We start from the raw sequence: 288,358 nt of genomic DNA, 5'->3' as shown, positions 1-288,358 counted from the left end.
AAATTTAAATATCAGGCCTGTCTCACAGTGGAAAAGCTGCTATCGGGAACCAATAATAGGGTTCACAACCACTTTTATAGAACATATGTCTATAGAGTATATTGACTTTTCTTCTCAAATACAGAGTGCTAGCAGTCTCCATTCCCATCACTTCATGGGTGCTTTCCTTGATTGGAGCTCTTCAGTAGACATCGTAGCTTGGAGTATGCTGCAATCAACAGGCCAGCAGTGATGAAGCAAAGAAAATCCAACTGGGAAGTGGATGTTCTTCCCCCCAACACACACACACACACACACACACACACATATCCTCATACTAGTACAAATAGGACAGGGTCCAAAAATACCATTACCCTAAAAACACTGTTAATGGGTTACTACAACAAGTTAGTAGAGTAGTTTTTTTTTTTTTAAATTTCCTCGTGCTTGGTTAGGTGCTTAGTAAAGAGGTGGGTTCAGTCTGTTTGTTTGAAGACTGCTGGTAACTCCTGAAGTATAGGATACTCTTCTTGTGCTGGGCAACTTTATTGTGACATTTCCCTGAAATGGATTTTTCTTTTATACAATTTTGAGGTGGTTACTTCTCTCCTTGACATTCCCTGGGGCCATAATTGGCAAAAACTTAATTGGCCCACCCAGTATACATGGTTACACATATTCTATCATATGCTTCTCATCTCTGAGTACTCAGAGTGTGTGGAGAGCTGTAGTAGGAATGAGGTCGAGTGGACAGAAGGTAATTAGAGCCTACAAAAGAACAATATAAGAGGGGATTAACATCAAGTTGTGATTTTCTCCACTCAGCTGCTCCTAATTCTCTCAGATTGCTACACAGAATGTCCAACAACCAAGAAGCAGGGTTAGAAGACTTCCTCGGTCTGGAAGAGCAAAGAAGGGCAATGGATGAAAAAAAAAGTGGAAAAAAGAAGAGGGGGCATTGAAGGATTGGAGACAAATCCAAATTAATGTCCATGGTTTTGGAATGTAATTTTCAACAAGCAGATTGGGGGATGATAATCAGCTGTCCACAGACTTTTGGCCATGTAGTGGATATGCATCTGATTCAAGTGGTAGTGAAGGTAGTGAAAGAAATCTGGGTGTGGTAGGATTGTTAGCATTGTGGAAGCTAGCACGTGAGTTAGATGCATGAGGACTTGTTGACAGGCAGAGCATGGAGGGCAAGAGTGTAAAACACAAGTAGTGATCTGAAAAGTGGAGCGGGGTTACACTGATGTCTAAATGTAAGGAAGATCAGCACAAGAACAGGTCCAGAATGTTTTATCCCTTGTGTGTTGGAGAGCAGTTCTTGAAGGTCAGGTCAAAAAAGCACAAGAGAGGGAGGAGGTAGGAGGAGTACAGCTCATCTAAAGGGCAGTTAAATTCTCCAAGGAAATGAGGTCCAGTCAGAAGGTATACAAGAAGATGTCAAGCTTCTCTGTGAAGTGTCCTGGGGAGCAGGTGGGTAGATAACAGTAATATGAAGATTAATGCAAGACATAACAGTTAAAGAGTGGAATTCAAATGAGGTGATGTTAAGATAGTGCAAGAGGTATGAAGCACAATTTCTGGGACAGTAGCAAATCTTTGCCACTCTTTCTGCCAGTGTAAGAGAAAGCATACAGTGGATATAAAAAGTCAACACACCCCTGCAAGGATAATTGCATTTAAGTAATGTGTATTAATCACTCTTATAGATTAATGAGGTATTAACATAATTATATATATACAGAAGAATAAGAATATGTATTCTTATTTAAAAAGAAGGTTTATATTCATTAAGTAATTACTTGGCACAACTGAGTAAAGGCTAATCAAGTTTAAGTAACCCTTTGTGAAGTGAATTCTGGTTATCTAATAATTAAAAACATTCTTAAGCAAAAATGTGTCACAAAAAATGCATAATAATAACAATTTGCAAATAAAGATCATTAACATGAGTAAATAACTAAGCAGTGCTTATTTCTTATCAGTCCAATTTTTTAGTCACAGTAACAAATATTTATATATTTAATTGATATGGAAACATTTATAATTACTATATTTATTAATGGTTAATCAACTCATTTGTAACTGTTAGTAATATTTAATACTGCATTAATGTTTACAATGTTTTATCCTTAATAATAAGGCAGGCATTTTATTATTACTGTCGTTAATTAATAGTAAAATGACATAACTGTCAGTAATGCTTATTACTGTTTTAAGTAACGCCTATCAATATACACATATTGTGAAGTGTTATATGTGAGTTTGGAGTTGCTTGGCCCATTTAGATGCCAGTCACGGCTGTGATTGGCTGGATAATCGACAGACAGAGAAACAGGCCATCCATCCCTTTCAGAGAGCAGAGCCAATTACACTTTCTCAGACTCCTGTCTACAAGTGCATTATTGGCAGTGTCAAGATTAAGACTTGCTGTCTCTGAGCAAAACCTTAAAAAGTTCATAATCCACCCGATAACTGAATCTGAGACACAATACACCAAAACCAAGCTTCTGAACCAGGCTTTTGAAAAAGTCACTTTAGATCTAATGTCAGGCAGTCACAAAAGCTGGGTGATATTTTTGTCAGGTTTATCAGATGTCGCTTTTCTTTTTCAAATGGATATATAATAGCTGTCCTACAGCTTTGATGGATAGCTTGTTCATATTGAACACTGGCAATGCCGGTGTGCAATTCTCAAAATTTTTGTCTCATCTGTCTGTATACGGTAGTTTCTACTCCAGACGCACGTCACATGAATACGAAAATATCTACCACAGAAAATGTACAAAATGAAAGGCCATTCCCAACTACTCAGAGCAGAATTCTACATTTTCAGTCAAGTTAATGGCTCTGACCTATAACGTTTCTAATGGAATTATAGCCTTAGCACAATATACAGTATGTAACATCGCATAGACCAGAGGATATATTTCTTTACCAATAATCTGCTCCCATGTAAACAGGTACTTATGAAGACACAATTTAAAGAAAAATTACATTCAGAAAAATGTCTATAAAAAGATTCAAGTCTGAGTCTTTGCTTACACACTATGTAGACACTACAGACTATGTGCAGGTAATACTGTACTGCCAAAATTAGTTAAATGTAAATATTATCAACATGGTATCTATTAGTTCATTCATTCATTTATTCATTCCTTTGGTCCTACAGGCAATTTAGCACAGACAATCCACCCACATGCATGTTGATGAATAAGAGGGAGGAAGCCAGAAAAGCCAGAGGAAATCCATGCAAAAACAGGGAAAACAAGCAAAACTACACACAGAGAGTAACCCTAGCTGTGAGTCACTAAGGCTACCTGCTGCACCACAGTGCCGCCTATGACATATCAGTGACATTTCAAATTCATTCCAGTCCACTCATGAACCACAGATACACTGCAGTTTCAGGTAACCTTAACTCAGATCCAAGTGAATATGTACACCTGTCCTTTAAGCTGTGGTACTGGCCCAATCTTACAGCACCTCATGTCATATTTGTTCTTACATTAAATATTGAAATTAACCGACCAGAACATATATTGCATATATATGATTGCAATAATAATGTAATGTTTTAGTCTATTTAATATCATCATCTAATTAATATTCTCTGCATTTTCATCATATCATTGTAGGCATGAATTATGTGTACACATGTACATAGTCCATTAAGTACCAAATCTACATACGCTATCAAACAGCAAGAGACGAAAATGATAATGGAATAGAGACATTATGCATAGTAAAACACACTTAGGATCTGACCCTTAAAATCTTCTGAGTGGGTAAATATTTGGCATGCTTGTGAAATATACATTTGCATAATGCCTTCTTTCCAGCAGCATATAGATCTTTTCACTTCTCAGTGGAACATGCACTCAAAAACAGCCCATGTCCAAGACTCAAATCACTGAAAAATTATGATTCACTGGAGAATAAATCCATCCCAGTGGGCACCCAAAAAATAACATATCTGTTCAATTAGAATTTTGAAGGACAAGCACTATTCAGTCATGAAACGGTTTTCACTGATCAGATGATTCACAGCAACCTGTTCATAAATAAACCTGTCCTTTCATTTTCATGTCCACAGTGAAAAGGTAATGCAGCTCGACATGAGGCAGTTTGCAAGGGGATGATGTCTCCTGGGTAAACAATGACAAATAAATCAGGCCATTTGACTACCAGTCATCTACAGTCTAGCTAAATACAGGCCCGGACTGGCCATGAAGAGATTTCTGAGAAATCCCAGTGGCCTGGCCTGTCTTAAGAATGACTTGCCTGCATTGCAGCCAAAAAAAAAATAAATAAACCTCCTGTTCCATATAATCATATGCGATTCATTAATAAATGATGAACCAGTTAGCCTTGCTGTGCTCTTGGTTGTCATTCACATCATCGTCAGCTGGCTTCTGCTAAAAACAACACCAAAAAAAAAAAACCAAGGTGAAACAGAATGCAGCATAGATGCACTGAAGAACTGGCAAGAAGCAGCCAGGTGGAGCAGGGAGGGAAAGGACACGAAAAATCAACACCCTCCAAGAAGATGCAGCAAAATAACAAAAACATTTTAAAGTAACTTCATCTGGAAACACATAACTAACACGATCTAATTAGGCTGCGTTAACCGCGGTGTCACTACAAGTAAAACCCCAAGTGGCTGTAAATTTGACATTACTAGGGTATACACCTGAACATGTTATATTTGTGTTATATTTCATTCTGAAAGTCAGTGGACACTTTTCAAGATTGTCTATAAGAAAGCTCACTACGAGAATCGCTTTTATAAGCAGTAAGCAATGTCATGTCCTCTTATATAACCTAGGGCTATCTATCTAGCAGTCACTGTATAATGTACAACTGCTATTAGAGAATAGATCTGATATTTGCCTGAATGGGCACATATACAGGGGTTCCTAATAAATTGGTTAGTGAGTGTACATTACAGTAGGTGGTCAGTGAGGTCAAAATGTGTTGTGGGTGTACGGGATGGACCGAGTGGGTGTGAGACTCCCGACCTGAATTTTTGTCCCAGTTTGGCCCTGGCTGTGAGATTTTACCTGGCAACCACAACAGAAACTCTTCTCATCAGTAATACAGTGTTTAACAAGGCAGCACAACAGTTTCAAGCTTTAAAACAAACATGTGTAGCTACAAAAATATCTGTGGAACTTCCTTACAAAGACAAAGAGCAGGTAGGAAAACCAGTGCTACTGTATACACTGAAAACGTAAATTTAAGTAAATTAAGAATTGAGCTATTACATTAGTTAGTTATCTAACTGATTTATATGGGTTTTACCTATAGACTACCATCCTGTAAACTGTAAACTGCCTTGTATTTTCTCTACTTGATTTTTTTCAGATCAACAGTCAATCTAATCAGATGAATGGCAAAATGCCAGGACATGATTGCCTGATTTCTGTGTTGATTAGATCAGGGTGTTCTGGGTGAATTGGCTGTTTTGTTTTGTTTTTAGGTGTGAATTGGCCACAGCAGCTGTCAGCATAAGGTACATACTGTACACAGTCATTGGAAAAAGAAAGTACACCCCGCTTCAGTTCTAGGTTTTTATTTATTGTGTGTATATATATATATACTGTATGTATGCTTGCTGTTTTAGATAGCTGTGTAATGAAATGAAAGGGAAACCGTATGCTGATTCTGACTGCCGAATTGCTGTCAGAGAGCAAAAGAGAGAGAAACACAGAAAGATGAGGAAAAGGGAGATTTGCAGAGGTCAAATGATAGACTCACTCAACTGGCTCAATTGTCAAACTCCAAAATCACTGGAGTTGACGAAATCAAAGTGACGGAAAGGAGAAAGAATGATCTCCAAAGATAGAAAAGATACAACCCTGGTGAAGAAGAGCACTGATCAATACTATGAGTAAAAAAATTTTAATACATTTGTGAGACACAAAAACAGGACTTTTATTTCAATTAAAAGTGAAGCTGACTTTTGACAACAATGAACATGAGTTTTGAAAGTTTCTGAGGCTGAGTGTTTCAGAATTATGGCTAAATGTAAATGTCATGTGCTCCCAGGTTTGCTCTCCTCTGCTGTTGGGTGATAAAATGTCAGAGTAACCAGGGTGTCTATCTTATGGCATTTATGTCTGATAATGAAATATGCTTCTAAAAGCATACATGTGCAATGTTTCCCCATGCTCAGGTAATGCTTGGCCTCCCTCCAGATAAATTGATGACCTCCAAAGTACATTTTGTGCTATAAAAAAAATCACATTTTATTTTTTAATCCATCCTGTGAAAATAACATGGTGACACGAATGAAGCTCTGGATCAGCAGGCATGGGGAGAAAGAGAGAGAGAGAGAGAGAGAGAGAGAGAGAGAGAGAGAGAGAGGAGGGGGAGAGCACTGCAGTGCTGCAAAAACTTGGAGGAAAGTGGCACACACAGCATGCCGCAATTAGTTATACTTTTCATTACACATTCATTTACATGCTTTCCTGGACTTGTATATTTGCATATAACATGCAAATATATGTACCGATCACTGGATTATTATAAACATGAGTTACCACTGTGTATGATCGCATAAAGCTCATGATCACTACTTTAACTCCTCTGGGATACGTAGAACTTTCACAGGGTTTGGAGCACCTGCTTTTGCAGCAAGACTACAGCTGCCCCATTACCCTACTTGGTAGAACAAACCACTATAATGTAGTCACACAGCACATCTTTATGTAGCGACTTTATGTACTCTTTTTCAGGAGCAAAACACACTAATGAGCTTGTAGTTTTGTTTCTATAAGTATTTTTATTTTTGCAAGAGTGCTGTGGTTTCTTATGGAAACATATGCTTATTTTTATTGAATGCAGGTTTAATGAATTTTAATAAAGCTCAAATACTGTGATTTAAACCATAAATTCATAAATAAAAATTTAATAAATTCAAGAACAAAAACTACATAAATATAAATTTGATGTGAAATTATAATTGCAGTCAACAATATGAGAAAATACAAGTAAACTTTTGTACTGCCAGTTCCAGGAGTCAGGGTGAAGCAGGGATAAGACATATAACATCAAATCTAGGCCTAGACTTTGTTATTCATAATATCTACTCAATATGTCTCATACTCAAAATATCTTTAAAAAAAAATATGTATGAAACTGACAACCCTTCCCACCATCCTCTAACCTCCATCAAAGTACACTGAAGTACATCTGTGGGAAACACTACTTTTATTTTGAATTTCCTCTAGGACCTGAGTGGGTGTTTTTCTAAAAATTTCACAGGAAAATCCCAGCTATACCATTCCGGCTAAACCCAAAATGCTAAAAGGTTGAAAGGCTATGACTCATTTCAGCAGCCAAGAATAGATTGATGTCTTGTTTGCTCCTGGTTGGCATTCAGAGTACATCTAAAGTCCTGGGAATACCAGATAATTCCCCATATTCTTTCTCCCTGCCATTTGGCCATAAAATTCTCTGTCTTATCTCTGACAGTGTGGGGCAGATGCCTCCTCTCCCCATCCTCTCCTCTCTAGCTATGACCTCCAGCCTCAACCCAGAGCAATAGAAAGGAAACATGCCCAAGCTGTCAGACACCAAAAATAACAGCTTCATCTTATGTCATTGTGCTTACCAGTGAAAGACAGATGATAGATAGAAAGACAGATATTTGTGAGGAAGAACTATTCTCATACAGAATTCATACAGAATTCTAGGTTTGTGAATGATTTCCATCTGATTTTTATTATACTGTATGTGATTGGATAATGGATGTGCTGCTAATAAGTGGCCTGGTACTGCACATGTATGGTTGTATCCAGTAAATTGTGGAGCTGGAAAAAAAAAATAGTAAATGTTAGAGCAAATGTTGCTTAATTAGACAGTTTAACAACGTCACAGTTGATATTATTACAAATACTATGCTTGGGATACATCATTTGTATAATTGTACACCTTATTCATCTTGATAGCTATACAATAACAGAGTGAGTGAATTTCTAGATCCTTTCTTTTACAATGAACCTGGAGGTTTATGTGGCCAAGTTTATGATGATATGTTCTCATATTGAAAAATAAATTTATAGAAAACTAAAGTCATGAATACACAGAGGAATGAGGAAGATTGAGATTTCTGGAAAATTCCAGCCATGGCTGTACCAACATGAGACTTTTTAATAGCTGACAATAGCTGTTCATTTGGATGGAGAAAAATGTCTTATTGCCTTGAACAAAAATTCAGAGAATGGTAACATGCCTCTAATCCTCTGTTCGCTGCCTTTACACATCAAAGCATCAGATGGATATCTGATTTACACAGGTATAGTGCAGGAGAGTACTTTTACTGTCATCCTGCGCACTGGAAAAAGAAGAGCCACATCTCTGTTGGTCATTCAATCTCTTGAAAACCCCCTAGGGTCTGGCATCCTGTGGCTGTCACAGCACAATCTTGTCATTTCATGGAAAAAGTTTCATAGAGATTTATAGAGATTTATAACTAATTTATTAGAATCTCAAGTTCAGACCATAGTTATATTAATCAAAGGCAGATTTTCTAAAGACCCTGATGAAAACGTAACTGCTATGGAAAGAGCAGGCATCTTGTTTAGCAAGGTGATCTGTCTATATGGTTCCTTGGAGGTTACTGTATCAGACAGGTTCAGACACATGAGCATTTCCTTAACAGACTGATATAAACTTCAGCCTTTCGTCTGGTTATCTTTCATCTTTCATACTACAACAGTTCCTGATAATTGGGTGTTTATTTAGCTCATATTGCAGTAACACAAAACAGTTAGTCCCTGTCCTGATCAGGTTACGCTCAGAATACTCTAATACACACATCCACAGCACTGAGACCCTTACAGTTTGTTTTATGTTATCCAGGCACATCCTAGGTGAGAACCTAGAAAGTGGCAGGAGTAGGTAATTGGATGTGCCAAAGCAAGCACACCTGGGAGTCAGTGCACATCCTTCTACAGAGGGCTATCCACAGATTGAAAGCACAGGTGGATAGTAGATAACATTCACAACTACGCCCAGCACAGATGGTCTGGCTATCCATAAGGGACCTCCGGCTCAGACTACATTAAAAAAAGTCCACATTTAATTGGTCTGTTTAATATCCTTAGGCAAATGAATCCTCTATTATACAGCTTACAATTACTTATAAAATCTCCTCTACTTTCCATGAGCAGCACAAGAATCAGGTCTGGGCAACAAACGTCCCTGTGTTGACTGAACAAGTAATTCAATCCAGTGTATTTACTATAGATGCTACAGGATTTCAAACATCAAGGCCAATGAATGTACTACCTCACTGACTGAGAAGGATATAATATTTGACTTTGGACTGTTCACAGATTAATTTTTAGAATATGCTTTTTTTCCTGTCTGCCTTTTACTTGATTTACATTTGGATTGTTTGATGCACTCTGCTTTTCGGACTGTATTTTGGCTAATGTTTGCTGGGGATTTTCTATTGTACACAATAAACTACTGAAAAAAGTCCATTAGTACCTGCTGAATCCTCATTGTTCCAGTTTTGAATATGCCATTTCTGTTTGAAAGCTATTAAATGAAAACAGAAAAAGTTTCTGCATTAGAGCTTGATTTACAGGCATTGAATTAGCTGGACCTATATTGGCATGTGAGGACAGACAGATTACTCACAGTATACTTAAAGGTGGTAGCTCACTTGAGGCCACAGAGTGGATTTTAAATGAAAGTGATGTGGAAGTGATGCATCAGTTGCAGCAGGACAGCAGAATTACCTTCATGGAATGAGAGTGTAACAGGATTACCTAGATTGGCTCTGTACTTAAAGAGAACACAATGTGAAAAACAGATCTAATATGGACCCAGCAGGAAGACACCTCTCACATCCATGTGCGTCATAGTCCCCGGGGTCCTCATGGCAAGAAAATGTTCTCTCCTTTGGTGTTAGTGTTTTACGAAAATTGAAAAGTGAAATTTGAAGGAATTGGGGACTTTCTAATGCTTCAAAAGGGATGCAGTAAACATATTTTGGGGAAATGGGAAATTTACAAGAGTCACAGAGAAAAAAAAAATATGAGCATGTCATAGTTGAGTAAATAAAAACTTGGAAAAGAACTTGTGCATGCCGTAACAAAAATACGAAGTGCATCAACCGTTTATAATCGCTCATGAAAAAGAACTGCCATGTCAGCCACTTGTGTGGACATTTAGTGTCTGACTATGAAAAGGAGATGAAAGTAACTATAATAACTATCCATCAGTTTAAAAAGTGGGCGGAATAACTTTCCATATTCAAAACAACATAGGCATATATGTCTGATGGCCTGGGGAAACCTTTCACATGGTCAAATTTCGACATTTTCTACTGTACCTAGTTCTGAAAACTACGGGCTTCCAGGACTGAAACTTGTTTCTGTGAAGTATGTATCTCCACCAAAAGTAAAGTTTTAGCATTCTAAAATCAATTACCCTCAAAAATGAAAAGGGAGAAAATTGCACATAAAGATTTCATTTCAATTCCACGCTATATTTTAACCTAATCTATGCACTTATGAAAAAAAAAAACCTACTGGCAAATTTTAATTACAGTGAGGAATGAGTTATCACTTTGGTTATCAGCATCATCCACATCCGTCTCTCGGTCTCATCACCTGAGGTAAAAAGTCACTCACGCCATTTCAACATGAGCTTGATTGTCATCTCTTCACTCTCTTCACTCAGTGATCAGTTCTGTTCTCCTGGCTATATTTTTGCTATTTCTGGTCTTTTTATTAGGTCGTTTAAATATTTAAACATGCTGCTGTCATCTGTATAGTTAGTAAGTGCTTTTCTCTGTTCCGTGCTTTTCTGTGATGATGTCATGGTACAGGAGTTTCGAAGACATTTTCACAGCTGATATGTGATCACGAACCGAATTGATTGGGCTTTTGTTCATTTCACATGTAACTATCCAAAAATTTGATCAAAGTGTGTGAAAAGCATACATAGCTAGCAAGGATTTAGATATATTTATGCAGACTGACTGCACTTACTATGTTAACTAAATAAAAACATTTCTCAGACCACCATACACAGTTTTATAGAAGCACTGAACAGTTTCTCGTTGTGTTTTAGTTATTTATCACCTATAGGCCAAGATTTCAGATCTTTTCTCTATATTTCCTAACTTCTAGGCAGTAGTATCATTACCAAAGCAAAGTAGACACGGTAAAAAAAAAAAAAAAAAAAGCAGAACTCCTACATAAGTGAGCATCCACAAGTAATAGATTTAGTTAAAAGCATTGATGAATCTCACAGAGCCTAGTCTCTGTGTGAAAGCTGTCAATTCTATAGCAAAGACATAGCAAGAACATTGCAATTGCAATTCAATGGAAGTCCAGGGAGCAAAATGTTCAGTGTAACGTAAGGAATAAATGTCCATAATACACAAGCTACAATAAGTTGTAAGCTAGGTAGGTATTTTAAATACCAGCCAAATAATGATATATTTCCACTAGTCATTGAGATTACTAAGATTTCTGTGATCTTATCTGTGTTTGTTGTTGATGTTGTTATTGTTAAATTGATGGGTAAGCTTTACTTTTTTGAACTTGTCTGCTTAAAGATGGAGAAGAACCAGTGAGAATGAAATGAGCCACCATTAGCGTCATACAACGTTTCTGTACATTGTTCTTATCAATAGGATTGGAGAGGACATGTTCTGATGAGCGCCATGATCAAAATACATACAGTGTTTAGCCGCAAACGTTTTCCAGGCTGTTGAGAATAGTGTGTGTGCGCTCTAATGAGCCTGACCAAATGTGGAGACATACTGCACCTTCTATTTGTGTATACAAGTGTTCTGTCATTGCCTTAAAGTTGGACTGAAAAATCAGAAGGCAGGAAATAAAACCTCAGTGTCAGCAACTCCAACTGAGCTATTAGCCTTTGCCTGATGAATAATAGATGTGCTGTAATGCTGCTGCTTTGCCACTGCTTCCTGCGTATGACAAGCAGTGAGATGGCGAATGCAAAATGAAAGGGTGGAACATACTCAGACACACACACACACACACACACACACACACACACATACTGCAGTATGGTGGTGTAATCGCCAAGATTCACCAGTTCGACAAAATGGAAGATTAATAATTACTGCTCTAGGTCGACACAATACATAGTCACGGTAATAAGAAGCAGTTGAAGCATTGTGATTGAGTGGTGTAATAATATATTGCTTCATTGCTTGTATGTGCTGCCTTTTGGACCTCAAGACATAAAAAAAAAAACTTGCTAATGCCATTATGGTACATTGGTGATGTGAGAAGAACAATTACATGTTGTGTGTTTTTTTTTCTTCCAGAAAGCCCATGCTTGACAGGGTGGAACACAGGGTGGCAATACAGAGGCGAAATTTGCTGTCTGCAAAATTAGTCATTGTTGGAGAGTAATAGCCTGGGGTAATTTCCAAAAGCAAACGTCCAACATACACACAGAGTGGAAAGTTCTACTGAGGAAAGACAAAATGAAATGCCATCATTAAACTTGAAAAACAAACAAACAAAAAAACAAACCCACACATATTTAATGAACGTTTATTGAAGAGGTCTTAAGGAGATTGGGATAATGAATTTTCAAGTCCATAACTATTTGGACATTGACAAACTTATTATTATAGCTTATAACAATGTATATGCGTACAGACCTTCAGTTTTAATTTAAGAGTATTTACATCCAAATTCAGTGAAAGGTTTTGCACTTTTGCTGTTTTTTTTGTCTTGGTGATGCTCTGCCAGGCGTCTGCTGGAGCTGTATTCAGTTCCTGCTTGTTCTTGGGGCATTTTGCCTTCAGTTCTGCCTTCAGCAAGTGAAAGCTCGTTTGGATTCAGGTCAGATGATTGACTTGCAGGCTAATGCAGAACATTCCACTTCTTTGCCTTAAAAGTCATGGGTTGCCTTCGATGTATGCTTCGGGTCATGGTCCATCTGCACTGTGAAGCATAGTCCAGTGGGTTTTGAAGCATTTGACTAAATATGTGCAGATAATATCGCCCTGTACACTTCATATTTCATCCTGCCACCTCTCTCAGCAGTCACATCATCAATAATACAAGGGAACCAGTTCCACTGGCAGCTATACGCCATAAGACGAGGTGGTATGCTTAGGATCATGAGCAGTTCCTTTCCTTCTCAATACTATTCTCTTCCATTCATTCTGGTACAAGTTGATGTTGGTTTCATTTGTCTATAGGAGGATGTTCCAGTTCCAAGTTTACAGTTTTTTTTAGATGTTTTTGGCAAACTCTAATCTGGTCTTCCTGTTTTCGAGGCTTACCAATGGTTTACCCAGTGTATTAACTCTGGAAGTCTCCTCTTGATTGTGGACTGACAGATATGACTGCCTCCTGTAGAGTGTTCTTGATCTGACCAACTGCTGTAATCTGGCTGACTCCAATATATTGTGGTAGACAGCTACAATAACAATAACTTTTTCAATGTCCAAATATTAAAGGACCTGACCTATAAAATGCCTAAAAGGAATAATTATATTACTACACTTAATAAACATCGAAATATATGTATATTTAAAGCGGTCTTAAACTATTATTTACATTTAATCTTCCTGGACAGAAGAAGGCTCTGAATACTAGGAATGATACGCAGTACAGAACTGCAGTATTCATCACTGAGCAACACATGATCGACTCCGTGGTGAGCCCAAGAGATGTTTTAGCATGGGTCTACCTGTTCAAGGCTCGACTTAATTTTACATGGCAGGTTTAACAACTATCTTTTAAACACATTTATCACCATGGTCTTAGCAATTTCCTAACCCAGTTCATAATTACAGATATGACAAGTGTAAGACAAGATCAGTGTACAAAATTACAGTTCCAGTAAAATAACAAATGCAGCATAATACATTAAATACTCAGGAACACTGCAGGCAAATTGAAAGCACCAGATATGAATTCTCATTCCATTTCCATTCCATTCTTGCCTGTAATCTCAACAATTACATTTTTTTCTGTCTTGCTCTGTGTTGCAACTCTGTTTTAATATTTAATCAGGCTATTTTTTTATACCGCGTCCCACTGAGAGCGAGGGATTTGCTTGATTTAGTGCAGCCATGGGTCTCTGAGGGGTATCAGTGTTGGAGTGTGATAAGGAGACAGGACTTGTTAAACATTGCATATATCTGAGTAGAAAGCACAGCCACAGACTGGAGTGGAAGCAGGCTAAAAAAGCTGGGGTAATGAAAGTCCATCCATAGCCGAGTCACGGATGCTGATTTACCCATGTCTGCACAGAACAGAGAGAGAGAATGTCTCTTTCCATTATACGCATTTTAAATGCTAATCACATAATTTTCCATCTGCATAAAAAAAAAACAATCCGTTGAAAATGAGACCGATAAACTTTGATGATTATATAGATAATGGTTGAAACTTTACTTGAATCTGAAATATGTGCACTCAGTGACACCGGACTATTAAAGAAAACCCTTTTAATTCCATAGAGCATGCAATCATGATGATACACATTAAACAAACTGTCTCACTTAGACTATTATTATAGCTGCAAGTTGTGTGTATTCACATACAGATATAGAAAGAGTGAATCATTTTGTTTCTGCTTTCATAAAGTAAATTTATTATCTTTGCTAACATTATATTTCTAACATATAGAGAACCATTGCCCTAGCAAAATTGTTTAACAATTTTTTTTTTAATTACACATACATTTACATTGCACTATGCTCTAGGCAATGAAGTAGAAATCTACCTTGGGCACAGAAGCTGCAAAGGAAATAACTTTTTGCACAAAGCTAAAACAAGCACAGCCCTTCCATTTATTAATCTAAAAAAAATCTGAGATTTCTGGTCTGATTCTGCCAACGTTACAAAAGACATTACCAAGACATCCTAGCAGGCTCAGTGCATCGCTTTGTGCTTATTGAGTCTACCATCATGGTGGTGGAAATTCTCTGTGGCTTTATTTTACTGCCAAAGTTGAGTGTTTAATCGGTGCAAAAGATTCCTTCTTCTCTAAATTCCTACTGCTCTTATACAAAATACACGTGCATACCACATCCCACTCAAATTAATGCTGCTTATTCACAGATATCCTGCGTTCATGCACAAAATTCAACCTGCTTGCTTGGGAACTTTTCATGTACCTTCTCAAATTTTCAGTTGGGTTGCCACCTCACAGCTCCAGGGTCCCAGGTTAGATCTCGAGCTTGGGTGACTGTCTGGGTGGAGTTTCTGTGCATGCTCTCCTCATGGCTTCTGGTTTCTCCAGTTTCCTCCCAAAAACATGCCAGTAGGTGGACTGGCTAAGATAAATCACCACTAGGTGAATGCTAATAGGAAATGTGTTTTACACAACCATCTCTCTTACACAATTCAAGTGAATAATTTATTCCTCTCAGTCAAGAATATAACTGAATATAAATGTTGAAATGGTTAGCTAGCTAACTGATAGATTTACCTACTTAGAGATTGCATGAGCAATCCGGGAGCACATTAGCTTTTTTAAGCATTTTTTTTTTTTAGCAATATTTCCCCAGATAAGGATAATCATCGTATTAAAAACACTCTGCCACTACAACTTAGGTTATATAAGCAGAAATCTCCAAATAAGATTTACTACTGTGATCAGCAAGCAAGCATGTTGTCAAGTGGCAGATATGGACACAAATACAGGAAAACAACAGCGTTATGTATAAAACTTGCAGACCGATCCAAAACGTGAGACAAAAACAAGGTCAGTGGTAGCCATGTTTGTAGGCCACGCTATGGGTGCTGTAGTTTGATGCTGATTCCGACATTGACAGGACACATGAGTACATTTAAGTACAACCAAAAAAAAAAAAAAAAAAACATTTTTTTACTTGTGTGACTTTAGGGAAACACATTAAGTAGTTTTCATATGCTGAGGTGCTGTATGTTGTTTGTTTCTTCCTTTTAGCCCTTGTTTAGCTACTCTATTGACTGCTACTGTATTGACTTCAGTTAAATTGGGTAGTTTTTTTTTATTTGTTGGTGCAGTAATTCTTCTGCCATCTTAAGTATGACGCTGCTCTTTAAAGTCAATTAATAAATGATCATTATGTAATGGTTTTGACTATTACTAGGATATCTGGGCTTGTATTTGTTTAGTTATGTTTGAATCAGCTGTTGCTTTATTAATTTAACATACATTCTGCCTGGTTGTGGAGTTCCACTTAAACAGCTCTCACAGGAATTACATCTGTGTGAAGTATATAACTTTATTAATGCTGTGGGATTAATAAAAGTATAGCTACTTCATGTAGGTGGGAAAGTTGCTACAGATGATTATTTCTTCTGCCTCCGGTTCTGCACCCCAGTCCAGACTTCCTGGTCAGATGTCAATAGCAGACTGTCTGAGATCCTTGGCTTTTCCAACCCACTATGTCCAGTCATCTCTTCTCAGAGACCTTTCCCTACTCCTAATGTACAAGTTAAAAGAGATTCAACCTTTTATCTTAATGGCATTAACCACCATCAAACACTAGACTTCTTAATTGGAAAGACAAAACTAAATGATGCATAACATACTGGTTTAACCTTCTAATGGAACACTATTTTCTATAGAAAAAAAACTTCTTTTTGGTAGAGCAGTGTTCTACTTAGCTTTTGTGATAAGGTTTTTGATTATTCTCCAGTAATTCACATGATGTACATTTGTACCCTTACAGTCTGTGATGAACTCCTGGTTAGTCCAAGCTCAGTGAAGGTTTCTTTAATAGAATGCAGCAAAACCACTGCTCTGGTATTTTATACGATCAAATAAGAAAATGCTTTATTGATCCCAGGTAAGAATCTGTAACCTTGATTGCTCTTGCCAGTCTACCTGGCCATCACACCCAGTTGTACAGGATGTTTTTGTATGCTGTAGCCTTACAATTTCCCTTCACTGGAACTAAGGGGCCCAAATGTGTTCCTAGGAGGGAGGACTTTGTAGACATGGTTTGCCAAAGTTGGTGTGGAGGAACTCGAGAGGCCTGCTCACTGACCTCAACACCACATTGTTGATGAGAGGGGTCAACCGAGAATGGCCAGACTGGTTGAGCTGACAGAAAGGCTACAGTAACTCATAACCACTCTGTAGAATTATGGTGAGCAGAAAAGCATCTCAGCTTGCACAAAACATTGAACTTTGAGGCGGATGGGCTACAACAGCAGAAGACCACATCAGGTTCCACTTCTATCAGCCAAGAACAGAAAGCTGAGGCTGCAGTGGGCACAGGCTCACCAAAACTGGACAGTTGAAGACTGGAAAAATGTAGCCTGGTCTGATGAATCTCGATTTCTCCTGAGGCACGAAGATGGTAGGGTAAAAATTTGGTACCAACAGAATGAATCCCTGGACCCAACCTGCCTTGTGTCAACATTCCAGGCTGGTGGAGGTGGTGTAATGGTGTGGGGAATGTTTTCTTGGCACATTGTGAGCTTGTTAATACCAATCAATCAAGTGGCTTGAATGCCACAGCCTATTTGAGTTTTGTTCCTGACCATGTGCAACCCTTCATGGCCACATCTACCATTTACCATCTTGAAATTGCTACTTCCAGCATGATAATGCACCATGTCAAAAAGCAAAAGTCAAAAGTCATCTCAAACTGGTTTCATGAACATGACCATGAGTTCAGTGTTCTTCAGTGGCTTTCCCAGTCACCTGATCTGAATCCAGTAGAAGACCTTTGGGATGTGGTACAGCAGGAGATTCACAGCACGAAAGTACACCTGAAAAAATCTGCAGGAATTACGTGATTCAGTCATGTCAACATGGACCAGAATCTCAAAGGAATGTTCCCAATATCTTGTGGAATCCATTCCACAAACAATTGAGGCTGTTTTGAGAGCAAAGAGAGGCCGTACCCAGTATTAGTGTTCCTAATAAAGTTCTCAGTGAGGGTACGTTTCTAAGAGAATGCAAAATCTATTGGGATTATTATGCCTTCTCATAATTTGTCAGGTATTTGAGTATATAAGCTTTTTCAGGAATTTTCACAGGAACAAAGACGCAAACTATGAAATTCTTTCTCAAATTTGAAGATGTGGTAATAATTTGATTATGAGAGAAAGTGTAGAATGTTGTTTTACGAAGGGAGACTTTTACAGTCGTACCATGTGTCGCAGATCAAGCATACTGGTTAATTTTCCGTGACTTGGCCTAAGAATAGCAAATGAGGGACAGGTGTGGTGATGAGGGCTGGATGTTGCTTCACTTTTTTTTTTTTTTTTACTGATTCTTCATAGTTTCCACCAAGATGATGACATAGTTGCTCCTACAGAGAGAGGGCTTTAAAATTAAATCGGAATGGATTGCCGGAGGGAGGGAGGAATAAATAACAAAATGAAATTAGGGAAATGAAAAGCTGACATCCATTGCCAACTTGCCTTGTGCCCCGACGGTCTCTGAGGACAGTCCAGTCACAGCTGCAGCTTCCTGATAAGCTCTAAACCAGAGAGAAAGACGGACAGACACTCAGAGAGACCGTGAGCCTAAGGGTGTATTGTGAGCCCAGTCTCTCACAGGTGGATAAAAAAAGAAGAAATAAAAGGATGTCTCTTTTCCATCTGTTTCAGTGTCTGATTTAGTAAAATGAATCATCATGTCCAGCACAATTTTCTGAAAATTAGGATAGTAGGAGTCATAATGAGGAAATCCAGTACATTTAAAACATTTTTTTATGTTTTAATGTCTGCAAAAACACAGTGAGAGGTCAGGTTATATATAGCCGTGAAGGTGAAATAAGTGAGTTCCAAATTGCAAATAAGTGAGAATTACATTTATTTTGGCACAAAATCTGTTGTATCAGCTGAACTTTTGGGAAGCAAGAGGCTTCAAAGCTACAGTATTTGAACAAGCAGAATCTTTTTTTTAATTATAGGTTGGCAATGACTTCTTTCAGTATTTACTAAAACAGCCTTCATTATTCTGATGTAGCTAATATTTGTTTATTTTTGGCAAGTTTTTGAATATTAGAAATTAATCCGAATTAGAATGAACAAGTTGGTTTAATTTCATTTAAAAAAATGTATGAATGCAAACCTTGCCCCTAACTTTAATATTTTATTTAATAATAATTATAATTAACTTATAATTACTTATTATGGTGTTTTTGAGTTTGCACTGTAGTCATAGATACTACATGCTTCCCACATTGTCTGCATTCATCCAAATGCTCCCTCCAGACCCTCTCTGCTCTCAAATGATCATTTAAAGTCACACATACAATGTTGCCTTTGTTTAGATAGATTTATTTTTGCCTGAGGGTAAATATATTGATAGAGAGGACAAACTAAGTCATTAGCTTGTAGCGTTTTGTAGATGAGGAACAAAATGTGTAGTGAGTCACAGTAAGTTCTTATTGACCTGTTTTCCTTACCTCAAGGTCAGGGTTGAACCGTGAAGTTAAGAACATAGTGATCTCTCTGTGCACAATTGGGTAGCCAGGCCGAATCAATAGGATTGTTACTGAGAATAATAAATCCCCTTCTATGGTCGAGCTTGGTTTTTAAAAAAGGTATTAGATAAGCACTGAATTATCTGAGTTGCTCAAATTTCCACAAGCAATGCCACATCAATACAGTCCCTACATTCAAGTCAGCCATAGATGGTCCTCATATTACTTTGGAGAATATGGTTCTGAAAGCAAATATTTCCTCTCAGATTGATGAAAAGAATTTTAGGTTTGATGCCAGAAATCTTAAAGCAGAGTATATACTACATGTTTTGAAATTTGCAATGATCTTGAAAGTGGGAATTATAAAAAATAATAATTTGAATTAATTATCTATGATACATTTTACCTTTTAAAGGGGAACAACACTGAAAATTTGCCTACCAGATGTTTCCACACCTGGGCTATATTTGTAACTGAGGCTACAAAAATAACTAAATTCTTCACGGATATGCATTGCAAACATTTCCTGATAAAGTCTTTTTTCCATACTGCTTATCAGACAAAAGCCCATTTCACACTAATGCTGATACTTTTTACTGGTCGATTTGATCAATCAGAGAGAGATTTTATAGGGATCAGACTACTCTGCAGGGGGACTGACTGGACTGAAGTCATTTGCTCCAAATTGTTATGCCATGTATTTCTAAAGAGTCTTTCCATGTAAAATCACTGGGGCTTGTTATCACTGACCCTGAAGGTACTGCATAAAAAAGTTACAAATGGATGTTACATGGGTTGATCAACCTTAGTTTATATATATAAAGTTGTATCCAAATCATAAAGTGCACCCATATCTAGCCCTGCAGTGGTAGTGCAGGGGCAGTAGGTAGAAACAGCTTAACTGTCACACTTGGAGATGTGGGTATAAAATAAGAAAATACTCCCTCTCACTCTCTCTGCTATTTGGTTTTGTGACATTCATACGCTACCAAATTCTCTGCCTTGTTCAACTGGTTATTTGTTCTGTTAGATATTGAGAGATATTTGCATCTGGTCTCAAACCAGGCCATAAAACTGGAGGCTTGTCTGGGATCTTCTCCGTCATTGTTCCTTTTTACCTCCTTAAAATCAGACTTGGAGAAAATGTGGGCGAGTTGTTTGAAATGATTTAAATCGTTCACCTTACGTGCACCAGGAGGGGACTTCCAGTTACTGTGAGTGTACCAAATTGGTTGTTTATGTATAGTGTTTGTATATTGAAAGGGAAGGCATGGAGGCATGCTTCTCTTATAATTAACCAAAGCTCTAAGAATGATGCTATTAAAACCCTGAGGACTACATTTAATGTTTTAGGGTGTTTTTACCTCTGTTAGTCCAGTTGCTGATTCTGAATTGATACTTAGGTTCTAACAATATATGCCTTTATCAGTCAGAGGTTATTAACATCAACATTGTAGAGGTATGTAAATTAGCAAAGGCAATGTTAGCATGATCTGGCCCCATCCCAGTGTGGTGTGTTGATGTAGCTTAGAGCAGGATATGGTTTCTGAACTGCTGTATGTTGATGTGGGTTTCATAGATTGGAGTATCTTTTAGGGCAAGATGGTATCCATCCCACTCTTGAAGGTACTGCCCTCATTTTTTTGTAGCTTAACTCATAGTCAGGACAGGCCTGGCTAATAAGTGACAATCCAGAGAGGTCTGTAAATAGTATTCACGGACCTCCAAAGCCATACTCTGAATTTCTACACGAATTTGAGATTTTCATCTAGAACCTGGTTGTTTCTGTAGACAAAGTAGTTGTTGGAGACTTCAATATCCATTTTGTAAAAGTTAAATTCAATTAAATTTTTATATAGCACTTTTAACAATGAACATTGTCACAAAACAGCTTTACAGAAATCCAGTTATAGATTTAATTTTTCCCTAATGAGAAAGCCAAAGGCAATGGTGGCCATGCTCTTGTGGGTGGCACTGCTATTGCAAATATGTGCAATTATGAATCATTGCTCATCCACAACCAGGCATTATAGAGTCACACAACGCTATGTGTGTTGAAAGGATCTTGAGTATGAACATCAGTCATTTTTATTAAAATTAAATCTCTAATGAAAGTCTATAGTATCAAGGTGAAGTTAATCATTGTTCAATTATTAGGACTTGAGCATCAATTGTTTTTAGATAATGCAGCCTTTAGGCTATCCAATAAGAACATCCACAGCTATCTTAGGGAATCAAGCAGCAGGAGCAACATGTAACAGAGAGAGCGTGAGCGAGAGAGAGAGAGAAAGAAAGAGAGACCGGTTACTTGGTATGCTCTTGCCTTGTAATGGTTTAAGTTGATGTACATTGTGTTCAGAGTGCAAGCAGGGACTCCGGCAAGACTAGCTATGACCGCATAATTAAAAGGGAGAGCCAGAAGGTAACACGGGTATGAGGGACATCAAGTGGCCAGCCACTCCAACTATTAACAAACCTAAGTGAAGGTGTGAGAGTGGGGGAGCAACAGCATCCAAACACTCCAGTTTACCTGAACACTATGCCCATAAACCCTCCAGATCTGCATCTTTACCCATGAGAAAAGCTATTAACAAAATGCTTGACTAAAAAAAAAAAAAGGTTTTCAGTCTAAAAAATTGAGACAGTGTGAGTCCTGAACATTAACTGGAAGGCTGTTTCATAACTGTGGGGCTTTGTATGAAAAAAGCTCAACCACCTGCTGTAGTGTTCATTATTGTAGGTACCAACAAAGCGCTTTCACTATTTGATTGAACCAGACATGGTGGAACATAAAAGACGAAAAGTTCAGGTACTGTGGTGCAAGACCATTCAGCTTTATATTTATATATACTTCATTAATAGTATTTTATAACCAATGTAATATTTTACCTGGGAGCCAGTGCAGTGTGGATAAGATAGGGGTGATGTGGTCAAATCTTCTGGTTCTAGTTAGGACTCTGGCTGTTGCATTGTAGAGTGCATTGTGGAGCTTGTTTACGCACCTACTGGACCATCCAGACAGCAAGGCATTGTAGTCCAACCTAACAGTAACAAAAGCATGAACTAGTTTTTCTGCATCATTTGATGACCTTTCATCTCAGAAATATTGATAAGATAGGAACTGTAATGTCATCTTAATAATATTTTCTACATGAGATTCAAATGAGAGATTGCAGTCAGTGATCACTTAGCACTTTCACACACACGCACACACAAAAAACCCTCCCCAACAGAGTTTTTGGACTGATGGTATTCCTAGCTTGTGACCTAGTGAGCCAATATCAGAATGTATTTTTGATAGACTTCAAAGCACTATTGTAAGTCGCTCTGGATAAGGGCGTCTGCCAAATGCCATAAATGTAAATGTAATGTAAATGATCATACCAAGGTCTTTTACTGCTGCAAATGTAACTGAAAGGACATTCAGAGTTACAGTGTAATCAGAAATCTTACTTCTAGCTGCCTGTGATCCTAGAAGTATTTCTGTCTTGTCAGAATTAAGTAGAAAGAAGTTACTTAGCATCTATTGTCTAATGTCTTTAACACATTCCTCAACTTTAGTAAACTCTTGTCTGTGGCTTTGCTGAAACATGTCTCTCATTGGCATAGCAGTGAAAGCTAATACCATGTTTACAAATAACTTTACTCAGAGGTAGCATATATAAGGAAACAAGAAGTGTGCCTAAAACAGAACCTTGTGGAACACAAACTCTGCTTTAGTATGCATAGAGAACTCACCATTTACATCTACAAAATGATAATGATCAGCCAAATACGACCTGAAGCAGGAAAGAGCCACACCATTAAACTCCAACATTTTCTAGTCTATCTAGAAGAATATTATAATCCATAGTATCAAAAACTGCACAGGTCAAGAAACACAAGTAAGGAGACAACCCTAGTTAGAGGCCAGTGTCATGTAATGGAGCTGAAGACGGATGCAGTTGCAGGTAAAACAATGCCTTTAATTAAACAGGCAAACAAATCCAAAACAAGAGGCAAGTTCAATGTCAATAAACAGGCAATGGTCAGGTAATTGGCAAACAGACAAATTCAGGCTAGGCAGAGACATGAATGAATAAAGTAGAGCAGAATCAAAAACAGATAACCAAACAGAATTTGGTCCTAGAATTTTGAAAGGACTAGTGTACCTGGGGCTGAGCTTTTCACAACTGCGTGGTTGTCTCAGGTCTCTGGTGGCGAGCTAGACCCGGTCTTCTGCCTGATATTGGGGATTCCCACTTCATCGTCAGTCAGCCCTTTGTAGACTCAGATGGCTTGTTCCAGTCACCGGTGTGTGCTCTCACAAACCTGCTCGCTACGTCGAAACCAGTTGTCCACTGCCGGCAAGTAGTTGGGATTAGCGTTCCAGGTGAACAATGGTTGCTGGTAGTCCAGCACGCACTAGGACAGAGCTAGTCTCATGGCTGAGTGTCAGAGAGAGTTTTGGGCGTACTCAGCTCATGGCAGGAACTGGGCCCAGTCCTTTGGGTTGGCAGCACAAAACATCAGGAGGAACCACCTGACCACCTGGTTCGCTCTTTCTATGTGGCCATTAGCTTGCGGATGATATCTGGAAGTTAGGTTCACGGTTACTTCCGGTTTCTCCATGAAACTAGCCCCCACACAAGATGTGAATTGGGGTACCCACTCACTCACTCTCTCCTCCGGGATCCCAAAGAATCCAAACACATGACAGAACAGGAGCTAAGTTGTAGTGAACGCAGACGGTATGTTGGGGAGTGGAATTAAGCATAGTGACTTAGAAAAGCAATCAGTTACCTCCAGGATGGCAGGGTTTCCCTGTGATTCTAGCAGGTCAGTGATGAAGTCGCTTGTTAGGTGGGACCAGGGCCACTGTGATGTGGGCAGAGGAAGGAGTTTTCCAGCTGGTGGGGTGCGGGTCACTTTCGCCTGAGCACATACAGAGCAGGAGGATGCCAGCCGGTGTACCTCAGCAAACATACACGGCCAGAAATACTTCTCTCGCAGGAGATGATAGGTGTGATGAGTGCCCGGGTGACAGGCTGCTAGGGGGGTGGAGTTCACAGTCTGCAGTGACCTGACAGAAGGTGAAGTATTCTGTCACATAATGAAGGTGAAGACAGATGCAGTTGCAGGTAAAATGGTGTCTTTAATGAAACGCTGGCAAACATATTCAAAATGAGGTGCAAGTTCAATATCAATAAATAGGCAATGGTCAGGCAATTGGCAAACAGACTAAATCAGGCCAGGCAGAGACATGAACAAATAAACTAGAGCAGAATCAAAACCAGATATGCAAACAGAAAAATAAGGCTTGGTGACATCAGGCACACAAAGACAACACTGAGCATATGCTGTGCATTCATGATGTGAATGAGAGTCTCTTTTAAAGAGTCAGTGAGTGTGTGTGTAGTTGATTGGACACAGGTGTGTTCAATCAGGAGCTTGGTGATTGCGAGCGAGGTAGTGAGTGTGTGTTCTGGGGAGTGTAGTCCGCAGTGGCCGTGTTTGTAGGCCGCGAATGTCGGCTGGGAGGTGGAGTTAGCACACTGCGATGATCTGACAGTCATTTGCCATTTTAACCAGTGCTGTCTCAGTACTGCGATGAGGCCTAAATCCTTAATGAAACACTTCATTAATGTTATTCCTGTGCAAGTATGTCACATGCATGTTAACCCCCAAAATAAGTAGAATCACAAAACTACTGCAACATAGACATGTGAAACATCTAAACACTTGGTTCCATGAAGAGAATATTCTAATGGTATTCTAATGACGTCACATCACATGCACTTGGTCCACTAAACATGGTTACCAATAGGGGTCTTATTAGTTATGCTTCAACAAACACTTACACACATGTAGCTCCCCCTACTGACTAGCATGTGCAGCTGCATGTCAGTGTCGAATTTTGCAGTGGGCAAGCACCACTCACATTTTCATTAGAAAATGTAAATTCTAGTTATTATTATTATTCTGACACCCAAAATTTCTAAATGCTACTCCTCCTAGAACTTTTAACACATGCACCAAACTCACCACAGACCTTCAGCCTGTTCTGACTTAGTGACTTTTCTAACTGATTGGAATTATGGTTTTCCAGAAGTTTTTTATGGAATTTCAAATTGGCCAAAATTCCCATTGATTTCTTTCTATCAATCTACCTGTATCATTCTCTCACTCCTTCTGTCTTTCTACTAATAATACTCTTTCTCCATCTATCTGTCTGTCACCCTTTCTTTCTTTCCATCTTTCAACTTCAAACTATCTTCAAACTTAAGAAACAGTTTCAAACTTGTCAAGCAAACATGAAAGTTTGTCATGATGAATGTTAACTATCTTTTTTGTCTAACTAGTTTTTGTTATCTTCTATTAAGATGGAGAAATATGCTGATTTAGCAGCAGTAAGAGCCTTTCTATAGCTAAGAAGGATGTTCTTCCATACAATTTGGAATAATACCAATTCAGTGTGATACCATTTATGTTCTAACTTTTGAGCAGTCTGATTCAAGGTGCATGTTATACGAGGGTACTAGTTTTATCTTTCTAATTATGGGGCTACATTATCTAGAGTGTATTGGAACGTTGACTCTAAGCATTCAGTCAATTGATCGAGTTCTGTGGGGTCAAACAGTGAACCAACGAAGGTCAACAACTCTTGAAGATTTTCAATAAAACCATGTACAATAGCTGAATGTGATTGGCTGATGTGGTAGCATTGCAAAGGGCATACACTGAATTATGACTAAGACACATTTTAAATAAAATGAGGTAGTGAGAGCTCCAGACTGGAGTAATGTGACTGTGTTAAGTATATTTTGTCCAAATGTCCGTATGAAATCAAGGATGTGTCAGGCATTATGTTCTGATTTATCCTACTGAGTCTAGAATGGACACAAACACTGCTCTCAGTTGGTTTTGCAGAATATCAAAATGAACATAAAAGTCTCCAACAATTACTGCTTTTTCTACAGAAACAAACAGATTTGAGAAATTGTCTGGTGGTCTGGAAATTCTAATTAGTGGAAATGACTGAGTAGAGTTATTTTTTGTGGCTATGGGTATTACATTAGTACAAATTATATTAGTATAAAGAATTTCAAATGATTATAAATAACTACAATACCTCCTCCTCTGCCCGTTAGACGAGGGTGATGTATATAGCTGTATCTGCGAGGGCTAGCTTCATTCCTTCATGAGGAGAGGCGCTCACATGTGCAAGCTTTACCATTGGCTTTGACTTTGTAACAATTTGGCAGTTATCATCCATTTGCCCGGCTGTGATGGCTCTAATGCACTCAGACTTTGTCCTACAGAAACTATGCTGCTTTGCTGTTGTTAGTTCTGTCTAGCATCAGGATGTGCACATCTAATGCTGCAATCTTCTTCATCAGAGTGCTAACTAGTCTACATTTTCACAAACAGAGCTATTACTAATTATGGAAGGAGAATGACTAAACATCCTGCACTTGACACCCTGAACAAACTCAATGTTTGGCATGAAAATTGGGACATTTGCCTACTATTATGTTAATCTACTAACTATACTACAGCTTATCCATTGAATTCCATAACCATGAATCCTATACTGAGAGCTTTATGTCTGCTTTTGGTATTCCCAAGGTTATAAAAGGTTATGTCTAGTTCTTCAAGGCTTTGCAGGAGCCTAATACTAAGCATAACTTTTTCATTTCATCCACATTGCCATGGTCCTGGAGAGCTTTCATAACTGATATTGGCCATTTGTGTAGTTGCTCGGGAGAGCACAGGTATTAGCCCTAATGTATTGGTGTTTGTAAGTGAAGTTCATGGACCAACTGCTGTTTTAGGGGATGAGTGGTCTACCATAGAGCCTGGAGAATGTGCTGTACTATGTGATTTAGATCGTATCAAGCTTGAGCTGCAGTGCAGAAGGGGCTGGAGATCTCTCAGTATAAGATGCAGTGTTTATTTAATTGTAAGGCAGTGTTTCAAATCTTTAAACCTGATGATCACATATAAGATGTATTGCCTGTTCTCAGTAGTCCTTTTCAGGCAAAAATATGTGGGACCATATACGATTACCAACTGAAACATATTAAGTGTCCTATATCACCTGAAGAAGATACAAGTTTATCATGTATTAAGACAATGTTTGCCATTGTCTTTGCCATTAAGATAGGGTTCTTAGGGGACCTTAGGTTTACTTGATGTATTACCACCTATAGTGAAGGGTGTAAGTGATACCAGTTTACTCTCAGGGGAATTTGGAGATGGTCTGAATTTGTCTTTTTGTGAGGTAATAGAAGGGCACCTTATAAACTCTGAGATGCATGCTAATTTGGCCCAGCGTCTTCCACACATCAGACAAGGAGAAAGCTGTCATTGTTGACACTGACATGAACTAGTTGAGCTATTTCTTCCCTCTTCTCTGATGTGCCCAGTCATAGTTCTAGGGTGGCTGCAGGTGTGCCCCATTAAGGTATAGGCCTATTAACCACTGGAAGCTGCATAGATTTCTTGGAATGGCTGGTTATTATGGAGTTTCGTGGTTTGAACTATGGTTTCACCACTGATGGGCTTTCTTAGCCAGAAGGTCCATTTCCAGTGGTTGGAAACTTGTCCAGAGACATTTGATATCGTCAAAGCCCTGCTTGTCAATTCACCTGGCCACAAGCTTTGAGAACCCTTTCAGCCTCAGTACTGGTGCTGTTCTCCTTCAGATTGTCCCATATGCAATTACCCATGCCATTTCATATAAATTAAATGTTCAACCTCATCAACAGATCTACTTTACTATTGAGAAAGTGGTGCTCGCCTTAATCCTGGCTGTCCAGCATTTCAGGTTCTCTTAGCCCCATTATGTTCTATACAGACCAAAATCCATTCGTTTTTACAGATGGAGGAATCAAAATCAGTGAATTATGAGATGGAGTTTAAGTTTACAACCCTTCCGTCTTGAGGTTAAACAAATAGGTCAAAGATAATGTTGCTGCTGCTGCTCTTTCTTGAGGATAATGGACTGTGCCTTATTTTGTGTGTGTGTGTGTGTGTGTCTTCTTCTTCTTCTTGTTTTTCTTCTGTTTTCCTAGAATCCTGAATGGAAAACAGAGGGATCAGATGAGACCGCAGGGTTTTTTTTTAGGACTCCATGAAGCAACTCTCTTGGGGAGGGAAGTTTTACAATTTGACTTCTTCCCTAGAGATTTTCATTGCAGCCAATTTTCAGTACATTTCCTGATACTATTTTCAGTAACTAGTCAGTATAAGTAACTCTGTGTGCCCACTTTTTATTTTTGCAGTCTTCAATGAACTGGCTGTTACATTATTCAGAAAATTATAGCATGTGATAGAACTGAGTCTTATATTTTGGATCTTTAATGTTCCTCTGCTAAACAGATAATGTAATCACATTTCCATAGGATGCCAGAGCTGATATTTAATCAGATATTATATATATTTTTAATTTGATATTATGCTAACCACATCTCAAAATATTCTGAAATATTTTGTAACAGAACACTTTCAAAAACTGTTAATACTGTGTATGGCATTTCACAGTAAGTGCACAGCCTGTGCACTCATGATTCCATAGACTATTTATTAATTAACCAGTAATTCAGTTCAGCTGTAGATAAGATCCATGAATTGCTATAGTTTACTACACGTTTAAACAGATCAGGCAATTCCTGAAAGCAAATCGTCTATTTTACTGTGTCCCTTCCTTTTCTACAAAGCATGCACTCTGAAATTTACAGCTAATATTTCAGAAGCTATGGCACGCTGTGTCATATAGTACTATTAGTATAACAGTACATTAAATAACCTGTTAAAACTGAATTTATTACTGATATCTGCATAAGCAGCAGGCTGTGGAAATTCTGCTCTGTAGCTCTTACAGCATGGAGAGGGTGGATGGTGTTCTTCCCTTAGCTTTTATATAAACATTATTATTTAGATCAAGCATCTAAAAAAACATGAAATAGCAGACTTTACATACATTGTGTGATACTCTTCACTCTCACTGATTGGCTGTGCTGTTAGGAACTAGGACATGGCATCTTAAAAATATATGAATGAAGCACGCAGGATGGGGGGGATAATATCAAGGCTATGCAAAGTGATTTTGCGCTCTTAGAAATAAAAAGAAATCAAGTGGCTATAAGATTCTGGCAGAATCTGCAGTTGAGACTGAGGTGCTAAAGATGAATACTGCTTTAATGATGTGCCCAACATTCTCTCAGTGACTCTCATTCCCATTCTCTTTCAGTGCAGACTAATTCATCAGTCAAATGTGAATGTGATGCAGCACTGCTGTCCTTAATTAGATTTAGGCTGTAAATTCCCACAGTTAATTGCACAGCATAACAGTTTATGGCTCTGAGGTATTACTAGAGTAATGTGATACTGACCGTGAAATGAAATCATCAAGGTAGATTAGACAAGAAATGTGTTGATAAAATCACCTAGGCTTAAAAGGTCTTGTTTTAATTTAAGAAATGACATAGAAGCATAGTATCCTTTTTATGGATAAATTTAGAACCATGGGTATGACTTCAAATAAGCGTTTATTAATATTTCTTTTAAGAGCAAGTCATAATATTTTAGCTTAAATCCTGAAACTGTAGCTTAAGTCCTGAAACTGAGTTAAATGTTTCATAAATTACTTATAAATGCATCTCAGGGAACATGTCATTTGGGCAGTGAAGCCTTTCTTGCTGATCCTCACCTCTTCTACACATGTCTAAATATGTCCTGCTTTTGTGGAGGAAAAGTGAAGAGCAGAAATCAGGAAGGATAGCTGTAAAGTCAGTCTAGGTAATATAATAAAGAAGAGTGCTAATGATCAACATGGGAATAAGAGGAAGAGACTGTTTAATGGAATATTCAAATCTCCCGAGGCTATAATAAAAGTAACTGCAGCAGGCTCTCTCATTTACAACAAGCAAGAAAAGACTAAAGACAGAACTGAAGAAAAATTTTAGTAAACCAAACACTAGAGTACATTAACAAACTAAGAAACGATGTGGATTTTATCTGTTTTCGCATTGTCTCTACCCTATCTTTATGTGATCAGACTACTTTATTAGCTTGTTGAAGCTACTACATCCTTCAGAAGAAAAGCAAGTTCTGCAGGGCCACAGTCTGTTCTCAGTGCTAGTGAATTTAAGTATGACTTGACCTTATATCTCTATCTGCTAGACAAATAAACATTTGCAATGGCACATGGATTGCTATCATACAGAGGCCCATTTTACCCTGCAGTATATTTGAGGATAACATTATCATTTATTGGGCTAATAATATTTGACTTAGGCTTTAAGAAATTATACTTGTTCCAATTGTATATGCACAAGTTTGCAAACATTTGAAGGCTTCACTGTTAAATCACACACACATAAGCATACTGTGTGTACCTGTGTCATGAAGTGGACAAACTTTGCAAAGTAACATTGTGATGAGGTTGTGGACTGAGGATCACTGGAGTTGTAATCTGCACCTAAAGACACATGCATGACAACATGAGTAAAAGATGTTGAAGCATCAATGATTCGTTGACCAAAAATGCTAATAGGCCACAATGAAAATAAAAACCATCAAATAAGTTAATGTGACTGCAGCAGTCAGTGTTGTGCTTGTTGTAAGCTTGTGCCCTGTTACTCACAATAATACTGTGTTCACACATACATTTATGTCACTTATATTTTGCCTCGTCACAGCTTCCATTGTTTAATCCCGAGCTTGTGTAACTCTCTGTGTACAGTTGTGCATGGTCTCCTCATGCTTGTGTGGGTTTGCTCCAGGTTCTCTAGATTCCTCTCACCTACCAAAAACATTTCAGTAGGTGGACTGGCTATGTGAAATTGCCCTTAGGTGTGAATGAATTCCAGGCGCAATGTTCCTGTCATAGGCTCCAAATCTACTGCGACAGTGACCAGGACATTGCTGTTACTAAAGATAAAGGAATGATTGAAAGTACATTACCTGCCTTATGAATGTACAGTTCAGAGATGGTCTTCAGTGGAATTGCTTGTAATGAGTCTAAAGTATCCATGTTCTTCCACAAAATAAAATGGTAGTGGTCCAAAGTGGGCAAAACCATCCTTATGCACAAAATTTTGTAAAGTACTTGAAGCACTTTCAGATGAAGTCACTGATAGAAAGAATAAATAGAGTTAGAATTCAACATGAGTGCTTGAAAGACTAAATTGCGGGAAAAGACATATAAAGTGTGAAGTGATGTTCTAAAAGGGTCTAAACTCAAATAGCTGAAACTGTCACCCACAGTTTCAAGTGCTGTCTTTGATGGCAGGAGAAGAATATGGATTTTACATAATTTCAGCCTATTTTATTTAATGGCCACATGTTTGAAGTGATTCCCTGCTCTGCATTATGTGGGGATGTATGAGTGGGTGAGTGTGAGAGTGAGACTTGTTTTGACATATGAATCACAGTCCAAGGTAATGTTTTCTATAGAATGTAACAACATTTATGCTAATTTCTAATTAACTTACTTTGGTACATGGAGAATTTATCTAATGAAGCTTTGGTAAGAAGAAAATAGACTGCTCTGCCTTTCAGGTCCTGCTTCTGGAAATTAAGTCAAATTCTGTGGTATACTTCAAGCATCATGTGGCTCCTGGGTCTAGAGGTTGTGTGTGTGTGTGTGTGTGTGAGAGAGAGAGAGAGAGAGAGAGAGAGAGATTTTTTTGGACTGTGATTCATATGTCAAAACAATATTATTATATGTTGTTATATATAGTATATCATATTGTTAATATTAAAACAATGTCTAAATACTTATGGTTATATACATATACATAAATATACACTATATGGCCAAAAGTTTATGGACACCTGACCATCACACACATATTTGTTTCTTGAACATCCCATTCCCATCCCCCTTTCTTCTGGAAAGGCTTACCACTAGAATTTGGAAAGTGGCTCTGGGGATCTGCGCAGGCCATTTGAAATCTTCCACACCAACCTTCCCAAGCCATATCTTTATGGACCTCGCTTTGTGCACAGGGACACTATCACGCTGGAACATGTTTGAGCCTCTTAGCTCCAGTGAAGGGAAACTGTAATGCTGCAGCACATGGGGCAACATTTTTGGCAACAGGTTAGGGAAATCCCTCATAAGGTGTGATGCTCAGGTGTCTATAAACTTTTGCCCATATAGTGTTAGCTTAATAGGGCAATACAATAAAAGAGCTATACAAATGTTAATGCTTTGTCCCGTAGAGAGTTAAATATTGAAATTCATAGGAAATGTTACAGAAGTTTTGAGAAAGTTAGAGGCCCAGAAATAGATGACGTGTGTGTGTGGGTGGGTGGGTCGGGGGTAAGAGATGGACAGTTATTTATTTATTTATTTACTCAGGTGTGTTTGTTGTGAATGATTGTGGATTGGAATGAGGAAGATACCGTAACACAGAGGGACATCTCAGTGACCATTTGCAGGAACAAGTAAGAGTGCACCACTGAATAGAGCTTGATTACCAAAGAGCGGGTGGATTTCTGATGAGCACTATTCTAATCCACAGAGTCAATAGACTGTGAGACTCAATCTTTGCAGCTCTCTGACTTGCACACTCATGCAACTTACATGAAGTAAGACAGTTTTGCTTCTGAGATACTGTTGGATTAGAATGTTGTTGGGTTTTTTTTTTCTGAATTTGGAAGGTACACGTATTTGTGTCATTGTAAAAACAGATAAAAGAGAAAAATTTGTGTCTTAAAGACACATCAGTCAGATCTGGACAAAGCTGCCCAGTATTTATGATTAACCTTTGTGTTATGTTTGGGTCAAAAGGACTCATTTAAATTTTTACTTCAAGTGTAAAAATATTTCTTTCAGCATGACATTTTATGTGCTTGGCTCATTTTCTCTACTGAACATATAAAAGGACAAATATATTTTTGCCACATTTTCTATATTCCCGTATTACACAGGTTATGTTCAGGTCATTTTGACCCAAGAATAAAATGAATTCACTCTATTTTATGTTACCTTCACTTCTTATTTGCACTTATACTTCATCACACACACACCTGCTGGTAGGAGCATGCCCCAAGCATGGGGTGAAAATAGGTTTGCATGTCTACTGTTTTCCAAAAGCACAGACTTATTCAAGGTTGATCGTTTCAAATATTATTTTGTCTCAGCTGCCCAAAGTCAATATGACCTGTGAACAGTACAGTAGTGAACAAAGCACAAGGATTAAGCAATGGCAAAAGAATTCAACATTTCAAAAAACAAGACAAAAATAAGCACTTGCTATGTTATTTCCTACAGTGTTCTTATTGCTGTTCTGTGTAAAAACTACGACACTTAAAAGCTGAGTTCACCTAAACATAGGCTACATTTGTGTATAAAGTGTGACTTTGTATGAGCCTTTTTTTTTTTTTTTTTTGGAAATTTGTTAAGTAAGACTAGAAATGTTTCAGAGACCATCCTTTTCAGAAGGAAAATGCTAAATCACTTGCTCACTAATACACTCTTCCTGAAGTGTTTTTTTTTATCAATGATCAAGGGCTCAAGGAGCTTAAATGGGTTTGATGTTGAAACAATTTGTGTGAAAAATGCTCTGTTAAGGCTCCCACAGAAGAGTGAACTAAAGTACTCGCTACGTCATACATGGAACCTTTCTTTCCCTAACGATATACTGTACTATGCTATTACCAGTTACAGTCTTTTAAATAACAGTTGTGCACCGGTTCTTGGAAACCTAATGTTTCTTAGTATTGTAAAGTGTTTCTGATTAAAACCTCCTCTAAATGGGAGACTCTCAGGTGTAGTGGACTAGCATCTTTGACGGTTCCCTGAGAGAGACAAATGAAATATCCCTTTAGATTAATCAGTAAATAATATTAAGTTAAATAGATTAATGTGTTATTATTAATGGTGCCATGTGCTGAGGTTACCAGAAAGTTCCTGAGGAGTTTCATAAAATGCAAATGCTAAAATCTGTGCAGATTCAAAAGAAATGGTGCTATAAATTATTTCAGAGCTGGAGAAGAAAGAATGAGTGTAAGAGAAGTTTAACTAAAAACTTTTGCAATACTACACTGAGAAATTGCAATTAAAAATTTCTATCTGACTTTTTTTTTTTTTTTTTTACAAATATGAGTTAACTTTAGAAATATGTTTCTAACCACTGAGTATACGTCAGAGGCTTTATAAATATCAAAATATTACTTAAAGTGTATATATATACAAATAGGTTGAAAAGATACATTTGAACTTACTAAGGATAAAACTCAATATAAGATTGAACATTAATTAAGGACTAGCATTAAACATTTTTGAGAAATAAGACATTTCAGAAACAGGAAGTTCAGAATTTTGATTAGGGGAAACTAGTTAATATTCTGATATATAAATACAATTATCAATTTTCTGTAATATGGAGTAGGTTATTTTTTTTAACGCTACTATTTTGTGAGAGCCTTGTTCTTGCCACATGTCTGGCAGCAGTAAGCTAACCAAAAGCTGACAAGAAAACTGAGGCTAGTTGCTCCAGCTTGCTAATGGTGGACTGTTCATGACCACCAGTAATTTCCTGGATGGGAAATCATTTGTGCCACCCTCAAATTGCTAAATCTCTGCTGAAACCCAGGCCAAATTTTCAAAACACAAAATTTTAAGTTTCACATTAACCCCTGTAGAACATCTTATCCTGAAACAACAGGTCCAGAGTATTCAGAGTTCTTTCACTACTCTGCATTCTTCATATTCGCCCAAACTGCCTGAAGATACAAACCTATACACACACCAGCAATCGACACGCATGCCATTACATGTCTCTATTTATTTCTGCTTTTTTTGACCTGCGGTTTTAAGGTTTTAGCCATGTGGACTCAAGGCATAATAAGAACCGTTAGAGTCATGGATGAGTGGGCTGTGGGCACAAAGGGTGAAATGTCAGCTAAAAACAACTGACAGGCTAACATCTCTCTTGGAGAGGTCAAAGAGCAATCGTCCACAGCCTCCAGCAACAGCAGTCTCCTTTAATGTAGTCACAGCATAATGGCCCCATAAATTTCCATAATTTTCTATTTTGAGCTGCCATACAGTCAAAAGTATATGATCCCTCATGCAGTAGTGTGCTTGGCTGAAGAATGGAAGGAACATAAGTTTAGGGATAATTCAAAATATTATATTCCAAGTATTAAGTGGCCACTTAAGAGGCCCAGTTGTATTGAGCCATGTTGCAATTTGCTCTGTCTCATAAAACTTTAATTTAGCAGTAAAATTAGTACATTTCAATCCAGTACCCTTAGTATGTGGATCGAGTTGACATTTTAATAAACGTCATGACTCTTTACTGATTATGTCAAGCACACAAATGCCTTAATTAACCCAGCAATAGTTTAGATACTATGAAATACCTCTTTTTAGATACTAACCTTGAAGTAAAAGTGCCAGTCTGAATGGATGCACAATGATTGCACTGGATTTCTTTTCTGTTGTATGGGGTACACCTTTGCAGCACTGCTCTGGCAGCACTGATAGCATGACCTGTATGTGGTTTCATGCTTCCCCAGTGTCATCAGCTCTGTCGTTAGAGCATTATGAGCCAGTCTGTGCAGAATTCAGAGGATCTGTATTAACACTATAAATAAAACTGTTCACTTTTATTGTGCAAAAATCCCCAGGATCCTCTTTCAAGGAACATTTCACCCAGTAATATTCCATAATTTAAGATATCTGTCCATATCAGGTCTGATGTACCATGTAAGATCTCTTTGTAAAAATATCTGTCTAAACTGGGTTAATATTGTCTTCTTTAGAGAGTGTTCTGGAGCTGTTCATACCACAGCATTAGTTACTACACACTATTCCCAGTTTCATCTCATCCCACTGAGTTACTAAAGCTTAACTGCTAACTCGTTTTCTAATTAAAGATTGCAGTAATACTTGGGTTCTAAATAACTCAGTAACCACACAAGAGCAAATTATTAAAGAGTATAGTAAGTATTTGCAATAAATAATCCATTATATTTCATTATTAATAAAGAAAGGTTAGTTTACCTTTCTTTATTAATAATGAAATATAACGCATTATATTTCTATAATCTATAATTACTATAATTACTATAATCTTTACTAATTTGCACTTGTATGGTTACTTTACTATAGAGGGATTCAAAGACTGTTAACTAGTAGTGACTGGTTAGTATTAACACATTGATCCTCTTAACAACACAAATACAAATGCTGAGGTTACAGTAGTCAGCATTTTCTTTTCCTGATTAATGACTTCAGTCTTATGGAAATGAATGACTCATATTTGTCAGTAGGCCATGTGTGGTTTGTAAGCCCATAAATCCTGGGGCAAAAACCATAGCATAGGGAAATTAATGAGGAAGAAAACAATAATTTCCACATGTTAAAGACAGCAACAAATGAGGTAAACCTCAAATGGGAAATCAAAGAGTGAATCTATTAATAAAATTAAGTTTCTAATTAATAATGATCTCGTTGGAAGCCAAACCTTCTGTGAAATCTTAGTGTAGGCTTAGACATTCAGAATGAAAGAATAAATCATTAACAGTATATTTTCTCCTTCATAGGACGTTTGCTTCTATATGCAACAAGTACAAGGGTACCTACTTTGTCATCTAACCAAAATCTACCAAATGCTCCATTTGGTAAGCTGGTACATTTGTGTACTTGCCAAATGAACATAGACTTTACATAGCTTTATTACAAGTTGGTCGCTAAGTTTGTTCTGTAATTTTAGGTTACTGTTTCCAACATTAGGTTTATAGTCTGCTCATGATGCGTTAAGTAAAAAATAACAGTATAACAGTATAAATAACAGCACTTTTAATAATGCTGCATTATTATTTTATTGGTTTATAATTATATTGAATGTTGTGGAATGTCTGCTAGACAAGCTATAGCAAACGATAAACTGCCGTTCCTTCACCAGCATCTCCATTTCTCTCTCAAACAACACAGTTATTTACCAAGAACCTGGAAAGCATAGTCCTCTAGTCCTGAAAACTCTTCCATGCTGTGAAACTTTGCAAAGCACCGTGACTGTTACACGAGATAGCACTGACACATGAGATTTCTAAATGTTAAATAAACGTCTACTAACAAAAAAACCTTCACCACATTAACAATTATAAGTTTTTCTGTGTTAAACCAACTACATGTTTTTTAAAATCCATTTATTAGTCTTAGATTATGTGAAGCATCTGCCATACAAGTCTATGTGTACGAGCTGTTACTATAGAAATGAGCGAATTTATATAAAGCTGTTACTCAACTGCTGTCCGAGTCTGCTGTTATACAAAAACAATGCACATTTTCTGACCAATCAGATTTGAGAATTCAACTGTACTTTATCGAAATTTTATCGAACTACCAGGTAGACAAGGGACTCCTTCTCATGTTCATTCATTAGTAATGAAGCATAATGCATTATTTATTTCAAATAGTTACTACATTTGTTAACGATTTGTTCTTTCATAGTTACTAAGTTACTAAAGAACCTTATTGTTAGGTGTTACTAAGTTAGCTTAGTAAATGTTGCGTGGATGCTGCAAAGACCCCATGTTAAATTAAGCATCTTACATGGAATGTTCTTTTAAAAATCGTATGCTGTGGCCTGAGAGTGCTAAAGGATTTCTGGCTTCTACTAGAGGGAGTATTAAACTCACTCTTTTTTCTCTACTTCTGCTATTCTCTCTGTTGCTGGGCCAGAGATCACTCTGACTGAGGCATTACAACCTAAACTGTTTTGTCATTTCATCCTCACTCATCAGGGGCAGGGTTGTGCTCCACAGCCAGGTCATCGAGTCTTGATTTCCGATGAGTCAGGATACACACAATGTGCTGATAAAGCACAAAAGAAACCCTCTGTTCGCACTGACCCGGTGAAATATAAAGGCCAACTAATATAAGGTCCAGGTGCACTGATTATTTCTTGATAGCCAAACTCCTATCAGGTGCAAGTTCTTGGGTGTAAAATGTTTGATAAAAGTGACGTGGCAGTCAAAAACAATGCAGAAAAAATTGTTAAATGTGTTTTATGTACTGTTTTAGCATCTTGAGATATAAACAATATAACCATTTTATTTTAGGTATGAAATGTAATAGTCTATACTAACAGAGCAGCTCTTGATTGTTAGTATTTAGCTCACAACAAGAATAGGTTATTAAATGTCTATAATCTCAGACAGTTACATGTCATGTCTCCACTCAGGTTAGCTTACTTTAGTGTGAGGTCATATCATTAGCATCCTGAAAAATATATAAAGCATAAAAAGCTCAGTAATTGTTATGTAATTGCGGCATAATAACCAGGAAAAATTCTGAGTAAGATTAAATGGATCTTTACATTCAGTGTTATAAATTCTTTATAATTATTGAAACATTATGAACCTCTTATTTATCAATTCAATGCTACATCAAGAATGAAAAAGGAGAGACATCTCTGTACAAAATGGCATAATTAGTCCAAATTGAATAATGAGCTTCACTGGTTCTAGTCCTGAGTTATTAATTATCTGTGTACAATTCATTCTCTGTATTCCAAATAGCAAAAGGAATTGCATCATTTACTGTATGATTTGGCAAAAAAAGTAAATAACTACTTTAGCTGCTCACTTGGAAATATTTTAATGTTGTTAATTTGCAAATATTAATACAAAAACACAAAGCTGTTTTCTGTGAAATTTGGGTTGGTTTTAATTGCATATAGTGAAAATAAATATTAAACATAATGATTAAAAATTTCTTTTTAAAGAACTGGAAACTATTGATGAAACTATTTATTTTCCTTAATAAAACATTCTCGTAAGAACTTATTATTATTTTTTTTAATTATGGTATTTTTCCCTCAACAACATAGAGTATGACACAAATATTACATGCCGAAAGAATATTTTAGACCAAGTCCAGATTGAAATTGCTCTCAGTGTGAAAGTCTTTTGCTGATTTTGACCAAATATAAATTGATGAAATCAGTGAAATCAATGCATTGTGAATACGTTAGCCCAAAACATGGTAGACTGGCCGTTGGTAGATCTTTCAACACGATTATGACCATACACACCACAAGTCATGTGGGAAGAAGCTTAAATTTGGTATTATTGATAGTTGAGGCTTCACAAACCTTAATCGTGGGAGTGCTAACAATTCTGCACTACATAAAGATATTACATAGCCCTTTTTAGCTGACTGTATGTTGCTCAGCTCTCGGATGCTGTCATTTAGGTAGAAGTAGTCTATAATTTCTACAGTAGGATTTCCACTGTGCAGGCTGCTGACAGAATAATAACAGTTCTCTCAAATCACAGAAAAGAGAAGCCTATGTTTCAGTGTCAGGGAATGATAAATAACACTAATTAAATGCTAAAATTTTCTCCTATAAATTATTTTCATAAAAAATAACAAATTATATGAAGAGGCGTTCAGTCCTAGCTGCACAATACAAGCATTACCTGAAATCTGCGACTATGCATTTACTCGATCATCACAAGATTATTCAATTAGCTTTCAGGACTATTTAGCATATCAGTTAAACACACGCTTGAACAGGTCACCTTCAGGTAAGAAGAATGTGTTTAAAAGAAGTCATTATAAGCACACTAGCCACATCATTCTTACATGATTACATCATTATAAAACTCTCATAGTGTTGAGAATTACACATTCAGGTTTTTTTTTTAAAGCAAATTTCTGTAAAATAAAATACCAGAAAAGAAATGTAGATGAAGGGTTAGAGATATACATTGAATTTAGCCATGACTCTATATCTTCTACTTCTCATTTATTAAATTTTTTTATTGTTGGTTTATTAAGTCACTGTATTGTTCAGTGAAGTTCTGGGCTCCTTCTAATCTCTTCCCCAACTTTTTAGTCCATTCCCCTTGTTCAACTCTCAATCGTGGTTAGTCAGCCTGTGTTATATCATGTCCACTGATAGCCTCATTGACACATCTGTTAACAGTCTCTGAGACACCTGCTCTAGTAGCAGCCTCCAAATTGACTGATTTGCTGAGCTAGTTCTGAGAATGGTCTGGTCTCTGCTTATAGCTAAAAAGACCACATTGGCAATGAGGGAGACAATGGAGGCAATCGTCAGTCGGTCTTCACTGGTGCATTTTCACAAGAGGTACCAGATGTTTTTTGGGAGCTGCATGTTAAAATGTGTGTGTGTGTGTGTGAGAGAGAGAGAGAGAGAGAGAGACTGTCACTGATTTCAGTTCTTGTTAACACTATCACCGTTTTGTATTTGGTATAGATATACCTACAGTATATTTTCCTGCTATTTACCTTGCAAATTTTACATTTTCTAGGGGAATTTGAAGCTGTATCTAGTGTTTAAAGTTTTCTAGGTTTGACCTACTACTTCTACTTGCCTTTGCTTAAATAAATAAATGGATAATAATAATAATAATAATAATAATAATAATAATTCATAAACATTCAAAGATTAATTAACTAGATGTAGCATAACATTACATTTAAGACACAAGCTTTCTATGTTTTAATTTTTATTGCAAATTCTAAAAGTATTTATTTATTTTATTTATTTATTCTAAAAGTAGAATATGCTAATTCAAAATTGAGTAGATAAATAGTGTTCAAACAGATAAAGCCATTCTAACAGTTGTCATGGAAAAGCATGAAACCTATAGTGCTTTTCTTGATGGGTGAACTGATAATATTATGTTTTAAAAGCAGAAGCGAGTCAAGCTGGAAAAAAGCATAATGTAGGCTATAGAAGTAAAAATAAAGATGAGTTAAAATGCATAAACAATTTATTAATATTCACATCACCCTAAATCAAAAATGAAATGAATTTTGAGGTCATTAGGGATTTCCATCACCAATAAATAAAGATCTCTTAATAGAACTTTCCAAATGCTCATGTTTTTAATAATAACTTTGGTTTGTTGCTGCATGTAAAAAATGTCCTTTAGCCTGCATGTATACAATAAAATCCTATTTGTTTGGGTAATAGTAAAGTCATCAGTGCTGCAACACTCAAATGCTTCCATCAAAACAAGGTTTGATCAAACAACTGAATCAATTCTGGCAATTATTTCTCAATGAATGTTTTAACATTGACTTCTTCCACTGAGCACAGATTTTCAGAAGTTTTCAAATACTCCCCAAATAGCTTTATAGATAGTGAAAATAGTGACAGCATAATTCCATAATAAATCCAACCCTTGTAGAGTTTAGGACCTGAATAGAACCGGTTTCTGTCCTGGCTGAAAATAAATCATGGATAACCCTGTGACCAAGACGCTGGTTGTGCTCTCTCACAAGTGCCTTTGATTCTTACAGGATATATAATTAGTTGAAAATTACATGGAGGAGAGAAGTCTATAAGTAAACACATGTGGTCATTACTGTTCATATCGTGGAGTAATTAAATGGATGCCGTTTTTGTATCACATTTCTAACAGGATAAGCCACTCTATCTGGATTATTCTTCCTCATTAGTTATGTGTAGTATAATTTGCACTTAACCGTGATGGAGCCCTTTGCATTGGCACTCATAAAGAGCAGAAGAGGTCACTTTTCCTGTGTTGGAAATGAGGTTGTTCACATCATTTACACTGGCAGACTCAAGCACTCAAACAGCTTTTAACTGACAAGTGCTCCTCTCAAACTCTGTCCTTGTCCTCTGTCTCATCTCTGTTTCTCTCTCCTTACGTCTGCACCTTGTGAGGCGAGTCATTTTATCTGCTATTGCATCCACCATAGACCTTGGAGAGCCCTTTAGAGAGGTTATGAGGTAGAAATTATCTAGATTCCTTCCATGAAATAACATAGAATTGCTGATATTTGCCTTCTAAGCCATACAGCTTTCATCAGCCAAACCATATGCCAGCTGTCATATATGTCACACATATGATATGATGAGACAGTCCATATTACATCAGTCTGTCTGAATTATCCTAAATATTCAACACTCCTCCTTGAATACTGATCCATCTAATGACAGAAAACAGTAATAATACTGCATCATCTGGCCAGATGCAGTAAGAAGTAGAGATTTTTAAGAGATGACCAGCATCATTTGGGTATTGAAATTTACAAAGGTGAGAGTTTCATTTCCCCGGAGCAGAAATCCCTGTGTGCAACATTGATTTGGGAAGTGACAGAAAGTGAAAATGTACATGTCAGCTCATACCCACTCTGCCATGTGTCAGCAGCTGCTCTGTGTCAGTCAAATCTGAGCTACCTGTTAGTTCAGCCATATTTCTCACAAGCATTTGGGGGTTTTTTGGCACAAAATGGAGTTCTTATTAATATACACTCACTGAGCACTTTATTAGGAACACTATACTAATACTGGGCCTCGCTTTGTTTTCAAAACAGCCTCAGTTCTTCATAGCAGGGATTCCACACGATATTGGAAACATCCCTTTGAGATTCTGGTCCATGTTGACATGATTGCATCATGCAGTTCCTGCAGATTTTTCAGGTGTACTTTCATGCTGTGAATCTCCTGCTGTACCACATCCCAAATGTCTTCTATTGGATTCAGATCTGGTGACTAGGAAAGCCACTGTAGAACACTGAACTCATTGTCATGTTCATGAAACCGGTTTGAGATGACTTTTGGTTTGTGACATGGTGCATTATCATCCTGGAAGTAGCCTTTAGAAGATGGTAAACTATCGCCGTGAAGCGATGCACATGGTCAGCAACAACACTTAAAAAGACTGTGGCGTTCAAGCGATGATTGTTTGGTATTAACTGGCCCAAAGTGTGCAAAAAAAACATTCCTCACACCATTACACCACCTCCACCAGCCTGGACTGTTGACACAAGGCAGGTTGGGTCCATGGACTCATTCTATTGATGCCAAAATTTGACCCTACCATCTTTGTGCCTCAGGAGAAATCAAGATTCATCAGACCAGCCTACATTTTTCCAGTTCTTGGCTGATAGAAGTGGAACTTCACGTGGTCTTCTGCTGTTGTAGCCCATCTGCCTCAAGGTTTGACGTGTTGTGCATTCTGAGATGATTTTCTGCTCACCACAATTGTACAGAGTGATTATCAGAATTACTGTAGCCTTACTACCATCTCAACCAGCCTGGCCATTTTCCATTGACCTCTCTCTGGATCTCTGATCTCCGGATGTTTTTTTCTTTATTGCACCATTCTGAGTAAATTCTAGAGAATGTTGTGCATGAAAATCACAGGAGATCAGCAGCTATAGAAATACTCCAACAAGCCCATCTGGCACCAACAATCATGCCACGGTCAAAATCACATTTTTCCCCATTCTGATGGTTGATGTGAACATTACCTGAAGCTCATGACCTGTATCTGCATGACTTTATGCATTGCACTGCTGCCACACGATTGGCTGATTAGATAATTGCATGAATGTGTAGGGGTACAGGTGTTCCTAATAAAGTGCTCAGTGAGTATAAATCACATTCTACATCTCACCTCACTTTCAAAAAGAAAGGCCCTTTCGAATGTACAAAATGAGATACTGTATCCTACTAAAATTATTGTGGACCCTCATCAACATGTGGGACCATAGAATAGTCACGACCTTTGAACCCACTAGCACTGGTCCTGCTCAGCAGATATTGGCAATAGTAAAATTAATTCTGATGTCCCTGTTAGCAATTCCCACTGATAATGGTTTTTATAACAACAAATTAAACTCCATGAATCCTAATATTAGTCTAACTATAACAGATGTCCTGCCAATTCTTATATTCCACCTTAAGTCACTACCTATCACATGTGCCAAACTCTTTCCTCACCTTACACTCTAATGTGGTTTCTCGAATTTTAACTAGAATACTGTCCACAATTTACTTACATTGTTTGTCCAGAGCGTCAGTCATTTTGATATGTCCTGCAGGTGACTATGTCACACAAGTGTAGTGTGACTGGCATTTAGACATGTACCCTTGGACTTCCAGAGACTCTCTTCAGCACAGTATTTTCAATGAAGTGTTCCCAAAGGTTCTAGTTTCTCCTGCCTCACTGCAGTTTTCACAAAACTGTCACTGACCATCCCAAATATCCCACATCTGAAAAGCTAACATTGGTGTAACAGAACTTCCCTTGTTCCTACTTACTTTTTATTTTACATTGCTTGTTACTTTTCACTGTACTCATGATGTCTTGTTAGAGAATACATATTGTGCCTGTGTTGTTTAGTCTTGTACCTGTCATTGCTGCAATTATAAGTTCTGCTTCTGGTCTCATTTTCCAGATTCCTAATTTCCTAGTTCTCTTAGTAGACTAATTTCATTAGATTTTCCAGGAGTCTCTCTGTGTTTTGAACCTACTAATAAAAAAAAATAATAATTAAAAAACATAATGATGAAAGAGTGTTCAAATCCTGGATCCTGAAATTTGCGACCACAGGCTGGACTAGGTGTTGAATCCTAATCCTGTACTCCATGGGAAGAAGGGTAGAGGAGGAAATTATTTTAGGTAAGGTTGCAGTTCTGGGGTTCATGGGCAAAGAGCATTTTGGTAAAACTAGGATGTATTAATGCTGTCAAAACCACACACACACACACACACACACACACACACACCCATGCCATTACTCTGGGTTGTTGCTGCTGGAACACTGACATCCCAGGGTGCCCTTTTTGCATGGCTGTGTTACCTGGCTCTCCCTGTCTGGCTCTCCCTTTTAGTTATGCTCATAGCTGAACTTTACGCCACTGTATGTGCTTACAGTGGTCTAATAATCTATTCTCTGTGTTTGTCAAGCTGCATGTGTTCTACTTGCTGCCCGATGTGATGCTGGTGCCAGAGCCTGGCACCTTTCTCCTGCTGTGACTCTCCTCGGCTTCTGGACCTATCTGATTCATTATGATGCGCTACTCCTGCTCTACTCCTTCTGCTTCTTCAGCTCACTCAGAGCTATCTTATAACTAACGAACTGATGCTGAGAAAAATTTCATATGAATACCCTAAAGATTTGCATTTGAAAAAAACAGTCTAAGCAAGTTTATTACAAGTTCCTGCTGCAGTGGATAATCTCATTCAGATACCGTAGACTTATGCTTCCTAAGAACTTTTGCTGTGATCATAAAAAAATCATTATATAATCATTCTGTATCTCTTTAACACATGTAGTACTGTTGGCATTTTCTCTATAAAACTGTTTACTGTAATGATCCAAATCCCATTATCCAGTGTCACCCAGAAGAGGATGAGTTCCATTTTTTGAGACTATTTCGTCTCAAGGTATCGCCTCAGGGAGTTTTTCTTTGTTTCTTTTGCTCATGTTGCCTGGCATGCTGATTAGAGATCTAGTTCTGGATTAAAATTTCTGTATAGCTGCTTTGTAACAATGTGTATTGTTAAAATAAATACAAATATATGTGCAAAAATTTTAAATATAACAAGGGTTGAGGCCAGTCGTGGGCAAGGGCCTCCAGCTGGTTGATTGGACCAGGGTAGCACATGTTCCCACTCCTCCTTAATTCTCTCTCCAAGGGGGCACTGTTTCCAACTGCACTCCTTCTGTTACGAACACCTTGTATTGCCAGCGAGCCAATACTTGGGCTCAACATCTGCAGATTACATGGACCGCTCCAATGCTAGCTAAGATTTTGCCAGTGCATGCCACGTACAATATGTCTGCACTCAGCACTGGGCATAGCGCTTCATCTGGAGTGACTGCATCAACAGGCATATGGCCAAAATCAGCCTGCTCATGATTCATGATATTAGCCAGAACATAAGGCAAGGAGCTTGGGTGCGGGCGAGCTTTGTTGACAAGTACAAGCAGTTGAGCCATATATCCTGTCAAGTTGCTGATTTGTCTAGAAAGTAATTCAAGCAGTTTTCTAGGCTTGTGTGTCATGGCAGAACTAGCAAGCAGTTTAGACTGAGGGGCTGGGGACAGATTTGGTTTTCAGTGCAGGGGATGCCTGAGTCAGACCCACTATCCTTAAAACGGTCAATTCCCGGGAAATGAGCACATAGTGGATGCCCAGCTTTGCCTTTCAAGAGATTCAGGCACTGTCGCTGATTGCGATCAGAGCCAAGTGTTAAGAAATAAAAATGTACATTGTGTGGTGGCAATAACCACTCCAACTAAATTAGTAGGCTCTACAGTAGATGGTATGTGGTATGTCAAGAGTGTGCCATTAAACATCACTAGCAATGTATATGCCACAAGCTCCTCTAGTCAGTTAGTTGGCGGGAAATGCAGATTATTTGAAAGCGAAAACACCAAGGAGGGAATCGACTTGGCAGGAAAAGAAATGAGCCATATTTCCTAGTCACCATATGGGAAACAGAAAGAAATTAGAGGATGCTCTTCAAAGCTTTGGAGGATAGGCTGTCACTATGACCATGGTCACAAGTTGCTAAGCGGATAGCAAATGTTCTGCAAATTGCTACTAGCTGTTATATTTTGTAAATCAAAAAGCAGCCCCGTTCCTTTTTCCAGTGATTCCAGGGGCATAGAGGCAGGGTTCAGGATTTTTTAATTTAAAAAAAAAAATGCTTAGGCAATGAATAATTCTGGTTAAAATCTGAATACAGAATATTTGGAGCACTAAACAGATACGGATAATGGCATTGCTTTACATACCTATTCCATATCATGTTCACGTAATCTTATGTGCACAGATGACAAGGAGAAAAAGAACGACTGCTGTATAATAACAGAGTTAAATAAACAAATCTGTTGTGTGATTGGGTGTGCATATTACATAAAAACACATATCCATTTTGTTAAAATAATATTTTGCTATATGCACAGATTTAAAAATGTATTGCATAATTTGCATACAAACATTTTTTAAGGAAAATAATAATATTTCATGAATAAAACTTATTCAAATAATGTATAATTTCAGCTGGTTAACTTCAATTCTGATATGACTTTTGGCATTGCACAGGTGATAACAGACTGATCCAATTTGTTTTGCTATTACTATGAACATGTAAATGCTTATGCATGTGGTTATTTTATGTCACACCAGAAATTCACCACCATTTCTACCAGTATTTTGACCCTTTGATTACACTCTATCTCACCAGACTCTTAGAAATGCACTGAAACTAATTCCAATGTGTGTATCAGGCCAGTATTGGCAGTGTTTAGAGAAAAAATATATTATTAAGTACTAAGAAATTACATTGGCAAATCCACTGCCTGTGTGTGAGCCAGCAGCAATATGAGCCCATAACAGCATCGTGAAAATCAGGGGTATTATATTAGTCTCCCCTGTAACTAGTAGGATTAAATGTGTTAAATAGACATTCTGTGCTATTCATCTTCTTTTCTTGGTTACTATTATATCATACGTTCTTTCCTGAAACTATTTAAAGTACACAACCTGCCATGTATCAGACAAAGCGTTGTAAACAGTTTATATGGAATACATGCACTAATGCACTAATGCACATACACACCACAGTGAAAAGCACTCTTACATACAGTATAAGAAGAGCACTGAAGAAATAGCTGATTTCTTTGTTTTAAAATAGAGTAAACCCTACTGACAAAATAAATCATCGGTTTTTGAGCTACGTACATGCTTCTACAGGTTCAAGAACAGGCTCTTTCCTTCACCTTTCTTATTTACATTTTAAAAGTGCACCTGTAAGTATTACGCATTCAGCAAGTAAAGATTACCGGACACTCCTATCAAGCATTTATCTGCAGATTTAAGACAAACAAGGTGAGAATTACAGATTCATTAAGGATGTATTGATACAAACAGAAATGTAATTTTGGTAAGGCAAAAATTATTCAAAGCACGAAGCATGTGCAAATGTGCATCACTATCCCAAAACTCCTCCTACACCCTGAAAAACCACAAAGATAGAGGAGTAGTCATGCGATGAAAAAGACCATTTACTGGTAACTCATTTTGCGTCTGAATCAGGCCATCATAAAGGAGGAAAGCAGAAGGTCGAGCTGATTGGAGGGTGGAACTGACAGAAATGGATTCACTGTGGCCTCACAGTTGAATTGCTTTTTTCCTGCCATGTGAGTGGATCAGCAAGAGCCTAAAAGCAGCTCAATATCTCACAGCCAGAACCTCAAACAGAGGCATAACCTCCTGTGCTCTGATGTTGCCTTAAGAGTTGATGCAGAGGTGGGCAGAAAATGGAAAATAAAGTTGCCTGAATAAATAAAAATCCACAAGTAAAAACTCATCTGAAGCATCTTCCCAATATAACTGTTACTGATTTACATCATATCTTACCATGAACCTTGCTGTAGTCTACTACTACTTCATTCTCAGGCCCTGATTAACTAACAAACATAAAAACAAACATTAAAAAAAGTGTGTGTAAAAATAAAAGTGTTTAGATGTAAGTGTCAGGTTGTTAATAAGTGAATATAGTGTATAGGTGAATGAAAATAATCACATTCTGGGTGCTAATGATACTCCATCTTGCATTTAAAATCTTCTATCACCTATAAACAGCCCACATTGCATATTATTTAGGCCATAGGTTCCCAACCCTGGTCCTGGAGAACCCTGTCCTGCACATTTTAAAGTTTCCTACCTCTAACACATCCACTTCAACTCAGGAAGGACTGTTAATTGGTTGATTAGTCGAATCAGGTGTGTTGGAAGCAGGTAAAACACTACAATATGCAGGACAGAGGCTGGGAATCTGTGACTTCAATCATGCATAAAGGACAATGGGCCTCATTAATCAGTCTTTTAGTAAAGTTTGTGTAAATGTTTGTGTAAACCAAACCGAACTAAAAATTTCCACTGGATTTACGAAAGTTTCAGAAATTCAAATTTTCTCTATATTTGCATGTGTATATTGATGAACACTGGGAATTTCTCAGAGGAAAAGAATGGAAGTTATTTTTACTTACACCTGTGAAAAAGTAAAAATATTATTTAGAAGCACCTGAAAGGGTCAAAATTAAGAGACAAATTACAGAAAAGATTAATTAGGTGTGAATTAATTGAAGTGAAAAGTAAATGGTTTGACACGAAAATGGAGGTGGAAAAGATCTACACTGTGATATTGTTCTCAGTGACTGTAGTCTTTGTTGCACAGCATTTAAAGAAGACGCCGTGGCATCAAACAGAACTGATTAATAAGCCAGCTTTTAAACATCCCTTTCGTAAGCGCAGTGTGCGCTCAATCCTCAGTCAGCTATGCACAGAGCAGCCCGTCCTCCTTTAATACAGTGGCATTTCTTTAGTTTTAATCAAATAACTGGTCTTATTTGTCTGAATTTATGGATTTGTTTTGGCTTGCTTTCTTTAATTTATTTAGTAAGTAATATTTATTTAATTAATGTCATTAATATAAAACAGTCCATTAAATTTCACAAAATTTTCATTACGTTTGTGCGTGTAAGTTAAATACTGCATTTTAGCTCGATGATATTCTTACCACAAACTTTTATGATTCTGATAGAGACTACAAAGCAAGTCTCTCTGGATAAGGGTGTCTACTAAATGTAAATAAATAGGCAATAACAGCATAATCATATGTAAAAGAGCAGTAATTCATGCAAACTATATGGATTGAAGCTGATCAACTGAAGTTTACGTTAGTCATTTCATGTGTAAATTTACACACACCCGGAAGCTTGAGTGGGATATGAATGTTTTTCTACAATTATGGGATTTTCATGAATACCAAACATCTTGTGTAATTGCTCCTACGAATGATTTATGAATAAATCCATTCATATCCAGCTTGATAAATGAGGCTTAATATGTGCTCCATTAAATAAGTCCTCCATTAAATCCTCCCTGTTAGTAAATCAACTTGCATCTTTTTGTGCATGTTATTATATCCGCACTTTTTTAAACATGCAAATGGTAAAACCTCAGTGTTTTATATTACCATGCATAGCTGTGCAGGTGTAGAGTAAAGCACCATTTTGCTAATCAAAAAAAAAAAAAATCTCTCTATGCAAATAAAAATAAAAAGGTTTACAATTAATGCCAGTTGATGATTTTATTGGGGAGAGAAAATTATCCAAACAGAAGTGATAGCTTGGAACATGAACTGGCAGAGTGAAATATGAATTTAAACAGTATACCAGCTGTGGCAATGTTCAACATTTAGGCCTAAGCATACCTAAGCGTAAGCATATGTTGTTTTAATATTTAGTAATTTAGTAATAATAGTTAAAGAAATAACTACTTACTTTATATCCCTATATGTATACTATATTAATGGTGAGCAGTGCACTAAAAAAAATATGTTGAATGTATACAAACATAGCTAAATAAAACATAATTCAGATTCTGAAAAAGTAAAGTAAGTCTATAACTTTATTAGAAATTTATTAACATTCAGTTGTTTAAAAGCCTAATAATAAAACCATATTCCACTATCAATGTGTGCATGTTTGCCCTGGCAAATTTTCTCAGCTCAGGAGCTGTTGTTTGGAGATTGCCACCCTCGGTTCATTCTCAATGTTCAATTTTGGTCTGTATTTTGTTTTGTTTGAGGTGACAGCAGAAAAGCCTATCTCACGCCAGCAAGGGGGTTACACACGTAACAAAGCAACAGTCACAGTGTTTGTTGATAACTCTCATGTGTAACCATTTTTTTCTACATTTCATTACATCTTTCATTCTCTCTCTCTCTCTCTCTCTCTTTTTTACAATCCAGCTTTCCCCACTACACTGCACTTCTTTTCTCACACCCTTTATGCTTCCATTTTATCTCCCTGTGCCTCACCAGTGGTACTCTCTCGCCTCACTTTGGGATCCACTGGCTTAGTGCATTTGTGGCATTATTTACATAGTAGACTTATAATGATGTGATGGCAAAGCTGAAGAGAAGTTTATTATTGAGGGTACATGAGAATAGAGTGAGTAAAAGCATGATAGAGGGTAAGAAAGTGAGAGGTGGATGGATATTTGTCCCCCCTCATTACACAGATATAGTCATGCTGTTAAGACAGGTTTTTCCAATTAACGCTTGCCAAATATAGCCCATGTGACAAAGCCTGGATTTACCAACTTATCAAGTTTTGCTACTTGAACTATATATGGCCTACATCACACCAGCTTGAGAGGTTATGATCACGAGAGAAGTGCTACTGAGCAAAAAATACCAATAGTCCATTTTTTTATTTATTATACATTATATGACCATTACACCCATATGTGAGCCTTCCCCAAACTGTTGCCACAAAGTTTGACACACACAATTATAGAGGATGTCTTTGTATACTGTAGCATTAAGATTTCCCTTCAGTGGAACTAAGCAGCCCAAACCTGTTCCAGCATGACAGTGCCCCTGTGCACAAAGTGACAAAGACATGGTGTACCAAGGTTGATGTGGAAGAACTCGAGTGACCTGCACAGAGCCCTGACCTCAACCCTAATGAACATCTTTGGGATGAATTGAAACTCGGACTGCGTGCCAGGCCTCCTAGCGTGACACCAGTGCCTGACCTCACTAATGCTCTTGTGCCTGAATGAAGACACACTCCAAAATCAAGTGGAAAGCCTTGAGTGTGTGTAATAACAGCAAACGGAGGAATACTTCTGGAATGGGATGTTCAAAAAGCACATATGGGTGTGATGTTAGGTGTCCACATACTTTTGGCCATATAGTGTATTACAGATTGTATCCATCCTTAGTTGCTCAATCAAGTGATGCATCCTTTGTGTTGTTAATATGCGTCTTTGCCTATAGCCTAACCCATGTCAGAAAAACATTCACAAAAGACAATAACTGAAACCTCCTCATCATATCCCGAGCATTTATCCTTATTAACATCACACCCAGGGCAGTTGAAACGACAGGCAGGGTATGTCATGCAGAGATGGACCAGGCTCGGCAAAGATAGGAACTGCTGTGCAGTTTAGCAGGGAAGTTCAATTATTTCATCCATGGCACCCTCCTCATGAGACCACCCAAGCTCTAAACATAAACTTTAAAGCTTCAGTTAAATCTGTCTCTTGATGCTTGTATTAGTGATGCTTCATACCAGTGGTGACGATGGCAATTGAGCGAGCACTATGCACTAAAAAAGAAAACACATTAAGCAGCTCTCTTGCCATTCAGTAAGCAGACAGTGTCTCATTTCCTAAAACAAATAAGGTGACTGGTAGCCTAAGAGTAATCATCAAGCATTTTAATGTAACGTTAAAAAAAACGTAAGCTTTAAAAATGGAAACAGTCCAGGGATACTGGACTGTCTTCGTGATTTGATGGCATGTCTATGCATCATTCTCTGCTCCACATGACAGACTGCTTAACTGACTCCAATGTATTAATATTTTGGTTGGCTCTAGTATGTATTTGAGTACGTATTCTACAGTTCCTTCCTCCTTCGTATCCTTATTGGTCTGAAACAACTGACATTCCAGCTCTTAGGACTGTATTTGCCATTTTGGGATAACACATTGTCCTAACATCCACCATCTAAGATCCTTTGAGCTAATGGTAGATTTCATGATCACTGTGTGTCCTCTCACATGTCCAAGTAGTGAGTCTTGTCATTCAAAATCAAAGGAAATGTATTTGGAAGTAATTAGTGTAGATAAAAATTTGCAATTATTTATACAGGGAAAATAATTATTTGGACACTTCCAGTGCATATGTCCACTTCAAAGTTACACACAATAAGTCTTTTGGCTGTGTACTCATAAATATGAACAAAAAAGTATGTATTTATAATCATAAAATGTTTAACAAACAAAAGTGATAGGGAAAAAGTATTTGGACTCTATATTAAAAATATATACTGTAAGTAAAGGTTACATAAAATAAAACAAGTTCTAGATATAAATGCTGCAAAAAAATATGCTTATAAGTTGCCATTGGTTGAGAGATTTTCACACAAGGATCAATCTTGGTGAAGGTGAAGGAGTACTTACACAAATACTCATTTCCCCTCACTGTATGTAAATATATGTAAATTAATAACCTTGAGGTGGACAGGCTACGACAGCAGAAGACCACATCAGGTTCCACTCCTGTCAGCCAAGAACAAGAATTTGAGGCTATCATGGGCACAGAGTCTCACCCACACTGGACAGGTGATTATTATTTTTTCTCTTAATCTTCAACTGTACACTGTGGGTGAGTCTGTGCCCATGATGGCCTCAGATTCCTGATCTTGGCTGAGAGCAGTGGAACCTGATGTGGTCTTCTGCTGCTGTAGCCCATCCACCTCAAGATTCAATGTTTTGTGCTTGCTGATGTGCTTTTCTGCTCACCACGGTTGTAAAAAGTGATTATTTGAGTTACTATATCCCTCCTGGGAGCTCGAACCAATCTGTCCGTTTTCCTCTGTCTTCTCTTATCAGCAAGGCATTTCCACCCACAGCACTGTCGCTCACTCAGTGTTTTTTGTTTTTGGCACCATTATGTGTAAACTCTAGAAACTGTTGTGTGTGAAATTCCCAGGAGAACAGCAGTTTCTGAAATACAAACCAGTCTAACATATATGCCAGGACTAAGGTCACAGAGATCACACTTTTTCTTCATTCTGATGGGTGATGTGAACATTAACTGAAGCTCTTGACCTGTATCTACATTTTTGCATTGCACTGCTGCCACATGATTGGCTGATTAGGTAACTGCATGAATGTGTGGTGAGTGTATTTTACAAAGTCTAGTAGGCTGTGCACTTGGACTAAAGCATAAAACAATTTTGTTAATTGCTGGCCAGAAACTAAGGTCGATTTTTGTGGTTCATGGCCAAGCAGAACAAGGCAACACTGACACTCTCTCATTTCAGGTTGATAAATGGAGGGTGTACAGGGACTAACTGTGTGTTCCTTGTTCAATAAGCATGATGAAACTTTGACTGCAAAATCACCAGACTTCTATGTATGAATTTTTTGTGTCATGGCAAGCCATTTATGATGCTACCTTAGACTTACCATGATGTCTGCATACAACCAATAACCTCAGATAGGAAAATATTTATGTGTATCATTCAGAACAGATAACAATTCTGAGTTATCGCATGCCACAAAGTACATCACGAAGTCACTATCCATCATAAAATACAAAAGACACACTTAACACACTTCAAAATGAAATCAGTCCTCAGATTTTATGTTCCTGTTAATAAGGTGCTGTGCCTTTCTCCAACAGAAGAATTCCACATGGGAGGATAGGACACACTCCCATGAAGTTTTTGTTTGACGCTGGTACTCATCGCATGTATTGCTGGAGGCATCTCAACAGATTTGCTGTATGCTGCAGACGAGGGAAGTTGAAAAGAGATGAGGCTGAGAAAAAAGTTTATGAATTATTCCTCCTGCATATTATTTGACAGTCTCTGGAGGCATGTTAGAAAGCTGCTGTCTGATACAGACAACCGTTTAGCAGAATCTGAGGAATCAAATATTAAAGAGTTCACATCAGAGGGAGCACAGATTATAGGTCAATATGTCTCTTTCACTATGAGCTCATACACACACACACACACACACACACACACACACACACACAGGTTTGGGCCCTGTCAGTCTTCCGACGATAAAGGTGAGGCTTTTGAGGCAGTGTGAAAGCAGATTTGGGAAAAGGTGTTTGGGTTGCTAATTAAAAAGTAAAAGTGACGTTGAAAGTCACAAGGACATGCTCACATACACCTACACACACATACACACCCATTGATGGTACACTCCCTCCCTCTTCATTTTGAAGTGTGTTAAGTGTATGTTTCATGTTGTATGATGGATAGTGACTTCGTGATGTACTTTGTGGCATGCCATAACTCAGATCTGTTATCTGTTCTGAACGATAGACATAATTATTTTCCTATCTGAGGTTTTTGGTTGTATGCAGTCATGCTAACAGCAGAACAGTGCTTTACATTGCATCAAATGACAGCTGGTGCTGGATATAAACGAAGCAATGCACCACAATGTACAGTAGACTATCATCCATCCAGGGCATAACGTGGTGGACGGAGTACAGAAAAATTGGTCAGGTCAAACAGCCAATTAACCCTTAACCCAGTTAAGCAGTTATACATTCTTGTTAGGTTTTAGGCTTCATGGTACAGAAACTTGATTCTTATGCAAGCAGGAGCTTAACCACCAAGTAGCAGCTTCCTCTGGGTTATTTGAGATAAAAGAAAGGTTTGAAATTAATATCTGGTAAATATTGGGGTACGACTTTTAATCTTATGTTTAAGAATTATTATAGATGGAGATAGACTAAGAAAAGAGTTTTAAAAAAGCTCTATTAGTTAATACTCTTCATAGTTATTGCAAGGGCCATCTTCGTTGCATGGTTGATTGAAACAGTTGGAATAAATAATGTCTATTTAATATTGTTCTTTATCTTTCCAGTTAAGGTGTTATTTTTATATTTTATTAAAGCCCATAAACATAAAGCCAAATTATGGGAAAGTGAACCCACACACAGTATTTATACTGTGTAGCTGAATACAAACACATCCGCATCCAACACATTATTCAATAATTAGTGAGCAATAATCAATAATTTTGTGTTCTTAGCCTAACAGCCTACTCAAATACAGCCCACTTTCTACCATTCATGCTTGTCAGTGTTGTGTGCTTTAAAAATGTAAAAACATTCTTAATTAGTTCTGAACTAACTTTTAATTGGAACGGCAGTCCACAACAAAATAGTACATTCACATACAAAAAAGTTCAATACCCGTTTAGTGCATAAGATTATAATTATCTGTTGATTCCAGGTGATTTGTGAAACCAAACTAAATAATAACCAGGACACATGGTATACATACAATATATGGCCAAAGGTTTGTGGACACCTGACCATCACACCAACATGTGGGTCTTCCTCAAACTGGAAGCACACAATTGTATAGGATGTCTTTGTATGCTGTATGTAGAATTACAATTTCCCTTCACTGGAACTAAGGGGCCCAAACATGCTCCAGAATGACAATCCCCTTGCACAAAAAGTGAGGTTCATCAAGACAAAGTTGGAGTGGAAGAATGTGAGTGGCCTGCACAGAGCACTGACCTCAGCCCCACTGAACATCTTTGTGATGAATTGCAATGCCATCTACACCCCAGTCCTCCTCACCCAACATCACTGCCTAACCTCACTAATGCTCTTGTGGCTGAATGGGCAAATCACTACAGCCACGCTCCAAAATCGAGTTGAAAGGTTCCTAGTAGAGTAGAGGGTATTAACAGCAAAGGGGGACTAATCTGGACTGAGATGTTCAGAAAGCACATATGGGTGTGATGGTCATGTGTCCACAAGCATGTGCAATCAGAATACAAGACAAAATGATTGTATATGTTTCTGAACAAACGCATCATTAATAAATCTGAATTAAAGTTTATACACACACTAAGATAATGGTGCTAATATTAAAGGTGATCATTGCATAGGTGATCATTGTGTGTTTCTTAAATTCTGGTAGGATGGCGCTAATAATGTTTTTTTTTCTCCAGATGAATTAATTAAGGAAATAATTAAAAGGAAAACCTATACACTAGAAAGTATGGTCTTTCTCTTTCTGCTCTTTGAAAACACACGGTAGCATTGAAGTTTATCCAAGCTTTCTTTCACCACCATCTGCCTCTGTTAAACCCACTGAAGGGAGAACAGATAATACCACCAATCCTCCATTTGATCATCTTGAACTGCTTACTGGGTTTAACGCCAGAATGGAATATAATCAGTGGCTGAACTAACAGGAAAAGGTCATGACTGTTGGCTGTTTCACTGCTAATGCTTCAAACTTCTGTAATTAGCATTTAACTAACTTTTGATTGGCACAGCAGTGCACAAGGAACCCCATGAGATCTGTGAGCACAAACATTAGCACAAACAACAATCATGACCTTTTTCCTATGATTTCAGCAAACTACCCTGACCAGTTTCATTTAACTTCTTATTCATCATCCTCAGAAAAGTGGGGCACCACCAGCAAAGTGCTTATCTGGGGTCTTGATTAATTAATGATTGTGGATTACATGTAACCAGATGAGGGGAGAAAAGTAAAATTTTTAACAGTCTTACATTTATGCATTCAGTCAGGGAAATTAGTCAGCCCCTGAATTATATGACAAGTGGGTTTTATCTTCTCCAAAATGAATCTAGGTCACAGGGAGTGGATATAGGCTAATAATGAAGGCTTCCACAACTCATATGTCTCGTCTGCTGATTGAGAGACAGAATAAAGCAAGGGCTGTTTAAAAAAACTGCATGGAATACAAATGGATACTCATATAAATTAACAATTTTTCTGTGCAGTGACACACAATTTTATCTCAACTGCATATTGGAGGTAGGAAATAGGAATTGTTTTTTATCACCTGTTGGAAAATACTATGCTCAGGGCAAAACTTGTAGCTACAAATGCTGAGATATGCCATGTTTTCAAATGGTATGGTCACCATATTATTTCTTTATATGTGAGATACCTTTCTAATATTCAAATTAAAGTGTCATCTAAACGTGCTTTAATGGAAGGGATAAGAGTCAAAGAAAATCTAACCTTTTATACAAAGATGGTTACATGGTCAATATCACAAATTTGCTTAAATTGAATATTGTATATCCACAATATTAAACAATATCTTTCCTTTTTAAATTTTTCAAAATTCTAAAACTATCTGTTTATTTAAAGTTTCAAATGAAATAAAATCAAACTGTGGTCTCAATTTTAGACCCCACTGAACATCTTCAAAAGATGTAGACTAGCTAAATCATAGGCTAATATTATGTCAGTCCAAAATGGTTCTTGAAAATGGTTCTTACCTGGAGGGACGGTCATGTCAGGTGAAATGAAAGAGATCCACATCTGCTACATGCAGATTCTCCACTAGGCTCAATGTTGGGTCCTCTTCTGTTCTCCATCTCTCTCAGTGAGGTCATATTCTACCATGGGTTTTCATACTACTGCTATGCTGATGATGATGATACTCATTCTCTCCTTTCCTCTCTGAGACACTCATGTTTCTGGATCTCAGCATGTCTGGCAGACATCACATCATGGATGGTAACCTTTAGGTAGTCCTGGACAACTTATTTGCCTCACACCACTAAACTGCAGGTTTCTCCTTTACGACATCAAGAGCATCCAGTCATTTCTATCCACAGAGGCCACTCAGTGCTTGTTCAGTCCCTTTTCATTTCGAGACTGGACTACTGTTACTCACTCCGGACAGCATCAAGGTTTCTCTTTGTCCTGGTACCCATGTGGTGAAATGAATTCCTCCTGGTGGTCTTCAAAGACTAAAGACCTTCCCCTTCACCTAGCACTTAGTTTATCTATTATTTAAAATAATCCTTGTATTGAGTTTTCTTTTCACACTGTTTTAACCGCCTCGACAGGGTTTTAAGACTGATAGTATTCTTAGTCCCTGACCTAGTGAACTAGCATGAGGATTTACACGAAGCACTTCTGTAAGTCGCTCTGGGTAAGGGAGTCTGCCAAATGCTGTAACTGTAAATGTATATGAAAATGTCTGGGCTTTTAGCATTTATAAGTAATGACAGAAATATAATGCATGTTTACACTCACCGAACACTTTATTAGGAACATCTGTACACCTACACATTCATGCAATTATCTAATCAGCCAATCAAGTGGCAGCAGTACAAAGCATAAAATCATGCAGATCCAGGCCAGAAGCTTCAGGTAATGTTCACATCAACCATCAGAATGGGGAAAATGTGATCTCGGTGATTTTGACCGTGGCATGATTGTTGGTGCCAGATGGGCTGGTTTGAGTATTTCTATAACTGCTGGGATCTCCTGAGATGTTCATGCACAACAGTCTCTAGAGTTTCCTTGGAATGGTGCAAGAAAGAAAAAACATCCAGGGAACAGCAGTTCTGCAGATGGAAATGCCTTGTTGATGAGAGGTCAATGGAGAATGGTCAGACTGGTTCAAGCTGACAGAAAGGCTAGAGTAACTCAGATAATCACTCTGTACAACTGTGTTGAGCAGAAAAGCATCTCAGAATGCACAACATGTCAAAGCTTGAGGTGGATGGGCTATAACAGCAGAAGACCACAATTTGAGTATTGTTGCTGATCATGTGCATCCCTTCCTGGCCACAATTTACACATCTTCTAATGGCTACTTCCAGCATGATAATGCACCATGTCACAAAGCAAAAGTCATCTCAAATTGGTTTCATGAACATGACAATGAGTTCAGTGTTCTTCAGTGGCTTTCCCAGTCACCGGATATGAATCCAATAGAAGACCTTTGGGATGTGGTACAGCAGGAGATTCACAGCATGAAAGAGCATCTGAAAAATCTGCAGGAACTGTGTGATACAATCATATCAACATGGAACAGAATCTCAAGGAAATGTTTCCAACATCTTGTGGAATTTATGCTACAAAGAAATGAGACTTTGTTTTGAGAGCAAAGGGAGGTCCTACCCAGTGTTAGTATAGTGTTCCTAATAAAGTATTCACTGAGTGTATATCCATTATACTGACAATAATTCTCTCAAGTCAGCTTCTTATCTTGTACGTCATACTATAAACAATGGAGTAAAATATGAAAACAAAGATATAGAATCGTGCCAAATGTCTTCAAAAATTTGTTCTTTAGCCAGTGTTTCAGCAAATTCCATACACATTTGTTTTGCAGAACTTGAACTGTGAAAGCTTTAAACCTTGACATTTAATTATCTTGTCACTTTACTGACAGTCTGGGGCACCTGGAAATAATCACCTTGGCATGCTACATTTGCCAGGAAGGCCTTCTAACTGCACAACAAACACTTTCCAGGAAACCTCTTCCAAGCAGTTTTATATGCATGCAGTAAAAGCCTGCAAAGCATCATGTGAGTCAAGCATATCTTTACCGGATAAAGCAAGCAGAAACAGATGGTCCAGGTCTAAAGCTCTCACAATGAACCATTTCTCTGTAACAGGTCGGGAGGAAAAACTGATAAATGAAAAGAAGAAAGATGGAAAGGAATTCATTCACGTGTCCACTACATGGCACTATCAGCACCTCAGCTTTGTGCAGGCCGGAACAGCATGTCTCCACAGCCCACGCACACACACGGTCCAGATAAGAGGTGCATTTGGGCAGCTGTGGAACTGACAACCTGCACGGGAACATCCTGCCATCTGGCTTCTCTGCTTTACTGTGCATCGAACCGTAGCGCCAAAAAAACTTCCACCTGCTCCATGCACCAGCGGCTACACAGATCTCCTGAACACCACAGGGTTTGCTCAGTGCATGTGCATGTGTGTGTTGGAACAGTATGTGCACATATTCAGCATGTTGCCTACACATACACATTTGCCTTGCATGGATACATTTACTCTTCAGAATAGTGACAGAAGTTTGCTAGTAAGAAGAGGGTTTAAGAATAGCTGCATGAAAGCAGAGACAGGATGAAAGATGGGAGCCAATGGCTACGACCTCTCCAAGGTGAAAGATTAGGATCTGCAAATGCTGATTAGCAGGGAGTCTAAAAGAGCAAAAAAAAAAAGGAGGAGTAGAAGGAGGCTGCCTGCTGATCTCATGTGTCACAATGTCATCAGGAATGGATTGCTATCAGACTTCTAATTCCTCACACGGAGGGCTTATACCCTCTACAGCTCATTCCTGGTTTTATTTATTGCAATCATTAATTTTCACATGCATGAAACTGCATCTCTAAACTTACCAGAGAATCAAATGATGCATATGGCAGAATACTAATGTTTTTTCCCTGTTCATTTTTTGGCAGTCACACACATTTTCACATCAAAGTGCCACAATTTCCCAGATTAATTCACATGTGAATAAACAAACTACAATACCACATTACTGGCTTTGGTACTTCAAGGCTCTAAAAAGATTCAGAACCCGAGAGTTGGATCAAAGGATGGTCAAATAAGACCTTTAAGTCCTTTATAGGACACAAGTAAATGGGGAGACTTGTGCTCTGGTAGTGTTAGAGGAAGCTGACAGAGGGAGTCTTGATCTCTAATTAATCGGCCAAGTTGTTCTCCTTAAACACTGGATCACTTTGCGGGTCTGCTTAATTATTCAGACACACAATGGCTACGGATTACTGGAGGAAATCTGCAGTGTGGTATGGCTGGCAGCCACAACAGAGGAGGAATAGTGGAAAGGTGGAGAGAAGATAAAAAAAATGAAGGGGAGAAATGAAGAAAGGGAAAGTGACAGCCTTGTTGCAGAAATCTGAAGATCTAATACAGAAGGTCTTGTTCTAGGTCATGGGCATATTCCTAACACAAGCACAGCCCTCACCCACTGTTTCTTTCCATGCATGGGTCTGACATGAGAGGCAATATTTATTTGGCACAGTGTCTGTCATTGAACTAAACAGTGATGCCAAAAGCTGTGATTATTATTTGTGTCAAATATCATCATAAATTACAGCTATTAAAAAATATAAAACCATCAATTACATGAGTACATTGTAGAACCTTTTATTCATCTTCTTTTAAAGACAGAAAAACCCAATCCAACCCTCAAAGCTCAAATCTGGTTCCATGTCCCTTTGCAAACCCACAAATACATGGTCAAAAACACAATATTCTTTTCAGTCCATTCAGCACCATACACAAACACTTACAAAAAGAAGAAAAATAATCATAACAACATGGAAGAAACTGCCCAAAAGCTGTTTCCATATCAGACTTGATGGCAAAAGTCCACTGTTTTTCCACGCTGTCTGAATAAGCACACTGGACCATTGAACAACATGCTGTACAAAAGAACAAATGAAATGGCAAATATGTCTCTAATACTGTATGAGAGACAGAATGAAAGAATTCAGTGTTATGTTGTCTGGGATGACTACAGGTGGGCTTCATGGAGGAGCTTTAGGTGGCTCTTGTTTGATCTCCACAGCAGGCGATAGATGCATCATATCATTTGCTGGCACATTAATGAATCAAAAGGTAATATACAGTACAATACATTCAACTTTTTTAGCATTTACTTTTAAATGTGGCCAAGCACGTATTGGTTTATTCACATACTATTCACATTAACAAATATACATCCATATGTACACGTACTCTTCATTTCCAATATGAGGGTCCAGGCACTTTCTCACAAAGTTCAGGGTCGTAAAAGAAAATACAGGATATTGAAATTCTCTGGATGAGCCCTCAATAACTCTTTCCTATTATAAACTGTTCCATCTGTCAGACCATTCAGTGGATTCCCTTGACTCTCTAAACCAGCTTGCTGGCTTGAAATTTTGGACTGTGCTGGATGCCATTGGCTAGAGATACCGTCACTCCGTCACCTCAGAAGCCCAACATCTGGGATGACATACACACAGCTATAAAAATGGCAAAGCAGGTGCACTAAAATCTTGTGTGTGGGTTTTTTGGCATTTAACCTGATGAATCTCCTATATGACATTTTTAGCAGCTCTGCAGTTAGAGCTTTATTTGAGAGGTGTGTGCAAGTATTCTTCCAGATGAAACTGGGTTGTATGTTATGGAAATGTATGTGGACCAAATCAATCATTATACAGTATGGATATTGTACTAGGCTACATAATTGAATATTAGAATTAATGAATATTAGAGTAATCTGATTATTTCCTAACAGTCAATCAGTAAAATAAATTAAAACTAAATTTATATTACTTGTTCATTTATCATTTACTACTCCCTATATGTTCAACTTCTGACTTTTGCTATTTTATTGATTCCAGCATCTTTAATCATGTATCTATTTCCTATTTAACTCACACAACATTTATTACTCTCCTTACCACTTTTAGGATAATGAGACAGACATGTACAAACTTATCCATCTGTTAGAATCTGATCTTGATGGTTAATGCAGAATAGAGCAAATGAAAGTGTCAGTGTTCAGCATCCTACTGATTTGGATTGAATCTGACAGTGTCTAAATTACCCCATGCTCTCATTAATGCCAATATAATTTTAAGATGCTTCGAATGTTTTCAGAAATATTCACAAACCAAGTCAAAAATGACATGATAAAATGTTGTGGGATTACTAACAAGCTCTACACCCATATGTAGATAGAACAAACTGGGATGCTGTACAAAGCCTGTACATATATGTAGTATTATAATATTAAAACACAGCACTAGACTTCATATAGTTATGAGCAGTGGCCAAGCTATTCCAGTTCAGATGGATTTGGCTTCAGCTGTTGCTCTGCAGTTTGCACACAATCAGGGTGAAAGCACATTAATTCTGCACTTTATTAATGCTGAGGGATTAAGCAGTGATTAAAAATGCACTGCAAAACTGCAATTATGCACGTTTTAGATACTGTTCCTATTCCATTTTTGCAAATTACATTATTTTGCAAGAACAACTGTTGAACTACAGCTTGTTGATATTCCATGGCAATAATAACGCAGTACACTTCATGTAGATACAGACATTTGGCTGTATGATTTAAGAGTTTTATTCTGCCACATTCCTGCTGAAAAATCCAGCTTGGTCTAAGAAGCTACCAGTTGCCGAAACACAGAATCAAGCTGGTCAAACTGGGACACCATCTTTGCCAGATGGTAAGTGCTGTTAGGAAGGAAACAGTTTGAGTCACCACTACTAATACTACATCGTTATTTAAAGAAAATTACTCAACAGTAAGGCGATTAGAAAATCTCAAACATTTAATGATCAACTTAATTAAACAAGTAAATAAAGAAGCTGAAATAACTTATCAGCTGGCAAAGATGGCCTATGAGTTTCACTAGCTTGGCTTGGGTCTAGGCAGCTAGTAACTGGTCAGACTAAAATAGATTTTCGAGAAGGGATTTTTTGATTTTTTTAAACTGACCTTCCTAAAATACACTGACCCAGTGAGAGTCTCATTGAGATTTAATTGAGAGTTAATGACGGTACTATTTCTAGACTATAAGAGTCATGTGATACTTGTGCACAGTGACTGGCTAATGATTGGCAATGACTACATTAGCATGGCTTATTTACTGGGTAGGCAACTAAGAAATGCTCCTCTCATTACCATATAAGCAGTAAATCATAAATTGAAGAATATTATACATTTATTTTATTGACTGTTTGAAATTTTAGGAAATATTCAGTTGGAAATAATTATTAGAAAATTAATACTTGTATACAGACTGATTAGATGAGAATACTGATGACTTGTCATTTTGGGATATTTAATGCATTTGTTCCGTACACACATGTACACATGTATAGATGTATGGTGAAGTGGGTCACCAGGGTCAACTGCTGAAAGTGCAAATTAAAAGGGATATTTTAACATATCGTAAGTCCAGGACGCTGCATCAGTTAAACACTTAGACAGCCACATTTAGCCAAAGGGCCACAAAACTGCTAAACAGTAACCAACTGACAAATACATGTCAGAGTGAAGATAAATGGTTAGAAGTTGGCACTGGTTGACTTCCCATGCATCATTCCACCCCTGTCTTTCCAGTTTAGGTTTGCCCTTGTTGCAGCCTCTGAACTCAACTGTAAATCTCCATTAGTGCTTCTCTTGTTCAGCTATTTGAGGGCATATGTCAGGGTCAACCTGTAAACCACCTTTTGTCTGATGACACTGACCATTAATGCACTCCGTCTGCATAAATTAGATGGATTAGCTCCTTTGACGTCAAACAGAACATCTGCAGACGTTAAATCTATGTACAAGTGAGAAAAGCAAAAGAAAAATTGAGCCAGTGCAGGATATTAAAGCCATCAAATTTATGACAGCTCAGTCAGTGACATTGAATTTTGCATTGTAGGAAATAATAGACTCTGTCTTTGTGTACTCATGGACCAATATGATGCATTCTTATTGGTCCACTTGTAGACAGTTCAACTAGGTACAATATTAGGATTGTATAATGCAGTCCAGACACCTTATTATAAAATGGATGTCCAAGGTTCTTTAGCGAAAATGCAGCCATAGTAATGCACTGTCAACTGAATTAATGAAGAGCTGGCTGCAGATTCAATGTTCAGGTAAAAGAGAGAGTGTGTGTGTGTGGCCCTTCTTGATCTTACAGACCATGGCTCAGATGTCTCACTCTAGTGTACTGCACATAAGAACACATCTCTTTTGTTTCCTCAGCCCAGCCAACTAGGGACACTTTCTGTCTTTGAGCATTCCCAGCACAGTACAGAACACAGGTCACACTCTCAGGAAATGAAGTCAAGACACACTCGCGCTCACTATCAGAGCTGGCTTTGAGTTATTTTGAATGGATTGCTCACAGCTCAGGGGAGAACAGGAGGGGAAAAGATGCTGACAAAACAACACTAAACCACAAACAACTAGGACATGGATGGTCCACCACATCTAAACATTCCGGGCGAAAAGGCGAAAGCTTCTGCTCACATGTTTATTTTTTGCTCTTCCCCTCCCAGGTAAGAATTTTGATGTGAGCAAGCTGACAAAAGGGAAAGGTAGAGAGATGGAAATAGAGCTCAGAGATGGAGAGAATAGAGAAAGTGAATCTGCCAGCAGTCCTCCTCTGAATTTAGAGGATAGTTGAGATATGTTGCTATCTGAGGTCCATGCACTCCAAATATTCCATCACCAGGTCATAACAGAAGCGGTACTGCTCCTAGGGGAGTCACACACACAAAAATATTGATGAGTCAGTGTAGTGCTGCAAATAACAGTAAATCTGGTAAAAGAAAAATCTAATATTTTATCTTGCTTTTTTCATTTTCCCTAACCTGAGGATAAGTGAATCAAACATATTTGCTCTCATTTAACCAGGTAAAAGTTGATGGAGATTAAGAATTCTGCTGAGCTTGCTCAGTCTCACAGTTTTTGTCACCTACCAGTGACTCCACCATGTTGGGTTTGGCATTTCGCAGTGTTTTAGCGGCATAGAAGACATCCACCATGTTCTGGTACTGGATCATCTCCATCAGAATAGTACATGCACAAAATGTGCCACTACGCCCACCTCCATTACTGTACACACCAACAAAAACATACAGCACATGTAAACCATACAGATATACATGCAGTGTATGATTACACAAGAACGCACAGTAAGCATAATAACATGTACATGTGCACTGAGATATGCGTTCAATCAGTGACTGCCAATATCCTTTTTCCTATCCAAAATGTCCTGAACAAACAGCATTCAGTAGGCTAGTGGAGGAGAGTGGAGGTGCGGTTGTAGACAGATGAGGTGATGATGGTGTAATCAATTGCAGTCAGAGTCTTGGCAGCTCTGGATACACTGCTGAGGGAGGCTACTGTATTCCGTATTAGAACATAATTGATTTCATCTCCATAATCTCTTTCCCCCTGCTAGCAGGGAATAACGCTGTGTGACAACTCTGAATGATGTGCTTTTCTGGGCTAAGGCTGAAAAGCAGCACATGCCTGTAGGCGCAAACATCTCTTTCTCCCCAGGGACATTTGCTTGTATGCATATGTGAGTACTTTGACTGCATGTGTGTATGTGGAAGGAATTTCTGTTTGATGTTTTATGATCATAACTGTGTGTGTTTTAGTAACTGATATTTATTCAAGAATTGTTGACTAGCTATTTCCACTACAGTTGAAAAGTAGAAGCTATATTCACAGCAAAGCCTGTGTGTCCCCTCGTGTGTTACTCACAGGCAGTGGACCACAGTGCGCCCATCGCCACATTCTCTTTGCCACTTCTGCACATGGGCGAGCAGGTTAAGGAAGGCCTTCTTGGAGTCAGGAACATCACGATATGCTGACCAGCGCAGGAACTGGAACTGGCACACCACCAGATGACCTTCCTGTAGCTAAGCATAGACAAGAGAAATGGGCTGTAATACATCTTCCCTTATAAATTTGTGAGTCTGTTTATGAGTATGTATATAGAAGCCCAGAGCTATTCCCCATGTTCAGCTCTTGGAAATGCAGAGTCAGCAGGGTCCGAGTTGTGATGAATGAGTCTATAGGGAAGAACAGCACCGGAGAAAGACACACAAGCTCTGATTTACTCAGTCCTCTGCCCCAAAACACAAGAGATATTAATATCTAGACCTGTGGCACCCCAAGAGCCTACCACAGGAAACCTAGCCCATTGACACGGACACAGTGACTAACGCTCAATGAGCTGATGGAAAAACAGTTTCAGCAGTTTTGTAACAAAAGTGGAAGTTCCTATTAGCTTCACACATGTATACATTAGTTAGGTATGTGTAAAAACTGTCTGTCCTGTGGGTGTGTCAGTATGCTTAGTCACCAGGTGAATGTACCTTCATTTTAGGTACATTTTAATGCCTAAAACACTGCCTTTGTGCCTTTAAGGGTATAGTTACAATGAAAGTACCTATTTGTTCAGCAATTTTTGTCTACGGCTTTTCTATGAGGAAAGAAATAAAAGCAAGAGGTGTGACTCAGGTTCAGATGTATGTACTTGAGTAGGTGCAGAGCAAGACCGTGACTCAGTGTGGTTCATTTGTAATATGTCTGACATTAGCATTCAATTTTCTATGGCTGTTGCTCATGACGCGTACTGCACCTAGGACCATTTACTGAGTGCACTCTGTGAGTGGTGCAAATTGCAGTTTAAAAGCCACTGTGAAATGCTCGAAATGGTCAACCACAGAGTCATCAAAAAGCTCGGGACCTTAAAGGAAATGCAAGTTCAGTAGGGAAGAAAAAAAATCTGTTAATAAATGAAGATTCTTGTTTCAGAACCAGTAATCTGTGTGTTGAGAATTAATACAGCTGACAGGCTAATGACAGCTTTGTACAGAATAATCTACTTTTTATAAAAAATGTGTAATTAAGACTGTATTCCATTTTTAATGTGGTTGAATGCGGGTTCTGTAACATTTGAAAATTAGCAATGTCAAATAATCCTGTTTAGTGTGCAAAATTTCTGTCAGTTGTGAGAAATTTGATGTCTGATTTTATGATGTATGTGCTATGATCAGGGGTGCACAATTACTTCCAATGGAGAAGCAGGATTATAACACACAGTTTGACTGAAATAGTGTCGTATTATAACACATTTTGTCATAAATAAATTGTGTTTACTAGAATAAAAAAAATCCATGTTGGCAGTTCAAAAGTATCAATGGCAAACCATGCACCTAGCAACAATGTTCCTAGACCTACTGATGTGAGGAACATACATGGCATTTAGCAACATTTCCAGCTAGCTTTGAGAAGAGGATAAAATAGGCAAAATTGTTTACTGCTAATTTTCCAAGACTTAGTACTTTGAACGGAATATGTAAATCAACTGCACTTGATTTCTCCACCTATTTTTGTGCTGACATTCCACTTTCAGTGCAACCCTCCCATAAATGCATATGTATGAGGAAAAGAAGCCCACTTTGCATTGTTTCTGAGTGATTGGCACAAAAACTGTGCATTTAGTCTTGTACACCAGTTTTGTACATAACAAGCAAGTTTTACTGTGTAAAATGTGGCCTAATTAGGCCTGAAAAACAGACACAAACAGCCTTGTACATCTGGCCCTCAGAGGCTGAGTAGTGGTCTGTCTTTAAGCTAGTGGGACTTGTACGATGTGTGGAAGTGTAGAGGATGACAGATATACTGTGTCACATGACAAGGTGTGTCGCTAATCTGCAGCTTGTCATTCAGACAGTCAGAAAGGCTCTGACAGTCATGGAGAACTCCTGCCTGACCTATCCCATATCCCACCTCCTACAAAACACACACACAAGGATTCTCACCACGCCTTTCAACTAACATCTTCCTGACACGTACATACCGTACATGCACGCTTGCTCACTATCGAACACTGTTTATTTTGTCTGTGATGAGAGTCATGTCAAACGGTATGGTTTACGAACACTTCAGGCAGGAAACGCAGAAAGAATATCTACAATACACTCCCACATGGTGGATGTGCCCCTGGGAAAACAGTGATGAGCTGGGGCAAATTGAAAAGTTTGACCTTTTGTGGATTTCATGCTGGCTTACAAAACCTCAGCTTCCTTCTGCGTGGCTCATGTTAGGCATGAAATATGTTTATTTCGAACTTATTATAGCCATTGTAGGAATGTTTCCCAAGGTAAATATGAAATAATATCTGTGGGTAATCACCGTATGATTATTGACTAATGAATTGTTAATTTTCATGCAATTGTAACATTAATCAATATTTTCTCAAGTGGAAAGTTCAGAGATCATTTATGTCTTATGTAACATTATATTTGATTGATTACATCACCATGTAGCACAGGTTGAAGCAAACATGCTGAAGTTCTTCTCCCATTTTATCTTATTTGTATAAAAAAGCAAACTGAAGAGATCTGAGCACACTTTAATACTGTGCCACTGCCACAGCTTATCAAGCACTCTGAAATACAGTCTTGTTTGCATAGTTCTTTATAATGCAAAGAAAAATAATAGAACTACTGATGAGGGAAATGTCTTCTTTTCATATTAGAATAGTTATTTTCATGAAGTCTCATAAAGAACAAGCCCCTTTTAACACCATAGGGGAGTTTTTAAAAAAGCTGCATAATGCTGACAATTGCATAAGCATGTGTGTAGAGTGTCTATAGTTTGAGACTTACCCGTGAGACATTTGTAACCCGGAACAGACGCGTGATGATATCTTCATCAGCAGACATGGAGAGAAACTCGACCTGCATGGGGCCATACTGCTGGAGACCAGGCTCGGGCCAATACTGCACACAAGGCTAGAGAGAAAGGGAAAGAAGAGACAGAAAGAATAAAAGAGGATACAAAACAAAACAAATTTTGATAAGTGTCTGGAATCTGTTTGTAGAGAGGAATTATTTTTTTGAAGGTCAAGTGCCACTCAAGCAAAATGCTTTAGAGTCATATCTCAGGTTGAGAACAGAACAGAAAGAGAGAAACAGCAACACATACAAGTTGCAGAAGAAATTTCAGAAGCATCTGGACAGTAAATAGTACACTAAGCAGTTGAAACAGTATTCAAATGCCTGCAGGGCTTGCAGTCTAATGAGACACAGTGAATGAGAGAGGGAGAAAGAGAGGAGGGGTAGACAGGTCGTAATGAGATGACAGAGTGGAAAGAGAGATAATACACGGATTACTGTCTTCAGAGACTGAACACTGAGTTGTGAGACTGGCAACCAAAGAAGCAGCTATTAATACAAAAGGACTGCAGAGAGAGAGAGGGATGAAGAAAGAATGATACAGAGGGTAAAGAACTGAGCAAGGGGGAAACTTAGCCAAAGAAAAAGAAGAGTGTGAATTAGAGGCAAAAATAAAGTCGGACAAAGAGAAAGAGAGAATGAGATACAGTTAAAAAAAAAAAAAAAAAAAAGAGATGAGGGGAAAAAAGTAAGAGCTACAAGCCTTAATCCACTCAAGTGTAAAATGAAGTAAATGGGAGACTGAATGACAACGCAAATGGCTCAGTAAGAACACACATCAAGACTAGAAGACAATGGAGTGAGTGAGCTTGCTAAGACTCTTGCAATTAGAGCAAACTAAGCAAAACTCCATCTGGAGCAGGAGAAAAAAAAAACCCTAACAACATTTTAGTTAGATGAGAACAGAAGGTCTTAAAGACTCCACCAATTGGCTTTGCACTTCATTATGTAGCATGTGGTGAGAGACAGGACACAAGTGCCTAAACTTAGTAGGCTCTTTATCAGACTTAGTGATACAAAAGCACAATAAGACATTGTGACGATCCGCTGACACAACAGGGTTTACCCATCATGCTAATCATGGACTAACACAGAACAGGTGAACACAACTGGGTAACAAAGCAGTGAGAGGACAGGGGCGGAAACAGAGCTATAACAGAAAACAAAAACATGAGCATATGTTGTTGATCACCATGGGAATTGTGAGAGCAGGGAACCATGATGTATTAATACATCTACAATAATAACAACTACAATAATAATAATAATACTAATTTTTTGCAAAAGGTGCTATATAAATATGTAGTTGAAAGTGCTTTACAAAATAACTGATAAAACAGTTAAAGAATTGATGTCAGTAAAAGAATAAATGGCAAAGGATATAGCGTTCAAAACATTAGAACATTTAAAAGATATATGATTAATAAATAGCTACATTAAAACTAAATAAATACAAAAGTAGAGAAAGTGAGAGGGAGGAGTGACTCCTTACAGGCTGGAATTCACAAGGAATCGAGTCTTAGCCGACTTTGAGAACCTTGCATGGAGCCTAATGCCCCTGCTGCTTGCTGCTCAGAGGAACTCACCCAGGCTGAGTTTGACTGGTTGAGCTGGTTGAGCATGACGATGGAGGTGCATCCATAGTCAAACACCAGCCTCCAGAAGTCGGTGGTTGTGCCAGGCAGAGGATGGGGTGTCACAATGAAAGCTGCTGGCCGATGGAAGCTGTCAGTGAGAGCAGCATTGATGTAGTTGTTACTCTCACCCTCTGTGGTAACCAGGAAAGCCAGAGCACGGTCTGGTGGCAAAACATCCATGCTGCGATTCCTCTCACGGTTCCGTGGTAACAGTGCGATGCTGCACTCCTCCACATCCAGGTGAGGCGTCACAGAGTTCAGCGTCTGCAGGAGGACACACACACACAAGCACTCACATCAACTGCACAGGTACAGTATATTGGACTCTCTGACTCTGTATGAATTCACTTCATTATTTGTTCATGGCTTCATTTCATCTTTGACTGACAAGTTTGTGAATTTGTGTTATTCAAACCAAGGGATTTTTAAATTTTTTTTTTTTATAGATGGCAGAGATTTGGAAATAAATGATTTATTTGTCTGGGAGAGGAAAGTACACAGATGAGGAGGAATGGCAGTGATGATAAAATGTGGAGAGGAATAATGAAGATGGCTACACATGCACATGGGGAAACACACAGCCTAAGAGCTAACAGACAACAAGGGTGGAGAAAGAAATGAAAATGAAAAAGAAAGCACAACCTTGATGTGAAAAGCAGCAATACAGAGGGGATGAGAGCAGCTCATTGCCATTGGGGCGATTAGGTTGATTTACACTTCACACAAGCGGCATCGTGCATCTGGCCTCTGCAGATGGGGCCTCACGCTAACTGCAGCTTTCTGATTTGACTTTAAAAAGCATCTCACTACACTCGTAAACAGCACAGCTGAAATTATTGAACAAAAACTGGAAATCAGGCCAGCTTCATACATAATGAATAGGAACGTTATGATTTCATCAGAAAAAGCACCACTAAAATGGGAACACTGCTTACCTAGGGTCTGTGTGCAAATTCCTGCCTGCTGTTGATGTGGAGAAAGCAACACTCTACTCTAATGAATAGTGTAAATACATAAAGAAAATATAAATAGAAAACCTATGTAATGAAAAATTCACCTGCACAGCAAAACATGTACACAGATACAGAGTGAAGCAGAAGATGCCAGTGTGAGTGGCAGAGAGATAGCGTTACTGGATCATGAAGCACGTACAACACCCTGCCATCAAACAGCAGTCAGCCCTCTCTTATCCAACACGTTCCTGAGCCTGTTCCCTCTATTAAAGCCAGGAAGCACAGTGATAATTGCTCTATAATTCATACGGAGTATAATAATGCAAGATGCACTTTAAGAATTAAATGGAAAGAACAGAGAGGAGTACGGAGTTTTAGGGCTGCATTAAAAAAAAACAGTAGTAGTGTTTGCGCTCTTAAATGTCAATCTAGATTTCTGCTTTGTAAGAAGTGATAGCATATAAACACCAGCTTTACTCCCTTAAGCGAAAATTCGTAAAAATCCTAACAAAGATTTGGCAAGTGCTCTTATCTGTTCATGTACTATAACCTGGGAAATACCTACTGCACAATCAATAGTACAATTAACCAACCCCAAACCTTAAATCCTTCTCTCTTCAAAGGCATTTGAGCACATATTCACACAAACATAAACTTTACTGCAAATATTCCTTACTGTTTTTATAGGAGGGACCATAAATAAGTAGACAATTCAAACTGACGACCCAGTAATTGGATGTTCAGTTTATTTTGGTCAGCTGTGTGGTGTCACGTCTTTATTTTTCATGTCCAGGAAAGCTCATAAAAGGTCTATGTTCGATTCTAGATATGCAGTTTGCACACAGAGTCTGTTGCTCATCATAAAGACTAAAGAAGTGTCATTGCCAGTACTGTATATCAGGCAATAATAAGACTTAAAGCCAGAATAAATCAGAGACATTAACAGTGTCAAAATTCAACTGTTTGTGCTGTTAGGAACATTTTACCAATCATTTTTACCACAGCATTTATCTCAATCTGCAGCTTCACAGATACACTTCACACAACACTATCCACCATTCTGGACACAACCAATGTTTCTCCTTGCACTAATATGACATTATAATGATTTTATAATGATCTATTTATCTGCAGCAAATTTAATATTATGTAATTCACTAACTGACTTTCTGCACTTCACCCTCATAAGTTTTGTTCAGACGGCAAGGAAAATCTAAATTTACTTTTTATGGTCCTCTTAATGCTCACATTACAAATTATAAGTAAACAAAATAGATTTCTGTTTGGACTGTAGTCTCATTCTCTCGTGTAGCCGCACTGGTTGTCATAGTAACGGTGCAGGCGTGCGTCTTTATGGCGTGGGGAGTACAAAATTTAGAAAGTCACATGATTAAAAGTAGAACATTGGATCTTAAGCATTCAAATGTGATTTTTATGCCCTTGAGAACCAAAATATGTCCCAAAATCTAATTTTAATCAGATTTGAAACACATAAATGTGACTAGGGTTTTTTTTTCTGGAAAAAAAAAAGTCAGATTGCAGATAATGCAGAAAATAGAAAGTAAAATATTCCAAAAAATCAGATCTGAGCTGCCTTTCTTAACAAAGCCATAGAGAAACAAATATATATTTGTGTTGGCGTGTGTCTATGTGCAAGTCACTACAAGCTAAATGAATGAAATAATATAAGGCAGTACAGAAGCAAGTTCCACAAACATGTGCTTAGCAGAATGCTATTATGTAATTTATTTATATTTCCCCTCTTTGCGTAAATGTTATATAAATACACATCTGCAGACTGCAGGCCTGAGCTGAGGCTCTGATATGATTGCAAAGTGCATGGACAATTTTCACAAATATTGGTGAATCATTATGAATGAGTTCTTGGCTCAAAGCTCTGAATAATAATTTCCTCGCACATCAGCCACCCTCTACGCTTTACATAAGCCTGGACACTGAGAGACTACCATTCCACACTGCAATGCAAATAAAAACACAGGCCACTAGTATAAAATAAATACGCAATAACATTCATTAGTAATGAACCAAATAGCTGTCCTATCATAGCTGTCCCTTTACACATGCACTCGTTGCAGGCTACACTGTCGCTGAAGTGCAAACATTCACTGCTGTTTATATAGTGCTTTTTACATTAAACGTCCCCTATTGAGCCCAACAGTGATGAGAAAAAAACTGCCCAAGATGGTATGTGAAAGAAAACAAGGGAAGAGGAGAGACTTAAAAGAGAAAAACCATCACCAAATAGTGAAATAATCATCATTGTCTGTAGTTCTACTCTCACTAAATGTCTAACGTACATCAGCCAAATGATGATCTAACTATGGCTCCCTTATTTACATTTACACTTCCAGCATTTAGCAGACACGCTTATACAGAGTGGCCTTACAGAAGTGCTGTGAATTCTCTACAAAAAATACATAAATAAATAAATAAAAACATGTCCTTATGCTAGCTCTCTAGGTCAGGGAATGAGAATGCCATTTAGCTCAGATGCTACAGGAGGGGATTAGTACAATGTGAAAGAAAGCATAGAAGACAAGGGATTTTTTTTTTTTGAAGTCAATATAAGTGTTAAAGGTATGTCTTTAGTCTTCATTTGTAGACTGCCTTACTTAACATGTGGTTTGTAATACTAAGTATCAGTAAAAAAGCTAACAAATTTACATTTTCAGGACACCTCATGGGGCCGTCCTCAAGGAATACCTGGGTGGGTTGTTGAGTAATCCATCACTTTGTGCCTGTCCTTGCCAAATTAGGCTCAGTTGACGTTTATTAAAAGATGCAGTACTTAAGGTTCTGCGCAGTGATTTGCACTTGTTTGATTAATCTTACTTTGATTGTATTTGATCGATGAATATTTGCATACAGGCTACTGCCTGAATTTAGTGCATATTAACATCATTATATCCCTTTAAAATCACATTTAAAAATGTAGTATATTAGGCTCATTAATATTCAAATGGTTATCATTTTATCCCTCCACAGACAGAGCAAATACTAGCACAAACACCGCTGTGCTATTTTATGGAATAAACAGAATTCAGATTTATTTTTATTTATTTAAGCATACTACATACATTTAAAGTAAATCCCAAAAAAGACTTCATACCCACTATATTTACTCAATACATAGGATATTACGTTTTAATCAGTGAAATTATTCTGTCTAAAATAATCTATAATATATTCATATAATATAATAATTGTCTACAGCTATAGCTTCAAAGGCAGAAATCAGACTATTGATTGAAGCCTGTGTGCCATACTACGGTCATCTACAACCGAAATTGGAGGCTCTCTGGGTTTAAGGATAAACAAAGCATTCTGCTGACCTGGAACTCTTCTCGGAGCTGTGAGGAGTTGCTCTGGGAATCAACCCTTAGCAACTCCTTATATGTGAGCGCAAACTCGTTCACTGGTATAGCTGTCTCTCCACACAGGCATGCTTCCAGGATGGCGTCATGAATGAATATGTACTGTTCCTGCATCAGGGCAGAGACAGGGGCAGAGACAGGGACAGAGAAAAAGAGAAATCGTAAAAGTGGGTATAAGAACAGTGTCGAGAGCAGAACTGAAAAGAGAAAAAAAAACTGCATGCATTATATACCCTGATTAAAGTGAATAAAATGCTGTTGGACAGAATTTTTCTAACGTGCCCTGAAATAAATGAAACATTTGCTAAATGCAACCAGTTTCAAACTGTACTGTGTGCATGAAGATAAATTGCTCTAAACAAATACTTTCAGAATTGATTTAATAAAGGCGTCTAAGTAAATGATTACAAATATAATAAACAACCAAATGATTGTTGGATTGTTTGGAGATCTAAATAGCGGGTGGGCTAAAGAAACACACACGCACAAGGCAGAATGGAGTGAAGGCTGATGTCACTTGGCTTAGCAATCTTTAAAACATGCTCTAAAGCTGAACACTGATTACTCACTACTTAAACATGACAGCAACCTTTTTCCTTGTGTCTCTAAACCGTGTATATGTACTGTATGTGTGTGTGTGTACGTGTGTGTGTCACCTCTGTCTGGATCATGTTGATGCGACGGGAACAGAGAGTTTTTACACAGTTATAGATGTCCACCACTCCCTCACACTCCGCCATGTCCAACATGACATCCAGCACGATGTAGCAGCCTGTCCTGCCAGCCCCCATACTGCAACACACACACACACACACACACACACAGAGCTAAGCGGTGATGCATTACTAAATAAACATGTTTGCACATCAGCAGTCAACCCTATTTGGATTATATGGTGTTATTACATTAACATTTCCCAAAATGCCACTTGACCTGCTACGTGTGGTAGAGTTGCAGATGTTTCTCTCTATCCAAAGAATTGAACAGGTCAAGGTCACTACAGCATGTGTGCTAAGCATGAGTATGATGCCAAGCATGTTGTGACAAACAGGTATTTGTGTACCTGCAGTGGACCACCACAGGGCCAGCATCAGCTGGTGTAGAGGCTTTGACCCGGCGGATGAAGGCCAGCAGGCCTGTGGCATGGTATGGAACTCCGTGCTCTGGCCATGACATAAAGTGGAACTGCTGCACCTCATGCTTGGCTGAGTAACCCCTCTGAAACACACACAGCACAAAGGCAATATTTACACAGGAAGTCTCTCAATATTTTCCTCAGAGTCGAACACCACAGGTAGTTACATTAAATTTTCTGAGAAGCCCATTCAGATTAATAAAATGACCTGCATGTAGTTCATGCCTCTGAGTTAGCCAGAGGTTTCTCGAGTAGATGTGTTAGAGATGGGTTTTTCACCACTACCTTTAAAGACAAGCACTTTCCTTTAAGCCTGAAAAAACTGGGAGAATGCAATATAATACAATGCAACATGAAAGCAAGACAATTTAAGACTAATTTATGACTAATATGACTACAGAGTAGTATACTGTAGTGTAGTATATTGCCAATGTACTACACTAGCACTTTTTTTAGTGCACTTCAGCTGAAGAAATATTAGTTTAAGGTCAAAATCATGTGTTACTGAGATGAACGCTACACTAGACAGCACACCATTATTCTGTAATTATGACCAAATATTTATATTATTCATTGTAATATGCATAGTGTGTATACAAGTTATATAACCCAATGTAATATAAAGCAGGTTATATTCTACATTGATCTAGTTAGTGTGTGTTTACTACCTTTTTGTCATTAAAATCTTGTTTACAAAATGTAATATATGCAAACCTAAAGAATTTGTTCCAGAGATGAACCCTGAGATCTCCTCACAGAGCATCATTTTCTATCTCTGCTTTAAATCTGATTCCTTATACACAAGCAATGTGGAAAATTAGGGCTCAGAGATTAATTTATAAGCTTATAAGCATGTTTGTGGGTGTGGCCAGTACGTCAACAACAACAATCCCATACCCAACAACATACCCAATCCCAGCCAATTTGAATAAACAGAAGTGCTGTGTGACAATGAAGCAGTAATGCCCTCTTTGCGGTGCTGTCACATACACACCTGTCACTTTTAATGACAGACAGACCCACTGTGCACTCCTAAAGCACACATCAAAGTCCTCTGTAAGCGCTGTACCTACACACAGCAGCATAAGGAAGGGAGCGAGTCAGAAGATGGAGATTGGCTAAACCCAGTTAATTCCTCTATATTCACTTCTATCCAGTCCTCAGTCCTGCTTTAGCTGCAGGTACAGAAAGCCTGCATGTGTATGTGTGTGTGTGTGTGTGTGTGTGTGTGTGTATGTGTGTGTGCGTGCACGCACACATTAGTGCATGTTTAATGTGGGATAGTATCATGGTTCTTCTGTTTCCAAAATGTAGATAAACAGACAGACAGACCAACTCATTCCCCATCACCATGGGGAAAATTAACAAGCCTTTTATACATCCAAAAAAACATTGTTGACTTGCAGAAGTCGGATAATAGCTATAAAAATACATACAGCCTCTTGGTTGCTTTTCTGACTAATGTCTTTACTCCTTAACCGGTCACTGATTATGGTGAATGGCCTCCTCTAGGCATATTCAAAATCTGGTGTCTTCCAGGGACAGGTGTATTTATACATTACAAACATGTGAAACTTTATTTGTACACAGGTGGCAACTGATGGCACCAGGACTAATTTAGGGGTTTCATGGCAATGGGGGTGAATACTTACGCTATCGATTTGAAACTACGCATTTAATTTGTAAATGATTTTGCAAACAATATTGCTTCCCTCCACCTTCAATATTATGGACAATTATAAGGGGGGGATATTTATGCAATTCACTCTAAACTGTAATTTTTTTTAAACATTAAGCATAAATGTCGAGTCACACAGGACCACATTTACACTTTTGCTGAAATCTACCGTAAAATATGTCGGTGGGTCATTGATGTATCTGCGCTGTTTTGCTCCAGGGGCTTTTATGAAGTCTGGTGGCATCGTGAATTGTGAGAAGTGCCAGAGTATTTCTGCCTGAAATCTGTTAGCGCTGCCAGATTTGTACTTGGACATAGATGGATATTTCAACACAGAAATAAATGGCTTTAGAAACACAAAATCAATTTTCTGCAACAGTCATCCCAATCTTTGCAGTGAAAACCTGCGGTCTGAATCAAAAGGAGTTCTGATATCTGCATAGAGGAGCGGTCCATGATACCACAACAAGTGTTCTTCAATATGGTTAAGTTTAAAATATTACTCATTGAATGTATTATTCATTTTATATATTGATTTTGCTCATTTTCTGGAAGGTTACCCATAATTCCAGAGCTGACTGTAGATCGATAATACAAATCCTATACAATATAACACAAAATTCAATACTGAGATAATAAAAAAAAAAAAAAAAAACAGATATACACACAGTGTTGTCTTCTGTAACACACAGCAAACTCTAAAACAAACCTTGTTTAAAAAATGTATAAAAAATTGCAATTAATAAATGTATGGGACAATGCAATTGGTGGAAATTTTAGTGTTTGTACTGTCTGAAGTGTTTTCTCTTTATAGAATGTATGCAGTTATGGTTGGGCTCCTTTGTGTGACTTTTTGGACACTTACTAGGCACTGAAAAAATGGTTATGCTTGAAAATGTACATGATGATGGCACAGAAATTTGTCTCACTTTTCTCTTCCCCCACAAGAATGTATTTAATGCTGAGACTAGCCTCTACTTTGGGATTAATTTAGTCCAGGGAAAATATAACCAGTCTTTATTGAACTTAAGTCCATGCCAGTCTCTCCATGCGGGCAGGCAAATCTCTAGGAAGGACCCAAGAGGTAAAACTAGAAAACATGCAGTAAATGTAGAGCCCTTATGACTTAAAAAGGATAAAATACATTCCACTGCCTGGTGTGATGTTAAGCTATTTGCTCTCACTGTGCAATAAACTTTACAACTTGCAAGCCAATGTAATTGATTTGCAGTTATACAGCAGTAAGTCTGGCTTGGCGATGAAGAAGGCCTGGTTGGATTCCACTGTGTACAGTTACATTTTAATCAATGCTTACCCTGGATAGAGAAAAAAGACTCAAATTAAAAAGGTAAAGGTGGTAATATATAAGTAAAAGCAAGAATGCTAAAACTATTTTGCATGATGATAAATAATTCTGCCCCATTTATTTCCTGGAGTACCATTCTGTATAGCTCTATATGTTCATAAGTTACTCAACGTTAATCAGCTTGATTCTATATCAGTAGACTCTAAATTCCTTCAGCAGAGTTTTAGCCAGTGTTCCCTGGTAAAAGTCCTAAAGAATTATCATCAGAAGGTTATTTATCCCAGTCACATAAATAAATCCTTCGATACGTGCTATGGCTCTATTCCAAGAGCTTACACTTGGATCAACTGATCAACATTTCCTTTAACTGGCTCCATCATGCCATAAAAACAGTTTGCATGTGAGTGAAATCCTGCACTGGTTTCAGCAGCACTATGCCCCAGGGCTGTATTATATGTACAAACTGGGATGCGCTACTTATCGCAGCAACAAAGTGGACATAATACATCACTTTCTGCCCTGACAATATAATCCCACAAAAACAAATTACCAGTTTTTCTAACAATACACCCTGGGGTGTGTTTAATTTTAAAGAACCTGTAGAGGAAAAAGGAAATTAATAAGATGCCAAAATGACTATCAAAGAAGCTAAATATATGAATAAAAAACAATAAGTTTGCACTATGGAAAAGCAACAGATGGATGGTGTCAGTGTGCTGATAGTAAAAGCATGTGCATGTAGATAATGAATAAAAACTTTTTCGCCCAACTGTACACATTTTATACACATTTTAGGAGACGCAGAAAACCTTGAGGTAGCTCTTGCCCCAAGCATAAATACAAAAAATACTCAGAGCCTGAGTGCTCCACCAATCAATAAACCAGCTGGAATGACCAGTAATCCTGCCCTTCCCAGATGAGTGGTTTGCTGTAACGGCTGTTTTATGATTTACTGTACCAGGGTGTGCTACCTCACAGACAACACGAAACACTATTCACCACTGTTCCAGTCCTAAAAAAAGAACGACACAGAATCTATGACATAAGCGATTATACCCAGGACTGACCACACTGGTAATGATAAGTCTGGAAAGGATCATTATGTAGAACATCATAACAGGGACATCTCTCCAGTTCTTCACACTGGACAAGGTACACTATATGGCCAGAAGTATGTGGACACTCATCCACACACCCATATGCTGGCGTTTCCCAAACTGTTTCCACAAAGTGCTCTAGCACACAACTCTCTAGAATGTCTTTATATGCTGTGGCATTAACATGTCCCTTCACTGGAACTAAGGAACCTAACCAAAACCTGTTCCAGCATGACAATGACCCTGTGCACAAACTGAGCTCCATGAAGACATGGTTTGCGAAAGGTGGAGTGGAAGAACTCGAGAGGCCTGCACAGAGCCTCGATCTCAACCCCACTGAACACGTTTGCGATTAATTGAAATGGCAACTGCACTCCAGGCCTTCGCACCCGACATCAATGCTCTTGTGGCTGAATGGGCAGAAATCCCTACAGCCATGTTCCAAAATCTAGTGAAAGGCTTCCTAGAAGAGTGGAGCATAGCAGCAAAGGGCGACCTACTCCATAATAATATCCGTGGTTTTGGAATGGGATGTTCAGCAAGCACATAGGGGTGTGATGGTCAAGTGTCCACACAGTTTTGGTCATAAAGTGTATATATGATGTCAAGATCTGAAAAAGAAAGAGACTTCTCTTTGTGGATTTCTAATCAGCATTAAAGCCTTTAATATGAAGCAACTTGTGATTTAAGATGGTGAATTCCATCTGGAGCACCAACTGGTTTAATTGGTTTAATTAAATTGACAAAAAAGTGTCTCATAAAACACTTAAATTAAAAATGTTAGTTTCCTGGAAGACTGTATTTGATTCCTGGTTCTTTTTATACTCTATACACAGTACTGCTAAACTGACCACCTTAATTAGCAGTTCATCCAATTTGGTGGAGACGCTGCTCTCACTTCTACCAGAGCCAATAGAGTTTTTACCGACATGGTTCTTAAGGCTGTAATTTTTGTTTTTTAATTCCAATCTGCATTACTGATAATCTAACTGCTTACTGTACTCATACAGTATATGACACACCCTATGTCTGGTATCACTCTCATTCATTACTTTTGTAATTTTATATGATGCGTATAATGTAATTTTTACGTTTAATACTATAATACAATAAGCAGTATATTATTAGAGTCCAAGTGCAAATAGACTAAAGAGCAAAAAGAGCACACATAAGCGCTTAACCTGGGTCTGTTGCGTTGTGTTGTCCGAGTAGTGTACTGCCAAGATCGTCATACTCACCCTTTCTAAGGAGAAGGTGCGTACTGCGTATTCAGCTAGAGTTTCTGTCTTCAGCAGGCTGATCTTGATGTCTCCATACATCTCTGTGTCATCAGGCCAGTACTTATAGCACTTAACCTGCTCACACACAACACACACACCAAACACATGTTAGGTGCACTCAATCCCACCTGGAAGAGACTTACTTATTTCACGAATGATACTACACAATGTGCTCGGGAGAAAAATAGACAACTGGACACAAAGACTGAAAAATTGTTACTCTTGCCACTATTATCGTAATATAGCATTCATTTTCCTTAAAATAAAACAGCTCATAGTTTAAAACATTATGGCCTTACAGTCAGAAAACTAACATCATCTAACAACCTGAATCACCCAATTCATAAACGCCATTGTTTTGTTTGTTTTTTTGTTTGTTTGTTTTCCCCCCATATGATCATAACAGGTATAATAAGTGTCATCGCCAGTACAGAGGGCATCACTCCTTGCCTGGCTTTAACAGGTTTTATCATATACTACAAAAGCTATTTGGCATAACAGAATACCAATTTCATAATAACACAAGGCTAGTCATTTAAAAGCATTCTGCCAGCAGTGATTTGCAGCCTGAAAGAAGTGATTTGTGTGTGCCGCAGGAAATGGAGGTGCATTATGCCTGAAATGCTGAGATGGCCTAACCTTGTTTCAGAGTGAAGGGAACAAAACTATAACATCAAATGCACTGGATGAGAGCAGACATGAGCACAGAGATGATAAGGTTGACATTATACCTAGGCATTAAGGCTATTGTCTATTATGCAGAACACATTTATGGCATTTGGCAGACATGAACAATGCCATAATTTTATACAATCACACACACTTCAGTGTACATTTTGAAGATATTACAGTTAGCAGATTTAGCTTTATAATAGCCAAAAAAGACTTTACATTAACACAGATTGGGTTTCTCATATTTGTTTATAAAGGGGGATTTTCATGTGATAATCTGTAAAGCTATGGATTAGGTTGAAATTAATTTTTAATGGCATTGTTGTTTGAATTTAACTGATCTCTTAAACCAACATACCCAAACCACTGTTTCAAACTGATTACACTAAACATCTTTTTTCCAGTGTTAAGCTTAGTTTGTAGTCTAATATTAGAATCATGTAGAATGACAGGTCTATGCCATGTATTCCTGACCCCTGATATATAGAAACTATATAAAACTAAATAAAAAAAAATGTCCATAGTGCAATATCTAGCCCACCGAGTTTTGAACTACTTCCTCACTTATTTTCATCATTTCCTGTTATGCACTACTAAAAAGCAAATGGACTCAAACACATTGCAAAGCCATGCAGTTTACATCGTCATACTTTCAAGTTCTGAGCCATTGTAATATTGGATAGTCATTCAAGGCCTTTTTGCCTTGCCCTTAATAATAATAATAATAATAATAATAATAATAATAATAATAATTATGATAATAATAATAATAATTATGATAATAATAATAATAATAATAATGATAATAATAAGTATTAGTTGTGTGCTCTGCTTGTTTCTTGGACTAGTAAAGTTGAAAAAGATGCCAGAACATACCCTGCCCACCTCCACAAGCTTGGTAATCATAACGATGCTGAAGCAGTTCTCCTGCCACACCATCCTCCAGAAATCGTACACTGTCTCCTGCTTGGGTCCTGCATACATACATGCATGCACGCACACACACACACACACACACACGAGTGATTCTGTGGCAATCAGTGCTCTAGACAGCGAGCTTCATTTTTAAAGTGTCATTGTGTGTTATGAGGCAATTCTGTAATCCAGCACTTCACAGGGAGTAATTCAATAGCAGCCCATTTTGCTGACAGAAGAACGGTTTAGAACATCAGCAAAGGATGTGGCTTGCTAGGAGAGAAAGCAAATTTCCCTTACCAAGTGAGTGAGTGAGTGAGTGAGTGCGCCTGGAAATTCAATAGGGGAAGACACACATGCCACATGCAGACAATGATTTATTTAGTGCAGTGTGAAATGTAAGGAGAGGAAGCACAGAGGAAAACCTTGAGTGACTTTGATCAAGAGGTTGTGAGGGACCTCATACACTAGAGTGTCATACTTCTCTCTCTCTCTCTCTCACACACACACATACACACAGGCATGCATGCACACCCACAGAGTCTAGGCCCTTGTCCAGGGGCTCACAGGTGTTGTGCAGCGTGAGATGGTGGAGGACTCGGGTATGAAAACAGCAGGCAGTGATCCTTTGCTCTGCAGGCCTGTCTCCCTTCCCACTGCCCTACATAACATTTACAGCTATAATTACCACAGCTCAGCAGCCATTAGCTTCAGTCAGAATGTGCATCATCCCACACACTCACTCACTCACTCACTCAGACTAGCACAGAGCTTGAGAAAGACTTACTCTCACCCCTGGGGTTTGGATGGGCGTTACACACCATACTAATTCACAAGAACACACACATACAGACAGGGATGCACTGACGGCTCAATCCAGGGCATGCAGAGATACTCACCCTGTGTGGCGATGAAGTGGTTGGATCGATGGTAGCCCTGAAACAGAAGCAAGTGGACATGCTGAGAATGCCATCTGTACCTCAGCCAAAGCCAGATGAACACCTGTCTCTTACACTACTTTCCACTTTCCCCCTCGATTTCTGTCTCTTTCTTGCTCTGCTTTCCTTCCCTGTTCAAGTGTTAATCAATGACCCAAGCATACATTAGGAACTGTCCTCTCTAATTTACAACAATGTCAATGGCTCATGTGTGAGTTGTACTCAAGTCTCAATTTAGTGTTCCTAAAATAAGCGTCCAAATACATTAATCCATCTACAATGCTCTCAAAAGAAGCACCTGACTCCAAAACCACAGATCAGAGATATTTATACTCATATTTTTGGCAGATATCTGCAATGTTCAACAGTGGTGGAGACTGAGGTCATTTTCACACTTGCTTTTTTCCATTTGCCCCAAGACTTTGATATGTTTGGTGAAGTGTGAAAGCTGTTTTTGAGCCCTGGAGTGGTCTAGATCTTTGTCCTCTTGACAATGGTGGTCTGGGGCTCACTTCCACTGAACCGTGGTGCAGTCCACATCAGGTGTTAAAGCTATCTGCTCTTGGTGCTGCACAACAAGTATGATGATTGGTTCAACTTGTCACATTCCTTCCTGTTTCAAGTTTCGTGATGATGGGATATGGTTGTTTTATGGTCAGCAGAGGAAACTGAAAGCCTTACTGATGTAAAAAACAGACTTTCAAAAACTAGAGCACTGTAATTGGCTCACTTTTTTCGTGTGTGTTTGCACTGAGAGTATTGCAGAAAATGCATGTCTCATGTAAGCCTGCATGACTAAAAACGTTCTTATATGAAAACAGCTTGTGCAGTATTTCTGCATGACACGAGAGCTGCTCTTCACTGCTTGACTGCTGGTACCAAAGGGAAAAAAAATGGATGAACTTAGTGCCTACAATTTTGCACACATGAACATGACAGCGTATGGACGTATGGAACTGCATAACCGATCAGTGGTTCCGAAGAAATTCCTCTATTTGGAAGCAAACCTGAGATTATAAGCCTAGAATTGGTCCTGGTGTGGACTAAATTGGCCAAGTGTGAAAACGCCCTGATAGTCACTTGAAATGTGTTGTGTACTGCAAAGCAAGCGGTTTGTCACAGTCTTTTGTTACAGAGCTATTTGGAAATGTTGCTGAGAATCCGATATGTTTTCATTAAACAGACAATAATTAAATTCATGGAGACACAACTGCCACTGCTGCTGACTCAGAACAGGAGATAGCAGAAAGAAAGAGAAGTTCTTTCAGGGAGTCTTCACGTTCTGTCCCTTGGCATAATGCTGTTAGATCAGGTTTGTGGACCTTTGAGAGAGCCGTGAAAGTATGTAAAACAATTTTATATTACCTTTGACTGAACAGTAGGATTTTTTATATATACACACAGAGCACTAAATGGTGTGAGAGTACAAGGCTGTTATGTTACAGCCAATGTTAGTACAGAAAGAGAGATTCCATAATAGCATGTCAGCTCCCATGCACTTTATCTGGAAGTTGACACGTGGGGAGAAGAAAAAAAAAACAAACAAGAAAAAGATTTTCCCACACTGCTTTAGCATTAAGCCGACACTGACTGCTGTACTTTAGTTTCCTCATCTTGCATCTGTCAATGTCAGTAAAACTAAGTGACTACTACTTGATATTCTTTATAGCTGTTCTTTACTGGTACAGATGGGCTAGACAAAAAAAGTATCTCATGTCTGGTATCCCAAACACAGGTCTAAAATGACATGTTGACTCTAAGAAAGGTTCTGAAACAGACAGAATTAAGCTGATTTTGGCCAGAAAAATAGCAAGTTATTAGAGTTTAGATTTACTGTACATGTAATACATAAGTTATAAAGTCAAAAGTTTCTAACACTGTATATTTTATTTTTGTTTAAAAGCCTCATTTTAAATAATCTAAAATATGAAAATCCAACCAAGCAATAGTGAACTGAAAAATGTTTATTAAATATTTAGTGAATCTAAATTAATCAGAAAAGGCCAAAATCTTTAATAAGGACATCATATATTTATGTTTTGCAGTTAAAACTAGCACTGTCTATAGCCTTAACAGGTTCAATAAAATGATCAAAAAACTTTTAATGTCTTATTATGAACTGAGAGTGACTAGCAACATGTTCCATAAAGATTTAGATTTCCTAATTTAATATATATTCTGTAACATTTTGTTGGAATCTGGCAATAATGGTGATTAAACTGTAATAAAACATAAGAAACTTCATGTGCTCAAAAACTTTCAGAGATTATGATATTTATAGAATTTAAAAATTCTCTTATTTACACATTTAAAATGCTGTAAAGAAGAAACATTTCAGTATTGCCATCTGCTCTGTGTGCCAGAATGTCTTCACATCATAAATAATGAGATTAGATACAGAAAAGGTTAGGCGCAGAACAGAAGTCCAGGAGCTCACGCTCTTTTAGAGGTGGATATAAGGGTGGAAAGACGGAAAGCACGGATGTTCACATGGATGTTTCACATGATTTATTGGTGTCAACTGGTAATGGAGACATTCCACCTTTTAACACAAACAGGGTAAAGTGAGAGTGAGTGGGAAGAATGGAAAGGGAGGAAAGGAGGAAGAGAGAAGAAAGAGCAGCAAGGTACTTACTTCCCTGTTTATCCGAATCTACAGGGTCCAAACTCGTAGAGGTGGGGAGAAGGGGTAGAAAAAGAGAAGACAGAGACTAGTTAATGAGAAGCTGAAAGAGCTGTGGGAAGAGGAGGACTGACATTACACTGAGGAAGCTGAAAACAGAGAGAGAGAGAGAGAGAGAGAGAGAGAGAGAGAGAGAGAGAGGCACAAATGGGGAGAGACAACAATAAAGTAAGAGAGACAGGGAGAAAGTGTTAACGTACAACATTAGAAATGGATGTATATACTGGTATCAGTGTGTGAATACGAAGAGTTGATGTTTGTTCAATGTGTGCATTAATAAAGAACTTAAAATACTAATTTAACATGCTGAATCACACTAAAAGTGCACTCTCTTAAACCTTAAAGTAGAAGAGGGGAAAAAATCTGAGAGTTATGGCTTCTAAAACACCCATTTGCCCTGCTACAAAATTATACCCTTATAACTTGGGGATTTTGGCAGAAACTCACTCTAAGAACACCGGAAAAAAGCCCTCAAATAGGCTGTGTGCAGAGCTAACAAAACTTAGACCTGTGTGCCCTGTACTTTAATGGCCACCATCATCATGATGGGAGTCTAACTAAAAGGGCCTGAACTCACCTTAACACACTTCTCTAAACCCTCTTCATACTCGCCATTTAACCAAAACAAAACACAACAACAAGAACATCAGCACATCCTGTCAGCTCCAGCACTTTATCTGCACCTTAGCGATTCTCAGCTCTGGATAACGACCAAGCACATGGGTTCACCAATGTGGGTGTGCGCCATGTTTTATTTTTATGTTCTTTTTCCTTATTGCATATTTAAAAAAAAAGTGCAGTTGGATAAAAACACTGAAATTCACAAATTTATCATCATTATTTTTTAATCATCAAATACCACTATGTACCAATTTTTGTTCCTGGGTAGTATGTGTTATTTTCCAATTGCTTATGCCTCAAAAGTATAGAAAACCGCTACTAATCCCCTCAGACTTCGCTTTTGTAACCAGGACATTAGTATTTTAAAATTTAACTATCTTAATTGAGAAAACAGGCAAATTTGCTTCTTTTTGTTCACATAAAGTCAGAAAAAAACATAGGAATCAAAACTAGTATGTAAAGTTATACAAAAATGACCACAAAAGATTTAGAGGCGAGTAGATTTTCAAGATTTACGATTATATTGTAAAATCACGTTCACAAAGCCCAAATGTAGTCTCCCAACATGCTCATTATAGTATTGTCCTTGGTAGCGGCTTTCAAAGTCCAGTATATCCCGGTGGAAGAGCTCATCTTGCTCCTTTGAGTATGTTCCCAGGTCCTCCTTGAATTTATCAAGATGAGCATCAAGGATATGGACTTTGAGAGACATCCTGCAGCCTATAGTGCTGTAGTTCTTCACCAGAGTCTCAACCAGCTCCTCATTGTTTTTTTTCAGATTTGTGAGTGCACAGAAAGCCTGGAACCACTCCGACAAAGCTGTTACAAGCACCTTCTCCTTCCTAGTGAGCTTTTTGGGGATCTTTTTGCACTCCAGGATCATCTTTATCTGTGGTCAGACAAAGACACCGGCTCTGACTTTCGCCTCAGACAGCTTAATACAGAAGTCTTGAAGGCTGCAGGCTCCTTACCTACAGCTGTGACAAATTGTTTCAGTGGTGGCATCAGCACTTTCCCAGGGTCCACCAATGACTCCTACTCGATGTTCTTCCTCTCCACAGTGAAATCAGTCCACTGTGGCCAGTCCCACCTTTGGTAGTGTGTCTCGGTGTCCCAGAGACAAAGATGGTAGGGAAACTTAGTCAAACCTCCTTGGAGACCCATCAGTAATTCCACCATTTTGAAGACTCCAATGACCTCCCAGCCGATCTCATCATACTTCAACGCATCCAGCGATGTCTTGATGCTGTTGTAATTCTCTTTGAGGTCAGAAGAAAATATATGTACCAGTTTCACTTTATGTCAAAAAAGAAAGATGCAAATTTGCCCATTTTCTCAATGAAAATAAGTACATTTCACAATATACAATTGTCCTGGTCACAAAAGCAAAGTTTGGGGGGAATAATAACCATTTTCTATACTTTTGCTGTATAAGCAATTAGGAAATAACACTTACTACCCAGGAACAAAATAAATAAATTCATTAAAAATTGTTACCTAGTGTAATTATTCCCTGCTGCTTGTTCTTTTGATGGCTTTTTGACTATTTATGGCCATTCCTTTTCCAACATATTTTAGTGTAATTAGCTCAGTGAATTATTTATGGCAAAGATTACCTAACCCAATCTTTCATTAAGTAATGCATGCATAAGGGCCAGACAGCGTTTGGGATTAAAGTATTGATCACGGTAAATACAAATGGTTTCAGAAAGCATATGCATACGTTTGCTTGCTTTTTGACTAATTTAAATGGATGTTTTTGTAACATTTGAGCCAAAAGTACATTGTAGGACTTCCATTGTAGGACTCTGACACAGACTATAGGAAAGGACAACACAAAGAAACTGCACAATTTCTAGTCTAAATATAAAGGTGGTCAAGGTGAGCAGTGAGATTTTGTGCAAGTCTGGAAATGAACTTCCCCAGGGATTAAGAGATGTCTATGAAAAGAAGTGAAAAAAGAAAAGATGTGATATTGAACGGTTTATGTAAGCACTCGTATCGGGCCACGCCACACTAAACCATCCCTGATTATTTTTCTATAACAGCATGTTCTGAAATGTTTTATTTTATTCCATTTACACCACAGCAGTTTGCGAATGATTACAATTTTTAATGTATTAATGAATGATATCTCTGCTTTTTAACCGTTTGTAGTTGCATTTAATATTGCATCACTTACATTATAGCAGCTATAAACAATTATCACCTTTCTTGAAGTTAGACAAAATGTTTCCCTGTAAGATGACAAGTCCTCTTTCCTGAAGACTTTCCTTCTAAATTCTTCCTCGGTTAGAAAGTGCTGACACTGGAGACTCCTTCCATAAATGTTAAATAAACATCTCCATAGGTAATTATGTTTTTATTTCTTAAATAAAAAGTTTTTTATTTTTTTTAACCTTGGAGCATCTGCCATACACGACCCTGTGAATAAGTTGTTACTAGAGAAATGATAACATTAGAATGAGATCATTAATATAAACCTTGCAGAGGGAACTACTGTCAGAGCCATGCTGTTACAGAAAATTAAACAACACCTGACCTATCAAAAATAATGAATTCCTGTTAGCAGCTATAGTGCTGTAGTAGAAATACTAATAAAGTGAGCAGAAAACCATATAAGATGTACACTATAACACCCATCATAACTCCCTGATAGGGTTCTTACTATTAAAATGAAAATGGTATCAAGAAAATCTCTCTTTAAAAGGCATGCAAACATGTAAGCACACAAAAAGTCTACTGATAGCATAAACAACATATCTGACAATGATCTTTCCCAAAGGAGATTTGCTAGAACCTCAATCAATGTTGCAGAGGATGAATGAAGCTAAGCAGCAAACCACCTAAAGCTCAAGCTCAAATCTTTCTCTGGAGGGACAAAGCAATTGTGAGTTCAGAGCTCTGTCTGGAAATAATGTCTCCAATAGCTGAGGTCAGAGCAGGGAGAGAGAATGAGACAGCTGATCCAGATATTGAACAGACTGAAGCGAAGGCAGATAAGAACAAAAACACTGGAATTGTTTCTGGAGAGAGGCAAAACTGAGGACTCACATCAATATAATTGGCATTGATGTAGTCGGAGTTCGGATCCCCAAGGAGTGGGTGCAGCTTCACGCGGTGACGATCATCTAAAATGCGCACATGCACAGACACACACACACACACACACCCCAATTAAATATTCACTACGTTACGCAATAATATAACTCTTGCAAGCAACATGAGACTGTAACTGAAAACATTTAAAAACATAAATCATTAAGTGGTTGTTACAAATGTTTCTGTATAAATACCAAAATACAACATAATTGTTAAGCATGGAAAAATAATGTTTGTTAATAAATGATTAAAAAAAAACATGGCTCACAGTCCATTAGAGTATCGTGTCTTCCCTTTGTTTTATCCTTCTTCTTTGTGACGTCCCAGCCTTCAAAGAAGCTCTAGGATGAAAAAAATTAACAGCCATATGTGTCAGTTTCTTATATAAATGTGCGTGTAAAAATGACCTCGCTGCTTGATGGAAGTTAAACTTTTTTTTTTTCTCCCTCTTAATCAGTCACAGTTTCACAAAAATCTATTCAAACTGTTGCAAATAGTTCTAAGCATTAGTGTCTCTGTGGACTACTAAAATTTGCAATGGACCAAGCTAGGGCTTTGGAACAAAAAAAAAAAAAAAAAACTCAAAAAGCTTCCAAAAATGAAATTTCTTCCTTTGACATGGGAGACCAAAAGAGAAAAAAGAACACAATCTATAACGTCATAAAAAATCACATTTTCTTCTTCATGCCCGTCAGTACCTCCTGTGTTGCCATGGCAATGCGCTAAAATAAACGTTCATTAGCCATAGTCCCCCTGCGAACAGCCCAGCATGCTCCATCCCTCATAGTGGTCTTCAAAAATACCAAAGGCAAAGTGGAGAATTTGTAGCCTGAGAAATCACTATGCTGTCATTCAGTGAGAGGAAGAGTAGACTTTAAAAAGTTTTTTTTTTCCTCCCACCCTCTCTCTCTCTCTCTCTCTCGCTCACTCTACCCATAAATCCCAACCAATTTCTAAAACACCCTGACAAGTAACAAAGACTAAGATTACACACTGCTACCTTGTCTTTACAGCTAGTGCTGCACTCATGACTTGGCTCCTTGGTGCTGTTAAGCACAAACATGCCACATGCCAAGAGAGTACTGTTTACTAGCACTGAATAAATGACACGCAGGTAGGAAAGCTCACAGCAGAGCAAACAACAGGATTTATGGTACATTATAGTCAATGATAGACCTGCGAAGGCACTGTTTTGACCCTTCATGCCCAAAGTTATAGTGAATTTATTTAGGATTCATCGTCTGCATCCTCCAGCAGCAATAAGCTAGAGCAATGCTGCCACAATTAATGAGGTAGGATGTGACTTCCAAACCGTGTCCTGTTACGAGTATAATCTTCAGATACAAATCTAATTGTAGTTCGATCCAAAACTTACCAATTTATCTAAGGTTATAAAACCTATTAAGCCATTAAATGTAATTAATTTATTCCACAAAAGATGTACCAACATTCAAAACAAATTTGTTTAATCAGTAGATAACCCATATTTGAAGGTTATTGGATGATGTAATACTAGCCAAGCCTCCATCTGCATGTTTTAATTTAAAATTAAAACTTATTCCCTACAGTACAAATCTTATTCCCTACAGTACAAATCATCTGTCAAATTAGGTTAAAAATGGCATAAACCTAAAAGTGCAATTTTAATTTCTTTATTAGAAATCAAATAGAACATTTTGGATATCAATATTATGCTATAAACCAACGTTTCATTTAGCTTGGTACCTTTAAATAGCATCAATGTAAAGCATAAATTAAGGCACACAATCTACAGGAAAGTCCTCCTGCTCTGTACCAGCACGAAACAATCAATAAACAGTTCACACATCTTAACCTTGACCTAGATGAAAAAATCAGGAGTTTGTGTATAAGCAGGCTCAATTCACTCTTTCTCTCCATCAAAATTCAATTCACTCCCTCTGTCCGTCCGTCCATCAGTCAGTCCTTCCCTCCTGCCCTCCTTCCCTCCTTCCCTCCCTCTTTCATCTTCCTAATCCATCATTGACAATGCTCTCCTTATCCTTTTGTCATGAACTAGAGCAATACTCACGATTTCTTCTTCCACTGGGAAATATGGTTTATGAGCTGGAGTTAGGGTCAGGCTCAAACCCTTGCCCTCTGTTTCATCTCTTCCCATTATGAGGTTCAAAAAAATAACTAAGCTCAAACAAACGCATACACACCGAGTGTGGGATATTGATCTCGGGCCTAGTCAGATTCACCCAAGGAGGGGAGTTTAATGAGCCCACGAGCACAGCTTCATAGGAAATAGATCATATGGGTACACTCACTGCACAGAGAGATGTTTAGTCTTTAAGCTTTGTTTGTGGAGATGCTGACATCAGGGACAGTAGAGCCTGCATTTCATACAAATACATCTCTGAGGAGAAGAGTGCTTGAAGTGATGATTTTACCAATGCACATGGTAAAAGCCCAATGGACCACTCACATTGCTCTGTCCTATTTACTATAACAAAGATTTTAAGTGTACTTTACATCTTGATAAAATACATCAGCTGCACCCTCATTCACAGTGAGTCAGCCCATTGCTACCTCAATTACTGGCAAGACACGGGAAGTATTCAGCTGAGAAGCATTTATTCTTATGTGCTCCAATGACCTCTTGAAAAGTACATATTCAAGGCATTCAGAGCCACATAAAAAGCTCAATAAACCACACTGGACTACTTTAAATTGGATTAATATATACATAACTAACAGAGTTTACTTCAAATTCAACTTTGGTGAAAACATGTTTTTAAAGTGCATGCATGGTGGCACAGCAGGTAGTGTGGGCACCTCACAGCTCCAGGGTCCCCAGTTTTACCATGAAATTGTGCTACTGTTTGTGCACCGTTTGTTTTTATATTTTTTTATGCTTTTATTTTCTTGTTCTCCCAAATACATGTCAGTAGACTTCACTACATTTCCCATAGGCGTGAATGTGTGCGTGCATGGTGCCATGCAATGGACTGGCATCATATCCGGGGTATTTCCCTGGATCCAGGCCAACCTGACCAGGATAAAGTGCTTACTAAAGACTAAAGATCAATGAATGAATGAATCATACATACTTTAGATAAACAGCATTGTATTACACATTGCACAGTGAGGACTATGAACCCAGAGGAGACCCATACAGACACAGGGAGAACATGCAAAAATCCACAGAGAGTAACCCAGGCTCAGGATCGAACCGGGAACCCTGCAGCTGTGCAGTTGCTACCCACTGCACCACCATGACACCACTTATATATTGTGTTAATTCATCGCTGTTTCTACCCTACAGTACTGCTATATATTGGGCAGCACCATGTGAGCTGTAATTCTGATACCTAACACCTGTTGATGACTAACAGAGTTCAAATCTGATTCAGAGGCAGAGGTGGATAGAGGGGGAGAAGTAAAAGGGTCTGGGATAGTGAAACAAAGAGATTACAAGAACATTACTTCATCTCAGCAACCCAACATTATGAAAGAACACTAAGGATGTACAGATGTGAAAATTCTGAACAATTGTGCATCTTCCAGTACTGATAGTAATCCAAACATTTTGAAACCAAAACATGTCAACCTGCGTGGTCCAGATGTGGCATTTCAGAAGTATTTCAGTGCAGTCCAAAATAAGGACTTTTAAAAAACATTGTAGCAGAGCTGTGTAGGTCAACTACACAGATTTTCGAAAACATGACCCAGTGTAGCTTCGGTAGCACAATCTCCGTTGCAGCTTTAACCAATCACATGCATTTATGTAATTTATTTTGCTGAAGGCAGCTCACCAGAACAGAGACTAGCTATAGGGCTAGTGACATTAATTCAGAAAAGATTAATGAGCAGGAAAGTATGCGTTTGTTCTCCCTGCTTCAAATTCAAAATAGAGTCCATGACCCTAGTCAAAAGTGGTAACATGGGGTGCCACTATGAAACAAAACATAACCCCTCTGATTGTCTTTTTTTTTTTTATAGTCAGAAGCTAATAATAAATGGTTTCACATTAAAAATTAACCATTGTCTCCATTCACTCTAGTTAGCTGTTTATCCATACCATACATAAGGAATTTTACGTCACTTTTCCTTTACAAATTTTAGTTCAATACACCTGTTTTAGACAATGAAATAAACAAGTATCCAATGAAATAAACATCACATCTACTCATTCCTATTCCTATAAGCAGAGACACACTCAGTAAATCAGCACGAATATAGTATCAACTAACCAATGGATTATTCTATCCAAACCTTATAATGTGCATTTAAATTTAATTAAATGTCACAAGTGTTAAATCATTCATATGTCATTGCAGTATACCAGGAACGTATTAAATGTGTGGGACCAGTGAGGGTGTGAAGTATATGCAAGTATGTGTGTTCAGGCTGAGGAGCAGGGTGCTTGTATTACACTGCGGTCCAGTCTGACAAAACACCTTTGCTCTGAACAGATGACTGACACCAAGCTCCCACAAGGCTACAGCCCTTGCAACTAGACATCTGCTGCCAATGAACACTGCCATCCACTCCAACACTGACAGTTTATTAATATCCCTCAGTGGAGCTGCTGACACCACACTAAGCACAAGTGCAGTTCAAGCTCCGTTAATTAATAGAAGAAATCTGTGGGGACGGCTAGGAGATATTTATAAATACTTCGGAAGGGTAGCCTTACCATTAGCGGTTCTTTATATCGGATTTAGGTTAATCCTGATGTGAAAGCAAGTGTCACTGAAGCATCTCAGGTAGGCTTGTGCAATATAGGTTTCTCCCTGCTTGCAATTAAACCAAAAATGTGTCTAATGAGGTATTCATCTCAGACTGATAGCCTAAAAAATACAGACTGAAAAATGAGCATTTCCACCATTTCAGTTTTAAAGAGAGTACAGGAGGGCATGATAATATTAGCCGTGCAGGCGGGAAATACTTATTGGCAGTGGAAATCACAAAAACTGCTTGAAGTGTTTGAACATATTTATGCTGACAGGTGCAGGGGAGCACAAAAAAGCTTATTTAATTACTTCATCATCATCATCATCATCATCATTAACCTAAGTGTCTGATTTGACACTTTGCTGCAAGCCTAACCTTTTAACCTTTTTCTTAGGTAAAAGTTTTAGGCCTTTTCTTTTGTTTTGACCTTTTTCAGCCATCCATTTTCAGTGTTTTCAGTGTTATCCCTAACATAGTTAATTGATGTTAACTATATACTTTTCTAATGTTATCTAAGTCGAAAATGTACATTGATAGATTCTATTTCCTATTAATGTACTCAAAACATTGTCCATATACCTTGACAGTGAGGACATCCTGTTTGGGAGCATGTGAGATTGGGTGAAGGGGGCAGGACTTCTTGGCGGTGTCGGTTAATCTCTGAGAGTTCAAAACACATGCGCAATTCATTGCAGATTCATATGTCCATTGGTTCATCTCCAGTATGTTGAGGAGAAAAAGACTTCTCACCAAAGACTTGGTGTATTTTTGAGTGATAACTCTTACTAGCATACTGCAATAATATCGTGGGAGTGCAAGAGCATGTAGGGATGATCAAACTGGTCTCTATCGCACAAGCCTAATCTCAGGTCATTTTGACATGCGATTTGCTTTCTGAACATCTGTTTCACTCACCTCATACTCCTGTTTGAATCCGTAGCCCTCTGCTGTCTTCATCTGGTTGATGTGTTGCAGCAGGTCAGCTACACGTACAGCAGGGTGAAGCTGTCCCGTGTGGTATGGAGAACCTTTACTGCCACAATGCCTCCGCGGTGATCCACCAAGCAGGCTGCTTGACTCATTCATGGAGCTGCGTGGATCACCTGAAGAGAAACATTCATAAATACAAAACACACACACACACACACACACACACACTCCCCTGACTACTCTACACTAAGTAGTAAATAATGAGTAACACTTGCTGTCTAGGCACAAAAATCAAAACCCCTGCCATGTGTTTTATTTGTTTTAGCTTCGTTGTAATTATAAATTAACATAAGCGTGAGTAACTTTACAAAGTTTTCTAGCTGGGTGTACAAATTAATTAGCAAGCCAGTATAGTGAAACCCAGATAAGTAGCAGTGCTTGGGAGAGTAAGTGAGACAGCTTTGAGACATGTCATTAAAGCTTCATTTTGATCAAGAAAACTTCTTTGAACGTCATCTATTAATCATTCTTTGAATCAGACTCTTGGGCCCAATGAATTATTTCTATTTTTGCCCCATTTTCCATCTTGTATAGTTTTCCCAGCATTGAAATGATAGAAAAATACAAGCTTGAATCACAAGGCATATATTCTAATTTTGCTTGAAATATATTTCAGTAGCCTTCGAGCTCAGCACTTTTCCTCTTCCTCTCCTGTTATGATGTGTGTGTAAAAGGTGCTTAGTGGTCCAAGGAGAGAATTCATAGTTTAAGGCCTGGACTCCTGCAGGGGGTGATGTAGGAGAAATGAGTCATTAATACAAATCTGCTGCCTATCCTGGTTGAGCAGAATGAAAATGGTAAACCTCAGGCTGAGCTGTATTCACTCAAGTATGGGTCAGTGAACTCTGGAGCTCAGCACTAAATGGCCTGTACGTGCTACCTGAGTGAAATTGGGCATGATGTTTTTCCACACTGCGATTCTGGGGTCGTAAAATGCATGACAAATGTACGTGACTATGCAGTAGCTCACAGTGGGAATGTAGAAGCCATATAGAGATGAGCCTCTAATGCCACTGCGTGAATAATGCTCTTTATGCAGGAAGCGCAGTTTGTAAGCAGGAATGCTATGCATACTTCTTGTGCTCATGTGCTTTTCATTTATTACATGTATGTGTGTGTACAAGTGTGTGTGTGTGTGTGTGTGTGTGTGTGTGTGTCTCACTCCGGGTACTGCAGGTGTGGGCATCCATAAAGGACAGAGCCATTCTCTCATCCTCCTGCAGGGTGCTCTGGTCTGCAAAGCTGCGCTCCATTGAGCCCATCATATGACTCTTCTCCTGCCTGTACGTAATGGGAGTCTTATTCATGTTCACCGGCTTCCTACTGATAACAGAAACAGAGAGAAAGGAAAAGAACAGCAAAAAAGAGGGGAGAGAGATTGTTATGCCATTGAAGTGCTCTCAGAACAATGCTTGCTAACACAATGGGAAATGATGGTGTGCAATGGAGGAAAAGCCACTTACGGATAGTAAGAGTAAGAGTAGTAGTCCCTTCTGGAGAGGAGAAGAAAGAGAAGAGATAGACAGAGAGAAAGAAAGAAAGAGAATAAGGCAGAGGCGACATGAGATGCAAGCATTGCCAGTGCTCTGATTAGTGTGAAGAATGACATGCTGTCAGAGGCTTGCTTTGGCCACACCAGCAATGTGACACATGCTAAACCTCAGCAGTGACAAAAAAAAAAAAAAAAATGGTAGCCAAAGATATGACCTAATCACATATGCTACCTTGTTAGTTTTTAATGAACCATCCAAAGGCCAGGGAGAGTTTTATTATTAACAGCCACAGAGGCCATCACAGTCACAGTGGTCTCCAGGTCTATAATCCTCCAAACTATATTACTGCCACTGCTACACACCAGCTCCAGATCACTCTATTTGATCAGCCATATCAATCCTGTTCGAATGGAATTCTATAGACAACAGATGTCCAGGAACAGTGCTGATGGTCACAGATCAAGATCATAGTCTCCTTTTCACCAGTAATTTAAGCCACTCATCTACATTTCACAGTTTGCAAATGAGCCAACAATGATATAACGTTCATCTGACATGTTAGCAGCAGTAATCCTGGGGATTCTTAGACCTGCGTTGAAGCTTATGCAATTTATTTTCCCATCATCCAAAAGTGATGAAAGACTCATGTCAAAATTAGTAGGGATAGTGAGGGCTAGTCTGAATGCAGTGGATCATGCGCTTTTTCCTCACCTTAATGTGGAGACCTTTAGAGAACAATACTAATTATCTCCAATAGCACAACTTTTTCCCACCCAATTATCAGATCGTTTCTGGGTCAGACTAATGTCAGACCGGGTCTAATTAAGTGAGTAATTGAATTGCACCTCTTCTTAATTAAACATTTCACACCCAGGTAATCTCAGAAGATGAAAGCCCTGTGCGGCAGCTAGGCCGCCTTTTGAGACACAGAAGACAGGAAACTAATTCTGGTTTTATTTACAGTTGTAGTATTACTATGTGAGTTATGTAACCTAGATTTCCTACAAAAGTGACCATCCCAGTTTGAATCTGAAAATTATGATGATGAAAAGTAATGTATCTGTATCTAAAAACGCAAGCAACGCGTCTAATTTGATGTTGATAATTTGCGCACACACACTGCAGCCACTCATGGTTTATGGTCAGTTATGGTAAAGCACAGCATGCAATGTGCCAGATCTCATACATTTTAGAAGTTGCATGTAATCCTCACCCTTTCTTAATGATGATGATAATGGCTCCTAGCAACAGAATGAGGACCACCAGCCCCCCTGCACAGATTCCCAGAATCAGCCCCATCTCCTCCGAGTGCTGCGTCACCTCCAGAGCCCGCCGGAGGTCCTTACAGGCCGCTGCAGAATGCACACACACACACACACATTCACACATTTACGAATACATGGAAACACATTTGCATAATTCAGGAATGAAATCCTCACACATGCAAAACGAGAAGTATAAAGAACCAGAAATAAAATGTGCCTGGGAAAAAAATATCCTATTCCAATCTCTCAATTTAGAAGTTATACATCTATAGCTTGAAACAACAGGAGCACACCTCCTCCAGCACGAACACATTGGCTACATCCAAATGACTATTCTCACTCTTCTGCACTGACAGTGATGCAGCAGAGGTCACTTCACATTGCATATCTCCATGAGAAGCTATTTTCCTAACTCTCAGTCACACAAGACAAGGACGCTGTGTGATAGAAGAGTAAGCAAAGAGCATGTGTCCATATACAGTGAAGCCTACAACAAATTAACCCATTTGCACTTGAGACACCTTCAGATGGGCGAACAGCCGAGGCAGGGTGGTGCTTTCAGTGAAAAACATCTATTCAATTCCCCTTTTCCCCACATTCATGATGAAGGTTAAAGAAGGTCAGCTCTAATATATGCCTTTTCAAGTCCTTCCCCAAAAAAAAAAGTGGGTTTTCCAGATAAGGCAGGATGGATCAATGACGGGGTTTAAAATAGGATTTTCTTGTGTGTGTGTGTGTTAAAAATGTGGAAACTACCATTTAATTTACTTGCTATATATAATAATAAAAATTGACTAATAGAATAAAATACTTTAGTTAATTTATTAACATAATAATAAAAGAAAAAATTCTCAATGACACATGATCTAGTAAAACAAACATTTTCAAAAGCTTAAATGTACAGCCAGCTAACAACTGCAGCCGATTGATATTTTCTAGTTTTGACATGAAAGCATTTCTGTATAAAAAGTGCTGTTCTATATAAAAATTATATCATTATTATCTTTATAACCATTATGCCATGCTGTGACATTGCATTACATTCCCACCAAATTACAGTAGCAAAGCTCAGCATCACTCGGTATACACATAAATCAAAGCAAGGGGAGTTTAGTTTCTCTGCACACCCCCAGATGAACCCCTGAATATCTTGTCTTTAGAATTAACCTTCATTATATATAGTATAATATCACCTGCCATTCACTAACATGCAGAACTCCAGCTTCTCTCTCACCCGTGGTGTGAGGTTATTTCAAATTGCAGGTTATTAATCACTAGTTTATCATCGTATTTGTAATTACGATGATTCAAAATGTGATGGACAGACACTAGATTGCCATCCACATTCCACAGTGATCTGCAGAACTTCTGAATCCTAGACTCCAGACTAGTCTGAAAGCAATATAATTGTTATTAAAAAAAAAAGTTATCATCCAATCTTGCAGACCGTACGTCTTCCAATTTTGCAACATCAAAATACACAATTTTACTGCACTCTGATAACAGTATAAAATAAATAAAAGAATGAAGTGAATCTGTGCCCATGATAGCCTCAGATTCTTGTTCTTGGGAGTGGAACCCAGTGAGGTCTTCTGCTATCGATATGCCTTTCTGGTCACCACGGTTGTAAAGTGCAGTTATTAGTTACTATATTCTTCCTGACAGCTTGAACCAATCTGGCCATTTTCCTCTGAGCTCTCTAACCAACAAGGCGTTTCCACCCACAGAACTCTCGCTCACTCAATGTTTTTTGCTTTTTGCACCATTCTGTGTAAACTCTAGAGACTGCTGTGTGTGAAATTCCCAGGAGATCAGCAGTTTCTAAAAAATACTCACCAACAACCATGCCATGGTTAAACTCACAGAGATCACACTTTTTCTTCATTCTGATATTTGATGTGAACTTTAGCTGAAGCTCTTGACCTGTATCTGCATGATTTTATGCATTGTGCTGCTCCCACATGATTGGCTGATTGGATAACTGTGTAAATGAGCAGGTGTACAGGTGTTCCTAATAAAGTGGACAGTGAGCTATATAGGCAATAAAATACCTGTTGGGCTTGAAGAAAATTTTGCCACAATAAGAGCTGGTTATTTTACTCATTCTCTTACACACTCTGCACTTATACAAAGAATTTCTTTTTCAAGAGGTTAGCGATCTAGTTTCTGGCCCGGCCGTGAGCGATTTCTTGAAACCCCAGTAGAAGATTATATGCTGAGGAAAGTCAGTTTGGGCCTGAGGAAAGAGGTCTGTTTCAAAGCACTGCACAAGGCCATAGCTAAAAATACAAGTGTGTGGATGGAGGGATCTGGGACAGTAGAGAGAGGAATAAGGCATGGTTACCCTCCATCTAAAGCCCCAAGGCCTTTTTCAGAACCATTTGTTATCACTTCTCTTACTCATTCTCAAGCATCACCAATCAAGATATTAACAACTAATAAAGCAGTGTGTCAGGAAAAAAACAATGGGAAAACATCTATTAAAGTTTGCAGTGGATCTAATCAAATTTTCATTTTTCCTGCCACATTTTCTTCTTGAATATCAATTAAGTCTAACACAAGCATGAAATTTGTTTCAAGATTAATGCGAGCACATGCTGAGTGCCCCAAAATGGAAATTGGTACTTAGAGAAGAAATGAGAGTCTATTGTTGTGTGAAGACTGCCAAGGGACTGTTAATTAAAGTGTCACCTGCATGTTGAAATGGGTGCCCTGGCTGCTTGGTTGTGCAAGCCTGTGCAATTTTACAACGCTTTGAGAACATTATGGGGGCGACACACACACACACACACATCCCTAGATTTATATGACAGAGGGAACAAAATGGCCTATTGGGTATAATTCTTAACTTGAATTTATTTGCAGTAGAGTAAATGAGGACATTTAAATTGCAGTCATTCACAGTAGGCTGTTTAAAACATCAAAAGTCAATTTGATGCAACATGAATAAATACAACACAATACTATTCAGTTCAATGCTATATAGTTACATTTTATTCCTGAGACTGATTTTTTTTTTTTAGTTCTGCATGCATGTGGATATGCATCATTTAACTTGAGTCATAAAACTCATGACGGGAAATGACTGAACATAGCAGTAAAGTCACACAGCTGCAAGCCGGGCTATTTTAGGTTATTCATCAGCAACATGTGTCAAAAAATGCAGGAACTATCCATTCCTCACAAGATGATGGCAATGTTATTTAGGAGAACCTTATACTAACAGATCACTTAGACGTGGTGCGTAACGCCTACAAAATTCACTTTTCTTTTTCATGTATAGTTAACTTACACTGCAGCAGACATCTGCATTTTATTCAAGAAGAGGAAGTAGAATGTCTGAATTGAACAACTCATGGTAGTATGTGACCTGTAAATTATTTTAATTCAGCCACAGAGACGACAACAAGAAACTCTGTTTGACTTTTGAAAATTTGTTGAAGAGCAACACACACGATCTCGGACAAATAGTGGTGATAAATGTAAAAAGCATTATGCTCTCGTTGTATGTAATATTTGGCAATTTTAAGTGCAATCAGATAATACAGAGTGCAAAGAAGAAAAGCTAAAGGCTGCAGCCTGTGTGCCTGTAAATAAGTGTAATGATCACTCTGTATCATCAAGTGCAAGAAGAAGAGGCCGTGCAAATAATGTGCACAATTGCTGCTAGAGTGCTGGGCACATTCAGAAACAGCACAACAATCAATACTCTTATCACTGCTGCTTGTATGATGAATCACTGACACCCCCCAAACCCCCCCAATACTTGGCCTAGTTTGTGTTTTCCAATAGGCGTGCTATATTTTAGCCAAGGCACAAACATCCTGTGTAAAATATGAAAATATGTGTAGTATCATTCAATATTACTCTTCTAACCGATCTGTTATTTTGTCATGTAGCTTAGGAGTCCTCAAAGTGCAGTCTAGGCAACACAGCGGTGCATGATTTTTTTATTTTTTAGTTTTGTTACAGTGGTGGAAATCACAACCCACCATTACCAAAGCTGCATTTATTATTGAGTTTTTTTTGACTGCTCACTTTAAGTAATAAATTTATTCCAAATCTTAATTAATGAAAAACAAGTATGCCTATAAATAATGCCAACTTAGACCTACTGTGTACTGTCGGTGCAGGTTCAGGAATAAAAAGCTCTATGGCTCTAATAAATAGCCAGAATATTATACCCTTTTGAATCATAATTCATAAAACAAATCCATGCTGAGGGGTCCATGGAATTTTCTTTTGTATCTAAAGGGAAAACCCCTGGTGTAGTTTAAACTTAAACTAATCAGCTTAATCTGTTTGGCACAAGTCCTAAGTGTTAATGGCTTGTCTTGCTAAAGCTCAGGTAGAAAAGGAAAGAGCATTTAGTTCACAAATATGTTAAGGTGTGATTAATTGTGGCCTATCTGTACTCAGTGTATGTATGTGTATAGCAGATGTGGAATGAGACAGCTCCAAAATGGCTGCTCTCAGCTTTCGGCTTCATGCTCCGAAAGCTCCTTTCCACCTTCATTACTCAGTCAAAGAAAAAAGTATCCCCCTCCCTTCTCATCCTATCCCTTCAAAGTCAATTTAGCCACAAGGCTCAGTGCAGGCTGAGCGAAAGCTGAGAGCTATAAATACCAGCGCCGCCAGTGCTGATCTGTGACAGTGCTCAGTAGGGGCTAGCGGTGGCCTTTGTTGTCATCTGGATGGGCATTCATGCCTCCTGATGTTTTTTTTCATGTTTGGTAAGGGTTCTTTGACAGGTCATTTTGATGGCTACAGGTGTGTGTATGATGTGAAGGGCTCACTCGTGCTGATCTCTCTGGAATTTTCCTGGATTGTTTGACTATGAGTCAGGCCACTACTGAGAATCAGACTTTGATACAGGCTGCTGCCATCCTGGTAGCGCGAATAACAAACATGATGAAAGACTGACCCGTGTTCCTCACTAGCTTTCTGCCATTTTGGCTCATGTGCGTCTGCAGGAGTGTGCAAGTGCAGGTCTGTGATGAAGAAATGAAATTTCTGAAATAATTCAGAAGTTATGTAGTCATTTAACCTGGGAGTAAGAAGGCTAAAAAAGAAAAAGTTCTTTATAAATATGAAACGAAACACACGCATGCACGCGCATACACACACACACACACACGCACACACACCTGTAACAAAAAGAACATGTGAAAATGTTTTGCGTATCCAGGCATGGGATGAAAATCCATCAGATGTCGATGTGATTGAATTCTGCCAAATAGCCAAAACATTATGAAGAAATTATGAAATCGTATTTTTACAAAAATTGTGTTTCAACCAAAATTGTTTTTTTTTTAACCTATAATGCATTTTAACACCTCCACTTAAAAAAAATATATTTTGCCAAAATGAAGCAGATGTTTAACAAATGTGGTAGAAAATCTCCCGAGCAGTGTAACAGAAATGTCAGGAGATTCCCACAAAGCCACAGCCATTCACAGGAAGCCAAGGGAGCTCTGGGTGGGAGAGGTGATGTACTCTCTCTCCCCTCCCAATAACAGCGACACTCGCCAATCAGGGGTGTCTTCACTCTCCCCCATTAGTAGCTGTCGTATGACAGGAGCAAGCTCGCTGGTGAGTGTGAACTGGCAGGTGACCACATTGAGAAGAAAATGAGAGAAAAAAAATGTGGTTGGAGTCAGGCTAAAGACCTCTACAATCTTGCGAAGTGTGCTTTCCTCACTCAATGAACAAATGTCATGCTTTGACATGATCAAGGACATCAACAGATATAAACCTAATCAAGTGAATTTGTAATCAAACTGTCTAATGCACATGTGGCATAAAATCATCAACAAAAGAAACACACATTTCTACGCCCTAAACAGATGTCAGAAGACGAAGTTTTAAAATGTTTGGGTGATCCAATACAAATATGCTAACAGAACTCATTGAATTAAACATAGATTAACTGTGACCAGTTTATCACAACTAAAGTTGCTCGTAGATTAAGCAAGAAACGTAGTTGCCTTTTAAAAAACAGTATCCACTGAATAGAGGATGAAAAATGAAGGTTTTAACCCAGAGAAACAGATATTCTTCTTTAGTTACATACTTTTAAGATTAAGTCTCTCTAGTCAAGGTTTAAACAGGGATCAGCCACTCACACACTAGCCTGCAGCATGCTAATGTCCAAGCCTGGCTTAGCACAGTTTAGGATTTGGGAAAAAAACATTTCAACACTCACCTTTACGGGCAATTCGGATGCAGTTTATCCTTGTTTCCTAAAGGAAGAGAGAGACAGATAATTTAGCCGCATTGGCTTGCTCCACGAAGCAGGAAGGCAAGAAATTCAACTTAAATACATTATTTCTCTCATTACATAAAATGCATGCGTCTTTGTTTGAGTGTGCATGATGTGTGTATGATGAAAAGATAAAGAGTTGTAGTACAAAGAAAGGCAGAAAAAACTGCAGATATCTTAGGGGAAAATAGCTTTATAGCAGCGAACAAATTCCAAGAAGAAATTCATTTCCCCCAAAATCTGGCCTGATGACACTGGGGTGTTATGAAAATGACCTTCGTCAAATAACACTAATGAGATCCAAGCTCACAATCTAATTCTGGCCCGCCACCTCGACAAGGAGATGTATTATCAAATTAAGATTTACAGATGCTAATTCAGGCACTACAGGACAATTATGCAAATTTCTCCAGACATAAAAGAATGAGAACCTCCTTCTCAAATTGGTTCAATTGCTTTTTTCTTCTTTTTAATTGAAAATCCATTCAAACTGCCTCAGCCCTACAACCTCTCTTTAATGCTACACTCAGGCTTTCCTCTCTCATAAACACACACACACACACGTCTTGTGAGACTAATGGTCCTTGGTCCTTGTGAGGACCTTCCAATGACATAATTATTAATGCAGCTAATTAATCCTATGCCTACACCTGCATCTAACCCAGGGAGCAGGTAGCATTGGCACCTCATAGCTCCGGAGACCCCGGTTTGATCCTTAGCTCATCTATGAGAAGTAGTGCACTTTCTCCTGGTTTTTGCATGGGTTTCCTAGGGATTCTCCGGTTTCCTTTCACTGATAACTCCACTCTTTACAACCGTGGTGAGCAGAAAAGCATTTCAGAACGCAAGTTAAATGTTCTTAAATAGTCTTCCTCTCAGCTCAAATTAGTATGGCCATTCTCCTCAGACATTCTCTCTCATCAATGAGGTGTTTCTGCCCACAAAACTGCTGCTCACTGGATTTTTTTTGTTTTTTGCATTTGTGTAAACTAATGTGTGCGAAAATTCCAGGGAATCAGCAGTTTCTGAAATACTCAGTTATACAGATACAAAAACATAACCCCCCTTCACCTAAAGGACACACGCACTTGTATTTGGACAGCTCATCGCCGAGATGCACACACTCTGATGACAGCAAATAAAAAGCATGCAAAGATAATTGTGGTTCATTCTGAAAAGAACCAGCGGCCCTGCTCTGTCTCAACAAAGTCTGTCCTCATAGTCAATGCCCAGGAATATAACTTTGACTTCGCCATTGGAGGCTGTCAATAAAAGAAGTCACTGTGCAACAGGGCAGAGATAGCAGCTGAGCTTTGATCACAGGGGTGCCGTCACAAAGCTTTAGCCTACTTTTCCCACTTAATAAAATTCACTGGAACAGTCACGCCCGCCACTGCAAAACCGGATCTGTCAGCAAACTCACCCTAAGTAAATGAATTATGAGAACTATATTTAACCAAGCTGGAGGGGGGACTTATTAGAAGGCACACACTCAGTTTAGTGAAGACAGAGTGAGAGAGCAAGAGAGAGAGATGATAGATTTCTGCTCAGGCCATCCATCTTGACATGGCAGAGATTGGAAAGTGAAAAAGAGAGGAAGTAATTAGTGAGAGAAAGATTGAGGGACAGAAGGTGCTCGGTGGGAGATCATACACACCCACCCACACACACACACACACACACACTGGTCACCTCTTTGAATACAGCCACCCTAAAAGAGTCAAACTGTATTTATGCACATGCTTAAGAAAGACAGCACAAGTCCTGGTTTTATTGTTGACTAGGTGACAGACTAAAGAATAAGAACTCATAAAGATGATGAGAAGTCCCTCTGTTTTGATGAGTCTGTAATCAAACATCTTTCAAATGCCTTTTTACATCTATCAAGTCAGCAAAGTGGGATAACAGCAGCAACATCATCAGATAATTCTCAGAAATAATGAATAACTACTGAGCAGATGCTTTTTATGCCACTGCCAAGTTTCAAAGTCACTGTTGTGGAGAAAGTGACAAAAGGAAAATGAAGGGAAATGCTCATACGAAATCAGGGAAAGACTCACACTGGTGAACAGTAATGCTAAACACTGGCTCCCTCTTCTAAACCCCAACCTTTTTCAACTGTAAGTGCCAGACTTTACAGCAATTACTGGAGCATAAAATCTTGGCAAAGAGAAATGAGTATTTAGGTAAAGGTCAGAGGTGTAAATCACTGGAGCTGAGCGAAGCTACAACACAGCAGTTCACCCTCAAAGTGGCTATGCTGCAAAGTAAAACCGAGGGTGGGTTCTATTATAGTTGAGCTGTCACATACATTTTCAATCAGACAAAAGTAAAACAGCCCAAGGGACCAAAATCCTACTACATAATGTTGCCGTCCGAACTCACAAATAGAGTAGAGCCAGGCTTCAGGTGCTGAGCCACAGCGATAACCTTCTACTAAATGTCAGCGCATCTCTTTCAGGAAAACACACACTGACTGGCATCAAATCAAAATGAAGTATTAAAAAAGCCCCCACGTTGCCGTTTTGCCACGTTTCTCCAATATGCAACGGCATATTTGTATGCACTCCAGGTGAATAATGAGCGTGACTCAGTAATGATGGCAAGAAGCCTCAGCCTGCTACAGAGGCACAGCGTCTTGTCCTACATGGTCTAATGGTCAAAGTCAAATGACCGCACAAGCCAACTTGTAGAAGAAAGTTGTAAATATCAGCACAAAAGGACAGGATTAACAGCCACAGCTTGTCTTCATTTGTACAATATTTGAGGAAGTACTGGGTTACCTTGGCAGTGCTGGATGTCACTGGAACTGTTTTTGTGGTGTTTGTCATAATCTCTGAGGGTAATTAGAGAATTAGACTAATGTGAGAGAGACAGCTTGTGTGTGAGAGAGCTGCAAGAGACTTCAGAGGGAGCAGACAGAACGATTAGGGCTCTAGAGGATCCTCACTGAGTTGGCTTGGTGTTGGACAGGTGTCAGAATGATGGTCCCCTCTCTCTCTAGGCATGCTTCCAGTCGTAGCAAATGCTAATCCTGCCCGCTGGTGAGGCTTTAATCCAATTCATTTGATTAATCCAACTGTGTAGGTTGCAGAGTAAGCCTCACCAATGTGTGGCTTTTATTTTGCCACGCTCATGAAATTCACCAAACTAGAAACTTCTCTAAAAGTTGGTATGCAATGCTTCTTAGGCAGCCACCAAGGCCCATCTGTCCAGGGCTAATTTTAGCAACAAATTGCTTAGACGATAAATCACATTCCTCTCACCAATGTAGGCTTGACTAATAACATAAACTGCCAATTATCTATTTCTGATCAGCTGCACCTGTGCCCAATTATGCCAACACAGTCCTCCATGCCTGAGAGCTGGGATGCTCTAAAGATGGTGAATGTCCACTGCGAGTATGGGAACTATTATATTTTGGTTAAATACAGCCTTAACAATAGAAGCCCGCCACGCACGGTTTATATTGTCCTCACATTCAAAGCCAGCTCCAACCATGAGCTTTTAATGCCACATAAACTTGTGCAAATGTTGAGAGTGGAAGAGAGGATATGAAAGCTGTGGAGTAATGCCTTAGTAATTCTCAGCTTATCACAGATTTACCGACTGTGGGAATTTTACAGCATTCTCTCTTCCATACTCAACCAAAAAGTCTGCCCTTACACACCAGGGGTTGTATGCGTCCAAGTCCTCAGAGTGATGAGACATGAAAAACGATTAGTATTCATTTTTCATGTCTCAGTAAATATGACAAAATGCACAGGAGGGGCTCTGAGCTTACATCAACAACTCTGCATCTCAGAGATTTGAAATATAGAAGTACTGATATAAGCATGTACATGAATTATAACTTTATAAAAAAAAAGAGCATGTACATAAATTACAGCGTTATAAAAAAAATCTTGTGGACTTATCAACAGGTATGTATGTGTTTACAGGATTTAATCTCAGGACTATTTTTTTTTTATTTCATTGGCATACTAGAGATCTATCAATTAATACACATTTATCTAAGTTATCTAAGGACAGATTCGTGGACTGTACAGTCCCCTCCATAACAATCGGCACCCTTCATGAAAATTAGCAAAATTAATATATAAAAAGAATAACACATGCACTAGTTCATATTTTGGACTCAAACATACAGGGACATTGAATCGTTTTATTGAACTTTTTCCAGTTGATTTTGAAACTTGACTTGTTGAAATTTTTTTCTCTCCTTCACCATCCTCCTCACTCTGTGGGGGAACAGTATGCTTATAGATCCTGGTATATTTCCAACTGGTTCATTCATGTAAAACTTTTTCGTTATGGCACAAGTTGTGCTTAATGGCATTTTTTTTTAACTGATTATGTATTTTTACACCCATACTACATTTATACCTATATACTGGTTTGTGCAGTTCAATATCCATCTGTCTTTTTGTGTTGAAATGTATTTGTTTCTTTCAGTTGGTAACGGATGACAAAGAGATTTTTACGTGTGCAAACACATATTTATACTCCAGGGAAACAGGACATGGTTAGATGGCAAAAATAGTAAATAATATATATAATATGTATGATATGATATATCAATAGTGTACAAATAGTATACGTATGAACGGTACATTAATATAATATTTTAATATCAAGAATGGCAAGATGTTTGCCTTTATTTAAAATATTCAGTATGGGCATTAATAATTTTGCCACATGTATTTTTAGTATTATTTAAAAAGTAGTTCTAACAAGAATAAATAATAAATTCCTCCTATTGCTTGAGTGGAAAATTTGAATTATTATGTGTAATGTTTATGTTATATAATCATTTATGCTCAGTCTTATGAAGGGTGCCAAACATACATCGATATTTGTGTTTTCTGAACATATTTGTATTCAACTAAATAGATCAACAATGTTCCTTCATTTGCAGTAGTAGTAGAATCTTATACAGATGAAGCTGATCATCAATGTCAGCAGAAGCTTTAGGGTCACGTATAAAGTTGTAGAATCAAAAGCTGAAAATAATGACACGGATGCTGATTACTCACCCCTCGGAAGTTGCTCATGGCCTGGAAGTAGATGAGGTAGTTTTTCCTGGGGTCTAGTGGGCTGTTCCAGTAGCCATTGTAGGTGTGGTTGTCTCCCACAGTAAAGGGTGTGGCCTCAGCCAGGCTGCTGGGGGGCAGTTCAGCTGTGTAGTAGTGCGGAGCGCCACGTGCCTGTGCCTCACCATGAGAGGTGGGAACGGGAAAACATTCCTGTGTCCCTAGCTCTCTCTTCAACTTCCTCCCACTCTCCTCCTCCACAACTACCTGATACGTACTGCGGAGCAGAGCAGAGTGAGTCATCAGTGTTAACAGATTTAATATTCACACTCATTTTATATCACAATACAATTCAGGCAATAACGATGTACAAATAAGGGAATAACAACGTAAGGTCTCAAATTGAGTAATGTCTTCGGTTTGGTGTTTTGATAAACAGTTGAAAAGCAATTAAAGGTAAGCAGATTACCAGGATACTAGGTAATCACGTAATCCTCAATATTATGCCACTCATTAAAGTTTTAATTAAGGAAAATAGATTGCACGCCAAGTGTGGAGCCACACCAGCATGGATAGTATTACATAAATATGTATAGTGATCAAAATTGTAACTGTAATTGGATGTATCTGTAAAACACGCAGCAGTGATGTCAATCGCACCTGACTGGGGCACCGCGGCCTTGGGCAGGACGCAGCAACACCGTAATAGTGCTCTCTGTCTCCCTCAGTGGAGATGGCATGTCTCCATAGTCAAAGGTGGGTGCTTCACATATTAAGAGAGAGATGAATAAAGAAAGGAAAAAGGGAGATATTAAAAGAACATGAGTCACAGCTTATTTATCATGTAGTTGTTTTTTTTTTTTTTTCTTTTTACCTGAACGTGTCATGCTGGATAATCATGAACAAAGCAAGGGCTGTGAAAGCTAACAGAGATGTGATAATCACAATCATTTGTGTGTTCAATTTAAAAACAAGTTTGTTTTATTTATAAATGATGATCAGCCTCCTGCATTTTCTAATTCACAAGCAAATCAACACCTGCAATAGCCTGCACCTACTTATCTAAATCCATGTTAGCTGGTCATAAACAACACCTTATTCCTTCTTTATTACCCTGACTCTTCTCTACATACATAGCCCTGCTGGTTGTCTAGGTTACAGAGTGCAATTAAAAAGCACAGAGTGCCAGGAAATTTCAGGCTCTGACCTGAACAAAGTCAGGGAGAGAAGGGGAGGGAAGGCAAACAATTACTGAGAAATCAATGATTATGGTATTAAAAGGGATGCTGGTAAAATCACAGTGTTGTAGGGTTCAATTAAAGAGAGGTCCCTAATAACATTGACTCATTCAACACACCAGGGTCCATTCAGTTGTACAATTGCAGGGACTAAGCACAGGGACAAACGTAGTTGCTAGGAATATACAGAGGACACAGACATACGTTCAGGTCTGACACAACAAGAAGTAGAATATATATGTGAATATATAAATCTTAAATCTTTGTGAACTGAAATTGGTGTCTTATTTGCACAGAAGCATTTTAAAGTCTGGTTAGCCCAAAACGAAAAAACTAATATTACTTTTAAAGATTATATTTCAATTCCACTAAAAGATGTTGGTTTTTCTTAGTAAAATATATTTCTTTTTCATTAAAGTAGGGAGAAAAACTCAGTTTTGGTCAATATCATATTTTTCTTCAGTTTAACCAGTTTCTAGAATTCAGCCATTGTGACATCCAAAAGGTTTTCCAAGACCACACATAAGGTCACTAACAGTCTCACTTATCTTGTCCATTTAGTCACCACAATATAGTTGCTTTTTCTTATTTCCTACAGATAAAATAAACGAGTTAGCTATATTTAGCTAGCAGCTGGGTGAAGAAGCCTAGTCACATACACTATTTGGCCAAAAGTATGTGGAGACCTCACCATCACACCCATATGTGGGTCTTCCCCAGACTGTTGCCACAAAGTCTGAAGCATACAATTGAATAGAAAGTCTTAGCATGTATGCTGTAGCATTGCATTCCTCAAACTATATCACTGCCTTCCCCAAACTTTGGCCAAACCTGCTCCTGCATGACAATGCCCCTGTGCACAAAGCGAGCTCCATAAAGATATGGTTTGCTGATGTTGGAGTGGAAGAACTGGAGTGTCCTGCACAGAGCCCTGACCTCACCCCCGACTGAGCACCTTTGGGATGAACTGGAATGCTGACTGCGAGCCAGTCCTAAATGAGCAAATCCCCACAGCCACGCTCCAAAATCTACTGGAAAGCCTTCACAGAAGAGTGGAGCTTATTATAACAGCAAAGGGAGGGGCAACTCCATATTAATGCCCATGGTTTTACAGTTACATATGGTTGTGATGGTCAGGTGTCCACATACCTTTGTCCATATAGTGTATCACTAAATTACACTTGCACTTGCACAAAAATAGCAACTGTAGACTACCTCAACTCTGTTAGGTAGCTTTCGGAAGGCTGAAGCGTATCCAGTGTTTGTCTCCTTTTTCTGTTTTACTCTCTTTCTGGCTTTTTACCAAAAGCAATATTTCTAGTCTCTGTAAATCCATAATTAAACTCTAACTAATCCTCACACTAATATACATCAAAACACACTCTAAACATTCCCATATGGTATTTAATCATGCTTTCTACAAACAGAAGTGAGGCACACTGTTATGAGTAAAGTATAAGAAACAGTGATGGGACTGTAGTCATGGCCAGCTGTTTGGAGCATACGGGGCTGTTCAGTGTGTTAGTGAGAGAGGATCCTAGGTGTTGAAGAGATGACAGAGGTGTCAGTGCTTTTGAGTACAGAGAAAATGTTGCTGAAGGCGCTGTTCAGTATGAGCAGCTGAAGAGACTTTGCTCAGCTGACATGAATACACACGTCAATACCACTGCCATGTTGCATACACTCACTTGTGTATACACACGTGTATGAACACACACACAATGATCTACATGCATACAAATGCCACACACACACAATTTGAGAGCAAATTCAAAAATACACACAATGTTGTGAATACATCTACACAGTTTCAACCTTTTTTTTCCATTTTTTTTTCTATTCTTTCACATCACTTATGTTTTTCTTTGGCTACTTAATTGCCTTTAAGCATCAAATGAGTGACTGAATGTCTATCAACCACAGCTCACGAATTATAATGCAGCTCTTACAGAGCTGACTTATTACATGTCAAGGCATGCACACACACACACACATTTATTTCATACCTGAGATGTTGGTGGTGATCTCAGTGAGGGCTGTCTGGCCAAAACCTTTGGCAGTTCGGGCACGTACTGAGATGAGGTAAGTGGTGCCTGGATGTAGGTTGGAGAACATGTGGTATGTTTCATTCCTCAGCTTGGACACAGTGCGCCGTGGGCCTGGCACATTGATGCCAGGATCAGATGACTCAATGCTCTGGTAGCTAATCTGAAACAACAAACAGTGAGGACACTTACTGTAAATGACATGCACAATGTACTTTGTGCAATCACTAATCAGTACTCAAATAGGCATTGAGAGCTATTTGTAAAACTTTGCAATGTCAGCTCTTCCCCTGCATCTCTTTACTGTCATATGATTTGTCTCATTACTAGCAACAGTGGCAGATGTGCTCTCTGGTTAACTCCACGCTTATACAAGGAGCCAAGCCATGCAATGATTAGCATGTTGGGATTATGCTTGTGTCTTGGTTATTACTGACTTGTAAAACATATTATATTTGGATAAACTGGATACTATAGACTTGTACTTGCAAGAACTACTTCTGTAATCATAAAGGCTGTTCCTGTACTTCGTATTCACAGTATGATCACACTGAACCTCATTTCAACGCTGTACTGTTTGGCTTCACAGTTTACAGCTGTGGAAGAAGAATAATTTATAATCCTTCCATCCGGTGTCACCTAGAAGATGATTGGTTTGGGGAATTTTTCTTTGTCATTAGGGATCCAAATCTACATCCAGATATATATATAAAGCTGCTGTGTGACAATGTTTACTGCTAAAAGAAATACAATTGAATTCATGCAAAAGTATACAGAATTTCAGCAGCTCGCAGGCTACAGCAAGCACTACTGCTTACAAAGCAACATTCCACTCCACAATTTTACACATTTTCATTACCTTTAGCTGAACTTTCTATAATGTGCTTGTGTTCTGCTTTCAAACATAAATAATTCATTTACGTTAGCTGATTCATTTGTTCATTTGTTAGTTGATTATGTATTTAGAGCATACCTTACATACAGTGTTTCACAGAGATCAGTTCTTGATCCTTCTGATTAGTTACCATGGTGTTAAGTACCCTAGCTATGCAGATGACACTGTTATAGATCTCTACAGTCCTTAACAACTCTGGTGCAATAATGCTCTTGTTTTATAATGCACTAGTATTATAGATATTATAGTATAGTATAGTGTATTATAATGCACTAGTATCATTACAAGTCACGTAAATGAGCATAAACCTGAATTTTTTGGACAGAAAACTAAAGGAAACTACTAATACATTGGTACCGTGTTGGTTTTGATCTATACCTATATGTAGAAGACTGATCATTTACTTAATAACGTCACAAAGGCTGCCTTTTATCAGCTTGACACTTTGTGGTACTGAGACACTGACCCCTGCATTTATCACCAGCAGACATGATTACTGTAATGCTTTTTCTGCTGGTGGAAGCTAACTGACAGACTGTAGCTGCTGCAGAATGCTATAGCTAACATTTGCACATGAACACTATCATCTGTTTTTGTACTTGTTTAATGTGTATTAACAACTACCTGTATGTCTTAGAATCAATTTTATATTTAGTTTAAATAGGGTAAAATCAAATTTTTCACATTTTATTACTTATTAAATACACTATGTGGACACCTGATCATCACATCCATATATGGGTCTTACCCAAACTGTTGCCACAAAGTTGGAAGCACACAATTGTACAGAATGTCTTTGCATGCTGTAGCATTACAATTTCCCTTCACTGGAACCAAAAAGCACAGCACAAACCTGTTCCAGCATGACAATGTCCCTGTACACAAAGCAAGCTCCATGAAGACATGATGTGCCAAAGCTGGTGGAAAAACTCAAGTAGCCTGCACAGAGCCCTGACCTCAACCCCACTGGACACCTCTGGGACGAACTGGAATGCCGAATGCGCCCCAATAACGTAGACATATTTAATGAATTTTTATTTTCTAATTCTGATTCTTCTCATTTCATGTAGTAATATAATATTCAATCTTTCTCTATTCCTATTCTAGCCTATATTACGTTTTTTTTTTTTTAGGTGCAAAGCACACTTGTGGTTGCAGTACAAATAAAGTTATTATTATTATTATTATTATTATTATTATTATTATTATTATCCTTAAAGAACAAAGAGTGCAGTGGTGTAGTATGAACAATGTAAGACCAGTTATGATAGACATTGCTATTCCCATTCATCTCCTCTTTAATTGAAACCAAGGGCTTGTGAAGATTAGCACGGAGAGCCACTTAATACCTGTGAGCGCCTGATAAGTGTGGGTAGAGGATTTCAAGCTGCTCAATGCCTCCACATGCAACCTCTTTTGTCATTCCTATATAGAAGGTATAGATGATAGCAGTGGGAGGACCTGCCATTTCTGAGAGCCTGCACTTCCGCTCAATGGGGCTCTAAGAAAAGTGGTCGATGCCGTAATCTGAGAGCAATAAGAGAGGATTTCTCCTAGTGCAATATAAAGCTCTGCCCTCTCTCTTTCTCTGTCTTTCTTTCTCTTGAGCATCCTCTCCTCGCTAGAGGAAATCACCAAAAAAATCACACAAAAATTTGCCCCAGCTTCCACTTTATATGTCAAGCCACAAATCCCACTTAATAATCTCCTTAAGACGACAATGAGAGATGCTGAGTTTAGCAGACCTGAGAACAGAGAGGGTGCAGTTAGCAAGGCAAGGTAAGTCCAAGTGACATGATTGGTGAAAACTGCATGGGAGAGACAGACAACTGACAGAAGAGGTGAAATTCAACAGAAAGAGGTGACTAGGAAACTTCAGCTTCAGCTGGGCCATAAACACTGTAACTTCTCTGAGATTAGCAGCTGGCAGAGGCAGAGCTGAGGCAGCACTTTTGCAGTTGTGGGGAGCTCTGAGGAGGCAAGAGGTGATACTGATGCAGCTGCTGCGATCAAACTGAAAGAGAAAAAAGCCTGGAACAGAAGAGCAGGGGGGCAGATGCTGGCTGTAGGAGACTCCAACTGGCTGATCAACTAGAGACAACACTATAATCTGCAAAAAGTTAAAGTATAATCATCTGGGACATGTTTTCCTGCTCCTCCTGTACTTTATAACATCTGCTACATAAGTGGCAGACTCTGTCACTGAATTTCTAAAAACAATTTTGAGCTCAGGGAATCATAAACACACAGATTTGTTTGTTTAAATTTATTTATATGATAGCACTGCTGAATGCTTGATTTTAATTGGTCAGAAGATGTTAATTAATTTATATAACAGCAGCTGTGACAGTATCACTTACTGCAAGGGTTATATTAATGTGCCAGCTTTACTACATTATCATTTCTATAGTAAAAGCTTACACAAAGACTTGTATAGCAGACACTCCACAGAATTTTAAAACACGTAATCATTGTAATGGTGAAGTTTTCTATGAGGAGTTTTATTTAACGTTTTTACAAGGAGTCTCCAGCATCAGCATTTTGCGACACTCAAAGGTAAATCTGTTCCTTTAAGTTTCCTCCAAGGGAAAGACTACAGGACAGGCGGCTTTGTGGTTTCTTGGAAAAGTGACAAGCTGCACTTGTTTGTCTTAGTAACTTCAAGAAAAAAAAACGACAGTTTATAGCTGTTATAATGTAAATAGTAACAGGAAATAACTGGTCTCATGGACGTTCCACAACATATAAAGTATGACATGTCATTATTTAATCAACACAAATTTGTAACTGTTGGCAAATTGCTGTGATATAAGAAGAATAAAACACTTTGCTGTTATAGGAAAAGAACCAACTTTGTGATAATAATCTGCTTTGTTGGGCTGCATCACCTAATTTTCCTCTAACAGCATGGTCCATTGTGCTTTATTCCTTACATAACCCCTTAATAATCTCAGAAAATAGAGAACCACCTTTAGAATAGATAACATTCTGATGCTTACACTCAGCTTTGTTGGTACAATAGGGACCAATTAGAGAAGAGCTGCTCTTGAGACTCTAAAGCCGCAGACAGATTGCACAGCCAGGCCGCAATCACTGATTTGAAACAGACCACATCAGCAAACAGACGATAACAACTCCAAGAGATAGCCCATTTAATAACCAAGAACTACACCAATACGCATGGGAGCATGTGGCAGACATCATTTATTAAAATAGCTCACCAATCTGTCACCCACACTCAGGACGACTGTGGAAGAAAATGGAAGACAATGATATGAAAGTCTGCAATCCAATTGTCCTACTGCCTAAGGTTTTGTCCTTCAGTTGTTACTGTTAGCTCCTGACATGTTTTAAACTTATTTCAATTATGAATTCAGCAGCAAATGTCAGTTATTCCGCATATTCTGGGTTTAGGTACTATGGATCTACATGTGAGTGTAACAGCACAGGGAATGTTATATTTGTGGCTTGGAGCCTGCAGCATGCATGGAAGATCAGACCATACACACCTCTTTCCCCAACAGACAGATATACACACCCATATACACACTCTTCAGATGTGCTCTTTCCTTATCTATACAAACGTAAGAAATGGGGAGAAGCAGTAAGGAGAAGGGATGCTGATACTAAATCAGTACTGAGTATTAGGGTTAATACCTGACATGGCCTGAAACACTGGTTTTTTTTTGGATCTCTGTCTGATTCACTTTGACATATTTTATGCTGGAAATGCATGTGATGCTGATTACACGGCACAGATCTTGCATGTGAACACAGAAGACAGACTGTCCTAGACCATGCCAGCATCACTCCTCTGAGGTTTTTTTCTAACTTGCATAAGTTTGCAGAGAATCAGCTTGGTTATTAACGTGTTAGTATTGGATCGGCGTCACGGGTCTCATTTATCGAAGTATGCGTAAAACAAGTACTAAATGTTTGCATAAGACCTGCCCATACACAGACGCAAACTGGTATTTATCACATGTGCATACGCACAGCTGTACGCAGTGGCCATTGATAAATCCCACACATTCTAAATTGATGTGCTTCGGCACGGCCAGACTCATTTGCATAAAGAATCCCTCAAATCACTATATATATGGTAAACAACTTCCCTTTAAAAAGCACAGTGGCCTGCTCGAGGTGCTGCTTGTTTCAGACAACATGGAACATGCCAAAAGGCTTAAGAAGATGAACTCCACCGACAATGTCAATGTCACCGACAAGTTTGTCTAATAAATAAATATGATTTAAAAATAAGCTATATATATATTTTATTAGTATGTGTGTGCATTCTATTCCCCCAATTACAATTAGAAACTGTTACAGCATGAAAATTCATCATTTTTGCTCTTTTCCACTGCTGGTTTTGAAAATGTAATGTATTGCATTGTGAGCGATATGAATGAAGGTATGACGTTTCGTTATTCAACTCATAGTTGGTTGGGAAATGCCAGTACTGTCTCCAATTTCTCTTTGAAATGTACTCGTTGCTAAAAGCCCTAGAACTGGGCAAACAAAATCGACTGATGATCCACTCCTCACTCTCAGCACAGAGTTTCCAGTGGGGCTAAAAACACAAGCTGCATGAGCCAAATCTTCAAACCATGCATCATCCTAATCGATCTTTAAATGTTCCGTTTATACGATTTTGCGTTACAATCCATGTGTCATCTCTCTGCATCCTGTGAGCACTGAAATCAGTAATTCCTCTCTCAGTTATGCTGATATGATAGACCGTTTGTGATATAGAAGCTCAGCATAGTTAGTTTACCTCCTATTACACTTTTCTACATCTTCTTGCATACACACGGTCAGGAGTGTGCGGAAATATATGAAGATGCTCACGCTGAAGCAAAATTTGATCAATCCCATTCAATGTATAGAAACGTGTACGCATGGTTTATGCACAAATCTATGCGTACGCACGGTTGATAAATGAGGCCCTAGGTACTGGTAGATTTCTTATAGAAATGTAGGAATTATCAGAGTAATGTTGTTGTTTCTCTTTTGTCTGTTCCCGTTAGGGGTCGCCACAGCGGATCATTGGTCCGTGTATTTGATTTGGCACAGTTTTTACACCCGATGCCTGAGTAATCAACCTTTCAAATTCATTCTGAGAGCACTGTCCAGCAGCCAGTTAATCGTATAGCTAAAGAAAGAGTTCAGAAATGAGTGCCACTCATTTAAAGCTACAACAAACTCAGATACTCTGAAGTACTGTACCACAGAGAGTGTAAGTCAGTATTATCAGACTCTCTCGCTCTGACATTTATAGTAAAGGTTCATGGCATGCCACTAGATAATAAAAATATGTGACAGATATACAAAGCAGTTACCTCATACTGAGTAATGATACCATTGGGCTCCACTGGCTCCTCCCACTTTAGAAAGACCATGTCATCCAATGGGGTGAAGGTTAGAGACTCTGGGGCGATTCCGCCAGGAACTATGGAAGATTAGTGAAAGAGAGAGAGAAAGAGGTGTCAGGCTCAGTATTATTAACACAGCAAACTCCTACACTCACAGTGTTGACTTGAGTCCATCTGGGCTGACTATAACCCAGGGGTCTTCAACTGGCAGACTGCGTTCCAGATGTGGACCCAGGAAACTATTTCAGCAGACTGAACCAAGTCCTTGAAAAAATACTTAGCAAAGCAGATAAACATGTAAAAAAAAAAAAAAACACTGGCTGTAGTTCAGCAACTCTAGTTTTCCAACATGAACCAGTGTGGCTTCTGTAGCAAATCCTCTACTGCAGCTTAGCCAATCACACGCATTTATATAAACTATTTAGATGAACACGCAGCTCAATGGACCAGAGACTACAGCTGCAGGGCTAGAGTCATTATGTCAGAATGGAGAGTTTTCACAGACTTTCATATATTTTTCATTTTATTTGCCCTCTATGGTCTGATTAGTGAACTGATAACATGGCCTTTTCAAAGAAAACAATAAACAATGATAAAATGGAAAGAGCAGAATGTTTACAGATAACTGGACTAAAAAACTATCCATTTATTCTCCATGTGTCAAAGTGGTAACATGAAGCACTACTACAAAACAAAAATAACCACTTCAAATTATCTTATTTATAGCCATAAATAAGCGCTAATGGTTAAGTATTAAAAGCTAATTATTGTTGCCATTCTATCATTTTAGCTGAATACCCCTGGTCTAGCAGGTCAGGATCAAAACTCGTATATTGGCTGAGAGTTAATTGCCATGATGTTGATTTGTCACAAAGTCTTAGCAATAAAAGGCATTCAGCTTTATGAGAAGAGCAAGGGTCAACCAGAAAGCAGGAGAGCAATGTGTAAATCAATGAAGAGTGTCAGACCTCGAGAGAAAGGAGAGGCTTTTAATCCTGTGTGGTGTAGATTCTCTCATTATAATTCTCAGAGATTACTAGTGACTACCCGTCGTCATCAGAAATAGCAAATTAGAACAGATCCACAATTTCTATCTGCATAAAAGAAATGACTGAGACAATGTGTCTATAACCTCAGAGAAACAAGCAAGCCAGAAAAAAGAAAAACCTGACACTGGACAAGGCCAGTTTACAGTGAATGGAAGCAATTATGCTTCAGAGACATGAGGCAATGTGCCACTTATGTATACAGAGCTGCCACAAATGGCAACAAAAAGCTGGCATGACTGACACACAATGCAACAGTTACAGCTGATAACAAGGCTCTTTATTTAGTCTACCAGTATTAGCATGAACTCATTAACACTGAGCAAATTGAATGCACTTGAGAGAGAGAGAGAGAGAGAGAAAGAGAGAGAGAGAGAGAGAGAGAGAGAGAGAGAGACTATTGTGGTGGTGACAAAACCTGACCCTCTCACTCATATGGACTGAATCCATCACTTTTTGATGAAACAGGATATAAAGAAGAACTGCTGATTGAGGCCTTTTTGAGTGTTAATAACTGAAGCCTTGACCTCACGTTCACATACACACTCATACAAATACAATGCAACACACAAACACACACACAAATAAACACTAAATGTGTTTGTTTGGGGTTTTTTCTTTGTTTTTTTCTCTAATGGGAAAATTGATTGTCCTTTGTCCCGGACTCGGAGTGCTGCTGTGCCCAGTCATAATGCATGGATAAGCACAAAGTCTCTCCTTTCCACTTCCCCTGTGAGCCTCGCAAGAATAATTAATATTTCACTGTTTTTTATGCTGACTGCTTCAGAGAGACTTGTTTTTTACTCAGACTTTTCTCTAGACACACATCCGGAGATGAATGAAGACAAGTCAGACTGCCAGCCCATCTCTTCTGCTGAAAATAAGCTAGCCAAAACCACTGGAAACTTTAATGAAAGTGTGTGCTAGGGTTACAGTATGCATGTGTAATTAATCAAATGCCTAGCCAATCAGTTCTACTGCTAATGAGAGCAGCATTACTCACTGTCCTCCTCTGTCTGGAACATGACCTCTTTCCCCTCCTTCTTGCCTTCAGTGTTAGCGAGGGCCAGGCGTACGTGGATGGTGTGGTAGGGTGGCAAGTCTCGGAGGGTGAAGCGTGAGGTGTTGCGCTCCACTGCTAGGCACTCTCTGATGGTGGTGTTGTGCCCAGCACCGCCGGTGCCCCCTGCTATGGCGTAGCGGTAGCACAGTGAGACAGAATAGGTGTGGCAGCGCGTAAGGTTAAAGGCCAGAGGTTCCCACTGCAGGGTGAGCTGCCGAGCTTGAATCTCTGAAGCCCTCAAGTCACGCAGTGCTCTCATGGGTTCTGAAAAAGACACATAAACAGGAAAAAAGTTCAAGACATAGAATTTCCCACATTTGTGCAACGTCTTTGAGCTACTACTGCTGTCTCAATTTACCACAAATTTACAGAGAATCTATCCATGAGCATCATGTGGTAGTTTGTGCATCACCTTTAGGGGGCACTGCTATGGCCAGAACCGCTTTCCTGTTACCACATGTGTAACTTATTATAATAAGGCAGGCTGTATCTTTCAGTCTCTCTCGCTCTCACTATTTCCTGTCTTCATGTCACAGTGAGAATGAAGTGTCCCTGTATTTTCCCCAGGGACTTTGCAGCAACAAAAATTCAACCCCCTTCTTATGCCATCCAATTTGGCCAGTTACTGCTACTGCCGGCTTCCTCTGACCAGCCACTTATTTTTAGAATGGCACTGTTTATGCACAGCTTCTGCCAGGTTAATGCTGCCCTCATTTGGCTGCAGCGACAGGAACAGTTACTTTTTTGACTCGCCTTTAGCAGACACAGCAGAAGATGAGACGACAGAGAGAGAGAGAGAGAGAGAGAGAGAGAGAGAGAGAGAGACTGTCCTATAGACCACGGTCCCTGCACTGTTCCTGAATTTTAAAAAAAAAGACATAGATATGCTGCAAACTATCAATGAACACATTTGTCTCACTCCAATATTAACAAAGTCAATATATTCTGTCAAACAATATTCCACATAATGGATTGTATTCTTTTGCTCTTTTAGTGGAGATGAGGCAGTGACTATAGATTTGAAAGGGAAGCAGTTGCAGAGGAGACAGCATGAATGCACTATCGTTGTAAGGTTACTGCCTGAAGGTATTTTTTTCTTTTTTTATGTATTACTGGTCTCAATCATTCTGTCTTCAACATGTTAGGCTTTCACTGTCCTGCATTTTCCCAGAGGTTAATTTGAATTGTTTTGTATTGACTTCATTACATTCCCTTCCTTCTTTTGTGAGCCTTAAGCAAATCAGAGCTAAAAAATGACTGAAAAAAACCCAATCAAAGAAAATACAACAGTAAAAGGAGTAAATACAAGCAAATAGTTTTGATTGTTTTAATTGGGCTACTGATTGTTAGTTAAAAGCAAACACACAAGGTACTCTTGGCTCTTTTTTGCTTGAAAACACAACTCCAGTGTGTACACAGTGCTCATAAAGTGCACTATTGTGTCACTCCACTTCCCTTAACCTAGTTTAGAGGCTTTGTCATCCTGCCAGCTTGTGCTGTGGGCACCTACTCCTTGGCATCACTCTGAAATGGAACACAACACTGTAGGGGTAACCAAGGGCCTGAAGCAACATACTGATAGCCCCGGGGCAGCTGGAACTCCAAATGGGTGGGTTACCGCCTTATTACTCTAGGTAATGTTGATACATGGGGAAGCTTGATGAGTTTCCGATCAGATGGTGCGTTGCAGCATGTAATTGAGGATCTAGCTATCACTGTGTGAGATTGTTAGTAGTGACTTTACGATACAGAATTGTAATCACTAAAGTATAAAAGATAAAACTAAGGCACAGCTAACTACGGTGTTGCTTTCACACAAAAAAATAGAATTAGACTGACCAAGAAAATCCATATGAAGACATCTGGTTATAGTCATTCACTATCATCCTGTGAAATTGCCATTTATATGAGGAAAGAGCGCATTGAGTTTCTGTCATAATTCAGTGTAATGCTGAACAATCACATTGTAAAAGAGTAATGTTGTGCTATGGAGCAAAGATGCAGCTTTTTTGTTTGATCTGAGGTCTTCAGTGACCCAGCAGCCACGGCAGGAGGTCCATCTGTGAAGGGAATATTTCTTTCCTCCCTTCTGTCACTGCTGTGAGCTTCCCACCAGGGAGAGGTAGGAAACCAGCCAGAAACAAGCCACTCATGTCATCACTTCACTTTTTTCCTAGTTTTAGGGGGAGCATTCGCTCCAGGGTCTCAGGAGCATCAGCAAAGCTGGCAGTAAAAATTGTTAACAAGCCGCTTGGAGAAGACAGACCATCTTAGCTGAACATTCATATTCCAAGCCACACAATGAAACAAACTAATAGGCTGTCTTTGGGTGCCAGCAGGGAACATTTCACACAATTCCAATGAGATGACTGTCAGCGGTGAGGCTGGACATGAGCTAACAATGTCCCTGAGTAGATACGGTACAGGAGGCCATTTTGAGCAGACTGAGAGAAGAAAGTGATTACAATTTCCAATGTGACAAAAGTTAGGGCTCATTTGGTTTATAAAGACAGATGAGTCAGAGCTGAAGACTCTCTGAAAGAGCATCCAGGAGCACTGACCACAGGAAGCACAGGAAGACTAAGGGTGAAGCATTGCCACTCTGGCTGAAAAAAAAAAGAATTTAGAGTTTAACTGAGTACATTTCGCATGCTGTACAGTTTATGTGTGTGTGTGTGTGTGTGTGTGTGTATCTACATTTATAGTGTAGAGATTTGTGGCTTTAAAAGTCAAGCTAAGTCAAGCTTGATAATGGTATCAAATCACCAAGTGCTTAAACACAGTGAATAGCATTAACAAACTGGAAATTCCACTCCACTGCAGATTGTGTTATTTGAGGTAAATCTTATTGTGTTATGAATTACGAGTAGTGAATTATTGGCATTCTGAATGTGTTGTCAGCCTACTCTTTAGCATGCACTATCTTGTTATTATCAAAAACTACCCAAACTGTTGATGTTTCGGCTCAAGCCCTCTTGAGCCCACTTTCATTTTGCAGCTAATCTGGGCATTGGCTAACCTCATATGAGACCTCATCGTGTCTGTGTGTGTGTGTGTGTGTGTGTGTTTGTACATTCATGGCATGCCAAACAAATCAAAGCCTCATGCTCAGTCACTGCAGTGTTCCCAATCACAGTCTTCAGTCCTGCAGTCAATTATATCCTCTACTCGCTTTCAGCAGACTGCAGAATAGGAACGGCCGAGAATGCACAGAGTATGGAAAGCTTAATTTCACTGCAATGATGTGCCTATATTGATACTAAATTCTGCCTTCAACAGTTGAGCAAATATGACAGCAGCTTTAACAGTACCAATATTCATGTGCAGCCAGGCACCACTGTGGATGTCACACAGAAATGCCATTTCCAAAAGAGATTCAATTACAGCTTAATGTAAAAGCAAAAATGAACACGCTATAACTGGTTTTCTTTCTCTTTCACAGGCTATTTTCCTTCCTTCCACTGGTTTGAGACTCTAAGGACATTTTTACATTTGGCCAGAATACCTGAGTGTGCACCAAGGATTGAATATGGACACACAATTATTAATGCCATTTCTGTTGTGTGTGCATTTTTTTTTTTCCAAAATGGAAGTTCATTCAGCCCCATTCCCAGCATTCACTGGTTGAACAGCAGTTATTGTTGGCTGCCTGGCATGTCCTCGTGGTGGAGCATCTCAGAACAATGCATCTTTCTCTGATTTTTAGCTATGTAAGCTGTCCCTAGACATGTGTTTTTTTGTGATATCCTCAGTGCAAGTGCTATGCAGTATCCCCATGACAGGTTAACCCAGTCACATATTTTCAGTGCTCACTCCCTGGAGTGGATAGCTTTCACACATATAACACACACAAACACATATTATAATTCACTTAAAGAGACCACCCCAGATCACTATTTTCAGGTGGACCACCGTTTTCAGGTGACTTTCTGAATCAGCTTTCATACTCAATCAACTGTACTGAAATATATACTCACCATCCACTTTATTAGGAACACCTGTACACCTGCACATTTATGCAGTTATCTAATCAGCCAATCATGAGGCAGCAATGCGATGCAAAAAAATCATGCAGATACAGGTCAAGCTTCAGTTAATGTTCAGAATTTCAGAAACTGCTGATCTTCTGGGTTTTTTCACACACAACAGTCTCTAGAGTTTATACAGAATGGTGTGAAAAACAAAAAACATCCTGTGTGCAGAGGGTCTACAGGCTGAAACACCTTGTTGATGAGAGAGATCAGAGGAGACTGACCAGACTGGTCTGAGCTGACAGGACGTCTATAGCAATGAATGTTCAGGTGTTTTTAATAAAGCGGACAATTAGTGCAGATGCAAACAGCTTCAGATGTCTAAAAAAACCTGTCAACCTCCAGTCCTGCAGGAGGCAGAATAGAATACAGTGTAGTGATTTCCCTGAGCTAACCTGGTATTTAGCTGGTGAGTTCAATTAGAATTAGATGTTTTTGAGCATGTAAATCACCAGATTGTGCTGGACCTCCAGAAGTGAAAATGGGCACCTCTTCTACAAACCCCTCCATTTTTTCCATGTTCACACCTCTCTTCATTACTCCTTTTTCATCTCTACTCTTTACTCACTGACAAATGGTATGTCTCTGGGTACAGGAGTAGGCATGAAGGAAGTGCAATATGGTAGGAGATTTGAGAGAAAGATGGAATGCTGGCCCGGGCTGGGAAATAATGGAAAGGGAAGTGCTATGTGTAGAAGGTGGCAAAGGTCACAGAAACCATTACAAGCTGGCCAGTGACCAACATGACAGAGACAGAAGACCTGAACTCCATTTAAGACCTTTCAGCACCAACTGAAAACAAGCACTTTCTACTTAATCATAACTTTCTAGGATCAGAAAGGTGAAACAAAAAAGTGGTGTGGAATGGAAAGCCACATGTAAAACTATATCTGTTTTGACAATTGTTTGTTCGACTCTCTAAAATGAAGTAGAAAACCACATTGGGTACGACTCAGCTTTCGGCACTTAGCTACATGAATTTAAGTAAAATACTCCAGATACTGACCAGCACATTTAGTTCTGCTGATAAGAGGGGGTCCGGGGGGTCCCGTGCCACCTTCTCCAGGCCTCGTGAGCAGTACACTAATGTGGTACTCGGTGTCTGGATCCAGGTGCCAGAGCTTGTAGGTGAGCATGTTCACTCCGTTGATCTCAGACCAAGGTGCGTGGCTTGCTCGATACTCGATCTCTCGGCGAATGATGGGCCCATCACCCAGGATGGAGTTGGTGTTGAGCTGGATGATCAAGTATGTGGAACCCGCTCGCAGCAGCTGGGGCGGAGCAATGGGAGAGGGAGGCACTGCGGAAATCAAACATGCAAAAAGTTGGTTATTGGACTAATTTGTATTTGTATTATGGAGTTGAATATGTAGTTAAATATGAATTCATTATTTGGAATGAACAATGTGTCCTGAACAGATACAGATATAGATATGAACATTTTTTAGAAAGCTTGCCAGAAAGGTTCACATGAAATCTGCTTGAGGCAAGAGATGTGCATTCATTTATAGCATTCATTCATTCATCCGTAGTAAATGCCTGGTCATGGTGTTAAATTTAGGCTACTAATTTGTTTACGCCTATATTTTGTGAAAATAGATCTAACTAATTTTTTTTTTTCAGAAAATGCCCAGTTGGAGCACTAAAAACAACTACAAATACAGATTGCATACAAACGCTTATGTGTGTTTTTGTAAGTTTGTATTTGTATAGCTGTTCTGTTAACATTCCCTAAGAAAAAAGACAAGTTAAATATTTCTCTGTTATTAACCCCACATTCAAGATTTTCTTAAGCGATTACAAACACATTTAATTCCGAAAAAAAAAAAATCTCTAAAAAATGTAACATATTTCTTGGTCACAAGCATAAAAACGCATCTGATTTACAAGCAACAAATTAAATGAAACCTACTACGAACGTCATCACCAGCAATTCTTCAACTCTACAACAGACTAAATCAGGGCCATTTCTGGATTGGAACATCTGTATTATCTTATTTATTTGACCATGACATTGGAAAAACAGAATGCTTTCAGTGACCTGGAGATTAAATATCAAAATACTCTGATATTTTTTACCACGAAATATTGTAAAACAGATGCAGCTAATGTTATTTTTTCTGAAATATACCGTTATACTATTAAAGCTGTTGCTATATAAATTGGACATTAAGGTCTATTTTTATAAATTGTTACCCCACGTTGATCTCTTCACGATTACCAGGAACTTATATGTTTATTACTGACATAATAGCTATTTACTTTATAACAATATTGGAGAGGTAGGTAGTGCATTGTGAAAAAAGACATCATTCAATGAAATGAGTAAAGCGAAAGATCTGATGGCAGAAAAACAGGAGATAGAAGCTGGAAAATTAAAAGAACTTGAACCTAATCAGTTGTGTACTAGGGTCCTTTTGTCACTGCAACCCCCAAAACATTTTTAGGATTACAAGCATTCTGATTTGTCCACCAAGATTCAGAAGGCACACCCACTAAGTCACAGAAAGCCTCAGAGGCTATGGGTTCAAATACCACATAAACTCAGCATTAAGAGCTAAAAGTAAAACAAGACAAGAGAGTGTGATATTAAAAACACACACAAACACACACACATACCACGCAAGGAGAGTTGCACACATCAGCTTTCCAGAGGAACCATGGGGACTGGTACACATCTATCATAGAGAATAATCTTTCACTTTCTTTTCTAATGTAAGAGAGTCTGGGCCTTCATTTATATTTAAAGGCTGCCATCTGACTAGGCCATTGCAGCAATTTAAGCTACTGAACTATTAATGAGACAAGTAGGCATTAAGGTCGAAAGACGTCTCAGATGATGGAGTAGTAGAGAAATCTCAGTGCTGTGGTTTGTGTCATTTATCCCAGGTGTGTTGTGTGTTGACTGTCCCTGAGTATTACCCTCCAATGCACTCCTCTATCCTAGCACTGCAAGACCCTTTGCTCCTCCTGATACATGTAGAACTCCTCCAGGGAAAAGCAGAGAAGCAATAAAGTCAGCTTATAGTCAGTCAGGCTCGTCTGAAAATAATATTAACTCAATTTTTTTCACGTCACCCTCATATCAAAAGCTGAAATAAAAGCCAGCCTGGGATTCGCTTCTATCCGGTGTTTGTTTGCGAATGGTGTGTTTGTACAGGCAAGGATTTGGTTTCACCCTCAGAAAACTTCACCCCAGAGACCTACTGCATGACATTATGCAATGGGGAACAATATATTTTTGTAAATATTTCTTTTATTTATAAACACAAGCTGGACTGAATGTGTACAATTTTCATTCATTTTAGCTGCTATGCATTAGTACTGCTGGTGCACAATCAATACCTTAATTTAGGAACAATAAAATGTAAACTGAGATGATCAAGCTAATTAAAGGGATGATTAGCCCCTTGTTAGCACAGTCAATGGGGGTAGATGGGAGGTAGAAGTCTCACAGCATTAGACTCCAAAGATAAAAATAAAGAGCATTACCACATAAGGTTGTAAATATAGCCAGACTCTCAAACATGCAGTCACAGTTCTTTGAACCTGTCCCACCAGGCCAATCTGTTGTGCTTAATTTAGGCGCAGTGATGCATTTTAAATTGGACCTCCTGTCCAAGTCGGCCCCATCAGAGAGCCCATCAGCAACATGCTGCTGAGGGAAAGCAGCCATGTCCTAAACTGTCTTACACAGCACAGATGTGAGCCATGAGTGGAGTTATCTCTTATTTTGTCAATACGACTATACTACTTCTTAAAGAAGGGTGAAAGCTATAATTTTGCTATAAATATATAAAAGCCATTGGGATAATTTGTTCAAAAAGGTGTCAGATTATTTCTGCTTTACAGTACTGAGTAATAGTCTTAGACCAGATATTTATCTGGCCTTTACAGTATGTGATTATGTAGCTTTTGTGAAAATGCCATTATATATATATATATATATATATATATATATATATATATATATATATATAATCCAGAAAGTTGGTAATATCCTGTGGGATGGCTAGAAGAGCTTCATGGACGTGCCACAGCTACTGCATGTTTGGGTTAAGCTTCTGCACCAATACCTGCCCCTGATAGTCACACTGGTCAAAATGATGGTCAAAATGGTGACAGTAATTAAGAAAAACCAACATAAAGTGTCTTAATAAGGTGTTTGGCCATTACGAGCCACCAGAACAGCTTCAGTACACCTTGGCATAAACTATCCAAGTCTCTGCAACTGTACTGGAGAGACGAACCATTCGTTTTTTTGGTGTTGTGAGGATGGTGGTGGAGAGCGCTGCATGACACCTCAGTCCAAAATCTCCCACAGGTGTCTAACCAGGTTGTGGACTGGTGAATGTCAAGGTCATTGCATACAATTTACATAATTTTCATACACATCAAACAGTTCAGTGAGCCCTTGTGGCTTGTGGATGGCGGCATTGTCATCTGGGAAGAGACCACTCGCATCACGATATAGTAAAGTTTCACCACAGGATAAAAGTAAACAGTCAGAATAACTTTGAACTGATTTGAATTAACTTAGTCCTCTAAAGCAGATCAAAACTTTTCTCCATCAGGCTCACTTCCCAGGTCAAGAGATCAAAACAAGGGAACTAGCCAAAACATTACTAATGGAAGAGTCACGCCAGCGCCAGCGCCGCAATCCACCAGAAACTCCACTTCCCAGAATACATCGCGGCCTACAATCCCCAGCACCTCACTTCACCGGCACGTACACACTCACCTGAATACTAATCGTGCATAAATCTCTGAACTCTACCTCACTGAACCGCTGAACTTACCAATCTTTTTGAATCTGTGGCTGATGTTCTGGTTTTTGGATTTTGTCACCTGACCTCTTGCCTGTTCCTGTTTTCGATTTTTCATCACATTTTGGATTTGTTTGCCAGTTTTAATAAAATTCTATACTGCACTTGCATCCGTCTCCAACTCTGTTGCATGGCTTCCAGGGGGAGTGTTAGTTAATATCAGAAGGTTCAAAACACCTACGCAACTGCAAATCACTTCAGATTCATAAGTCAGTTGGCTCTTCTGTTGTTTTTACTGGGGAAAAATTATTTTTGTGTTCCAGCGTACAGTGATGTTAATATGTGTAGCTGCTATGTAAAATGTGTAAAGTTTGGCAAGTCATTTAAATATTTATTTTTTAGTATTTTCCATCTCACACCTCACCCACGGCCCCCTGCAATTCCAATTCCTTCCACGCCCCCCAGTTTGAATATCTCTGATCTAAGGAGAAAAGTGGGCCCAAATCCTGCCAGCAAAACACTTCCAACACCATAACGGCTAGTAGTTTTACCTTGTCTGTATACGCTAATTACAAACAGTGGTGTGCCTCATGTATTGAGAACCGCAGTTATACTTTTTTTAATCATACATATCACACATGACAGAGCAATAACCTTCCATTCAACACACAACATTCAAACTGTCAAAGAAATGAGGGAAAATTACTGTGAACTATCTCAAACAATAGTCTTTACCAACAGTTAAAGGTAATTTCCTTATAGTGCAGAAAGAAATCCAGTAAAAGGCTCACCTAGAATCTGACCAAGTGATGTGGCATAAAAAACACACTTTAATTATGAGCACTAGTTCTTAGAGAAATGGTTTTTGAGGGCACCGAGAAGTATACTAAAGTTCTTAAAGCCTGGTGTGACAACCAAAGACAGAATGTCCTGTTTAAAGATGAGTACACGTTTGAGATTTTTGGTTTATGAAGGCTTTACTATATCATGGGCTGATGGTGCATTTCAAATGATCACGTAGGCATTTGGGTGAAAATCAATGCAATAATGAATGTGGAGAAAAATCTAAACTGTTTTTTGCTTCATCACACTGTATTTCTGGGAAAACTGCAAAAGAAAGATTGCTTTCAGCATAATAATGAATCCTAGATCACACTGTAAACACTGTAAACTCCTAACTGGAGTTCCTAAAGGAGATACATCTACAGGGTCAGATCTATTCTTCATCAGTTATGGCTTCTGCTTGGCTGGAAAGAAAACCTCCCTCTACATCACCCCTTTGTAGATAAGATTTATACACCTCTGATCTACGGCAATCGATGAAATGTTAATTTAAATACCCGTTAATTATAGGTCAATTACAGTGTTAAATCGGCCACTTCGGACTGCTGACAAAAACATAAGTCAAATTAATTGTTACAGCAAATCTGTTATCAGTTTTGAAATATTTAAATAGTACGGCCAAATACTTTAGAACAGCACAAGGCACTCTAGCCTTTTTCATTATTTTAAATTGTTAATAATTGCTATTTATTCATTGCTTTTCAAACAAATTAACAGTTGTTTCCAAGATAAATCACGTGGCCTAATATTTGCACATTATATATATATGTATATATATGTATATATATTAGCATGTTCATTATAATAAGACCATCAACATAATAAAAAAATTGAAATGAAAAAATTCTGTAAAATTATAGGTATTAGATGATGATTTATGCTTTATATTAAAGACCTGCATTACATAAATAATCACACACACACACAAACAAACACCCCAGCCTTTGCTTGTTTCAGCACATACCTAGTTTTCATTCTCTTCCATTTTGTGTGAGTTTAATGCTACATTTATGGCAACAGCCAGAGGGTTTAATAAACCTTTGTTTTCAGGCAACTTTGTCTTGCACTAAACAGCCACTTCTCTAACCTCTGCCTAATCCTCGCTGCTACATCTATCAACGGGATTAGACTGGCGGCGCCTCGCAGACTCCATCAGAATGTTCAGAGACATTAGTAGGCATGGTAGAGAGAAGCAGGGTAAGCTCGAGCCATCCCTGTCCTTATTTCACTCTTGCCTTTTCCCCGTTTAGGGATCAGAGAGGAGCTGGGGATCAGAAATTACTGCTCAGTGAGTCCTGATCTGACAGCCTAGTGTCATTGGTTAGCATTATGAGTGGTTTGACTCCCGTTGTGCAGTGATGTGGGCAGACTGAATCGCCGTGTTGATGCAGCTTATAACAAAAGGCTGGACTTTAACAAAATCTTAAGTTAGCTAAGCCTTTGATATAAGTTTCCTTATATCACCGTCCTTAACATAGAGCTTGACATTACAGAAAGCACATTTGGAAAATGCTAACCTGAACCTGACTTACCTCTCAAAAAAGCTGTTCCTTCAGCCACTCTTTAAAAACACACTAAAGTCAGTGAGTCAGGGAGAGTATGACCTTGTAAATAAAAAAGATCACCCCGTTGGTACTTGACCTGGTACTTCTGTGCCATGATTTGAGATTGGTTACTTGCAATACAATGAATTGTTTCCACCTCTAGAGTATTATCGTACAGCGGCATATTTAGATAAACGTCATTCTAGCCTGTACCTACCTAATATAAAGTTACCCTGCCTACGCCATTTTAATAATATTTTAAAATGACAGTGCACTGGGATGTGAGAAGTGAAATCTAATAATATTATGACAGCATCAAATGACCTTTTCTAGTAATTGACTAATGCTGCAAAGATTATAGTCAATTAATTGATTTAAAAAGCTATAAAATACTCTTTTAATTAGTTAGCATTATCTTTTCTCAGCTGTGATTATTATATATTTTTGGCAGGAAGATCAGTTAAGCCTCTTCATGTGTCACTTTTTCTTCCAAAGCTGCAAGCTTAGACACTTAACCTACTTATCAGCAGAAACCATGCTGCATGCAAGACTCCAGTACGGAGCTTCATCTGACAACTTAAATAGGCTGCTTTTAACATACTTAATGAGGCGGTATAACAGTTTAAGCCAGGTTGTACAGAACCTGTGGACTGCAATGACAGTGCATTTTACCTAGACGAAATCACAACACCAGTACTACTGTATATTTAATGCTGGGAGTTTCATAACCAAGTGCTATCACTGAGCATCACAGATCTCTGTGCAAATTGGGTTTGATCATCTTACTTGTTTACTGCAATGAATAATTACACATTTCCCTGTTGGGTTATGTGATGCTAATGGGGGGTCATAAGTGTATTATCTGCTAGCTAGCCTTAAAGCACACATTCAGATCTAAAAAAAAAAAGAAGAAGAAGAAAAGAAATAAAAAGCCATCAAGTATGTATTGGCTGACTGATTATAAGTGAGTGCAAGGTGAGAAATATATATAAACTTGATTTTATTTTCTCTGAAACCTTCCTTGTAAACAGATCCTGTTAGATCAGAAAGTTCTACATAAACACACAGTAATTAAATACTGTCTGCATTATCCATACTGTAGCATTGTACATGAAATGCTACAGTATTACAGTTGAAATATGCAGATGTTAACCCCTCCATCATCGTGTCATCAATAAATATCACATCACAGTGTGTAGCTTTGTCTTTAGCCATTTTAGAAATAATTTGTGGCTGAGTATTCAAGTAATTATATGACAAAAAATATTAAGGAAGAAACAAGGAAGGAAGGAAGAAAGAAAGAAAGATCCTTACCTTTGACAATGAGTTCAGCAAAGTTAGAAACGCCCGAGCCCCTGGATGACTGGGTAACACAGCGGTAGAGGTCCTGCTCAGGCCTCTGGACGTCCTCCAGCTGGAAGGACACTGAAAAACGATTGCGGCCCAGGTGCTTGACCGAGGCACCTGAGGACACCTCACCATTGTGCCGCTGGAGTGGATAAAACGGATGAGTAAAAGAAGCAGACATGCATTATCGTTTAAATATCTGTATAAACATTAAGGGCATAAAATGCCTTTTAATAGAAGCTCACAGTCAGCTAACAGGCCTGCTGTTTCTATATTCCTGCAATATCAGGACACAGCAAGACATGGCTGACCAGGAAAAATAAGAAATAAAATAAAGAACAGCCCAATGACTTGTCATACATATAACTTTAGAGGAAAGGCTAATGCGTGGAATTACAGGGAAATAATATGACTATGGCCAGGCTTGACATGAGTGACTATTTTAAAAGAAAGCAGGTAATAGCATTAGATATGGTCAAATCTAACTCAACTTAATATTTGTAAGAAAAAACATTTCAAAATCACATTTCATGCATGAAAAAAAAAATTATTTGATTAGGTTTGCTCTTAAGTGCTATCTCTTGAGCTATAGAGTAGAGTGCGGCATAGAAAACAGCTCAGGATAACTATGTCATCTCTGCAAGACTGAAGCCGATCGACATCAAAAAGTAAGAAATGAAGCGAGGAATGAACCACAGTCATATGGGAGGAATAGTTATGTGGGGCTCAGTGAAAGCATCCCTTATGCCTGTGGTTCACATAATAAAACTGCATTCCTGTGTGTGAGTAGAAGCCTTCTGTATAGTCAACAATTTCCACTTTCCTCTCTATAAAGAGGACTCACTCCTCTGGACGACTAGTGCGTGTCTGTGGATCACGCTGTCTCATTGAACACCTCGCTGTGTTTGTTTATCGAAAGGTTGGAGTATTTAGGCGCTCACTATATGTGCAGAACACCACACAATCCAGGCCTTAAGCCCTCACACACAAAACAAAGGATCAGGCTTTGAGGGCTCACTATTATCTTTCTTTGTTTTACCCTACAATCGAATCACTCATTGAATTAGCAGCTATGAGGAAGGATAAACAGTGAGTTGAATGGATCTGTTTGGGCTAATTGCAGTGTAGATGACAAAGCAGTCCATTTGTTTGACAGAAGTCAGCAAGGTTTTTATGATTAAAGCAAAATCACAAACTAGGTTTACAAGAGAAATGCTATGGTATTGGTGAAAAGGAGCCATGTGTCTCCCACTGCATGAGCAAGGCAGATTTCAGAGACCTTGAAAGTGTTTAATGTGCCAAATGACAGCATGTAACCACAAGCATCCATCCTTGTCCATGAAATGTAATATCTTCATAGATTTGATTTCATTTTTGACTGAGTCTAGTTTCCCCAGTGAGAGGAGATTTGGTATTTGGTGTAGGAGTACTAACACTTATATTATATTATATTATATTATATTATATTATATTATATTATATTATATTATATTATATTATATTATATTACAAAGTTCGTCGACACCTGACAATCACAACAATACGCGCTTTTTGAATGACAATCCATCAAAATGAACATGCACACACACACATACACTCATTCAACATTCACTCACTCATTCACATCTAAGGTCAATTTACAGTAGAGGTGGGAGAAAACTGGAGAACTCAGAAGAAACCCACATGAACATACAAAGAACATGTAAAACTCGATACAGACAGTAATCCAAACCCAAACCGGGGAACCTGGAGCTCAACACAACCAGCTGCACCACTGTGTCACCCATATTATACTATACTATACTATACTATACTATACTATACTATACTATATTATATTATATCAGTTACTGCACAGACGGTTCATGACCACTGACAAACAATATGTTAATATGTAGCTGTAAATCTTGAGCAGTGTATTTATGGGAAAGTTACTTCTATTGCTAGAGCGGTTATGCAGCTCTTCAGGTCGATTTTCTGAGCTATCCAGATTTCAGATTATGCAAATCAACTGTGTGTTGAATAGAAGAGGCTGAGCTGCGTTTTTTTCAATAGCGTCTACACCATGCCTTAAAACACAACAGTTAAAAAAATCAGGGATAGAAAATGCAGAATTGAATTAGGAATTTTTTTTTTTGTCTGTCAAACGTAATATGATGTAACACAGAAATGAGAGACATGTGGAATAAGATATATAAAAAAGACAAATATGATGCTATATGAATGAGAAATAAACACCCAAAAGGAGTCTAGTGTATTGCGAATATATCGCTGGATGAATAGTCCTAGTCGTACTTATCACATGAATCACTGCATATTGAACTAAATCGAGGTCATGTGAAATTGTAATGTGAGTGTGGGATGTAAGCTACATTTTCATGCTTTGAAACACTATTTTGAGTTGTTGAATTTAAAAAAATGTTTTGGTTAATTCGATGCACTCTCCTGTAAACAAAACAGGATATCTGAATACTGATGTGCACAATTTCAGTATTAACCCCTCACCTTACATGCGTAACTGAACTCTGAGTACGGCCCTTCATGTGGTCCAGCAAGTAAACAGAACTCTATAAACTGCTCTGAGAGCATCTATTGGCTTCACAAACAGCATGAATAAATAAATGAGAAATTAAAGAAGACCCCTTTCTGGAAAGACATTAACCTCTGCTGTGAGTTGTACTCACCTCCAGTAAAAACTTCTCTGCCTCCGATGCTCTTCCTGCTGCTACGCACTGGAAGGTGGCGTTCTGTCCAGCGTTGACCTCCACGTCCCCCAGGCGAGAGAAGTGGGGGGCTTTATCTAAAGGAAAGCACAGAGAAAGCAGAGTTTAGGTGATCCAATTATCCATCTGCCAACTCATCCATTTCCAAACATTTGCCCAAGAAGAACAACGTGGGCTGGTTTATCCAAGTCACGCACACCGGTTAAAAGCAGGCAACCCGACTTATCTAACCTACTATTATTTCCATTTTAAAATCATCTTTAACAAGACATTTTGATTTGCTCGCGTTTGGCTGTCCGAGAGAAATATGTGAAAATGCCAAAGTACAAGCTGTTTGATTTCTAGTTAAAAATGTCAATGCAAAATATTACCTTTGATGCTTCAATCTTTCTTTTTTTTGGCTATTTCTTTTATAAGACTTAGAAATAACATTCATGTATAGCATTCAAAACAGAATCACTGTGACTCACTGAGATTAATAAGTTTTAGCTCCCTAATGAGACAGAAATGCTCTTTGAAAACATTAAATCAACATTTCACAAATAATGCTGTGCATAAATAAAGAATATGGGGTATGTTCTGCATACATTTTACATACATTCACTTTATCCATGCATACCTAATTTGTTTCAGATGTAAATTTTAATAGAGTGGAATACATTTTAATGGAGGTTTTTACAATTTAAAGCACGGAAAGCTGCATTAACAGGGTTTTTGAGTTTCTTTCTCTTTTCACTGAGAAAGTTACAGTTAGCTGAGGTGATTCTCTGTGTGTGGGACTTGTCTTTACACCCTGAACACTAATTAACTATGCCATTAATTTTCCACCTACCTCCTGATCCACTGCTATGGGTTACTGCAGTCAGTACTGAATATGAATAGGGGGCATGCTAAATCAATCAGACATAGCACAGGAGAACTGGCTGGGGGACAGAAAGAGACAGAATAAAGAGTGCCTTGTTTATATTTGGTTGTTGCTTCCTGACTGTGTATGAAGATGATTTCAGGAATTTGCTTGTACAAACAGGCGGGTGACTTATCCACAGCATTTGTAACCGACGGGAGGCCCAGCGTCTTGTGAAAAGACTGGTCTGTATGCTTGATTTATAATTCATGTTTCTTTGTCAGCTATCAATAGGCCCACAGTCATGCAAAAAATCCTGAATAAAAGGAAATACAAACTGCAGTCCGTTTTTCAGGACTTGTATTTTTAAAGCATTTTATTATCAGTGTTTTAGGCAGAGATCTGTTTGAACAGCACAGAAACTCATTCTGCGCTAAGACACGTATACCATAGGAGTTCTTATCTAGTCTTAACTATTTTTAAATACTGTGTTTTCTCCCCTGCCGTGTTGTTGGCATATTTAAATATTGTGTTCAGGTACTGGTGTAGAGAAAACATGGGCCCAGGAGGACCCAATAGAAATGTCACGCCTGCTTAGCACCTTGTCTAGAATCACAAGGGCTGACTGCACGTTACATTCTTTTTTTTTTCTCTCTTCCTTTCCTTTTAGACACATCATGCCAGATTTCCACATCCTGGCACGATGCCATGCTCGAGAATGTGCCGAGGTCCTGATGAGAGTCTTAATTATTTAATGGGCACAGTGGGGTTCAAATGATGCCATCTGCTGCCCACAGGAAGTGGAGGAGGCGGGGATGTGGGTGGAAGAGCAGGGGGTGAAAGGCTTTGCCATGAACGGCTTCCTTGACCAGTGCATCTGGTGTTTTCATTGTTTAGAATTCGACTTCATCACTGCCTAAGAGCAGTTTGTCAGCACTGTTTAAAAATGAATAAGTATTAGTGTCATTTAATGAAGCTCTTAGAGGTCCCTTTGAGGCCATCAGCTGGCCTGTTAACACCAAGCCAGCATCTCACCCCCGCCAACAGACCACATATTCAGCACCGAGCAGCAATCAGAGCTACGCTTGGGAGTAACATACAGTACAGTCTACCAGTATTGTACAGGGATGTAGATACTGAAAGTGTACAAAAATATATGGCATGTATGAAAAGGCTTGAAATGACAGATTTTCTGGCCATTTACACGTATAATAAATATGATGAATATTCATATAATGAAATATATTCATATAATAACAATTAGATATATATTAATAATTACACATGCCACATCATATTATAATAATGATTAATTAACACATGCCTTTTTACAGAAGGAATTAGTGAAATCTAAATATTATCTAAATGGGAAATCTAAATAACCACAAATATACTGTATATAATTTATCTATGTAAACTGCACCTCTTCAGTAAAATACTACTACAGTGTGTAAGAAGACTAATCGTATAGCAAATTATGTTAATAATTACTCTTGCAGTAAATTATTTGAGGGACTAAAATGGTTCTCAGAATTGTTCTAATAGAAGGATTATTTTTTTATATTCCTTTTTATGTTCTTAGACTTGTGTTTTTATCATTTAAATAACAATGGTATTGTTTAAATCTATAAAACACTAATATCTACCAGCATTCTTAAGATAGTTTACAACCACAGGATGCTCTGGTGGATTATAAAGCAATAGCCTATTTTCCCCATGGTTATACTGCATCTCCACGCTCTGTATTTAAGACCTTCATGGTTCCTGTGAAGAGAACACATCACACACTCCCTAACAGCTAGAGCTCACTGCTCTGATCTTGCCCTGTATGATCTCCAAAGTCCACATGCTATCTGAGCCCATTTCCCGCTGAGGAACAGCGAGCTTCTGCTAACAAGAAAGCAAGCAGAATACAAATATACATGTCTTGAATGCATATGGGTTGCACGACAAAATACAGACAGCACATGATTCTGTGATAAATGCAAGATAAATAGATAAATTACACTAGTACACTAAAGATTAAAAACCCTGAAAGCAGCAAATACTGTTCTAATTCGACTTTTTGGAAAAGCACACTAAAGATTGTATTCCTTTATTCCTCACAATCCATGTATTAGGATGGAGTTAAATAGGACATTAATAGGTTTGTTGCTGATGATTTCCAACATGGGGCAGAAGATTACAACTCCTCATCTCGAAGAGAAGGACCAGCTGCGCCCTGCAAGGTTACAACAGCAACTGAAATACGCAATGTGAAAATAAATCGCCTCTTAGCATTGAACTCGTCCTCTTCCTCATTCACACTCACACATGCTGACCACGGCTGTGCTACTTACAACAGGGATAATTCAGCAGCATGATGTCGTCCACGGCAATATAGCCCCACCGGTCTACAGTCGCCTCCAGCAGTACCTAAACAGAGGAAAAAATTATAAATATTTTTTCTTTCAAATTAAGAAAACACACAAATCCACATGAAAACAACACAAACAAGAAAAACAACAAAGCTTCACATAGCTTTATTACTCAAATAATCCTCTATTTCATTGAATGAAACTAACTGCAGTGTTGACGTGATCCACTACAATAAATATGAGCAAAAAAAAAAGGCAAACAAGAAACTAATAGCTGTTGCAAAGGCTAACCAGCAGCAACGAATAGCTCTCATCTGCTACTGCATGAAAGCAAACTCTAAACCCTGACTGGAGAGAACCAGAGAGAGAGGACGAATAGACACTGACTCTGTTAAGGGTCCCTGAGGCCTGAAAGAAATAAAGAAATAATGGTCTCATCAGGAGTGCTCTATGTGCAGTATGACGCATGGTTCTCATTCAGCTCGTGCCACATACACAAACACACACTCACTCATAATGCAAGTGGAAGAGACACAGATCTCCCGGGACCAGAGAGAGGCTCCACACTATCCAGACACGAAGGACAGCCAGCGCAGCGCAATGAAATCAAATCGATATGGTGCGTACGACAGCGATGATGAGATGTTATTACAGATGGGCATGGAGGGGGTAGGGCTATTGTTTGCTCTCCCTGAGCTAGACAGTGAGGCTGTCCACACACACCATCAAAGTTATTGTTTCTCATAATCCCTGCCACAGAAAAACTATTTTTTTTGTTGCTGTTTTCTGTCTCCTGGCTGAGCAGAAGCTCTGGGTCATTTTAACACGGTTATCTGAACACTGTATATTCAACTGGAATGAACTTTAATAGGGAAAGATTTTCAACAATACAGACCCTTAACTCTGCAGCCAAAAGAGCAACTGAACTCTATCATTTTTCTGCCAATTTGGTGTCACAATAGGACACTACTGTCCCTTATAAAAAAAAATCACATATATTTCATATGCTATTATGCTATTATTGTGAAAAACATTACCTTTGCTTGCCCTAAGATTGCACATGTAAACTCACACGTGACATCATGGTGACAATATGTGATCATGTTGAAAAAAAAAACATTTCTTGTGAAAGAAATAAACCCACAAGCCTTACGTATTATAATCTCATGTAAAAATCAATAAATTATATGAAAAAAACAAAAAACAAACAAACAAAAAAAAATTACATGTGAAATGTGAACACGTGAAGTTCTTTTTTGTAACAATATAAAATCACGCAAGCATAATTCTTTTGAGATAAGCATTTTATCCCTAGATGCTACGGTTAAGGTCAGCTCATGCTTTCTGAACCCGACTTACCCTAATTTGCAATTACTTATTGGGGGGAAAAAGTGTGATTTATTTAAAAAAAAATAAATAGTGCTTTTCAATAGGTATCCAAAATTCAAAAAAAGAGAATTTTTTCCACATATGTTGAGTCAGGGTTTATCACAAGCTCAGGTGACAAGTAAAACCCAAAACTAATACATATGCAGCAAGCAAAGGCAATTAATCCTGCCAGTCTCTGTATCACAAAAAGGTCTGCTCCTGTCCAGATTTCCTCTGCATTAAGCCTGAGATGCTCATGTGCCTGGAAGGAAGCCCCAGCTTCACCACAGAGCATCAAAACCACAACCCTGACCCTGGCTTGAACCACAGCCATACCACCATGCAGTGAATGGACTACATTTCAGAAAATTGCCCAGAGGAGTGAGAGGGAGGACGGAAAGATGAATAAAGAGGGAACGCCAGATCCAGAAAGTCGGTGGAAACGCCAATGCAGGAGAAGCTCAGAAAGCCAAGTTTAATCTCTCTGCTCCCAGAGTGCACTGAAGCCAAAGCTGCAAACTGATGCAATGTTTTGCTCTTGAGGAAGTAGTTAATCATGCACTTTTTAATTACTGACATTCAGAACAGAGGCTTATAAACATATAGAACCTCACTGACTGCTGTCCATCTTCATTTAAGCGTGCTTTTATCTGCAAATGAGATATGTGTATGCATGCAGATAATTTTGCATGTTTGTCAGTGAATAGGTTGATAAAACAACGTAGTGGGATATCAAAAGCAGTAGCTCTTTTACAACATGCATGGTGTTTTTTAAGTAAATTAGTAAATGTATGTTTTAGTAATTAAATTTGTCATGGTAATTAATGTTAGAAACAAAATACTTGATAAAGTTATCAAGCTATAGCACATTCATTGACACTGTATTTTTGCATATCCCAATTTCCCTTTTCAAACATGAATGGAAGTACAGGTTAAACCCCTTGGCCACCCCTGGGGCAGTTAGAGCTCCTTGCTCATGCTTCAGGCTAACACAAATCCTGGGACTTGAACTCATTCGCTTCTGGTCATGTTTGCACGCTCTTACCCACTGAGCTACCATGGGAGCAATTAGTAACTGTTAACATTTTTCCATGTATCAGACATGCACAGCTTTATTCAACTTCAGTGTTTTAAGAACATTTTATCTTTTCTCTCCTGGGTCTGGTTCTTGGTAACTCTGCCTTGCTTGTTAAGCAGATTTAAAGTAAGCTAATGGATCCTTGAACAATTCCAGATGCAGCCTGAAAAAAAGTCTCCATGAGCTAGAGAGACCGTTGAGGAAGGATGAGAGACTTGGCTGGGCTGGAAAGAAGGATGGGCGGTAGGGAGGCTTTGGGCAGGGATGTAGCTTAGCCAGCTGGCTGAGGAAAAAGTGGTCAGAGCCATGAAGTCAGCTTTAGATTAGCTGGGTAATGAAGTGCTTTACAGGAGGCCTACACAGCTAAAGATGGAACAAGTCCCAAAAGAGCTTGTTTAACTGCTCTCACGTGAATCCATCTCTGACTTTTTCCTCCAGACACCATGGATCAGATACATCCAATGTGTCTAACATTAATCTATAATTTACTAAAGATATATCTAATCCTGGGACCAGCTTCTAAATGTATAAGCTATTGTGAAATATTCACCTATAGAGCTTTTGGAAAAGCTTGGGACTAACGAAGAAATGCAACTTTAATAATGATAAATGTGTTAATAATGAAGACTCTCATGTCAGACCAAGGAAACTATGTGAAGCAGAACCAGTTGGTATAAATGGGTTAGCAGGGTTAAGTCTGTCCTCTGTTTTAAGGGAGAAAAAAGTACATTAAAAAATAAGGCTCAATTCTCGTTTACTTGAAGTAGATCTGTTTTGACTTTTGTGAAACCAAGAACAAAGCAACCACCAACTGCTGTAAACAAAAATACATGTATGACAAGCTAGGGCTGATTTCTTTCTAGCTCAGACTGTAGATTTATGCAGCCTATCATTGACAGATGTGTCAGGTGATTACACTTGGTGAAACACTCTTTAGATTTGGTGTCCATTGGGGCAAATTTATTAAAGCCCACTATACACATATCCATAGACTAGTAGTGATTGTGCATTTGAACTACAATAGTGGGTGTAATAAACATGAATGAAGTACGTAGATTGCTTACTTGATCACTGATTTCTGTAGAAGAAACTAGAAACAAATACATTAAGCATACATTGTCCAATCAAAGTACATATTTCACAAAGGGACAAATGTAGAAACACAAGTTTTGTACACACTGACTAACAGCAAGTGCAGCTTTTCTGTTTACACTGCATTGTGTTTGGATGAGACATGATTAAAGCCTCAAAACTTTTGACTTCATTAAATTAAATTAAAGTCAGAAGCATGTATGGTCCTGCCTGCCTTTCAATAAGTGTGTATGTGTTCTTATGTTTATGCATAATAGCATTTTGTCTATGATGAGACCCTGTCCTATAAGACTCAACCATAATGGTTTCATAACAGTAAAGTGGAGTTACTGATAGGTGGTCGAATTCTTTTTTAGCTCTTCCATCAGTACCAGCCATCACTGATGTGGAGGTAATTAATAGGGCTGATATGCCGTTAGATCTTCAGCTGGTTTTAGATTAATAAAAAGACTGCACAAAATAAGCTATTTCATATAGTGTGTAATTAAACGATTCCACTTTTCTTATGGTTGACTGTGTCTTCTACGTCTAACGATTAAAAAACTGCCAGTGTCAAAAAAGGTCTCGCTGTTTTTAGATGTTAGTAAAGATAGGTTTGATTTCAGCTGTGGCTTGAGGAGATAAAAAGACAGCCATCAAGTTGAAATTTTTTTTTATTTTAATTTATTCAATGTGCTGCCACCAGCTACAACCATGAGCCATGGCACATACTGCAGAAATAAGCAATACACATCAACTAATTAAAGTGCATTTTGTGTATATATTAACGGGTGCATATGGGTGATTTCGAAATAAGTGTAAATCATTTTCTTCAGCGTATATAGAGTGAAAGCGAGTATTATAACCTGAAGCGCAAACTGAAATTTTAATGTTAACTACAAACACCATTAGCAGACTCAAACGGGAATCCATCCTCATCTGAGTGACACCAGAAAGTGCAATTATAAAAAAATTCCCCTTCTTTAACTTCTTCTGTCCCTTATAGGCATTTATTAGTAATAATTATTAGGTTATCAATAATATTAATAAATAGAAAGCTCTTTTTGGATTAAAAAATACCAGCATGTTTTTTGCAGAAGAACATTTAGCCAATCAGGACTTTTGTCACCAAGTTGAAACTAAGCTCATGCAGTCGGTGAAAGCAGTTTCAGAGATTATCCTGGCATATGTCATCACGGTGCTATGCTATCAAGACGTGAGTCAGACAAAAATTCTAACCTGCATGCCTTGTACCAATCCTGGCATGATCAAGCTGTGTTAAATCAAACACACCAAAAAAGAGTATGTGTTTATGACATATGTACTATTACCAGATCTACATGACAAAAGCAGCCCAACAGAAAAGCAGTATTATACAGTTTTCCTGAATAGTTCTTAATTAAATAATTATCTTAACTATTTTAATTTAATATAATAATAATTTTCTTTCTCATGGATATTCTTTATTCAATAAGTGAATTTGATGATGAATAATGAAAACTTATGAGAATTAGTGACATAAAAAACAATCCAAGCAACAAGCATGCTACTAATTTACACCTGTTTTAGGGAGGTGGACAAAATCATGTGGCAAACTGGTTACTGCGAATTGCCGGCACTTCATCTGGAATATGTACTCAGCAGCACTTCCTACTTTTGCACTGAGTGTCTACTATTTGCATGCAGCACACTTGGCATGTTGCTATGCGCATGCTGTATAGACTGTGTATTCATAGCAGTTTCATATACAACATGCAGGATTTTTTACGCAGAATGAAACTGAACCTGAACTATAATAACAGGCACCAAATATTTATGGCATCAGGCCATTTAAGAACACATCAATACTTTAGAAAGGAATGCAAGCACCTTGTAAAAAACTTAAAACAAGTTTTGTGAATGTGAGTGTACAAGAGAGAGATGGACAGAAAGACAGGTTCTTAACACCAGACTGGTACATTACTGAAAGCAAGAGGCAGAGGAAGTGATGGAGGAAAAAAAAATAGGTAAAAACGAGTAGGTCAGGGTTTAAAATGTAGCAGAGGAACAGATACAAAACTACTCTTTTATCTGCACCTTCACTGTCACTATGTGTATATACACATTACAGCACATGTGGAGATAGGCTGAGAGAGTTAGTGAGAGGGGGATGAGAGAAGTATTATCAGGAGAAAGGGCATACTGAGCTTGATAGGAATACACACTGGAAGAGCAAGTGCAACAAACAAGGCAGAGGGAAAAATAAAGATGCCTAGAGAACTGTGCTCTCAGTTAGCACGGCTTTGGTCTGCATTTGTAAAGTATTTCAATCCTGATCACGTTTAACTTCTATATCAATAACATTCATTAGGATTTTAAAGGCAGAAAAATGATCACAGGTCAGGAGTAAGCACCTGGACACCTTGCACTCCAGGTGTAATATTAAAGTCTACTAGGTAGGATCACTTTTGATGATGCAGAATGATGCATTTCAAGGTTATGTTATGTTTCTCATTCACATTTAAACTAATTTCGATTCAGTGCATGTCTATATGAAGTGATTCTTATTTTTCTTACTGCCGGCACATTCGAGTCTCAATTTTTCCATCTTTTTTTTTTCTTTGCATAAACACATTACATATGTTTATGATTACATGAAAGAAAATTATAGTCTCCTGTTTGAGGATTTAACATTATTATCTCACATTATCACACACTGAATAAAAGTTATAGGCTCATAACTAAAAACTAATTATTATACCTCCTGAGAATTTTTCATTTGTCACCATCTTAATGCAAAATAAAGAAAACTGCATCGTCGTCACATTTCCTTTCTGCTTTATACTGCTGTAGAGTCATTAATACTGTTTTATTGTTTAGTCCGTCATGCTTACTTTGCTTTGACACAACTGACTGGAGTTTTTGTCAGTTTTGTTACTAAAACAATTAAAGCATTTATGAGTATGAAGCACTGTTGTTATGAATGTAATCATGGAGGTGAACAGGACTGATGTGGAGGAGGAGAAAGAGACAGTGAGAGAGAAATGAATATGGGTTCAGAAAAGAGAAAAAAAAACTGAGTAAGGCAAACACTTGAGAATCCAACTCTCTTTAGCAGTCTTGGCAGGCCTGATAACATCTTTAATATTTTATAATACGGTTCTTACGCACCTTCAGCAATAATAGCAAAAATACAGAGCTGAGCATAGCAGACAGGCAAAAGTTTAAAATTCAAATATTTTAAGTTCAAGGTGATTTTCTCTCTCTCTCTCTCTCTCGCTCTCTCTCTCACTCTTTTGCCTCTCTTACTCATTACTCTCTATCTCTAGTTATACATTTGCTCCTCCACTGATGTTCTCATAAACAGAGATAAAAGCAAATGTGCCATCACCCATCAAATGAATATGGATGGAATCCCATGTTATCACCCCAGTCAGTGAGCTTTCACACATTCTCATGTTTCTCACGCACCATGCCATCACAGACATGTCAGACTGCATCAAAAATTATGATCCCATGTATTTGTGTAAAAGGTTGTAAGACTTTCTGTTTCATACAGCTGTATGCCTGTAAAATAAAACAATGATACTGCATATCAACTAACACACTATTCTCTCTTCACTTGCCCTTTGTATTATATCCTGGTTTTTAATTTATTTGTATTATTTTATGTACTTAGATTTTTGAAATCGTTTGTGTCATGACTGATTGTCTTTTGTACTGTTTATGCACTTAGGTTTAAAGCTGTATTTTTGTCAGGTCAGGAATCCTTCAGCAGATACTATGCATCACTGTGCTTCCAGCTGTTTGCATATTTTATAAGTCACTCTGGATAAGTGTGTCAGTTCAGTGACTAAATGTGAAAGTAATTGGTAATTCCAGGCAATGTGGAAGAGAAAAACAGATTTTCTTGTGAATATGTTACTTATGCTGGTGATATATGAAAATGACAGTGTTTAATAAATAAGCAATTAGAAAGCATGTGCAGTGGTGTGGATTTTATTACATGCACACAGCTAGTGTCAGACATGCGGTAACTGGCAGGCGTCTCTGTTTCAGCACAACCTTTCTCTATGAGAGGTGGCTATCACCTGCAGGTTTACTGACAGACTCCCGCTGACAGCTTTCTCATTTCCTCCTGACATCGGCGGACCTCTTTATCCCGAACTATCACTTCAGATCCACCTGGGAATAGTCTGGCTGCCAGAGCGGCTGCTGAAATCAACACCTGTTAATATTTAAAGTCACACGCCTTAGCACTAAAAGCCTCCAGCGAGGTTCGACCGCAGTGCTGAGAGGACACCTGTGGAGGCTGGTGATGAAGAACTCTCCTCAACCTTTTTCACTGATGCTTTATTCATCTGCTGGCTCAGACACGGAGTTTGATAGCAGATGAACTTCAGGAAATTTACCTGAATTCTTTATTCATTATGCTTTGCTCATAAGTAAGCTGTGTCTTTATTTTTTTATTCTCTCTCACTGTTTCTCATTCTGTAGACTGAGCATTAAGAGGCAGGTGCCTCCAACAAAAATAAACCAAATAATCTCTTTCACGTTCTATCTATAATCATATGAATGAAATATGGCTGCACTGAGTAAACTTGTGCTATTGTTTGAAATTCCTGTCAGGCTTGTTAGGTTTACTTTTGTGCCAATGATTATTGTATAAGTCAGTTTCATCTACTGCATATTCTTAAATGTATTGTGTGTAGGATTTTTGTTGTTTTGTTGTTAGTAATAATAAAAAAAGACAGTTCTGTATTAGTAATTCAGAGTAAGCCTTGTGTCAGGGGGTTGGAATTCGTGGGAAATACACCATATGCCAGCTGAGATGCTATAAAATGATCATCACGCCCCAACAAACAGGCATGAAAAAGGTCAGACCGCAGAGTGGCAGACAGGAGCTGCCAGCCAATCAGGAGAAAGAGAAAGTGTATTGCACTATAATATTACACTCTAAAAAAGAGTCATCCAAGAAGAAGTGAAGTAGTGAAATGATTCTATACACTCTTATGAGATGCCTTCACAGACGTGCCATGGATACCGCACCAGAGGTGTTATTCACTGAAGTTATGCTGATAGGAATTCCTAAAGCAGTGAGAAGAAAACATATTTTTTGGGATTTAAACCATCTGGATGAAACCAATGAGCAATTCCCGATACCATTATCAATTAGCCCATGCATAGCAGTGAGACACAGGCAGGGTCAGAGGAAAAGAAAAGGAAAGGAAAAAAGAAAAGAAAAGAAGAGAAAAGAAAAGAAAAGAAAAGAAAAGAAAAGAAGAGAAGAGAAAAGAAAAGAAGAGAAGAGAGAAAAAAAAAGAAAAGAATTCAGGACCCACACACACAGACTCTGCTCATATTTGATGAAAGCCAACTGAAGATTTCTTGCCAAATTAGCAGCAGTAGATGGATATAGCTTTCCACTGATACATTTCACAGATCTTTTTCTTGGAAGAGGCAGGATGGAATTATATTCCTTTCTTTCTTCTCTCAAAACGAAGGCCACCTACACATTCAGCTAACCTTTTCATAGGGCATTACACACAGAGAGGCATACAGTCTCACAGACCAAATTAATCAAAATCTTCTCAGCGAGCAATTTTAATCATCTTGAAGCAAAATTAAATGGACATTGTCAATTATAATATGCACAGTAGGCTAGCTAGCACGTTAACATTCAGCTGAACAATAACCTGCAGTCCGATACGCTTAATTTACCACCGTAGGCCTGTTACACTGCCTGACGTGGTGACAGCTTTGCTTGTCTCCCCTTGACTAGCTGGTGTAATTAACATCTATAATTAAGTAAATTAGCATAGTTAAAGTGTATTTAAATGTTTAAATGTTTAAATGCTTTTCAAACATTCTACTGTATGCCTCACATTTCAAGTTTCAACCCTTGCAGTAAGTCACAAACTGTACAAGCTGCTTTTATGCATTCGTGATTTACAACAGAGATGTTAAGCAGATGTTGGATTCCCAAAACAGTTAAGGTAACTAGCCATAGACTATATTACGCCCATTAAAACACATAATAAAAATTAAACTTTGAGAAGAGAATGAGAATGAGAATCCACGATCTGGCAGCTACAGAGTTTTGGGTCCATCACGAATGTATTTTTAAAAATATACAAAATACATGTTTTATATAAAAACAGCATTAGATTATAATAATGGTTTCCCATTGCAATGAAAAGAAGCGTAGAGTTTCAGATGGCATACACCCTTGCACAGAAAATACGATGTATTTTTGTTCAATAAATAAATAAATAAATAAATAGCCTATGTATCCCATCCAATCAAAGGTGCACATGCCTCTGCTGACTCCACCCACAGCCTGACCCCTCCTTCTGGTTACTGTTCTCACCCAAGTGTATTCTCGTACCTTTATCTTTGCTTTATATGTCAGTGTAAACAGTATAGACTGTAGTGTTAATGTTCTTGGTGAAGTTTTTTTTATGTATTATCTTTGATTCTAGCTAGTGTTCCTAATGTCCTCAGTGTCCTGGTTTCTAGTTCTTTGTTTTTCCAGTGTTTCTGATAACGACCTGATAATATCTGGATATAGCTCTGTTAACATTGCCTGCCTCTTCTCTCAGTTGTTTGGAATTCTGACCACAATTACCAGAAAATTAAAAGACTCTTACTGGATCTGGTGTTACACTCCTTCACAGAGTTTGAATAAAACCTCGGTGGTTCCACCAAAAGGGTTCTCAAAAACGTAACTCCCAAATTAAGGGAAGCTTTGCATTTCCTCAAAACAAACCAAGGGTTTTGTCAGATAAAATGAAAGAGCGATCATTCACATGGTCTCTGCACAAGTGCTCTAGAATAAACAGTGTTACTCAGCCTCTGTGGGTTTTAACTCCTACCCAGATCCTGAGTCAGTGTGCTGCAGTGTGACTGGAGATAAGATCAAACTCATAAGGCCATTTGCAGGCATAATTCATGCACTGGTCGCTCCTCATCATGTTACGTGCAATAATGTAATACAATCTCTTGCACTTCGCCCACTCAGTCTGGCATATCAGTTTATTATAATTCAGAGTTTTAATGAGATCTCAGTGAGAAATGGAATAGAGAGTCCTCCAACAGATGGATATGGGGCAAAAATGAAGCACCTTGCATATCATATACAGTGTGAAAACAGAATGGGAAAATTCTAGGTTTAATTCTAGATACTAAATTCCAGTCATGCAGTGTAAACTGAACTTTTGCATATTTAGTGTGTTTAAGTGTGTTTGTGCTGCTGGGTCTGTGCTGTCAATCAGAGTTTGTCTGATGTGTGAGTGTGTGATCTCAATATTTCTGACGCTTGATGCTGCTTATTGACGTATAAAATGCTTTGGGCATTGCCATACCTTTCACTGCTGTGAGTGGGCTATTATTTACACATGAAGGTCATATCTTTTCCCCGCCATGTGGAAGTTAATTAAGCCAGAGGGATTGACAGTTCTTGATAAAAACACACACTATTCAACATAATTGCTTTTTGACAGCTGCGCAGAGTTTGCAGAAAGGAGAAATTGAATTTATGGATGAAGCGCAAACTGAACTGGTTGCCCGCTTCCAACCCAAGAAGGCCTGTAGGGCATTGCCAGAGTGCCAAACACACACACACACACACACACACACACACACCAATCAATTATTGTATGGGATGGAGGCCAGCCAGAAGCTGTCCAATTTAGACATTTTATAAGCAATGGTTTAGCGCAAATACTGTGTGCTATAGACGAATAATCAGGTCCTATAGGACCTGTGCAATAGTGGAAGTTAATTATGAAGTTTCCCAAATATTTTCATAGAAATAAAACATGACAGGGTGCCATGTTATATGAAAATCGGGGAAAAAATGGAAAAAAAAATAGGATACTTTTCCCAAGTGCTTCATTCCTCTTATACCGTCATTTGTCAATGATTATAATTTTTAATTTATTAATGAATAACACACTGTGGTTTTTTTAACCATTTATAGTTACATTTTATGTTATGGAACAGCTGCGAATTTAAAAAATTAGTTCCTGTTATCACTTACAATGTAATAGCTATAAATAGTTGCTGCCTCAGCAGTCTCTTTTTTTCCCCTCTCTTTCTTGAAATTAATTTTTTTTTAAAAAACAGACAGCTTGTCATATCACTGAGAAACCAGAAAAGTCCTGAAGACTCTCCGGTCTCTGTTACTCTTACTGACCACTACAGTCACTAAGTGCTGGTAATGGGGAATCTTCTAACAAAAAGGTTCACCATATCCATGATTATAAGTTTTTCTTTGTTAAATAACAACACTTTTTTATTTGTTTATTATTAGATTTTGATTATATGGACTGTCTGCCATACACATTTCTGTAAATGAGTAGTTACAATAGAAAAGATAATGTATTAGAACAAACACATTAAAATAAACCTATGGTCTGAATTAAAACTTTAATTACTGTCAGAGCCATTGTGTTATAGAAAATTAATTACCACCTTCTGACCAATCAGATTTGAGAATTGTTACTCTTACTAATATTTAAGTATATCTATCATAACATCTGCAGTAACTTTATTCCCCCAGTGCACCTCCCAAACCCGTCCAAGGCCTGAAGCATGCACAGACCTACAGATATGCACAGATTGCACACTGAGTCAATACCAATTAAAGTGAGCAAGGGGTGTGATTAACAAGAGCGTCACCACAACACCGGGTTGTGAAAAGCTTAGACTGAGGGCAAAGCTGACGCCTTTCAGTAATTAGTGGTGCTCTATTTGGACTTCATTGCAGAAAATACATTTATTCAAAACTAGTTCAGTAGATCTCCAGCACTGCGGTCAATGAAATGACCGATTAAAGTGACATTGATCTCACAACCGCCACATAGGTGCACAGTTTGTGATAGATAGAAGAAGAATTCTGCCATAAAACTAACTTTTAATACATTGACTGTCATGTTATATAGTATTGTGTAGCACAGTATTACATATCTAAGACTCGTTGTTATGGAAGAATTCTCACCAGGAGCCAACAATGAAAAGTGGCAGAGTGAATAAGAATTATTATCCAGTCGTAGCAACGTTGGTGGTATTTGTTGTCAATCTTCATAATTACACTTCCAAGATTCATCATGAGAAAAAAGTCGAAAAATTAGCCTCAACTCATGTATCAGTGATTCATTTATTTTCTTTCAGCCAAAGTGACCCTGTTCATGTCAAAATTGGTTATTTAAAATATTATTAAAATATACAAAATAAAAAATTATCCTTCTAGCACTCAGACCTGCCATGAGAAGGCTACAGAGACTCTGTAATAGCTTTTTGTGTCTTGATGTTGTTATTTTTAAAATATATTTTACAACTGTATTGCTATGCAGCTTATTTTTGGTATAGTTATTGACTTAGTCTGTATGAGATATTTTGATTTTGACTTCTGGTCAACCACTTTACATCATATTGGCTGTCTTGTTTACAACACAACACTTGCTTCCAATGCAGTTAACAACAGTGAACACCACCATTTTACTTGATAATGTCAATTTATAATGAGAAAGGAAGTCATTTGTATGCAAAATAATTAGCGAGGGATGTCTCTAGTCTAGTCCTTCCTGTCACTATTTTGTATATCCCAAATACCTTTAAAATATACTTTAAACGGAAAGCAAGCGTTGAAGAAAGACTATTTCAGACATTTGACCTTGTTACGACCTTGGCCTTGTTTGTCAATTCCTGAATCAAACCAGTTCATCTGCTGGTTACAATGATACTTCCAAATAAATCCTACAAACATTCAGCCACTCATTCTCGAAATATTGCGCTAATGAGAATCTCGGACAGACACACCACCTAGTGGCGGATAAAAAAATAAATATATCATTAAGGAAAAATAGATGAAAATAAACTACATCATAAATGACGTGTATTCAGGAAATTAAGTGATACAAAAAATAGTGTATGGCATCATAAACATCCAAGTTACTTAAAATATGTAAATATTATGGAAGTGTGGTATAACAGCACTAATTGTTAGCGTCTAGTTCATTGTAGCTACCACTACTATACGGCAATCAAATCAATTTCCGCCTGGTTTGGGGGTGGCGGAATTTATCTGTGATGTCACACTCCACCGTAGTGGATAATGGATCATACGAGAGTAGTCAGTCAAGGCTTTAGGAATTCCATAAATATTTCTTTTATCCTCTAGTCTACTAGGTTTAAATCTTATAATTTTATTGTGGCAGTTGTATACAATGTTTTTCAAAAAAATCTTTTGTTGTTCTGTCAGCTTTATCTCTGTACCAGTGTTATTGTGGAGATGTGTTAATTGCTTTCCCAGCAGGGGGCTCACACCCCTCCCCTTTTCCATCACCCTGTTCACCAGCAGCTAAACACAGTCACTATACTCTATACACAGAAACCCAACAGTGTCCTGACTAATCTTATAACAGACTTGCAGCGATAAAATAATTAATTTGTTTATCCTGATTGAAAACGTCCAATAAGTCGATTTCCATTCCACAGGCGGAATGGACCGCCAGTGTACTGCTAGAAAGGGTTCTTCAGAAGAAGTCAGAAGAAACAGCTTGTAGGAAAAAAGGACATATACTGCCATTTACTGGACAAAACAATATAGTTAATGGGTGGTTTCTGTGTAGGTTTTCAGCCAAGGTCAAAGTAAATGGACTTATCTTTAACATTTTGCCAATCATCCAAGGAGCTTCATCAGCTCTTCTCAGATGAGCAGAGAAACAATTTCGACATTGTACCACAGGTCCTTTCATGTTGACATACTACTAATAGACAGTCACCTTATTCAGGACCTCAACCATGAACCCTTCCACCTGAGCTAAAGACGTCCTCTTACCTGATACTCATTGGGCCAGAAGGTGCTGACTGCCAGCTCCACCTGATACCACTGGCGCCCTTGAGAGCCCGAGATGTTCCACACAGCCATGCCCAGCGGCCCGCCGTTCACCCGCACGTATGCTCGCAGTGCCCCAGGGCTGTGTCCGTCCCGGCTGTACAGGAAGTAGCTGAACTGGACGCAGTGCGTGTCATTCTCGCTGAGCGTCTGCAGCAGCAGCTGAGCTCTCTGGCCCGCAGCATGCTGGGATGAGTTTACTATCATGTAGGAGCCTGGAGGAAGAGGAACATGACACGGTGAGAGTCAATTACAGAAAACTGCTATTAGTGTCAACACATACTGCGCAAGAGTCATGCAAATGTGTATGGTAATTTAGAAGCTTCATCTAATGGAGTAGAATTTAGATCATTTAAGGACAGGAAGAGTAATGACTCAAGGTGAACATGGTGAGCTATTCCCTCCTCAATAAATCAAAAACCAGAAGCCTGGTAAGTCAAGTGTTCTGAATATGCATATCTTCTGAAAAAATATCAGTTCAAATGTTTCAAATGAAGTGTACTTCACATTAAAGCGAGTCTAAGAAAGAAAAGAACAAAAACAGGCACACATTTGTATTTTTGTTTAGTTCCCCGAGAACAAAGGGACGGGGGGAAAACAGTGATTTTCAGATTTACTGTGAAGCATGTTTGGCATGCATGTGTAGTTTTCACTGATACAACCAACTGCCGTTTTCCCGTTCCCACTTTTCAAAGCCCTTGTTTATCTATTTGCATATCTGTTTGCAGTTTCTGCTTAGATAAGTTCAAGGGATTTGGCATCTCTTCATATAATAGAATCAAAATGTAGAACAGAAGAAAAAAAACTCTTTCAAACAACTGTATTTAAGTCTCTGGGTGGAAAGGGTGGGGGGAAAGGCAGGCTTCTAAATACCACTGTCATATCAACAAGCTTAGAAATGATACTAAATACATTCGTATGGGAAGGACATATACACAGTCACACACACACACACACACACACACACACACACACACACATACACACACACACGGCCCAGTACTTTCCTCACTGTTAATTAGAGTGACATGCTGATTACACACAGAGGACAGTGGGGCATTGAGGATAGCAGTCGATCTGCAAGAAGAGATGTGTGAATAATTACCAATGAACCATAAACACAACTACATGTTCACACACACACAGACACACACACACAGACACACACACACACAAACATGCACCAGCAAACACTGGCATTACTGTCGTTATACAAAGCACTTTGAGATTAAAAAAAAAGTACTATCCATAAATTATTATTATTATGTTAGGATACATTTCTGATAGAATAGTAACCCCCTCCTCCTTTCCGTCCCCAACACACACACACACACACACACACAAACAAGGCATAGAGCTACAGTTCTGCCTTCTCTAATCAGGACACACTGACACAAACACCCTTCAAATGCACACAGACTAACGAGATTAACTGAAGCTTGCTAGGAAACTGTGTGTAGGAGCGCAGTGCTGAAGATTGTTATCCTCCGCTCCAAGGACTTTGGGGTGATTCATGGAAGAAATATGAAACATAACAAGACCTTATTACAAGGCAAAATTTGTCAAATTTAATAATATAGAAACGTAAGACATGTTACAGATGCTCCAGAAACCTGTGTTTATTTCAGAAATATCAGTAAAAACAGAGTAATAATTTGAGTTAAACTGAGACACAGAGACTTGGTCATGCATTATGTACACAAATATTTAGTATAAACGATGTTAAGCAAGTTGCTGCATCTAATGAGTCGAGTCGTGTCGGAAATACAACAGAGCACATAAACAGCAGATGTTACGGTGGGAAATGTCTAGGTACTAATAATTCTCTTTAATGCTTCTAACATTTAAGAGCACGTAACAAAATGTAAACATAATCACAGGAAAATCTGAATTAGGCCTTCTGAAGGAAGCAAGTATATAATTAAACCCTATTTGATACACTCTTGAGGCTAACGTGAAGTTGTCTGGGAAAACCCGTTGGATGTCGCTGTGGGTGAATTCTGGCAGACTCTCAAAAAAGATGAAAATATTGAGTTTCGACCAAAAAAGCCTGTGGCATACTATGGCACTACAACTTTATGAAAACACAAATATATTTCACCAAAATGACCGTTGATTCCGGGCAGGAAACCCACCCAGCCACTGGGAGTGTACTCTCTGTCCCGGTCCCAAGCCTGGATAAAGTGGGAGGTTTGCGTCAGGAAGGGCATCTGGTGTAAAACCTGTGCCAAATCAAAACATGCGGACCAATGATCTGCTGTGGCGACCCCTAACGGGAGCAGCCAAAAGAACGTTTGCATGCTATTTTGCTGGGTAAAGCCTACACACTATTTTGCTTAAGATTTATCTGGGTAAAGCCTACACACTATTTTGCTTAAGATTTAGCTGGGTAAAGCCTACACGGTTTTAGCCCTGATATTCCAGTCAAAAAGTCAGTTTTGTCCTCGGTGATTCCTCGCTGTGTGATTCCGTGGTCCCCGTAGTGTGAATGTGTAGTGTGAACGGTTCAGCGATGTGATTTTCTGAGTCTTGGAACAATCACAGATACTCATGTATGATTTTGTCAGCAATGAATCGTTTAATCTTAGGAGCCCCTCTACGACTAGTCGCAAGTGCAGCGACGAGAAACAGCCAACAAAAGCCCAAGAGGAACTCAAATTCCTCTGCTGTCATGCACAGCTGATCCCTGAATCCAGTTTATTGTCCATCTATTTGTTCAGTAGAGCGAGGGCAAAATGTAAGCACAACAATACTGCTCGCCCTAATGGTTGTTAGGAATAGCAGAATGAAAAACAAACATGACATGATTCCTGAAGGCACACAGTATAAAAATAGCTATGTTTTTTCACTGTACACTGCCCAGTTCTCCTCAACCGATACTTCCTCCGCAGTGTCTCTTATTTTGCTTTTTTCTTGTTTCTGTGCAAAATAGTGGCACATGATAGAGAGCTGTCACGTATATTTTCACGAAAATGCGGGATTTGAGGATCATGCTCACTTTGGCGGGGGGTCTCTCCCAGTGAAAGATCGAATAGTGTGTATACCTCATCTGGGAACGATAGTGTACACACTATCTATGTGCACACCCCTACAAAACCCAAACAACTGATCAAGTGTGAAAGGTCAGCAATTCTAAGATTTTGACCATCATGTAACAACCCCTGTGGTATAAACTGCCTGTCTGTCTAAAGATGTCTAAAGCTTGCTAGCTAAGAGTGCTTTTCTCACACAGTGAATGTCCTGTTTTGATCAAGTAAATAATCAACTGGGTTTGTGATACCAACTGTCAAAATGTCTGTTATGCTCCTGCACTGTAAATGTTTTTCTCTTTCACTTTTGGTGGTATCCAGACTTAAAATGCTATAAAATGCTATGCTTGACTTGTGGTTGAGAACATACTGTATTTCAGTTCAGAAAAGTCTGCAGTGATTAGAATATAAGTACATGAGAAAAAAATTGTAAATATTTTTTATTAAGTACAGTACTGTGCAAAAGTCTTAGGCACATGCAAAGAAATGCTGTAGAGCAAAGATGCCTTCAAAAATAACATTTCTTTTCTACATTTTAAAAAAAATACTACAAAGAGCAGTAAACAGTAATAAATGAAACAAAGTCAGTATTTGGTGAGACAACCCTTTGCTTTAAAAAAAATATTAATGTCAGGTGCAGTGTGTGCAGTTTTGAGCTGTAAGTGTTACTGAGCATCTTGCAGAAGCAGCCACAGTTCTTCTGGAGACTTTGACTGTCGACTCGCTTCTTATTTCTGCAGCGAAACCCAGCAGCCTTCATTATGTTTTTATCTGAAAAGTGTCTCTTATGGAATCTGCTGCTTTCTTTACTGACATACAAACATTTTTCTGTAACATTTCATTTTGTGCTGGAAAACTAATGTTTGGAATCTAAAATGGTTTTTGTACTGAATCAATAATGTAGAAGTCAAATCTATAACAACGTTTTTACTAAAAAAAATATAGGGTGCCTACGACTTTTGCACAGTACTGTACATTTTGTAGCTAGATAATTACTGTATGCTTCTACACAGATACTGCAGACACCCAAAGCATATGAAACTGGAAAACATCATGTGATCCGTATTAAAGTATGTGTATGTGTGTATTTGTCTAGCCTTGTTCTCTGAATCTATTTCACAGCTTCCTCAGCAGTTGTTTTCATTAACACTTCACTGAGTGCTTATTAGCCACACAGATACATCACATACACTCAAATAAATTCTCTCAAAAAGTTCAGTTGTGCATAGTGAAATTTAAAATTGTACTTCTCTTAAGCGTTCTTTAGTGTTGAAATTGTTAAAAAATTAACGCAAAAAAAAGTTATTTTTGAAAAATATACTACCATAGAATAGTCATAGTTCATGTTATTTGGGGTTGTAGATCATCTGTGTGTCTTGCGGCAGAAGAAAATCACATTAAGGTGTTGTAAGGACAGTGAACAGGCTTTTGGTGTGTACAGCCATCCACTGAGTGTGATGCAGTGATAGATTTGTAGTAGGCTGGCGACGCAGCAGGGCTAATCTTACGCTTGGCACTGTGTCTATGGCTACCCACTTCAGCTGTATGCATTATATAAGAAAGCTGAAAAGGTAGTCCAAACATTCCAGCCCTACGGATTGCTCTAAAAATGCAGGAAATCAGTCTTCCTTGACAAACTGGGAGGCACACCTTCCAGGAAGTGAAAGTCTTACTATTCAAAAGCAAGTTTTAGACTGCGCAATTTCAGCAGTCTTTTAAGATTATTACTTGTCACACTGTACCAGATGACTGCAATAAAATATTAGCCGAATTTTAAACCAGACTGAGATACTGTGTTCTCCATGTCAGATTATGCAATGAAGATCCTCTAACAATAGACCTGCAGTTAAAGGAAACTACTATGTTCTGTTTACATCATCAGTCTGCATGATCCGGGCTCACGCAGAAAATAGGGGCACATAAACAAGGCAGTTTATATTTTCTGTCCATTAGCATACTTTGCTTACATTTCACCATGGCCACTGTCTCAGAGCCTCCTCCTATTGGTGGCTTTCAGACAATTGTCATAGCAGCGGTCTCACTCTGAGATTTGAATCAAAACTTTCTGACACAAGCCAGGACTTTGTCAGAGACTGTCTTTGACCACGACGGCAGTAAATCAGCCACATCACACGCGTTCTAAGACTGTCAATCTCAACCAAAGAATTCTTTACAATGTGTGATTTTTGTCTGAAATGGGAAAAACTGTATTGAAAATTATACAGTGTAAGCATGACTGACTGATAGCCCTCATAACTCTGATGTGACGTGTTCTTCTTTAGCATGAACAGAATGAGACTGAAGGTCTGACGCCATTGGCAGCCACACCTGCTGGTTCTGCTCATGCTGTGAGTACTTCAAAGCAGTCCTGCATTTAACACTGTGAAAAAGTGGAATATGAGCAGGCACCACAAGGACCGATCCATCAGATATAGCTGAATGAGTGTGTACTGCATTACGAAGTCCTTGGACGCTGAATTTCAACTAAATATCTTATTTAATAGAATGGGTACTGCATGTTGGGTGTTTTAGTACTAACCGCCACACACTGTGTATACACGCATGAAAGCGAGTGAAACGCATTTTGGAACATTATTTCAGGTTTGACTGCCTATAAATTCAATGTACACCCAAGAGGGGGGAAAAAAATCAAAATAGCAATGCTGTTGTACATGTAAGGCATACAGAATCTGAACTGACAAAGACTTTCTGAAATGGCAGGAGACATTCCAGTACAGCCACTTTTTTGTTTTGTTTTTTTTTAAAGAAAGTTTTAAAAGTACATTCTCTATCAATAAGTTTTCTAGCTAGTTTCTTCCAACCGGTCTTCAGTGTAAGTTTTTCCTACACATTTCAAACACACTAGTTTTATGATAGCACATCTTATAGCTATGATAACCATGAAATTATAAACAAATCAGTTTATAATATTAATATCAATATCAATTGCTCTAATACAGAGTTCATAGAATAATATAAAAGAGGTAGTCATTTATATAAAAAAGAAGAAGAAGTGTTCTCTGTCCATGTAATAGGGCTGCTCACTGGGGAACAGTAATTATTTTACAATATTGCAATATTATTTGGGAGTATTTAATAAATATTTAATAGTCTTTTCATTCTTTAAACCACTTTTTAAAAAAAATCGATTGGCAATATGTAATTTATCTATAACATGAAGCATCTTCACTAATGTAGTTCAAGACGTCACCAGTAGGTGGGAAAATGGTACATGAGCTGTAGATCTCACCTGGACACTGACTAACAGCTGCTGCTGAAATCATAATGACTGTCCTGTGCTCACTCCTGGACTCCTATTCACAGTATGCTCACATTGAATAACCTCTGTTAGTACCGTTTAACTTTACTCTTCTACACCTGTATACTGTAATGATCTATAATTGCACTATACGCAGTCACCCGGAAGACAACTGGTCCCCTTTTGAGTCTGGTTCTTCTCAAGGATCTTGACTCACATCAGATCGCATCTTGCTCATTAGGGATCTAAATATAAATCTAAATTCAGATTTCTGTAAAGCCGCTTTGCGACAATGTCTGTTGGTAAAAGTGCAATACTAATGAATTGAATCGTACTTTTTAGAGTTGTTTGCTAGCGGGATAGTACTTGCACTACCTTGGTGGTGTGATATAGTACCAGATGGTATCATATTCAAATATAACATGATATTCCTCAGTGACATACTAGTGTACCATGCTATCATCAGGTACGTCCCATAAAAATGTTATTTTTATGAAAAAAATATGTCATAATATTTACAGAAGTGTTATTTTTGTATTTATAGTACAGCTGTAGGTCCCACAATGTGAATCTCCAGCATACAAAAGTACTATGATAGTTATTATTCCTGTATTAGGCTTTAGTATTCTGAGGTATCAGAACTTTTGCTTCCATTAGATCCAAATCAAACCCTCAAACCCTCAGCTTTACTACAGTATGAAAATAAATTTGGCTTATACATCTTCTATTCATTACGTAATACAGACTTGTCATTTCTTTAGAATATTACATTACTTCAACGTACTGTATTAATAAAATGAAGAGGAGCTGTCACAATGCAGGATTATATTCATATGGATAGTAGTCATCAGATCTCACTAATTCAATACACATTATTATATAGCCAGAGCTAAATGATAACCTTCATAATAAGTCTTCCTAGGTAGACTGTTTCTTGACACATAATGAATCTTTATTAAGACTCATTCATTTTTTTGTTCATGTGAATGAATGTACTTTTGTCACTCTTTCTTTTTAGCAAAATGTCATGGTACTTAAAATCCCCAAAACTATATACAGCACACTATAACACTATAACAATGCTCAGTTCAGTTCACACACATAAACTGCAATAGAATTTAAATGCTTGTCCTCTTTAGCATGCAGGTCTATTTTACTTTGTGAATATTGTCATTTCACAAATCATTTCACAGGTATAATGTGACCCCTAAAAAGGATAGACAATGCATATTATACTAAACATGCATTACATTACGCATGACCAAATTATTATAGCAGCTATACTCTGCGTTAGCTAACTACAATATCCGAGATACCATCAGCACATGAAAACAGGGGTAAAGGGTGGGGTGTTTTTTCCCACTAACTGTGCTGGCCACTGTAAATAATCAATCGCTGACTGACCTGAAACACATATCACCCTGTCTATTTTAAAAGGATTTTATTATCTGACTAAAATTACTAAGCAATGCAGGACTCCTTCAATTTCTTAACACAAAACATTTAATTCTGAATGTTGATCCTAATTAACAGATCTATTTATTGTATTTAAGATTAGTGGAGTCATTCTGGAGTTTAAGAAATGTTCCACTGCAAATGACCAATCAGCAATCCTGAGCTTTTATTTCAATAATAGTTCATCAGTTGCTGAAATCAGGATTTATGTATTCTGTCTGATAAAAACCATTATGCGGACATACAGAAAGAAACAATAATCAAGTTTCGGATAAGCTATTCAACTGCTTATCTAAGAGCTAAAGTATGTTTTTACATAAGCCACTTTCAGTTCTATAAAAGTAAGGGCTGAAAAGCATGTCCTAATTCTACAGCTCTGTGTTTTCAAGTCATCATGCCTCAGTGGTGCTGAAGTAAATCAGGAATAATATGCAGCTCTTTAGAAATTAGTGGTCATGCATTTTCAGTAACAAGCCCAAGTTTTACTGCATTACATAACTCCAGAACAGTATTATATTTCTACAGTGAGCAAAGGTTTAGTGGGACATGGACTTGTCTCTGCTAGCGAGAACTTCTCGGACAGAATCATTAATAAAAAGAATCTTGTCCTACTTATTTGTTATTACTGCAGTGAATTCACAGCCTTTCTTTCTTCTGTACTCTTTTTTTTCCAGAATATGCAGTTATGAGAATAATTTCCCCAAACAAACAGTGTGAACTCTTAGTTTGGGGAAGTAAAAACAAGACAAACAAACAAAAAAAACCCTTAACTCCAGCTCCAGCATGAGCACAGAAGTCCTCAGGCTGATCTGCTCAATAAGTTCAGCTGTCCCTTCTGCCACGATGACATTTTTGTTGGACGCCATCTGTGTGTAACCTTTGACTAGTCACCTCATCAGGCAGATGCCCTCATTCACCAATAAAGCGTAGTGAAGAAATCAAACATCAAGTGACCTTTGGCAAATTATGCCTTGGAGGCTTGTGAAATCTGATAACGTCTGGTCCGTCCCATGCTGACCCTATCAAGGGCATAGGAACATACATAAGGAGATTAAGAGTAAGCGCGGCTTCATCATCATTCGCCCAGAGTACGAGAGGAGCACAGCCGCTATCTCAGAGATAACAGAAGGTGAAGGTGAGGGAGGTAAGAAAAGAGTGGGAATAGAAAAGTATGAGGAGAAAGAGAAGGGAGGAAAAGGAAATAATACCTTAAGATACCAAGTTAGTAGTGCAAGGAAGAGGAAGAACAGAGCATTTAGGAGAAAAAGATATGGAAACGGTTTAAGACTGAAAGCCTGGAAGCAAATACTGATGGAGAAAGAATGAGGATGACACTATAACAAAAAGAAATTCCTCTTTTATTATTCTATTTTCTTTTTTTGATATCTACAGTGACAAATTTGAAACTCGTGAAGGTTGACCAAATTAAAAATCACCACCTTGTTTGCATTTTCACAGTAGATACAGTAGGAATTGCACAGTAAGTACAGGAGGTGGGCCAGTGTCTACATTATAATATATTATTATTATATACACAAACATATTATTAGCACTATGAACTTGTCATGCAGTGTGCAAGCTCGCGAAGTGAAGACCTTAATCAGAGGTGGTAGAACTACAAAGTGTAATTAAAAGTGCAAATCAGTATTTATAAAATACTTTGGAAAATACGTGTTTAAATTCATAAAATTAATACGCCTTTATAACAAGGAACTGTTGAAAGGTGGGACACGTGCAGTAACAGTAACTAAACTATTTGTATTTAGAAGTTGTGTTTGTAAATCTTTTGTTCTGTTAATTATTTTCCTGCCTGTGTCATAAAGAAACATTATTATTATCATTATTTACTTTATTTCATTATTATATCGTTATTTACGTTATTTCCAGGGACCCTGAAAATGCTGCTTGCAGCTTTAACTATTATTATTATTATTATTATTATTATTATTATTATGGACAGCTAATAGCTTTGGTTATATAAACTAGCTCGCGCATTGCAGCATGTGTTTTAATATTTTATGGAAAATGTATGGATATTTTAATATTTTAATGAATATTCTAACTACACCAATCATGATCTGAGACCATGTTTCAGTAAATAAAGCTCATATTTGCATATCTAAACTTCTAAGCACAGTTGAAATGTAGAAATTTACAAACAAATATATAAAGAAGTTCCCAGTGTTCTTGTGGTCAAAAGTTAGACATCAAATTGGTTAGGAATTGAACTCACATTATGGATTTAAAAACATGTTGATTATAGAGTACCTGCTACTGTATAGTAAAAATATAGTGAAAGAAAATTCAAGGAAAGTGCAGATATTTGTAACCCATAATTGTATGTTCTTACTTACCAGCTCTGCAATAATAGGGGTTAATTATGCTTCAATGTGAATGAAATTACACTGTTTAAAGAAGTTGCAATGCTTTACTATAATAATGCAATGAAATCCAGTGTACAAGCAAGCTAAGGGCAAAACATCTGCTGAAAGCCATTACCCGGAAATGTATGTGAATGCAGTATGCAGAGTAATAACAATAATAATGGGGTGGCTGAGACCTGAAGAAAAGAATCCTGCATCCACAGGATTACGCTAATGCAACAGCCTACGCTTTCAAGTTCCATTTTTAAACATACAACTCTACAGTGAAGATATATAGCATATACTGTCAAATGATGGAGAAGCTCACTGTGCTGTGGTCTGTGTTTAAAGCTGTTAGGAAATGGAAGTGCTTTCATGTCCATGCATGAATTCAGATCATTCAACCCATGCTCACCAATCAGCTCATCAATCACGCTCTGAAAAACATCACCCATTCACTTCTATAAAATGCATTTATCATAAATCAAAATATTGGGAGAGAGATACTGGTTGATTGACATGTAACATGTGACGTGATTTTTATATGTTGTCTTGCCACCTGCAAACGTGGGTTTAGGAACGGTTAAATGGTGTATTGCTCCCTCATGTTAGAGGGTTTCTGATATCATTTGGCTCCACTTTCAAACTATTGTCTATAATAGTTACAGTTACAGTAAAATACAGTTTATGTTTTGACAAAAGCAAATGGTCATCAAGAGGCTTTTTAGGTAAACTAAAGTGTTGTAGTGTTGTGAGAAAACACTGGGAAATGCTTTGCTGCATGTCGTACCCTTCCTTTTTGTGTGGTTTGTCAGCATCAATGTCCTTGAGAGCTCTTGCTTCTCTTCCTCCAAGCTGCTCTTTTGCTGCTTTTTTTCATTGAAGGTCATCATTGCCTAACTACTTGCTCACTCTATTCTCTCCCTTCACAGACACAACATGCACAATGTTCTTTTTTTATGTCCATGGCCATTCAAGAAAACCAGTTCTACTTGACCTGGAGATGTATGAAAGCCACTCAACCATTTATTTATCACAAAGGTCAAGCATCAGCATGCATATATATATTCAGTAAGATAAATTCATCCATTTCCTGCATCTTTTTGTTTACTGAACATTTCTGAGTCATTATGGTTTAGGCTCTTTAAAAGCACACTGAACTGCTTTAATAGAGAGAAGTGGCCATTTCTTCCCAGCCTAATGGAAGATCACAGGATGGGACAAACTTTAATGGGGAAGAAGGGAAAAAGCAAGAGCAGTAAGAGTATATATACACACACACACACACTCACACACACACAGGTAGAATAACTCCATAAGTTTATACTACCTAAGGATGTGAATGAATACACATACATTATTCTAGATACTGGGGTCCTGCAGGACGAAACAAAAAAAGTTCTGCAAGTACAAGTTTTTTACTTTCATGCAGAGTTTGAGTATGAGTGTGAGTACGATGCTCATGGGCAGGGAAGCCAGGTTTCAGAAAAATTCCCAGCCCAACTACAACTCCAAACTGCACAAAAATACATGCACGAAAAAGTTCAGGCATTTGACAAGTAAGGTTAATTTTTCTTCTTTTTCTCAGTCTTTGCATTTCTGATTTATTTATAGAGCAGCTGCTCCGTATAGCCCATGAAGACCACACTCTATGCACAGGGCAGCATATCCCTGCTGGGCTCTTCTCACTGACAAATATATAACGAAATGCTGCTTAAAGGACCATATGCACTACATTCACTTTACTTATTCTTTCACTACTTATCATTTTATTTTTATTCATTTAGTTACTAGCTAATCTGTCAGAAAGTTCCACAGGGCATCGTGTTCAGGGGTTGAATAGAGGCATGTTCTGCAAATTGCTTTGTTGTGATTTGTAAGTGAAAAATAACTTCTTTTTCCATCAGTTTTTTCAGTGTTTTCCAGCATTTCTGGGGCATAGTGGGAGGGTGAACATACAACAACAAACACTTTCTGTGTAGACCATTTCTGCCATTTCTGGTTTAAATCTGAATACACATACAGATACAAATATTTGGCGCACTAAACAAATACAGAGGCAGATAGTGCCGTTGTGTTATACCTCTACCACTCCCATACACACCTGGACACATACATCAGAAAGTAGCTTCAATTATTTATGTATTTATTTTTTTTAAATCCTCCCACATTTCAAACTTCCCTGATCCAGACATAGTGGTTTTCATATCCTCAATCAGCGTAGTGCTTCACACAGTTCTGAGCTCAACATGCATATCCACTGTGGTGATATGAATAGGCTGGTGGCATAAATCATGTTGTCTGTCTGGCTCACTCTCTCTTCTCATATACACACACACACACACACACACACTTTACAATGAGTGCAGGTGTGCCCTGCATTCTAAAAGGATCAAACACCCATTCTGCAGTAATGTGACTCATAACCTACCTGCACATGCAAGGGTTTGATCTAGAAATACACGTGAGCGGATTTATAAAAACACATTGGGAGATGTTAATGCATCTGAGGCTCGTGGCTAGAAGATGCTGCTCCCCTCTGTGTGAACTTCTGGAAAAGCTGAGAAAAGTATATATGAATATTTCATCATAATCCAGTTCCACTGTGATATTTTTTTGTTCTGTTGTCATGTAGGTAGTGTATTTCTAGAGTGAATCTAAAAAAAAAAAAAAAAAATTCAAACACGTATGTAAAATCCACTTGTTAATTTGGCATTTGTTTAGCATTTAAACCCAAGGGCATTCATGATGCAATAATATAACTAATTGCATTTTGTTTTCTTTCATCACTTGCATGAATGGCTTTAGCCATTCAATCAAACATACTATTGTTCCATTAGAAGAAAGCATTATTACCAATCATTCCTTTGCAATTATTTTATAAAATGCAATTACAAGGCATCTTAATGTGGTGCTATATTGAGCGTGATGATGCAGGAAAGCTGCTCATTAGAAAATAGAATGACCCTAACACACCAAATATGAAATTTATTAAATGCTGCCTAAAAGCCATGGAGATCTGAAAAATGAAGTGCTTCATGTACTGTTTCAATATTTTCATGATTATGATTATTATTTTCTACTCAAATCCCAACTCTCATAGAATTGTAAATGTGCACAATGCCAATTTGCTTTAACAATTCAGCAGTAATGTAGGCATTCTCTAGATAGCTGAATTTTGTCAAAAGGCAAGGTTTTTAACAAACTACCCTCCCACACACACACACACACACACACACACACACACAAGCCCAAACCTAATGCCAGTAAGCAAAGATGAATATTTTGAAAAGAAGATATTTCAACTTAAATCTAGGCAGCACAGTGATGCAATGGGTAGCGTTGCCACCTCATAGTATGTGTGTGTGTGTGTATGTATGTGTGTGTATGCTCATGGTGATGGAGTGGGAAACTATCCAGGGTATATTCCCACCTTATGGATCCAGTGCAACCCTGAACAGTGTGAAGCGCTTACTGGAGATGAATAAATGCATTTAAAGATAAAGTTTGTGTAAAGAAATAGAAATGAGTGTCATAAAATGTCCCACACAGCAAGTGTGTATAAGTGTTGGCATAAGATATTACATAAATATACTGTAATACATTAATATACACAAATATAATAGTTTCTATAAGTGTTGAAATCAAAACTGTGAGTATACACTTACGTACATACACAAGCACACAAATGCAAAACCACACACACACACACACACACACACACACACACACGAGAGTTGGTAGCAGTGAATAGAAGAAGACTTCTGTATTACAAAAATCAATTTTCATCTCCACTGTGGTATACGTGCAGCACAGACTGACACTCTTCCATCTCCTGCTTCTAACACATAGCCCAAGGTGTGTGTAATCTCTGTCCTCACATTTTCAGCACACTCCATCACACACTCTCTCTTTTCCTGTATCTCTCACATGTCCTCTTTTTTTAACCTCGCTATCTGTCAGGTCCCTTACTTTTTATCTTGCTCAACTGAGCCCTAACTACAAACAGCCTATTTGCATACCAACATTTCTAATCACCTCTTCTTCTCTTTCTTTCTTTCTTTCTTTTTCTTTCATCCTTTGATTTTATTCCTCTCCCCTCATTTGTTCTCCTCTCTCTGGAATGTATCCATTAAAAACACAAAGCCTCAGTAATGGGCTTCCAGAGCAGACAGAAGCAAGTCCCACGCTGAGAGCGTCTGTCCACGTACTGCTCAAATAGACAGAAAATGCAGGCGCAAGCCATCATGGACCTGCAAGGCTGCAGATACATCTGCAGTGAATTCTGGACGACGTGCGCGTGTGGGACACGCTGCCGCACATCAAAGCACTCAACAAATAAAACCTCAAACATTGTCTACAGCAGTCCTGACTGCATGCACTGATCTGTCCCAGAGAAAATGAGACATCTTCAGCAATAAGGCATCCTGCTGACAGCACCAGAGCTCTTAATCTCACAAATGACAGGCTACGCGCAATTACACTCCAGCCTCAGAGCAGGGCACAGACTCTCCTGCTTGGCAAGAGGGTCCTCAGGTAGAAAACAGAGAACAAGAGAGAACTCTTGTCTGAAATTTCTTGTCTGAAATTTGTTTAGCCCCAACCACCCTCAAGAAAAAAAAAAAAGCATTAGAGAACAAGAATGAAGAACGAGCTGCACGGAATCAAGTCCTCTATTAGGGGGAATAAAAACAGAGATGAAACCGTTGTGACCATAGCAAGTGCCCTCCAGAGCTGGAGGCAGATAAGCCTTTATCTGGAGCTGCTGTCTGTGCAATTCCTGTTGCCAGAGGCAGGAGATAGAGGCTGCTGCATCCTGCACAATTTGACCTTTCAACAATCCTCCAAGCTGCACGGTATTAGCTTGTAGGGGCATCGCAGTGAGGACAAGCAAAGAGAGCATGTCATGTGTTCTGGCCTTGCTAAAAGGAACGCTCTTCTCATCTGTCATGAAAAAAGTGCTGATATTGTGGTGCTGTATATTTGAAGTATGCATTTGTGTACTGCAATTTCCATAATATTCAGTGTTTTTGCTCAAATCTTACTCAATGAATGTAAGAACTGCAGGACTGTCCGCAATCCAAGTGTGTCTCTTAGCGCACAGAAACATCATGCTAGAAAGAAGCACAATGATGTTATCATGCATTGTGTAAATTATTGTCGCTACCTCTGCCATCCATTAAAGAGGGAGATGTTTAGGTCAGCAGCAATATAAGTCGCATTTACCTGCTGTTCCTGGGATAGGTTCCAGATCCACCGCAATCCTGACTGGGATAAAGCATTTACTGAAGAAAAATGACTAAATAAAAGACGAACGTACTGTACATCCGACCCCTCTGAGCTAGGCACTTTGGCCAAATTTAGAGGCAGTGTTGCATGCATCAATTCAGTGAAGCAGCTTTGTACTTCTGCTCTACAAGGACGAGTTCAATGAAAGATCACGCATGGCAGAGGGACCTGCTAGCTGTCTAGAGTGTATGGCAGCCTGTTTAGCAGCTAATATTGTCTTTACTGTGTTGATTAACAGCAACCTTTTTTTTTAGTAGATTACAGAATTAGTTCCCAGGAAGTGTTTGAAGCTTGTTAGCTAGTTTTATTAAGCAGATGACAAACGCTCCACATGTGAAGCAACATTAGGCAAAACGATGTGTAACGCTTAACTGGATAATTCATGCCGCTGTGAAGTTGTTTCATACAATTCACCACAATAAACTCATTGTTGGTATTTCTTTCCCTGTATATGCATGTGGGTCACACTGATTCTTTTGTGGTTATCAAGACAAAGGTACAGAAATATTCAGGAAAGCTTGTTTCATACTAAGGTTTCTAATTCAGTGTTACTAATTTGGACATAGATGAAGTAATGAGTAATTGGCCGTGTTGTCTATTTAAACATATATCATATTCAGCATGGCAATCACAGGCTGTATATAAAGGACAAGTGCTACTATTGATAGCTGATTTGTTAACTGATTTCATTTTATGTCTTCTAGTAGAAACACATAATAGTTTATAGTCATTTTTAGTCATTTGGCTTCAGTTTAGAATTATTTGATGAAAATCTACAGCAGTTTTAGTCAATGAAAATGAAGTTTTTAGTCTTTTTTTTTTAATTTCCCCAATATATTCTTTTTTTCAAGGTTCCAAAAGATTTAAAACACAAGCCAGATCAATTTACAAATGCGCCTTTCCCCAAACGGCTTCCCAAATCTTTTTTCCTTCTTTGATGTGTGTTGGCTAAAATTCTGCAGTAGCTAAAACTATCACATGGCTATGATTGCGTCTGTAACACACAGCCACTGCTTTAAAGGGAAGCTTTGAGCATTAACTTTACTCTTCATTTAATAACATTAATTAATAACGGTATGCTGCATACATCTGATAAAAGTAAATGAATTTCAGTTAGAGGTATGACACACACACACACAGGCATATCTCAGCATACTGTACACACTCACATACCACATTTGACATATCTTGGCAAGACTGATGCCAGAGTGTGCAATCATGTGAAGAAAAATTCATACATTTATATATATATATATATTGATCAGCCATAACATCAAAACCAAGATTGTGTAGGTCTCCTTGTGCCACCAAAACAGCTCTGATCCGTGGCATGGACTCCACAAGACCTCTGAAGGTGTGTGTGGTATCTGGCACCAAGACTTTAGCAGCAGATCTTTTAAGTCCTGTAAGTTGTGAGGTGAGACCTCCATGGATCAGACTTGTTTGTCCAGCACGTCCCACAGATGCTCGATCGGATTGAGATCTGGGGAATTTGGAGGAAAAGTCAACACCTTGAACTCTTTGTCATGTTCCTCAAACCGTTCCTGAACAATGTTTTCAGTGTGACAGGGAGCATCATCCTGCTGAAAGAGGCCACTGATCTGGATGCTTGATTGAAATCTTGATTAACTCAATCAGGTTAAATACACAAGAGGTTTGTGATTAATTAAAAACTGTTCAATATACGTATAGTGCATTTATGTCTATATGTATCAGCTTTTGTATTGGTCAAAACATACTCACGCCTTCTTCTTCTTCTTTCTATGACGTGTATAAAATTTGCTCACATTATATGGGAATGAAGTTATAGCAATGCAGCTGCTTTTCCAGGTCCCTTCTTTCAAATTGTGGTTACACAGTTACAGCCACTTAAGTGCTCATAAAGTTTTATTTTTCTGGGGAAAAAAAAAAACATGTGCTCTACACAATTCAAAGACATTAGCTGTCTTTAAGGACCATGATGAGACACTATAATGAAATAATTTAATCATATAGCTTGGGGCAAATATCCTTGGAATTAAGATCAATAGTGATACATGAGGCATATAATAAGGCATTCAATAAGACGCGTATAAACACAGGCACTACTGCTCTTTCTTTCTGATGCTAAAGAGAGAAAATGTGTCGTAAATCACTGAAAAGTAGTTTAATCATCTGTATTCTTTCTTTTTTTTTTTGCTTTTTTTTTTTAATCACCAATGGTCTTTTCATTACCAACGTACTAGTGACCTTGATTGTGGTTAAAGAGTTTTACTAAAGCCACAATTACGTACTGGATCAATAAAGGTGTTCAAACAACCCTGCCACCAGTAGCAGTAATGAGAAAAAAGGCTCAGCCCTATGGAAATGTCAGTACTTTTGGATTGTTGTGTAGCACATAAGTGTGCTTTGACTTTCATCTGAATGGAGACAGTATTACAGTGCTTGGTGTAATGTGCCCAAAGCCGAACAGTAAACAAAGACAAAAAAGTACAAGGAAAAGCAGCAAAATACCAAAAATTAACAATTACTGGGCACTTTATTAGAAACACCTGAACACCTATTCATTCATGCAATTATCTAATCAGCCAATCTTGTGGCAGCAGTGCAATGCACCAAACCATGCAGATCCAGGCCAGAAGCTTCAGGTAATGTTCACATCGACTATCAGAATGGGGAAAAATGTGATCTCAGTGATTTTGACCGTGGCATGATTGTTGGCGGCAGACATGGTGGTTTGAGTTTTTCTGTAACTGCTGATCTCCTGGGATTTTCAAGCACAACAGTCTCTCGAGTTTATTCAGAGTGGGGCAATAAAGAAAAACATCTAATGAGCAGCAGTTCTGCAGACAGAAACACCTTGTTGATGATGGAGGTCAACAAAGAATGGCCAGATTGGTTCGAGCTGAGAGAAAGGTTACATAACTTTCCAGGTTGTAAAGGTTTAAAGGTGACAAACATTACATACATGACAATGAGTTCAGTGTTCTTCAGTGATTTTCCACTGAAGTCACTGGATCTGAATCCAATAGAAGACCTTCGGGATGTGGTAGAGCAGGAGATTCGCAGCATGAAAGTACACCTGCAAAATCTGCAGGAATTGCATGATGCAATCATATCCACATGGACCAGAATCTCAAAGTAATGTTTCTAATATCTTGTGGAATCCCTGCCATGAAGAATTGAGGTTGTTTTGAGAACAAAGAGAGGCCCTTCCCAGTATTAGTGTAGTGTTCCTAATAAAGTGCTTAGTGAGCGTATATAAACAAAATGGCAAAGAAACCAAAACCATGGTACATTAACCATACTCTCAATAACACAATCACCAATCAGCTTACAACTGACTGACCTTTTATATTATTTTTATATTATTAATATGGTTGTTTGCTTCAATCTGGGATTAAAGTCAGGACTTTTTTGACTCTGCTATTCCAAAGTACATAATTTCTTTTGTTTGAGCCACTCAGGGGATTTACTCAGGGGATCCTGTGTTCTGGAGCAACAGCTTCTGAGTTTTGCATCACTGACAGTCTGAACTCCTGAAGAATTTTCTGATTAGAACTTTTTCTGATTTTTTGGACCCTCAATGACTGCAAGCTGTCTAGTGCCTGAGGCGCTACAACACCAGGAACAAGGGGTGAGATATGAGCTGGTTTGTTTGTTTTTCTTTTTTTTATTCAGAGAAAATATTGTGTACATAAAAAGAGGCAAGACTTGTTTCATCTGTGCACAAAAAAGTGTTGCAGTAAAGTTATGATACATTTGGGTCATTTTAGCTAATATTCTTTTTAATAAATACCTTTTATAAATTGGACAAAATTGTAGTTATGATAGGAGGATCAGTTAACCATAATTTTTGAGTTTGTCTGGTCAAATTCCAGTTATTCATTATGCTGCAGGTTCACACATGAACTTGTGTAAATCATTTTCCTCAATAAAGCTATGGGAACATAATGCTACACTGTTTAGAGACTCTATTTACCACTCTACTTACAAATCTATTTACCATGCTGTTAATTCTGGTATGAAACTCCAGAGAAGTCCTGTTTAATGTCTTCCTGGTTGAGCCTTTACATCCATTTCAGGAATTAAACAACACTGGCCCATGCAGACAATAAGAAGCTGTTATTTCTTGCACACAGCTAAAAGGAACAAGCCACTGGCTGACAGATGGGTGGATGCCAGGCAAAGCTATCATACAGATGACATAAATTTCACTCAGATGTTGAGGGGCTGCAGGGAGCTGAGAAGGGCAGAGGTGGAGAAGGTCTCAGAAGTCACGGTGGAACAGGAGGTAGTGGTTGCCCCTGCTCAAAACCTTAACATGGCCATGATTAACTGTCAATCCCCAGCCCAGACGATGCTGCTTCCTCTCAATTAGACTCACTCATCATTCTGACAGACTCCTCACCCACAACCTTGAGCTCAGCCTCGAGACCAGACACACACGCTTAGGCAGGAGATACACATCACAGTGCACTAACCACATCATGCCAAATGATGACAGGGTAAAAAATTCTTACGGAGATAATATGATTACATTGATTTTAGTGTATGCCATTAGGGTATGTCATTACTATACTGTATATTTTAGTTATTAATAAATGAGGCTAGATCAGAAATACCAATTCAGTGTTTTAATACCCTGCCACCTGACTGGCACTGCACCTGACCCCTACCCTTCATCTTGCAGGTGCCGAGCCCACAAGACATCTCCACATCACCATTTAACTTCACTTTACCAGTAGGAAAATACAAAAATACAAAAATCTGCAGTTGAAGCACTCCAATTTCTGTGCCTTTGTCTAACCTGCTTGAGATCACCGTTTCAGCTCTGAGTGAACTAATTCTTGCCCTGGCTGAAAAACTGCTGCATCAAACATGTCCTTGAGTACAGCATGGTGCCATCCGGCAACAGCGCCTCACGCCTGGCCTTAGTATTCCAGCCACATCGCCAAACACGCGACTGAAAATTACATGGCATGAGAGTAGGCATGAGATGATACACTAAAGTCACAACACAGAGATGATATTGGCAAAAAACATTGCATTTTAAATTTATTTTGTAATGACAACTAATCAAACCACTGCAACATGAACACAATGGGGTGTCAAGCTCAAATTCTTCCTCGACCACATCAGCATTTTTGTGAGACCCTTAAGGGCCATAATCGAAGGCTATAATTCCTTTTACATATTTAATATATTCTAGTGACTAACCCTATTAATCTATAGGCTCTAAAATTAGAATAGGATGTTTCTAGAGGAAAAAGAAACAGAAAGTGTTAAAGTGTATGTCCGTTGCATTTTTCCCATTTCTGTTTGAAAGCTGCTAGGCAGACAGCAACACTATAAGCACAGAGATGCGGAGGTGAGAGCCAGTGCAGTAGCCTGCTGGAGTTCAGGATTTATCATATAAGGTGTAATTATCCCATTATCAACATATTATTTCAATCTTTTTCAACTATCATAAAGGTATTTCATGGCAACCTTTTTAACATGGAAAGACTATTTGATGGTAAATTGTGCCTTAGATAACTAAATAACAAATTCATGTCATCACCACTCCTACTGCTGTCTGACATCCGCCTGAAATGCACAAGCATGTCACACTTACCGATTTAATTGTGAAGATGAGGAAAAAATCATTTATTTTTTATGTTTCCTCATTCCAGCAAAATTAATTTCTGGTTATGCCACTGCCAGCACAACACACAACATGCTTCTGAATCAATTTTAGATGCGAGTGTGACCTACATCAAGCGCAGCACACAGGCATTGATTTTAACCTGCGTTTCAGACCGTGGTCAAGCCAGCCTCGGTAGAAACCGGAGTGCATATATAAACTGCTGGGTAAGCTACAGATCTGCTGTGAATTCTGGATACTGTCAAAATGTTAAGCAGTAGCATAATATGGACCGTTTCAGTATTAGCTTTTCCAAGTTCATGAAGGCCTTGTGTTTGACACATAACGCTTCCTACTGATCAGCTTAACTGTTTGGACTATTCAGTAAGCATGCTTCGAGGAGGTTAGGTTCCCTCTCGCAAACTTTCTGCTCTGTATGCTACCACATCTGGTGCTACTCATAATAAATATTTATAATACTCATAATAATATTCATCATGAATATTAATCATAAATATTGTGATACACCTCAGAGAAGCAAATTCGTCTCTCCAGTATTTTGTATCGCAGTATTCGAAACAACGAATTTCTGTCTCGTGCCTAGTAGAGAGGGAAATCTCTTTATCCCATTTTACACTCTGTCTCCCTCTCACTCTTGTTGTCTCTATGAGTAGACACTAGCCACAGTGTTCCCTCTTGCCTGAATTCTTTCTGTGCCTTAAGGGAATTAATTACCAGAAGCTCAGGACAGGAATCTCACAATTCTGTCTGAGGAGAAGCTCGTACTGACATTCATTCCACACCCCAGCTTCCATTATGACTTGCAGAACAAGGTCAAAGACAGTAACACCTAACAGGCATTGTACAATTTAGTCTAAATTGTTTCATAAATGTATCTTCTACCCTTAAGGGTTCAATACAACATGCAGGCCACCACAATTTATATAAAGTATATTCCTGTTTTTTCCAAGATTTGTTATACACATGGAATATGTATTAAGATCAATGGGGCACTAGTTTAATATCAACCGGGCCCCAGTGGAGAGAATGGACAGTTTCCGATACCTTGGTGTTCACATCACAAAGGCCTGTCATGATCCTGTGACATTAACACCTTGGTGAAGAAGGACTGTCAGAAGTAATTGCTGGTTTAAGGAAATTCTTTTTTTTATGCCATGGACAGTTGAAAAAAGCATTTCACTGCACATCGTACTGTGTATGGCTGTGTACGTGACCAATAAAATTTGAACTTGACTTGAGAAAAATATCCAGCTCAGAAAATCCACCAGGAAAGGACCACAGCATGTTTTCCAATTAAAAATGTCAGCAAAACCTTTGGGCAAGCACCTCATCAATATGATCGGATAATAAATCTGCTTGACATCATCTTACCTCGACAACACATTGCTGTGACACAGTCATACCTCCCTCATGCTTCCAAGCAAGCGCTAAGACATCACTCAGCCTAGCCTGTCAACTCCTCTCAGGGGAAACACAAATTTTAAACTTGTCGTTCTGATTCTGTACAGTCCTTCATCTGCTCCTTTGGAGAGAACAGATAACAAGCCCTGCAGGAAAACATATGTTAATGGGCTGAGTCTCCTTCGCTCTCAGAGCTCTGGTAGTAGGAGTTTTAAGGAACATGAGGACAGCTCCTGCCTCCCAGTCCTCCCTTCAATCCTGCCATGTCTGCAGCCAACAGCTCAGGAGGGAGGACATGGAGGGGGATCGTGCAAGCCTGGCTTTGCACTAGATAAGGAGTTGGCTAATATTGGAGCAGGAAATAACTTGGGCAGATGATTATGCAGGTTTCATTTCCAGTGCAGACCATCTCTCATACATATTCGATCTGAAAAGTGTAAGGTTATGCAAAATGCAATGGAATTTGAGTTATAGATTTTAGTCCACTGGTTTGCTTGGGTACCTGATATTGAGTTAAAGTAAAATAATTGGGTCACTAAAATCCTGTATCGTATGTCCTACAATTAAACCTTAGAGCACTGACAAATCTGAAACAATGACAAACATGTACAATCTGAATCATGTGGGGGTTTTTTTACATTGAGGAACCAAATAATGTGACAATTGCTGAAAAATTTGGTGCACATCTAAAAAAGAAGAGTCTGTCTTATATCACCGTTATATTGCTGTTTGTATTTCACTGAGAATTAGAAATGTTCTAATATAGAACCCAACATAATTTGTGTTAGATTTGGGTACTTCAGAAGAGCACTGACAATGGTCTGAAAGACTTACTGCCCATTTAAGAAGTCAAATACACCTATAGTACAGCGAAATTATTTTGTTCACATACCAAAACTTATTAGGTAGCTGAGGTCAGAGCACAGGGTAAACCACTGGAGCAGAGAGGGTCAAGGGCCCATAAGTGGTAGCTTGGTGATGCCAGGGCTTGAGCTTATGACCTTCTGATCAATAGACCAGAGTCGTAGCCTCTGAGCCACCAGTACTCACTTATAAGGAAGAAGTGAAAACATTTTAGGATGTTTTCCACACATGGCACACTTTCCATTTTATTTTTAACCTATATAATGAGAAAGAGGCTCTATATTCTGATCCTGAGGATGCTTCTACAAAAGCAGTACCACATAGCAGTTTTCAGGTTGAAGTTCCAGCTATGTCATGCGCCATCTGTTACCAGGTTCCCCAAACATATCTGTCAAGCCTGAATGTCCACTAATAAAAAACCATGGTGACAGGATGTCTAAACACACCAAAGAAAGCGTGTGTTGACCTTCACCCTGAGACACTGCTGGTGCTGTCTGTAATAGACGAGAGACATGCTACACAAGTAACTGCCTGCAATTAAACTGGAAGAAAACGTTGTGTAAAACAGACTTGTTTAAGCACTTCTCTGTTCTGCTGTAAACAAATACATAGTGTGGTGATATCTAATATCATTTTAAATTATCTGTATATAAATACTTGAAATTTACCTTTTTAAAAACATCAATTAACTATTTAATCATCTAGACAGCTAGAATAAGTCTCTGACTCACAAAAAGAGCCTGTGGTACTGTTGAGCATCATTATACAATCATATAAATTCATTCATCTTCAGAAACCACTTTATCCTGGTCAGGGTTACAGTTGATCCAGAGTCTATCTCATGAACACAGGGGACAAGGAAGGAATTCACCCTGGATGGGACACCAGTACATCACAGGGCACCATGCACACTTTCTCACACTCATTCACACCTAGAGGCAATTTCGAGTTGCCTGTCCACGTACTGGCATGTTTTTGGGAGGTCGGAGAGCCCAGGAAGAACATGAAAAACTCCTCATAGACAATAACCTAAGCTCAGGATTGAAATGGGTACCTTGGAGCTGCATCACTGTGTAAATAATGTCAATTTATTAACGTTAGTTTCTAGTTCAACAATCAATCATTAATTGAATTAACCCAATCTGAAACAACCCAATTTATGTAGCTACATGTCCTTCTAACGAAAACATTAACAGGCTATTGTTAGGCTAATCATTAACAGTTAAAAAACTCTCTAGAACTGAAATGTGCACAATAGCTTGGCTGAAAGGGAGAGAAGGAGAGAGAAGGCCAGAAGTTCTAGAGAAGACTGATATTAAGTGGAATATCAGCTTCAATTTCAGTACATTTCTGACAAACCCTGAAGAATAATATATTCCTTTACATCTGAGAACTTACTTGAATGCTAGACTTGCTAAAACAGGGAGCCACTAAAGAAAAGTATATCTAGAAGTTATAAATCTACTTTGAAGAAAGCAAAAAGGTATGTTCAGCTCTTTATGTACGTAGGCTGAATCTTCCTTAAAGTGAGACCTCTCTAGACATCATTCCAGTATAAACAGAAAAGATATTGTGTTATTTGTGACCACTTTTAATCCCTCAAATGTACATGAGGTACCCAGGTGAGTATGTGAACAATGCATGCTTAGTCATGTGTCAAGTATAAACATGGCCTTATACAGAGACAGGATATTCTCATTGCTTCATTCATGCTACAGCTGATAAGTGTATGTGCATGAGAGTCTCTGCAGTCCATTCGGAGGTGATGAACCCTACACAGGGCTTTTCAAGGGGGTACCAGCTAAGACATACATTTGTAGGGTCATTCCAGGCTGAAGTGATGAAAAGACTACTTGAAAGGGCCCTTCAACACTGTCATTTTCAAAAAGAAATAACCAGTGGACTTTTTTTAACACTTCTTTTTTGTTGATTAAAAATGGCTGCAGTATCAGACAGGTATCAGTATCAGGTTTACTTATAAATGTCGGTCTAGTACAAACAGAAAGCATTATATTTCATAATATTAAATTGTAACTTAATTTAAATAAAGCTGAGCTGTGACCAGTAAGCTCTTGGATGTTGGTTTCATGTTTGTTTTCACTATCTTATGTAACAGCCCTGAGCTCATGCAGTTCCTACATGAAATTGTTGGCAACTTGGGGAAGAGTTTGTTGCTTAGTCCATCTGTTCATTATTAAGTTGCAATACTTGTTCTTGTTTACATCAGTGTCAGTGACTGTGTGACCATTAAACACTACTTTTTTGTCTTTATAAAAGACATTCAAATATGCTCCTGATGGCCACTAAGTCTGATCCCTAAGGAGGGGGGACGTTCAGAGTTCGTACTGTGAAGGGTAAAGCTGCAGCCCTTGTGTCTGTATGTGCATCTTATAGATACAACGATCAGCGATAACACAGTCACCAATCGGTGACCACTGACAAGTGAAGTGAATAACATTGATTATCTCATTAGCATCTGTCATGGGGTGGGATATATTAGGCAGCAAGTGAACAGTCAGTTCTCAGAGTTGATGTGTTGGAAGCAGGAAAGATAGGCAAGCGTAAGGATCTGAGCGACTTTGACAAGGTCTTGTGGGGTGTTCCCGGTATGCAGTGGTTAGTACCTACCAAAAGTGGTCTGAGGAAGGACAACCGGTGAACATGTGGGGAGTGAAGGCTTGCCCATAGCCTGGTCCGATCCCACAGAAGAGCTACTGTAGCACAAATTGCTGAAAAAGTTAAAGCTGGCTCTGAAAGAAAGGAGTCAGAACACACAGTGCAGTGCAGCTTGCTGCGTATGGAGCTGCGTAGCTGCAGAGCGGTCAGAGAGCCCATGCTGACCCTGTCCACCACCCAAAGCTCCTACAATGGGCACGTGAGCATCAGAACTGGACCATGGAGCAATGGAAGAAGGTGGCCTGGTCTGATGAATCACGTTTTCTTTTACATCATGTGGACGGCCGGGTGCGTGTGTGTGTCACTTACCTGGAGAAGAGATAGCTCCAGGATGCACTACGGGAAGAAGGAAAGCTGGCGGAGGCAGTGTAATGCTCTGGGCAATGTTCTGCTGGGAAACTTTGGGTCCTGGCCTTCATGTGGATGTTACTTTGACACGTACCACCTACCTAAAGATTGTTTACCATTGCAGACCAAGTTACACTCCTTCATGGCAACAGTGTTCCCTAATGGCAGTGGCCTCTTTCAGCAGGATAATGCTCCCTGACACACTGCAAACATTGTTCAGGAACGGTTTGAGGAACATGACAAAGAGTTCAAGGTGTTGACTTGGCCTCCAAATTCCCCACATCTCAATCTGATTGAACATCTGTGGGACGTGCTGGACAAACAAGTCCGATCCATGGAGGCCGCATCTCACAACTTATAGGACTTAAAAGATCTGCTGCTAAAGTCTTGGTGCCAGATACCACACACACCTTCAGAGGTCTTGTGGAGTCCATGCCTCGACGGCTCAGAGCTGTTTTGGTGGCACAAGGAGACCTACACAATATTAGGCAGGTGGTTTTAATGTTATAGCTGATTGGTGTATATATCCTAATGTACTATATCAATTTGAAGCAGCCTGGGAAAACTCATTGGATGTCACTGTGTCTGAACTCTGGAAAACAGCCAAAAAATCAAGTTTGGCCAAAATAGGGTTTTCCTGGGTTCTGCTTATAACATACGTTGACACCTCACCTATCAGAAACCATAAATGTGGAAATGTTTTTATTTACTATATAATCTTGCATAGGCTTTCTGCAAAGATCATGGTGTGTAAGGAGCCAGTTTAACAAATGTGATAAAAACAGTGAGTCTGCCTAAAGATGTCTAAAACTTTGCTAGCCAGGTGTGATTTCCTCACACAGCAAATGTTTTGTTGGATAACTTTGTGTCCTAAAGAAATTCACATAACCCTAATTAATTCAGTTTATAATCAGACACTAGCTGTCAAAATGTCTAATATGCTCTTTCACCATCACATCATCAACACAGATAAGAGCTCTTATACATGTTTTTTAATGAATGATTTAATAAAAACATGGAAAATTATGATTAATTCAGCAATTATTTCCTCACCAATGTAAGAGTGATCAGTTAAGAGTTTAAATGGTGTGAGTGACCTTTACCTCAGGTAATATCTAGGTGAGATTAGAGACTGATGTGGATCATATTAATAATCAAAGTGATTACACATTTCATATCTCATTATAATATTAAAGCATGTTAAAATATAGAGATAATATAGACATGACACCAGAGTTATTAAGGACTCATGAAATCATTTACACATGATGCATATACGTATAATGATTGTCCTTGTTATGTAAAATAAAATGTATTGTTATTAACAATGGTATGGCTACCAGAAGCCTGTCATTCTGTATGCAATGAATAAAAAAGCTGAATTAAAGATAGACATAGCTTTCATGGCCATGACATATTAAAAGCAAACGAATTAATACATAGCATTTGCTTTTAGACAGTCAGCGTGTTAGTGTCTTTAAGTGGTGTCGCAATGGATTTTTTAAATACTCTGTGGTAACCAGACATTAAAATGGCACAGTTCTCACTGATCACCTTTATCATATGATGAAACATTTCTATCCTGAAGGGTGTCTTCTCTTCCAGAATGAAGATGCCTCCATCTACAGTGCTCTATCATCTAAACTTATCAAAACTGTATACAGGATGTGTCCCAAAAGTATCTATACATAGGGGACTGTGTACCCCGGCACTACGTCGGTTGTGTCTTCGTCAGACTGCAACACTTCCAGTCTTTTAAAATTTGTTAGTAAGTTTGGCAACAGTGTTGTGTGTGATGTGCTTCCTGTTAAAGTCTATTGTAACCTTGTGACAGCTGCCCGATCCAGCCATGAGAATGATTTCAGTATGTTCTTCTTTTGTCAAAGGCATTCTTAAAGGCTGTCTGAAAACAATACACAATATAAACTAAGTATGAAACATTTTGGAAGACGCTAAAAAGTGTTAATTTCCCCTATGTATGGAGAATTTTGGGACACCCTGTAGAATCTGTGCCAAGGGAGACTGAAGCTGTTCTTGCAGCTCACGGTGGTTCAAAACCTTACTAAAACATTTTATGTTGGTTTTTGCTTCAATTTGTTCCTCATCTGTATACTCTATATAAGGTTCTCTTACAGAGACATTCACACTCACAGATGCTCTCCAAAATGTGTAGGAGTATTTTAAGCACCTTGAGTTCATCTTGAAATGTTGTGCTGTTATGTCTCACATATGCAGAGTGTTGGCATGGAGGTCTTAGACTTTTTAAATCCTGTCCAAACAACACACAAAGTGCTGCTTACTAATTAATTGTTTGGACTGTTCTGCCAATAAATCCCAGTTATCTTCATTTCAGATTATTGCGGAAGATAGCAGAGCAATGTAAATCAGGCCAGGCGTCTGGTAATGGAACGAGTGTGGTGATGTTTTCAGTTTTATTGTACCTTAACTAATTCAGTTAATCCTACAGTCTACATATTTTCACTACAGCAAACTCAAGCCTAATTGGTCCTCTGCGTGTCCTCTGAGAGATGCTGCAGTGTGTATAGAGACCACCATCTGCAGAGAAGGGGACTGATGTTCTGCAGTTTGGTGCTGCATCTCTGACCTTACTATGGAAGTCAGGAATCATATAGAGGCTCTGAGACTAGTTCTAAGGAGCGTGGGACAGCTTCTGGACTCTTTGCGCTGACCCCTCACCAACATGAGGGGCTGTGTGGGCTACAAAGTGGCAGCAGGGCCATGTCAGGCATCAGCTGCAGAGTTTACAACAGTCTGAGTTTAACTCCCAGGGCTCTGATTAGCAAAGCGGAGCAGGCGATTCTAATGACCCAAAACAGAGCAACACAAGATAGTGTCATATCTAGTCAACATCTATTTGGAAAATGGGGACAGAGAGAGAGAGAGAAAGAGAGAGAGAGAGAGAGAGGCAGGGCAAAAGAAGGAGAGGGAGGCAAAGACAGGAAGGAGCCTCTCCACTGTAGTGTGTAGTGCTAAATGCAATGTGCTAACTGTGTTCATGTTCTTTAGCACTAAAGTGATGTGCAAATGGAGCAGGTCTGTCAGAAATAGTTAATGCTAAACCATAAATTAACTATCCAATCCAAAACACACAGTCAAAGAAGAATACGAGGGACAGAAGCTTCTGGTTCGAACTCAAAATGAAGTGAGAACAACCCTAAGGAGAAATATACATGATACATTTAACAAGGCAACAAGACAGCAATGTTGTTTGATGTTATTATATCAACTCAGCTCACAGTCCCCTCCAAACCATACTACACCACTAACAATGTCGAGTGTCGTAGGAAGACATATCATGATTTCTTTTTCAGTGCACTTACTACTTCAGTGGCTCCTTTTTTCTTTAGCTTTTATCATCATTGAAGTACTTTGACCACTTAACACTCCATGTGTGCCTCAAATCCTCCGAAGGGAAAAAGCAGGAAGTTCTCCTAAAGTGGTGCACAAATAAACACAGTCCCTACTTTTACGCAAGCAGTAGCCGTAGATCCTTTTCTAGGCTATGACTCCCAGCAAGGTGATAGGGCTACAGCTGCTCCCTCTGCAGCACTGCTCGTAACTCATAATGGAAGCATTATCACTGTCAATGACATTGTCATAAAATTGATGGCATTTCCATCACACACATACTGAATGGCATTGCCCAAGGCCATGAAAAATGTGTGTTTGTGCACATGGGTGACATTAGGAAGTGTTGATTTGTATATGCATCTGCAATCACTACAAATATTAGCATCTTAACAACTGCACATCATGCTGCATTACGGCACTCCATCGAACGCAAGTTCTAATGCATTTCCATGCCAAATTTTACCAAATAAATTTATCCACTTAACTAGGAGTGGACATTTCTGAAATAACTGATATGTATCATGATATACAGTGAGGGGAAGTAAGTATTTGGACACTTTTGTTTTTGTTATTTAATATATTTTCAGTGTATATATCTCGCCATCATATATCTACAGTACATCGTGCATATACATATATGTAAATGTTACATAAAAATAAATCAAGTGCTACATATAAATGCTGCAAAAAATGTTCTCGTGCAAATTGCGCCTGGTGCCATTATAAAAGACATTGCCATTGATTGGGACATTTTTCACTCAAGTAGCAATCATGGTGTAGGTGAAAGAGCTTGAACGGAAAAAGCCGTACAAAACCTTAAACAAATCTGAGTTCAATTATAGTTTTATTTAATGTTTAAAAAAAAGTATTCAACACTGAGAAAGAAGCAAAACACATCTGTAATAAAATATTAACATCTAACAATTCAATACAAAACATTAACCTCAGATCAGATTAGCTTGTAATTATTATTATTTTTTTAAGTTATAAAAAAGATGTTGTGATATCTGCATAACTGTATTGTGACACAATTTACCATGAAATTATTTCATCACGTTGCCCAGCCTACACTTAACAGGCAGTTAATTTTGCTTCCTTCATTAATTTACTTTGAATATCAAAATGCTTTTTCCATTTTAGTTAGCTACATTTTTTCCATTACATTTTCAACTATGGATCTCATTAGACTGAGTGCATGCTCTCGTTCTTGCTGGTTTCACTGGTTGTGGAGTGCATGCCGTTATTTCTATTCCACACATGATTTCACATCTCGTTGGATTAGCAGTGCTTCTGCCTGAGTAGATGGCATCAGACAGCTAAGGCTGGAAAATCCCCAGTAGTCATTTGTAGTAGCAGTCTGGGGTGTTTGAGCTAGCCTCCTTTGAGAGCCCTCCCTCATACAACACACACTGATGAGGCTGCAACATACTGTTGGCATCACACAAGAGCTGTGTTTTGAGGCTGAGAACAGAAAAGGTTTTTGAAGATTTTTTTTGGACATGCCTTGGAGGACTTTCAGATGAAACCAGAATAACAAGCAAATGTCAAATGATTTTTATTTTGTAAAAGAAGAGGAATATACATGAGACAAAGAAGGATTTGTGTACACATCACACCCCAAGTATTTCACTGTATAATAAACAGAAGACCATAGCTAATCTGTTTCCAATCTCATCAGTAAAATCATAATCATCTAAGCGATGCACAAATGTGTGTGTGTGTGTGTGTGTGTGTATTTATGTTCAAAAATAATGTTTTTTTTTTTTTTAAGTGATAGGTCATTTTTTTCACACTCAGGACTTCACATTTCATCTCACAAAGAGTCTTTTCTTTTCACAATCCCTTCAATTTTCACATTCCTAAACCAGCCTGCCTCTCTTTTGGTGTGCAATCCTTCATCTTCAGCACACATGTATCCTCCCTTCTTTCTTTTGCCTCTCTCTGTATCTCTCTCATTTCTGTAATCTTTGCCTTTCTTTCTAACTATCTGTTTCTAGCTATATTTGCAGGTTCCCCAATTCACACACTTATTTCAGGAGGAGGTGTGGATCAGAGGGATGTATGGGAGAAGAAGGTGATTCAGTGTTATAAGGACATCACTGAGTGCTGGACTAGAAGAAAATGGAGGAGAAGATGCCAATTACTGAATAAGATCTACTTACCTGTTCTTGATGATATTCACGCTCTCTTTCTCTCCAAATGCACACCAGTCACATCCCGGCTTTACTTTGGTTAGACATGACAGGTTGACTTTGTGCATTAAAGACTACTCATGGATATAATCTGTGACTGAAATGGGAACAGAAAATCAACACATTTTGTAATGGATCACGCGCAGGTTTTGTAATTGGTTCTGGAATAGAGAGCCTGCTGAATGACTAAACATAAATGCAAATGTAAATGAACTAATGTTTGATATCTATTTAGACACTGGATGTGGATCTGAATTTTCATTTCCTCTTTTTGTTTGTCTCCCCTAAACCACACTCCGATTCCTCACTACACTTTCAACATGCTCTACACTGCTGTATCAGCTCCTTTAGTTCAAACTTCTGCATGTTTTTCAGAAAGTGCAGGTGTGTCAAATACTACTCTGCATCTCTCAAATTAATCTTTCACACGTTTATTTGTGCCATGGTGTGAGCAGAGCTTACATTACTGAAAAGCCAGAATGAAAATGCAGCAGTCTACTGTTATAGCATAAATGGCTTTGATTGCTCTTTAATAGAAACTTTTGTTTATACAGCCAGGATCAAGCAGGCTTGCTAAGTGAGCAGAAATAGTATTAAACTCTATAGAAATAGACATTTCACTCCTGCTGCAGTGAGATTTACACAGCAACTAATGACTTATATTAGTGAGATCACTGACTGATACAGAATGAGTGCATACTGTATATTCCCAACATTCCTTCAGTAGTCTTTTTGTAAGTAAGGAATAAAACATGGGTCATGCTGTTAAAGGAAAACAATCCACAACAGGGTAGCATGATTATTTTGGATTATTTTCCAATAACAGCACATTCTGAAGTGTTTTATTCCTCTTATACCACAGCAATTTGCCAATGATTGCAATTTCTATTGTATTAAATAAATGACTTGTCAAGCTTTTCAGCTGTTTTTAGTTACATTTAATATTTTGGAACGTCCTCAAGACAAGTTCATCCCTGTTATCAATTATAAGAGCTATAAACATTTGTTTCCTCATTAGCATCTTTTTTCTCGCTCTTGAAGTTAATAAGACAAAAAAAAGCTTGTCATGTTACGAGAAACTCAAAAGCATAAACTCTTCTGTCCTGAAGACTTTCCTGTAGTGGAAAAGCTACAGACCATTACAATGTGCTGACACTGGAGACTCCTTCCATAAATGTTTTCCTTACAAAAAACTTTGATTATACATTTTTCTTTGTTAAATAACAGCAGATTTTTATTCATTTATTATTAGATCATGCAGATAACCTGTTACTATAGAAACTATAACTGAAATGAGGCAATAAAATATAAAATGTAAATGATTTGAACTACAGCTGGCACCACTGTCAGACCTTAATACTGTCAGATCTGATTTAAGAATTAAACAGTGCTGCAGTGTAAATGTTTTTATTACTTGGTAGTTGCGTAAGATGAAGAACAATCTTCAGGTGGCCATAAACATTACAGAAGCTCAAAAGAGACCTTGAGAAGCATGGCCAAGGAATTAAAAGCAGAAGAAGGCTGTGTAAACAGCAGAGACAGTGTTTATGTTACCTGCATGGGCTCTGTAAAATGTCCTAAGGTGTGCTGGGCAGTAGTGCATACTGGCAGAAAATCTCTCCCAGCCATAAAGGATTGCTTTACTGTGATTCTTCTGAACAGTCATCCATCTGCAGTCGGACTTTGGCTTTGTACCAGGCCCACCACATTCATTACCATATCACTTAATGCAATTATATGCAAATGACCCTACCCAGCAGCCATGTGTATGTATCAATTATGGTGATAGCAAGTCGAGGGCAACATGAGATGTTATGGTAATTCCTAAGCAAATAGATTACACCTGAGAGGAACACTGAGCGCATGAGAAAGCAGGCAAGTCAGCAAAAGACAGCAAGTCCAACCCCCAGCCTTTCTTAGGGTTGGAAAAGCACTTTATCGATCCTTGATCCTGTACTGACTCATGCCAGCTCGATTTAACCCTGCTTCTTATCATGATTTGGTAATGAGGGAATGAAAAAGAGCTAAATGACCTGCAATTGAATGGTTCCTTTTGGAATCATGACACATGAAAGGTGTCTTCAAGCAGGAAGCACTGGAAATAGTCAGGCTGATGGGTAAGACTGGGTTGCTGCATTTGCTCTTACCTTCACCATTCCTCATAGTCTCCTCTTACTTTTATACTACAGTACATGCCGGCACTGGCAGCACCAAGCGGCTGCACTGGAGCTAGCCTTGGAATATGCTCCGCATAGCACCTCTGAATTTTAAAGGTCCTGCTAAATTAATTTAAAAACATGTATAAGATAAAAACTTTAAATGTTCATTTATTAATTCATCATCAGAAAGTGCTTTATCCTGGTCAGGGTGGATCCAGAGCCTATCCTGGCAACACTGGAAATAAGGTGTGAATACATGTTTATGAAAGGTGGTAGGGTCAAAAGGTGAACTCAGAGGAGACCCACACAGAATATAGAAGAACGTGCAAAACACACCCCAAGCTCAAAATCAAACTGGCAACTCTGGAGCTGTGAGGCAGCAATGCTACCTACTGCGTCACCTTGCCACCTTAGCCTAATTTTTTTGTGATATTCTTTTATATTCTACCAGTTAAATAAACAGCAAGAGTTTGGTCTAGTGGTTCTCTGAGAAATAAAATGTCAACATTTTGGCAGCACATTTCTGGCACGTGGAAATCAATCCGAAACGTTCAGAGACGAACAAAAACACTGTCAATCAGGTCATTTTTTGTCAGAGACTGTCAGTTGGTATTTTATCAATAATGGGTGATCTGGATCACAGATAGACTTTATTCCAACTGTCTTTCAAAACCTGTTTCACACTAATATGGTCTGTACATTGGTGCCTGCTCTAAAGGTAAAAAACAACATTCCTGCTGCTGAAACTGAATTGAGGAGAGGTCTGTATGTTCAACCTCTAACTTAAAAAAGGTCATGTAATAATGCTGTATACAAATAGTCTGGGAGGTTTGTGTGGGTGTGTTCGAGATCTATACTAAGTGGCTCACTGCCTATACAGCCTGGATGCAGGACCCGAGGGTGCTGTATGCCTGAGCTGTGGGTTGAAGCAGGACACTGAATCACAGCACAGATGGCATGGGCTCTAAATGGATGGAGCTGTAGCCCCACTGCGAGCGGTCACAGCGGCAAAACCCCAGAGCAAACAGCTCGACCTCTGATTAAAAACCCAGCCTTGGAGCTGTAAAGCAACATCATTTTCACTGACTAAACACAGCCCAGTCAGCAGTTTTTAGAACGAATGCCCTTGTTTCACCTGCAGCTAAAATCATTGCTTTTTTGTCAAGGTTTTCACACCTGCTACTGGTTTTATAGGATTCTATGAGAACTTGATTAAACATCAAAGCACACATGATGACTGTAAATACGAGCCATGATATAACATGAACATTAAACAGACATTTCTGTTTAATTACAAAAGATGCATCCGTCTAAACTTATTACATAACATGCATGTAGTGCTTCCTACAAATCTAACAACCAACATTTCATGTTTTGTTTCATGTTGTTTCTGAGCATTGCAAATTATAAACATGCTGAGAATTCATGTGCGAAATCTACACATCCAGCTTCTCCAAGCTGTGGGGTCAGAGACTGAACACAGCACATTGTCTGCTGGTAGAATTTCAGATCTGTGATGGCTTTGTGATCTGTTCTGCATCACTGCAAAAGCTTGCAAGCTTTACAAAGAAAGAGAAAGAGAGAGAGAGATGAAGCCAAAGAGGGGGGAAAAATACTGGGGGTATCCAGAGTCCCCTGGCTCACTGAGCAGCTAAGCTAGCGTGACAACACAAACACGGGCCACAGCCATTTTTCCTGAGGATAAAGCTCAGCAATGAAGCAAAGCCATAAACATGCATTCTCTTACTTTCATCTTATTCCTCCATTCCTCTCCCATCACAATAAACCGTCTGCCTGTGGTGACTTGCGCTGTGGTCAAGGTGACCCAGAAGGCCCAGCGCATAAAGTTCGTAATTTTCTTGTTAAACAGACAAACTCACTCATAAAGAACTTTTTCATTACCAGCCCAAAGGGATGTTAATTACACGGAGCTGCTGCCAGTGAAAGCCGGCATTAGCATTGTGCCCACTTGCTTAATGTCACGCCTCTGTGGGGTGTTTTTTTCCCTGTTTTAACTTCAAACAGTATTAAAAACTGAGTCAGTCACAAGAAAAGTAGCTCAGTGAATTCAAGAGCCAGGTTATAAAGAGCTACAACAAACAGCTATACCTCAACCGCTATCCCTCCCTCCCACACTGACACACTGACAAGATTACACACTCCTATATGACAGTGTGAGAACCTACAAAGCAGATGAATTGCTGCTCTTTACAAGTATAGCTTTTATTTCAGTTCCAATAACCTGATCAGTGTGTCTTTCTAATGATCTGACTAGTGTGATACATCATATAAGCAACACAGTTAGTGGCACTCAGTAAAGGAAAATTGCATTATCTTTCATTTCACACTCAATAATATGACGAATTGGTATCACGATTATTTTGTGCTAATGATATTTTGATAACTTATGAACAAGCAAAGCAAAAACAGGATGAAGACAAAGTGAAATAAAATCTAGCATGTCACACACGGAATGATCTGCAATTGCTTTTGGAGTACCTAATTTGTAAATAATTTGTTTCAATATTTTAATAATTTCCATATATCAATGTTTTACTGTGAAAAACAGACATAAAATTAATACCTGGTCAGACCACTGGAATAAGATCATCTTATTTCACTACAGCTGTGTTTCCAGGGAACTAATAATTTATCAGATATTATTTTATCAAAACTTCAAGTACGGTATTTGTCTTTAACAAACAGTAAAATCAATGGTCTTTCTTTCATTCATTCATTCATTCATTTTTGGTAACCATTTTTTCCTGGTCAGTGTCCTGGTTGATCCCAGAGCTTATCCACAGAACAGAGAGGAATACACCCTGGACAAGACTTTCAGCCCATCACAGGGCACGTGCATGCACACACACACACACACACACACACACATTCACATCTTGGGCAATTCAGAGTCACCAATCCACCTACTAGCATGTTTTTGGTGGTAGGAGGAAACTGGAGAACCCAGATAAAACCCACACGGACATGGGAAGAACATCACCATCCACTGCACCACTGTGCCACCAATAGCTGTATTGCTGTCTGTAGTTTCTGCTGTTATCTTACTGCTTATTTATTTAAAGCACCACACGCTGTGTATATATGAACTTCTGTAATTAAGCAGTTGTCCAACCTTAGCATGTTACTTCATGCTTGCTGCCTTCCATTAGCTTTGGAGCTGCTCTGGCCAGCTGGATTTACACAGCCACTTATTTCCTCATTTCACCCAGCATCCCTACGGCACGCCAAAAATTTACACCCATGTCAGTTTTTATCTCACCAAGTTCCTCACAGGACAAACAAGATGGCTTTATATTGCATTCCTTTGCAGGGGAAAACAATGTGTACCCTGTATGGTCAGGTGGACTGAAAACAGTGATCATTAATCTTTTTATCCTTTGTTTACAGTGCACTCCAGGCAAGGAGATGATGTGATGGAAATGAGGGCTGTATTATGTTCGCTCAGGTTGCAGATGATCAGTCTATTCTATGCTTTCTGGTTTTGCACTAAAACACATATCATCCAATCCATCTCTATGAATTCAGAAAAGACACCAGAGCACTAGATCTTAGCTGGATACACATATATTTAATAATAGTACTGGATAGGTTTTGATCTTATACAGGCTTTAATCAGTGAGTTTCATGCTCTACAATACAGTCATACAGTTTTCTGCAATGCCAATGTGAAGTACAGATTCTATTATGTAAACGAGATGTACGGCTTAAGACCTCTGGGGCAAGGACAGTGACGACAAATCAAATTTAGTATAGATCAGATGAAAGGATCAAAGAAAAGAGGAAGCTTACTGTTTTAATCCAATTTCTGCAAGACTGGATGTGAAAGAAGTAGGATTAATTAATCATTTTCAGTCTGAGTAGGGTGACATGCCACAGCTTGCATTTTGGATTAATTGATCTGGCTGCGTTTGAGATCTGCCACTAACTAAAGACACTCACTGCTTGCAAAAGGCTGATGTGGCACTGGGGATAAATGTAGCAAACCTCTACCACTGAAAAATGTAGTCTCAGAGAATGACAATTACACATATTTACATTGTTTTTTTCTTTCTTTTAGAAAGCTTGATGGAAAGATTCACAGGGTATTTATTAAGGGTAGAAATGTGCATTGGGATTGGGATCCCACGGGATGCAACAAAATGTTGTGCAAGCAGGAAATTTTATTTTCATGTTGATTCAAGTGAGTGGCCAGATATGAAGCTCAGGGGCCAAAACAAAGCCCATACTCATGAATATGAATGTACAGCGTTCATTCATGCATCCTTAGTAACTGCCTGGTCAGGGTTGCAGTGGTTTTAATTAGGCTAACAGTATGTTCATATTTTGGGTAACAGAAGGCAGGAACTTCACAAGATGAGTTAAAAAAACAATTTCATGCACTCTCTTGAGTGATTTGAGGTTGAGGAACTGCTATATCCACAATTCCCAGACCATGCTGACAGTGTTGGCATTTCTAGCTCTGGGGTTTTTCCAGTGTTTCCAGGGGCATAGTTGTACATGGTCATATAAAAAAAATTTTTTTTTAAATTCAGGGTTACGCCAGAACCATTTCGGGTTGAATTCCGAATAGAGATACAGATATTTGTATCACTAAAGAAATCCAGATAAAGATAGTGACATTACACACCTACCATAAAAGCTTTTTAACCTTCTACCTAATCACTTTGAATTTGTACTCTGTATTCTCAGCACTCTCTGCTGATTATCAAATGAATTGTCACTTTGTCCTTTACTCCTTTGTCACTGACTCCTTTAATTCATTACCAGAGGATTTTCATTTCTGAATGGGTTTATTTATTTCCCTGGATTGTCCCTTTTTCTGAGGTACAACTGAACAGGATGTGTAATTATGGAGCCTGTAAGAACAATCACTTCACATAATGAGGGCTTATCTAGCCAGGCCCTACACATTGTGTAAATCCATTTGTTACAGAATTACAGAGGTAAATCCTGTGCATTACCAGTTCAGGCACTTCATTCCCTGCCTTAGTTCTACAAGCCTTAAATACCTGCCTTATTAACAACAACCTACAAATGATGAACATTAGCCATTGAAAATGGATGAACCCTATTCTAAACCCTATTCACAAATAAGCCCAAAGATACTCAATTTAGAAGAGACCAGAGACTGAAGAAAGCAGACCAACCTGGATCTCTCTTCTGGACATATTCAGTAATGACCCACCAGATGTGCCTTTCTATAGTCTTCCTCTGTCTTGGCTCTTTGGCTCTCTTGTGTTAGAGATGAATGATGCTGGAGCACTGATGTGCAGTTAATGTACAGCTGGGGCACAGAGCTGCTGTTTGGTGTGAGCCAGGTAATAAAGACCTGCTCAACTCCCACCAGATCCTCAGACAGAGGACACTAATAAGACAACATGCCTGTAGAATACTGTGGCCTTGGCAGCCATAACTGCGAGAATCTCTTTATGCATGAGAAATATTAGAAAAGAGATCAGTGGCTCGCCCAGGGGCATACTTCAACTAGGGCATATCCAATTAGGACCAAGCTATTCGATTTGAGCAGATTTGAGCATCTAACCTGCCTCACAGTGAAGTGTTAACTTTTTATTAGTTATCCAGCATTTTCACTCACAGACTGTTCACACACAGTGAGGCTCACTTCAGGGTAAAGTGATGTGCAATCAGCTCGGACAAGCATATCAAATCAATTTGGTAATGCACCTGAGATCTGACAGCAGACAAACATGGCTGCAAAATAAATTCTACAGGGAAACCCTTCAAGGTAAGCAGTGAATCCAGCATTTCATCAGCCCTCATTCAGCATGCCTCTACATTTCCAGGCCATTATTAGCAGCTCTGCATGTGTTCAGTGCCATGGTCGCCAGAGATTCAGGACAAAGTGACGTGATTTTCTCTGTCCCACCAGAGGGACACCCTTACACCTTTTGTAGATTACTCAACTCACCATAGACACACAGCTCAAGAGCAGGATCTGAGCTGCGTTTACCATTTAACCCCAGCTCTCCAGATCGGCTCATTCCTGCCAGCCCTGGGAGCCGTGCTCATTTCAGAAGGGAAATTGAAAGGACTGTAAACAGAGGGTGCCTAATGCTCAAAAATCCTATTAAGTTCTCCCCTTTCCCACTAGCTCTCTTGCTCCCTCAGATAGCAAATCTTAATTTCTCTCCAGAGACATACCCAGGCTAGCGCTTCAAGGTTTGCCTCTTCACAGGGCATAAGCTAAGCAGTTAAAACAGTCCTACTGCAAACATCCTTATCGAGTAAGCATGATTTACCCATAATCGCCCAGTATTTAACTGATAGGACTATAGTAGATATCCCAGGGCATAAGAAGGCAGCAAGGCGTGACATGGGCAGTGTGTTGTGAATAAGCCGTAAAGTAAAGCTAAAAAATAAGCACAATATATACACACATGCTGCTGGCAAAGGCAGGCCTTTTCAGAATCACAATCTCTTTGTTTGCCAAATGGAACAAACACACAGGAATCTGGTAGCTCAGTATATGAACATTGAACATACATCATTCATTCATCTTCAGTAAACTCGTTATCCTGGTCAGGGTTAAGGCAAATCTGGAGCCTACTGGACAATAGGTGGGAATACACTCTGAATGGGGTGCCAGTCCCACTCATTCACACTCTCATTCACACCTAGGGGTAATTTAGCGTCGCCAGTCCACCTACCAGCAACAAGATAAAAAAACCACATGGAGACAGGGAGAACTGTGAAAATCTGCACAGACAGTAACCTGAGCTCAAGACTGAAGCAGGAACCATGGAGCTGTGAGGTGCCACTGTGCCTCCATATAACATACAACACATAATAAAACACATCCTGTCGATGTGATGTCACATACTCATTAATGATGACTATACAAAAGGTGCAAACCAAACACACACACACACACCAAAGCTAAAGTATCATGCTGTATAATGTATAATGTATAATGCTGCAAAGTATAATGCTGCAAAGTGACAGCTGAATATAACACGACTGATAAGCAGCAACTGCACATTGTAAGCATCAGTGTTAGGACAACACAGCAACAAGTGATAAGTACCAGGGCCTGGCTTATTGTGCATTGTAAATAAGTAAATAAGCATATTGCACATAAATATGAAGTGCAATATGCTTTCATAATTACAATGTGCATAATGGAATGACACAGCTGAAGGCACTGCAAATAAAAACAGAAGAATGTTGTAGAACACTCTTGGCAGAACTTAACAGGAGGAAAAAGGGGGATATCAGTTTCTATTTGTATTCACATTCTGTCTGATAGTCCTTGCCATTCCTTGCTATCATATCCTAATTCTCTGCTTCCTGATAAACCGTGTATCAGTGGCCTCCAAACATGGAGGCTGTCAGGGGCCACTGGCTTTAATTAAACCCAATGGGGAAAATAGTTATTACTGCATGACTACTATGATAGTGGATAGGGATCTGCGTGAGGAGAATGATCATCGTGGGTTATGGAGCACTAGCATGTATCTAGACAGTCCTTGTTACATATCCAAATCATTTTGCAATTGTGAGGCAGAACATTCCATCTGTGTGTGTGTGTGTGTGTGTGTGTGTGTGTGTGTGTGTGTGTGCATACATGAGACAACCTCAGTCCCATGTTTTCCTAAGCACTGGGCTTTATTTAAAAAGAAGTAGCCTTTCAGCCTCTCCTGCTATTGCCTTTCATAGTAATTGACCTTTCGAGTAATGGTGTTTTGATTCTCAATTCCCAGAAGGTAAGCTTTTTTTCCAGCAAGCCTCTGTATCTAACTGCAGTGTGTCATGTTTTAGAGCTGAAAAGCTTATGTGCTTGTTTATCTATCTCATTATCTATCTTGTCATAGTCTCATTAGCATTCAATCTCTAATCATCTCTTTTCTTCTCTTCCACTAAATAATGTATGACTGACTACCACATAATCACAATTACTCACTTGGCACTTTGTTTTGATTTTGCTTTCTTGTTAAGAGCAATTCCAAGCAGGTGCATCAGATTAAGAGTGTTTCTCATTAAGAGCGGTTCTAAGCATGTCTCTCACATCTCTCAGCATCATGCCTCCTTCTGGGCAAAGCCAAAGTCTTTGATCAGCACATTGATTCGTCAGGGTAAAGACCAGTTTTCTAATAAATACTGTATAACACTGGGCTCTGAAAGGATCACGGGGTGCCCATGATGGGAACATGGAGTGTAATAGATCCATCATCAGGACATGTGGTGTGAATTAGTGTGTGTATGTGCACTAGTGTGCAGGTTTGTGTTTGAGTGCATGCAGTATCAGCACACACTGCCGGCCTTACAGATTTGGTGAACATATGTATTTGGAAATGCAAACAGGAACTGAAGGCAGCATGCTTGATTACGGCTGATGAATTATGCATGACAGGCATCTCAAGGTTGATTTGCATTGAGTCGTACATTCCTAATGAGGTGCCCGTGCCCATGCCAGTGGAACCCTGTCCATTTTGACAGCAGCCTCTCTCTATGGACTGGCATGCTCCCAGAATACTCCATGTTGTGGGAAAACAAACACACGTGAAAGACACACATGCTGCCTGTTAACGGGTATCAGTATCAGTATTCTATCAGTAGCCTCTAATCTACAATCAAAAGAAAAAGCTTTTAGATTTTAAACAGTCTGCAAGCGTGGCAAAATTAAGAACGGTCTGAATCAGACACCAGTCCCACACAGATTGGAGGCACGCGGTGTGAAACAGACTGGTGGAATGAGAATGCTGGGTAAACTTACCATGCAGAAGATCAGGGGTGGTGTGAGGTGAGGTGTGGGTGCGGAACAGCTGCCAATCAAAATCATCTTCCTCTCCCTGGCTGAACTCACACAGACTGGGGTCAGAGTCCTCATCAAATGTACAGCCTGCTGCTAGAGAGTGAGCGAGAGAGAGAGAGACAAAGAAAGAATGAATGAAAGAAAGAAAGAAAGAATCAGTCTCCATCCAAGAACCACAGTCACTAAATAAATTCATAAATAGTGGGAACATTACTTTATGACTGAGGTTTCTACCTCATGCAATTCAACTTTTTATTCAGCTAAGACTGTTCCAAGATCATTATTATTCATTTGGTTTTCATTTCACTGTGTACAGAATGTGCATTACAACATGAAAGACATCCTTCTGGGGATCTGTCTTACTGCAGGTCGGCAGCACAGAAGTCAAATTCAGCAGCAATGTGTGTCTTATTTTGGGTTAGATTTCATCAGACTATCCCTCTGACGTCACTCTGTGGCTGCAGTGCGAGAGGTGGCAGGCTGAATTCAACATTCAGATTGAAGAACTTTATTGTCAAGAACTTTGCTTCCTCATACAATGAAATTCTTAGTTTGCACTTTCCAGTGCAGCAGAAAATAAAGGACAAACAAATAAAATAACAACAATGTTTAAACACTGTGCAACATTGAAAAAAGAGAACTATATGTCATGAAAATAGTTAATATAAAAACATCGTTCAGAGGCATTACGTGAGGTAATGTGCAAATTAAGCATGAAGCTGGTATAGTAAGATATAATCTGATATACACTGATTATATCAGATATAATATAGATTAACATGTCTCTTTAGAAAACCCACAAACAAATCATCCAGTAATGTAAATGTAATACACTAACAGCTGCTAAAGCACAGCAAAGAGCTCATTTCTGTTGATAATCCTATGCAGATCTGACCTCAGGGCATGAAAAGGACCTCACACTCAGCTGCCTCTACGGCCCACTGCATCGTTTACACTCCTGCACTTTAACCCACTCAACAACACACAAAACTGTACAAAACTATTTATAAATATTTACATTACTGCATTTACGAAGGAAGCTATAGATACTGTAGTACTGAAAAAAGTGTAGAAATGACTGAATTGTTATGGATAAGAACAATTCAGACCTTCATTTTCTGGTACCTAATCAGTGGATAAATCTGACTGCAATTTGTTCCAAATCAGTAAAGAATAAAACACAATGGGGTGTGCTGAAATAGGAAAATAATCAATGACTGGGTGGTGTGATACAGGCTGACATAGAGTTACCACCACAAAGCTTTCCTATAACATCACGTCCAAAAGTATTTTATTTCTACATACCACAGCAATTTTCCAACAATTACATTTTTTTTTATTTATGTCATACTTTTGACCATTTTACAGTTACATTTAATGTTGTCACATCTACAAAATGAGTTAGTTTAAGCAATCATTCCCCCGCCAGCCTCTTTGTTTTTCTCTTTCTTGAAGTTAATTACAAAAAAAAACACTGCTTGAGATCCTAGACAGTGTAAAGTCCTCTGTCCTGAACACTGACTAAAGCACTCACACTGAAGACTCCTTCCATACATGTTACATAAATGTGTCCTTACAGAAACCTTCACCATATCAACAATTATACAGTATATTTTTCTTTGTTAAATAACATCAACAATACATTTTTAATCTTAGATTATGTGGCATGTTGACTATACAAGTCTCGGTGAGTTTGTTATCACTATAGAAACTATAACGTATTACTCTCAGAAATAAAGGTACCAAACTGTACACTGGGATCGTACCATCAAGAGTACAGCTTTTGTATCTTCAGGTGCATGTAGTGTACCTTTAATTAGCTTTTAGAGCAAAGCTTTAAAGATATATTGGTGGTACTTAAGTTCTTATTATGTAAATTAATTTTTTAAAGGTATAAAGATACATACCAAAGCTACAAAAGATGTACTCTTGGTGGTATCATCCCAGTGAAAAGGAAAAGTACAGTTTAACGCCAGCACTACTGTTAGAGCTGTGCTGTTATAGAAAATTAGTCAACACCTTCGGACCAATCAGATCTGAGAATTCAAGCACTGTGGTATAATTACATTTAAGATATAAGTATGTATCAGCATTAAAAGATTACATTACATTAAAAGATGTATCAGCAGCAACCTGAGTGAAAAGCAAAAGTTTAAAGAATATTTACATTAATTTGATAAATGAAATGAATGAATTTCTTAGTATTTGGTATGTCTCCCTTTTGCTTTATTGAGAGTTTGCACTCAAGCTGGCATGGACTCCACAATTTTGTGTTAAACCTGATGATTCATGTTAGATGAAAACCATGTGAGTGTCGTCTGAACACATTCTTCAGTGGATGGGATAAACCTCAAGGAATAAATATCTGACCTTATTGCTTAAACAGTGACCAACAAATCCTTAGAATCTTGAATGTTCCCTTTTCTTTGTTTCAATTTTTAATTTTTTTTTTACATTTTTTTAAGATTTTAAAACCAGTTTATATAAAAAAAAATTAAAAAAAAAGACTCAGATTTTGGCCCTCACTGTAGGTCATATGTAATATCAGTATAAACTCTTCAGCTATGATCATTCCCACAGTCATAACATCAAGACTCTCACTGCTAACTATCTCATTACTGCCACATTTGGACAATATGAAATTGTTTACATTAGATGCCTGTAACAGCATTTTGACAGACAACTAGCGTCACTGAGAAATAGCTTCACGTCAGATTGAGTTTAACACTGCGTTTAACAGAAACTGAGAGTTTCTGAGTGTTTCAACACTACCTAATCAAGTTTTCCATCCATCACTAAAACCCATTGTCAAGTTACTTCAGCTCCTTCTACATAAATATGCCATGTATATTTCAGATTCAAAAGAAATAAAACCCACTGTGATGTGTATTTCACACCACAAACCAAAAGGCAGTGTATTTTTACATGGCTGTTAACCGTTTCTCACCGATGTGCACTTTCAAAAATAGCTCTTTTCACACTTCAGCTAGAAGAACCTCAGTAGTACCATCCTACACCTGCGTTTTCCTTTTCTATCACAAGCAGTTACTCATAATACAGTAAATTATCAAATCCACTAGTTACTACTTAAATAATCATTAACTCATTCACTCATTCCTGTTCCATAACCACTATATCCTGGTCTGGATCTGGAGCCTGTCACGGGAACACAGGGCACAGCAGGAATACACCCTGGATGGAAAACCAGTCCATCGCAGGGCATTATGCACTCACTCTCACACACACACACACACACACACACACACACACACACACACACACTTTCGCACCTGGGGCAAATTAGAGTCACCAAATCAAAAGAAAAACACAGAGAGAAAATGGAAAAACACAAATTGTAATGCAAGCTCAAGATCAAACCAGGGACCCTGAAGTTATGAGACAGCAACATTCTCCTTTACGCCACTGTACTGCAACATCATTATTTGATATTTATACATTTGCATCTCTATATATGAAAAATAAAAACCTGAATTTTTGATAAAAGATGTATATATATTCACTGGATCCAAGAATTTTTGCATTGTAATTGCAAGGAGTAAAATCCGTCCTGTTCCATACGTCTGTGGAATTTACCAACATCGGGCCACATTTGTCAATCTGCATACAAACAAATGTATTCATAAATCATCTGCAGGAGCATCTACACAATAAAGAGCTCCAGAGCTTGTGCAAATTTATGTATAAAGTTCATTATAGAGTTGAGTAATGATTAGCTTCAAATCATATAATTGACAGAGTCCACAAGGACAGGAGTATCTGACAGTTTTGATCTTATGGGGACACAAAAGAGCCAAAAGGTTTCCTTCTGGTTACTGAGGTTAAGGTTAAGGATTTAGATGTAGATTAGGATTTAGAAATTTGATGTAGGCATAGCATTACTTAGGTGCATTAATAATTACGTTAATAGAAGTCCTCACAAGGACAGTAAGACAACCAAGTGTATGTGTGTCAAAGAGATAGAGAGAGAATGACCTGTACCTGTATGTTCAATTTATGACCCTCTCCGTGGTGTTGTAACATAAATGCACTGCAGAGATGTCAAAGGTCAGGCGTTACCGAGCACAGGGAATATGTTTAAATGATGACAAACACTGACACAAAGAGTCTAGGAATACAAAATGAAGGCATGCTTGTCCTAACAAGGCAAACTTTTTAATAAAAAAGCAATCTTGTTAACCAATAATCTAAACATGAATGTAGCCCATGTTTCATCTTCATCTTTTTCCTCTCTAACAGTCCATGATGTCAAGCATTACCCTCTCCAAGAAATAATTACATTTTAATTTGGCTCATCTACAATACAGCTCATGGTGCAACATCAGATTTGAGATTCTGCCAAGGTTAAGAAGGCTCCTGGCTAAAGAGAACTGAGGCTTTTGTGAGCTATAGTTCACAGTTCACTTCTATTTTATTATTAATGTAAAATACAGTTAGTTTAAGATTCAGACCTTTTTTCTTGACTTTAATATCAAAACTACATCAGGAAAATTTGGATAAATATCTGCCCTTTCTTCAAGCTCATGTGTTTATTCATTTTGCCATAACGGACATCACAGTGTTTGGCTAAAGACACATCAGGGAAAACTTTATACACGGAGTTGCCAGCTTAACACATATACTAATCTAGTAACTCCGGCTGTGTCAGCATCACTGAATAAAAGAGTACGAAAAATACATTTTAATATCTGAAATTTAGTGAACTGAACCCTGAACCCACAGGCTAAGATACACATCTAAGAACATGTCCATGCCTCTACCGGGAATCGTCTGTTAAATAAATCTACAGCACAAAATACAGCCAGCAAAATAAATTCCGGGGTCTTGTAGATAGGCCAGCAAAGCTAGCGGGGCAGGAATACTAAGAGAGGAGCAGCATGAGATAAGTAGAAAGTTGTCTGAGAATCAAAAGTATGAATCATCTACTGAGGTAGCATGAAAGGTGGTGATTTGTTAAACAGCTCTGGGTTATCTCTACCTTGCCAGGAGATGTTTAAAGTGTGTCCTGCCCAAATATACGTATTTCCTATTTCATGTTTTATCTCAGGCTCTTGCTTACTGCTTTCATTACAAAGACTATTTTCCTCAGAATGTGGCTCCTTAAATTAGTTTCTGCTCCCAAAAAAGATTTACTTTTGCTTTGGCATTTAATTGAGTGCCTGCACTGAACATGTAGCATTGTTAGTGAGTCCCTGATAATCCCAGACTTACATAGGATTTATTCAGTTTTCTTTAGTTCATTTGTATGTTATTCCATAAACTTTCTTCAAATAAGCACTTCACCACGAGTAAGGATGCTTGAGAGACCTAGTGCAGCACCTCTGAGTTATTATATGTTGATTTCCCATTCCTGTTCTCGTCCTTACACGCACTTATACTGCAAATATTAATGCCTTGTTAATTACCATTTTCACTACTACACTTAATATGCATACAAGGGTTACAAGTGCTGCTGCTCATTAAAAAAAAGACCTCAAAAGCATGTGAATGATTTCTTATTACTAAGCCCCGTATAATAGCTCTCTCGCTGAGATCACCTGCTCCCGTCTGACTGAGAGGCTCTTTTTTTTAACCTGTCTCATGTAATTCATGATGGATGGAATAAATTACACTAAGAGACAAGGAGGAAATAAACTTCGAGAACATTCCACTTGCACCAGAATGATGCGAGGGTTGGGCAGGATACCTCCATACTCCTCCTTCTTTCCTCCATTTCCTTTAGTTCCTAGTGCAATCACACATTACTTCACTGGCTAAACGTACAGCTGGAAGGAAGTGACACTGCTCAGACTCTGGATAGCACCAGAACGTGTCTCATTAGAATTGCTACACACAGGCCGAGCCAAGAGGCGCAAACAGACGAGCTCTGTTAGCCCGGGGATGAGTGTGTCTCACTGTTCTCTCGTCATACAGGTTTCTCTTTCAAAACATGCCAAGTGGGTAATGCTGCAATGTTAAACAAAGCTATTACAAAAATGTACTCTGCAGTATTTGTGTATTCACCTTGCTAGCTCTGAGTGAAGGTAAGCAACACGTGAGGGAGAAACCGGAGGAGCCGAGGAGAGCTCATCCCTTTATGAAAAGGCTGTTTGGGTTTTGGGGGAAGAGCAGCAGTCAGTATGCAGGCAGACTGCTGGAATACTAAGTGAGAGGATGTGAGGCTGAAAAGATAGCGGCTCAAGTCCAGAGAGAGGCAAGCTCTCCAACACACCTGCTGCTGGAGCTCAAGTTCAGGCCCAGAAACCTTTCCTTGGCTCTGAGCTTCTAAGCCTATGGAGACTGCATCAGAAACAACCAACATAAGGCATGCTTCCATCCAAAGTAATAATGCTCTAAAAAGAAATTAGACAATGCCAGAAAATGGAATGCATGCAATGAGTGAAAATTGTTCAGGGCTGCCAGACTGAATATCCAAAATTGTTGTTTAGACCCCACCACAGTTTTCAGCAATTCAGCCCAGACATGTGACTGTAAAGAATTACATCTATTAGCAACTATAAAGCCATTTGTTCAGCCCAAGATGATTACAATAGCCAAGAGGGATCCTGCCTAAAGTGGCAACAGCGAACAAACTGCTGGAACATTTTAAACGTTTTGTTTATGATAACTGCAAGAGAGCAAAAGAAAGCATTTCTAATTCTCATTACCACTCAAAATGATATTTGTAATTATTGTATTTTGATACAATGCAATGTGACTTTTGGCCATTTTCAGGCTTCCAGGCTAGCATAACAAATAACAACTATGTAACAGCATAAATTAATAAAAATTGTATTATTTGATTTTTCTCCTCCTTTTTTGGAATAGACGATGTTAATGCAAAACTTTAAACAACTTCACTCTCCTTATATGAGGGAACATTGCTTTATAATATAGCTGGCAGGTTAATGAATGCATCCTATATCTTAGTGAATATGTTTTTCTTGATTTTAAAGACACTTTGAAATAGAACCTTATGCTTCATGCTTAAAATGTGTTTCTAAGAATGTTATAAATAATATAATAATTTATTTCCAAAACAAACAAAACATAATTTTCAGTGCCCTCCCAAAAGGTAGTTTTAATTTAGAGGAAACAATGGAAATCAATAAGGAGAAAATTTAAGGTGCTTAAAGTCGGGATAAATAAAGTCAGGCCATGCAGGATTATAGAAAACTGTTAAAAGTAAACACTTGGAAATGTGGAGGGGCCTGAAGAACATCACTGGTTACAACCAGCCTAGTCACAAATCAGTAAACAGAGCTGTACACGGGTGACTGAGTTAAACCAGCTTTCACAGTGGCTTCCTACCCACTCATCGTCTTCTAGTCATGACCATATGTTCCTAGATATTCTAAGCTGCCTCATCCTCCCTTGATGCAACCACCGACTCACACCAACTCCTAATACCTGCTGCTATGCTCCCAAGTTCCTAGCACATATTAGCATGTGATTAGACGCCACTGCATTTGCTTAAATATACTGTTATCAAGAGCCTATGTCTATCATGCTGCCACTGCCTTCTAATACACTTCACACACCAAGTGAGGAAGGAGATGAGGACACACAGACAAGGCAAAGCTGCAGGCCCTAATGCCAGCAAGCCAAAGGTGCTGAAGCTGTGTACTTCAACTTCTGCTGTCACATCTCATGTGGAAAATTTCCTGTGTGACCGAAGTCACCAAGAGACGGCCAAATAAAAGCCTTAAGTGACAACATACGTAAAGGAATCTAGATAGTCTAGATGGTCACTTGATGGAATTAGTGTGGACGATGCTGTTATTTATGTGCTGAAAAGACTGACACCCATTTGGGAAAAAAAACAGGCAGCACTGTGAGGATTATGGTACATAACTTCTCCAGTGAATTCAACACCATACAGCCTGTGTTGCTGTATCAGCACTGGCTGATGCCAGAGGACGAATCCATCATATCATGAGTTTGTGTGTCTTCATGGCTGTGTCAGACATAGCTGTGAGCCAAGGGAACCAAACTGTCTACCTCCAGTTTTAGATTAAACTTTGATTCCTGTCATATGCAGAAATTTCTGATAAGACATCCACAGTGGGGTGTGAAATACTGTATGATTCCAGGGTCTTGGTGAAAGACTTGCTAAATGGTAGAAATTGAACAAGCCGCAGTTAAACTAAAGCCTGTTTTACACTGTGTGATTTCAGCAGTCTTTTATGATTATTACTTGTCACACTGTATGAGACTTGTCACACTGTACAATAAGATCTGTAACAGACTGTGTGATAGCATGTGTTCTCCATGTCAGATTACATGATGAGGTCACACAAACATAAAACAAACCCTTGGTATTAAAGCAGCAATGCTATGCCTAGAGAAAACATGTATTAAAGGGTGAAGAAGAAGAGTTCGGAGTCATTTGTGGCTGGATAAAAGATTACAACCTGGAAGGATTGTTTTTCTGTCTATTAGCATGCATGGCAGCTTCGCAACTCGCTGCAGGAGGGAGCAGGCATGTAGGCTGGTAACATTACATTAGTTAATATGAGCTTTTTATTATATTTATTGTAGTATTTTGTTAGTCATCCTATGTTGTCCTCTTTAACTAATCTGTGATGTACTTTGTAGCAGTGGCCACACAGTGAGATCTTAATAAAAAATTTTCTGACACTGTTAGACACAGTGGCACACCATATAACGTGTTCTAAGACTCATGACCAAAGAATTATTTTAGGATGTGTGATTCTTCTGTGCGACAAGGTGACTTCAGAAGGTCTATGGCCCCTGTGTCCCTTGCAACTATCGATGGTGTGGATATAGAGGTGCAGTGAAATTGTACAAAATGCACCAGAACCACCTCCATCTCTTGAAGAGATTAAGGTCTGTCATAGCTAATCCATGCCGGAGTGTACTGGAGTAATATCATTAGCAAGGTGCCACAAACAATCTCAATAAACCCATCTGTTGTAGGAGTCAAACTGGATTTGTTGATGGCAGTGGCAGAAAGGCAGACACTTAATAAATTTCTAGTCATTATGGCCAATAACCTCTATCCTTTGCATGACATTTTGGCTAAATATACCTGCACTCTCAGTAATAAACTAAAACATCTGTACTGTGCTTTGGTGCCATGGTGTTTCCTACCAAGGCAATTGATAGCAAGTAATCCTAATGTCAGGGAAGCACTGACCTATCTATCTCAGAATAGCACAGCATTAACTTGCACTATTCCCTGTGTTATTTTAATTCATTAGTGGCACTCACATTAACTTTCACTATGAACTACTCCATGATGCATGCAGCCATCATTTGCACTCTTTTATGTAGTAAAAAAATCAAAATTTTCAAAAAGTGGTCTGTCATTAAGGCTATTAGGTTTTGAGCTGCTCAAGGCTTTTTCATTTTTTTTTCATTTTTCATAATTTTTATTTGTGTCTTCACTATTATTATTATTATACTGTGTAGAAAATAGTCTAAATCAGGTATAAAAAAAACCTTCTGTGAGTAAGTGTGTAAAATTATTTGCCTTATAAAAATGTGTAAAGCAATAATATATGTATACCCTGCATGCAGTATATCACTTTTTATATAAAGACTCATCTTCTCACTTTACAGATTTAATGTCCTCCAGTGTTGTGAGAAGTACTTTGGCAAAAAACCCAAGTATACCACTGATGCCAAATATAGTTGTTCAGCCAAGACATGTTTTTCTAACATACTGCTAACAAACAAGGGAAGCTTACAGCTACCAGTTTAGCATTATGCATGTTGTTTTGCTATGCAATGAAATGCATTTACATCATGCTAATTATGTAAGGAATAAAACATGATGGGGCTTACTGTTATAGAATAATAATTATTGATGAGGTGGTGTGATGTGGACCAAAGTTGTATACTTTCAAATAATAGAATGTCCCAAAGTGTTTTATTCCTCTTCTACCACAGCAATTTGCCAACATACGCAAGCCTTTAATTAATTAATTAATTAATGAACAACACTTCATTTGTTTCTAATTACATTTACATACATGTTGTGGAAATTTCTCTCTCTTGAAGTTAATAAGACAATAAAATGCAGCTAACAAGAAACCACAAAGCCCTCAGTCCTGAAGTCATTCTTGTATTATAAGTACTGACACTCGAGACTGTTTCGAAAAATGCTAAACATCTCATCACAGAACACTTCACAACATCAACAATTACAATCTTTTTTAATTAATCAACACCTTCTATCCAATCAGACCCAGGCTTTCAGCAGTGCTCTGGTATAAGTGATATTTAATAACTATCTGCCTATCAGAGAAGAAAGAAGATAAAACTTCACAATGTGAAATGTATTAATACTTTGTGTAAGTTTGCATTTTGTGTGTGTGTGTGTGTGTGTGTGTGTGTGTGTGTGTATTAGCAGCTGGGGCGGGAGACTACAGCAATCAGCACTCGAGTGTGAGCAGCAGCCATGGCAGCACCAGCCTGTTGAACAGAGAATGCCTCATGGTCTTTCACCCTCAAATGAAGCTAATTAAAGCCAGTGTGGAAAAGGAAATTTGTGGTGGTGCAATGGAGCTGAAACAACAGCTCATCCCATATCACCTCACACTGAGTCAGAAGGAGAGCATAAATGCAGTGGAGCAGAATTCTGGAGCAAGACTGGTGGTTTATGTGGGACAATTTAGAGCCCTAATATCTCACAAATAAATAAATAAATAAATAAATAATCCACACTACAGCTGATATACAAAATCAGCTAGTACCTCATTTTATATGACACTAAAAACATCTGGATTAAAGTGTTCACAGCTCTACTACTGCCTGTCTTTCCTCAGATGGGCCACCTAGCCCCAGAATCTCACGCTTGACATATTTGGCATGGATGTTTGACTGCCTCCAGTAAAAATATGTCCAGACTGAATCTGTTTTAATTAGCTTCCTCTCTTCGTCTTTGGGCCCTGCAGTTAAGTGGTGCTCCAGCGGTGGAGGGCCAATCCGCTATCAGCATGGAAACAGATTTACTTGATGAGTCGGAATTACAGAAGCCAGTTAGCCCGCAGGCGATATGGCCTACACATACACGCAACATGCACATTCGCATACACATACACATTTCTACACTTTTCTGTGTGGAAGCTTAAGGGACAAAGACTGCTCATGCTGAATGCTTACGCTTCATATCCACTGCACCGTCTTGAGGAATGTTCATCACGCACAAGTGTCTCATGTAGGAGTCAAGGGAAAGGTTATGCTACTAAATACATAGCTAGCTAACTAACGTAGCTAGTATTAAGATAACTACGCATGTTACATTAGCTAGCTTGAGAAACACATGTATAAATGGTTCTCAAATTGCATTTGTACATGTAGTCCTTGAGCTAGCCAATATAACATGTTTAGATATATTATCTTAGCTATGTTAGTTAGCTAGCTAGGTATTTAGTAGCATATCTAACTAACATATCTAGTATTAGGATAAGATAACTATGCTAGCTTGAGAAACACATGCACAAACATTCGTTAGTGTTTAACACTTCTTCCAAATGAGTTAGCTTCCAAATGAGTTAGCTTTTGAGTATGCAAATATTCTCTAAAATGCTGTCTACAAAGGCAGGAATGCAAGTGTACTGAAGATGTGTATTTTGAACATCATGATATAATATATAATTCCAAGTTTACAGCTCTTTCACTGTCTCTACACATTAGCACTGAGCATCACAATTCTGATTTGAATTTAGTGCATGTTTGTGTCTTGATCTGTGTGCATTCCCTACAGCTTGTGTGTGTGTGCTTCTTCTTACTTCAAATGCAAGCACTGTGAGCGAGTGTCAGGAGAGACGACTAAAAGTACCCTTAGATTTCCAAACAGAACCCCTGAGATGGACAGCTGGAGAGATGAGAGGAAGCAGTCTGGAATCACACATATCTGTTTGCATATGCTCTGTCAGCTCAGAAGCAGTCAAAGTGAAACCAAATATGCAAACATGATCTCCACTTGCTCTGTCTCCAAACTCCAGAATCGCTCTGAATCCTCACAGCAACACAACGCACTCAAGGTATCACAAAGACAGAGACATGGATAGAGCTGGAAATGTGAAAGAGAAAAAAAAAAGAAGACTGCAAAGAAGGAGAGAGTGCCAAAGCACAGTGAAAGGGAGTCACTGTTATGTAAAGCATTGTCACTAGCTTTAGATACTATGCTAGGAGTGAACTTAGTCTTGGGATTAATACTGAGAACCAAACCAACACATGAACTGGTTAAATGCTACACAGCACTGTACAGCATCATACAGCGCCATAGTACAAATGCTAGTGCTCCATTCAATTATAGAGCCTCTGCGACTCAGTAAATCTTTCTTGCTCTGTTGAACTGGAGAAATTTCACCCATGCTGAACTGAATAAAGAATCTTCAGTGATAATACAAACTATAGCTGGCCTTGCTGCACCCACACAGACAGACAGAAGATGTCTAAACAATACAAATATTACTCAGCGTACTGCCACTGTATCTCTGCTCCTTGGCCAGGCTCTTATTGGAAAATGATGTGGTCTGTGTGGTAAAATAAAAGTTAATTGAAAAAAAAAAGGGGGAGGTAAGCACTGGTTCTTGATAAGCTTTAGCAGAATAGCCACTTAAAGGTCCCTACAAGAGACAGAGGCTGTGAAGGACACAGCTAAATGCCATCTATGAGTCAATTGAATAGAGAGAAGGACTATAGCAGCCATGTCAAGTCAAGTGCTATACACTCTTTTAATGCATTTTGCCACACAAGCACTCACATCTTTTTGAAGAGCCATTTCCAACCCTTCTAATTCATTATGACCAAAGAGAGAGGCACCTGCAACCTCAATTTGTTGGAAATGTTCATTTGAAAAGATATTAAAGAGAGAGAAATTTCTCACTTTTATAGGTTAGGACATATTATCAAGCATTTCACTATGTTTAATGTACAATTCATGTGCAATAGAGGGATATTTGCATGGACGTGATACACTCTGTGTGCTTCTCTGGTTTATGTCCCTTGAAATAAGTTGCTTTATTACACTGTTTAGAGAGATTCTCCTAATAATCAGAGCAGCACAGAAAATAGAAAAATGTGCCATGAATCACTAGGCATATTTTATAGCTAACCACTAATGATAGTGCATTTGCTCCTAGATAGAGGTTTGGTACATATCTAAAATTGTATGCACAATATTTATATAAAAAAGAGACTTGTTAGAAAATGAGCTGGAATAGTGGAAAGAAGTCATCTGCATAGTAATGAGGAAGAAAGGTGGCACTAATATGCCACAACAGTCTGCCGATTAAGGTGCAGGCATTCCTTCCTGCCAACACAACGTGGTAAGCCAGCTCTGTCACACATTTTGATATGCCAGTCAGGCTACAGAGAGAGATTGAATGTGGTTAAATTAGTCTATGAAACAGGAAAAGGCACGCAAAGTGAAAGACAAGGAGGTAGAAAAAAATTAAGCACAAGAAGAGTGAAAAAGTGACATAGAGAAAATAGATACAGCTACTAAATGTCATGCAGGCAGCAGGGGGCAGTGTTCAAGGTCTTCTTTGCCCACCATAGAAAGTGCAGACGGTGAAATGCAGTGCCACCCGCTGTTCAAAAGCTAATTAGAAGTGCCTCTGGTGAGAGCAGAAACACCTATGGCATGGGCTCACGGCACACTTCCTAACTTCAAAGGAGCCTTGTTGGAGAGTCAGCTTTCCATTGATGCTGACAAACAGGGCAGCAAAGCTTGTCTCTCCCTTATGATTTACTTTTATCAGCCCCTTTCTTCCTCTCAGTTCTATCAGAGCAGTCAAGGTCATGTTCAGAGATGCCAGCAGGCAACTGTGACCTCAGCCACAGAAGCCTTGGGGCTGTTTATATGGCAGAAAGCAAATTTTACATCAGCACAGCCAAAGCAATAAAGCAAGAGGTCCCGGCATGAGCAGTGTGGTGTGCTGGAGCTTTTATTTTTGGGGGGGTTTATTGGGTAATTAAAGTTTGAAGAGTGGCCATATGCTCCATGTTACTGACTGTGACTCGGTAACTAAACCTTGACTGGGAACAGGTGAGAGGAAACACTCGCATCCTGTAAGTGCTCTTCACCATCTGTTACTGAAATCATTGTTCTAATGGTAGACATTTACTCGTTTATTTTTATCCCAAAGTCAATGCCTTTGAATATGTTAAGGGTAAAATGTCTCCAATGGCTCGTAACACAAAAGACCTTTGATCACTTACTATAATTTCTATAGTTGCCCTGCACATCACATAATTCACATTTCCCTGTACAGATGCGGAGATATCACCTCAGAGCATTCATTAAGGCGTTACATTAGCAAATCCACCACTGCCTGATTGTTTCAGCCATGGTTTTAACTGGTGACACAGATCGGAAAGCAAAAATGACACAAAACCCTGTTGGCCCAGTGATCTGAGCTGCTTTATCTGCTAATGAGCCTACCTTGTGCTTTACTGCTGGTTTCTAACTAAATAATAGTTACAGAGCTGAACTGTGCATTCCTATCCTAGCAGGGAGCTGTCCCAGTCAACCTCAGCCAGACTCAAGACATTCCAGCAAGGACACCACTAATCACCCTTAGCCCCCACTTAACTCTCCCTTTCTCCAAAGCCAGTCTTTTCTCCATTGCGCTATTCACTGGGATTTCTTCACAGCAGGACAGTATGCCTGGTTTCTTGTATGTTGAACAATTGGATTTGCACAGCCAGTTAAAAGGCTAGACTTCTTTCTGCACCTTGCAGCTTTTTCTCCCGCAGCTGTCCCCAGAGACACAAGAAGGAAGCAGCAATAGATGCACAGTGTTATTAGCTACAACATGACAAATAGATTACATGTTTCCTTTCTTTTCCTATCCCCAGATAATTCATCATTCTTCGTATCCTCACTGATGGCTTTAGACTGCAGTAGAGAATGCATCGGGCTTTTAAAAGTAAGCAAAATTAGCATTGGCTTGCTATGGAGATAATGAAAAAGTCACTTCCTATTGGGAGCCGTGAGGCAGATAGTTTAATTACGCTGCCATTTTTAATTGATCAGGAATTATGTACAGTCTGAACAGTAATGAAATATCTCAAATACCCCTATCCTAGTTAGTGTTAAGGCCAGTCATTTATCAAAACTGCACCAGATTTTTTGCTTTATTCTCCAGGTGAATAATCAGAAGAATAACCTTTCATATTAACGGTTTGCAAAAATAAATAAATAAAATAAAGTGACGGTACAAGTTATTGGAAGAAGGTAGCATTGAATAACTTTCAATCCGCTATCATCTCTAAGCAGAAAGCCTTGATCAGATAAACACGGAAAGTTTTGTTCCAATGTCCAACAAGTGCAATGAATTTTCCAAGCATATGGCAAATATTCAGGAGCCCAAGGTCAGTCATAAATGTCTTTTTGTATAGAGGAGGTCCTCTGTAAATGAGTGTATTTCCATGACCTTCCACTGACAGAGCAGTGAAGGAGTGCTATTAATTCTTACAGCTGTGTATTTTCAGACACCTGTCTAGAAAACTTACAATCAACAGAAGTAAGACTCACACCCTATTAACAATATGTGATTAAAAAAAAGATTACAGTGGCATGAGGACAGGAGAGCTCTAGTGTACAAGCTCTAGTGTACCCTCATTTGACCTAATATAATAAAGCCTCAGGGCCTGTTAAACCAAATTACTCTCCGACTCACATTAACAGCAAGTGGCTTAATCTGTAGTACAATTTCCAAGTCTAAGTGGTGATCCAAGTCTTAACATATCTCTTTTACGAATGTTCAGTGGTCTAGTACAAAAGCAAAATGTTTATAGCTAAAAGTCTGGTTAACAATTGTAACTATCTATTTCCCATTACCTTCACTTGCCTAATTCTTTCTCCTTATTCAGGATACTAAACTAATAATTCTTCCTGGGTACTTAACAGGTCTGGAAAAGCAGGCCTAGACATTATTTAACAGGTACTTAACAGTTTAAATCAAACTCCCTAATCAGACGTGACTTGAGAACCTCCTACAATACAGTTTATCCAATTACAGAGTGGCAGCGTGGTTTCTAACCTCATCCCACATACCTAAGTTGAACTCAGGTGGAATCTGAATTTCCCTGGCTTATGATAGCATGCTCTCAAACCTGTCGCTGTGCATTAAACCCGATGCCATCACAAGGCCTGCGCTAGGCCATTTCTACATAAAAGCAACTCCCTTCAACAGCATCAGACCTAGTCATGAGCTGCTTATTTCATTCGACTTCTTGGGTGCAGTCTGACTCTGAGCATTCTACAGCTAAATCAACCATAATCAGTGTTTTTTTTATAGGGAAGATGTTGCTGATAGTGTGTTGAATTTAGGATGTATCTGAATTATATGACTGCTTTTTCTTTTAATCCCCTAATAAACATTTCAGCCTATGTTGGGAGACAATTAAAAACCTACGCAACAAGTAAAGAGGAAGAGGCTGTCATCACCTCTGCTGAGGATCTGTATGTAACTCATGAGAGACGCTCAATACATCAGTGAGAACAGGAACTCACACATACTAATTATTACATGTGCAGCTGGAATCTGGGAATTAGCCAAAGAATCAGTTAGTGGTATAACACTTACCATTATTTGAAACAAATTTAGATGCTTTGTCTTGATTAGTATTCATATATCAGCTGTTCCAGTAAGTTTCAGAAATACACACAGATGACTAATTAAAGAAAATACAACACAAAGTGTGTTAGGAAGGTGTTGGACCACTATGAACCACCAGAACAGCTTTAGTGAACTATACTGGAGGGATGAACACCAATCTAACATTCCGCTCCAATATCTACCAAAGGTGTTGAATTGGGTTGAGATCTGGTGACTACGAAGGCCATGGCACATCATTTTCATTCCCATTAAACCATTCAGTGAGCCTTCATGCCCTGTGCATGGGGACATTATCATCCTGGATAGAACAGGATAGAAAAGTTTCATCATAGGCTAAAGGTGATCAGTCCAAACACAAGATACTCTACATGGCCAAAGGTATGTGGACACCTGACAATCAGACCTATATGTGATTTTTGAACATCCCATTCCAGATTCAGTCTCCCCTAACCTCCAATCTTCTGGGACGGCTTTCCACTACATCTTGGAGTGTGGCCCATTCAGCCACAAAAGCGTTAGTAATGCTGGGCACTGATGTTGGATGAGGAGGTCTGGGGTGCAGTCGGTGTTCCAGTTCATCCCAAAGGTATTCAGTGGGGTTGAGGTCAGGGCTCTGTGCAGGACACGTGAGTTCTTCTACTCCAACCTTCACACACCATGTTTTCAGTGAGCTCGCTTTGTGCACAGGGATATTGTCATGCTGGAACAGGTTTGGGTCCTATAGTTCCAGTAAAAGAAATTGTAATTTTACAGCATACAAAGACATTTTGTACAACTGTGTGCTTCTAACTTTGTTGCAACAGATTGGGTGAAGGCCCATGTATGGTCAGATGTTCACAAACCTTTGGCCATAGAGTGTATAATGTTGTTCATCTTTTGGCTGCTCCCATTAGGGGTGGCCAGAGCAGATCACTGGTCCGCGTGTATTTGATTTGGCACAGGTTTTATGCTGGATGCCCTTCCCGACGCAACCTTCCACAATTTTATCCGGGCTTGGGACCGGCACTGAGACCTCGCTGTTGCACACAACCCCAGTGGCTGAGGTCGGTTCTGTGGCCGGGAATCGAACCCAGGCTGCAGCGGTGAGAGAGCACTGTGGCCTAAACACTACTCCTCCAGGGACTCATATAATGTATAATATTTTTTTATATAATATAATCTTGTTTTGGCTTGAATATTAAAACTGAAGTATAAAGAAAAAAAAAGAAAAAAACAGAAAAGGTATAAAAATAACATATCAAGACTGTATGCTAATACATTTATCATTCTCACGTTTCTCAGGCGTAGGAGCAGAAATCTTTGTCTTTGCCAGCACTGCTAGTCAAACTGCTTGGTAAATTATTCTCACATAAAGCTTAAGCAGAAATGAGGCTTTATTTTAGAAAAGTTTTACTAATGAGGAAAAAAACTGCATCTGTAAATGCATCTGGCTTCATTAACACAGATCATGTAACTTACAGATCATGTAACTTACAGATCATGTAACTTACTGTAAAAATCACAATAATTCATATTTTCCATTCTTTCCATTTTTTTACATTTAAGGCACTAATAAAAAAAAATGGCATCTTCTTTTATTGAACACATTAGTGTTGTTTGATTTTTTCTCTTCTTTCTTGCTGAGAAAATAAATCAGCCAATATTTGAAGTATGAAATATTTCAAAAGAACGTGTCAGCTAAGTGGTAGGCTGCTCCTCCAAAATGCCTTCCATAAAGTTTCTGGGCCTGTGCTTTATTCCTGTTGCCTTCAAACTGAAACTGAAATAAAATTGTTCAGCATGACCTCTAGAGTGATCAGAAAAACAAACTATTATGCAAATGACGCATTCCACTGAATTTGTTGCCACGACAAAGTTCTCCAAGACCACACGTGGTGTTTATATACAGCTTATTCCAGATCGAATTTGAATGTAGACTTTGAATTCCCTTCAGAATTTAAGATTTTCAAGCTCTCTTTCTGGAATGGGCCCAAGCACTATAGTTGCAAAGAAGTTTATATTTAAGGCTTCTTATTCTCACTATTAAAGCTTAAAACTCAGCTACATGTGTTTAAACAAGAAGCCAAAGTGTCAAACCTTGAGTGAGTTTTGATTATTAAAACAATTGTAATGACCATTGTATTATGTTATTATTATATTATTCTAACTCAGTATGCTTATTGTGGTTTCATTCTATATATCCATTAATTCACTCTTGTCAGAAAAGTAATTTGAACTCAAACCTTCTATGAATGCTCCCAGAAAGAATTATTCAGTCTACCATGAAATCATAAGGCTTAACAAAAATGTAACAAGGCTTCAACTGAGCAACACGGAAAGAAAAAAAATGTCTGACCTGAGAACAATCTTAGCTTTCTCTAACAAATTTTTAGAAGGCAAAATGTCGCAAGCAAATCCTGGGCAAAAAAAAAAAAGAGAGACAAAAATAATCAAAAAGGCTTAAACTTGTTTAACGGATCACAAGCACCAACACATCCACCAACAGTGGATCTGACAGCGCATGGTTTAATTTCAATAATGGCGCTCGGGAGGAAATGTGTAGTGGTCTGGCTGTGGCGCTTCGCTGGGGATGAAGGCGTCTCTCTGCTGATTCACTCAGACAACGTAATTATGTCTGGTGGTTTTCATCACGTTGTCTAAGGAGGCACAGGGCTAAGGGACATGCTGAGGATGGCAGAGCCACACTGCCCACTCATCACACATTAACTTCAGGGCATATGCATACACGCGCAAACACACACTGGTTTGGAAAGTAACAGAGGCTTCAGTCACATTACAATCTTCATTTCTGATTTTTTGCTTAGATTGGATCTTGGTGGTTCACATTCATAGCTGCAAGTGACACATATCTGTCTGTAATGAGAATGCCCTTGTCCCCTGAGATGTTCCTTGGGCAATTGTTTCAAACACTACAAGGTTTCAGTAAGTTTCTTCCAGTTTTGCTCAAATAGATGAGGGTAAAGTGTAGTGAAGGCTCGGCAGTACCATGACTTAAACTCACAACCTTCTGATCAGTAGTGCAGAACCCAAACCACCACCGCCAGTTGATAACCAAGTCATCCCACCACCCCATAACCCTCAAAGTGATTATCCACCTGGACAGTCTTAAACCTGTTACAAACACAGCTGGGTTTTTTCTGTATATGATCCATTTCTGCAAATGTTTGTTGATCTTTATTTAATATAATGTTAAGTGTACAGGCATGAATTAAACATTCTACCCGATCACGCAATAACTAGCACACTGTGTCACATAGTTATTGTTGAGTGTAAACCTTGTTTTTATTTGTCTAAGGAAAAACATTTTCAGCTTCATCCTTGTGCCTTTCACAGGCATTAGGGGACAAAACCACTTCTTAGTTAATCAGCCCAAATCTCTGTGAAATTACTTTGTGGAAAACTCAACGTTGAAATAAAAATGACATTCCTGTTGTTCAGTGTGGCTAGACTATAAGCTGATAAGTAGAGCCAAAATGGCCTAGACGTCCAGCCATGACTGGAGACATCCTACCATTAATTAACTGCCTAACAGCAGGGAAACCACTGGGGGGTTCTTTTCATACTGTACATCACTTAGCGGCAATATATTCAAAAAAAAAAAACAGCAATGTGTGAAAAAATAAAAGGCACTTTCGTTATACAAATCATCAGTGAAATTCAGTAACTCACAAACATTTCAGACTCCAATAACAGAGCCTCTTTATTCTCTCTAGTCATACTTGGAAGTGCCGCCGTGTCTGCAACATGACTGCATCTAACTCCAGGAGCCCATCTCAGAACGAATAGCAGAAAGTTCGCACGGCTAATTACCCAGAATGATCCATCTGTCTACCTCTCAGAGGTCAGCTTCCTCTCTGGACCGTTGTTGCAGGAGTGGGGGGCCAAGAGCGTGGCTCCGCAGAGCTCTGAGTCCATTAATCACACTTTGCACGCCCACAGCTTTTTTCGCAGGCTAGCGTGACAGCAACACGGCTGAGAATGATTAATACTTAATGCGGCGTTTAAGAGTAAGATTTATGCCATCTGTTAGTGGATGACACGGCACAGGAGTCCACCTCTCCATTTGTGGAAGGACTCTCTGTCTGGCCAGATTAAGAGGGTGATTCATAACTTCTGCAAGAGGAGGTCACCTCTAGATAAAGGGTGACTTTGGTCTGCATGCCAGCACAGGAAAGGGGCCTGACAGTGGCAACACTGTGCTAGTGACTACCCCCCGGAAAAGGCCTGGACACTTTACAAGAGCCCCAGGTGTCCCTGTCACCCCGCCACTAGCCTCTTTTACAGACGCTACACAACAACAGATGGCATAGACCTCTACGGAGCAGTAAATGAGAAAAAAGTAAAAACAACAGCAAAAATATGTGATCCTGGGCAAATATTCGCCACGTCTTTCCTCAAAAACAGGAAGCAGGTTAATCTGATAACACAAACAAGCTACATTCACTGCTCTGTGTCCACAATCAAATGTCAGATAGCCTTAGTATGAATGTGTTTATCTTCACGTGTGTGGGGTTTTTTTCCATACCAGCAAATGTGATGGAACTTTATCTATACTACAAACATTTCAGAGCACAAACAACTGAAGGAAGCTGCTATATATGGTACTGTGTGAATTCGATGGCATTATTACTAATTGACAAAAGTTAATACTATTTCTAAATGCCTCATCTAATTAATAAGCTCACTCAGACGATGTGCAAACACTGGAAAGTTAAAATGGTGAAACTTGGCATTCTGTGTTTGAATCTGTGATCCGTGGTTGATCAGTTTTATCATCCTACTTATTTTTGCAACTGTCTGATTATGAAAATCAATTTTCCTAATACTTTGACCATTCCTGCATATTCAAACCAAGCATCAAAAAACCTGAAAGAGTCCATTTCCTACGCTCTTATTTCACATAATCAGTTAGTAACACCAATGGCATGCCTGATCCACATCTAAAAACGTGGATTCAAGGATTCATATTAGTTTAGAAAACAAATGTTACACTTTGTGTGCATGTATAACTGCATAAAATTTACAACAGAATAAAATTTCCAAACATATGTTGCATGAAGACACTTTTAATGATTATGATAGATTTGCATGGACATAAATCACAGATATGACAGTGTCAATGTATACTACAGACATCTCATTATAATACAAACTGATCATTTTGACCTTTATTATAACCACTTGTCAAGTAGCACTTCATCATTAGTAGGCCACATGACCATAACATGACTTCACCTGTGTTAGGAACGTACCTAAAACCCCCTGAGTAAAACTGACCAGTACTTGGGTTCTTTGCTGGAAAGTGATAGAAAAGAGCACTTCCTGGAGTGTCTTTATACTGACATGTCAATTCAGACAGAATATATATTTGTATATTATATGGGATATTTTATAGAAGGTTACATACATCACATGCACACGCAGTCCATAAAAATTACTGACATGAGAAACTGGGAGGGGATTAATTCCCAGGGATGTGAAACGAGTCCAATCCGAATAGGCCTAATGTCTTGGATATAGATATTGCTCTAAATTTATCATTTACCTAACAGTTGTGTTTATAATATCTGATTTACAGTCCATATAACCTAGGAATATTTTGTAACACTCAAGACATACATTCTGTATACAAAGATATTACTTCCCGGCTACAACAATATCTATACTATATAGAAGCAAAGGTTATGATTACATAGTCATAGTCCATGGAAAAACCAGTGAGCTAACAGGTTTTTGTTTACCTAACAGCAGCCTAAAAGAAGGGATGAGGGCTGTAATATGAGATGTTTCCAGGTGTTTGTCTAGACCTGTTTATAGCAGCACTCTCTTATCCAACTTGGGACATCGTGGTTTAAACTCATGGCCTGGTGAAAGCCTCACAAACAACAACAATCCTCTGTCAGTGCTCAAGATAAGTGACTCCATTTAACCTAGAAAAGAAAGTTCTGCAAGGAAGGAAAATAAGACTTTCTGGCATTTGTAATGATGAAATACAGTGGGAGATACCTGATCAAAATTCTATCCTGCTTCTCTGCTGTTGATGTAAGCAAGTCTAATGTCTGAAGCTTAATATGAAATCCTCTCACAAAGAATCTAAAAAAAATGTGTATGTTGATAAAAATGAGAAATAAATCTGAGTTTACTTATTTTAATGCAAATGCACCAGTAGTATTAATCAATGTAGTATAAACAAGGCTGCTAGCTACAAACACCAATCTTCAAGAGTGCTTGCAATCATAGGCAAATATTCAAAAAGCAAAAAGTTGTTTGGAAAGGCAAAATATTTAAGCCAAGTAATTAATCACGCCTTTTCAGTTATTTATAAATGATTTGCAGATGACTTTGGGAGGTGAAAGGGATGGTGGGGTACGACGCATCTTCACGCATGAATAGAACGAGACGCATTTCAGTCCGATGCTCTAAATGTTCGAGGAAGAAAACAAGCCAAAATTGCTGCTCTACTCTCAAGCTGCATTCGTTAGCAGCACTTGTGCTTCCTGATTAAAATTACACAGTATTAATCCTCTTTTTTAAGCTGCATGCAAGACGCTGGCCAGGGGAATGAAATACAAAACTGAAACACTGCAGATTGAGAGGAAGAAAAATGAGACGGTCTCTATTTATAGGGACGTCTACCACCGGTATGGGCTGTGAAGGAGAACAAAGGCCTAAAGAAACCGAGTTACTGGGAAGAGAGATGAGCATCCGGATAACATTGTACAGCATGTTGAAACAAGCTGCTGATGGTTGAGAACTGAGTTGGTAGCTTGTAAACTATTTATCTATGGTTTTAGAACTTGATTTGGACTTTTATTATCACATCACAACAAATTTGGACAGGTAAAACCCTCTATAACTCTAAGAGTGATGAATTAATCAAAAACCATGAAATATTAAACACCTGGCCAAACATAAAATGTTTTATGGCAAAAGTTAATGTCATAAGCATATAACATACACTATATGAGCAGGGAAACCATCTCTGCTACGTAATGAGTGGAACAGACCCTGGCTATTACATTAAGCCCAGCTCTGATTGAGGAATAAACAAACACCCCCGCGACACCCTGTCACCCCCACCACCCATCCCTACCCCAAGCTCCTCACATACTCACTCACACACAGACAAACGTCTACACCACTTCCACCCAGCTGTGTCACTGTACATCACACCGACGACCAACAGGAGCTGTTCAACCTCCACACATTGCTAAGACCCTAACATCCCATTAAATTAAGCAGCAGAAAAAAACTAATTATTTTGAAAAGTTATTTCTAAAAGACAATTAAAGCAAAGACTTTACAGAACATAAAATGAGCCAGAATACACTTTTGCTAGATGCATTTTTAAGACACAATATTAATCAAATCTGGAGAAAGGGCATTCCTGATGAGTGAGCTATTCATCGAAAACAAAAAAAGAGCCATAGGGCCAAAAAAAAAAAGAAAACATCAGTTGTAGGCCCAAAACAACACCCACAATAACAAAAACATCATCCATAGGGCCGACAACGACAAGACAACAAGACAACAAAACAACGACAAGAACATCATCCATAGGGCCAAAACAACAAAACGTAAAAGCCATAGGGCCAAAACAACAAAATAACCAGGAACAAGAACAAATCAACAACAAGACAACAAAACAACGACAAGAACATCATCCATAGGGCTAAAACAACAAAAAAGATCAGTCACGGGGCCAAAACAAAACAAAACAAAACAAAGCAAACGATATCAACAGAACTCAAACAACAACAAAAAAAATCAGCCATAGGGCCAACACAACAAAAAGCTTCGACTGTAGTCCAAAAACAACAACAAAGAACATCAGCCATGAAACCAAAACAACAAAAAAAGCCATATCCCAAAAGCAGAGTGTCCAATGTCCCAAAAGAACATGAAATACAGTGACAGACAAAACTTACAGGCTTCCACACATCCACAGCACTAAAGAGGCCCACAGGCCATATCTCTCTCACACAGACGAGCCTGTTAAATAAAGGAAGGCTGCTCTGGCCCCAACACAGCTCTTTCAAAGTCCACGTGGAGCCGCTGTGCACTCGGCAGACATTTCCCACCTGTCAATCACACGTAGGATCAGTGAGGCTGAGGGAGGCAAGCGGGAGAGCAGACCTATTACATCACTTTATATCATTACCCGCTTGTCCGTTTTTTTTTTTTTTCTAAGCTGATGGAGCTGACGTGAAAAACAGGTACCTGTGGGCATCCTTCACTACCTTAAAACACCTCAGAGCAGTTTACTACTACTCAGTTTTACCTCAGATTACTGGATCTTAGTGAAGAAATTAAACCTAGTCTAGAATCTAAATCCCTTCTGTAGTCTGAGACACTCCTGAGTGAACAGTTCTTAAAACCACACGGTAAACTGTATCTACAAACTTTACAATGCGTGTTCAGTTAATTTCCTGAATCAGCGCCAGCACGCTGGATGTTTGGGTGAGCAGAGAGGGAGGCACTGAAGGACAAGAGGCGTGAAGGTAATAACACAGAGTGATGCAGCAGCCTAGTGGATCAATAGGAGACAAGCGCCTCTCTTAATAAGCCAATGATGGAGGCTGTGCATGTGGAGGACTCCCTGGTGTGCTGCAGAGCTGCAGCATGGCGAAAACGATATTGACTCATCTGATTCATTCCACAAGCTGAAGAAATACAACTTCCTAAGCCAGACTGTGGTCAGAGGGCAGAAGATAACTTAAAGCTGTCACTGATGAGAATAAGAACACTGACCTCAACACATTGTATTTGTCACTGTGCTAATAGAAAAATAGATACCATCAACAGGACCAGCAATAACATCCTCAGTTGATTCAGCTCTTAGTACAATTACTTCCCAGAGACAGGGAAATGGTTTTGAGCAAATTGACATTGACAAGTTTTTTTTTTTTTTTTTATTCTATTTTATTTTTTTACTTTACAACTGCTAATGCACCCAAAGGAAACCCTTCAGAGTAATCTATTTAACATTAACATTTAATCATACTGTAGTTTTTTTAAAAAAAAAAAGTTCTAATACTGTTTAGTTATCTCTTTTTTTTCTTGCACTTGCACTTTTTTTTTACACTAATGGTTCTCAAAGACTGTATTGCTTTTTTTTTCTAAACCACACAACAGTGGTGGAAATTACTAGAACTAAGGTTGTTATGGATGTTATTTAGTTATTTGAGATATAAGCCTCACTGACTAGTCACTTGAAATGGATAAGCTACAACTCAACTGGAAAAGTTAAAACTCAAAACCTAAAAAAAAACAGGCATAAATAATGTTAACGTTAATCTCTGATTAAAAAAATAATAATAAAAATAAAAATGTAATTTTAATAATACAGTGACGTAGTGTTAATATGACACACAATGTTTCAAATCTACGTCTTGATGAATGGAATGGTCAAGAATAAAATCCTCTAATAGCTCAATTAAATTAATATGATGATACATACTTCCTCTATTGTTCTTAAAATTGAATCTGAACGGTGATAAAAAGGGGGTTTCGTTCACTATGGAAGGGGTCACTGACTGCTAAAAGAATGGTTTTAATTACCATTGTACATGTTAAAGGTGTTTTACATTTTTTAAACCAGTTACCCTATTATCTGTAACCAATTCCCACCTGCTCACTGAGTCTACTCTATTCCCCTGTTTTCTCTCCTAATCATACAACAGCTACTAAACCTTTGAGGATGAGAGCTAATATGTGCCAGCTCCAAGACGCCTACAAATGGCTAGTTTTGTGATGATCAAAAAGCTGAAACAGGAATGTCTTCCTATGAACCCACACAACACGGACAATTATGCATTCTTGGACTCTCAGTCACTGATGTCCATGCCATGGTGTGGATTTGAACTTGTTTTCTACATTGCACAGCATTTTTGTTTTTTTTAGCTGCTGTATAAATGAAGTTGGGTGGACTGATGAAGGCTCGGGCTCCACCACAGACGTGTGAATAAGAATTGAGCAGGCAGGCTATGGTGACCTCGATGCCCACAGCAGTGCCACGTCTCTGAGCTGCTGCTGATTGATGCCCTGCTGGGTGGAGACACACTGAGCTCTGATGGCCGCGCCACTCTACTGAGGGCTGATTGGACCGGGCTCAGGGGAGGGGGAGGGTTCCAGCAGGTCTTGCCATGACAAACAAGCTCTGTCAAGACGGATAACGGAAGAGTGATGATGCAAAATAATATAAAAGTAGGATGCATCTTAGTCTTAACACACTTACACACACCTCGCCATGGTAGAAAAATATAGGAGCGGCTGATAATCAGTCACTGCTGTACAGCCATATGCCTTTTCCTGTAGGCACTCTGTCATTCATCTAGAAATGATGACAACAGACACCAGACCCAGAGGCCAGAAAGATGATGCCAGGAAAGAAAGCACAAGGGAGGAGTGAAGACATGCAGGAGGAGGTTAGACAAATGATTTAATACGCCAGGGGACAGTTATTGCAGAGTAAGTGAAAAATGTACGGAGTGATGTTAAAATTATGCCGCACAAAATAACTCAGAGTATCGGCATGAGCGTATGCTCTGTGTTTCTCTAGAACTGTGGTGAAAAGTAAAAGATTACACGACCTCACTGTTGTAGGCCACTTGTGTAGCTTAGAACCTGTACTGTGGTTTAATATTTCTGTTTTCAATGACCTTCCATTTTTCCATTACATTGTAAAAGAAAAATAGACTTGCTGAGCAGATACATTCCACAGGACTAACCGCTGACACTGGAATAGGCAAATATTCAATATTCGTGGACACAGATCAAATTTCCTGACATGAGGGGCCTAAAAAAAAAATAAATTACATGCGTTTATCACAGCTGGCTGAAAATGATTCTGCTCAGTACATCAGGCCAGCAGGGTATATCTACCCCGAGATACATGCGTTAGTGAGATAACCTGTCCAAATCAATGTAGCGCTCAGCTGAATGCAACGTTAGTTATTGCTATCTTAAAATAAACTTAATAAAGTTAACTAGATAACTCAGTTTCATAATATATCCTGCAGACTGCATGATGGCTTATCAGTCTAAATCTGACTTCATAGCTTTACGTTCTGAATTTGAAATTTAGCATCATCCTTATGATACCTCATACTTAATTATTTAGGTTTTAAATGAGAGGCTACTTCTTACAGCATGTGTTAAAAAAATAAGCACAGTAAAAATGATATCTTAGCAAGTGAAAATATCTTGAGTATGGGTGAAGTTAGCTAATATTTCTTATTATGAGATTATTATATCATTATTATCATTAAGGTAAATTTGCTTCTTTCTAGAAACAAATTATTAAAATTAGAATAATTATCTGCCAATAGAACAAGAACGATTTCCAGCTTGAAATGAGAAATATATGTAAAGAAATAGGTTTAATAATCTTATATTTGGTCTGCTGTAATCATGTAATAGCAAATACTATATAAATGTGACTATATGCAAGATATTTTCAGTTGCTAAGATGTGGTTTTTGCAGCGAGAGTCCTCAGACCCCCGGGTCCCTAGTTTAATCCTGAGCTCGGGTTACTGTCTGTGTGGAGTTGCACATGTTCTCCCCATGTCCATGTGGGTTTCTTCTGGGTTCTCAGGTTTCCTCCCACCTCCCAGAAAGCATACCAGTAGGTAGACTGGTGACTCTAAAATGTCCTCAGTTGTGAATGAGTGTGTTAATGTGTGTGTCCTGTGATAGACTGGCATCCCATCAAGCGTGTATTCCTGCCTACACTCAGTGTTCCCAGAGTAGACACCAGATCCACTGCAACCTTGACCAGTGGTTACTGAAGATGAACGAATGAATGAATGAATGAATGAATGAATGAAAATAAAGAGTGTCGCTCAGGTTCTGAATCTCCTCAGCACTGCCACCTACATGATGCACAAACTGTGTATTTAAGCACTTTCAGTCTCAGATACAACACACTTTCTTGCACAGAATGCAGATAAATTGCAATCAATAACTTGTCCAAACACCTTAATGCATCTGGCCCTCACTAGCAAACTCACTGAACTCACAACTTGAAGAGTTTGGTAATGAGTTTAATGTTGAATCAGACGTGTTAATCCAGGGAAAACACAACTGTGCATATTGCTTTGAGCCTTCAGGAATTTATCAAATGTAAAACCCTTGACAAATGTTGCTGTCAAAAATTTTAAGTGCAACAAAACCTTTATGTGATTGTCAGACATGTTTTATGTGTTTGTTCTGTAACCTAAATGGTGGAAAAGACAAGTTTCATAAACAGATGATGCAATAGCACTGAATATTAAATTACTAAAACTTCCAAAGGAATGTGACCGGTTTTATGATGCTAGTGCATCAAGTAGCATTATAAATTTTAATGCAGGAAATATGGTACTGATAAATGTAATACTTTAACAAGTGTTCATCGATTTCCACTAGTCTCAAAAAACGCAGTAATAATTAATACTTTTTTAAGACTTAAGGTATGTGGTTGCACTATTTCAGCAGACTTTTGAGCATATATTTCAACATGAAGGTGTGTGCAGAATCAGAGATCGAGAGAGAGAAATAAAAAAGATGTAGACAGAAAGGAAGGTCTATCAGTGGTGTGTTCACTGCTGCTTGAGGTCCACGGTGCCATAACCAAGCTCCTCTAAAGACACGCTGCTGCAGTGAAGGGTTGCCGTGCACCGACACTGAAAAGCGAGCTACACACCACCATGTTTTCAACTCCTCCTTCCAGTGTGTTTTAAATCATTTCACTTGTAATGCTTTCTGTTTTAAATATGCATAATAGATAGCTATGTGCGATTGCATATAAAGTGCATAAATGTGTGTAATTCAATATCAGCTTCCCCATCCTAAACAGGAAGCAGGTGTGTGCTGGTGAGTCCGCGTGCATATTTGTGTTTCAACATGAAGCCAATCTTCAAATAAGCTACAGCTAAGCTATTTGCAGCTCAGATCTGTCACCTGACTGGACTTAAGGCCACCTGTTCAAAACAGCATTCTGATCCCTTCAGCCTCACTGCAAAAGCAAAAACAAAATTCAGTTTTACTTCTGCAAGTCCACGTTAAAACTGTCTTTCTTGAGTATATCTTTATTCACTGACTGCTCTTCTGTTCATTTGTGAGTCATATTGTAGGAAGTAGATGGTAAGAAGACAAGATCAGGGTCTATATATTGAGGGACAGACCTAACGTACCCAGAAATAATAAATGAGGATTCTCTCTAAGTTGAAAAGGTAATGGTCTGGCTTTTGTAGTCATATTTTTTACAGTGGGTTGGAGATAAAATTTTATATAACGATTTTTTTTAAATATAGGTTGGTAACAGCAGCAAGTTGGCATTTCTTATGGGAATATAATCTAAAAATAACTGAAAGACTCTTCCAGATTAAATCTACATTTTAAAAAAGTCACTGGAGTGACTTTATAATCACCTTATTAATGAGCAATAAAGAGATGCTGTCTTATACACCAGTCCAGCTACAGTGCAAAAAACATTTCCTGTTCTTATCATACTGAATAGACTGTATAATTCACTTCAAACATACTATTTCCCCACCAAATCTTTGTCTTCATTTTGCTTTTCATGTGGAATTATAGTAGCTCTATGTGAAGCCTAATTTCTGTTTGTCAGAGCCACGCTTGCATGAGAGCTGCATGATAAAAATCAGTTATTACGACATGCACATGAACATTTTTATAACTACCCTTTAGATCACAGAGGCCACGCTCTGGTCTGTCACATTTAAGCTGAAAGGATAAACCATCCTTAAAACCGTGCGAACACCCACTCACTGCAACTCCACAGCTGTATGAGCAGCAGTTTTGCAACAAGTGAACTTTAAACACAAACACATCCTTTGTCTTCATAGCTCAACAGAATCTTTAATCTGTACCACTGTCTCCTTTATACTGCTACACCTCCCACCACGCCAGTTAACCTAGAGAAAGTCCAGAATCTGACACATTACTCATACAGGAAATGTACATCTGCCTCTGTAAATGTGGAACCCATGCCTGTTGCTATGAGCCAGCATGCATTAGACGGCCATAGCCGAATATTTGCTCTGAAGGAATGGCTCCATCTTGTTGGCAGAAGATAATAATTAAGCACATGTTTAATGTCAGCTCCAGACCTCCCGTGGAGACACTGGACAGCTCAAGGGCTCCAGCTATGAGTCTTCCACAGAGTGTTGCCAGGCAACTTGGTTTGCATTAGTTTTATTCTGTTTTAGACTTTAAAAAAAACATAGAGGCTAGCTAGAGCAGTCATGCAGTCAACAAGTCTATTAGCTCCATGGCTCAGAAATCATCCAGAATAACTTCGTCATTATATGTCCAGTACTTTTTACCTGCTTTATTATTAATTTTGCTACTTCTGTCAGACTCACTGCAATACCTTTGAGCTGACCTTTCATCAGCCCTAGGGTCTTCTCATCCACACTGAATGAAGGAGAACATTTCTTTTTTAAATTTAACATTTATGGCATTTGGCAGATGCCCTTATCCAGAGAGACTTACATTTATCTCAATTATACAACGGAGCAGTTGAAGGTTAAGGGCCTTGCTGAAGGGCCCAGCAGCTTGTCAGTGCTGGGGTTTAACTCACGATCTTCCAATCAGTAGTCCAACGTCTTAACCACTGAGCTTCCACTGCTCTGGAACAGGAAGATGTGTGATGGTGTGGTTGCTTTGGAGGTCAGAAGTATCACTTCATTTACAGTCTGGATAGCATGCAAGTAAGCATCTTGTTAGAGGCCAATGGTTTCATTCATGTATGCTACACACACTGAGTTTCCTGTTTATTAGGTACACCTAGCAAATATGTACACTTTGTGAGTAGAATGTAGCCAAACTGAACAATCTCTCATTGTCCTATACTCTTTCTAATGTAAAAGGACCACTGCTACCCTGATAATGACACTAATATGATAAAGTGTGGTGCTGGTAAGAGTGTATCCAGCTCTCCTGGGGTTTCAAAACACATCAGTGTTACCGCTGACTTGAGAATAGACCTCCAGTCAAAAGTCTCCAGGTAACAGCAGTCAGAAACTGACTGAAGTGGTTTAAAGACAACTAACACGAATCATGAATAAAAAACGAGCTATAGTCTTTAAATGTACACATACACGGTGGGATAATGACTCTGATATAATGGCAAATAAGTATACACAGTGCTAAAATTTCTGTCTATGACACACTTGTAGCACCACACACATAATATGCCATTATTATTATTATCAGATATCATCATATAAAACTCCCTTTTCGTATAAACAAGGATCAAGGGAGGATATTGCATGCTGTCATAATATACCAAAACCCAATAAAAATAATGCCACTACTATGTCAGTGTCACTGCTGTCCTAAGAATCATCCCTCACTCAAATAAAATCTGCTTAATACCAGTCATGCTCTGGTCCCTTACAACTGGCAGACAGTGTAGAAACGTAACAGATGCATCCAGTAATTGTATACAGAGTGTAGATACAGTTCAAGGTAGGTGAACTTAATAAACCTGCATCACCTTGTACCATCTAATAGATGAAGCAGAGAGAAGAGAATGATTGTACTGGAGAAGTACATGGACCAAACACAAAGTCTATTCATTAACATGCAGCTCAGACTCAAGGCCAAGGTCAAGTAGTGAACATGACTGCTGATGGGGTTTAAACTCATCTTAAAGGATATGTTTTAACTGATGAAGGCGCTAGAGAATTGCTCATAATTTGACCTTGTTATTAAGATAGTACAAGATCAGTGCAAATGTACTGACACGAAAAAAGTGACCTCAGTCCCCTTTTGCTGTACCAGTTAAGAAATACTAGTCAATGAAGCATTTACAAAGGAAATCTCAGCTAATATACATCTACCTGCGCTGATTGGAGAGGACTGGCCACAGAAAATGCCAAAAGAGCCTGAGTGGCGGGGCAGTGTGAAAGGAGAAATTACCAGTGGCCACAGATAGGTGTTCATTATTTGCATTACTTGAAATCTCCAGCCTTACTGATTACAGGTATTACATGTTCCAGATGTTCCAGACAGGCTGTGTCCCAACCCACGCACATGTGCATAAACACACACACACACACACACACACACACACACAGACACACACAGCACATATAGTTATACACACTGCATAAATTACATATTCCTGAACTAAATTAAATGGCATTCAATCTTCTTTATAAATCCAGTCATAACCTCTTAAAATGTTATTCTTCTCCATATAGTGGAAAACGTAAAATGTCTGTAGTTTGTATCTATGTTTATTTCATGCTTATGTTGATCAGCTCTATTTCTAAGGTACTGTGTAGCCAACCTCATTCACATTATCTCTATAACGAAATGAATGAGTACACAAAGAGAAATAAATTAAATAATTAATTAAATAAATAAAATTGCACGATTAATTTCAATTGCAGTAAGCTATTTTATATTCCTTCTTGCTGCTAAAAAAAAGTCATAAGGTCACAGGTGTCTTCTCAGAGCTGCAGCATTTGTATACTTGATCAATGCATTTAGGTTGTTTAGGCCAAGCCCCTGGAGATCTAAATACACCATGCATACCACATCTTATTATAAAGAACCTTTTTAAAGCTATTTAAATCTTTCTCAGCAACACAGACTGCACCTGAAGAAATGCAAATAGAATAAAAAAAAAACAGTCAATATGAGAAATGTCCAGGGAACCTGTGTCACTGGCAAAATAAATTTATTAGTGTAATCAAGTTAATGTGAGGCTTCAGCTTGCTAATGAAGTTATACCCTGTGCCTGCTCCCGGGAGTGCTACGCAATTTCTGCACCAGGCCCTGCACACACTACAGTCTTTCTCTGTCCCCAAGGCACACCCAACAACTCTTATACTATCTGTTCCTGAGGACCTAAATGACCAGCCTGGGAACCTGTCTGCCAGGTAAAAACAAACACACACACACACACACGCACGTACACAAATACATGCACTCACACATACATTTCTAAAAACTGCCTAGAGGCAGCAGTGTGTAGCTGAATAATGATGTCATGTGTGGCACTGCAAGAGCAACAGCAGAGACAAAACAAAATACACTTACACACCCTTAATCACAGAGACGTACACATGAAAAAAATGTGGGCTGTCCTCCTCACCTCACACACTCTCAATCTCACATGTATAATGAAGGGATTATGTGGTCTTCTGCTCTCTATTTACATGGCGAATGCTAGGCGCCGGAACCCTGTCTGAAATCCTCAGGCTGCTGGGTTCACTGGACCAGAATAATCCCCAGCACCGAGGCCTCGCCACTGAATAAGAACCTCTCAGCGACACCCTAGCCCTGTAGTATAAACCTGCACAAATCCAGGGCCAATGGAGCATGCACCGTTCGCTTCCTGTGCTGATGTGTTCAGTCTAATGGCACCTCAGTAATGACAGGACTAGAGCCCTTCTGAAGTATTTTCCCAGTCTGAATATTGTGTGCAAACGTCTCCACACTATCCCTGCAATAATATTATTAATGATCAGTATCATCAAATTTTGCTTTTCTGTGTTTAACAATAGAGTACCAGTGTGAAATTTCCTTGGGGGTCAATCCAATAGAAAACGTTCAACAAAAGAAAGTTCTCTCCAAACAACAACAAAAAAACTGTCACACATTTCCTTCAGAGAGATCACTACCTCCATAAAGCTACACACTCAGGCCTAGGTACGTTTAACTTAAGGTTTATTAAAGGTATGTGTGTCAAACACAAGGAAAATTGATCACACCATTTTTTTTCCATACAAGCTGATACTTTCACAATGTGCCAAGGCACCCAAATATATTTCATCCCAAAAAAAAACATTTTTTATTATTATTATTTACTTATTCCCCAGAAATTAACATGCCTAGCTTCTAATTTGACTGTGGTATAAACACAGCTGGGGATCAGGGGAAGGGAGAGAGAACGAGAAAACACCGAAAGGGAGTGGCACAGCTAACAGCAACAAATGAATGAGAGACACAAGCTGGATGAAGCTGGTAAAATATTTTCTTTTCCTATTAATTCTGGAATGCTAATTACTCGTTGAGTTTGTTTGTTACTAATAACTTTAAAGCCAACAAACTGTCGTATCAGTAGTCAGCTCATGTGAATTAACAGTACAGTTTCCGTCTGTCATAGGATTTCCTAATATCTTCACGCTCCTATTTTCTGCACACATGACAATATCCAACCATCACCAACAAAGAGGACAGTCCACCGGGGGCTTAAAGTCGCTTATAAAACACTAAGATGGACCAATTTATTGAACTGATGTGTTAAAAAACATTTTCCCTCGCTCATTAGCATTTATTGAGTGGATAGCATATCCTGCTCCACCAGTCAATCACTTGGAATAATCTGCTTTAATATCGTCAGGCAACGTATTTTCAAGCAACAGAATTCAAACAATAGACAAAAGTAATTCAAATCAATATCTATTTCTTTCAGCCACCACACACTGCTTACAACAACTGTGTTCTACCAAGAGGCCTTATGCAACTCGCTCTCTTATTTACAGCAGATGAAAACATAGAAACAAATATATCAGAAACTCTCTAGATCTATTAGCAGTTTTTACTCTTGCATGAGAGCCTTTATTTCTTACAGTAATGTGAATTTATATTTAGGCTATAATCATAATTGGGAGCAATTAACAGCAGTGAAAAAAAAGAACCTGTGAAAAAGGTTTCATTAATTATTATTAATAGAATGTACACTCATATCTACTGTTACATCTACGTGATTATATAATCAGAGTTAAACTTGAGTTTCAGCATCACTATTCTGGAAATCTCTTTAAGAGCTGAATTTGCAGGGGTTCTTGAGAAGAATTATCACATGCAAAAACCTCATTTACACATTGTTTCCTTCCCTCTACTTTATACATGATTTTATTCATGCATTTATTCTTGGAAAATCACCTGCAACATGCATATTAGTAACTCAGGAACAAAATGTTTTACCATATTTTTTTATATTTTAATTCTCTCGTTTCTTTCTTATGATTTTTATCCTGTATTTTCATTATTTTAACATGACACTATAAATGAGACCTTGCTCTCAATGCATATCCCAGGATAAATAAAATAAAACGAGATATTTTTTTTAGGAATTTTGAATTTGTAAATATTGGTTGCTACTGGCTGTCAAACCTACATAGATGTTTCAATGGAAAAACAATATATTCTGCACACTGGTCATGGGTATTACGTTACACTTATTTTATAAACCAAAACAACTGCAGAGAGGATAGGGGACATTTATAAGCTTGAGCACAGCTGACCTTGGCAACTGTGTTTTCTAAAAGGATACATGACAGGGGAACAAAGAGCTCAGCCAAGACAGAGTGTCTGAGTCTGACCTCAGCACTGTCACTGTGAGAGAGAAAAAAAGGCCTTGGGAAAAGACGAAAGAGGATTTCTGATGTCACATCGTCTACTGAGCTCAACTTTTTTTCAGTCTGCTTCAACCAGGAAATCCAGACACCCTAGAGCTCCATCACCATTCAAAGTCTTAGCTCAGTCTCAGCTCACTTCACAAATTAATGAGGATATTAAGTACTTCACAGCCTAAACTAAAGAGAGAGAGAGTGTGTGTGTGTGTGTGTGTGTGTATCTGCACCGTTGCATAAAACAATAAAATGTACATATAGCTCCGTTTAACTGAATGACATTCACAAGTTTGCAGACAAATTACAAATAAGGAAAGAAGATTAGATGATTAGAAAACAAACGTTGCTGGAGAACATAAGCTCGCTTCTTCATGCTTCTGAACTCACTGTCTCGGTCCACAGGGCTTTACTGTGCTCCGGTGTAATGTCCAATAATGCCATGTACCGGCATCTTAGAATACAAATACCAGTCTCTCAGTAACACCTTATCCTTTTGGTTCTCAACTGCCTATTTCCCCACCTAATTCTGGCTTAAGTCCAATCTTAATTAGCCAGGATGACCAGCTAATGGCCAGTGTATAACAAAGAGATAAGCCGTCTCAGCATATAGAGTCTTAACATATTACATTGTTTTGCAAAGACTACAGAAGCTTCACAAGAGTTTGTTTTATGCTTTCACAACTGACCATTTAGCAATCGCAGCTCCTCCCTGATTGGGATCCACAGAATCATCTGTATTTACCGCCCAGTTAAAATCTTTTCCTACCAAAGGGAAAGAGAAAATACAGCCTTTAATCCTTGCTGAAAATTTTGCGGAGGATTTTTGTTAACGTGAGCCACTAATAAGCCGGTGCCTCTTCACCAGGCACAGGAATAAGAACAACTGGCTCTTCTCCAGATCTGCTGTGGGTAGTAATACGTACAAAGAGCCACACTCGAGCTTTCACACTTCACAGAACATTAAGCCAAAATTTTTTTTTGTTGTTTTCACATCAGTGGCATAGCATGGATTTCATGTTAGAAGGGTAGCTGGTTATGAACAGGGAAGCAGCTCGTAGGCATTCTGTCTCAGAGACCTCACTATGGTGAAGATCACAAGTAAAAAAAAAAAAAAGTTTGACATTTTACTTACAACATGATTGCTTTACTGTCCTTGCGTTTAAATGCATAGACATACCTTGTGCAGCACTAGGCATAGAGGTCTAATGTGACAGCTAAAAATTGCAATTATTTCTGTGCCTTTCATGGCTTTTTTTTAAACAACACAAAATTAAACTGCTCACCATGAATACCTGTTAGTTATTTTGCTAACTAGCAAGGTACCATGCTATCTAAGAACTAATATCCTGAGCTAACGTGCTATAGTCAATTGATTGAAACAGTATAGAGCAGCTACACCTGGTGGGAAGACAAGTTACATTTAACTAATAAGATCTTTTCGAAGATGTTTTGTATCACAGTGACATATGCAACCGAACTTTTCTGTTCTTTTTTGTTTTTTGCCTGAAATCTGGAACCATCTGGGGCTGTGCCCTTAAACCTTCCTGTAGCTGCAGTCCTACTTTATGCTCATTCATCCTTCCATACTGCTGGGTAAAAATGCGAAGACAAGCACACACTACAATAATAAAGGGGGAAAAAAATCAACCTCAATCCTTAAGAGACCAAAACGGAGCAGCCATTGATCTAAAGTGCTGGAAGGCAGAGTTTACACATGTCTTTATTATAAAAGAAGAGTGAAGAAGGTGAAACACACTCTGAGAATTGTTGTGGTAGTGCCAGTACAGAGATGAGGGGGGAAAAAAGTCCAGGATTGTCTTACCAGTCCTCATCCTGATTAGAGCTGAGTGTTTCCCAGATCCAGAGAGGGACAGAAAGAGAGGTTCTCACAGAATGCATATAAATTATAGATGTCTGCCAAATATTGTGTGCTGACAGCAACAGTGTGGTGGAGCGTTAGAGCTGCAACTATCGATTATTGAGGTTTTTGAATAATGGCCTGAATATTTGAATATTCTGGAAGGATTTTAAATTAAGCTCAAGGCTTTAATTTATTTTACTAATTTAATAAAAGAAAACCAGCAGTAGAATACTGATGATATTGAGGCTCTTTTGTGGGACATCACCCCGTTACATCTAAATAAAAGGCCTAAAATATATCCTTAATCAAGTTGTTCAAACAAAGAACTTGTTTACAGCAGACTGTATAACAAATGACTCATACCAAACAATATATAAGGCGCACACTTGCTTAGATCATAAAATGACACCAAGGAAAAAAAAATTTCGAAACGATTATTGAATTACAGTATTATAACAAACAACCTGCAATTCTGCAGAGTTAATCCACTTATGAACATGTTATTGCGAGGTAAGAGGAAACCGAAGTACCCAGAGGAAACTCCACACAGACAGTAACCCAAGCTCAGGATCAAACTGAGGACCCAGCAGCTACACACTGCACCACCATGACGCCCTGACCATTTTCAAATTAATTTAATTATCAAATTTGTCAGTTTTATCAGAGATATTTGTTGTAGCCCTATAAGCATGAAGGCCACTAGCAGAAGAGAGATAGAAGAGCAGATATAAGGAGAATGGAGAAAAAAGATGTGAAAGGGGGGCTAAAATAACACAACAGAGAAGAATAAGTCTCTCCAGCTGATTCGTATAGACGGTGAAAAGGGAGGGACCTTGAAATCGAGGCAGTGAAACTCCGAAGGAAGCAATAAGCTCTTTCTGACAAGCTCTAGTATTCAGATCAATAGCCTGCTGCTCTCTGTCTGCCAACACCTGAGCTTGTGCAACTCACAATCACCTAAGTCATTCAATTATTGGATTTATGTAACTCAGACCCAACACATCCAATCCTTCACGTCAGGTTTTGATTTGTTGGTCAACATCTTCTCAGTGCGCCAGGCAAGCGCTGGCAGACTTTCCATCGATGTCATTTGGAAGGCATGTGGGAGAGATCACTAACAGAAGCATGCACAGAATTAAGTGTAGGCGTGTAGAGGCATTAAGAGTCAAAGAGCAAGAGAATGATGAGGAATACTGGATTTCAAGCACAACTTCACCCACTTTTCAAAACATAATGAACAACCTCTTGTATCTGTGTAGATAAAGTGCAGGCCTAAATATGGCAGATGATTCATTAATGGACTTTCTACGAGTCATGTTAGCATATGTGATGGATATACTAGGGCAAGATTTAAGTGTAGCCTTAGATTATGTGCACCTAAGGATGTTTCACATTATATCATATATTAAATAGTCTAAACAGCACACACAGCGAACAAATACTGTATACTTTAAGTGGAGACACAAAGTCCTTCAGCTATGGCCTAAGTTTTCTGTGCAACCAACAAGGAAGTGGCCTTTTTTTAAAGAAAATATAAAGTGGACTGTGCAAGAATCAAAATGAAGATTCGAAATGCTCATTGCGTCTCCTACCACACCTCGACTCACAAGAGTCAAGGTTACAGACGAGTAGCAGCACATAGCTTACACATCTTAGCTTCTTACTTCATATACAGTGATTAATGATTAATGCAGTGCTTAATGTATAGCTGTAAGGTTTCCCAGTACGTCCCTGAGTACATATTAGCACCAAATCTACATGAAAGACCCTTTTAATAGAAAGATCCCATGGGTCCATGGAGAAAGGGGTCACTCCACTCTCCTCACACAGACAGATGACAGAGAAAGCAGCTCAGGTAGAACAGGCAGGTGTGAAGAAGAGGTGTGCTGGAGCAACATACTCCCAGCTGACACCTGGTGCAGTCATGCCCTAACCTGTCAAGAGCAGCTGTCATTCCAGCCCAAAGTCACCCACACAGAGAGAGCGAGTGAGAGAAAAGAACCGAGAAGAAAGGACAGAGTGAGTGAAGATACAACAGGCAAAAAACTAAAGAAAGAGAATGATACAAAAGGGCAGAGAGAGAAAAGAGTCAGAGAATGAGATTGGAAGAGAGAAAGTAATAGGCAGATTAGTACTATTCATCTGACATGAGATATAAAAAGGGCAGAGGGATGGAAAATATGTGGAAGAAGAAACAGTAAATTTCAAGCTTTGTGTGGGAAACCATAAAGTTGAAATAGGCTGCTGAAACAGGTAGCTATAATTCATTTAATGAGGTATGAGGCTGAGAGCAGTGCTACACACCTCTGGCTCCCTCACTTGCTCGTAATGTCTTAATGAAAGTGAAGTGATAATGAGTAGAATGAGACCCAGCCACCTAGAGGACATCTGCCTAATGATGCCCATGGGAAGCAGCTAGCCCAGCTTACCATTCCATATATCCAGTGACGTGGAAAAAAAAAACCGCACAAGCGTTGATTTGATGTGAAGAGAAAAGCACTGGAGCCATTATGGCTCATGAAGTGTTTTTTGTATCATTGTGTCCAACGAGTCCAGACAGCTGACGCAAGCACATGGTCTCATAACCAAGAGCAGTGATCACCAGGCCTGCTCGTGAAGATCGATCTTATAATAAAGCTAATCTAAGCAAGTAGACTGATCATTTGAATAAGGCATATAAGATTAAGGTTGGAACTAAATTCTGTAGCAACAAGTTTGGTGAACACTGTGCTGCAATCACCTGTGCTAAACTTCCCTTTCTGTTATCTGTTAACGGAGAGATATTTAAGCTTACCAGAGGCACAGTGAAGTCTCCAATTATATTTTAACAATGCTCCAATATGTAGAATATATCAGCAGATCCAGAGATACAGAGAAGCTACCAGCTAAATGGGCTAAAAATAAACCGTGTGCGAGAGCGGCCTTTCCAATGATGAAGTGAGAAGTAAGACCCATAGCATCTGTCTTGCAGACCCACTTTCTGTTTGTAGAGACAGTGGCTGCTTTCCACTCTGATGAGGGAGTAGGAGCTGCTGGGTGTTTGGGATAGGAGATAGCTCATCTGCTGCATTAGGAGAGAGCTGGAAGCTTTGGCACAGCTCCAGACTCCTGTCCAAGCTTCAGGGGGTGAGAATGACTCAGGTGGATCTGTAAAGCTACAGTACCACTCAGCTGATTTCCAGATAAGTGTATTAACACCACGCCACCTCATGCATCCCCCAGGGATTTTAGTGTGATATGTTAAATGTCCCAAATTGTACATTCATTCTAGTATTCATTCCCATGAGGTCTATTAAAATGGATTGCATTGTTTTACAGAATCGCTCTATCTCAAGTTATTTTTCATTATTGTGCCATTATGGCTTCTTAATGTTAAGGACCTCTTTTCTGAGTGGCTACATGACAGTGTGAAACTCCCACTGCACTCCAGCGAGCGTCATGTAGTGCTAAACTGTAACTAATACTTTCAACTAAATAATGACAACCATTAGATGTAATGTGATCTAGTCATACATGTTTGAACCAGATCCTGCCTGACAAATACTCAGAATGGTAAATTCATACCTTATGACTTCGTTGTTATTGTTTCTTGTAAGAGAAGTAAAAATTCTTCGGCAAACTGGTATGTGGGCGTCTGAGTTTGACAAAATAAAAGAGTGGCTTGTATTCTGACAAAACTGTTGAAAGCGCTGTCACTGGTTATGTGTGGATCCCTACCAGGGGATTTGCTATGGGATGGGGGCCCAGAGTTCTAAAGGATTGAAAAAGATATAGAAAAGAAACAAATTGACTCACTGCATGTGACTGTGTTGACAATGAAAAGTTGCACAATGTAAAACTGTCTCTACATGTTTGGGGACACTTGCATTTTTTGGGAGAAGTTTTAAAGTAATGATCTCAAAGACAGCTCAAAGCTGTTTTCAGCAGTGCTGTCTACAGAATTGCCTGCATAGTCACCCAACCCAAGCCCAATCGATTTTCCTGGAAGAATTCGGATCGAAAGGTTTCAGTTAGGTACAGCAATGCATCTCTGAAAAGTGCCTGTAAAATGAGCATTTAGTTTAAAGGCTCCAGGCTTCCTGGTTTCATCCTGAGCTTGGGTTACTGGCTGTGTGGAGTTTCAGTGCATGTTCATGTGGGCCATCTCCAGGTTTCCTCCCACTGTCAAAAAAAATATGCCGGTAGGTGGACTGGATATGTTACATTACCCCTCGGTGTGAACGAGCATGTTAGACTGGCCACTCACCAAGGGTGTATTCCCGCCTCACACACAGCGTTCCTGGGAATGGCTCCGTATCCAGATGCGGATAAAGCAGTTACCGAAGATGAATGATTGAATGAATGAATGAATGAATGAATGAATGAATGAATGGTGTTTACATGTTTTTAGTTATTTTCACAAATACTGTACATACCCATACTTAGGGGATATTGTTTCCCTCGAAATAGCATTGGTTAGTCTTAATTATGTATATTTATTGCATTTTGAACATTTTGTAAAACTTTTGACAAAGTGTATTTTGCCCTCCAACACAGTGTAGCTTGTCTTGACTGTTTCTACAGTTGACTGTGGGATTAGAGCTGACCTTCTCAGATGCCCTGTATTGTCACTCTTATATCAAGGAGGCATTGCTCAAAGCAGATGCAGGTTTGATGAAATTTTACTGGAATGGACTCACCAGGGTGTAGGGATCAATATGACATTAATCTCTGCTGGGCTTGGGGCAGTGAGAGGTAGACTATGAGGCCACATAGGTGTGGAAGATGAGGCCAAGGAATGCTGTAAATCCTCCAGCCTGTCGGAGGCAGAATGGGTAGCAGGATGTTTAGCACTCCCTTGGGCCTCCAGGGACCATCAATACAACATGCATGACATATCCATGGCCAGTGAGTTCACTTGTATGCTTTCTGTACTCTTCTATCCATTACGAGCCACATACAGTCACTCTCTTGAGATCCCTGTTACACACCTACACACACAGAGCTAACCCCTGACTCCATATAGACCTTTTTCCATTTTGTCTAGCCATAAAACAGGATCTGAAAGGTCAGGGTGATGCAGGTTGGCAAATTCATTCAGTCGTAAATTGGACTTTATGTGAGCACACATAAGAGTTATACACAGCCCAGTGAGAGAAAGGCTCAGGAACACTGCACTGTGCATTAAAGAAATATCAATAGATAGGCCTTTCCTGCCCAAGTGGTTCTTTGGTTCAGAAACTATTCATCAGATTCAACTGCTCATACGATATGTTTAAAGAAAACACACAAAGAAGCATTGGACCTAGGAATTTTACTAGGGGGAAAATGACCGTGCTATATACTATATATGAAATAGGATAAATATTATCGAGAGTATGATGCTTGTTCCTCACTAGGCTCTGGTACTTACTTATTTAAAAAAAATGACCTTAATTATTCATAACTGCACAAATATGAATCAATATACTATATGTAGGCAAAGCAGGCACAAAGGCTACACTTTTTGACGATTGCAACACCATAGAAAAAGTGTAAATAATGAAGCTTCAACCCATGCAAGGCAACGATGAAATGAAGCAAGAGATCAATTTCAGTGCAATTTTGCCACCATGATTCATACTAGACATTAAAAATCACAAACTAAAAAGACCTACTAAAGGAAAAGATATTTTAATATTTGTTTTCATTTTTTTTCCACAGAGAAACAGGGTTATATTTACAAGCTTTTAAACCCAAAATCAATTAAATCCATATTTCAAGGTTATTTAAATCCTTCTCTTTTTTTTTTTTTTTGGAAGATATACACTTGTCTGGACTTCCCTGAGAGAACAGAGTTGAGAAGCGCCGTTCTTTTACCCTTCCCTGGTCCCCACTGAGGATACCGCAATATAACGAAGCGTATCATTTGCAATTATCTCATAACCCTCAAAGGATTTTCTTATAGCAATTTATTTCCCCAAGTTCACATGCGTTCCTGCTTACTATCATACTTGTTTGCGAAATGATATGCTGTCCACATGAAAGACCAGGCTAGGAGCAATGGCAGAAGAAGCATAAAAGAAATGATCCTCTGTCCTTTAGCTCTAATCACAATACAGACCTGCAGTACAGCACCAGTATCTCTGCTGGCCCTCAAACTAGCACTCTGGTATCAGAACACAGCCGAGGCATACCAGTATACATCATATACCCGTACTGACTCACAAAAAGCTATGCATTTCTCCAGTGCAACAGTATTTTTTCATTACATATAAAAATTGCTCTTTGCAAAACTCAAAGAATTTGCTATGAAAAATCAATGCAGACAAATTCATAGCCCAATATAGTGGTACACTGACAGACCAAAGCAGTATTACATCACAGCAACAAAGAACTTACGTCTGGGTCAATAACCCCAGTAACAATAACAGTATTATCTCAGTTATTTAACAAGATTTTGAAGAAAAAGAAAAAAAAACTGAATGTTTTCATCTTGTGATTAAATATCAAAATAATTAGATATGTATTGTGTACCTCAAAAAATTTTGAGAAAACATCATGATGTCGTTTTTGTTGATTTCAACAAAATCTTTTCTACTAAAAGCTGTATTTGCTTCAAGTTGGCCATTAAAGTCTCTTTTTATAAACTGTTCATCCTACATTGATAGCTTCATGATTAATAAAACTGTGTGTGTTCCCCTGTGTGTGATTCCTTACTACTTATTTTAAGTTATTAAAACAGATTCGATCTTCGTGTTGATTTACAATGCCGATTTTGAAACGTTAAACTTGTGACTATGTCAATGCAAGCAAGAGTGAGCTAGCAGCAGAAAAAGATCAACTTTAAATAAAACAAAACACAGGCTTGTTGTCTTATTAGTTTAACAAATCACTTTTAGAGACCGTGGAACTGAGGCAACAGGCAGATAGTGCAAAGTGAACAAGACCTCATGCGAAACTAGTGAAAAAAAAATCTCATAGCAGATAGACAGGAGTTAATATTTGGAGAATATTTGAAAAGCGACTTGTGACTCACCAGAAGCCACAACCAGTGTTTCCGTCCTTTTTCTGTCCTTTTTCATGTCATACGTTTTTCATGTAAGTTGTTTTGGAAAATAAATTACAGTCAAATACTGTAATGCCTTCAATATTGTGAAAAATACAGTCATATGGTGATTCGGTCATATGGCCCAGCCCTACTGTGAAAACATTCATTTGAATTTATTTCAATCTTTACTTTCTATCTTTATCGTGCACATTCACTCAGCATTTCAGCAAAGACTAAGTAAATAGTCCGAACTGTGTTAAGTTGCGATATTTCCTCTAATCAAGCAATAGTTAACGAACATGAAAATGAAAAATAACCCACAAAAAACTGCAGACCTGTGGCAAGCAGAATACAAATCATAAATATTGCAGAGGAGTCCAATTTCTAAAGCACAAATAGTAATGTTTGATTTAAAGCGGCTCTTTGAACACAGCCGGGAACTGGTACAGCTCCACAGTGCTGCACATTAACATTGATCTGAGCTGAGAAAAGAGTCAGTGTACACAGCCCAGTCCACTTTAGGTCTCCTGCCATAACAAAGTGTGCTGGGCTTTGAGGCTTTCAGAGCAGGCAAAACACTCCAAATGTCATGCTGGTCTACTGTCAGCAAAAAAAAATTAAATGTCTTCATCCAAGCAGCAACCTTCATTCCTCTCATGCAGCCCTCTGAAGCATTTTTCCATAAGGGCCTCTCAAAACGGAACTGCTTTTCAAAACCATCAATAAATCACAGAGGAATTAACCAATCATTCCACAGAAAATAAAGGAAGGCCAGGTCCCGGTCATGCTCATAATTTTCAGTCCTTTCCCATCAGAGGTGACTCAGGGCTGAACTGCTGCTGGAAAAAAAAAATAACAGCCCTCTGGCTGTCCCCCTTCCCCTCCCAAGAGCGGTCCAAAGAAAACACTGTCGGCAGGAGACGACTCCTTCAGATGTTCTAGTGCAGCCTTTCTCAGCTGCTGCTCTCAAACTCTTTCTGACACTACTCATTTGTTACTCTGGCAGCAACAGCAGGTACGGCTGAATGCTAGAAGATAAACAAAAGTAAGGTCATCGTAGCCTGCCATGTGCAGGGAAATTCAGCTATAACAATAACAGACAGTTTCCACAAATTAAAGGAGGAAAAACTACAAATCACCCTGCACTTATCACTCTTTCTAAAGGTACTCTACAATTAGCACAAGGAGCTGCATGTGACGTCTGACAGATGGCTCTGCTACTCATGTGACATCTTTATGCCTTTGGTGTTAACTTCTAAGGCAGCCCATGGCCTCCTGCTCCACTTCTGGGCGTCATTCTGTCTGTGTAGAGGTTTAGACATGCAGGGTTGGCATCGCGTCATTCGTCAAGCAAATCCCACCAGCGCTTTGTCTCATGGCCATTCAAGCACAGCTTTATCTCCGCACAAGCACCTGCATGTAGAAAGTGCGAAAGCAGCCTCCTGAGCAAACAATCATAGGATGCTTCTCCCTTAACCGCTCATATGATGTTGCATTTCCACTTACAATGCCATTTGAAAAATGTGACCTTGTATTGAGAAGGACAGATGGCCTGTGGGTGTGCATGTTGTTCCTACTGAGGATTGGGACAACTAAATTTAAGAAGTATGCAAACAGTTTCCTTTCATGTCCTTGAGCCATCCATCTGCTCCCTCTAGAATTTTCATAATTTGATCCTTGAATATACAAAAAAAGATCCTGTACAGCGTACCATGCGATGACAAAAACAGCATCAATAAACTGAGGATTTAACAGTACAACTAAATTAAGTCCCCTCTGGAGACAAAAACATAACATGAGTCTGATGATGGATAACATAACATTCATCTGCCTAAGGGAGAAAATTACCTGTTTTAAAACTTTAAAAGTTATATAGAACTAAAAGTTAATACCTTATAAAAGATTTTACGCATAAGTCTGCAGGAAATGAAACAATAATCGAGCAATTCTGAGGTCCATAATGTTCACTCTGCAAAACAACGTTCACTATAAAAAGAAAACGACTCTTTTTTTCCCGAGGTTTCAGACTGATGACAGGTGAGAGTGAGCTAATTGTAATAGACTTTCACAGATGCAAAGTGTTTGTTCATATGATGCTGTCACAAACACAGAATAAACAGCCCCATGTAGTGCAAATCTCAGACAGCACGTGTATGGCCCGTGCACTGCCTCCCCGTTCCATCCAAACGCTTTTAATTATCTTCACGGGTTTTAATTATTTTCATAATTCACATTATTCATCTTAATGATGTGGTTCATTCTCCTCATTACAGCGCATGTTCGCCCAGATGATTTTGTATTGCTGGATGAAGAGGATTACGCCAGCGTCTTTGGCCACAGTGAGGAGTATTGTGGATGAATAAAAGGTCCTTCAGAGAAGAAAAAGATGAGTGGGGCAATTTTTGATCCCACTGCAATTCTGAATTATACAGAAAAATGCTGTGTAAAAGCATTTCAGTGGGCTACCTATTACTGCAAAAAAACTTTCTTTATATTTTAAACAAATATCAGCTTGTCCTTCATGAAAACTTTGCAAGGCAATACACATCTTTTACTTTTTTCTTCTTTTTATATATAAAGCATTTTCATTGATCATTGTTCAAGGGACACTGCAGTCATTACATCGTAACAGATGAACATGAAACTCATAAAAATAGATTCATTTACATTTACATTTATGGCACCCTTAACCAGAGCAACTTACAGAAGTATTACCAGGAAACCTCAATTCATTGTGATACTGAATCTTAGGTGGAATTGTCACTGGTCTTCAGGAGAATATGTTGATGAGAGAGACAAATGACTGTTGCAGCATAATTCGAGATCACGGAAGCACAGACCACACAAAACACCCAGACAGAAACAGCAAGCCCATACAATACACGTGGATTACACCATAACAAAGCAACAAAAGTGAGGATCTGGGTGTTAGAGATGTTAATGGGATAGGATGTTCAAATTACAACGGGAAAAGCTCCACCCAGCAACAGACACGCACGCACACACACACACACACACACACACATAGCACTGAGGTTTGACAGTTTGCTAAATGGAAGCCATTTTGCTAACTGAAAATCGATAACGTCCTCAGACGAATCATGACTGTTTGTCAAGTTGCTCAGGCGAATCCAACTATAAGCTTTGTGGCTGAGTGGGAAAAGTGCTATGAACTGTACAGCACTACTCTCTAGAGCTAGAACACAAAGCTCTGTGCTGATGTAGCCTGGTGTAGCTATGAAGTAAACATATTCTCAGCAAAAAGTCCAGGGATATTTGTGTCTCCTTTACACCTATTCACAAGAGTCCTGCATCTGGCCTGGAGCCTAATAAGAGTTTAACAAAATGCATTAACACTAGTAGTCAAAAACCTCTCTGGTTCACTAGATTGAAATCCCATTGCTGTATTATGCATTAATATGCAAATCAACACATTACTCTCAAGCATCTATTTCCTGTGTGGCTCATTGTTTCCAGTTGTTTTGTACTGCATGGGGAAAAAAGTACAAGCACAATTTTGTGTGGGGTTTTTAATGTTTTTAATGTCATGGTCCATGTGTGTAATGAAGTACAATGATTTATATAGCATTTACATTTATATACAGTAATATCAGAATATGGATAAAATGTGTCTCAGTGTTGGGTGAATTTTCAGCTGCATTTTTATGTGAATAATCAAAACGCATGACACAACCAGAGCGAATCAGAGAGAGCGAATCTGAATCAGAGGGAGCGAATCAGAATCAGAGAGAGCGAATCAGAGGGAGCGAATCTGAATCAGAGGGAGCGAATCAGAGGGAGCGAGTCGGAGGGAGCGAATCAGAGAGAGCGAATCAGAATCAGAGAGAGCGAATCAGTATCAGAGAGAGCGAATCAGTATCAGAGAGAGCGAATCAGAGAAAGCAAATCAGGGAGCGAATCAGAATCAGAGAGAGCGAATCAGAGGGAGCGAATCTGAATCAGAGGGAGCGAGTCAGAGGGAGCGAATCAGTATCAGAGAGAGCGAATCAGTGAAAGCAAATCAGGGAGCGAATCAGAAAGCAAATCAGAGAGAGCGAATCAGAGACAGCGAATCAGAGACAGCGAATCAGAGAGCGAATCAGAGACAGCGAATCAGAGAGAGCGAATCAGACAGCGAATCAGAGACAGCGAATCAGAGAGAGCGAATCAGAGAGTGAATCAGAGAGCGAATCAGAGACAGCGAATCAGAGACAGCGAATCAGAGACAGCGAATCAGAGGGAGCCACCATTCAGATTTAAACACTGCGAGCTTTTCTGTACCATGAGATTATGACAACACGAAATCATAAATAAATAATATTTGTGTATGACAAAATATTTCATACCTGAATAACAGGAATGGCCAATTCAGTTTACAAACATAAATGGCATTACGCAAGCTCCCAGCCACACATCCCTTCTTTAGAGAAAGCACTTAACTATGTATGAAATTTCCTGAGCAGCTTTAAACTGACCACTGGAAGCTCGGAAGTGTTCAGTCATGCCATTTTTTCCTTTTTCTAATAGTCCGAAATTAGCCAACACTCTCAGCTTAAACCACAGTGATATATAAACGTACAAATTAAAGCTAAGTTAATATTACTCAAAATATACCAATCCACAAATAAGAATCAAACTGACTGAGATATTATCTCTAAAATGAATGTTTGAGTTTGGTAAAAGTAATTACAGTGAGTGAGGCTGTCTTTCTGTCTCTCTGTAGATCAACTCAGTCCATTTATTAAGGTATACTGTTGGGTTTTACAGTGACGAGGACAGAGGTGTTGTGAGTAGCTAAAAACACGCAGACATTTTGTTTGTGTTTTTCAGAGGTTTGAGAAGTTGAACTGAACAGACTCTGAAATGTAGGGGAGAAAATGCTTAGTTGGTTATTTTGGAGGATTAATGAAGCATTCACTTTTCACCCAGTCTGTGTCTACACTGGAACGCGCCTGGTAGCTGAGAAGGCTAGCTCACTGGTTAAGAGGCTTTGAGCTACTGCTAGTAAGGGTGTGAGCTCAAATCCCAGCACTGCCTGGCTGTCCCTGAGCAAACCCCTCCATCGCTCAGCTCTATCCTGTCTCAGCTTTAAGTCGCTTTGGATAAAAACATCAGCCAAGAGCAAAGCTGTAGTATTTTAATAGTCTAATTCCACAGCTGTCTAAGCACATCTGAGCTGCACAACTTTACACTTAAACACAACCAGGAGAACATATGCCATAACACAGCACATAATCTATACACTAACACAGAAATCACAGCCCCTGCTGGAGCAGGCTGGATTCTCAGGGTTTACACACCGAGACTCTCTCATTTCACTTCAGAAAATGTATCAGAGTAAAACAACAATAAGGCAAAGTACAAACTGTTAGAAAGTTCAAGTTCAACAAAGTTTATCCGGATTAGTACATCTGGAAATATTCTTCCTTTAACTGCGTCACTGTAGAAAAAAAATCACTACAGCACAAAGCATTTTCAGTCAGTATATTACAGAAATAATAATACTAATACTAACACTAATAATAATAATATAGAACATGAACCAGTCCATAACATCTAATGAGACGTAATAACAATAAAAGCTGCTACAGAAATCAAAAAGTCTGTTTTTTCACCTAAGGACTTCTCTACCTTTAAAAAAAAAAAAGAAAAGGCAGAGAGGGAAATAAACATCAGGACTGGTATCCATCTCATCCATCGCTCTTCCTATGCACATTTTATTACATGCCACTAATAACAACAACATCATCATCAACAACAACATCATCAACAACAACAACAACAACAGCAGCAGCAGCAGCAGTAACAGCAGTAACAGCAGTGAAGGCGAGGAATTCAGTATCCGCAAGCGTTCTCAATCAGCCTCTCCACTCTCAACGCACCCTGACTTCATCTCCCTCTGCCCCAAAAGTTCAGCACCGTGCTGAAAACAAGCCAAAGCACTGTGGGACTAAAGGAAGCCCGCTGAACTGCTCTGGCTCCTTCACCTGCAAACAGAAGAGCAACTTTTCCAAAGTGCGCAGCCCGCAGCCGGGACTTTACCTGTGGGTCCCTCTACGCTGTCGGCGTGAATGTGCACAGCCAGAATCAGGACAAACGCACACGCCTTCATGTTTTTAGTCCAGTTCAGGGAACAGGCACAGATCATGGGAGAAGGTCCGGTGGAGCAGATGTGTCGGCTGCAGACTCCCGGCCATCGATCCACGAGTTTCAGAGCGAAGCTGAGCGCAGAGTCGCACCAAGTGAAAGCGTGAAGCCTGGCGTCGGAATAAACAGTTCAAACCCGGACTGTTCCTCCGCCAGCGGACTTTCTGCCGTCTCGGTGTGTGCGGCATGAAGTGGGCCATTAACGCCTCCGTGTGGCGCACTGGAGAATTTATGATCACCGTCTGCACAAGACTGCTGCATCGTTCTTTAGAAGAAAAAAGAGTGCATTTCTATCACATAGGCTAGTGATGTCTTATAAAACTGGGACACATGGCATTTGCCAGTCCATCAGAGCTCAAGATGCCCAGAGGACCACAAGCAGTGTTGCAGGAAAACAGTAATGAGCCCACCTTTACACCTTTACACCTTTACTGATCAGCTCCAACATGTCCAAGTTCTCTCCAGGGAGCTCCTCACTGGTTTCCTCCACGTTCTGCTGCTTTCCCATGCAAGTTAGTGGATTAGCTATGATAAATTGCCTGTAGGTGTGAATGTGTGTGTATGTGCACGATTGACTGTTGCTCCATCCAGGGTGTATCCCTGCCTCACACTCAGTGTTCCCAGAAAGGGCTACAGATTCACCGTGACCCTGACCAGGATAAAGCTGTTACTGGTGAAGGAACTGGCATGTTTTTGGCGGAAACCGAAGATGAGGAGACACTAACAGTAATCCAAGCTCAGGATCAAACTGAGGACCCAAAACATATCAACATGCCATAGTGTACATATAATGTGGAGATATATTCCAGCAGATAAAAAGTTACATCAAGACCCTTAAACATTCTTCACATTTGTCCCTTTGGGGAAGTTCTTAATGGTTTCCGATTCAGAGAGTGTTCTGAGTTCTGAGTAGGAGCAATTTATGAAGCTAAGAACCCTTAATTATCTTTAAAAAAAAAACTTGAAGAACAATTTAGTCTTATGGAATATCTATCTTATGTAGTTTTAAATATTCATTATAGTGTTGTAGATGTAGAATTGTTTTTGACTAAATCTCCTTTTGGGTATTAGGAACTAGAGCAATGATAAAGCCATTATAAAAATTCCAGTTGATTATAAACCAACCAAAAAAAAAAAGGTATTCTGTAATCCCTGTACATAACGATGTGGTGCAGTCGTTAAGACTTTTGGATGCCATGCTGTGTCTTTAAGACAATAAAGTCATCACCCAGCCCAGCTCCTGCCTCTGTGCAGCTCATCCTATTCCCTTATCAGACCTTTATTGAGAAACTTTTAAGCAGCCAGTTCAGAAGTGAGGAAACATTCACATTTTTACTCAGGGCCAAAGGTGGTCTGGGTTTGGACTAATCTTTTTAGAATATAGCACACAGGAGGCTGCCTGCTGATTCCTGAATAGCACCTGCAGCTGGTTTGAATGGGAACTCAGCCACCTATTGTACAGTCATGCCCTGCAGCCAGGATGGCAACTGCAGATAGTCCAGCACCAATACATTCACATTTCTGATATTAATTTAATTTTACCTCATGTTGAGCAGTTTTTTCCCTGAAATATCCCCTGGCCTGACCTACTTTCACAGCTCGAATCCTGATGAAACCGATTTAAGGTAAGTGCATTGATGCTCTATTGTTCAGTATGATTCAAAACTCTAATCATGCTAAAAGGATCATGTGCTCAGGCGCAGGCGTGTGCGCGCGCACACACACACACACACACACACACACACACACACACACACACACACACACACACACACACATTTGTCTTAGTATCCTTGTAAGGACCTTCTAATGATACAGTAATTAATGCAGCTAATTAATGCTATGCCTACACCTAAATCTAACCCAACCTTGACCTCCTTAACCACTAGGAAAGCTTTTGGCTTTAATTTATTTATTTTTTCATAAAGTTTTTTTTAAAAAAGCAGTTTTTTTAAACATTTGCCTGGTCCCCACAAGGTCAAAATGGTCAGATATTCAGCGGCTCATGAGTGTCACAACAGAAGATGCATTCGCCCTTTCCTCAGGAGCTCACAAATTCCCAGAAGATCCCAACAGCCATTTGTGCGAATATCACACATTCCTATCCTTGTAGGGACAGCAAAATTAAAAAAATATGATCCCCCCCAATAAATCAAGCAAAGTCATACAGAGGAAACCAAATAGCAGACAAACAATAATTTTCTTACTGGTCTGTGTCTGTATTATCCCCATTAAACATTAGAAGTTTCAGCAAAAATATCTTGAAACAGTCCATTGGCAGAGCTGTACATTTTTTGAACTATATAAAGTAAACTATATTTAAAAAAAAGCATTTATTTTTGAGGAACAGGGTTACAGAGAAGCATGCTTTTACTTTGCTGACACTGCAGTCTTATGTAAATATATTATTTCAGCAGGTCATGGAGCAGGGGTGCAGAAATGAAGATATCACCCCAGCCAACATTCCCACAGACAGCCAATTCAATCACCACTTTTGTGGAGCACTGTACTGTGGTTCATCATTCGTTTAGGTTACTCTTGTGACCACTGGGGTGTCGGTATCACATTAAACCAGGAGAGAGACAGATGCACTCACTTGCAGAAATACATTTGAGCTCTGCTATGGGAGTCCATATTACAGATTAACTTATTTATCCAGACAAGATAAATGAGCAACGGAGTGCACTCAATTTTATTCGATTTTGAAAAGGCAAGGATGATGTTGAGCAACCTTCCACCTCAAACTCAATATTGTGTGTGTGTGTGTGCTTGTGAGAAGAGATAAACACACACGGTTGCTAAGGAGTATAAATAGCATGCTGTGTGTTTAAAAATACAGTGTTGTTGTTGCTCCAAGATGGAGTCATTGCTTATCCATTCCTATAGTAACTCATGATATACTGTATTATCATTATTAGCAGTATAAAGAGAAAATAATACTAATGAAACTAAGGCAAAGCAGTTCACGAATAGGTCAAGATGATCAAAAAAGAAAGATTATTTTTGTATGTGGCAGATAGACCATTAATGTACATCATCCACCCAGTACCTTCTTATGTGCCATCACCGCTAACAGGTTGTAATATAAATGTCTTTGTTCCTCTATAGCAGGGTTTCTCAAACTGCAGGCAGGAACCACTTAACTGTAAAATAAATTATTCCACAATACCCTCATAATCCAACTATTCACACATTAATCTTATTACACAATGTGTAAAATAATATCAAGGCTGTTTACTAGAGCCAGAGAGTTGATATTATTTATAGGGCTGTTTTTTTTTGTTTGTTTTTTTTTGAGTTCAAGTTGAGCTTTATTGTCATTCTGCTACATGTGTGGACATATAGTTGAACGAAATGTCGTGTCTCGCAGGACCACGGTGCTACATACAAGTTAAACCTAAATATAAACATAGAAGTATAAGAAACAATTTAGGTGACTATACATACTTTACAAAACTTTACAAAAACTATACAAAACTTTACAGAGATACTGTAAATGGAATAGTGCAAAAGAGGTATTTTGTACATGAAATTGTGCAAAAGAGATATTTTAGGGGAAGCAGCACATAGTGCAAGATGATTTGTAGTGCAATGCACAAGTAAACATATATTATCAGACTGAGTCTTTGTGTGAGAGTGTGTCTATAAAAAGTGTTCAGTGTACATTCAGGGAAAAGAGTGTGTTACTACAGGTGGTTTTTATAGCCCACTCACCTGTGTGTAGCACACTCGGAATTGCACTTAAACAGATTGTCAGTTTGTTGTTTTTTGGTTTTTGTTTTTTCCCTGGGTTTTTTCATGGGTTTTTCATGGGTTTCATGGGTTTGAGGTGTTTATGGTTATTGATGAGGTTTCAGAGGGGGACAGGGAGATTGGAGTTGAGGGCTCTCACAGCCTGGGGGAAAACGCTGTTGAGCAGTTGAGTTATTGAAGTTAAAACCCAATGTGACCAAACTGACTAATATGAATAAAAACTCAGTAATAAATATAATAACTTTGTTGGGTTGTGATTTCCACCACTATAATAAAATACAAAAAATATAGACACACTGGCTATGCTTCAGAGACTGCACTTTGAGAACTACTGCTCTATAGAGCACATCTAAGTAGCTTTGGTGAAGGAGCGCCAGAGCAGCTCAGGCCAGTGGAGGAATGAATAGACTGTACTTTAGATGACACACATACAAGCAGGAGTGGAAAATATGGCCAAAATTAAGTGGACATCTGACCATAACACACATTTGTGGGTTCTTCCCAATAAACTGTTGCCACAAAGTTGGAAACACACAACCGTCTAGAATGTCTTTGTATGCCGCAGCATTAAAATTTCCCTTCACTGGAACGAAGGGGCAAGAACATGTTCCAGCATGACAGTGTCTCTGAGAACAACGCGAGATTTATGAAGACATGGTGTGTTCAGGTTGTTTGGAAGAACTCGAGTGGCCTGCACAGAGCCCTGACCTCAACCCCACTGAACACCTTTGGGATGAACTGGAACACCAACTTCGTGCCAGGCCTCTTCGCTCGACATCACTGCTTCACCTCACTAATGCTCTTGTGGTTGAATGGGCAAATCCCCACAGCCACGCTCCAAAATCTAGTGGAAAGCCTTCCCGGAAAAGTGGAGATTATTATAACAGCAAAGTGGGAACTATCTCCATATTAATGCCCAAGGGTTTGGAATGGGAAGGTCAATGGTTAGGTGTCCACATATTTTTGGCCATATAGTGTGCTTGAGTAATTGTAATTTGTTACTATACTTAAATTACATTTCACAATTACATTACACAAAATGACTGTACGCTACAAAAGCTCAGATTAGCATCAAGTCATTTTAGTTCAGCATCCAGTCAGGTTTATTAATGTAGAAAAAACTATCAAGAATCATGACAGCTCCTCACTGGTGTTGACCTTCTCAATGTGCACAATGTAGTTAATGCTATAGTTTTCCATGTACCTTTACAGATGGATAAGCTACCAGATTTTAGTGTGGAATTTGAGAAGGAGCACCCAGACCCTACCTCAAAAAAATTAGACTTGTATAAATTAAAGGTTTAATTTATACATTTATCCTTTGCCTCTCTGTAAGGCATGAACTCAAAGCATGTTGAGGAAAGTTCTGCTAATTTGCTAATGTTAACTGGTTATATATAACTAAGATAGTCTGTTTTCTTTGCTAATGCTAGGTTAGACTAGCATCAATCCCAGCTAATGTAGCTAACGTAATAGCTCATGCTAGATATGAATGATATTTTAAAACAAAAATCATCTTCTAACTATTGCGGCCAGTTGGCATGGTGGCGTCCGATTGGCCCATGCTGTTATGCGTAAATGATCCAATTTGGGGTGGAAACAGTCCTCCCCTTTATGTTGGGCCAGATTATTTTCATATAACGTGTCACTTAAAACATTAAGCCAGTGTTTAAGTGAGTTGGATAAAACTCTATAAACTCTAGTAAGACCTGTTCTCTATCTTATGTCTGTCTCATCCAGTGTTATATAGTTGTGCATTTTAAACATTTATTGACCAAAACACTGTCCTTAATCTTCCATTAATAGTTTCAAGTAAACTCAAGTAATGTTTTCTGTTCTTTTCTCAGTACAGGCAAACATGTCGTAGTTATTGTACGTGGCAGTCGCGGTTACAGACAGATGCAGTGGATAGAGATTAGATATAATAAAATCCCAGTATAGAGCTTGTAACTTGAATTACTTTCCTAAATTAAAAATGTAGGTTTGCCCTTGTATAAGACACACTGCTGTTGTGGAGTACTTGTAGTCCTTTAGGCTTTACAGTTTAATATTGATTTTTTTGAAATTTAAACCAAGGCATTGCTTTGTTGTCTGCACCAATGTACCCTCAGTCTCTATTCTTACCTCTCCTGCTTGCACTTCGAGTCACTTGAGATGTGTGGTTTAATGTGCAAGTCATTTTATCATGTTTCCTAATTCCTCAAAACAGGCCCAACTTTCATTTCCACTTGAAAAGGCCAACTTGAAAATAAAAAAGTAGTTTGGTCATTACAAAGGTGATTTTCTTATCATTTATCATTTCATTGTAAGTCGTTTTCATTATCACTGTAGCATTTTGGCATTGAAACCTTTTTTTTTTTAAAGTTTGTTTATAACAGCGCTTGGATAATTCTTGTTGCATCCACGTCAATTAGTCTAATGTTTGTCATACCTATCTCTTTTGCAAGTTAGCGAAGCTCATTTTCATTATTTACAGGTGACTTGTATGCAGTACAAGTCACCTGTAACTTGTACAAACAGCCTGGAGAGTCATCAGTAACAAAAAAACAAGGTAAGGGGAGGGCTTTAGCGTGAAAGAGAGAGAAAATTTAAAACATGTCATGCGTATAATCCATGTATAATTATATTCTTTTTTCTCAAAGAGAACAACTCAGAAGGAAAAGAAGCTGAATACTGTTAATGTTTATGAATGAGTGTCTGAGAATACATTTTAAAAGTGTTATGGTACACTACCTTCTTATATCCATTGTATTAAAACCTCTGATGATCCAGTGCAACAAAGGAAGTGCACTGCTTTCAGTGCTTATGTCTTTCCAATTTTTTTGTCGTCTTATATTCACTGAGTGATAACTAATAGTACATAAAGCAACAATAGCACATAGTATACTATGTACATTAATAGATTTTAACCATTGATCATTTAAATATTGGGGTAGTGTATTGTTAGCTAACATTTAGAGCTGATTATTCTGTTTAATATACAGCAGCTTAGGTTAACAACCAATTTATGATTCACACTGTCTAGCACTTTTCCCACAATATCATGTGTTTGAACACTGATGCACAGTTTTTCCCTCTGTTTCTCTGTCTCTTTCTCTGTTTCTCTCTGTTTCTCTCTGCTATCTAGTCCTGTGCACAGCGTATTAGTTAGTCCCAGGTTGTGTGTGCACCTTGCAAACGGATTAGAATTGAGTCGTCTGGTTTCAGGTAGTGATCTTCAGGTACTCTTGCTTTGCCTGTATTATTTTTTTTAATTATTTCTATTTGCAAAAGATGCCTACTTTATTTGTATGTAGTCATTTATATGGACAAACTTTATATGATGTGAATCAACATTTGCTGAGTTTCTCTGAATCATTACAGGGAAGTAGAAAGATGATGCTGTCTCCATCAGCTTATCTTATAGCCATGTTGATTTTGGGAAAAGTACATTGCAATATATGAAGTAACTAACTTCTCTCCCTTCTTTCATTTTCATGTATCTGAAACATGGAGCAAAATCTCCCCTTCTGAGATATTTCTTATCTTCATGTTCTGCTCTCACTGAAGCCATTTTCACCCTATACTGCAAGTTAGAATATTTGTATTTTAACAAATAATTCAGTTCATAACTTCTCCGAATGGCTTGTCTGTTCAACATGCAGAATATGATTTATATTCACTCAGTCTGGTATCTGACCTTTAGATGACTAAAATTATCCAGTTTCTCGTATCCCATTCCAGTGCTTCCTGCAGAAATATGATTAGCTCAAACCAGATAGACTTTTGTCAGCCAAAAGTGTGTTTAATATGTTATGTCCCAGCACAAAGTTTGATCTGGTCAGCAGTGCCATGTGATTGCCCTATGTATGCTGTTTGTCATTTATACCACATACACAGGCCCAGTCTCGTCTTTCTCCTTTGATGAACCATGCTATCATGATGGAAGAGATCTCTTCCAGGTTGATAACGTTCCCTTCTGTAGGATCTGAGGACAGGGATGTCAGAAGCATTTTATATTGTGGGTGCTGGAATTTTCAGCAGCATACATGTTACGTGTGCTGTGACTTTACACCCAAATGATTTTTTTTAACAGAGATTACAATTATGTATTACAGTGAGAGCCTGAATGTCACCATTATTCAAAATGTCAGCGTGTACATGAAAAATTGCCTGATGTGTTAGTCTTTTCTGAATGAGAGTCCTACGCGTCCCTGTGCTGCGAAGGACCTTTGTGAGGTAGCAATTGACACAGAAATAACTGGATCAGTTATAGGGTAATGTCGATTTGAAAAAAAATATAAATAAACCATAAAATAAAAATACTGTCTCGTGCAAACTCAAAAACGAATCAAAATTTTAAAAATATTGTCTCGTACAAACTCAAAAACGAATCAAAAGTTCAAAATTCATTTTAAAGAATGTATATTTCTTCATTTGTTTATCTAAATATTATTAATAATATTATTTTAGCAGTTGCAGTTAAAGGAATTACGAAAGCCGAAAGTGCTTGTGCTTGTGTCAGCAAATGTTTTCATTTGCCCTATAGAGGGCAACATAGATTAGTAATACTTTAAAAACTAGTCATGTGAGATACCTCAATCATGCATCATGTGCATCTCCAACCAGATTCATATGTTACAAATGCGTCACTGCACCAGAGAATTACGCTATTAATTTGTAATTTTAGAGAAAGGCCACATGTACTGTACTGTACATTTCATGTAACTTTAATTTGTACTGGGAATCTCAGAAACAGGCGCTCTGTATCTGTAACATTACTAGGGCAATTGCAGCCGCTTAAGGAGGTGAAATCAGATTTAGAACAAAAAATATTTCTCTCAATTTAATTTAAATTTAATTTAAATCATAAAGAAGGTATGAGGAAAACAAATAATAAACCCTGATTATATAGTCTCCAAAGTCTCCTTTTCTAGAGTGAATATTGTGAACAATAACCAGGTCTAATGAAATTAAACAAATCTGGGGGAAACAAGATGCAAAATATCCAATGCTCTGACTGTGCTTTAGGCAGTGTATACCATCTGGGATAGCATGTGAGGGTGGTACCTCATAAAAAGGTCTATAGAATCTATAAAAGAAGCTATAAAAAGGCTGGAGACACTAGTTGAGGGATCATGGGCCAGTCCTCCATGCAGAGTTTTTTGGTTTGTGTGTATGTACTTCTTAATTTAGACCAGACCAAAGGTTTTCAGTAGGGTTCAAATCCACAGACTGATACGGTCATTGCAAAACATTGATTTTGTGTTTCTTTAACCATTTCCGTGTTCATTTGCATGTATATCTGGCATCTATGGACAAGTCTGATCCTCCTGGGAGACGCAACCAGGTTTTGGGCTGAAATATCCTGATACTTAGCAGAATTCATGATGCCTTCATTCATCACAAGAGCCGCTGAATCAACAGCCACAAAGCATCAGTGATCCACCACTATGCTGTACAGCATCAGATACTTTTCCTTGTAACCAAATATCAAACCAAAAAAGTTTGATTTTGATTTCATCTGGCCACACCATATGACAGCATTAATAGTTTAACAATAATAAAAAGCAATAATAGTTCTAATGACCTGGTGAAGTTCAGGTACGGCGTTTTGTGAGATGTTCTCAGGAACGGCTTCTTTTCCCACAATGCTTCAAAACAACTTGTTATGAAAGCAGTATTGAACAGATGATTTTGAAACTTGAAAACCAGAAGAATCTGTGATATTTGGGCTTGTTTTTCTTCTTCTTCACCCTCCTCCTCACTGTGTGAGAAACAGTGTGCTCATGGGTTCTGTCAAACTGTTTCATTCATGTGAAACGTCTCTGTTATGGCCCTAATTATGCTGAATGGTATTTTAAATGCTGATGTATTTTTCAGATCCATTGCCTGATTTGTGTGAGTCAACAACCATCTGTCTCCTTTATGCTGCAACTTCTTTGGTTTTTCCAATGGTAATGGATGACAAAGGTATTTTATATGTGTATAAAATTAATCATTAACCATTTAGGAATTACAGCCATTACCTCCATTTTCACAGGCTCAAAAGTAATTGGACAACTGACTGATAAGCAGTGTCATGGCCAGGTGTGGCCTGTTTCCTCGTTATTTCATGACAGATTAAGGAGATAAAAAGTCTGGAGTTGATTCCAAGTGTCGAATTTGCATTTGGTAGCTGTTCATGGGAACTCTCAAGTGAAGGAGGCCATCAGTAGGCTAAAAATACAAAACAGACATATACATATATATATATATATATATATATAGTGTGTGTGTGTGCAGCAATAGTGTGTGTGTGTGCAGCAATAAAATGGTTCCAATAAAAGGAGGTGAAAAGTACTAATGTGAGCGTTTCAACTCAGAGCTTTTATTTATTTGTTTGTTTGTTTGTTCGTTTTCTGTGGTATTAACTAACCTGTACTGTAATGATGTAAATCCCATTATGTTAAATCAGTCCTACAGGAGTGTTACAGGAGTTTTACAGGAGGGTTACAGGAGTGTTACAGGAGTTTTACAGGAGGGTTACAGGAGGGTTACAGGAGGGTTACAGGAGTTTTACAGGAGTGTTACAGGAGGTTTACAGGAGTGTTACAGGAGTTTTACAGGAGGTTTATAGGAGTGTTACAGGAGGTTTACAGTAGTGTTACAGGAGGTTTACAGGAGGTTTACAGGAGCTGTGCTGCTGTTCATGTGCTTTGCAGCTTGAGTGATTGCTTATTACACCGGTGGGTGGCGCTGTATCATCTCGTGTGTTTGTTTTACACAGAAATTATGTAACTGTGTTTGATTAGGTCTGGTCGTGGATATAAATAAACCACTTCCTGTTTTATCTGTTATGATCCAAATCACTGCTTAAGGTGGGTTCGGATGGATGGACGGACGGATGGATGGAGAAACTCTATCACGCAGAAATAATAATCAGAAATAATAAGCATGTTTTTGTCCTGTAGCAGGCTGGTGTCGCGGTTGAGTTGCCAGCTGCTTGCTGTGTGTGTGCCTGAGAGCGCAGTGTTCCTCCTCTCTGAGCTCTCTCTCCATCCACAGGAAGACTCTCAGGTAGTTCCGACGCCGTTCTGTTTCACTCTGTCCGAGTTTCAAAGGGATCTGGGAGGAAAAACTCTTCTCCCCTTATTTGGGGATGTGTACTAATGAGTGTAAGTGGCACACCATGAGGCCAATGAGAGAGTTAACAGGAGCTGTGTTCTTCATGCCCAGCCCATACACTGCTCTCCCACACACACTGCTCTGAACACACACACACTGCTCTGAACACACACTGCTCTCCCACACACACTGCTCTGAACACACACACTGCTCTGAACACACAGAGGAAGTGAGAAACACTGCAGCAGGTTCAGTATCATGCGTTTATCTGTCTGTTCCTGAGGGATGAACAAACTTCTGGAGTGAGAACTTTTCCGTACAGTGTGACAAAACCATGAAGGCAAAGCTGGGATTTCTGTGGGATGCTGTCCGAGTGTTTAGTGCACTTTGGTGTGTGTTCTGCGTTCAGACGGTTTTGCTGGTCCATGGTCAGGAAGGTAAGTTCACACACCTTATATTATACACAAAGTACTGAACACGTATACATTAGTACTCAGAACTTCTGAATATTTATATACGTATATGTGTGTGTGTGTGTGTGTGTGCGCGCGCGCGTGTGTGTCACTAGTGCATTTACATAGCTTGGAAAGAAAGATTCTGCATGAAATAGGATCAGGAATGTGTGTGATATAAAGAACCAAGCAGAACGCAAAACTTTTCACTCTTCTGCATGAAAGTTTTTTTTTAATCCCTGTAGCCTAATCTGAAAGTCTTTTTTCACTTCTCTGCATGTTTTTATTTTTTTTCTGTAGCCTGTGTGAAAGTCTTTTTTTCCTTTTCTGCATGTGTTTTGGGTTTTTTCTGCATCTTGTGAGATCAGCGAGTAATGCATTTGAAAACCCATTTCTTGTTTTTAGTTTGCGTATTCATCATTGCTTATTAACTTTCTTGGAGTTTGTGTGTTGGATTGGAAAACACTTAACACAAACCTGCCCTGATATTTGCATAACAGAAGAGATGTTTCAGTTCTGGATAATGTACATTTTCCACCAAGCTTTTGCCATGTATATAATAAAATGCTCTACTATGTAATGTTATGAGTTATTTATATAATCAGTTTGACTACAAGTGCCACAGACAGTGAGCATCACAGTGGCCAGTTCACATACAGGCAAGATAGAGGTCAGTAGGCCATCACAGACACATCACAGACACAGCACAGACACATCACAGCCCAGTTTCCCAAACGCATCAGCAGTAAGATTAGTAACTGTTAGAGTGAGAGAGCGTTCATTATGATGCTTGCTCTACAAACTAGCGATAATTCTGTGATGTGAAACTCGTTCAGGATTGTAATGGCCCGTCAGAGCTTCAGTCTCCTCTGTGTTTACCCTTACACACACCAGTTTGTCCCAACATGAGTGGGGTCAGTGTGAATCACCGTGGTCACGTCCACAGCCTGAGGAGGTAAGGATTACTGGATAAACACACTCACTCGCCAAGTCTCTGTGTACCGTGTCTACACAGCAGGGAGCAAACCTCTGGATTCCAGCAGCATCATCACAGAGGAAGCTGACTGATGCTAGGGTTATTACTTTACGTGACTCATATGTTTTAACAAGCCACAGAGATTTAACGAGTCATTAGAATTAGGCAACATAAGAAACAGAAAAGAAGAAGTGCTGAGGTGAATTTGCTGTCACTACATGATGGACAGAAAGGTATTATGAAGGTGACAGCCTAAACAGCTGAACATCCTGGCAGGCCTGCGGGGATGTGCCCACACCACTGAGGTGAAAATAAAAATGACATGTTCCCTGATAGCGTGTGATGCCTTACTGAAATCTAGAGTCCCTGTGTTAGTTAGCCTTTGACTTGACTTTGAAGTGATTTCTTTGAAAAGATGAGATTCGTTTAACTGAAGAAATGTGCAAAGCTCATTTAATCCATTGTAGCTTTTATAGGAACTGAGTCATCTCATTCAGAAGGGATTATGATGATGATGAAAAAATGGCATAAAACATTTTGCTCCATTAACATAAAAACACTGATATGTAACGATGTTTAATTTCTTAAAATGGCTAATACTAATCTACGTTAAAGGCAAGGAAGCACTGCACATTGAAACAGACCCAGACATCTCTCAGCATGCCTGGATCACTAAAAGTAATTACAGCAGAAAGTTTAAGTCCCAGCTGTTCCCAGTTACTGCTTCATAACGGGAAGATTAACCTTCATAATGAGACTGTGAAGGTAGAAAAAGAACCTATAACTTGAAGAGAACTTTGTAAACTTAAGCATCTCAAAGATCTTCTAAAGATCTACAAAAATCGAAATTCCTCATCTTTCATTCTGGGTGGTGGCAAATATAACCACTCCGTCGTCCGTGACTACAGCCCACAGCACTGGTATTTCCAGAGAATCTCAGGGGAGTTGTGTGGGAGGGAAAGAGGGCGAGAAAACAAATGAGTAGCTAACTGATTCTGTGAGTCAATGGTGGGATATGAAAACGGAACTGTAACACGTAACTTCACCTCGTCATGGACCTTGAGTATAAAGTGGAAAAAAAAAAAAACATCTAAAGATGTGCCATCCAGTTCAATTGTATGAGACTCTGAGCCAAACCATAGATTCGGCCCTTCGGCCATAGTGAGTCACACTCATAGGCTGCTGAACTTCATGAAATGAGGGTCATTAACTGTCTGACCACAAATGTGTGTTTGTTTTCCTGTGCTGATGATATAGACTTGTTCATAGCAACAGAGGGTTTCTAATGATGCTTACATCAAACATAGAATGCAGCGGGTCACTGGAACCTAACCTGCATAGTCATAAGGCCATGTGGGAATATCAGCATGGGTTGAGAATAAGAATGAAAACTGCAAAAGAGACTTATCCTATTTGAGACTTGGTGAAGGCATTAGTATTTCCTATAATACGCACGGGACTCTACATTTTCCACACACACACTTCCTAGGATTTGCCCCGAAAAAGGCTGCTTTCTGAAACTCCCAATTACTCACCTTCGCTCAAACCCTATCATTAACAAGGACTCACTATAATTATAGTTTTAATTGAAATGTAATCTGAAAACCCCCCTGGAGTGTGACAAGGGAACACAAGGGAACTTGCAGACTCTGGTTCCACACAGGACTTAACTGTCATGCTTGTACTGCTTGCCTTTTTCTCAGTTCTTATACCAGCACATCAATACAATGCTATGGATGAAACCTACCACCTGCACACTGCTAACAGTGTGTTATTAACACTACCACTACACTATAGCCACCTCTTACTGGTAGTTTGGTGAAAGATATAGACAGCAGTTCTTTGGAAACACATGCTAGATGAAAGTATGTTTTTCCCCACAGAGGAAACGTAATATAGACATGTGTAACATTTATATTATTAATATTCATAGTTATTGTTTATATTTGAATGATCTGTAGACATTCAGGTTATTAGTATTTTGAAAACATCTGTCCCACAAGACTGCATTTTGTTTGTCCAATATTTGTGTAGCACTTGTCTTGCTGAAATTATGTCTTGTAAAAAGCCAGTATGTATCGAATGAGGAAAAAACGAATTAAAACCTAAAAGAGAAGTGAATATATTTTCTCAGCACTTTTTAGTTTTGACTGTTGTTTCCATGGCAGGTGATGGGTGTGGACACACAATCCTGAGTCCCATGAGTGGCACCGTGGCCTCACGGAACTACCCCGGCACCTACCCCAACCACACGCAGTGTGTGTGGAGCCTGAAAGTGCCGACAGGATACACACTGCACCTCACCTTCGGGGACTTTGATCTGGAGTGGAGCAAGGACTGCAAAGCTGGCTCTCTTACCATCACTGACAAAACTAAAGCCATCAAATTGGGTAAGGAATTCGTGTTCTCGTTTTTATACAGCAACATACACAATGCAGTGGAGCAAAATTTAAATGCAAAACTATTAGTAGAACGTGATCAACTTCAAAATGGGTTCCACATGTAACCCTTTTCAGGGGGTTCCATGTATTTCTCTGATGTTTACTGCTCTAACTACAGCTAACTCAGTTCGTCTACGAACATTGGGCATCATTTATCGTTTAGTAAAGTTGTGTTTAAATGTCTTCATAGGACAAACCAAACTACACATGTATGCCAGATCTACATAAGTTTTGGTAACACTGATTTTTTTTTATTTTTGTGCTGGTATGTGTATGTTGGTTAATGCCAATCAGCCATAAATTACCAAATGCGTTCACGGCACAGCTGATTTACATTTCATGACACCTATAAAACTTCATAAATGGTAAAAAGCTCACAGAGAGCTGAAAATGTCAAAGGCATGCTTTTATAGGGTGCCATTTCTTTTGTTCTAATTGAATGAATAATCTTTATTTGTCTTAATTTATTCATTTGTTTTGGATTGTTTTGTTTTAGGTCATTAATATGAAACGAGGTGAAATTTACATTGTGTGCAAGTGAAGTTATTGAAACTTCTTAACTTAATCTGTATATACAGTTGCAGTAACTTACAACAAATAATACAGTTTCAAATCAAAATTCACATTAGTGAGTCTCCATGTATGGAAATTTTCAAAAAACTCAAGAGGTCTCGTAGGATACAAACATTTTTTCAATGTTAATACAAACTGGATTTTCATTAACACCACATTTTTTGTTTAATTGCTTCTGTGAATGATTTACAAATAAATTTGTTTGTATCCAGCTTGACAAATGAGGCCTAATGAGAAATACCTGAATGCTTCCACACTCATTAATCATGTTTAAAAGATATCCATAGAGCTGAATTTAATTAATCCATGTTTGGGCCTGAAAACAGCGTACGGATGTGTCATACACATTCCTTCAGATAAGTTCTTATCCTGAGGATAAGCTAGAGTCCAATTGTTCACCACAGGCACTGAGGTGCTACTACTCTATAGTTACACCACTTATTGTGTTGTTGTTATTGGCAAATTCCAGACGGCCTTCCTCATGCTGTTCTCCAGCTCGTGCCAAGCCGTGTGCCTACATGAGCGTGTTGCATACCATTCAGCAGAAGTTACGTGATAGTGACTGTCTTTACAAATACACACACACACACACGCACACACACATACATTGCGCAGGAGCAAGTGATGAGATTTAGCATGAGGAATCCAGGCTCCCTGCGGCCTGCTGTATCTCTCAGAGGTACTCCGGGATATGCTTTTGCGTGTGAAACAGTCTGTGCCATTTTTAGCAGCAGGGGAGTTTGTGATTGTGCAGGTCTAGTAAGCCCTGAGGCTTGTGTGTTTCTGTGTGATTCAAGTACTGAGAGACACGTTCTGTTAGCGTTGTTAGTATGAGTCAGTAATTGTGCCAGCTTCTCTCTGAAATGTATTCCCTGCAACCCTGTGTTTTGTGTTTTTGACATTGCCTGATACAGTGGATTAGCTGAGATGTGTATTTGCAAGTGTGTGTGTATAACTAATTGGCAAGCATTCTGAAAAACAATTGTTCATGCTTTCGTGTGTGTGTGTGTGTGTGTGTTATACAGGACCTCTGTGTGGGCAGCTGGCTGCCTCAGACAAGCACATGTTGGTGAACAGTAGTGAAGTGACAGTGCACTTTGTGTCCAGCACTCATCGGTCCGGACGAGGCTTCCTGCTGTCCTACTCAACCAACCAACACCCAGGTATCACACACTGGCCTTTTCTGCAAGCTGAGATTGTCAAAATCTTCTCCCATACTTTATAACCACACTCAGAACCCCACAGTTAATGTTTCACAGTGAAAATCTTAAAAGTCAATGTTTTACAGTGTTCTACAGCTCTGTGGTAATGTGCTGTTACTGGGCTACAGCAATACCCAGAAACCTTTCACCCAAGTATTACAAGCCAGATGTCTAACTTGCTACAGAGTCTGGTACTTTTCATTACCAAACATGGCCAAAAACATCCTGCTTTCACATGAATGATGTTGCAAATAGCCAAACAAAACTTAAACAAAACAGTCTCATAACTTTTTAAGATGCAGTACTGTGACCTTTTTCGGTGATCTTTCTCTTGCTTTAGAATATACATTGTGCTACAGTGTTCAAAGGTTTGCTTTCCGGTCAGAAACATAAGTGCGTATACGTAGAAGTGTGGATACCAGATTTCAACCTTCAGGATTCTGAAGCTTGTAGACGGAAAAGTGGGCGGAGCATCTGAGGCTGAGAGCGGTTTTACCCTAAACATGAGATATAAATAAAGAAAGACTAATGAATGACATCCTTTCTCAGATAATCAGAAAGATGCAAAGTTAATTCAGTGAGCAAGCCAGAGGCGACAGTGGCGAGGGAAACTCCCTGAGATGGCATGAGAAAAAAACCTTGGGAGGAACCAGACTCAGAAGGAAACCCATCCTCTTTTGAGTAACACCAGATATATAAATAATTTATCTTCTATAACTGTGTACTATATAGGCAAAAAGTGTTAACTGTGTTAATAGGAACTTGAGTATGAGTATCAGAGTGATTTCTGAATTCATTCGCTCCGGTAACGAAAAGTCTGGTAACTCTGGAGTAGTTTGTGTATCGAGAGAGAGAGAGAGAGAGAGAGAGAGAGAAGGAGGGGAAGAACAAAGAAGTGTAATTTTTAGTGTGATTTTTGTCCCACAAATTGACCTCCCCCTTGAGTTTTTATAAGTTTTATGAGGTCATCCAGTTGCATATTGGAGTGGAGTGAAGTGGACCAAATTATTTTTATACTTTTTAAAAGTTTATAGTTTTAAAGTTTACTATTTTTTTAAAAATAATAATTTAAGTTTTGTTTGTAGCCAATTTTCCTCTTGTATGCTGAGAATAAAGTGGTAACTTAGAATAAGTGAATGAATAAGTTTAGTGTTATAGAGTTTTTATTTAGATTTTATATTATTTAGTTTAATTCTGAGTCATTTTCATGCTAGGGATGGATTGAAAGTTGTTGTTTTTTTGGGTCTGATCAGTATGCATGAGAGATATATATGAATATATACTGCATATTGTGTATACGACCAGAATAGACACAGTGCTTGCTTCTTTCCAGCTGCCTATATTCCACACTCAGCTAGAGCTTAAGTCAGATGAATGATCAATGGAAAAACATAAAGAAAAATTAATTGCTGTTTGCTTTTTATTTTATTTCAGTACTTTTCTGAAGACAGTATTTTTATTTTAGTTTTAGTTTCTGATTTTTTATTTATTTATTTTTCATTCAATCCCAACTTGTCCTTCATTTTGGTTTACAGATACATTTTTGTAGCTTATGCATTATTCTCTTGTTGAGCAATAAGTAACAGGATAATGCAGAATTTCCGAAACCTCCTAAGTCAGAACTCTTCACAGATTGAAACCAGGAGGTCTGAAACAGATTGAACCTCTAAATGTTATCTCACAGAAAGTTCTTTCACAAAAAGGAATATGAATCTGATGTCTAATGCTTTAGGGACAGTTTTACGATACAGTTCAATGTCATGAATACTTCATGAGATCAGGTTGGTCCCCTGTACCATGCATCACACTGATTGACCTGTTTAGAGTGTTATTTCTTTCAACGTATATAGTGTCTTGTCATTCATCCTTCCTTAGGGACCTATTGCCAAAAGAACACTATACTATCACATTACAGCTACATGCTGTGCTAAAACGGTGAAAATGCTTATGGTCTAGGAGGCAAACACTATGCGACCGTAAAACGATCTGTGAGGCACAGATATATGCGTCTTTGTGTGTGTGTGTGTGTGTGTGTGTGTGAGGCTAACATATTGGAATGTGGCTGTCCTGCTTCGCTGAGCTAAAGAGTGTTTGCTCTGTAAGCAGACCAGCAGGCCTCCTCTCCTAACCTGAATAGAGAGACAGAGGCCTTTGAGTGTGGCCACACATAGGGAGCTGGGGAATAGCGATGTTCCCCTCCTCCTCCTCCTCCACTTCCTCCTCTACAGAGCACACAGCATGGCAGGTTAACCATCACATCGCCACAATGACACGACAAATAGCTCAGTTTATCAGTTATTCTCCACAGTTCTTCTATTAAATGAAAATTAGCTTGCAGCTAATCCCCAAAGTTGTTGTACACTATTAATCATATTTAATCATGATTACGATTTTGCTTCCTCATTTAATTAAACATATTTGGGGGTCATTTTGAGCTGTGCTAATATTAATTGACAAGGGGTGTAACAATACACTCCAGTCCGGATTCGATATGAATCACATTACTGGCTTCATGATTCGATTCATTTTGATTATCAGAATATTTTGAACAAAATTTTAATGAAGAAACATTATGACTGAAAAGACTTTATTTCTACATCTAAAATGTATAAACATAGCAACGCCTGAGGCTTCATTTTAATGAAAATAGAGCTCCAAAGTCGGCTAAAATGTCCGTCTTCTACCGCCTCTTTCTCGGCACTGTAGATTGCAGCGGTCATTTGAAAGCTATTGAAGAGCTCTTTATAATGGTTACAGCATTGTGTAAGCATATAAGCTATAATGTGTGTCAGTCATTGTGATCCAGAACTATCTGTCATTTCACAAGTGCAGATGATTCCCGGTAATGCCACAGGCTGTCCAGGAAAAAATGCGATCGTGTGCTTTCTGTATATTTTAATTCTATGGATTGCACAGATTGGGACCTCTGGTGTCCAAACAGTGCAATTGCATTAGATGCATAATTAATAGAATGCTGATTTCCACAATATGAATCCGCAATGCATGTTGTCACATTTTTGCATCGCGATGCATCATGACACGATGCATCCTTACACACCTATAACTGACTTCAATAGATATGCCTTTTATTTACGCTGGTGCATTAAATCATGAGCTCCCCATTCATATATTTATGTACTTGTTTGCATTCTGTGGTGGCTTATTTATCTTATTTTGACTCTATTTTATTACAATCAGTATTTATATGATGCACTCAATTAATGTAACTAAGGGCAAAGCTTATATTTTAACTGAGTATTATATTTGTACTTACTCATTCTACTGAGTAAATGTAGAAACTATTTCATACTTAAAATGGTTAAAGATAATTGTAATTTCAACACTGAGCTGCATAGTCCTAGTTATTATTTTAGTCACTATCATGCAGTCCTAGTGTATAGCAACATTGGAAGTGCTGTCCAGAGTCCTGTTATGTTACCGAACAGCATTCAGCTAAACACCAAACTCACATCTCAGTCAAAAATGGTCAGTTGTCCAAGGAAAGAACCAATAGTGTTTACACACAGAAGAATGTTTAGAGCAGTCTGTGACATGAACACATGACTTCCTGTTATTTGTTTGTTTGTTCAAATCGCATCTGGAGCCAAGGCCGTAACCCAGACCGCTCCGATTAACTGCGTCACACTGTTTTCAGACACTGGGCTCATGCTCACACCCACGTAAATGGCTTTACGTCTGTATACAGAGATCACATGCTTACCCCCTAATCACTATACAAGCATACACAATCATCATCACAAATGGAGGGATGTGTAGGCAGTATGCACTTTGTATAAATGAGCAAGCATGTGGGATATTTTGTGTACATTTGAGCGGATTTATTCTGTGGCTCTGTAATTGATACAGCTCTTGTTTCCTTTTTCCCAGACCTCATATCATGTCTTCACAGAGGAAGCCACTTCACCTCCCAGCAGATCAGGTAGGAGGCCGTTCCACACTTACTCATCTCAGCCACAATTTTTAATTGTCTTTTTTTTATTTTTAATTGTCTTATTTTTAATTCTCCAACGTGCATAATTCTTTTCTTTTCTCTCCAGTGTTTTTTTATTATTTATTTAAAGTTTTCTCCTGCTTTTCTTTTCTTTTCTTTCTTTCTTTTTTTTCTGTCTCCGTCCCTTATGCATGGTTTTAAAAGAAAAGCAAAATAAAACATGAAACATACCTAACAGCAGATCCATCATATATGTCCTTGGCCTTCACATTCTGTCTACAAACAACATAAACTGATCCTTTTGAAATTCTGTTCCTTGGTACAATTTACTGTCATTTTTCTTGTGTATCTTTCTTACAGTGAAAGTAGAAAACCTGTGCAATCATTGTAGACATTGTTGTACTGATCATACGTGACCTATATCTCACCTGTTTTCCAGTGTGTTTTGTCCTGGGGGCTGCAAGGATGTGGCAGGGGAAATCTGGGGTCAGCATGGGCAAGGCTACAGAGATGTAAGCCGTCTATTTCTCAGGTCTTATCACCTGCATGGGAAAAGCATTATTAACACCGGACACAAATTAAATCCACCTGACAACGAGGAAGGCAGTACAGGGAATTCATTCTGACAAAGTTACTGTGTGAAGACAGTGCTTAAGCACTACAATAAATGAATGATGTCTTCATTTTATAATGTGAATGACAGCTAACTAGGCTGTGGGCTGTAATTTTTGGGCAGGCAAAAGTAGAAACTTCTGGTATAATGTTGGTGTGTTATTATAATTTGTTGGTATATAAGCTATTTTTCCCATTTTTTTCTATTTTCCATGTATTTGTATTCAGTTATTATTTCTATGATGAGAAATGACAATACTTGTGCTGTTGTGAATGCTGAAGCCCAACAGGGAGTGGGAACTTTGAAATCCACAGGAGCGGTTGTATTTTCAAACCCACTTTAGTCCAAAATTTGGCGCTTGTGTTACCGCCTGCTGAGGTCTCCTATAAGCACAAACACAATGCCAAAATGGTATTTTTTTTTACTTCAAATGCAGAATAAATCCCGTCCTAGTTCCTGTTTGTCGGCCCATTCAACATAAATATGCTATGTCACCAAGCCAAACAAATACAGCTGACTTATTTTATCCGTAAAATAAAGAGAAATTGAGAACAAATCACAGACAGAATCAATAACATGTATAACAAAATTAATTAAATAGCAGACGTACAGAGCCAAGGAGTTAGAGTAGAATGAAAACACATTTGTTGTTATGTCAGACAGCTGGTTATTTTACTACTATCTCAGTGAAAACTAATTGCATGTTATTATCAAAATGTCAGTGCACTGGGCCATCAGAGCATGCTTAGTTTTGTAGGGGGAATGGGAGCTTTCACAAGGCAGAGGCAGATGGATGTAAAAAACAAAAAGCATCCTGTGAGTTAAGAGACCAGGCAATGTTTTTTCCAATCTTCACCTGTCTAATTTTGGTGATCCTGTGCCTGCTGTAGCCTCAGATTCCTGTTTGTGACTGACAGAAATCCGATTCCCATCCACCTCACGGTTATCTGAGTTACTGTAGGCTTCCTGGCAGCTCGAACCAGTCTGGTCATTCTCCTCTGAACTCTCACCAACAAGATGTTTCCACCTGCAGAACTGCAGCTTACTGGATGTTTTTATGTTTTTGTACCATTCTGTGCTCTAGAAACTGTTGTGTATAAAAATCCCAGGAGATCAGAATTTGCTGATCACATATTTTCCCCCTTCTTGATATCTGATGTGAACATTAACTAAAGCACTTGACCTGTAGCTGCTCGATTATATGCATTGTGCTCCTACCACTTGATTGGCTGATTTGATAATTGCATGAATGAGCAGGTGCACAGGTGCTCCTAATAAAGTGGACAGTGAGTGTACAAATGCCCTGAATGAACTAAATCTATGGGGTATACACAACTATGTGTGTGTGATGTGTCATGGAATTGCATGTGCACATTTTTAAAAAACTTCCAAATTTTGGTGAAAGTGAAAATACACAGGTGTGAGAGTGAAGTCCTGGTCAGAGCTGTTAATGAGAGCTACTGCCTGTGGGAAGAAGAATTTTGTGCTGCAGTTTGCCTTGACCTGAACAGAAGCAGCACCAAAGCAGACAATATGACAGAGGTCAGGATGGACTAGGTGTGTAGAATTGGACCAGTACCGCCTAGGGGAGATTAAATTTTTTTTTCAGCTGCCACAGGAAGAATAGCCTTTACTGAGCTTAGCATCAAAATACCATTTTGGGTACCAGATGAAAAATGCCAGCAAAAGCACATATAATGCTGCAAACTTGGTGCTTTCATCATGATCATGGGCCTATGTGTAATGTAGTTCCTGTATTGTGTGTTTTGTAGACCTCTGTGCTGTGCAAAGCTGCAGTCCATGCAGGGGTCATATCCGACAGCCTGGGAGGCAGAATTAATGTGACCCAGCAGAGAGGCATCACACTGTATGAATCAAGTTTTGCTAATGGAGTTCTGTCCAGAACGTGAGTGTGCTACTCTGTCATCTAAGCACACAGACACTGTTCCCTGCAGGAGACCTGTTAAAAGTACCCACTATGCAAGCAAATTTCCCTCCATACTTATTATCATTTCAGCTCTGTGGTAGCTAATGTAATAGTTGCTCAGCTGTTTGAGTGTACAATTTGAGCAATATGCAAATCCCTCTCTTCACCCAAAAATCTCTTCTTTCCCCACAGAGGGTCATTGTCAGATAAGAAGCTAGTCTTCAGCAGAGGTAAATCCAGTGCTGCTTGCAGTTATTAGAAATATGTGAATAGCAACACCTTTAATAAACACCAGTGGTTTAGTGACCACAGGTTTGTGTGGAAAAATGTAATTCTATGCCAGTAGGAGTATGACCAATGGCATTAACGCTATATACATAATTATAGAGTAACTAATATATAGTTACAGCTACTGCCTGGTACTTACACAGTATGTATCATCATTAGCCATGAGACAATTATACATTTTCAGTATATAAACATGGTGTACCCTTTGACTCATAATGTGAGAAGTGACACACTCGCTTGTTTGTCAAGTTCATTTCCCTCCCATGTTCCATGTAACAGCATGTGACAGCCTGTTAGCGGTTATGATCTACAATGCGTCTTCCATGTCAGAGGATGTGGACAGACTGAACTGGATTACAGAAAACGTGGACTCGAGAGGCCAGTTTGTGAAGTGGCACACCAGCATTGAGGATCATCAGCCATGGATGGAGCTGGAGCTCTTTAATCGGAGCAGCATAACAGGTCAGAAGACCAGAAGAACGTATTCTCATATATCCATCTTCCTTTGAATCCCCTTTGAGTGCATGTCATTGAGTTGTCTCTTTTGTCAGTAGGCCTCTCTTTGACTTGTGGACATACAATAGGCTGAACTGCAGAATGTTAAGATGAACCAGTAATACCTGTCTGTTTGGGCACTGGGTTGATGGTATAAATGATTTTTCTAGGAATAATAACAGAGGGACTGTCAAACTCTTTCATCGAGACTTACACAGTCAAGTTTAGCAAAGACCGCAAAACATGGAAAATTTACAAGGACGCAAACAGCAAAGAGAAAAAGGTACCCCCATATAAAATACTAATTTTACATTCCGTACCACGAAATAACACACTATACCAGTTGTACGTTCATTTTTTAATCGAAATGTATTACTGAATTTCTACTTTTTCTTCTTTCTTCTTTGTGTGCAGGTGTTTGAAGCCTCTTCTGATGGCCACACGATGGCTCTCAACAGCCTGTTTCCCGCAATAACAGCCCGTTACCTCCAGATCTGGCCCCAGCGCTGGCACGGCAGAGTCTCTGTACAGGTGCAAGTGCTTGGCTGTCCATTATCTGGGTTTCGTCCCCGATCCAACGCTGGTGGTGAGGTTCCATCTCTCTACTCACACTTAGCCTTTGCTCTGTGTTTCATCTTTATGAGGCTGCATATAAATTACTTCTCTGAGCTTCTTTTATATGAGTTCCAAGGAAAACAAAATTCTAGATACAGCACAAAGGTAATAAGGCCTAGGAATTTCAGAGCAGATTTCTTTCAGAGCTGATAATTACATGGTGTACAGCATTCCATTGAGTCTGCTTAGGTTCCTGAATGCCATACTTATTAGTTCAGTCAATCCTCTCCTCAGGATCCAGCGCGGTGAAGCCTGTTTCCACAGAAACCGTGCTGCTGAATGAGTTCTCCACCGAGAGTCCTGTGGTCATAAGCTCAAGCCAAAGTAAGTTTAAACACTTACTGATTGGAAGTGGTTTTGTCATTTCTACTACATTGACACAATGTATTTATATTTCACTAATAGGCATAAAAGGCAATTAGCAAGTAAGTACATATATACAATATATCCTAATTCCTTAAACTCCCTGCTATGAATTATTGACTAACTACAGTGAAAATAATAGGAAAAGTATGTCGTTACAAGAAAGAAGAATGGAAATCTGCACTTAGCATCAGTTCCTGGGAATAAAGCAGTGTTAAATCCACCTGACACTGAGGAAGGCAGTACAGGGCGTCCGTTCTGACGAAGTTAAATGCCCGATACAGTCACATGACATAACTAATGTGCAGATGAGCGATAGAAGAGTGACTGTGCATTGAGGTCATACATATTTGTATAAGCGCCCTGTGCCCATCTTGCCCATGAAAGTATCCGCCACTCAAGCAGCATGATTCCTGCCCCGGTGCGGCTCTTTTAGCACCTGTTGTAGTTTCCATTTCTGACCACTAGGTGCAATAATAACTGTATGGTGTTAAATGGCACAGAGAAAGTGCTGCTCCACAATTGTACATCTAGAAAGGTGAGCAAATCAGTGGAACATTTGCTTATATTTGTCAAAAAGGAACATTTTATAAATCATTGCTCACTCAAAAAATAGTAAAATGTATGAAGTTATGAATGAGGACTTTATGAAGATTAAGATTTGTTGAACAGCTGATATAAATGGTGTGGTTGTGTATGATGGTCACTGCATTCAGATCACTAGTGTTAAACCTATTTTTTCCAACATCTAATGTCTCCTTAGTGTATCTAACCCTTGTGACAGAATCAATAAGCGGAGTTGTTTGTTAATTTTGTGGTTTGAAGATTCGTATAGTTGTGGAAACATAAAGAAAGGCGAGCAGAGCTCCTGGTGTTATGTTCTTCATTCTTCTTATTATGACGTATTATTATTACATTATTATGAAGATCTGTAAAGTTGAAAATGGTCACAAACCAGCCTTTTATTCAATTTCCTTATAGGCTCCAACCATCCAGTGATATTGGTGGTGGGTGTGGTTCTGGGTGCGGCTCTGTGTGTGTGGTGTCTGTTGGCAGGACTGTTATGGAGGAGAAGGTACGTTTCAAAATATGTGTTCCTCTCACAATAGTACTGTCATTTGTAACAATCACTTTTCAGTTACTTAACACCAGTTTTTCCATTAAAACTCTTGTTTCAGGAAAAAGGGTGTGCGCATGAAGAAGTGCCTTGACACAGGTAGGCCCTGGATATAGTGTTTGATATTTTATGCTCAAGGTGCCAGGCTTCCTTTCCTGTGGCTGTACTTTCTAGTTAAATGCTTTTGTCTGTTGTGATTATCAGACTGTCAGGGTGTCCATGGGAAAAAACTGGCGTATACAGAATCAGAGCTTGTGTCCTACCCTCTGGCTAGGAGCATCCATGACAGCCTGCCTAACCCTCCTCTCAATGGTGAGATGCACTAGTGTTTTCAAATTAGCTTAAGATCACTTTTGCCTCAAATGAGAAGCTTCTCTGAATGTTTAAGATCAGTCTATGAACAGTCATTCGACAAAAAAATCATGTTTGTTAGTGATTTAACTTGTTAGCATATTAAACACTTGTCTGAGGCATGTATTATTCTCATATATTAATAATTACAGACATTCGTGTGAAGATAGAACCTCAAAAATGTTTAAATCTAGTACTAAGGACATTTGATATGTAATAAAAGTCTGTTGATGTGATGTATTAACATCTATACTCCAGGGAAAAGATCCACTAAAGTATTCATGTAGTAATACATACACAGATAACTTGAGTCAATAAAAAGCTAGACAATATTTGTTGAGCTGAAGCTGTGGGGCACAAAAGTTCTTCCACAGGACACAGACAGTAATCATTCAGTATGATGAAAGAGAAAGTTCAGGGTGGCTGCAGCAGCAGCAGGTCAGAGAGTGAGCATGACCCTTCTGTTCCCTTCCTGCCTGCTCCATGGTTCAGCTAAACAGCCAGAGAAACTCAAGAGAAGGCCTGAGAGCATTCTTCTCTTTTGCTCTTTCACTCTTTCTCTCTTTCTGTCTCTCTTACCCTCCCTTTCAGTCGCTCACCAGCAGCATAAATGCGCCTTTCTTTAGTCAGCTGAGCCACTGTGAAAGGGTCTCTGTAATTGGTGCCTAAATGAGGGGCACTTATGCTAGAGCAGCGCTCATGTCCACCACCACCACCACCCCTTTCACTCCCTCAGGCTAACAGACTCTACAGTGAGGCCTTCAGTCACAAATAGGACAGAAGGTCAAGACAATCAGACTCCCTTTACACTCACTCAAATTAAAGCAGATTCACCCAATTGGGATTCCTCCAGTGTAGTGAATATTAGACAGTAAGACATGCATAGGGAAAGGGGCTAGCAGAGATATAACCCCCTGTCTATCAAAGATGAAAAAACATCCATATACAGTCTTGGCCTCCACATCAGATTATTTTCTGTTAACAAACGCTTTAAGGCAGATTATTTTGGACTTTTGTGGAACCACATGCAACAGCAGCACCAGTGATCGTATGGAAAATACACAGAACAGTATGAAGAAAGCTGGAGCTGATTTTTTTCCAGCCTTTTTTTCCAGACTGTAGATTCATGAAGCCTATCACTGACAGTCGTGTCAGGGATTGAACACACTCTAGATTTTATTTCCTATCAGGCTAATTTTTTTATCCTAACATACGCAACACTTCATCAGCAGTGATACTGTAGTATCTATTGTGTCCAAACCTTTGACTTGTAATGTATGTGTACTTAATAAACTGCTAACACAGGGCATATCTATGAACATTCACTGTCATCCAGATCTAGTAGTAATAAGTAACTCATCCATCAATAAAGGTCGAGCTAATAAAGGCTTTCCTGTGACTGATGAAACTGCTTCCGGATTATAACACGAGTCCAGCTGCCTTGGGTTAATGGTCTTTCTAATAAACCCAAATAATTATGTGTACACTTTTGCATACATACGCATTGATTCTATCGGAATATACAGTATATTTGACACTAATTTATTAAGTCTACTAATTAAAAACAATATTCAGATGGTTTTTGTGATCTTGAACCCCAGTAATTTAAGAACTGCACATTTCTCTGTAAGACCACGTACTTTTCTTGAATACATTCAGTTTTTTCTTCCAGACTATGCTGAGCCTGATGTTCTCGCAGGTGGACAGAAAGTGGGTCTCACCTTCCGACCACCTCTGGATGAGGGCTACACTGTTCCCTTTTCCATTAACCATTATGACACACCGAATCAGCTTCCTGAATACGCCGAGCCCCTGCGGCTCGAGCCAGAATACGCCACACCATTCAACGAGCCAGTCCTCGATCCCTCAATCACCACACAGCTAAAGACTCTGCAGAACCTCTCTCACCTTCGCACAGCTCCCAGTGCCTTACAATACGACTGCCCTGCTCACCGACGCCTTTCTAATGGATACTGCACTCCTGTTATCAACGGCACAGCGAACTACACACAACCCCAGCCTGTAGATTCGGTAGTGCAGCATACGTATCACGAGCCCCTGTGACCGCTGAACACTCGGCTTTAAATCTTATCGGCGAAGGTCATGTTTGCAGCTTTCAATTGTAAATATTAAAAGTTTCCAGGCTACTGTGAGCTGTAAAGAATCCACTGTTGGCTCCTGTGAGAAACAGATATAGCCAGTTGGACCATGCACAAGTATATACTGTATTTATTATTATTGTTATTATTTAGAAATGGACAAAATAAGTCTTCATTTTTTATATGACTTTGTTAGATGGAGGTCCACAGTGACCTATGGATTCACTTCTACTTCATTCTCACCACAAGCACCTCTGTATAATGCCTTATAGTTTATTAATGACTATGAGGATATAAGAGACATAGATGCAGAGGAATACAGTCAGTGCCATGCACTGTAACTGCAGTTTTTTTCCTGTTACAGATGTTTTTGGGTCAGTTTTACACCTATAATATATGTATATCCTTGATTAATTCAGCCTGAAAAAGCAGCATTGTATATCCAAAGCATCTTTAAAATGACAAATGATAAATTATAACGGTGAACTAGATTTATGTATTATGGGTGCAATACCACTGTATTTGTTACTGACTAATGACTGTTTTTTTTATGAAGTTAAGGATTTGGATTCTATGATGCATCACTGATCTTTTTTGTGTATTTATATGAGTGATTTTTTTATAGAGACTAATATTAATATACAGGAAGTGCATAATATATGTGCTTATGGTACACAAGTATGATGAGGTACAAAACAGTTGTTTTATTGCTGAAAAAAAATAAAGTTATAGTACTTTTATAGAAAACATTATCAGTCTTATCTATGACTCATTTAAAGGATTGAACATGGATGTGTTCATCAGCAGGAGTGGAACCTACTTGAGTAATTGTACTTTGAATTATTACTCTACTAAAGTATTATTTTGGCCATATTTATACTTAAGAGTTATTGAATCTTACTTAATTACCAATTTCCAAGAAAAAAACTTTAGAAAAGAAGAGAGGAGTAAAAATTAAAGTTCTCTTCTTTTCTCATCCAGTCAGTGATTGTATTCTATACATCAACTGAATGAACTTAATTTAGCATCCAATCAGGTTCATAAATGGACAAAAAAAAAAATGATGCTACACAACATAATTAACGCTGTAGCTATTCATGTGTGTTTGAAGATGAATAATCCACCAGACCTCAGTGTGGAAGTTGAAGATGAGCACCTTGGCCCTGTCTCAGTAAAGTTTTTTGAATATGCTGAAGTAAGCAAAGACCCGTATAAAATTAGGTGTCTTCTTTACCTCCCTATAGAAGGCAGGAACTCAGATTTGACAAAGCATGCTGATGTGATGCTGATGTGATGCTAATTTGCTAACACTAACTAGCTGTGTTGGACTAAGTTAACCTGTATTCTTTGTTAATGTCAAGTTATATTCCAGTAGCTAACGTAACTGGTTGCAAGTCAGATTCTAGCTAGATATTGCAGAGAATGTATGATGAACTTAAAGAGATGTGAATGAAGTTTTCAAGCAAAACAGTGTTGCTGCTTTAAAATGAAAAATCATCGAACAGTTTTAGTTAAGTAATAAGTTAATTTTCACCAAAAGCAGGAAAGCTTGGCATTAACATAATTTCATCAGTTAAAAACATTTACTTTTTTCCTTATTCATACTTGAGTACATTTAAATTGCAGCAGCTTTTTTTTTACTTTCATTTGAGTACAATTTTGCTTACATTTAAGTATAATTTCTAAGTACAATGTCCACCACAGGTCAAAATTCAGAGGTTATTAGTAGTACTTATACATAAAAGGTACTATCTCTATCTCTTATGTCCTAAGAATGACACAGATTTCAAATCATCCACATAACAGATGGTGTTAGTGAGAGTAGAGATGTGCCTCCATCTTGTGGCTGTTATAGAAATATCCCCTAAATGAAGTCTGATCATGTAGCAAAAGATTTGCTGTCTTAATTTAGCATTGAAGAGAGCATATAGAGCACCCTAAAATAAAAAACAAATCATAAATATTTAAATAAATTAATAATTTTGGATTAAAATAAACAATTCAGCCTAATAACTAGACTTTCATTCATTCATGCATTCATTCATATTTAGGCTCCAGTGGGGTCATGATGGATCTGGATCCCAGGAACACTGGGCACAAAGCAGGAGAATTCATTCTGCAGACTCTAAAGCTGTGAAGTGGATATGGCACCTGCTGCACCAGCATGCCACTCAAGTAGAATAGTAGTCTACTAAAATGAATTTGAGTAATTATATTATTAACTCTAATAGTAATAGACCTACCAAAAAAGATGACTATAATATTACCTGATATCAGCTCTTTGGCATGGCTCCATCTGTAGTTTAAGCCCAGGAAACTTTAATGAGTTTCCTGGACTTAAAGCTGCAGAAGCATCTAGCGCATGATGCCATAAGTAGGTACAAAAGACTGAACTTTTTATTTATTTATTTACTTACTTATTTATTTGCAATGTGTCCACCTTATCATATCACCCAGCTTTGTGTTACACTCCTAGAAAAGAAGATTCCACAAGAGTTTTTTTTTTTTTTGACAGGTACATTTTAGCTTCATAAAGAAAACCTCTTTGATAGGAAGCCCCTCTTGCTCTAGAACTATTTATGGTTGTAGATATAACTTTTATTTTCTAAGAGCGAACAGGAGATGATGTCCAGTGTTTACTTTAAAAGCTCTGTCTTCTGTACGGTCACTGTTGTCCTCCGAAACCCACTCACTGTTCTCTGTGTTTGTTGATCCAGCCTTATTTGTGCCTCTGTATAGTGTTTATACTGTTTAATGTTAGAGCTGTGGCAGGTTTCTGGATCATAGCTTTTGTTGCCTTTTTTTGGAAACTGAACAAAACCAGCCTCTCAATTACATGTCATATTTAAGATGAACTGATGAAGTGAACTATTATAAGTATTTTGAGATATGAATATGAATACTAATATGAATTCTAAACAAATAATACATTTTATTCTATATAAGGTAGATCTACTTTAAGATTTGGAGTAGGGGGTTGTCAAGAGCTGCTAAAGTTTTTGCAGGATAGGAAATAACAAATGGAGAACCTTTTGAAAAAGCATGAATAGTTGTTGTAAATCTGTCTGAGCTTTCTTCCATAAAACTGTCAGTGCCCTGAGTTTACTGAAATCCCAACTTCCCTATTTGGTTCACGGTTAATGTTTTGCTGCTTCACTGCTGCTTATGAGCAGTTGATGTAAATTATTTACACTGGCAAGACCCAGTACATGTCCTTTTCCGACCCCTTATGTACTACAGAAGAATATGAGAATAACAATGTACAAAGTGCAACACAATTCATTTTGTCGCCGGTTCCTCCTGTTTGTCTCCTGAGGGAGGGAATGCACTTGAAGTCCAACTCCTGTTTGGAATGCTTCATTTGAGCACAAATTAAAGGGAGGAGTAAAGGAGTAAACGTTTTATTACTGCTGAGTACTTTTCTAAATCAAGATAATTTCTCTCCATGCCTACACGGTATGAGTAATGTAATGAGCTGGACTCAACAGGAAATACTGGGCTTGTCCTGATATGAAATTGCTTGGTCTTTCCCTCTGGCACTCTAAAGAAATTCTGCTTCTCTCCCAAACCACTCCCTCTAACAAGTACGAGCAAGCAACAATGATAAAGCACATCAGAACAGGGAGGTTCCTCCCCTTCACCAGCTCAGCTGCTCTGCACGAGATTATTACTCAAACCTGACTCTAAGGGACATTATACACGACAGCTATGCACTTTATTCTTCTGACTGAGGATGTGTAAAGTGAAAGCTTACATTGGACCTCCAGCAGAAAGACTATCCTGCAACGTAGTACTGAGACTGGTGACTTTGTGAGTCTTGGCTGTGGAGGTCTGCTGTGATAAGTTCTTGTTAGGCCTACAGAAGTCATGGACCTGACACTGTGGCAGTATCAGTTCCGCATCATCATGCTGGGTGACTCTACGGTGGGCAAGTCATCCATGCTGAAGCGCTACACAGAGGACAAGTTCTTGGAGTGTATTAACGAGACGGTCGGAGTGGACTTCTATGTGCATTTCCTGGAGGTGGAGCCTGGTATGATGGTCAAACTCCAGTTCTGGGACACCGCTGGACAGGAGAGGTTCAGGTACAACACACTGACTATTAATGTATTTATTGTTAACTGTTCTAGATACTCTGGTGATTCTCGCTGTCCTGTTTGCTCTGTGTGAATTATTTCCTTTTCTTAAGGTACTCCTTGTGCAGTCTTGGCCCATACTTGGAATGTTAATCTTATTGTTTTAAGGTTTTAATGGCGGTAGCAAAGCAGTTTCTTAGATTAGTGGAGATAAAAAAACATTTTTAAAGACCAAATACACAATTTGTAGTACAATAACTGATCACAACTGACCACATTTGCATGTGGCCATTTCATATGTTTGTGAGAGAGCACAAATGCAAATGATGCAGATGTTTTTCTTTTGGCTCTCACACAACTCCTGTTCCAGTTCCTTTTCCTTTTCTTTTTTTCTTCAAGGAAGCACATTAATCTCACCTTTCTAATCTGCCTACTGTGCTTTTTGTTACAATTCCTTTTTACAGTGAAGCTGTTGATTTAATTTGGTGTCAAAGTTTAAACCACACGGCACGTGAATGTCCTGACAAAGAGCTGTCGTTGAAAAACACAACATGCAAAATACGTTTACTATTCACTTTATTAGGAACACCTAACATCATGCAGCAGCAGCACAATACATAAATCATGCAGATACAGATCAAAAGCTTTAGTTAATATGCCACAGCCATCCGTGACCAGTGGCCAAGTGAGCAACATTAGCCATACTATTTCCCCTGTCAATCACAGTGACACTAGCCAGTTGTCAGCATCTGTAAGCTTGTGTGTGGAAGAGGGCAGATAGCAATTTCCTCTGAGTGTGTTACACTGCCCTGTGATGCAGCATGAACATGACACAGCAGTTCGGAAAGATGTGGTTGGCTTGCTTCTTGTGTCACAGAGGAAGCACTTGTAATCCTTCACCCTCCTTCATTGGTAGCTGCTGTATGATAGATAGATCTGGCTGATGGTAATTTACACAGAATGGTGGCAACAAAGAACCATGCCATGCTCAAAATCACTGAGATCCCATTTTTCCACATTCTGGTGTTTGACGTGAACATTAACTGAAGCTCTTGACCTGTATCTGCAGCATCAGGCACCCAAAAATGTTGAAAAAATGCAGTTGCTTGTGAAGCCCGATGATGTACATTTCTTATTAAATAAGCCATTTATTTATTATGAGTTAGGTCACATTTTAGGAGATACACTATGTGGCCAAAGGTATGTAGACACCTGTCCATGACCCCCATTTGTGAGTCTTCCCCAAACTGTTGACACAAAGTTTGAAACGCAGAATTGTCTAGAATATCTTTGTATGTTATAGCATTACAGTTTCCCTTCTCTGGAACTAAGGGGCCCAAACCTGTTCCAGCATGACAATGCCCCTGTGCACAAAGCGAGCTCCATGAAGACATGGTGTGTGAAGGTTGGAGTGGAAGAACTCGAGTGTCCTGCACAGAGCCCTGACCTCAATCCCACTGAACACCTTTGGGATGAACTGGAACACCGACTGAACCCCAGACCTCCTCGAAATCCCAGCGCCTGATCTCACTAATGCTCTTGTGGCTGAATGATCACAAATCCCCACAGCCACGCTCCATAGTGGAAAGCCTTCCCAGAAAAGTGGGGTTATTATAAAAGCAAAGTGGGACTAGACCTATAATGGGATGTTCAGAGAGCACATATGGGTGTAATTGGTCAAGTGTTCACATACTTTTGACCACATAGTGTATTTATGCAGAAATCCAGAAATTACCAAAGGTTAACAAATGCATTTTTGCAACTGTACAGTTGTTTAGTGGCACAGTTCAGGCTGTAATTAATTTCTATCTTACTGTAATTATGAGGAAAAAGAAAAAAGTTACAAACCAATGGTATTTCTGAAGAAACACAAGCAAAAATTCCAAGAGTTAGCAAATATTCCAAGAGGTTTTAAAGCCATTATGCACTCAAAATACTAATATTTCTGCTATTACATTACCACTATTCCTGTTACAGGTCAGTGACACGCTCCTACTACCGGAACTCCGTTGGAGGCCTGTTGGTGTTCGATGTGGGGAACCGTGCCTCGTTTGAGCATGTGAGGGACTGGTACGCAGAAGTGTGCGAGCATGTCATGCCTCATGCCATGATCTTCGTGCTGGTGGGCCATAAGAGCGACCGTGAGTTGGCTGGAGAGCGCGCTGTCTCCAAAGATGAGGCAGAGAAGCTGGCTGCTCAACTCGGAACAACATATGTGGAAGCCTCGGCCAAAACAGGCCAGAATATCCAAATGTGCTTTGAGGTAGTGGCACGGCGAATCTACCAGGGGCTGCAGAGTGGAGAGGTGAGGCTGAGAGAAGGCTGGGATGGAATAAAGAGCTCGGTTCTACAAGCACAACAATTGCAGAGTATCCAAGACAGTGAGCAAACAAAGGAGAAAAAACGCTGCTGTTAGCCCTTTATAGAGTGTCTATTAATTACACTATAGAGGGACCATTGAATCAATGTCCAATGTCCAAAGATTCCTCTAAGAGGCTACTATCAATATGGCGACTTGATGCTGATACTAAGTAGACCATCAAGCCTTATTCCCAAAAGACCTGATTTCACCAGTTGAATTTCCTTTCTGAAGGATAAGATCTTACAGAGCCTATGAAAACGGCTGTTTTGGCATATTTCTAGCAGGAACAGAAACATCCTTAAAATGACAATAGCAATATGGAGCAAAATTTTCCCTTCAAAAATAAATCAGACAGAATTTCTTTTTTCTATTCTATTTTCTATAATTTTTACAGGTGTATGTGCCTTTTCTAAGCTTGATTTGACTATAAAAAGTTTACAAATACACTTCCCATAATCAGCAGCTTTGGAATGCAGTTCTCATCTGATACTAGATAGTGAAACACACCTGAGATCTTGGAATTATACAACTGAGATAATGTTATGAATATGTCACTAAGAGGCATTACATTAAAATATTTAAGTCTAAAAATAGATAGTTGTAAACTATATATTATTATATATATGATATAGTTGTATATTATATACTACACCGATCAGCCATAACATTAAAACCACTGACAGGTGAAGTGAATAACATTGATTATCTCGTTACAGTGGCATCTGTCAGGGGGTGGGATCTATTAGGCAGCAAGTGAACAGTCAGGTCTCAAAGTTGATGTGTTGGAAGCAGGAAAAATGGGCAAGTGTAAGGAGCTGAGCGACTTTAACAAGGGCATTTGTGATGGCTAGACGACTGGCTCAGAGCATCTCTTAAGTGGCAGGTGTTGTGGATGTGTTCCCGGTATGCAGTGTTTAGTACCTACCAAAAGTGATCCAAGGAAGGACAACTGGTGAACCAGCGACAGGGTCATGGGCTCCCAAGACTCACTGTTACAAATGAGGAGCGAAGGCTCGTCTGGTCCGATTCCACAGAAGAGCTACTGTAGCACAAATTGCTCAAAAAGTTAAAGCTGGCTCTGAAAGAAAGGAGTCAGAACACACAGTGCAGTGCAGCTTGCTACAATACTCCTACAATGGGCTCATGAGCATCAGAACTGGACCATGGAGCAATGGAAGAAGGTGGCCTGGTCTGATGAATCACGTTTTCTTTTACATCATGTGGACGGCCGGGTGCGTGTGTGTGTCACTTACCTGGGGAAGAGATGGCATTAGGATGCACTATGGGAAGAAGGAAAGCTGGCGGAGGCAGTGTGATGGTCTGGGCAATGTTCTGCTGGGAAATCTTGGGTCCTGACATTCATGTGGATGCTACTTTGACACGTACCACCTACCTAAACATTCCTGCAGACCAAGTTACACTCCTTCATGGCAATGGTATTTCCTAATGGCAGTGGCCTCTTTCAGCAGGATGATGCTCCCTGACACACTGCAAACATTGTTCAGGAACAGTTTGAGGAACATGACAAAGAGTTCAAGGTGTTGACTTGGCCTCCAAATTCCCCAGATCTCAATCCAGTCGAGCATCTGTGGGACGTGCTGGACAAACAAGTCTGATCCATGGAGGCTCCACCTCACAACTTACAGGACTTAAAGGATCTGCTGCTAACATCTTGGTGCCAGATACCACACACACCTTCAGAGGTCTTGTGGAGTCCATGCCTCGATGGGTCAGAGCTGTTTTGGTGGCACAAGGAGACCTTCACAATATTAGGCAGGTGGTTTTAATGTTATGGCTGATCTGTGTATATATTATATAGTTGTATTTGTATCTGCTTTGGCTTTTTGAAGATCAAAACATGGCTAAATATCTTAAAATCACATAATTGTCATATAGAACCCTATAATTCCCAGATCTCGTTCTGGTAAATAGTTATTTAACTGGGGTGTTGTACAGACTCTGTTTCAGGGTACACATCTGTTGCACTTGTCTCTCTGCTGCTTTACAGCCATATTCGCCTGGTCCTTTTCATTTTTTGGTAAGAAAGACACTTTGGGATACGTACTGTATATCTTACAATAAAAATTCCAAAAGACAAATCTCAGTTCAGAGTTTTTCTCATTGCATTCGCACAGTGTTTCTGCTCAAGAAAAGATTTTTTAAATGTATTTTATATCAGACCAAGATATTTTTGAATTGAAGTCTGTAAGGATGATAAATTATTAATTCAGTCTCTGTGTGCTCCAGATCAGTCAATTGTTTCTTGTCTTCAGAGTTGATCTTGTGGCTTATCAGGTTCTTTCATATTAAATTATATTAAATTTAGGTCCCTTACATTTTATTTTCTTTGTTATTGACACTAGTACTAACATGTTGCTTCTATCTGTAGTGATCAGCAAAGGGAGTGTTTGTTTGAGGCATTTTATTGCTGATCAATACAGATAAAAGCAAACTGTTATTAGTAATGCATATTAACTCATGCGCTCTAATATACACTATATGGTCAAAAGTATGTGGACACCTGATCTTGTTGAACATTTTAAAGGCATGGCATCAATATGGAGTTTTCCCTCTTTGATGCTATAACAGCCTCCACTTTTCTGCGAAGGCTTTCCACTAGATGTTGGAGCGTGGCTGTGGGGATTTGCCCATTCAGGCACAAGAGCATTAGTGATCTCAGGCACTGATGTTGGGCGAGGAGGCCCGGTGCACATTACACTTCATTCCAAAGGTGTTCAGTGGGGTTGAGGTCAGGGCTCTGTGCAGCCACTCGAGTTCTTCCACTCCAACCTTCACACACCACGTCTTCATGGAGCTCACTTTGTGCTCAGGGGCATTGTCATGCTGGAACAGGTTTAGGCCTCTTAGTTCCAGTGAAGGGAAATCTTCATGCCACAGCATGGAAAGACATTCTATACAATCATGTGGCTCTAAGTTTGTGGCAACAGTTTGGGGAAAACCCACATATCAGAGTCATGGTTAGATGTCCACATACTTTTGGCCATATAGTGTATCAGTCACATTTTTCTGGTGTCCAATCTGCACTGGTTAAAATAAAAATCATTCTCAATTTCAGGCAGAAATCTTAAATTTATAAACCAGAAATTACATTTCTGGGTCAGTATACTGGTATTTACTGTCAAGTTTCTCTCCCTGAGCTTTCATCAATTACTGGTGTTTACTCAAGAATTGTAGTACTGGATTACTACAGGTTTAGTGGTTCTAAATATCCCATAAGTGAGTGAATGAATTCATTCATTCATTTAGCTTATATTAGGAGGACAAGCTAACTGGCTGATTAACGTAACTTGGCAAAAAAAAAAAAAAGATGAATTATTTTCTACTTGTTACTGATTACATCACAAGCTAGATTATTCATGTTATGCTCCAAACCAAACACTGACTCCTATATAAAGCTAGCTTGCCAAAAAATATGAAAGTTGGTGATATGATATTAGATTCCTTTTTTCCCCCCTTATATCCATTAGTTAACTCTGATTCCTGCTTCCTCTTTTCTACTTCTTTTTGTTCCCTCTTTCTCTGTTGACTTCCTCATAGGTAAGACCTCCTTATTTTAATAGTGCATCCATTTAAACAATTCTTGCATGCGAAAGAGATGAGGACTCTTTAGGAGGGTTTACATTTTGACAAAACTGGCACACCCTTTCTGTAAAACTGTATAACTCCATTCTCACTGATAAAAGCCATGAACCTTGCCTTTTTTATTCCAAACACAGACACACCACAGGACTGTCACGTATATTGTCTTTCAAAAGGTCACAGGTCACAGATGCTACCATTGCTGTTATACTGGTTGGACAGCTGTAAGACGTGGGTGTGTCCAGGTGATTTTTTTACCGACTGTATGATTTGTTGCAAAAAAAAGGTGATACGTAACTAGAGGTATACACCTGTATACTCATTATTAATAAAGATCTTATTATTTCAATTACGGACATCAATTATGAAGACAGACGCCCATGCTAAAGAGAATTCCATGGAAGATAGTGCTTCAAAAACAACTGCAAAGAAAACACCTAAACAGGTAGCTCCAGTATGTGCAGGAAGGATTCTGAACAGCATTCAGGGAGATTTTTTTTTCTTTTCATGTACAAACTTTGTTAAATAGAACAATGAAATCTTTGGATGATGAACTCATGTGGATATATATATATATATAGTACATTAGTTGTACCAACAGCAAATGAACTAACATGACCAATATCATCAAACTAGTCCTTTTCTGTTGCTAATCATTGAATCAAGCCTCATACTGGCACAACCTGTAGATCAACATGCCGTTTCGAATTTCATTATTCA

The 288,358-nt window shown here is 38.7% G+C and overlaps 3 protein-coding genes and 1 long non-coding RNA gene across 11 annotated transcripts; 2 read left to right on the top strand and 2 right to left on the bottom strand.

The window, feature by feature from the left end:
* Positions 1–61,669: 61,669 nt before the first annotated feature.
* Positions 61,670–249,466, bottom strand: ptprub (protein tyrosine phosphatase receptor type Ub). Of its 8 annotated transcripts, none has more exons than XM_053232649.1 (31): positions 249,193–249,466; positions 198,261–198,392; positions 155,416–155,687; positions 141,059–141,134; positions 137,837–137,952; positions 135,120–135,294; positions 127,659–127,952; positions 122,562–122,885; positions 120,480–120,589; positions 114,207–114,408; positions 111,623–111,725; positions 110,966–111,239; positions 105,873–105,909; positions 99,616–99,754; positions 98,373–98,402; positions 98,072–98,232; positions 96,835–97,022; positions 91,487–91,559; positions 91,171–91,247; positions 87,448–87,465; positions 84,774–84,810; positions 83,836–83,933; positions 82,246–82,362; positions 76,855–77,009; positions 76,448–76,583; positions 75,750–75,899; positions 71,393–71,707; positions 69,738–69,863; positions 66,820–66,977; positions 66,024–66,159; positions 61,670–65,800 (listed from the first exon to the last, which is right to left on the bottom strand). In XM_053232649.1, exons 1-31 carry the CDS (start codon positions 249,296–249,298, stop codon positions 65,738–65,740), a joined length of 4,398 nt encoding a protein of 1,465 aa, XP_053088624.1. In that variant the 5' UTR covers positions 249,299–249,466; the 3' UTR covers positions 61,670–65,737. The 8 variants fall into 8 exon arrangements, with proteins under 8 accessions (XP_053088624.1, XP_053088658.1, XP_053088694.1 ...); XM_053232683.1 differs by having other exon boundaries at positions 198,261–198,389; XM_053232719.1 differs by lacking the exon at positions 87,448–87,465.
* Positions 249,467–259,892: 10,426 nt separating this feature from the next.
* si:dkey-34d22.1 (discoidin, CUB and LCCL domain-containing protein 1) lies at positions 259,893–278,349 on the top strand. Its single transcript, XM_026914148.3, has 15 exons — positions 259,893–260,573; positions 263,733–263,954; positions 265,604–265,741; positions 269,669–269,720; positions 270,172–270,244; positions 272,118–272,251; positions 272,465–272,502; positions 272,840–273,022; positions 273,226–273,338; positions 273,470–273,641; positions 273,905–273,994; positions 275,015–275,108; positions 275,212–275,249; positions 275,355–275,462; positions 277,174–278,349. The coding sequence occupies exons 1-15, from the start codon at positions 260,471–260,473 to the stop codon at positions 277,563–277,565; spliced, it is 1,950 nt and encodes a 649-aa protein (XP_026769949.3). The 5' UTR covers positions 259,893–260,470; the 3' UTR covers positions 277,566–278,349.
* LOC113526799 (uncharacterized) lies at positions 270,186–271,382 on the bottom strand. Its single transcript, XR_003402806.3, has 3 exons — positions 271,202–271,382; positions 270,604–270,728; positions 270,186–270,274 (listed from the first exon to the last, which is right to left on the bottom strand). It is a non-coding gene; the product is annotated as an uncharacterized LOC113526799 (long non-coding RNA).
* A 2,779-nt stretch (positions 278,350–281,128) lies between the features above and the next one.
* Positions 281,129–286,137, top strand: rab42b (RAB42, member RAS oncogene family). The gene is made up of 2 exons (XM_026913421.3): positions 281,129–281,685; positions 283,654–286,137. The coding sequence occupies exons 1-2, from the start codon at positions 281,468–281,470 to the stop codon at positions 284,090–284,092; spliced, it is 657 nt and encodes a 218-aa protein (XP_026769222.1). The 5' UTR covers positions 281,129–281,467; the 3' UTR covers positions 284,093–286,137.
* The last annotated feature ends 2,221 nt before the right edge of the window (positions 286,138–288,358 follow it).

This window comes from Pangasianodon hypophthalmus, chromosome 1, assembly GCF_027358585.1.
Source record: "Pangasianodon hypophthalmus isolate fPanHyp1 chromosome 1, fPanHyp1.pri, whole genome shotgun sequence".
Classification (NCBI taxonomy): domain Eukaryota; kingdom Metazoa; phylum Chordata; class Actinopteri; order Siluriformes; family Pangasiidae; genus Pangasianodon; species Pangasianodon hypophthalmus.
This window is presented reverse-complemented; position numbering and strand designations above follow the sequence as displayed.

Coding starts and splice junctions, on each gene's coding strand:
- ptprub (XM_053232649.1), bottom strand. CDS start 249,298: ATGATCTGTGCCTGTTCCCTGAACTGGACTAAAAACATGAAGGCGTGT. Junction 114,409..120,479: donor GTATCATTACTCAGTATGAG/GTAACTGCTTTG, acceptor TTGTTGTTTCAG/ATTAGCTACCAGAGCATTGA. Junction 97,023..98,071: donor CCACACCTGCAGTACCCGGA/GTGAGACACACA, acceptor GTTTCTCTTCAG/GTGATCCACGCAGCTCCATG.
- si:dkey-34d22.1 (XM_026914148.3), top strand. CDS start 260,471: ATGAAGGCAAAGCTGGGATTTCTGTGGGATGCTGTCCGAGTGTTTAGT. Junction 269,721..270,171: donor TTCACCTCCCAGCAGATCAG/GTAGGAGGCCGT, acceptor CCTGTTTTCCAG/TGTGTTTTGTCCTGGGGGCT. Junction 275,463..277,173: donor GCCTAACCCTCCTCTCAATG/GTGAGATGCACT, acceptor TTTTTCTTCCAG/ACTATGCTGAGCCTGATGTT.
- rab42b (XM_026913421.3), top strand. CDS start 281,468: ATGGACCTGACACTGTGGCAGTATCAGTTCCGCATCATCATGCTGGGT. Junction 281,686..283,653: donor GCTGGACAGGAGAGGTTCAG/GTACAACACACT, acceptor TTCCTGTTACAG/GTCAGTGACACGCTCCTACT.